The sequence below is a fragment of the Lampetra fluviatilis genome, chromosome 33 (genome assembly GCF_964198595.1).
Source record: "Lampetra fluviatilis chromosome 33, kcLamFluv1.1, whole genome shotgun sequence".
Lineage (NCBI taxonomy): Eukaryota > Metazoa > Chordata > Hyperoartia > Petromyzontiformes > Petromyzontidae > Lampetra > Lampetra fluviatilis.
In genome coordinates, this window is record NC_136307.1 from 5,419,657 (window position 1) to 5,706,250 (window position 286,594).

A 286,594-nucleotide genomic window follows, 5' to 3' on the forward strand; every position below is an offset into this window, starting at 1 on the left:
GGAGGAGAGGAGCAGAGGGAGAGCGAGCGAAGCCAGCGGAGCGAGCAAACGGAGGGACATTGAGTGACGTTGATGGGGAGTTGTGCGTTGGAGAGAATGGAGGGACATTGAGTGACGTTGATGGGGAGTTGTGCGTTGGAGAGAATGGAGGGACATTGAGTGACGTTGATGGGGAGTTGTGCGTTGGAGAGAATGGAGGGACATTGAGTGACGTTGATGGGGAGTTGTGCGTTGGAGAGAATGGAGGGACATTGAGTGACGTTGATGGGGAGTTGTGCGTTGGAGAGAATGGATGGACATTGAGTGACGTTGATGGGGAGTTGTGCGTTGAAGAGAACGGAGGGACATTGAGTGACGTTGATGGGGAGTTGTGCGTTGGAGAGAACGGAGGGACATTGAGTGACGTTGATGGGGAGTTGTGCGTTGGAGAGAACGGAGGGACATTGAGTGACGTTGATGGGGAGTTGTGCGTTGGAGAGAACGGAGGGACATTGAGTGACGTTGATGGGGAGTTGTGCGTTGGAGAGAACGGAGGGACATTGAGTGACGTTGATGGGGAGTTGTGCGTTGGAGAGAACGGAGGGACATTGAGTGACGTTGATGGGGAGTTGTGCGTTGGAGAGAATGGAGGGACATTGAGTGACGTTGATGGGGAGTTGTGCGTTGGAGAGAACGGAGGGACATTGAGTGACGTTGATGGGGAGTTGTGCGTTGGAGAGAACGGAGGGACATTGAGTGACGTTGATGGGGAGTTGTGCGTTGGAGAGAATGGAGGGACATTGAGTGACGTTGATGGGGAGTTGTGCGTTGGAGAGAATGGAGGGACATTGAGTGACGTTGATGGGGAGTTGTGCGTTGGAGAGAATGGAGGGACATTGAGTGACGTTGATGGGGAGTTGTGCGTTGGAGGGACATTGAGTGATGTTGATGGGGAGTTGTGCATTGGAGAGAATGGAGGGAGATTGCGTGATGCCGACGGAGGAGATGTGAACTATACGCGTTAATAAAGAACTGAGAAAGACAAATAAGCTGTCGCGTCAGTACGAGTCCTACACGTGTACCCCACCCCGTTAATGAGTAACCTCTTGTTGTTGTTTTAATTACGATGAATTTTGACTTAAAGCTTTCGTGACTGCAGGAATTCATATTCTTTGGGTCATTCGGTAAAGTCACGTAGATAGGTTAAAAGAAATGAACAAAAAAGTACGACGTTTCGATCACGACACAAGTGGTCGTCATCAGGAGTCAAAACAGAGGTGGGCAGCTGCTGAGGCAGACTGTTTTTAAAGGGTTTAAAATGGGTGGAACCCAAGGGTCATAAACGAAGTGGGCGGAGCTAGTGATGTTAATGTGAGAGATTAGCATGTTAATGTGAGAGATTAACATGTTAATGGCAGATCGCAGAGCAGCAACGTCGAACTCGGCGAGCAATGTGGCTGTGTTAGTGTGGGAAATTTAAACCTGTCAATGTAAAATAAGAGTCGAAAATAACAACTAACATCGGAAGGTGGTAGGATGGGAACATCACAGCCAGTTATGACTTAAACTGGTTGATAACGTCCTTCCATTGATTGCTCAGTTGGTACCCATCTTCTCGATTGAAGCCGTGTCTGTATATGTGGATGGCTTCATGAACGAATCTTAGTTGATAGCCAGTGGGTTTGCAAAGTACCTTCGTCTTAGAGAAATCAATATCGTGTGAGCCCACCGCATTAAAACAGTGATCAGCCACGGCTGAGGTATTGGTCCTACCGTGTTTCAGATTTGCCTTGTGTTCACGGTGTCTCGTTTCCGTGTTCGTTAACATGCTAATCTCTCACATTAACATGCTAATCTCTCACATTAACATGCTAATCTCTCATATTAACATGCTAATCTCTCACATTAACATGCTAATCTCTCACATTAACATCACTAGGCCCGCCCACTTCGTTTATGACCCTTGGGCTACACCCATTTTAAACCCTTTAAAAACAGTCTGCCTTAGCAGCTTTCCCCCTCTTTTTTGCCTCCTGATGACGATCGCTTGTGTTGTGATGGAAACGTAGTAGTTTAATTTTCTTTGAACCTATCTACGTGACTTTACCGAAAGACCCAAAGAATATGAATTACGATGCTTTGGGGAGTGTCCAAATAACGCCTTGCCCTCTTACGAAATCTCATGGCCCGCGTGCGGGGATCATGTAACACGGATGAGATTTATATAAGACACGCACTAACACCCCTCCTCCCCCTGCGGCAGAAAGTTAATTAACTCTCATTTCGTTAATTATTTGAGACGGCGGTCAATGTTTGAAAGCGCAATCTGCAGACGGCGATGAATGTGGTGCCGTAATTGATGATAACCATGATGATGATGAGTGTCGGAATGACTTGATGCAAATGGTGGCGGCAACAAGGACATTGGTGATTGATGATGACGATGACACATTTGGTGATAATTGAACCATATGGCGGGACCCCGGGGTCCCGAATAAACGGAAGTCAAAATCGTAATTAATTTATTTTTGGCGACTCCGTCCCACCGCGCACATAAACGCCATGACCCACGTGGTGCGGATCGTTCTGTTGTCGTGTCGTGTCCAAGCGCAGCAGCGAGGACGAAAGCGCAGAAGAAACACAACTTTGAAACTTTGATTAGCGCATCGTGTAGAGCTCGTCGAGAGGAATAGATTGTCGTGTCGTTCGCCTTCAACAGACATAAAATGACGTCGCAACGCAGTTGATGCGAGAGCCGGGGGCTTATGGGACCCCGGGGTCCCGCCATAAGGTTCATTATGATCAGTGTAATGAAAATGATGAAGAATGTGACGTAATGATATGTATTTCTGTGGAAGCTGGCAAATCCTTCTCAAGTCTTGCCACTATCCCAAACGTAGCAATGCAGGTTAGGGTCCAGGCTAACTTTACGTTGCATTCCATGTAGTCTCTGCTGTGAATAATGACCTGTAATGCATTCCCATTGAACCACAAGACACGGCCGACTTGAGCATGCTTATATAATTTATTGAATATTACAAAATAAAATAGTATACATATATCGCAATTTCAAATCAAAATGCACTTGGTGGTGTATAGCGGTTAGGCGGGACGTTGAGGAATAACTCGCCTGAACGTCGGCTGCTAAACGCCGCGGTTCGGGTGGCGACTTGTGCCCCAGCCTGGATGGTGGCGGGGGTGACCCGTGGTGGCAGCGAGTCGACCGAGGCGTGTTCAAGATTTCCATCGTTGTTCACGTGCGACCGCGACACGAAGGCGACAGAACACAAATGTCTTTGTTGTTGTTGTATAAAGCCAAGCTGACAAAAAAACAAATGCGAGATAAGTTTGCTGCGGGTGGGCCCTGCTTCAGCGAATGATTGCCGACGGATCGAGGTCACGAGGTTGCGGGTCTTTTTTGTTTGTTTGCCGAAGAACGTTCGAGAACTTGACGGCTGGTCTGACATCAGCTGCACCAAGTGGCGTTGCGTGTTCAAGAGGCCACACTTTGTCGATGAGACTCGACGAAGTTGAAATCATAATAAAAGCAACAACGAATTATAGCAAGGTTGTTTAAATCACGGAGACTGAACGTAACAAACGATAATTATTAGAATGCCCTTTATTTAACAAGGAATTTCTCACCGAGTCTCATGATGCTACGGTGTTGGTGTTTTGCGGCTGTGCGGCTCTCAAACGTGTTCTCTGGTTGTGCACGCTACAAAACCGAATACAAGTCGGAGAGCAAACAAGTCTCGATGTTTTCGGGAGGGTCGTCCCGCTACAATCCGTACGTTCGGCCAACTCCATGTGTTCTGTTATCTCCTCGCGTCTGTGAGGCACACTAGGAAACTAGTGTGCCTCACAGACGCGAGGAGATAACTCGGATTCGACCAGATGCATTCCATCCCTTGCTGCGCTGTCTTCTCCTGGTCGCCTCGCGGTAGAAAAAGAGTGTTTTAATTCAGCAGTAAGTAAGCACATATCCGTATACGTTTTCACAATTTGCAACAATTTGCTGAAGCAGCAATAATAATAATAAAAAATCAGCTTTTGCAACGCTTTGCCGAGGCTCTGTTTTTGGGTCACGCATTGTGCAGAAGGCTCCTGTCCACATCATCAGAGCACCCAGTGGCACCAGTTTAAGAGGCCAGACCCTGCCGATAAGACCTCTCCAGGTTCGCTTGCCTTCATAAGCAAAAGCTCCTGGCAAACACATTACCACGTAGGTTTTCGCTGTTTTTCTCTACAGCTCTCCGTTGAGTTTTTGAGTCGCGCTGCGTGACGTTCGGCATGTCTGACGTTTTGCTCCAGTTCCTGAAGGAGCTCATGGAAGCAAAGCGTCGGGACATCCTGCCGACCAACTACGTGGCGGCACAACCTGAATACACATCAGTGTCATCCTGGGCAACATTAGGCCTGCATGCCGATGATGGATTTGTATTCCATTTAAGCGAGCGATTTGAAACAAACTCATATCCACTTGTTTATTTTACTTATAGAATGTGTTACAATTAACTGAGGAGTGGCACGATAAGCTGAATCGTTCTGCCTGGCACAGGTGGCAAGGGGAGAATCGTGGCATTGGTGACAAAAACACATACAAAGGACGATGTTAGAATTCTTCGAGCCTGAGTGCGGGAAATGCCATTTGAGATTTCTCGTAATTCCGGCAGCCAACGATCGTAGTACGATCATATACGTCGGAAGAGAAAACGGATCGTGAGTAAAAAGTAGATGGGGAGTCATGGTGAGATCCGAACTCTCATTCACCAACGAGCTTTTGACATGGAAAACGCCGTCACTCCCACTCCGACACCTTTCCCATCTTGACGAGTGAGAATTCTCCTAATTTATACGAACGCCCGATATGATAACTCTTAGAATTACGGGTAATCTTATCAAACGCCAAAACTTACGACATTGCTACAATGTCGTAACGCACTTCCTGTACTGGCCTCCATCGAGCTCCGTATTCTTGACCTCTCTCCCCTCTTCAAACACATTTGTGACCTCCCCCAGGACACACGAGTCAAACCGCACTCTGTTTTGTTTCCAAGAACGCATCATGACTGGCCGGCGGCATTCGTGTGAACGGCAACCTCACTCAGCAGCCATTCTCAATCCACTGCTGAACGCATTAAGGCAACCCCCCCCCTCCACCACCACCACCACATTCTGGCGCCTATGCCTTTTTGAAATAAAAGAAGGTGCAACATCGTGGGTCAATACATTGTCAGATTCGCTCCTGGTTAGATTAAAGGGAACTCAGCACTCCGCTGATGCCACTTCTTTGTGACTTATCCGTATTATTTTTTTTAGCCACACCAGCTAAGTGTGTGTGTGCAGCGGTAAGCGGTAGTGGAGCGTTTAGCGCGCTGCGCTATGAAGCCGGGGACCTGGGTTCGATTCCCGCTCACGGCCAACACCAGTGACGATTATCTGAACCGGTCATTGGGCCTCCTCCCCTAGGTCGACTCAGCCTCAAATGAGTACCTGGTGCGGTGTGTAAACGTCGTCACTAGGGAGACAAAGGCGGTCTGGCGTGGTGCTGGCCACCCACCGCCTCGTGTACCGTTCCGGCCTTCAGAGGTGTGCTGCTCGCTATTAGCACTTGCCCCAACAGTCTGTTACAGGCTCTCCGGGGGATCTTTGCCTTTTGTATAATGGGAGAATGCAGAGGCACACACCAATGCATACACACATCCCTCGTCAGTCCCCACAAGCTGTACCAGCAGCCAACAGTTTATTCGCGCGCGAGTAGCAATTGGACAAAAACTGACAATGCTTCCCCATACACGGGTTTTGCTCTTTGTTGGGCTTCATCAGCAGAGCGCAGCCATGCGGTCGCCTGACTTAGCTGCGGGCGCCGTTGCTATGCAGACAGAGGCCCTGCGCTTCCACGAAGATCACATTTTTAGCTTAATATTTAACGATACAGGTTATCTTCTTGGTTCTTTCGGTAAAGTCACGTAGAATGGAAATAATAAAATGTTAAATTTTAATTATTTTATTATTTCCATTCTACGTGACTTTACCGAAAGAACCAAGAAGATGAATCCCTGCAGTCACGAAAGCTTTAAATCGAGATACAGGTTATGTTTGTGATGGGAGTGAATGGATGGATGTGACCCATTTGTTTTTGATACAGCAGCCGGATTTTCCATTTTGAAGTACAGCGGTAGAAACAACTCCGCTTATTTGAAGCAATTAGTAATTTTCATTTGACTAAACGGAGTCATTTTTACTCTTTTTTTAAAACATAACTTTTGCCCTGCAGTGACCACAACTGGTATTGTTTGCTGCGATTTGCAGTGCAGAACAAGTTTTCTTTTAATAGCAGCAACCTTGATTATAACTGTCTCAATTGGGTAGAATCCATCACGTGTTGGGGCTTTTCTGACTAAAACGGTTTGTGATTGTACGGAATCATTAACGTGTAGCATTATTGGACTTAAAACTGAATCACTGCATCTTAAACTCGCTGATTTGACAAAATATGAAGGACAAATACATTCTTATTTTTATCCTGTTGAAAGGATGCAAAAATATTGTGTCCATGCTATTGATTTTCCAAACAACTTTTAAGTAAATAAGCGATACCTATTTGAACCAAAAATGTTATCCGAAAACATGGTCAGTGGCGGTAGAGGCAATGGAACGCGTTATTCTGGGAACGTTTTTTTTATTTTTTCCGGATTTCACATCGCCACAAAGTGGCACTGAAATTAACAGGAGTTAAACAGCACTGACTGAAACAAAAACACAGCTGCATTGGGATTGCGGGGTCCCCACTCTTGACTGGTGTGGGATCTAGACTCCAAGGGGTTAAGGTTATATCCAGGGCTTCGGCCATGTCACTCCGAACAACGATGGGCTAGTGTCACATGCCAAAAGTCTTACTTCAATCCCAACATTATTTAGTCTTATCACATTCAAGTCAATACTAGGAGAGTGGTTTTGCTCCTTTAAAGTGAATTGTATAATATACACAACGTGCTATTGGCCCCCTAATTTTTTTTTTCAATTTCGGATGTTTGTAAAATCAAGTGGGTGTATTTTTTTTTTCTTAAAAGTTTTATTATTTATTCAACAGTCTAAGAATGGGGGGAAATTCCAGCCTCAGACGCCAGTTGTTCCAACCCCGACATGTTTCAGCTGCAACAGTGAGGACGTGAACACGGTGACCCAGGCATATCTGCTCGGTCATCTAATTTGAAATCAGCCAACAACGTGATCAGCATTTGATGCCTTTATTAGGCAGTAACCTCGCATTACTAGGGATACGTTTTGAATGTGAAATTTGCAGATATTTTGAAGAGAATTTTTTATCTTTTATGGTACCAACTTAAAATGTATTCATGCTAACAATACTGACGTCATTTGATGGCACACGATGGAGATAAAACATGGCAGTGACGTCATCTTTTCGGATCTATCCAAAATAATTTTTTTTCCAGAATCATCCGAAACTTTGTATCTTGGCTCTATTCAGATGTGTTCATTTTTTACTCAAGTAATCTGAATTATTGGGAACACACTGCTACTGCGTAGTATTCAACCCAAGAATCGTACCGAGGGAAAGCTGCACTGCCGCTGTGTGGAGGAGCTTGAAACATCGGGTTGAGACAACTCAAGTTTAAGAAAGTTCTGCTTATTTTGCACCTAGAAGCTTGTTAAACAAGTATATGTGTCAATGCCTAAAACTTCCTTCAACGTTATACTTTTTGCGTGTATATATATATAATTAAGTAGCATTTCATGGAGGTAATTTGTTCACGAGTTAATATAATGAATACGAATAAGAATGTACAGTTGTCAATCCACTGCTGGATTAAGGCCTCCCCCTCGATCACAAAGGTTGTTGGACCGTACTTCAAATTGGATCGGGCTGGTTGGGTGAAGGAGGTGTTCAGGAATAATCCATGACGGGCAGGAATCACACTCAGATCGCCGGTCCATAGTGCAGTGTGCGAACCGCTGCACCACCACCCCAAATTCATTATATACAGAGTTAAATAATCATTTTGTAATTTGTACAAGTATTCTTGCAGCTCACAGTGGCTTCGTAAATACGTGGATGCATGTGTGGGGATGTTTCAAGTACTATAATTAAAAGGTAATGGTGCAGCCCTGCAATTTCATGCCCATGCCATTGCTGGTGGAACAGCTTCCAGAAGGAGCTCTATAGGGTATTTTTGGCCTACTCTTCGACACCCCTATGAGTAGAATAATATTAATTTCTTTCGTAAATAGTTTTTTTGGCAAACGAGTTACCAAACCGCAACTAAAAATACAAAGGCATCATAATGATATTCACCACGGCACGCTGCAAGAGTAACAATCCTGCATAATGAGGTCACGTTGCTAATTACCATAACCGCCATTACAATCTCCATGGCAACCAATTTGCTCTATGGAGGGAAATGCATGACTGTCTTTATTTGGTTTCGGAATAACTGTGGAAAGTGAACGCCATTCAGCTCTTCCAGCTGGCTTGTGTGTTGTTTTTCTCATCATTATTCGAAGCGTTTTGGGTATCTGCATATACACCGCAGATGCTGGGGTCCAATTTACCCATTATGGTGAATGTCCCCACTTTGCAAGAATTTGTTTGGTAACATTTGTGCCAATGATGACTCCTTCTGCCAAAGGAACGGGATCCGATCGCGAAGGGGCAGTGCGTTACGATGCACTTTGGTCACATTGACCAAGATGTTAATCATGTAAAATCACGTGTCTAGGAACAGGCGAAATATGACTTTGAAATACCTTTACTGTATATTCAGTCCTAAAGAAATGGAATTTGTGTGTCAGTGACAGCTCTTGAGTATTGTTTTTATCGTATAGAGTTGAGGAAGGGCTGATTATGAACGAAAGGAATGAGGAGTCCTATGGTATTGAACTACTGATGACTCGCTATGTACCACAGCATTTGACCTATGACCCTGGTAAAACAAATTAAGCAACAATTTTTACCATGCTAAGCAGTTTTTTACGCTCTCCCCCCTTCCTATAATTAGTTGAGTTGATAATCGTGAATATTATCGTAAATTGAGAAAAATACAGGTAACACCTTAGTGACAATGGACGCTTTGGGGGCAAATTAAACCAAAATAACGGGAATTTTCTAGATAAGCTGAATGTGTACCGCGTCTAACGGCCGTTGCTCTATTTAGGTTACGAGTTAAAACTTATTCCGATCGGCGATCAACTTAATATAATGTCTTCAGCGTGGATAAAATGAGGCAATCTTTGTTGGGGAAGTCAGCAGGGAATTTTCTATGGAATGCGGAATTTCCATCGTTAGTGGAAGCCCGCAAACAGAGATGTGAACTGCCAAACGCTTTGAATGAGAAGACAAGACACCATTGCTCAACAGAAAGGGAATGGATTGTGGTTATTATTTGGCCCAATATGAATTGGTTATTAATTGGCCATTCAAATTGGGATAAAATATTACGCTGTTATATTCTTTGGGTCTTTCGGTAAAGTCACGCAGATAGGTTCAAAGAAACTGAAAAAAACCACGATGTTTCGATCGCAACACATGCGGTCATCACCCCTTCTCTTGATGACGACCGCTTGTGTTGCGATCGAAACGTCGTCGTTTTTTGTTAGTTTCTTTGAACCTATCTACGTGACTTTACCTAAAGACCCAAAGAATATGAATTCCTGCAGTCACGAAAGCTTTAAGCCAAGATTTATTACACTGGTGTAACGTCAACACTGTTGTTCATTCAAAGCTATAACGAAATAAAAAAATACACGTACAAAAATAAAATAAATATTAAATTATTAACAATTAAAAAAGCCTCTAACAGTGGGTTTGTTCAACTTAAAAATAGCAAAAAATGTTCTTCTGAATTGTTTTAGCACTCCCGGCAAAATATAGAATGTACACATATTTATGTACATGGCAACCAACATGTACATATACATATGCACAAATGTACGCAATATACACAAATGCCATAAAGTATATACACACAGATACATGTGTATAGCAGAACACAAATGCATAACACATATGCCATTTCCTGCTTACTTATATATACACACGCACACGCGCGCACGCATTCGTACATACACACACGTGTGTAACGTACATTATACACGCAAAAATCGTACACCGTATTCTCACGATTATGATGCACTCTTTCCCCCTGCATTGCAAAGCAAACATTTCGGGGATGCATCTGATAGTCGTCTATATATATGTGTGTGTGAGATGATATTTGTATACCTTGATCCACCGGACACAAGTTTCGGGGCTGAGTCTCACGTTTTGGCGCGTCTTATAATCTGGAGAATACGGTGGCTGTGCGGAGCAGTTAAAATCGCACGTAGGCTGCATATGTTAACAATAACCATTACAATAACCGTCTCGGGTCATACTAGTGCATCACAAATTCGCAAGCATAACATTGCCATTGCAGGACCTCTGACATTTTTATGTAGAGTGGATTGTTCTGTATCATCTCTATGTATATAATCGTTATCCGTCATTATCATATATATATACGAGTTTGTATACGTGTGTGTACCGCATGATGGCATTGACAGATACACAGCATTCACACCCGTGTGGGAGTTAGGCTGAGGATGGGGGACATGGGGCAGGGCAACCCCCCCCTACCCCCTCGCCTTCCCTTGGTATTTCCTTATTTAGTTATTGCTTTGTTCTTGGTGATTTACGCAAAGGGTGGCAGGGGGAGCCCGATTGACGAGAATTCAACTCTCCGTCCACCTTTTGTCAGACGCCTTCATGAGTCGAAACACATTTTTGTTTGTTCAGCTGCGTGCGAGCGAGGTTTGAATGTGTGCGTAGTTGTGCCTGTGTGTAAAAGTGTGTGCACACACATTTGCACGTCAGTGTTTGTGTATATATATTTGTGTGTGTGCGTGGATGTATCTCTTATGTGCGTACAATGATTTCTGTGTAGATCTGTCTGTCGAGACGCATGTGGTCTGCCCCTTGTACGCTGCTGCCCGTCTCCGTGCAACGCTGTTTGGTCTGATTGTTGGCGTTTGAGCTGTTGGTTGCGTTTCACCGTTTGCACATTAAACCGCATCTTTCCCCAGGCTTCCTCGCCGGCCCGGATGAAAACCTGACGTGCATCTCTGCCTGGGCCGCACCGTCCCTTTCCCATCCCCACGCCTCCCTTCAGACGCCGTGGTTGGAATACCGCAGCCGACTTCGACCGCAATTTCCATCGCACATCCCATCCGATCCGTGCTAGCCATCGCCCCACCGGGCAGTGCCGAGCTCACGCCACCTCACGCTCGCCATGCTCCTCTTGACGTTATCAATGTATTCACTTCTCAATTTCACTTCAAGCTTGCGCTTGCTTGCGCTCTGCCCGACAGCGGAACCGACCCCGGGCGAACGGCAACTTCTCTTCCCGTGGCGGCGCTGTGCCACTGCGTCACCTGCTGAGCCCAGTGAGGTCGGCGCCCGCCGCGTCGCCCATCTTGTGGGTGGGCGACTCCTGAGCACGCATGAGCAGCTGGCTGGCGCTGCCGGTGCCGGCGGTGGTGCTGGTGGCGGCGGCGGCGGTGGCCATCGGAGCCCTGCGCGAGGTCACCCTGAAGCCTCCGACCCCGCCGCTGACCAGGTGGCGTGGCGACACCAGTCCCGAAACGGCAGCAAACTCGCGGCTGAACTTGTGCGTGCTGAGCAGTGAGCTGCGCAGGCTGTGCTGCTGCTGGCGCTGCTGCTGTCGCTGCTGCTGACGTTGCTGCTGCTGTTGCTGCTGTTGCTGCTGTTGCTGCTGCTGCTGTTGACAGGGCGAAGACGGGGACACGGACCTGGCCGTCGCTTCCCGCTCGCGATCCCGGAATGCCAGCGAGGCACCGTGTCGCGGCGACAGCAGCCCCGCGACGTGCGCCTGCAGCTGTCGGCCGTGGCGCGGTGACACGAGCGCGCTCAGCCGGTAGCGGTGCGGCGACGAAAGGCCGGCGATCGCCGCCGCCGGGCCCCCGGTGGTCACCGGCGGCCCGCAGCAGGACGAGTGCCCCGACGCGGCGGTGGTCACTGTGCGGTGCTGCTGCTGCTGTTGGAAGGCGGCGGCGGTAGCGGCGGCGGCGGTGGCGCGTCCCGTCGGCGAGTGGTGCTTGGCGGCGCGGCTGCACGGGGGCAGCGAGGAGCTGCGCTGGGGGGAGCGGTGCAAGCGGCGCGAGAAGAGGCCCCCAGGGCCACCCCGCAGGCTCTTGGGGGACGACTGGGGGCTCCGGGGGGACTGCGGGGACCTGCGCCGTGCGGGTGGTTAACGGCAGCAACGGTGGAGTTTAGTCGACCGTCGCCAACAAGCAGCAGAGACAGAATCTGAATCTCAGGCGTTACCTTCGGGCACGCCCTGTTTTGTGACGTTTGGTCAGTTCAATGCATTTCGTCACCGATAGTCTGAACAATGATGCCAAGGACTATTTTGTTACGCATCAATGCATTGCTTAAAGTCACTGGGGATGCTACAATTCACCACACTATGAAATAGAGCGGTCTGGAATCCTATCACGAACCTGAATCGTGATAGCTCTTGGGAGGAGGGGTTGGATGGTCAGAAAACGCACACACAGGAATTCTAACGAAAATCATATTTTATAGAATGTTATTAATCCACTGCTGGATGAAGGACTGTGTGGGGGCAGTGTCGTTCATAGGGGCTGCTTGTCCACACTTGCTCATCTGTGCAGGTTGGTTAAGATGTCAGAATCTGAATCTTTATTTAGACCGGAGCAATCCGATGAGCTATGAAGCTCTTTTGTCCAAACAGGTCAGCAAGTTGCAACAAACGATGCAAAAAAAGGGGTAAGCAAGTCACTATAAATATAAATATAGCATATGTCATGAGCGAGGCAACAGACCACTTACCTGACACAAGCGTACATGTGTAATGATAGAGCGCCATCTCCTATTTGGTCGATTCTTACCTTTACGTCTTATCTGTTGGACGGGTTATATCTAAGGGAAAGATTAATGGGAGGAGCTAGCCGGGAAGCTGCTGGAACCTTCTAGAACCTTCTAGAAGGTTCCAGGAGGGGCGTGGCCAGAGGCGGGGCTTAGCCCCGCAAACGGAATATAAGCGGGGGCAGTGTTACATTCGGGGTCGGTGATTGAAGATTCAAGAAGGAGCTACACGTCGCTGCTGCCCAGCCATCTCCATCGACCACGTGGCGGCTCGTCCACCCAGCCACCGCCCGCTCTCAGCACGCCGCCAGCCAGCGGCGAGGTGGAGGGTAGGTGAGCGCCACGTGGCGCGGGGCAGCGCAACTCGCGGAGAACAACACGCCATCCGCGAGCGAGAGAGAGAGGGAGAAGTCGGGTGTAACCAGAAGCTTTAATATTATTACATATGCGAACGGACAGTCAAGAAGACAATCGAGGCCTCTGATTGGTGCAGGGAGGCCTCAAAGTCGATTGGTCAGGAGATGAGATTCAAAGGGATTGGAGGAAAGATGAAAACGTAAAAGGCGGGAAACGAGGGTTGACTGTAGGGTCGACGGTTGACAACCGTTGGAGGAGGAGGACGAGGATTGGCTGAAGGGAGTGGGGCGAGCGAGGCTTCCAGAAAGGGGGCCCGGGGAATATAAAAGGGGATTGCACAAGGGGAGGGGACAGTTGGAGAGGAAACGGAGTTCAAGCACCAAGAATGAAGCCCGGGCCTGGATATAGTGCTGTGTCCGAATGAAAGGTTCCAAGTAAAGTACAGCGTGTGTTGGCGTCACTACACACATAAATACATTGTCACTCGCCACCGATTTTTTTGCCATGGCGGGGAATCAAACTCGGGGGGCTAGAGTGCGATGAGCTATAATCACTCGACACGCATTTTTATACGCGTTAAAAAGTCTCCACTCACGATCTCTCATATACGCAGCAAATCGGGGTTTGCGATGTGAAATTGCGTTCCAACAATCCGGGTTCATTGACGGGCTAATGTCTGCGCTCTCGTTAACCAGTAAATTCTTGAGCTCAAAGAGCACCATTCCATCAAATATAACAGTATTGATAGCAGTATTGATTTACTGAAGACATGTATTTGTCCATCATGCCAATTTATAAGTAAAGAATTAAAAGTAGTACAAATGAGCAAGATGCTGCTATCTTTTTTTTTTTTACAAAATGCAGCTTCGTGTTCTGGAAGTGGGCCTGACCGGAGCAGGCAAAACGAATTTAATGGCATCAACTAACAGCTCGACGTCCACCACTTACTTCACTGCCATCTGTGGGCCAGGTGGGAGCTAAATGAGTGAGCACCAGAGCGCGTGCGTTTTGACAACGCGAAGGGAGAGAGTGACGGGGTAGCGAATGTACGAGGTAGGCGTGTGTCATTGTCGGGCATGAACTACGCGTGAAATAGCGTCTCGGAGGGCCACGGGCAGGTTCGTGACCTCACAACGTGCCCCAGCAGTTTGTAGGTGGACATTCCGGAATTAAATTAATAATGGGGCTTTTTCTGCAGAACATTATACATGTAGAGCTGGGGTGATTCGTTAACCTCGTCAATTACGTGATCAAGATTATAATGGACTACTTTTTCTTTTTTTAACAGTAGCCGACTACTTGGGTCCCTTTTTTAAAAAACGCACTCGTCATCCACATCCTTCCCGTGAAGGCACGAAACACCCCTGCAAGCCATGCCAATGATGTCACCAGGCCCTGCCCCATCATCACGGTGACGAGAACTTCCTCGCCTGGTATACAGGATGTTGTGCGGGGGTTCGATCCTGACCCTGACGCCTGGATATTTGGAGTTTGCGTGTTCTACCCATGGTTGTGTGGATTTTTCTCCGGGTCCTCCGCTTTGTCCCTCCACATGAGAAACATGCATTTAGAGGATTTGGCTGCGATAAATGTCCACGTTATAAGCCAATTTATTGGGCTATCATTTGAGCTACATACCTCAGTGGGCCTTACCTGGTAAAAAAGAAAAGTAACTTGCCAAAAAAGTACCTTGTCAAAAGTAGTCCATTATAATCTTGATCACAGCACACACTGGAAGTGAAACGTTTTCCCTCAAACTCTTCTGGCGTTATCCAGTTGGCCGATTAACCGATAACCGGTAGGCTAATCAATATACGTACATCCGCCCGACACTTTCACTCAACAGCTCACCTGGCCTCGAAGGCCGATTTGGTGGGTGTGCGCGTGGGGGACTGCTGCGGCGTGGCCGGCCCCGACCCAGGCAGGCTCCCAGCCATCACCGACACGGGCCGCGGGATCTTGCTCCTCCACGTGGGCGACCGCGGCGGGCTGCCACTCTCCTCCCTCTCGTCGCCGGCCTTTGCTTCCTCCCGGCGGCTCGCCTGCCCGCCGGCCTTCTCATCGGCCCCCGCCTTGTCGGCGGGCCCGCACGGCAGCAGGATGGCCCTGAAGGGGCCCTGCCTCTTGCCGGCGAGCAAGCGCGACAGATCGACGGGGTGCAGGCGCCGCTGGAACAGCTTGTCCTTCGCCGACGCCAGCTGCAGGGCGGCGCCGTCCTCCTTGTGCGTCACCGGCACGGGGATGTGGCTCTTCTTGGAGGCCGCCGCTGCCGCCGCCACGGCCGTAACAGTCGTCATGGCCGCCGTGGTGACCGAGTCGACGAGGCCGGCGCGCAAGGAGATGCTGGCGCCGTAGTATGGCCCTCCGTCGCGGCACGGTCTCACGCTGGGCCTCAACGCCAACGACGATGGCACCACGGCGAGCGTTTCCCTCTTGGACTCGCCCTCGAAGCTGCGGCGCAGCTCCGCCTGCGACGACATCGTAGCCATTGCCATCATCGTCGTGTCCTTGCGTTGCTGCTGCGGGGAGTGTGGGGGTGACGCTTGCACCCTCTCGGGGCTGAAGGCACGCCCGGCCGCCTGCGCGCTGCCCCGCCGCCGCAGCAGCCTCTCGGCAGCACCAGCGGGCCCTCCCGGCTGCAGCGCCGCCCGGGACAGTGTCGGTGAACCGCCCCTCTGTTCGTCCCTGCCGGGCACCTCCAGCTCGATGGCAGCCGCCAGCGGCCCCGGCGCCCACGGTTTATCATGCGGCGTGAGCGCCCCAGCGGTGGCGCCGGCCCCGGCCTCCTGGTCGTGCGCCGTCGAGTCGAGGGCGGCGCCTAGCGAGCGGGCGCCCCGCGCGTCGCCCGGCGAGAACGTGACGAGCGTGCGCGAGCCCTCCTCGTCGTCCGCGTCCGCCTTGATGGTGGACGAGCGGAAGCGCTCGCCATCTTCCGCGGGGACGGCCGTGCGGCCCGACGCCGCCGCCACGGCGGCTCGGCCTCCAGAACCGGCGGGCAGGTTTACGGCGGCGGTGACGAAGGTGGCGGTGGCGGTGGCGGCGCTGGCGATCCTCGCCCCGAGCGATTCGCCGTTCCGCCGCTCGGCGTCGATGGCGCCGTTGCTGCGGCCGCTGGCGCGGGACGAGCGGCGCTCGGAGCGGCTGCCGTCGCCGTGGTCGGAGAGCAGGGCCAGCGAGCGGGGCACCTCGGCCGCGAGCGCCGCTTCTAGGCCGCACGGCCCGCGGTGGCGTTCCGTGACCGTGCCACTGCCGCCAGGGTGGGACACGAATTCCAGGCTGGAGGATGCGCGCATCGCGGCCAGCGGTGTGCGCATGTCGGACACCTGTGGGGGGGGGGGGGGGAAACAAGCAGCAAGGAGAAGAGCAGGGCACGGCTTGTAAACGGTTGAGCCGAGAGATGGCCATGTGGTCAAGAGTGTTAAAGTGCCGAGCCAGCATTGCTGAGATCCTGGCCTTGAATACTGGTTTGTAGCCACCCGTGATTAAACCGAATTCTTAAGTGTAGCGAGGTCGATAACATAAGACCAGTCATCTCTGATTCTTATTTATCTATTACTCATTCTTTGATTGTATCGCTCACACCTCTATCATACATTCACTTTTGTTCTTTCACTCATTGCCTGATTAATTCACCCCTCATTGTGTCTCTCACCCATTCCATCTCTCACATTCTCTCATTCACCCTCTCTCTCTGGGGTCCCTCCTTTTATTCCTCCTCTCTCACACACCACCTCTCGCGCCCTCCCCTCCCCGTTCCCTCTCTACCGACCTGCCCGGGCGGCACTCCCATCGCCCTCCACCCGGCCCTGTCGGCCGCCCCCGCCGGGTCGAACCCTCGTGCCGAGTAGAAAACCCCGAGCGTGGTGCGACTCCGTTCCAGCGTGGACTTGAGCTCCGGGTACGCGCTCAGCCGCCACACCAGCCCGCCGGCCGCAGCCGCCACCGCCGCCCTTGCCCCTCTCTCCTCCCCTGAACCCTGGCCCTCCCGGGAACCCCTGTCCGACGTGGCGGACCCCGACGTGGCTTCCCGCCGCCCCCCGTTGCCTGGCGAGTCTCGGTCCTCGTCGGAGACGTGCAGCACCTCGGGCTCCTCCTCGTCCTCGCTCGGCTCCGTGCAAACGAGCGGCCGCCGGACGTCTCGCTCGGGGCCCGCGCCGCTCCCGGCGGGGCCGGATGGCGAGGGGGCAGCGGCGCCGGCGGAGGCGGGCTGCGCTCTGCCGGCACCGGAGATCGGAAGGAAGTCGCGGAGTTCGCCCTCCTTGTCGACGAGCACCCAGTCGTCGCTGGGGGCACCGCCACACACCGACACGAAGCCACTGCTGGGGTTCGCCTGCTCCGGAGAGGCGGCCCCACCGGCACCAGCGCCGCCCGCGCCGGTGGGGCCTGACACGGCCTCGCCTGCACATGCACATGGAATAATAATGATTTATGTTTTGACAGAGTTATTTTCATGGATAAATGTGAACAATGGGTTTAGTGGTGTGGCGTAGTTGCCGTGGCCCATGCTCCTTTCTGGACCCCTGTGCAGTTGCAGGCTCAATAGCTACACCACAGTATCGTCTCCAGCAATAGCGCCAATAACCCACACCAGTATGAATAAGATAAAGTTCGCCGCCATAAAATAATCGAAATATATTCAGCGGTCACCTTCGCTTCTGGGTGGCACCGCAGCCGCTGTGGCCTCGATGCTGGACTTTCCGCGTCCGTGGGCGACGGCGTCGCCGAGCGAGGCCACGCGCGACGATCCCCCGCCAGCCCTCCGCTCCGCGTGCCCTGCCGAGCCTGGGCCTGCCCCTGACCCCGACCCCGCCCCTGCTGCCGACGCTGACCCGGAGCCGTGGAGCGCTGCACCCCGATCATCCTGCGCAGTCGCACCCCTGCAGGAAAAATGGCACGAGAGAGAAAGGAAGTTGTCGTTGAGGATTTCAGCTGGGCTACTCCTCTGTGTGTGTGTGTGGTTGTCTCTCTGTGTGGCATCCTCTACTGGAGCAGACAGGGAGAGAATATGCTGTCCGTACAAGATGGTCCCAGGCAGAAATCACATTGGGCTCCACGAGGCGATGTCGGATAACCCTGGCAGGCACACCTGAGGAGTTGCTACAATGGTTGCGGTTCCCTTTCTTGATAAAGGAGAACCCCCCCTCCCGATCTGCACCAGGGCAAATTTGTTTTACATTTGCATTTAACCGTATGGACAACAACTTTCAGAGGCAAGCGCAGATGACAGGATCTGCCACTCTGCTCCGGATGAGAGCGTGGCGGCCCCCAGCGATGAGTGGGCGCTCGTTGACAAGGACCACCGCCGCCGTGGGTCTCACCTCGCCTCGGCGGCACAGTCGGCGCGCGCTGCCTGCAGCGACGCGAGGAGGTAGCGCTCGGCCGAGTCGGGCCCGTTGAGGCCGACGAGCTTCCAGCTGAGCGGCCGCTCACCCGGCAGCCGGTCCCGCAGCACGGCTTCGAGCTGAGCGCGCGCCAGCGGCGAGCCACACACCCCGCCGGGGCTATGGTCCTCCTCTGTGCCACACTGCGTCTGCAGTCAACAACGGTCACAGGGGCGGGTGAGCGAGTGAGTGGTGCAGTGAGTGAATGAGTGAATGGGCAGGTGAATTATTCAATGGGTTGAGTGGACAGTTGAGTGCTTGAGTGCGTTAAGGAGTCCTCCTCCTCAACCTCCTTTCCGTTCCTCTCTTAAAGCTCACATGCTCACCTCTTCTCCATTGCCCATTCTCTTCCCCTTGCTTACCCCCGCCGACCCTTCCATTTCTTCCCTCCCCTCCCCTCCCATACACCCATTCCTCCTTCCTTGCATGCCCCTGCCATCTCAATCATTTATTTATACGTTTTTAAAAAAATGTTCTAAGCGTCTTAAACAAAGGCGCTCTCTATAAATGTAAAATAACATGAGGTGTAGGATGAGTAAATGATTGAATGAGTAGCTGGCAGACGGAATGATCACGTAAATGAGTGGATGTGCGAGTGAGTGTGTGAGTAGGTTGGCGAGTGAGCAGGTGGAAGCTTGAACGAAAAGGTGAGTGAGCTCACGAGGAAGCGAGCATGTGAGCGAGTATGTGAGCGAGCACACGAGTGAGCGAGCGAGCGAGCATGTGAGTGAGCACACGAGTGAGTGAGCATGTGAGTGAGCACACGAGTGAGTGAGCATGTGAGTGAGCATGTGAGTGAGCATGTGAGCGAGCACACGAGTGAGCGAGCGAGCATGTGAGCGAGTATGTGAGCGAGCACACGAGTGAGCGAGCGAGCATGTGAGTGAGCACACGAGTGAGTGAGCATGTGAGCGAGCACACGAGTGAGTGAGCGAGCGAGCAGGCATCACGCTTCGGCTCGCCTTGCAGATGTTGATGCGCAGGCGGTTGCGGTTGAAGTCCGTCTCATCCCACGTCTCGGCCTCCAAGTTGAAGGCCATGTGAGGCAGGTGCGGCCCGCCGGCCTCGGCCCCCCTTGGTGGGGGCCCGCCGGGCTGGGCCGCCCCCCCGACGACGCCGCCACCGCCCCCAAGGTTGTCCTGGTCGCTCAGGTGCTCGTCCTGCAGGACCTCGTCCGTGTTCTCGCGCAGAACGTCCGCACCGGGCTGGGGTGTCCCCGCAATGCTGCGACGCGCACACCCACGCAAAGGTTTTGCCCTGGACGGCCGTACAGACTCCTGGGGCCGGCAGTTGTTTTTGTTGCAGAAATCGGCAGTGAAAAATATGTGCCTAGGAAGCGTCGATTTTTTTTATTTCGGTGGACGAGAAGCCTCGAGCTTGACGGCGACTACGACGAATGCCCAAACCCAATGCACACCCGACTGTTACGAGACGGCATGAACGTGTGAATGAAGATGTGGACTGAGATGATTCATAGTATGAAAAATAAGAAGAGGTTTTAACTCTTTCTGGCAATAAAACAGGAGGTGTTGAGATGTTCAAACACCAAATAGAAACCTTTTGCAAAGAATAAAGTCCGCATTCACTGCACGTACTTGTGGTGGACATGCAAACAAACATGTATTGCATTGTCTTTGAAACTGATTGGCCTACACCAGAGACAGCCTTCCTTATGGCCTCGTCTCACCGGTGTCAGACCAGAGAACGCCAAAAGGTGAACAGTGCAAAGACAATGCAACTGAGATGATTCAGTTGTGTTATTAGAGACTGCAGTGCACAGAGGAAGACCCTGTATATGTACACAAAATATTTACCATTTACCCATTTCAATGATTGGCTGACACGATAAATAGTTGTGGGGGGGGAGGGGGGGAGTTGCAGGAAATCGCACGGCCTTCACACCAACATCGCCCGCCCCGGCCGCCCTCGCCTCACCCCTGCCGACCGTCGCCGCGGGGGCCTCACCCGAACATCGCGGCGGTCTGACGGGTGAAGTGGTGCGGCGGTGTGGAGGTGGTGGTGCTGGCCAGCGACTCCTCGAGGCCTCCCTTCTCCCAGTCGTACGGCTCGTTCTCGGTGATGCTGCGCTCACGCATGCTGTGCTCAAACACCGACATCAGCAGCTGCACAGCCAGTGGTGGCGGTTGTGGCGGTGGCGGTGGCAATATTGGTGGTGGTGGTACCGGCGGTGATGGACAGAGACACACAAATGCAAAGCCACACACACCGCTGATTAGCACGGTTGGCGATGTACGGTGCGAACATAGTTTAACATACGTGCTCATATCAACGCTTACATCACGCATTTTTTAAAGTAAAAAAGCGATGTTTTTTTTCTCGACAATTATTTTAGTTAAACGTAGGTAGCTCATCAGCAATACCATAGGTCCCTGGACCCTTGTGGTCAATATGAGCCACGCTCAAATGTCTACGATGTCAATTACTCAGCTGCTGCGACTGACAGACAAATGAAGTTTATTAAATGGGGACAGACGCTTGAAGGAAAAAATGCAAAATATTACATAATTACATCTGTGATTGACTAAATGAGTAAACAATGCCACTGGGGATACAAAGACGGCCGGCTGTGGTGCTGGCCAACCACCCCCCTCGTGTGCCATGTTGGCCTTCATAGGTGCTCGCTGACAGTTATTGCCCGAACAGTCTGTGAAAAAAAAAAAAGGTGTCAGTTTTGTTGCCAGATAGAAGGGTAAAGAACCAATTATCAGTCTGTGAAAAGGCGATGCGGGAGATCTCTGTATGTGTATCTGTGTGCACACACGGATTCCTAAACTCCAAAAGCTTGATTCCTGTCCACGACGCCCCGTGATCTTGCCGCAGATCAAAAATAAACATTGCTCGTACTTGGTGTACTGTGGGCTGTCGTGGTCTCGCCTTGCAAGCGATGCACCTGGTGTCCCGCGATGAGCAGGCGGCCTAAAATACTGGTGGTGCTGGCCTCACAAACACCGCTCGCAGAGCGCCACATCGGCCTAAACAGGTTGCTCGCCGACAGCACTGGCCACAGCAAGTACAGGGAGCCACTGTTACCTGCCCCAAGTCGCGCTCCAGCGAACACTGAGTGAGTGTCCCCACGTGTTTTCGGTGTAAAAATGTATCTTCCCCACCCACCTGCCACCAAGCGGTGGAGATGAAACGATTTCTGATAGGGAGCCACTGTTACCTGCCCCAAGTCGCGCTCCAGCGAACACTGAGTGAGTGTCCCCACGTGTTTTCGGTGTAAAAATGTATCTTCCCCACCCACCTGCCACCAAGCGGTGGAGATGAAACGATTTCTGATAGGGAGCACCGATCAAAATTGAGCAGTCGATTCCAGCGGTGGCGTTCAGTCGAATGGAAAGAACTAGACGGACAATGCACATTAGACTGTGCCGACTAGACGGACAATACAAACAAAACGGAATGAGGTTGAACAAATAAGACAAAAACTATTCATTCTTGAATCGAATCGTGACATTGAATCATGACAATTCCTCAAAGGAAGGTGAATTATATGCCTACGGCCAATGTGGATAGTGCTCGTGTTAGGGTCTGGTTGTTTAGTATGGTTAACGTTCATACTTCGGTCTGGTTGGTTAGTATTATTAGTGTTTATACTTGGGTCTGGTTGGTAAGTATGTATGTTGTTGAACTTCCTTCGCACCGCATATAGCCAATCATGCTAATTGGCGGTTCGGGGGAATGAATGCTCTGCCAACCAACAATTTGCCTCGCCATGGCCAAGTTATATGGCCGCCTAACGTTTTGCGTTCATAACTCCACTGCCGTCCATGGCCCCCTGCCCCCCTTTGCCCCATCCACGTGTCTTGCGGGAAGGCGGGGGGGGGGGGGGGATCGCCCTGCCTGGTAATTGGGGCGGGTGCAGTAGTCCAGGGTGGATACGTGGTCCAGGAAAATGTGGAAGTCGGTGGGCATGTGGCGCAGGAGCAGCCGGTGATCGTATCGCTCCTTGATGAGGCCGACCTGTTCCTACAGACGCCAAGAGACAAAGATCTCCCCCGTTTGTCATCATTGTCACCATTGCTGGAGTTTTTAGTAGAATGAATAATACAGGGTGCGTCAAAAAATGTGTAACACTTAAATGGGACAATCGTTTTTAATGGAAAAATAACGGATAATACACCGTCACATGATAACAAAATGTTAATAGCTTAAAAAAGTCAAAGAGTCTCCACTCGCTCGCCATCATTGTCAACGCACGCATGAAATCTTCTCCAGGTGGTCTCCAGAGCCCGGAGGCACATTGCTTGTGGTATTGTTGCAAATTCTCAGAAGTGTTAAAAAAGCATTTTTTAAGCATTCTGTATTATTATTACGATCATCACCATTCCACTTTGGTCGGTAGAATGCGAGGCACCTAGATGAGATTTTTTGGGGGGGGGGGAACCAAGTGGCCGATGGACAAAACTCGCCCCTTTGTGATCATCCCCGTCGAATGGTGGCCACCTCTGAAAACGATTTAACCAAGCGTATCGTTTCAGCGGTCCCTTTCGACACATATTTATTTTACCATCTGAATTGTATTATTTCCCCCCCCCGAATCGCATTTGATTTGTCATATTGCCACGATGCCACACGACAAAGGAAATTCCCATTTCAAAACTTGTCGCAAGGAGCAGTGAAACATCCTGAGTCGGGCAACAGTTCCCAGGAGATGACGTCGGAGAACTACTTCCAAAGTCGCTTCAATCGGCCTGGGTGGCATCAATTCACTCTCTGGCCGACAGGACGAACGGAATTATCCCGATTACCCTCGAACGTTGGGACACAAACCTTGTCCTTGATTTTCCTCCATGGGAGCTGGCCGACCGTGAACTCCACCAGCATGTAGAACAGGGACCAAAGGTCATCATGGCGTCCCATTTCCTATTGAAACACCGTGAATTCACACACACGCAAAGACAACGATCTCTCACGTAACAATGGAGACTGTTGGGGCAAATGCTTTAAAAGCGAGCGCTTGTTTTAAGGCCAGCACAATCCACAAAGGGATGATGTGGCCAGCCTCACGCCCGACCGCCTTGTCTCTTCAAGTGCTGATGGTGACACGTCATCCAAGGCAGAGTTGACCTAGGGGAGGCCCAAGGCCGTTTCAGATAATTGCCACTGTTGTTAGCTATGCGTTCGGGAAATGAACTCGGGTACTGTAGTGCTCATATACAGTGAGGGAAAAAGTATTTGATCCCCTGCTGATTTTGTACGTTTGCCCACTGACAAAGAAATTATCAGTCTATAATTTTAATGGTAGGTTTATTTGAACAGTGAGAGACAGAATAACAACAACAAAATCCAGAAAAACGCATGTCAAAAAAGTTATAAATTGATTGCATTTTAATGAACGTGCAAAATCAGCAGTGGATCAAATACTTGTTTCCCTCACTGTAGGCCACGGGCTGTGTGATATGAAGTTGCGGGCTGTGTGATAGTAAGTCGCGGGTCGTTCTAAACTAGCCCGAGCTCAAACCCTGAGTCTAACTTGCCTTGTTCCTGTGAGCGTTGATGGACGCGTAGCGCACGGTGCCTCGGAAGCCAGCCACAGCACGGGGCTACACAACAACAAGGGTAACATACATCAGCATCATCATCCCCAAAGATAATTATTTTAGTTACAGCACTCACATCCTCAACATCATCATCATCATCCATAACAGTTAAATCGTTCTCATCATCAAAGATCATACATATACCGACAGCACTCACATGGTCGTCGTCGACATGATGAGGTTTAATGGAGATTACAGAAAAGGGCAGTGATGGAGCCAATACACAATAAACAAGATTGCGTACATTTTCTCGTGTCCGTGACCACATAGGCAACACAGCACAGCACACACACATAGCACGCGCGCGTGCAGCCGCACACAGCAGCATAGCAGCATTGTAAGGACAAGTGCCAGAGTGTTTGCTCATTTGTGATGAGGCAGAATTGGCTGAGACATTGAGCTGTAAAAAAAAAAATGCTAAATCAGCAGCAGCAGTAGCAGCCAATTTGTAACCTCTGTGTGGCAGAGGTGGGTGGGTGAGGGTGGGTGGGTGAGTGAGTGTGGATGTGCATGGGCGGTGTTTGGATGCGCGTGTGTGTGTGTGTGCGAGATAAGAGTGGATACGTTTTGTGTGTGTCTGTGCGAGAGGCCTATGTTCGCGCACACATGGTGTGTGTGTACGCACGCGTGTAGGTCATCGCATGTGCACGTGTTCACGGATGCATGTGTGCGTAACAAAATTGACAAGCGGATAATAACGACTCCTTCACAGATATGTCTCTCCATGTGAAAAAAAGTAAAAGTGTGCTTCTCCAGAACCCATCGGCCTAACGGCCTTCTGGGAGTGCATCATTTCAGCCTCATCGATTCAGTACAATAACACTCTGGACCGGTTTCGACATATGGTGTCTCACCAGCAGGATCAGCCTTCTTGGAATCGATGCTGGTTCACTGCCAGACGTAATAGGGAAGGACCCTCTCTTTAAGCAATGAGTCCCGAGCGTGTAGATCACTGTGTGAGCTCATATATGTAAGTGTGTGCAGCAACTACATGTGTGTGGATGTGTGGGTGTGTGCAAAGGCATGATATGCTTTTGTGCGTGTAAGTCATTGCGTGGGCATAGTAGGTATGTGTGTAGGTCATTGTATATGCATGCGTGTGGATTTAAAGGCGTCTGTATGTGTGCACGTGCGCGTATGTGTTTGTGTGTGTGTCGATGCATAGGCATGTACACGAGTGTCTTGTGGGGAGTGGCAGTGCAGTGCTTAGCGCACTGCGCAACAAAATCTGGCGTCCCGAATTCAATTCCCGCTCACGGGCCAATAGCACTGATGCTTTATCTGAACCGATTCTGGGCCTCCCCGAGGTCGACTCGGCCTTAAATGGTGGTGCTGGCCAACCCCCCCCCCACACACACCCCGTTGCGTACCGTACCGACCTTAAAATATGCTCGCTAACCGCACTTGTCCCCCGACAGTCCGTTAAAAGGCTACACGGGGGATCTTTGTCTTTGGGTGGTGTCTGTGACGTGGGTGCTGGCTGCCAGAGGCTTGTACTGAGAGTGACGGTTGTGTTGGGGGTGGTAGGCGGGGGGGTGGGTGGGGGTTGGCTCGGTGCAGTGAGTGAGGTGGGGCTGCTGCTGCTGTTGCTGCGCTTTGAGTCAAGGACACTGCAGTGCCGCAACGCCTGGGGGCGCCCACTGCTGTCAAAGCCCTCCCACTGCCCCCCCACCCCTTGTGTGCTGGGTTTTCCACAAACACCACGACGCACAACGGGCAACCACAGGGCGTTCGTCGCCCGCAATGCATTTAGTCTGAGCGAGGATGGCAGCTTGGCACGGCAGTGACGCGAGAGTGACGGAGATCTGTGCAGTTCATTTAAAGAAAGGCTCGCTACATTAGGTGCATTTTTAGCGCGGAGTGATTGATACACACGGCACGCAACCGCCGGTGTAGCGATATTGAACACACGTCTGTGATTTTATCTGGTAGTTTTCATGCTTCTGATTTGCCCAGATTTGGGCAGCAATTGTAAATATATTTTAAAAAATGGATGTACCGTCGTACATTGTGTGACTTATCGGTTGGCAATTGGCGTCAGTACCCCATGGCATTCACAATTGTAACAATTCACCATCCATGTCGATTTGATGAATTCGTGTTAAGATTTTAATGGTCATCAATAATTTTTTCTCGCATTTTTATCGTCTCACTTCAGTCTATTTGGGTTATTTTGTGTCTTATTTATACAGCTTTAGCACCCTTAGCCTAAATGTATCATGAGAAAATCATCCGTATTTATAATGTAAACAATCAGTTCTCACATACACGACTCAATGCGTGTACGAATCCATGAACGGAAACTTGGCTGGTGTTCGTTAAGAAGTAGGAGTTAATAACCGAGCTCCTTCAAATATAACTACAATATGTAAATCGAGTCTCACGTTGTTTTCAAAAGAGGATTATTACTCCATTGTGGCCACTAAAAGGTCTCAACATTGGCCATGATTTACAAATCGTTTGGTCAGCAGAGTCCTCACTATGACTGCGATTGGACGGAACTTGTCACGTACGTCTGATTTCCCGTTAAATCTCATTCGCCGTATCCTATGCGCATTCATTCGACTGTGTGAAGGACACGTAGGTTTTCTTTTTTAAATGTCTTCTCGAGCAGAAAACGTTTTTTTGGAAGGACGTGTACATTCTTGCCTGTCCTGTAGATTTTTTTTGATTAATCGCCACTTATTTGAATTGAAAATAGTGAATTGGAAACCCAGCGACTGACACACACACACTCCCGGCGACTTGCAAGAGAAACGCCACGCTCACCGCGAGCAAACTCTTCAACGCTAACAACAGACGCAAACTAGAACCAATTTAAATTAACACGTTCCCAGCCGTGAGTTAAAACACTTACACAAGCCCTTCCGTCAATCCACCACGTTTGTTGTGGCGGTTGTTTGGTCATAACTTCGCCACGCTGGTCAGTGTGAGTTTGTGATAGGGAGTGATGAGAGAACCCAGGACCAGATTCAGATATCGCTCACCACTCGTGTTACCCACGGCATGGAATTGAACTCTGGTCGCTGGTTTTACTGCACCACCACCCCTTCATCAATACTTAAGCATGTGTAAGGACAATACGGGGCCTAGTGACCGTAAATAATAGTTGAAGCGACAGTGACAGGCAGGGTCAAATGAGGCGAGAGAGAGAGTTCTGGAAACGGGGCGTGGCTGAGTCGAGGGGCGTGGCTGAGCCGGAGGGGGAGATAAAAGGCAGCGCGGAGTGAGGCTCAGGGCTGCTGTGGGGATTCGAAGTTGGGCCGCCGTCGCTGTCGTCATCTAGGAGTGGATCGTCCTCTCCGTCTGGGAGCGGGTCGCCTTATCGTCTTGGAAGACCAGGGGGAGATTATATATCGTTGCCGTAGCTGCTACTCCGAACGTTGTGTATCAGTTACATAAAGTTACCCACTGTACATAGTCAACTCACATCTGCCCGTTAACATGCCATCGAGTCGGGCGGACCGTAATAGACAATAAATATATATACATACTTGAACAAGACAGTGTCTCTGAGTGCTACATTACACATGTATTAAGTATAATCATCATCATCGGCCATGATCAATCCACGGCTAGACAAACGCCTCCCGAAGCTATCCCTATCTCTCTCAACCATGCGTTGCACCCTTATATACGTCTAAAGATAATCTGCCCAAGTCAACTGATGCTACAGGGAACGTATACATTTGACATTGATTGATGTTTTTGCAGCATTTTCGATTTCTCAAATGATGCGGTTGTTTTTACAGATATTTCTGTTTGTGTCATTACTGTACTTTATTTTATTTGTTTTGCTTATGTAATTTTTGTGGACCGGGTCACTCTAGCAAACGACACTCATCATCCTGGTCTCTTGACTATACATAATTTTTTTTATTAATATCTGCTTCTTACCGAACGGGTCAGTTGAGACCGACGCAGAGCTGAGTTGAACCGATCGATATTCTAAGCGTGTGGGCGTTGCCGTGGAGTGCATTGGAGCGGCAGTGGATAGATAGCCAGGCCGGCACGTTCCTCACCGGTCGCACCTCCCCGCTCGAGTTGGTGTACTGGCGGGCCAGGCCGTAGTCCAGCATGAAGCACTTGTGCGTGGTGCTGGGCAGGCGACCCATGGCGAAGTTGGACTGGTGAAGCGCGCGAGCACACACACACACAAACAAACAAAAACACGAAGATCCCCTGTATAGCCTTAACAGACTGTTGGGGCAAGTGCTCGTTAGGGAGTAGCACACCCAACGAGGGGGTGGGTGGCCAGCACTACGCCCGACCGCCTTTATCTCCCCAGTGGTGATGTTTACACACCACACCAGGTACTCATATGAGTCGGACACACAGGCATAGTCACATGCACGGAGAAATACCCCGAGCGTTCCCACGTATCCCCACAATCACGATTTTAATTTCTCACTCAATATATTTCCGCGTCGCCGGTAGACTTGAGTAGGTGGCACGTGACTAGTAGTAACCACAGCCATAGCGAGAGGTGTACTGGATGTGGTGTGCCGGGTGTATGGAAATATTATCTGGACCCAGCTGAAATTAAGCCCTGGCCAAGTGACGTTCCTCCCCCACCATTTCCCGCACCCCTCCGTCGCTCCCCCCCCCCCCCGCGTCTCACGGGCTTGATGTCTCGGTGCAGGAAGCCCACGGCATGAATGCTCTCGATCGCCTCCAGCATCTGGCGCCCGAGGCGCAGGGTGGTGCTGAGGCTGAACGTACCGCGGGGCTGGCTCCGACGTAGGTCAGCCAGGTTCCGACCCTGAACGGGGAGCGGGGGTGGGGAGAGATACATTTGGTCATAGGGCGGCAGCGTGGCACAGCGGCGACAGTTGTGTTCACGGCGAGAAGGGCCTGGGTTCGATTCCCGACTCGGGTACCTTTCCGCGTGGGGTGTGTATGGGTTTCCACTGTTGTCCAAAGTGTGGATGAGAGTGTACGTGTGTGTGAGAGTAAGTTGGTGTGCGTGTGTGCACTTTCCCCCAACAGTCTTCTGTTCGAGGCTATGTGGGGGATCTTTGTGAGTAAGCGTGGGAAGTTTGTTCTCCGCTTGCTCTGCATGGGTTTCTTCTGGGTTCTCCAGTTTTCTCCCACAGCTAAAACACATACAATGTTCCTGGCATTGGCCAAACATCTCAATGCAAACGCAAAATTCAATTAATTAAATTGGGATAACACACAGCAACATCGCTGCGACAAACTTGACAGGATACTTCCGCAAAAGGGTCTTGAGACTCGGTGAGGCTTTCCTGGGTAAATGCGCGTAATGATCATAATAATAGAAGGTCGCAGACTCTCAGCTGATCATTAAAAGTGGCCACCCATCTGTCTACCTACCTCCAAAAACAATGCCACGTGTGTGTTTTTTGACTACGTCCTCTGAGCTTCATTCGATTTTTTGTGTGCAAAAGTGGTGGTGAGTGGTGGTCGAGCAGGTCTGAGGATTCGGGCATGTGGTAGTGGGGGGGGTGAAGAAAGAAGGGGGCACGGTAGGTGAGGTGAGTCCACCGAGTCGTTAGTGACAAACGTTGTGGCCACATAAAAATTTTTTTACATTGTTATTGCTGCTGCTGCTGTTGTTGTTTATTGACCACTCACCTGTAATTGCATCACCACGTAGTTGAACTTGTCGTTTCTCCCACATCCGATGAAACGGCAAACGTGATCTTTACCTGGCGTGAGGGATTCGAGGGAGGATGAAGAGAGGGGGACAGATGGAAAGGATTATGGTTGAGCACGCGCGATGGAGTGCGTGTGTGTGCATCTTGTGTGGGGGGAGTGATAGTGCAGCGGTTAGCGCGCTGCGCTACAAACTCGGCGACCCGAGTTTGATTCCCGCTCACGGCCAACACCACTGACGATTATCTGAAGTGGTCAAGGGCCTCCCCTAGGTCGACTCAGCCTCAAATGAGTACCTGGTGCGGTGTGTGAACATCGCCTCTGGGGAGACAAAGGTGGCCGGGCGTGGTGCTGGCCACCCACCCCCTCGTGTAGTGTGCCGTGCCGGCCTTTATAGGTGCTCGATAACAGCACTTGCCCCAACAGGCTGTTATGGTTATACGGCGGAACCTTTGTCTTTGTATCGTGTGTGTGGTGTACAGTGCATGTACGTGTGAGGTCCACTGTGGAAACATAAGCACCGGGACAATACAGGCGGCCGGGCGAGGTGCTGCCCCCCCACACCACTCTCTCACAGGTGGCGGGGGGGCTCAGCCTTAATAGGTGCTCCCTAACAGCTCTTGAGCCGACGGTCCATCAGGGAGCATGATGACAGTTCAGAAGTTGGGGCGGGTGGGAGAACTATCCACGAGGGTCAAAGTTTGGCGCCTTGGTAGCAAGATGTTAACTACCTCGCCTGATATACAGGAGGTCATAGGTTCAATCCCAACCCCGACACCTGTATATTTGGAGTTTCCATGTTTCTCTCTGCGTGGTCGCGTTGATTTTTCTCCGGGTCCTCTGGCTTTTCCCTCCACATTTAGAATGAACAACACGCGTGTTAGAGTATTTGGATGTTATAAATGTCCACGTGATAAGCCACTTCGTTGAGCCATCATTTGTGATAGCCTCTGAAAAAGAGCTACATAGCTCAGTGGGGCCTTACCTGGTAAAATAAACATTGTTTAGTTAAGTAGTTTGATGACTGGGTGGAGGGAAGGGGTTGGGAAGCCTTTATTGCTGATATTCTAGAATCGGATCCAGTAATTAGCCGCCCGTAAATGTACTGAGTTTCTGTAGTGCAGTAAGTTTATGGGCCCAGCCTGGTCACTCATGGCTGTATAACAATAAAAAAAACCCATCATGTTAAATACTATATGGGGTTTTCATGTAATCTAAATAAAAGTCCAACTCTAATAATAAAAACACTTGATTCATTGATTGATATGCTGACAAACGGTCTTTGCAGGGCATCCAAACGGTGTGATCCGAGTGTGGGATACACGAGGCTTCTAAGTATAGTTACTTGAGCATTATTTCCACGATGGCAATCTTCCACGCTCAATCTCCAACACAGGGTGTTTGGGCCAATGCTCGCTGCCAGAGCTAATGGAAACGCGGTGCAATGATAGCAACGCCCGACTCGCTGGAGACCGTGATCTAGGCGGACACACAAGTGAAAATGTCGGATACGTGAGCATCTGTGGAAAATGACGGTTCCAACTGCACCGTGCAAAAATACCGCACTGGTTACGAGCGGCCAGTTGATCGGGTTGGATATGCGACGTCCAGGCATGCGACGTTGCACAGTACCTCTGTCGCACGACACAATGCCGATATCACAACAGCAATATCGTATACAGTACTCTCTCTCTCTATATATATACATTTTTCAAACAATAATCAGGAATAACTTTGAAAATAAAACAAATGATCACAGCCCGACCGGTATTGAATCAGGACCAGTTCTTTCAGGAACCCTGCAACCAGAGAGAGCCACACCATGCCAGAGCAGCGCACGCAGAAGGCACAGTGACTAACGCACTGCCTAATTGGCTAGTCTTCGGTTACTAGCAGAGGTGTGGACTCCAGTCATGTGACTTGGACTCGAGTCAGACTCGAGTCATGAATTTGATGACTTGCGACTCGACTTGGACTTGCATAACAATGACTTTGTCCCACCTATGAGATGTGGACTCGAGTCATGTGACTTGGACTCGAGTCAGACTCGAGTCATGAATTTGATGACTTGCGACTCGACTTGGACTTGCATAACAATGACTTTGTCCCACCTCTGGTTACTAGTGTCTAGTGTTACGTCAGCCCCATTACCACCCCACCACTCCTCCACCACCACGGCCCAGAGAATGCCATCCCATGTCCTCAACTCCCACCGCGCCCTGCCACAACCACCCACACCCCGCCCTTCACCACCCCCCCCCCCCCCCACTTCATCCATCAATCCCTTTAAATATTAAAGCGGTGAACAGAGCACAGGATGAGCGAGAGGGCATGGGGAGACATTGGGTGGGGGGAGGGGGGTGGGCAGGGAAGTCAAGGAGGTGGTGGAGAGTAGGCCAATGTCACGACATAATGGGTCATCAATTTACATTGATTATAATCGAATCGTGCCATGAGAATCGATTATTTCTGCTCTAACGTGGTTGTTCTATTCCCATTATGTTTAATTCCACTTGCAGCGTTTTATTTACGTAAACATATTTCTATTCGTAGCCTTTCACGACCAATATTACGATTCACAAGTCATTGCCTTCTGCTTAGATCGTGTAGGTATAATGTCAATCTGTAGCTATAACCCTCGAGGAAGTGTTTCGTTGCGAAAGCTAAGCTTTCGTGTGTGTACACATGTATGTTGAACGTCTTTCGTGTTCATCACCTGATGATGCTGGATGTAATTTCCAGCTAGGTGTTCAAAATTGTCAAAGTTTTGTTCGCTTTCCGACATTCCTCCAGTTTTTGCTGCAAAAGCAAATCAATTTGCGTACAGCTTGTTCTCCTACAACGCCACGTGTTTTCACAACGCGAATTGTATATACCGTGGCGAATGTATTTAGCGGACACACTTTTTTTTTCCTAACGGGGAAGCGAATTGGATATCACGTGATCGAGTGAACAGAACGATGTCACGCGAGCAGGAAGAAGCGGCCGTAACGGCTGCCTCGGCGTAGCATCACGCGAGGCGGGATGCTGCTGGATGCTTCCAGATGCTACCCACGCGTCTCTGTCTTTGTTCAGCCTGTGTACGCATCTCACGTTTTACCGTGGACTGTGCTTTACGCTGTGTTATATATTATTTTTCCAAAACGCGGTGTTCTTCAGGAACGCAACTAACGCGTTCTAGGAGAACAGGCCGTATTTGCTCATGACGTTAAAAATTTGATTTGATTGGCTCTGTCGCGTGGTGGAGGCTTATGGGTTAAACATTTACATTATACCCTCCACAATGATCTGACGACCCAAAAGAAACGAGTTAAGAAACGTGTTTCGCATTATTTCCCGCTTGCAATCTTGGCGACGACCCCAGGTCGGTTTTGTTCACGCACCACGCGATTCTGTTCTCCTCGGTTCTCACGCCGTTAAACGAAATAGACTCACTAAATCAAGTTTTGTTTTTTAGATTCGTGCAAAGTACACGCAAATTATTCCTTCGGTCTTAAGGGTCGGAACAGACGGGAGAGGGCAAACGAGACACTTGGTACAGACAGCACAGTACAAGACGAACGTGACGCGTCGAAGGGAACTGGGCAGTACAGATGGGATGGGCAGTTACTGACCGCACAATCATGACTGCAGGTAAGGCAATCATATCGGAATCGACCTCCTGTATATCAGGCGAGGCAGATAACATCTCGCCACCGAGGTGCCCAACTTTGACCCTCGTGGAAACTTCTGCCACCCGCCCCAACATCTAAATTGCCATCATGCCCCCTGATGGACCGTCGGCTCAAGTGCACCTATCAAGACAATAAATAAGCGAGGCAAGCAGTACAAACGAGGGAGTCAGGAAAGACAAAAGAAAGGCAGTACAGACATGACAGATGCGACGGACGGTACAAACATGAAAGCCGCTGTAAAATAGACACACAGAACAGAGGAGTTACCGATTGTGCGAACCAGGTCGACGGAAGAGAGTACGAACAAGACAGCAGAATAAAAATAAACAATCCAGGCGACGCAGAACAGATGAGGCAAATTAGCAGGGGAGAGCACAAATTGGAGAGGAAATGCAACTGAGAGAACAGGTATAGGCACACAGGTACGATGAGGGAGATGGAGCATGTGAGACAATACAGACGGGACAGACGGGACAGACGTGATGGTACAGGGAATTGATTCCCGAATTGAATCGTGATTCCGGACTCAAGGGCTGGTTGCGGGCGCGGCAGCGCAGTCGAAGGATCTGCGGTGGTGTTAGGGAGGTGGGAGACGAGGGATTGTGGGAGACAAGGGGATTGTGGGAGACGAGGGGGTTGTGGGAGAGCGTGGGGGGGGGGGGTGGAGGCGTGAGTGGTTGAGGGGGTTCAAAATGCGGTTTTGCGAGTCCATTGGGAACACAATCACGGAACATCAATAAGTAACGCGCAAATCAATAATGTGCAGGGCACACTCAGCAACACTAATAATGCCAACAATAACAACAACCAGCAATAACAAGCAGACAAGGAGTCAGTCAGACAGTCGGTCGAAAAAAAAGCAATCGAGTCAGATGGTAGGCAGGCAGGAAGGCACAGAAGCTGGCAGCCAGTAGGCAAGGCAAGAGCCAGGCAGAAAGGGTGACAAGGGTGTAGGAGAAGCCGGCAGATTTAGGTGATGCTTGGAGGCAGGGAGAGAAAGAGAGAGATGAAGAGACACGCAGAGAGAGGGGTGATGAGAGCTGCAGCAGATTGCGAGAGAGGCGATGAGGTAGACAAGGGGGAGAGGGGTGAAGATACAACGATGCATGAGAATAGAGACAGGGAGAGTTGAAGACGCAGTCAAGGAGAGGAGGTAAGAACAAGGAGGGGGGAGGTGCAAGTGAGAGGTGAGGAGAGCGGTGGGGACAGAGATGAGAGGGGACAACAGGGAAGAGACACAGGGAGAGAGGTGAAGGAATACGCAGGAGGGACCGAGCAGAGAAGTGAGGAGAGTTGTGAGGCAGGGAGGGGGAGAGGCAGGGTGAGGGAGGGGGAGAGGGAGGGGATTACCCTGCAGTTTCTTGAGCACGGCCACCTCCATCTTGAGCACCTGCTTGGGCTGCTGGGCCGACTCCACCTTGAGCGCGACGTTCTCGCGGCTCAGCATGTCGAATGCCTCGTAGATCTCGCCAAACCCACCGCCCCCGATTTTGCGGAACTGGGGAAGGGACCCGGGCGAGGGTTGGTGGAGAAAGAGACCAGGAGGCGGAAGGGGTTGTGTGAGAGATGGAGAGGGATGGAAAAAGATGGAGAGAGGCGGAGATCGACAGAGTGAAATGGAGACAGTGGCGGAGAGAGACAGAGAGACAAAGAGAGATGGGGAAAGATGGAAAGAGACAGATGAACCGATATTTTGGGCAGCAGCACTTTGGGGTGTCCCTGCTTGTCTCCGTCTTTCTGCTCCTCTCTGATGAAGGCTCTCCCTCTCGTATCGTATAAGACGCTCCATTTCAGCGGTTGTCCGTTACTAGCAGCGGTGAAGTATTTTCAAACTATGTGGAAAGAATAGGGTTCGGATGATCATGATGATGATGGCGAGGACAATGACGGTGCTGGTGATGCTACCGATGATGGTGTCGGTGACACTAATTACTAACGACACAGCTTATAATGTCGCCACGATGATCAGAAAGATAATGCAACTGCTGCTGCAAACGACGATGATCATGGCTCTGCTCGTAATGATGTGACGTTGATGAGAAAGCGGAACAAGACGATGGTGATCGTGATGATGACACTGACAATGATACTGCTGATGCTCGTAAGAATGATTAAGCGGACATGGAAGATTCTACAGCTCGTGATGATGATGATCCTCAAAACGATATGCTGCCCTCCACCACTGCTACTGATTCTGCCGATTATATTTCTGATGATGCTGCTGCTGGATGGACTCACCACTTTCCATCGGTCCTTCACGAGGAAGCCGATCGTCAGGATGTCCACGTGCTCCCCCTCCCCACTCAGCTCCCCCTCCCCCTTGGCCGGCACCAGGCACTGCATGGTGGGCCCTCCCCCCTCCGCCTCCCCTCCTTTCACCTGCGCGCTGTATCACCTGTACGGGCTTGAAGGGCAATGGAGGGGAAAAAAGGTCACAGAGGGGTGTGAAATAACGATGATGATGGTGGTGGTGATGCAAAAAACCGTGACCATGACTTTCACAATTTGATGGCTGGCCATCGAACAAAGACGGGGTCCTGGAGGACGCGGTGACCACCCTGACCCCAGCATGACCCCACTCTGACCCCCCCAAACTTTATCTTGACTGCATCACACGCTTTCAGACGCGCTTCTGCGGCCGTGTGGAATGCCCTTTCTTCCGAGATTAGGAAGCCACTGGAGCTAAGGATTTTTAAGGCCAGATTAAAAACTCATATGTTTCGAAGTGACTTTTTGTGTGTTCAGTTTGTGGAGGTTGCGCCACCTGGTGCACTGCGCTCGGTGCCGCATGTTGTATAAACAGTGACCAAGGTGGTGAATGAAGGGCAACGTCTGTCGAGGTTACAAGGTCACTTATACAGTGCGGTTTGATTGGCAATGCTATTTATAATTTTCATTCACCCCCATCATGAGGATGGTATAGGTTTGCACATACATTGTTTTCTGTTATGATTTTATCTGTTACAAGGCAGGGTTAATAGTGCAGGTGGACGACTACTTTTGGTTCAAATGCGAGGTGATCGAGTTAAGGATGGACAAGTCCGTCCCCCCCAGTCAAATAAACGCGGAATCTCCACCACTGGCTCAGAAGAGCAAACCATAAATGAATACTTGAGAAAGCCTCGGAGGCCCTTTTGGCAGCTCGAGCGTAGCCGAGAACAGACCATTGCACAAGACATCACTTGCGTACACTGTACGGCCCTTTGTCAAGCAAGTGCTGAGTATGATGATGTAAATATGGAAATGTTAAATGGTTACGTGCTCATTCGTCCAGTTAATAATAAACGACGAACCCCCCTGACAAATACAAGATGGGTGCCATTTTTAAATATGGCCACCAATTTTCTCCGCGAATGCCCATTTTTGACATGGAAATGTACAAACCTGTCTGATTTTAAGTAATATTAGTGTCTATATGTAAGGTTTTGACTACGCTGAAACTAATTCCGCGATAAACAATTGCCTCCAAATGTACCTTGGATGTTTTTTTTTATTATCAGGATGTGTTTTATGTCAGCGAGTCCTATCAGCCTGACATCGGTCATAAACACAGAGGAGATTAGCAGTTACAGATATGGATACATTCGCCAGGCATATTAAATCTGCCATTTTTTCAATAATCTACACCACTGTGGATCTGTACATCAGCAGATGAGGTTCATTAGATTACCGTGCTAGTCTTGGCACATATAGTTTCAGAACGCTTTGTAACCAAAACTGCAGCGATAGCGCTTGTACCAACGATGACACTCCGTCACTTGCAGCCACATGGTCAGTTTTTGGCAAGTCGTCACAATAGCTGGAAGTGGTTAAACAGATCTGCCATCCCCACTGAGAGCAAGGCTTTGGTTCCCCTCTTTTCCACTGGTACATCCAAGCTGAGCCAGCGCAGGGTGCCATGGTGGCGAGATGTTAACTCCCTTGCCTCTTATGCAGGAGGTCGTGGGTTCGATCCTGACCCTGACACCTGTATATTTGGAGTTTTCATGTTCTCCCCGTAGTCGTGTGAATTTTTACCTCCACATTGAGGAACATGCGTTTAGATAGCAGTATTTGGTTGCTATAAATTTCCACATGATAAGCCACTTCCATGAGCAATCATTTCTGGCCAGGTTGCTTCTAAAAAAGAGCATTATAGTTCAGTGGGCCTTATCTGGTGAAATAAAAGTTTAGTTTAGTTCAGTTGCTGGCTATTTGTCCCATAAGACATGGTTTCTTAAGACATCTGAATGCAGGCCATGGATGGGGCTAACGATGCATTGTGCGTCACTTCACACGGTATGCTGTGAAGAACACAGCTTCACCGCATTATCTACGTCTAATCACCGTGTAATGTCAGCAGCACGATTCGGTTTCTGCAGTGGGAAAACAAACAACCTGGTGCTTCCTCAGCCACGGGCTGGCTCAGGATAGCCACGTTGTGACTCAGTTGCACAGTGGAAAAGAGGCATGGGCATCTGGCTCACAGACTGTTTGCATGCCCCCATCAATATGTATTCTGTCTGATAGGCAATGCACTTTTGCCTGTTGCAGGAGGGCAGATTGAGTGGGTGGAATCGTGCTTGTATCAGAAGTTGCCCTTTGCCCCCCCCCCAACCCGTATAATATAAGGATGTGTTGCTTATATCAAAACTGCTTATATCAGGTGTGCTTATATCCAACCCTCTACTGCACTGTCTCTTCACACGTACTCGAGGCCATATCGTCTCGGCGGAATCATTTTGGTCATCGATGGCGTGTTCTTCATCTTCCTTCGTCACTATTAGCCGCGTCGTTCTTATTCCAGATATTTTATCTGCGCGAAAGTGGAGCCGCTCTGTCTTGCCGCTATCTCGCAGGAAGAGAAACGATAACATGGATTTCAAATTTGAGCTGGATACACCCCATCATGGCCACGCACTGCCTTCACCTACTTTCATCTCGCGATACCAACGCGGCGGCTTATCGGGATGCTGCCATTGCCGGGCACGAGCAACCACTTGTAGCTAAGAGGCGTGAGTTGGTCGCAAGTTACGAGATCCAGAGCCGACAGTGGCGTAGTTATCTAATTGTGCAGGCGGTGCAACCGCTCCAGGACCCACAAGCCGGCAAGGGCCTGGCACTGGCGGTTAACTGGCGACCTGGCATTGCTGGCTTTCAATGTGTACAAATGTAGGAAATCACTCCGGGGTATTGCAGATTATTGGAACAATGTGAAGTTGTGCAGTCGGGTGGCTGTGACTGGTGGAGGAGTGGTATGCATGTGGACCATTCACGTGAGACTTAGAAGTTACGGTCTACATCGCTGGAGGCACGGACATGTGAAATGCGCCATCAGCATGCGGAGATGCGAGGAGAGGGGGGACGTGGGGGGCATTTGGGGGCCCCCATTTTTATTCATTGCACCAGGTTCCATGGCATTCATGCTGCGCTACGCTACTACCAGCAGTCCGTGCAGAGGACGCGGATGACTGATGAAGCAAAATGTACTGTCCTCGACCACGAGACCCACGCAAATGACATTGTTCACACCATGCGATAACACCTAGTTTAGATCAGCACATGCAGAAATTATTTTAAAAGGAATGAAAGACTGGAAGTATTTCTAGATAACATAATTTTTTTAGCATGGCCAAAGGCACTCGGATAAGTCATCAAGTAACAGTTTCTATCGAAAATCGACGTTAACAGAAATAATCGGCAACCATCTTGGAAAATGGAAGCCATATTGGATTTCAAGGTGGCTATCATTGCTTTCCTTAAAAGATGACCCAATGACAATCATATCCATGGCAGATTTCAAGCTTTTATCATCATTTGAACAATTCCTGCTCAAAATCGCACTCTGTGCTTACAAATTTGCAAAATAAATTGCTTAACAAAAAACCTAGAGGGCTTGTTCCTATAACAGCAGCGTTTGAAAATGTGTTCACGTTTAATAAGCCATAAAACCCTGCTGGTGGAACTCAAAGATGTCAAAACCAGTCCAGGGCTTGGCTGCTTAAATAAACATTGCTGGAACACAATGGTCCAGAAAGCTGACAGGCTGATGGACTTAACTGTTTTTTTATTGCCAATGCAATGGCCTTCTTACAGAGTTACAATGAATGTTGTAATGTTAGTATTACTGGTGACTGGGGCCGTAACAATTCGCCCCCCCATTGTCGTTCGAGTATGGTACTCGATTCCAGTATTTGTGAATACTGTAAATGATGCAGGGCCTCTCGTGGCTGCAGAAGTCACGTAAACCAATCAGCGTTAAAAATAATGTACACAGGTGAACCAAAAAGTGTCGATTCCCCACGCGTACAAATCCATTCATGGATCATGGGGTAAGATAAACGAATGGATGAATGATCACTTCTCATATTTTGGTACTGGCAAAGAAGGTCCCATAATGTAGCTGCTCACCCCGAGCTCTCATTACTCTGACAGTGCATTGTCTTTGTGCTGTGTACGCCTTTTGGCGTCCTCTGGTCTAACACCGTTTGAGACGAGGCTCAAAAGAAAGCTGTCTCTGGTGTGGACCAGTTTCAAAGACAATGCATATATTATCAAAGTATGTTTTTTGTTTGCATTCTGACCACAAGTATTGTGGTTAATGCAGACATGATTCCTTGTAAAAGGTTTCAGTTTCGTGTTTTAACATCCTTTTGTTACCAGAAAAAAGGGGAAATCCTATTCTCTCATTTGTAAATTGCATTTGACATGTATTTGTGTCCGTTTAAATATTAGTGCAAAAGTAACCAAGACAGCTGTTTAACGTTTCGGTCAAGTAATTGTCATTATACTACGATCGGCCCGCAATAAATTTTAAATTTAACATAGATTTTTGTCCGTGCGGTATTTTTGCGTGCAATATAATCACTCAGGTGACACAGTTGTGTTTGCATCGATTCATATTTGCTTCCTTCGCTACACTTTTAATTTTGTTTGGCTTTTTTGCCCCCAATTGGTGACCCATTTCACTCTTGCAAATGAGAACGGCCTCCCTCCTGGCCTCTCGAGTTCGTTCTCACCTCTGGCGAAACAAAATTAATCTTGATTTGAAGCTTTCGTGACTGTAGGAATCCATACTCTTTGGTTCTTTCGGTAAAGTCACGTAGGTAGAAAAATAATAGATCACGACGTTTCGATCGCAACACAAGCAATCGTCATCAGGTGGGACAACCACAGCAAGGAAACACTGCTGAAGTAGTAATAGGTTTTAACCCTTTCAACTGGTACAAAAACTGACACCTTTATACAAGGCATCATGTTTGTAATAACCACAACACAAGCAGTCAAAATGCAAACAAAAATAAACAACTCTGATGATGATAATGATATGCACTGTCCTTGAAGTTGATTGGTCCACACCCGAGACAGCTTTTCTTTGCTGAAGTAGGCGAGAGATCTGCCGTGGCACGAGGTTATATAGGCCTCGGCAGTAGGGGTGGGGGGAGAGAAGTGGGTGGGGGGAGGAGCCTGGGCAGAAAGTTGACCCCGCAGCAGCACCCGGGTCACTGGAGTAAAGTGGACCACCGCGGCAGTACTGCAGAGGTCGGCCGATGTCTCTATCTGCACGCTCACCTTCGGGGAGTGGAGACCTGGCCGAGGGCGTGTGCGACGTGGCAGTCATGACCCCTGCCGTCGCAGAGTCTTGCGCGAGAGAAGGCGACGCCGCTGCCGCTGCTGCTGCGGCGTCTCGAGGTCTGACCCAACCCAAGACCCAACCCCAACGTGGATCTTATTCGAGACAACCCGATCTGACCCGGTTTGACCTCACCTGATTCGACTCGATCTTATTAGAAACAACCCGATCTGATTCGACCTCATCCGATCAGACCCGATTTTATGAAAGACAACCCGATCTGACCCGGTTTGACCTCACCTGATTCGACTCGATCTTATTAGAGTCAACTCAGAGTCTGCGCAACTCTTGATTAGCACGGTTCGCTCCGTACGATGCGAAGGAAGTTCAACATACGTGCATTTTACACGATCCGATCGGACCCGACCAGATTTCACCCAGTGTGATCGAACCCGTCCATATCTCGGTCTACGCGGCGTTATATGCAGAGCAGACCATACCCGACTCGATCAAATTTCCGAATCCAGTCTGCACGCAGTGGGCCTGTGGAACGGGGAGACAGAGGAAATATGTGGGAAAGATCATTGACATCGATGTTCAATTATTCAACCGATTCATTCATAAAACCAGACTGTTTCGTCTCATCCGCACAGTTCGAATACCGTGCTGCTGCAGATCAAACCACTTCATTTGCTGCTTCTTTTTCGCCCACCGCTCTCTCACTCCCGTCGTCTCTTTTCCAAAGCTCTTAGAAGAACGTTGCTCAATTCACCAAACGCGTTAACGCGAAGCTAGGGCAAACTTCGACCGTGCTGTTTGTTGCTGACCGATTGGCGTACCGGGCCTGCGCTTAGCAGCTGTGGATAACGAGCACGCGCCATGCCATGGGGGGGGGGGGGGGGGGGTTATTTGACCAAAACGTCACCACGCTGAGCGGTGCAGGTTTGTGAATGCGGCGAGCGTTAAGACTGGAGCAAACGTATGAGCACACGACAGGACGACAACAACGGTGTTTGTTACACTGCCCTCTGCTGCCCACCGCCTGCTCCGCGAGCACGATGATGACCCCCCCCCCCCCCATCAAAGCACCATCCAGGCTGTAACCTGCTTGGCTTCCGAGATATGCCAACAACGCACACTGTTCTGGGTAACTTGATCATTGGCCTTCCACTTACGTGAATTTTATCCCGGGAGATACCATCTCGCTCCGGGACATCGATCGGCCAAGCAGCCTGTGCGCCTGGTTAATTGAAACCCTCTCCTCCACCACCCCCCCTAAAAACACGATGGCACAATCCACGCGGATCAATGCTCGCACCTGGGTCCGCGGAGACTCCGCGCGCGCGTGGGGGTTTCGTATCCCGCGGGTGTGTGAGTGAGTGCGTGTGTGTGTGGGTGAGTGCGTGAGTGTGCGTGTGTGTGAGTGAGTGCGTGTGTGTGTGCGCGTGTGTGTGTGAGTTAGTGCGTGTGTGTGCGCGCGTGTGCGTGCGTGTGTGTGTGAGTGCGTGTGTGTGTGCGCGTGTGTGTGTGCGCGTGTGTGTGTGTGTGCACGTGTGTCCTGCATGTGTGTGGGGGGGGGCGCAGTAGTTAACGCACTGCGCTACAAACTCAGTGACCCGGGTTTGATTCCCGGCCGCGGCTCACATCAGTGACTCGGCCTTAAACGAGTACCCGGCGTTATGTTGCAACATCAGCACGGGAAATACAGAACGGCACCACCCCTAGTGCGCCGTTCCTAGCTATGGTGCAGTGATTAGCGCGCTCGCTGGTCTACGACTATCCCGCTAACCCGAGTTCGATTCCGAGCCACGGATGATCTAAGTCCAAGTGTCCTGGGCTTCTCCTAGGTTGACTCAGCCCGTGTGCATGCACCGCGTGCGTGTGTATGTACTGATCGGTGTGTGTGTGTGTGTTGTCCATCTCATGTGCGATATGTGTTCGCAATGAGTGCTCGCAAACAGCATGTCATCCTACATGCATACAATGGGAGATCTTTGTTTTCGGTGATGCAGAAGTTGCTGTTCGCACGCCGCTACGATCTTGAGTTGAATTCCTGGCCAAACCTCGCCTTGTCCTCCTTCTAGTTCGACTCAGCCTCAAGTCCAAACCGTGCACCATTGCGACGGTGCGCCGATTCACATCAGCGCCCAGTTTTGCGGCAAATGCGACCGGGCGTCCCGATGCGATGTTGGCCACACCCACGACGTGTTCACCAATCATCAGGCGCGCGCGGCGTGTGCCCATTGTTTTTAGTGCTTGAAGCGGAGAAAGACTGCTTAAACATGGGCTGAAAAGCGGTGGCGTGTGTGAAACCATGCAGGTCTAGTTCCAATAACCCAGCCACGAAAAACCCGTCTCGTCAGCTCCTCCGTGGTCGATCTCCCAGCGCGGCAGTGGAAGCAATGGGGCACATTTCTGAAATCCTCCGCCCCGCCTCGCCTCTGTAGGCCCAGCAGTATGAAATTGGCAGGCCACGGTGGTCGATCAGCAGCGGCGGGGTCGCCTGCGGTGGGGTCAAGTGTGGGTACTTCCACCTCTTTCAATGTGTCGGGCCAGCGTGGGAGGAGGTCGCTACTGGCTTTTACCAAAAAGTAATGTGTCAATTCGCAAGGCTCCCTTGCAACAATTGAATGTTCACGCAACGTGAGATTGGATTTTCTGCTTTCACTTGGTGCAACAAAAGAAAGTTAACACGGCAAAATACACATAACAAAACTCTGCACCGCTATACAGACTTAAGTGGCTTGTTAATTATTGGAGCATGAAATCAGTAATGCGTTATTTTGCTCTTTATAAGCTTCTCAGTGCATAACAATTTGACGCGGGTGCTCGCGCGATTGATTTTATTTCGCGCGTGCTCATTTCAGGCCGAGTCGCCCTAGGGGAGTGACGGCCACGTGCCCAAGGTTGAGCCACTTGCACGCTGACCTTACCAGTGATTGGCTATAGAAGTCATCTCACTGGTTTCGCAAATTGACCCTTAAAAGGGCACTTTTTGTTAAATGTGCAAAAGTGTAAAATGAAGCTTTTTTAAATTATCTGGGCGGTGGTTTTAAATCTGTACAGACACGTTAACAATCGTGTGTGTACACAAAGGCAAACGAGCAAAGTGTTAACTTTGAATGCGGCGTTCCCATGACCACCTAGAAGCCAGGCAGCCTGGTCTGTGATTTGCACCGTCGAGATTACCCACGGTAGACTGATCAGAATATTTATTTGTAGTAAAGCTCTTCGTCACATTTTGACACGTAGTATGGCTTTCGCGACCAATACTATCCACAATAGAGTTTTTTTTTCGGATAGATAGTTTAAATATAAATGTGTAGTTAAACCCACCACCACCCGACACAGCCAATTAGTAAGGATTGTCACGTAAACAGAACGTGCCAATTAGTTACGAGCACAGCGCACCGGGGTGTTGGAGAGTAAACCCACAACATTTACAATTCGAGGACGACATTTTGCCGGTACAATAATTACAACCAGCCTCATCAGTCGACAGATGTCCAATTAAAGCCGGGTCACAACGTTGCAACAACAAACAAATACAAACCCACGATTGGAGCGCATTGTATAGGAAAGGTAAACAAATCACTTAACAAATATATACAAATAAAACTGAACAATCTGTTTTCTTCTCACTAGCCCAATGAGCTATTGTCTTACTTTTAAGAAGCGTCCTGGCCACAAATGACAGCTCAACGAAGTGGCTTATCGCGTGAAAATGTCTCGCAGAAAAATTATCTAAATAATATTCAGCGGAGCCACGTGGGCCGCTTTTACCGGGCCTAGTCGCTTTGCTTTTCAAAGGGAGCTCTACGACTTAGCGAGGCGACGTTAGAGGCGAGTGTTGTTAGCGAGCACCTATTAAAGCTGGCAGGACACACGCAAGAGGGCGATATGAAACAGCAGCACCCACGCCCGATGTTGTCTTCCCCCACTGCTGCCCTCGATCAGGCACTTCACCAAGTACTCTGAACTGCACTTGTTTTAGGCTGAGTAGATCTAGGCGAGGTCCAGGACCATTTCAGACATTCGCTTACTCATGTTATGAGTGGCCGGGAACGGGAACTCAGTTCTTCGGGTGCGCTAACCAAATCTGCCACCGCTCAAGACCACACGCATAGATACCAAAGGCACGCACACCATGCATCCATATACATCCACACACAATCTCATATACGGACAAATTCATACACATACAGCCACATAATCACACGCAATGTACACAAAATCACACAACATTCAGCTACAATCACATACACAAAACTGTCACACTCGGTAAACACACGCATCCACAAAATCACACATACACACATCATGAACATGCTGTGCATACACAAGCGCACACATACACATTCATAGCCACATACATTACTGTATATAAATAGACACAAGGACAAAGATCCCTAACAGACTGTTGGGACCGGTAAGGAACACCAGGGGGGTGGGTGGCCAACGCCACGCCCGGCCGCCTTTGTCTCCCTCGTAGCGATGTTTACACACCGCACCAAGTACTCAATTGACCGAGGGGAGGCTCAGGATCGGTTCAGATATTCTACACGGGTATTGGCCGTAAGCGAGAACCGAACTCGGGTCGCCGGGTTCGTAGCGCAGCGAGCGAACCGTAGTATCACACAAAGTGTCACACACACACATCCAGAGTCATACAATCACGTAAACAGACACACCCAGTCACACACAATCTCACACGCACAGCCACATGAATATAACAACCACACCCACAGCCACACACTATCACACAGCCAGATACTGCACTTAATCACAGACACAGCTCCGCACCCAATCACACTGCACGAACACTGCACACACAGTCACACACAGAGTCACACACAGAGTCACACACAGAGTCACACACACTGCACACACACACACTGCACACACAAAGTCACACACAGTCACACACTGCACACACAAAGTCACACACAGTCACACACTGCACACACTGCACACACACTGCACACACAGCATACACACAGTCACACACACTGCACACACTGCACACACTGCACACACAGTCACATACTGCACACACAGTCACACACACACAGTCACACACACAGTCACACACAGTGACACACACACACACTGCACACACAGTCACACACTGCACACACAGTCACACACAGTCACACACAAACACACACACTGCACACACAGTCACACACTGCACACACAGTCACACACACAGTCACACACACAGTCACACACACAGTCACACACACTACACACACAGCAGACCTCCACTCATCACCCGGCGGCACGCACACACCCACGCCGCTCGCGGGGCACGTCTGATAACGTCGTGGTCTGGTCCGGGTCCCATTCGGAGCGGTCCTCGACACGAACCCACGGCTCCCCGAACACTGAACACTGAACCCCGGCCCCTCCTTACCCCGCTCCTCCCCCACCCCTGCATGAGGTCCCCTAAACCAGGGTACCCGCCCGCGTGAGCTGCAGTCGACCAAACCCATCCATCTCCCCATATAACGGCGGCAACTCTCCCGTGTCTCTCTCTCTCTGTATCTCTCTCTGTGTGTCTCTCTCTCTGTGTCTCTCTCTGTGTGTGTCTATCTCTCTGTGTCTCTCTCTGTGTGTGTCTGTCTCTGTGTGTCTCTCTCTGTGTGTGTCTCTCTCCCCCCATTCCCGTCGTGTCTCTCGGCTCCGTTGCTGTCCGGTGCATCGGTGCAAAGCCTCGTCATCGCCATCGTTACCATCACAACCATCACCACCACCATCATCCCAATCACCATCGCAACCATCATAATCACCATCATTACCATCACACGACCATCGTAATCACCATCCACAACCATCATCACCGCCACGACCATACTCGCCATCACCACGAACACAACCATCATCACCATCACCACGAACACAACCATCATCACCATCGCAACCATCATCATCATCATCACCACGAACACAACCATCATCACCATCATCACCATCGCAACGGCTCCTCCATCACCGTGTATTGCGCATACAGTGGTGCATGCGACATCGCGCAATGGTTTGGCACTGTACGGAGAAGACGTGGATCCTCCGTGCAGCATCACCATCGCAACCATCATCACCACCACCAGCCTATGCTGTTGTTGCAGGCGTTGTTAGCGAACACCTATTAAGGGCGGCACGGTGCACGAAACGATGGTGAGGTCCGAACGTCTTTGTCACTCTCCCTCCCTGCGCTAATCTTTTTGTTTTACTCGACTACACGCCGTAATAGGTAATTATTTAAGGCTGAGTCGATCTAAAGGAGGCCCAGGAGCGTTTCAGATATCCAACCGATGTTATACCTGATCGGGAATCCAACTCCGTTCATAGCGCATTGTGATGACCACGGAAGCCATAGTTTCGCCCTTGGACAATGCATGCACCACACACACGCGCGACCACACATACACAACGGTACACACGCATATACACGCATATACACGCATATACACAATCACGAGGACAATTGCACACAGGCAGGCACAATCGCATACGTATACACAATTGCACTGCACACACGGGTACAATTACAGTAGATATACATTGTTGCCCACGTATAATGCATTATAGACGCACGGACACATTTACGCATACATACATTTTATACACAACGATACGCACAGACACACAATCATATATGATCACACAATCCCACGCAAGCACACATAATTATATACAACCGTGCACTTACACACTAAAACACAACCATATATGGATAAATACACATTCACATCTACTAACATACATAGCTATACACAATCATACTCGTACATGTAATCAGCCACACCATCTTAAAATGACACACCATCTCACATACACACACGTATACACACGTATACACACGTATACACAATGAAATACGTAGACACGTACACAATGTCACACGTACACACATGCAATGACACATCTCTCACACAAAGACAAAGACGCCCCTTATAGCCTCAACAGACTGTTGGGGCAAGTGCTGTTTGCGAGCACCTCTGAAGGCCAGGACGGCACACGAGATGATGGGTTGCCAGCACCACGCCCGACCGCATTTGTCTCTTTAGTGGCGATGCCGACACACACCGCACCAGGTACAAATTTGAGGCTGAGTCGACCCAGGGGAGGCCCAGGACCGGTTAAGATAATCGTCACTTGTGTTAGCGGGAATCGAACTCGTGTCGCCGGGTTCGCAGAGCAGCGCGCTTACCGTTATACCACTGCCCCCCACACGAATACAGATATACACACACACAATGACATACACGCACACACACACAATGACATACACGCGCACACACACAATGACATACACGCACACACACGCAATCACATCACCACACGCACGGGTACACGGACTCACCTTGCGCTATGCACGCGAGGCCGAGCTCAGGTTGATTGCGCTCGCCGCAAAACGCTTCACCCTCCACGGCACACAGAATCACTGCCACCTCTCCGTGTCTCCCTCCTCCTCCTCTCTGTTCCTGGCTCCTCCCGTCTCCCCCCAGTCTTGTCTCCCTCTACCTCTCCATGAAGGCGCTTCACTCTCCCCGTTCGTCCTTGCGGCTGCTGCTGCTGATCACGGCGATACAGATGCTGCTGCTGCTGCTGTTGCTGCTACAGACGATGATGACAGGGATGGTGATGGTACTGTCGCTTCCGATGACGGTGGTGGTGAATGTCTGCCGCTAACAGTAACGGTGCTGCTATTGATTACAGTGATGGTTAAAATGCTGCTGCTAATGGTGGTGATGCAGTGGCGGCGGCCGCTGCTGTTACTGATGATGCTGTTACTGATGATGCTATTGCTGCTGCTGCTGTGGTTGCTGCTCACGCCGCGGGCTCCCTCCGCCCTCTCTGTCGAGCTATTGCTTCCAAGTGCACCCACAATGCACCGGCGTTTAATGCGGATGATTCGGGGCTCCTCCTGGCGTCGATCGGGATGAAAAAGTTCGCGTGGAGAGGAAGCTGTTCATTAATATTCGGACGATAGCCGTGCGCACGCCGACACACATGAGTTGCACACACGCGCGCGCGCAGAGTTCCATAGACACAGAGAGCCATTTGATCTTAAGTACACATTGCTATTGCACACGTAGGCTTTCGCGACCAATATCGTCCATGAGAGACTTTTTGGGTTAGATCGCGTAAATATATAAGTGTGTCGTTAAAACCCGCCACCGCCCGACACAGCCAACGAGTAAGGATTGTTACGTAAAGAGAACGTGGCCAATTCGTCACTAGTACAGCACACCGGTGTGTTGGAGAGCCAAGCCGCAACATTTACAATCTGAGTACGACGTTTCGCCAGTAATTACAACCAGCTTCATCAGGCGACATCCAGATTTGTGGAGAGGTCCACCTGTTTCGTTCCTCATATAGCTATACAAGACAGATATCTCCCGTATAACCTTTAACAGACTGTTTGAGCAAGTGTTGTTAGCGAGTATCTATGAAGGCCGGCGCGGCACACAAGGCGGTGGGTGGCCAGCACCACGCCTGGCCGCCTTTTGTCTCCCAAATGCTGATGTTTACGCGCCGTTCCAGGTATTCATTTGAGGCTGAGTCGATCTAGGGGCGGGCCCAGCACTGGTTCAGATAATCGTCAACTGTTGGCCGTGAGCGGGAATTGAACTCGGGTCGCTCGGGTCGAATCGCAGCGCATTAAACGCTACACACGAACGCTCCCCGCAGTAGCCATACACAACCTATCGACACTCGCAAATACACCCTGCGACAGACACACATTTACATATGGAGCTTATCCTTAACCTATAGGCGTACACAGACACATGAAGTCGATGAGACACACAAACAGCTATGCACGGAAGCATACAAATACCGAGCCACACAGCCATACACCTAGGCATATAACATATCATGTTTATACATGTACAGCCACGCACACAGCCACACAAAATTGTGTCAATTCGCGCAGCCACACAATCATACTCGCCCACAAATACACATGTGCACACACTCACTTATCCTGGCACACAGAACCACACACTGAGCAGTATTCTGTTGGATAGCGCTCCCCTCTGTCACTCAAATGAAACTCAAGGCACACGTTTCATTATGAGGAGGCAAACAATACCATCGCAGTGATGCATACGTGTTGGACACGGCATTTTTCTTAATTTTAATCACACAGCGTTGTGTATACTGTATATGCATATACAAAATAATATGTATGGGAACAGTGAAGCCCGTATACAGCAGTGGATAGTAAATGGACGCAACATTTGGTAATGTAACTAAGCGTTCCGTAGCATCCGTTAGATTGTGGCTCATTTGCTAAAGCATCAGGACTCGCAGTAGTGAGTAACTGAGTTCACATCCCAACCAGTGTTTGTTCTGTCACATCATCATCATCTTTGCGAGGTCATTAAAACGGGTGCCATCTGGTAAGGGTGCACCGATTGGTAAGGAGGTCAGCAGTGGCAATCATTTGTCAAGACTATCCCCGGCACATGAACGTGGACTTTATAGCACCGATTCAGCAAGGCTCAATACTTACATGAGCTGGCAGTAACTGCGACTATTGACCAATACACGTGACATTGTATGACTGCATCGACTAATATTGTAAATGATAAAAAAAAAAACCGAGCGTACGTAGCGTTCAGGGACATTTGGTTAATTCATTGGCCTGGGTCCTGGATTGACTCTGGTTTGGCCACGGGTGGTTTGCGGCGAGCCAGCCCTCTCGTAGTTTGGATAAAAGTTTATTTTTTAATGGTGTGCGGCACTGAGGTGGCTAGATTGTCTTCGAGAGAAGAGCGCTGAGCTGTGACCGCTGGGAATCTGGATTCGAATGCGGGGTTCCCAATTGTTGGGAGATGATTAGTCTCGGCCCCGTCACCAAATGACTGCAACAAAAAAACCCCTATAGGAATAAATGTGGTGCTGCTCTTAAATATCGTACGTTACTCTCATGCGGCAGGACGGGTAGGAAAAGTGCTGCCCTCTTCTGTGTGGACCAGCTCACTTGAATTGATCTCAGAGATAGCTCTGTGGTATTATCTTCAGTGGGACATTGTCGGACTTGTTTATGCAGTAATTGGACTTCTCCAAATGATTGCTTTACATTGTAGGTGTTCAATGATTCATCATCTCCCCAGCAATCCCATTGTCTCTCTTCGAGGTCACGATTTAATTCCTGAATCGGTTATTTTTCTTCGTCGATTTTTGTATTGATTCTTATGCTATCGCGTTTGAATATTTTAACATGCTCTGCTCCATTCGTGTAAATGTAGCGACATCACATACTGTGCGCACACTGTAAATACTCGATTATCTACAATGAAGCTATCGCCAGCGTCGGGATAATATGTGCATTGTTAAATTGCTATTCCAAACCAGATGTACGAAGTCGACAATACGTCTCCTTCATATATCTGTCTATCCACATCAACAACAAAAACGTTTCGCAAATCATCGCTTCCTTCCCACCCCGCCATGGCTTTCGACTGGGGATGAATACTTTTCAGAGGCGTTGATTTCCAGGGGCAGGGTGAATTAAGCAGCCGAGGTGTACTTGTTATACGGGCTGTGGCTAGGGCTGAACGATAAATCGATTTCAAATCGAAATCGCAATTTGAAACAATGCGATTAGCAAATCGCAAAGGCTGCGATTTTGTGCGATTTAAAAAGTCCTATGACTTTCTTATTGGAATTGGTTTATTATTTACTATTATAACTTTATTTATTTTACTTAACAATTGTTCTTATGTTTGATTGTTTTCTTTCAATTAAAACATTTTAATAAATACATGTTGGAAGCAATTCATATATTTTAAGTTCTCATCCTTGCATAAGAATATATAGAGCAGTTCATATTTTGATGGTATCATGTGGTAATGCTCCATCACGTTTTAAATCTATTACACAGTGAATATTGAACTGAAGCTTGGCTTAAAAAAATGTAATCGCAAATCAAATCGCAATCGCAAAATCTGTCAGAAAAATCGCAATTAGATATTTCCCCCAAATCGTTCAGCCCCAGCTGACGACCGTGCCGCTGTCCGTGGTGCTGAATGCAGGTCGGTGACGTCACACCACCAAGCCCCCCACCCTTCAAATGATTGCCACGAGGGGGCGCTAAGTGGCAAGCACGAACCAGGAACAAAACAATCGATTATTTCGCTCCACGATCCGTCCGTGCATCGAATAGTGGGGAACTTACTCGATAACTTTAGATGCAGGCAACGTCTACTTTTTTTTTGTTTGCGAATGGGTTCAACGAACGGGGGCCACGACGAATCGGTACAAAGGTGACGACGGATAGTCTTTTGGTTTTTTTCGGTAAAGTCACGTAAATAACGCGATCTAAACCCAAAAACGTTGATTATGAATAATATTGGTCGCGAAAGCCTACGTGTTAAACTCACGTAGGTACTTGATACAGTCATTTTGCTGTGACGGTGCCACCTGAAGACGGACGCTTGCGTTGCCTCAAACGTCGTGATTTATTTTATTAGATTTTTTACCTACGTGACTTTACCGAAAAAAACAAAGAGTATGGACCCTTGCAGTCACGAAAACTTCAAATCGAGACGCCGGATGTCAGGCGGTACGGATGAACGGACACCGCAGATGACACAAGCGAGACGGTTCTACTCGTGCGTATGACAATACGTTCGGGCGCCAAATATAAAAGTCGAGGTCAGCTCGCCACGAGAGGGTTCGGTTTGCTATATGCGGTTTACGATATTGTCCAAGCGAGACAGAACAGACCTGCGACGATAGACTGTACATGATTATTCCGCTTGTTTACCCAGGAAAGTATCACTGGGTCTCAAGGCCTCTTTTACTGGTAGGAACCCACTGGTTCCACCAGCCCACAGGTGATTATTGTGTCTGTCCGTCCGTCGTGCATGGAGGGGCTGGGTGAGGAGAGAGGGGCTGGGTGGGGAGGGTGGGGAGGGGCTGGGTGGGGAGGGTGGGGCTGGGTGGGGGGGTGGAAGGGGCTGGGTCGGGATGGGCTGGTCACCCCGTGGTGCCCTTATAAAACTCAACGTTTAACCTACTCACGCCGGCTTGTGCCCGCCCTCACAGTCGGCCATATTTGCGGAATACACCACGCCGCCGTTGACCCTGGCCATTGACCGAGCAACCCAACGTTCCTACCAGCTCCCTCCGCAGGAATGTGTTTGTTCAGGAAAAGTCTGTCAAGTCTCGCAGTCGTAGAAGGTGATGACTGCGATGCACTGCATATTTCAAGTGAATAATTTGCGGTGCACATTTTTTATTTTCTTCCAAATTTGGACCAAGGCGCAGGCACACAATGGCCGACTATTGGGAATGACGTGACTGTATCTTTAACGTCCACTCTAAAACAGACTTCGCCTATTTTTTTCCTGTTTAATATACACCCGCGGTAATAAAAAAGTGACGGCCGCTGGATTCTAACCTTGAACCTCTGCAAGGCACCGCGCGACTCAACGCGCTACGCGCTGGGCCATGGTCATCGCCTGAGTATAAACGAGGTAGCACAAACGAGGCGCTGTAAGCAAAGATAATAAACGCTTGGGTCGAGTCGTGTCAATGGACTCGTATCATCCCTACCCAGTAAAACATGTTCACGTGATAACCGTCCACTTACACTGTCCATAGAGACCAGTCCACATTACATTCACAGACGCTCCCGCTGTGTGTGGTGGAGACGCTGCGAGCACGCATCAAGGCCGCCGACACGACGCGAGAGAGCTGTGTAGCCAGTAGCGCGCCTGGCCGCCGTTGTCTTTCTCCCCAGTGCGGATGTTTACACACAGCACCAGGTACTTGCTCGTTGAAGGCAGCATCCACCTAAGCCGGAGGGAGGCGCACAGCACGTTCTCAGACCGTGCCACTGGCGTTAGCCGCGGGCGAGATTTGAACCCACGCAAGCAAGAGGTGATTACATGGATCGAGGGGAAACGCAAGGGATATAGGAACGTGTGAGCGAGGTGCATTAACTTTCTACTTGCAGATATACACAAAAAAACTATTCTCAAGAGTAGGCCACCATCAATTAACCCCTTTCATGTTAAGCAGGTGAGAGCCATACGAAGAAACGTCTCTTGCAATTGAAGCATATTTTACGAAACTATAAAGTTTCTATTTAGATTTTACCAGGTAAGGCCCACTGAGCTCTTTCTCAGAAGCGACCTGGTCGCATACGATAGCTCAACGAAGTTGCTGATCATCACGTGGACAATTATGGCATCCAAATACTCGAGACGTACGTGGATTCTAAATGTAGAGGGAAAACCCGGAGGACCATGGGGGAGAGAGACATGCAAACCCCAAATATACAGGCGTCAGAGTCGGAATTGAAGCCACGACCTCCTGTATTCCAGGCGAGATAGTTAACGTCTCGCCACCGTGGCGCCCTAGGTTTATTTGCATTGCGTCATGGCTCATGTACATCCCACCCCCCAGATTTGAAAGTTACAAAGCCCCCTATTACAATTTCTTTCATGCGCGTCGCCCTTTTGCAAAGACGTACAGATCACGGGTCTCATTGTGCGGTCACCTTGACAAGTCAAGGGCGGCGAATTGATTAATAGGCGGCCCAAAAATAAGACCAGTGAGATACGGAATATTTAATGTGGACAGATACCGTCCCGTACGACGAGTCAAGGGCGTCATCCAAGAGGAACGCAACGGGACGGGCAGCTCTCAATGAACGTAGCTCCGTAGCACGCGAGGAACAGACCCCCCCCCCACCCCCGAACATCACGGGGCTTCGGGCGAGACAAATTATCGTGCGTTTTTTTGTTAAATCATCATCTGCCAACGACTCAAATGCACCTGATTTCATTTGATCTCGGAAGCTAAGCGGGGTTGAACTCGAATTGCATTGGATGGGAGACCACCTGGCAATAGAAGGTGCCGTAGGACTTGGGCCACGAGGTGGTCAGAAGATGGCGCTACAGCAATGGATTCCTGGATCTATCTTTGAGGAGCGTTCCATATTACCCATCCGTCGTGTGCGCGGTGGGGTTTCTCCGGATACTCCGGTTTAAATTTGCGCCTCAATGAATTGGATTGGTCAAACCTCCCCTCCCCCAATGCAGCACACTCCCGAAAGAGTCTCACTGAGGCTTTCTTGGATACATTTGATTTGTTTTCAGTTCTGCCACTAAGCGAACGCGAGAAAGTCTAAGGCAGTGTCATTACGCCGAGTAACAATCCCCCATTTAGCCTTAAACAGACTTGAGGCAAGTGCTGTTAGCGAGCACCTATTAAGGCCGACACGGTACACGAAGGGGTGGGTAGCCAGCACCACGCGAGGCCACCTTTGTCTCCCCAGTGCTGATGTTTACACACCAAAAACAATGGTACATATACACCCATCTCAATACACTGCAGTGCATTCGGTTAGATATTCGTGTTATTTCAGATTATATTTTATCGTAAATATATTTCTCCTGTATTAAGCTTTAACTACTGTACTGCATTACCCACATTCAAAAGTATTGCTTTTTTATCACATAATCACTGGTTCCAAACATATAACCCCCCAAAAAACCGTCTTATATAGAGAGAAAGATGTGTTGTTAATTTCACATTACACGTGTTAATAATAACGATGGTGAATCTAGCGGGCGGTGGCGATTATGGTCGCGGTGTGGATTGTGAGGGTGGTGGCGATGACAAGGATTATGGTGGGGCTGATGATCACGCTCCAACATTATTGCGAGTGTAATGACACCGGTAAAGATGATTGATGATACTCGTGGACAGTCGGGAGAACAAAAAAAGTCTAGGCCTTTCTGGCAATAAATCAGGAGGTATTAAGATGTTCGAACACCAAATAGATACCCATTGCAAGGCGTCGAGTCTGCATTAGCCACACATACTCGTGGCAAAGCATGCGAGCATGCTCTGAGAACACATGCATTGCCTTTGAAACCGATTGGTCTAAACCTGAGACAGCCTTCGTTGTCTCGCCAGTTTTCGACGAGAGAACGCCAAAAGGCGGCCAGCACAAAGGCAATGCACGTGTCAACGCATTAATAGCTCGCGTTGAGCCGCTGTGTGTATGGGACCCACTTCTCTCTCCCTCCCCTACTGCCGAGTCCGATCTAACCTCGTGCCACGGCAGATCTCTTCAGCAGTTTTTTCTTGCTGTGGTTGTCCCACCTGATGACGATTTGCTTGTGTTGCGATCGAAACGTCGTGATCTGTAATTTTTCTACTTACGTGACTTTACCGAAAGAACCAAATAGTATGGGACCCTTTTTTCCAGTATCAAAATGAATGATGGAACAAAAATTATATGCGTTAGTCGGGAGAAATCTGAACACACACTTGCGAATACAGACAACCTAATGGCCAAGGTAACTGGGATGAGGGCTCCCGCTGTCAAAGCAACCTCATACCCGTGTGTAGTGTAAACAGAGTTGGAGGTCATTGTCAACCAACAACAACCACCGCTGTTCACCACTACTAAGTGGCGGTGACGTCACTGCGGAGCTTGTGCCATGCTAGGTGCACTTTCATTGTCTACAGCCACCACCAACACCACGTGTTAAAAACAATTCGGAGTTGAGGCACGCGAAGCCAGAGTGCATGTGATGACGTTCTCGAGGCAGCAGGTGGCGTTGCGACACCGCAGTCAAAGCTTCCAAGTGAGTGGACTTCCAACCCCGTGGAGACGCATCCATCGATCCATCCCGGTCTATTTATGCATGCATAGGAATAACTCGTGTCAGAAGAAACGATATTGTTTCGAATGGTATGTTTGCATGTGTGAACTGGCTTTACGTGTGACCCATCTAGCAACTAGATGCCACTACATACATTTTATTCTTTTTTTTATTGAATTGATTTTGTTTTTATCATTTTGCGAGCCTATATCCCGTATCCCCAATTTGAATCGGCGTTCGCTTACGTTACTTGGCGACGTGTCAGGCGTGTGCAGCGTGCAACGGTTAAATGGTGTATTTGGTAAATAAAACCATGCTTCATTCCATAGTCTTAACCAAGTCAATAAACGTAGCAGTCGTGACGGTAGCGATGACTTGCGCGTGTGATGAGACGTAATTCCCCGCCACTACGACAGGCCGAAACCGCACCTCCGATTTGCAACGGTTGGCTACGTACGGCACGAAAGAAGTTCAACGTACACACGTACAGACCGTCTGGATGACCGTGACCCAATCGGCAGGAGCACGCACGCCCTTCATCAAGACCACGAGGCCTCTGCCGCCACTTGAACAAACACATTCCTGCTGCGGAGGGAGCTGGTAGGAACGTTGGGTTGCTCTGTCAATGGCCAGGGTCAACGGCGGCGTGATGTATTCCGCAAATATGCCCGACTGTGAGGGCGGGCACAGGCCAGCGTGAGTAGGTTAAACGTTGAGTTTCATAAGGGCACCACGAGGTGACCAGCCCCTCCCCACACATTGGGTGTCAGATAAGCCCTTTAACCCCTTTCACATCCATGCATTTCTTTCGGACGTCATCTTCCAGCTAGCCGACTCTTCAAAAAATATTATTCTGTAAGCTTGGTCAGTTCGAAGCTTGGTGAATATTGTCAGTATGCGTGGCATCATGGCCCCCCCCAGGGTCCTTTTAATATTTTCTCTCCACTAGATGGCAGCAGCCCTCAAATAAAAGCTACATTCGGTCACGTGAAATATCATCACCGGCCAGAAGAGGGCATTCGCCAGGCCCCAAGCAGACACGGGACATGCTATTGGGTTTTTTTTTATGAATTGAATAATTGTAATTGTAGGAATATAATCTAGATTTGAAGCTTTCGTGACTGGAATCCATACTCTTTGGTTCTTTCGGTAACGTACGTGACTTTACCGAAAGAACCAAAGCGTGTAGGAATATTACTCACTAGAAAATGCAATTGAACCTTTGCAAACGAACAGGCACCACCTATGGGTAGCCCAACTGCTTCGCTCACACTGTGCACAGGTTTGTAACAATGGTGGCTATGTACGTGGCTGCCTCTGTGGAAGCAGCAGCGAGGATTGATGGATCACCGCACAGATGTTGTGGAGCTCCCTTCCGGTTGGCGTCCAGGTGCTGTACCCTAGCTCGCCAAGAGAAGGCGGTACAGCAAATGGACTAATCGCAATCTGTTTCCACCTGTACGGGGATCGAGTGTTGCCCCCTCGCGCGTGTCCGTTTCCTCCAAAGTGCTCCGGTTTCTTCCCAGTTGTTTCATCACTCATGAAATTGGCTGAAACTATATTTAATTAAAACCCCAATGATGGTTCGGCACTCAGGAAGGAAATGTGTCCTTACCCCTGAATGAATCCAACGATGTTTACTGCACCAGTAGGCGCTGGGCTATCACCACATGTCCTCCCACAAGGCTGCGTGCAATTCCTGGCTGGGAAGCCTGGGGTGGAAGTCACTTCGTGCCCGACTTTTGAGTCACGGCAGGTCTCTGCCACGCAAAGACAGAGACCCTAACAGACTTTTCGGGTTAGTGCCGTCAGTGAGCAGCACCTATGAAGGCCGGCACAGCACATGATGGGGATGAGTGGCCAACACCACGCCCGGCCGCCTTTGTCACCCCAGTGGCGATGTTTACACATCACGCCAAGTACTCGTTTGAGGCTGAGTCGACCTAGGGGAGGTCCAGGACCGGTTCAGATGATCGTCATTGGTGTTGACCACAATTGGGAATCTAACTAGAGTCACCGCGTTTGTATCGCAGTGCACTAACCACTCCACTAGCATACAAGTGGTGATGACGTCACCGCGGTGCTTGTGCCAGGCTAGGTGCACTTTGAAGCCGTTTGAAGTTTTTAAAGGTTCGCTGACAAGAAGTCACGGGACAGACCCAGGTGCCACGGGTTGACTGAGATGACTTGCAAATGCACCACCTGTGCTCCAGGCGCACACACAAACACACCACACACTCCCCCCTCACTCTAGGTAGGGCGTGATAAGGCAGCTGAACAGTTTCCTACGGGGGAGGGCGACTGCCCACGTGTTCCAGAAGTCGCCGCACGCACGACAATTGTCCTCCCTCTCTCTCGAAACCTTGACGCCTCCGCCGCAGAGCTGGAGACTCCCCCTGAGCTCCAGAGCCTGGCTTCAGCAATGTCATTGGGACACGCGCTTACTCAACAAATCGGGTGCCGATGGGATGACTCTCACGGTGAGTGGGAAAACACAGCCCGAACTTAAACAATGGCAAACGAACAAAAAATGATACACGGCATAAGGACAATGAAAACTTGCGATGTTTTGAGAATTAAAAAAAATGATACACGCGCTCACATGAACGTCCCACCAACCCCACCAAACTAAAATAAAAAAAATCTGAACGTGCGATCGGCACCGTATTGGTGCTTTTTAGAAAACGACAAAAAACCCAAACGTAAGCAGTAAATGAAAAGAAACCCCCCCCCCCATTATCCGTTTTATACGCGTCCATGAATACACTGCGTAGCTATGTAGACGCGTGTGCACATTGTGTGCGCGTGCATATATACTGCATTTAAACGACCTCCGTCAGGTTTTCAAAACGCATCGGACGCCCCCTCCCCACCCATTTTTTTGTACGTGGCACTGCAGCAGAGAGAACCCTCCCCCGATGGGCTCGCGCCCAGGGTTTTTCGCCACCTTTTGATTCGAATTTCCACAATCGAGACCAGCGGCGGGCAACGAAAACAACGGCGGGCAACCCGGACCACAATCGGCGGGCAACCCAAACCACGGCGGGCAACCAAAACCACGGTGGGAAACCTGGACCACAATCGGCGGGCAACCCAGACCACGGCCGGTGGCCCTCACGAGCACCCCCGGTGGGCCGCAAAGCTTCGACGTCGTCGCGGTTGTGCACCGAGCGTGACCGCCCCCCCACCCCACGTCATCGACCTCGAGACACCGACACCGGCGGGCCATCACGAGGGGCTCCGCATGGTTGCCCACCACTGATCGAGAACTGCTCGTTCGTGTTTTGTTTGTTGTCCTCCCCTCCTCCTGCTCCTTGCAACCCTCCGATTAGCACGGCTGGCCACCAACGCACGCACAAGACACGCACGCCGGCGATTCGAGGCGGCGTGAATCGCCTACTAGGACTGTGCACATGCACGACGGTCGGCGTCCCGAAAAACTTTTGATGTGACCATACACTCGCTTGCACTTCTCACACACACATGTAAGAGAAGCATGTGTCAGATTATACAAGCATAGACATGCTGCCCCCCCCCCCGCTTGTTTGGCCTCCATTTGGCCCGGTGAGGCACGAGTTGCTGGATTAGCGAGCACCTATTAAGGCCGGCGCTGCGCCGTGATGGTGTGTGGTTTTTGGCAAGGTGGGTGTTCCGCCATCGGCTGTTCACCCAACGCACGCACGCGCTCGCACTTTGCAGCTCGATACGGATAGCAACCGACTCGCTCACAAACAGATACCCCCCCCCCTCCTTATGGCCATACAGACTGTTAAGGCAAGTGCTGTTAGCGAGCACCTATGTACGGTGCGAAAGAACATCAACATACACAGGCAATGCGAACAAGGGGGTGTTGTGGTCAGCATCGCTTCCAGTTGCCGCCTTTGCGTCAACAGCGCTTACGTTTACACACCGTACCAGGTAATCATTTATGTACGAGCCGACCTAGGGGAGGCCTAGGACCAATTCACATTTAAGTCACAGACGTGAACTGTGGCCGGGCATCGAACTTGGTTTGCTGGGTGTGCAGCGCAGCACGCTCACCACTCACTGTAGCTCTACCCCACGCATTCACTCGCAAGAGCACACTCGGGTAGGCAACACGCCGACACTCTCACACATGCACGCGAACGAAGACACACACACACGCGTGTAGGAGCGTGCACGAGCTGGAGCTCATGCGCCAGCTGACATCCGATCTCTGTCGGCGTCGCTGCTGCGTTCCTGCTGCTCGCTTTCCCCGCGCCTCCTCTCCCTCCTCAACCGAACATGGTGAGGTTCAGGAACTGCGGGGGGCAAGGAAACGAGACGACGGGCGTCATCAACGACCCAAGAAGAGCGACTTTCACACGTGGCCGATCCTCGTCCTGAGAGAACAAGGCTCAAGAATCGGCTTCCTGCGCGGCACCAGGTGAGCGGGCGAGCGACAACTTCGAAAGACGTGGGTGAGCAGGTGAATGGGCGAAAGGAGAAGTGAGAAAGCAAGTGGGAGGGTGAGCGAGAGAGCGAGCGGGTGGGTAAATAAATGTATGTATTATGTTAAACTTCTTTCGCGCCGTACGTAACCGACCATGCTAACCAAGCACAACAATTGACAAAGAAATAACTGAGTGAGAGAGCACATGGAAGAGGAGGCCATTACATCGGTTAACGAGCAGATGATTCGACGAATAAATGAGTGCGAGAGTGAGCGAGCGAGAAAGTGGACATGCAGATAAGGAGCTATGGGGCAAGAAGGTTGGCGTTCGAGTGTCGCGATGGTAAGTTGCTGGGGCAAGGCGGTGAGTGAGCTGGTGAGCGAGTTGGTGAGCGAGGCTCTGAACGGGCAGCAGAACGTTTGCGAGCTAAGTTTGACGATGCGTAGCGTCGTATGCCCCGACGAGCGCAAGTGAGGGCCCACAAAAACGGTCAGCGCATCATCGCGCGGCGCTTCCAGACGCACGTCTGCGGCTGTCTGGAACGCTCTTCCTTCCGATATTAGGAAGCCACTGGAGCTATGCACTTTTAAATCATCTGGATTGAAAACTCATCTTTAGAACAGTTTTTTGCGCTTACTTTTTTGTCCTTCCCCCGTACCTCCGATTGTCACGGTTGGCTACATACGGTGTGAAAGAAGTTCAACGTACTGTACGTAAATACGCAGCCAACTCACCTCGGGCAGTTTGAGCTTAATTGTCCCATCACCATCCTTGTTGAGGGCCTGGAATATCCCTGCAAGATACAAAAACGCAACGAGATTTGGTGTCACGTTTAACCCTCGCCAAACATACCTGCCACGTGGATCCCCTAGCCATAGCCAAGTGAATTGCCTAACCCTAGCTAAATATCGTGAATGAAGAATCAATTCGACGTTTTCCCCCCATCATGGCGAATGTAGGACGTTCTGTTTTCAGCCGTTTATTTGTTTGTTTGCTGAGAAGCTGGAGGTGTCAAGGTAATCTACAAAGCCTGGAAGTTGATCGTGGTCTTCGAGCACAGGAGGCGCGCACCCCCTGGGTCTTTGGAGATGGCCGACGATTTCCGACGGTCGCCTTCTCTTTGTGACCTGTGATGGCACCCTCCACCACCCTCCCCCCTCCACTTCCCCCCCGACTCACGGAACATGGTCTCGAGCCGCACGAGGCAGCACAGGTAGTTGTCGAAGTCGATGACTCCGTTCTCCTCCATGTAGCGCATGGTGATGGTCTGCGTCAGCTGGTCGTTCAGACGGAAGCCTGTCGAAGGATTGCGAGAGCATCTCAACAAGGAGACGTACATGTATAATTACGTATTATAGATTACACATTCTTCGATAATGCACATACGTACGGTGAGTAATGCGTGTTAAAAAAAAAAGTTAAACATTAGTGTGATGCGATATAGGAGGAATCTGCAAGTAGTCGTGGGGCGATTCTCAAATACGCGAGCGAAACGATAAAATTACGTCGATGAGATTAACAGGGGCGCGACGATCCCACGACTTGTCGCAAAACAAGGAGACGACTCAATCCCAGAACCGATTCGTTTTTCACGATGCAGTTAATGGGGTGGCCTCTTCGTGGCTTTAGGGCCAAAGGGGAACCCGCAATAAACACTGAAGAACATTGATACACGTAATATTCGATGCACAAATCTTTTTTCTTTGCCCTTTGTGTATACAGAATCATAACGTGGCTTCGCTGTTTCACGCCTGCAGCGTTTGTATGAACCGATCGCATACAACGTACGTGCATCGATTCTCAAATTTCCTTATGTAATATCGCGCGTGTGTGTATTCAGTGTTTTATGGGGAGCGGTGGCACAGTGGTGAGCGCACTTCGCTACAAACCCGGCGAACCGAGTTTAAATTCCCACTCACGCTCAATCGGTGAAGAATATCTGAGCCACTTCTGGGCCTTGCCTCAGTGGACTCGACGTTAAATGAGTACCCGGTTACGGTGCGTAAACATCGCCACTGGGGAGACAAATTCGGCCGGGCGTGGCGCTTGCCACCCACCCCCTCGTGTGCCGTGTGCGGCCTTCATAGCTCGCTAACAACACTTGCCCCAACAGTATCTTAAGGCTATACGGCGGATATTTGTCTTTGGTGGTGAGGAGATAGTCAACAATTTAAAATAAACGTTCAGCGGAGTGATTCGGGGCGGGGTGGGGGGCGGGGACCTTTGTTATGGAGTGCGCCCAAGATGGCGGAACCCACCTGCTTCAGCCAGAGCGAGGCGGAACTCGTACCCGTTCATGTTCCCCGAGTGGTCCATGTCGAACTGTCGGAAGATTTGCTGCGGAAAACGACAACGGACGCAACGAGAAGACCCCCCAATTTTTTTTTATCGTCGACGCTGCTCATCACCCACGCAAAGATTCGCTCTCACTGCCTGCGCTCGGATGATTCGTCGCCTATCCACGGTCACGATCCCAAAATCGATGCTGCTTTTTTTTGTCTTTTTTTTCTCTGTCGTCTCGCTAATTCGAATGGTTTCCCATTCGTGGTCTTGCCTCTAAAACCGGCTTCCGCGCAGCTCCAGTGGCCTCAACGTAATGAGAAAATTATTTGCGAATACGCTTTGATAAAAATGTTCATTCTCAATCGACTTCGACGCACGTGTATCGCGACCGTAATAAGCCACTTAAAACAACGAGTCGATAAATTGTAACATGCCCGTCATTTAAAATGCGACATGATGAAGACTTATAAGTGTGTTGATGGTTCAATTAGATCGCGATTCATGCATCGAATCGTACGAGCGAGGTTCAATTTATGCCGATTCGTATACTGGACAGTATTCAGTTATGGCTCTCCGTGCGGGGTTCACGTAAACCCCTGAAGAACACGATTTTCTCCACTCGGTTACCGACAGAGAATGAGATTTCCGAATCGAATTCCGATCGCGAATCATGGAAACGTATCAAGTCAGGTGAATCTTCACGTCTATGAATTACGTGGCAAATACAAACTGTATCGCGTGTCTGTTTGTAAAGTGTGAGTACACACCAAAATAGACATATTATGCCTAAATATACCTGCACAATCACCACAATTCTGAAGGGGAAAATGCTTAAAACGCCGATGACAGTAAGTTTCAAATAACACCATGTCGGGTCGTTTAGCATTTAAAATAACCTCCCTTTTGCGATTAGACTTTCGTTGTGAAATAGATTTCAAAAGTAATGCCACGGTTGACGAATCGGGCTCCGCCTGCCACGGCCCGGACGCTCACCACGTGTCGAGCGACGATAACGTTACCACGCTACCCACAGCTCCCCGGAGTTGTGTGGCAAAAAAACGAAACCACACGCGACCACCACCGGTCCCCTTTGCTCCCCCCTCGCTCTCTTGTCACCTCCCCCCACCGCCGCCACCACCACCACCACCACGAGCTCCACAAGTGTCTGTGACACAATGGGGAACCCCGTTGCTGCCACGGGGGCTGCCACGGGGGGCGGGGGGGGGGTTGGGGTCGGCTCTGGTTCAGACGGACACAACCCGAGTCTCGCTTCCCCGGCCACACCTGCCACGTCTTGATGCGTTGCCACAGGAAGTTGAACTCCTTGATGCCCAGCTTGCCGTTGCCGTCCCTCTGGGAAAGGTGGCGCAATGTCAAGGGGCATTCGAAAGAGCGACGGACGCGTCAATGGGCCATCCTTCTTGGGTGCGGAAAGCCACCAGATGGATACCATTTGCAGCGAGTACCGGGAGACGGTAGGATTGGGACCTCACCGCAGTTACGATAAGGGGAGAAGCCCTCAAGCCCTCACTTATGGAGGTAGCCGTACCTCCCGGCGAGGGGCGGGCAGGAGCCGCACTCCCTTTGCTGTTCGGTGTTTTCTGCGCTAATCCTGTGAGCGTGCGAGATTCTGCGAAAGGATACGTCCATGAGTGACACCATGTTGCGGCAGGCGTCCAGGCTGAAGCCGTCCGTCTTGAGGTCGGCATCTGATCGGCGTACGCACGTCGCAAGGCACCCAATCGGATCACCACAACGCGCATCCCATTACTGCCGAACAAACTTCAACAGGACGTGTCACTGACACCCCAGGTGTTATATGACAACCAACTAAATGTCAACAGGGCCACAGTTCATGTGAAAGACAATTGTATATCAACCGGACAGTCGTTGTTTGACAGACTTCAATGGAACGTGAAATCAGACATGAACAGTACGCATGCTATGTGACAACCACTCAGACATCAATCAATAGGAGGCTCGTCGTGTGACAAACGCTCAACCACTGACGGCAGACTCGTCACACGGTGAGGAACCGCCGCCACCCCACGGAGCGTCACGTGGCAATCGCCAGTGTGTAGTACGAGGCTCACGCGCCGCTCACACGCGCCGCTCACACGCGCCGCTCACACGCGCCGCTCACACGCGCCGCTCACACGCGCCGCTCACACGCGCCGCTCACACGCGCCGCTCACACGCGCCGCTCACACGCGCCGCTCACACGCGCCGCTCACACGCGCCGCTCACACGCGCCGCTCACACGCGCCGCTCACACGCGCCGCTCACACGCGCCGCTCACACGCGCCGCTCACACGCGCCGCTCACACTCGCCGCTCACACGCGCCGCTCACACGCGCCGCTCACACGCGCCGCTCACGTTTTCCCACAACGCGGTTGAGGATGTCCCGCAGCTCCGTGGGGCTGATCTCGTTGTCCTGCAGCGACCGACCAACGTGGGAAGTCAGCGTGGGTGGCAGCAGAAGCGAAGCGCGGTTTTACAAATTAATTTAAAATGCACTCTCGGCCGATCGGTCGATTTGTGCGTTTTTCCGTCTGACGATTGACTCGATGATGGTGAAAACACGACAAGGTGACAGGTGTTGCGCTGTACAGCTGACACGACGTACCGATCCGGCGAGCCTGGCAAACACATTGATGAAGGCCGGGTCCACTGGCACCTCCAAGTCCAACTATAACATGTGCGGCACGCAGCGGCACAAACAAAACAAGGAACAACAAAACAAATACGCACATTACAAACAAGATCCTCCACAGAACTTCACTCCAAGTCCAGCCTTCATAGCCTTCCTCTTCTACAATTATGACCGACTTACATCTGCTCGCAAATAAACGGCGCTGGCATTAAAAAAAAAGTACTTGTATAATTTCAAGAGTGGAAACAAGTAAACCCGTAAAAACAAAGTTTTTCACTATAAATCCTTTATATGCGTGGCATCGGGGCGGCTAGAGTCCTCTCGTCCTCTGGCTTGAGATGGCTGCCACCTATGGGTCAGATGATTGTCTGGCTGCATTAAACAATTGGTAATTTAATATTTAAAAAAAATTCCCTATACAGTGTAAAATTTTGGAATTTTTTTTCACGAAAATGCATTGTCACGCACAACGAGTCTGTGTGCAAAATGTCAGCTCGATTGGATCACGGGAAGTGGGTTAAAAAACGACCGAAAGATTTGCACGGTCCTAAGCAAGCAAGCGAACTTAATATAAAGGATTTAAAAACGAGGGTGTTTCAGGAAAGAATGGGGAATCTCACCTCGGGCATTACAATGTCGACGTCATCGTCCATTTTTCTGGAACAGAACAGAAGAAGAAACGCTGGCATCACGCAGATAACAGCTTCACGTTCGAGCACTTGAGAGGGGCGTGGATGAGCCTCCGCTCGCCTACACGATCGCCAATTAATTTTAAGGGCCCCCTCCGTGTTGAAAGCTGTGATCTGGGTTGGTCTATTTAGAGGCCGCCCAATTCCACCTGCTCCACCCTTCCACCAGGGAGCAGTGGCTTTGATATTAAGAGAGGGTGGACCCGAGGAGGAATGACTTCACGTGCACTCCGCTGGGAGGCCTGGGTGACCTTGTGGTTGACATGGCTCTCTACTGGGATGCTACACCATAAACCATCACGCGAGCTCCAGGCATCCTCACAGCGGCTTTTGGCTATCCATCGAACAAAGACGGCCACTGCATCGGGCGCTTTCAGATGCGTTTCTGCGGCCGTCTGGAATCCTCTTCTGACATTAGGAAGGCACTGGAGCTGTGCACTTAGAAATGTATATTGAGAACTAATTTATTTAGAACTGCATTTTGTGCTTAGTTTGTCGTCCATCCCCCGGCACCTCCGATCGAATTGAGGAGGACATTGCCAAAGAGGACATTAAAGACCCATGTTAATGTATTCTTTGGTTCTTTCAGTAAAGTCACGTAGATATAAAAAATAATTAAGTGAATAAAAATAAAAAGAATATAAATAAAATAATAAACAACAAAAACAATAATCTAGATTGTAGCCTGGTTCTTAATTGGAGTGAGTGTACTGGCAGTCAATAATGGAGACTGTAGCCTGGTTATTAAGTTTGGTGAGTGTGCTGGCAGTCTATAATGTAGACTGTAGCCTGGTTCTTAATCTGAGTAAATGTATTGGCAGTCTATAATGTAGACTGTAGCCTGGTTCTTAACCTGAGTGAGCATACTGGAAGTCTATAATGTAGACTTATTCTTGGTTCTTTCAGTAATTTAAATATAGCAAAAATAATCTCAGATGGAATTTATTGTTTCAAAGAGGACTATTAAGGTGTTAATAAAACAGACCAAGGTCTGTTTAAACACATTAACATGTAGAGCCATCAGCATACTACACGTTTGTAAAGATATTAGGTGTTGAAGTGAGAGGTGTGAGAGTAGTGGTGATCGTAGTAGGAGGTGCAAGTTGTGGTCGTGGCAGTATTCGTTATGGTGACAGTGGTGGTGCTGGCGGTAGTGGTGGTAGTGCTGGTGATAGTGGTATTGGTAGTGGTGATGTTGGTACTAGTGGTGTTGCCTAGTGTTGGAGCTGGTAGTGTTGGGCTTGGTGGTGGTGTTAGTGGTGTTGGTGGCGTTGGTGGAGGTGTTGTTGGTAGTGTAGGAAGTGGTGATATTTAGTAGTCTTGGGTTGGTGGTCGTGGTGGTAACGAGAGTACTGGTGGCGGCGGTGGTGGTGGTGTTCGTTGCGGTGGTAACGACAGTGCCGGTGGTGGTGTTAGCGGCGGTGGCAGAACTCACTCCACCGCTTGCTGCTTCTCCGAGAAGACGCGCAGGATGAAGTCGGCCTCCTGGTTGGGCTCGAAGGAGGAGGGCATGACGATGTACTCGCCCGGGGGCAGCAGGAAGCGCTGGGACACCTCGCGAGTGTTGATGAACACCTCTGAGCGCGCCTTGGACGCGTGGAATTGGAAGAAGTCCTTCTTCAGCTTCAGCTGCGGCTGCCCCACGTGCTGCGCAGAATCAGAATATTTGCTCATCCTGAAGAAATCCGATGAGCTATGAAGCTCTTTTTCACAGATGTCCGATAGGGGCACGGGGTCAGAACGTTACAGCAGGCGGCGGTCGGGTACACGGAAATCCAAGACGCGTTCCGCCTGTCGTTTGTAAAGCTTTCATTTACTAGGATCAATTGTGTGTTCTCGTTTGTTACCGTCTTGTTTGTATTGTGTCTCATCGGTCCTGTCTCAATTATTTCCATGAACCTACATGTGACATTGCTATATCATTGGTTTTCCAATTGTAAATTATCGGAGGTGTAACGATTCACACCCTTAGTACATTCGACAAGTCGACGTGACTCAAAGTCACAATTAAATTGAAGGATTTTAACACTTCATTTTTTTTATTGCTGTGAATGTGGTGACCACTTGTGGCTGCTGCGTCACGTGAACTCATCATACACAATAAAACATGCGTGATTCGACGCACTTATCGTGAGCTTAGCAATCAACATCAATCAATGAATCCATGCATCCGTTTACACTTCCCCAAATAACCTATTCTTACCCAATCAATCCAGTGGCATGCATCGTAAGTGTAATCATTAATTAACATTTATGAACTGGTGAATCACTTGACTATAATTTTTCTTTTTTTTACACGGCGATCTGTTTTCCATGCCAGTGAAATTCTGTCCTGCTCACTAAAAGCTCCGATACTTCAATGAGACGGTGTTCATGCGACTCATGGGACACTCGCGCTGATGCGATCCGACTCCCCGTTACCCCATGTCCAGCCAAGCAAGCTCCGCTAGGTCCTAGAAGCCATGGCCACTGCTCGCTGGGTGGCCTTTTAATTTTAGTTCGTCAGCTCCGGTTCAAGAGCCATTTCAAAACAAGCAACCCGTGGGGTTTCACCGCTTCCTGCATCTTTGGCGGACCGATTACAATCCTAGATTCTGCCTCGGCATGAAGATAATTGAAAACAACACTCAATAATAATCATATTCTTACAGCCCATGGTCAATTCACTGCTGGATAAAGGCTTCCCCCATACAATCGCACCACGAATTAACAGAGTTGGCTACGTGCGGTGCGAAAGAAGTTCAACATACAGTGTCAAACAAGGGAGTTGTTGGACCATACTGCACCACGATGGTCAGTGTGTGATGGGAGTGCGCCCCAGGACCGTTTCAGCGACCACTCGTCACCGATGCTCGCCGTAGCCAAAAATCTAATTGGGACAGTCCGGTTCGCGGTGAGGAGCGCCAAACGCTGTGCCACCAATCCCGCTCCTACCACCGCTCTCGTCATTTGAATACGTGAACACGAAACCGTGGTGGGTTTGAACTGGGGTGGGGGGGGGGACTTGGGCAGTCTGCCGAGTGTGAATGTTCAAGTGCGGCGCTTTTGACGGCGTGGCGTTATCCCGACGGCCGTCTCGCGGAGCCGACCACGTCTGCCGAGGGGCGCATCTGTGTGGACACACCAGTGCAGAACGTACCGACTGTGGGACCTGCAGAGAAACCACAAAACAAACGAAAAAAATAGAAATTAAGCGTTAGACGCGGCGGGGAGTGCACCCGCGATTGGTGGCACCTCATCCGTGACCTCCGCGTGTAAACTCGGCTGAATCTTCTTTTCTATTAGAAAGTAATACAATAATAATATTATTTTATTACTTCCCTTCTACGTGACTTTACCGAAAGAACCAAGAAGATGAATCCCTGCAGTCACGAAAGCTTTAAATCGAAACTCGGCTGAAATTAATCCACGGTTGCTAATGCCCTTCCCTGCACCTCCGATTTTGTCATCCTTTCCCCGCACCTCCGATTAGCACGGTTGGCTTCGTACGGTGTGAATGAGATTCAACGTACACACGTACATACAGGGACGTTTATGTTGGCAACCCGAATTCTCTCCCAGAGGCTGAATTTGCTGATTCAGAGTGAAACTTGTTTTTTGTCAGATGGTGGCCATGTGAAAAAACAAAACATTTCCAGCACAAACACCCATTGTGAAAAATCATTTTTTAAATGTGACGCGTTGACCTCCCCCATGGCACTTCGCTTTCAGCCAATTCCAGAGAAAATATTATTTTTAATAGGGCAAGTATTATTTCCAATCAACACTGCCTATCGTTTTTTTTAGCTAAATGGTGCCATTTGAAATCTGTTAAAATACGTAGCAGAGTGAATGCACAGTTTTTTTTTTTCCATTTGAAATCAACACACGAATGCCCGGACAGATACATAAATGAACGAATGGATGAATTCAGTAGCGGCATCAGCGTTTCCTCGAGCGATCGGTGACGACGGCCGCGGGAGGAGCTTTGCAGGGAGGATGCTGCGGCGCGGTCGAGAGGTGCGGAGGAATCGGTTGAGCGGTGGCAGGGAGACGTGGGCGAGGGGCGGCCGCAGCACCTGGTAGATGGCGAAGCCCATGGTGAGGAGGTCGCGGCCCTGCCGGCGCTGCTTGCGCCGGTCCTTCTGCATGAGCGCCACCACGACGGTGCAGCCCTCCTCGTTGTCCTCGGGGTCGTCGTCCTCCTCCAGCAGGTTCAGCCGGAACTGCGGGTTGCTCCAGAAAGTGTCTGTGGGCACGCGGGTAAAGAAAGAAATCAAATAATGAGATTCGAGGGGGCACGAGCGCACGAGCGTGCGGCGCGAGGGAAAGAGCGAGTGTGTGAGCGAGCGTAAAACCCAGCGCGCAACAAGGCCAAATGAGTGAGAGTGCGAGAGCGCACGAGCGAGAGACAGGGAGAGACGGCGTGCAAGCGAGTGTCCGAGAGGGAGGGAGCAACTATGCGAGTGGAAACGCGAGTGAAAGGGACAGCAAGTGAATGAGCACATGAGGACAGCGAGTGAGAGAGTCCGCGCGTGCACATGCATGGCGCACGAGCGAGCGAGCGCCTTCAAGATAATTAGCGAGCGCGACAGCAAGCAAGCGAGCATGCGAAGGAGAGACAGCAAGCAAGTGCAGCAACGGTGACCGATTGAATGAACCAGTGCATGAAAAAGCGGGCTGCCGAGCGAGCGAGCGACCCTCACCCGGGAAGTTTCGGCAGCCGCCGGCGCTGCAGCCGCGCACCCAGCTGCCCTCGTGCACCACGGAGCTCCAGAAGTGGAGATTATCGTCCGAGAGCGCGTCCGCCGTCAGGTTGCAGATCTCCAGCCGTGAGAACTGGCGCAAGAAGTCGTCGTACGACATCCTGCGGGAGGGGAGGTCGGGGGTGGGGCGGCGGGAACGCACGTTAAACCACTTGCACTTTTATCAACACTGTCCTGCATTGCTAATCACCCGACAGCCGTCGCCAATTAAAGACAAGCCTAAGTTCGGTTGTGGCCATGCAACCCAAACTATGGACCACATAGTAAACCCACAGAGATACACAGACAGCCATAGAGATACATTAAAGACAGGCCACAGTGCGATTGTGGCCATACAACCCAAACTATGGCCCATACAGGAAACCACACGAGTCTGCGCTCCTTCAACGGAGGAGGAATAGCAATTCTGGGGTAACGATTCAAGAATCAATTTCTTCTCTTCAACGCTGCCGTGAAGGTGGCGCCTCAAGTTGGCCCGGTGGCTGCAGGGATCTGAAATAACCAAATCTGACATAATCATTTCCCGTGATACGATCCGATGCACATCGGAGGAGTATCGAATGATATCCACGAATTTGCCAGACACCAAAGAGGCCAAAGGGGTGGAGAGATGGCCAGGAAGAGAGCACTCACCAGAACTCGCCATCTTCGCTCTTGACCATGAGCCGATCCCGATCGTCGTCCGACACCTCGTTCCACTGCCGCGAGCTGAGGGACGGGGCCATGCGTAAGCCAGACATACAAAGACAAAGACCCCCCCCCCCCCCCGTGTAGCCTTCACAGACTGTTGGGGCAAGTGCTGTTAGCGAGTAGCAGCGCTTGTGAAGGTCGGCACTGCGGCACATGAGGGGGTGGGTGGCCAGCACCGCGCCCGGCCATGGTGCTGCGATGATCATCACACACACACCCATGAATCTACATCGTGAACCATCTTCTTGGTTCTTTCGGTAAAGTCACGTAGAAGGGAAATAATAAAATAATAAAAATAAAACATAATAAAATAATTCTCACGACGTGAGCAGCCGTCCTCAGGTGGAGAACAGGTCTGTCGGAAAGACAGCGTCTGAATGAGACGCTGTCTTTCCGACAGACGCAAGCAGGACGGCTGCTTGCGTTGTGGCCGAAACATCGTTTAATTTTTATTATTTTATTATTTCCCTTCTACGTGACTTTACCGAAAGAACCAAGAAGATGAATCCCTGCAGTCACGAAAACTTTAAATCGAAATCGTGAACCATTTACAGATATCCCACTGCTTTTGAGTGATCCTCTTGCGAACTTCTCTACACGTAATTGAATATCGTGAAAGCGATGACTTCATATCTCAGGGGACAGCGTGAAAAGAATTTAACACGTGTATTGGGATTTGTGAGTGATGTGTAGAGGCTTTGAAATAAAATGTCGTTCATTCAATAGTGTTCTCCCTTCTCAAGTTAGTGGGATATCTATAAATGGATCAAACTGTAGCTTAACACGACATAACTACTATTTGTAACTATTTTTATTTTACCAGGCATAGCCCACTAAGCTATATAGCTGTTTTTCAGAAGCGACCTGGCCACAAATGATAGCTCAACGGAGTGGCAGATGTGGAAATGTATAGCAGCCAAATACTCTAAATGCATGTTGATTCTAAATGTGGAGGGAAAAACCGGACGATCCGGAGAAAAATCCACACGACCACAGGGAGAAAGACATTGAAATGGCAAATATACAGCATGCATCAGGGTCAAAATTGAACCCACGACCGCCTGCATATCAGGCGAGATAGTTAACATCTCGCCACCGCGGTGAGATGTTAAAAATGGCTCACACTGTAGTTCAACACCACATCATGCACATTCCCAGGCCGCAGACCCATCGGGTCTGCTATGTAATCCGTACGCCCACTCAGAGTTGGCCCGTGGCCAAAGTGCCCGGCGACAGGTCCCGACAGCTAGTGACGGGATGGGCTGTGCACCTGCAGTGCCACAATTGCGGAGCACACTCCGTACAAAGGATACGTCATTAAACATGCATTAAATACACCGCGGGGGGCCTGCTCCTAATGTGGAAAGTGATCTCAGCCTTTCAATCGGTTGTTCGTGTTCCCTTTAAGCACCGAACAAAGGCGAATGGTACACAGGCTGTGGGTTACATCGGAAAGGTGACAGGAGCTGTGTTTCCTTCTCCGCAATGATATCCTAATTGTGCTTTCATTGTCGACTATCAAGGGGTTAATAAAAAATCCATTCACAGAATTCTTGCAGAGCCAGTGCATCACCCCAACGTGTTACAGAATGGCCCGTGGAAGGAGATATCATAGAAGCACTTCCTAAATATTTTCAAGTGACCTCTTATCCACACCACGGGGGTGAGAACGTCACCATCTGCCCCGCTGCGCCAAGCAATGATCACCATGTGACAGTCCAAACCGATACTGCATTTTCAGAGCTGGAATTTAAGCAAATTTAAGTGAAAATCAAAGAAAAATTTGCTATTGTGGGTTTTTTTTTTCTTCTTCTTCTGTGCACTCATTGGCGACTGGTCTTAGACCATCAACTCACACCACTTGAGAACCCAGTATAGTTCAGAATCACAATCAGAAATGTAGCCAGTAGGGTTAAAAATCTATTTTTCATGAGCGACTCGACCGGCAGACATCAAAGCATTCCACAACAACATAAAAACAAACCTTGATAATAACAATTACGTTGTAAAATTACATTCCCACTTAAACTCGAGTGATTTTAATAGAGTGATGCTGCTGCGTTGGGCTTTGGGTGCACGAATAATACAACTGTTGAGCACATTTGTCAATACCACAGCCTTAAAAATAAAATATAAATTAGAATGCTGTGAAGGAGGACTACTTCCCAAAACGTCGCCGATTGTTTACGTAGACAATCATGGGCTGCTGAAAACTGGATGCGAAACTCAGGATATCTCTGTGGTACCTGCCAAGGAGTCTCACCTCTGAGCAAGAGGGAAACAACCCTTCTTATGATTCTATGTTTAATCGTGACGATCTAGCATTTTTAAGTTAATTACACACACATCAGAGGAGCTAATATCTGTCAACATTTTTACATCTGTGCTTTTGTTTTCTTAAGTCCTCCTCGTAAACTGTAAGGCAAACAGCTGCCGCCTTGGGCTTCCTCAGAGATTTACACCTCGGAGCGTGTGAACATTTGTTCTCTCATCCCCAGAATTAGGCCTGCCCATCACCACAAAATGGCAACGATGCAAACGCCATCATTGGCCTAATGATCCACGACATGTCAGGCGTAAACATTGCCATACAACCGGGCCAACATTTAGCAACGCGCCAATCGTTCAGGAATATCTCGCGAACACCATCGCCCGCAATGTGCGAACCAAATTGGTGGCCGAGGGGGGTGGGGGGGGGGGAGCGAGACGGTCGACGAGCGACTGAGCGAGCGAGCAGCCGAGCAGGACGAGTAATACCTGTCACTCCACGGGCCGACCCACTCGACTTGGCCCCAGGGGTTTCGGATACGGACGAGCTTCACCATGCCTCCGTTGTGGTACACCTGCCCGCACACACGCCGCCAGAAATTTTGCGCAAATTTATTCTGAAGGTGACCTAAGACTAGAGAGTGCTATTTTCGCACCGTGCAAGTGGCTAACCCATTCGAACCAATATCCTCTCGACTGTGCGGTTTGAATTCGCTCACGTGCGGCTGCGCGGTCGGACGTGGGACAGCATTGCGTGTGTACCGTGCGCTAATCGGCAGGCGGCTGCCTCGTGCGGCTTTGCTTTGTGCGCCATCTGTCGCATAAAGCGAGGGGAACCAATGCTTCTTCAGATACTGCCGATGGTTTTTCCCATTATGTACAAAGGCAGTTGTGCTTTTTACGCGTGTTTGCGTGTCGTTTGAAAATTGTGGTATTCCAGCCTGCGCTATTATTTCCGTTGCGTTAGGCTTTTCTCGTCAACTGCAGAACCGACGTGTTCTCCATCGGCTCCCCCTTGAGCGCATGCTCTCTTAACAGTCAGCACGACAACGTTACCGCGCTGCGTCCGTTCTCTGGTCCACGCTGCCTGACACAGCAGCTCGGTGCATTTTGCTCTCGGTGTCGAGCCGGCGTTCACGAGGGATGCCAGCCGGAAGGTGATTAATCACGGCTAGGGGTGTGGTGAGAAACTATTTTTTTAAATAAAACTAAAAAAAATATAACCAATTTTTCATTTTACCGGGCAAGGCTCTTTTTCAGATGCGTTCTGGCCACAAATGATAGCTCCACGGAGTGGCTTATCACGTGGAAATGTATAGCAGGCAAATACCCTAAGTGCGTGTCGATTATAAATGTGGAGGGAAAAACCGGAGGACCCGGAGAAAAATCCACACGACCACGGGGAGAGAGACACGCAAACTCCAAGCATACAAGGGGTCAGGGTTTGGATCGAACCCACGACCTCCTGTACACCAGGCGAGGTAAGTAACATCTCGCCACCGAGAAGCTCGCACCTGGTCCACACCCGTGACGGAGTAGGCGTGGCCCTTCACCAGCTTCCACGTCGTGATGGCCTCCGTGTCGGCCGCGCTCGTTATCTGTTCGTGGGAATAACAGAAACAGACAGAATCGATTAAAACTGAAAGGCACCAAAGATCAACCATATAGAGTAGCGTTTAACAGACTGTTGAGGCAAGTGCTGTTAGCGAGCACCTATGGAAGGCCAACATGGCACAAGCTGGGGTTGGTGCCCAGCACCAAGCCCGGCCACCTTTGTCTCCCCAGTGCCGGGTATTCGTTTTTAAGGCTGAGTCGACCTAGGGGAGGGCCAAGGACCTGCACTCATACCCGTCACCGATGTTGGCCACAAGTGGGAATCGAACGTGGGTGCCCGGGTTCGTAGCGCAGTGCACTAACCACTGCACCACTGCTCCTCATACACAAACAAACCGCGCAGATACAAATCACTTCTTCAATAGCAACTGCGGTCGTGAAATGTGCGACCATCGTTTCCAGAATCAATGATTGATTCCGCAAGTCACGAAAATGGCATGGCGGTTTTTTGTCAAGTCACGAACGAACCGATTATAATGTCAAGTCAGGCTTGAACCGGTTGGCGAACGTTCCAAACCTCGCGGCACATTCCAACGCGATTGGTTAGCGGCAGGCATCACAGCCCTCGAGAGCCCAGCGGCAAAATAATAATAACAATGCTTTAATAAAATAATAATAACAATGCTTTAATTTTGTATAGCGTCATTCATGCTAATAGCATCCCATAACGCTGTACATTAATGATATATAAGGACCAAATCCCATGTGCAGCTACTACCAAGCAAATGAAAACCCTATGACCAAGCAAAATGTAAAACGAAATTCAGATATGGCACCAAAATAAAAATCACAAACAACTAAAAAGTGATCACAACAAATAAATCAGTAAAATGTGTATTAACTTCTGGATAATAGCCTCCTCCCCACCACCATCATAATAATCGACATTATAGTCAGCCATTGTCTATCCACTGCTAGGTCAAGGCCTCTCCACGCCTTCGCTGTCACCCTACACGTGTCCGTGATGCCACAATCCTTCTCACGGAGCTGATCTCATCAGTCCCACCTCTGCAGCGGTGGAACTCTCGACCAAGCTCCCTCCTTTGGCTGCCGTTCCGTCAGCAGTCTCGAAGAAACCCTAAGTGTGCATGGTTTTCTAGACGCCCGCTATAGAATGCCAGTGAGAAACCCTCACGCGCAGTAAAACCCCCCAACAGATAGGATTTTATTAATAATAATTATTATCACCGAATCGCTCCATTCCCGCTGGTTTCTTCATGCCAAATAACAAGACACTCGCACTCATGCCAAGTGTCCAACAAGGGCGCCTTTGTGAGTGCGCATGGCTGGCTGTGGCGCGAGAGAGCGAGCAAGCGGGCAAGTAGGCGAGCGAGCGCACGGATGAGTGAGCGAGCGAGCAGGTGAATTAGCTAAAGGTTGCGGAAGCAGACGAGTCAATAAGAGGGTGAACGAATGAACGCGCGAGCGTGCGTGTGAGCGAACAGGCGAGTCAGCGGGCGGGTGAATGGCCGATATGAGCGAGTACGATAAACAAGCGACTGGGTGAGGAGGCGGGCGAGCGAGCAAGTGGAGGAGCGGGGCTTGCGTACGTCGATGGAGCAGCCCATGAGCGAGCCTCTCTGCACGCCCTGGTTGAGGAGTTTCCAGAGGTTATGGGGCGCCTTGGAGAGGGTGAACGTCTCGGTGACACCGCCCGTGAAGTCCTCAAAGCCCTCGCTCGTGCTGCCCCCGGTCAGGGCCTCGTACGAGCCGTTCATTCTGCACGTGGGGGGCGGGGGGGCAGAGGGCAAATGTTAGAGAAATGAATTGCTGCTCAAAAGCTGCGTTTAAATCTGCACCACATCTGCACCTCCTCACGTGTGTTGTCAACATAATTTTTCATTATCTCGTGTGTGTGTGTGTGTGTTTTTGCTGCAAGCCATGGAGGCGGGGTTTATTTAACGTTGCCGTAATGGTCTTCGAAGCGTCACGGGCCACGCACGGCGATATTACATTTCCCGAGCTCGTTAATTTATGCATGATGCAACGACGGGCGAGCACGCTTTTGCTCACAGTGTGGGTGTGGTGGCTAAACGTGGGCACATGTTGTGACCGACACAGCACATTAAGTAACCGACGCATACGGGTTACACTATTACCGCTGCAGCTTTAAAAGATTAATTAAAAAGTTTTCTAAAAGTCTCACGACATACACCAAATCGTATGAATGTCATAAGTGGCTCCATCTTCAAATGGACGGTGGGCAAATGCAACGCCTCCGTGAGCTGGTCACAAGATTTATTGTGAGAACTCAACATTCCTATGACGAGGTTGACCTTACGAGGCGATGATGCACATTGATAATGATGGTGACGATGCTGCTACCAACGACTTAGAAAGACGTGCATCGCCTCTCGAACCATCATAAGGCGTGCATTTCAATGACAGTGCAAACTAAGACGGTGGCAGCACCCTTGTAGTGCCACGCTACATCGCTCGAAGACATTGTCATTCTTGTTATTATTAGCAACGACGCATACGTGAATATACAAAAACAAAAACACAGCTGCAGCATGAGAACAATGAGCCCAGCCAAGTGGCTCGAAACCAGTTGGCAGTCTTCACGCGGGCCCCACGACGAATGCCATCAACGTGGTGACCAAAAATCTCCCGGCCTCCAGAGTGACAACACAAGCAAACCGAGCACTGCTTCGCTTCGGACAGTGAACGGGGGTCATTGGCTACGGCAACGAGGGATCCGCCACCCTCTCTCACCAGCTACGTGCGCGGCCGGACCCGGTGTCCCCGGATTACTGGGCATGAGGCCCACAAATTCACGCGAGGCCCACAAACTTCCTTCGGCAGGCGAGGCTGCGAAAGGAGTAAATGTTATCCATAGTTTTTTTGTGTTAGAACTCGTAAAACCTCTATTATGGATAATAACGGTCGTGAAAGCCTACGTGTTAAACAGATTATGGGTGTTTTTAATAACGGTTTGGATGAAGGCCCCCCCCACGCGTTTTGGTCAAGGGGAGTGTTTTTTGACAATATTTCACCACGGCCGGTCAGGGCGAGTTGATGCCGTGGCTGCCCAGGACCGGTTCAGATGTCGCTCGCCACCGATGTGAGACATGGCTCGGATTTGGACTGAAGTCGCCGGGTTAATGGCGAAATACGCTCAAGCGCTACGCCGCTGCTTCTTCTTCTTCCAAAAACCTGTTTGAAGCGGCAACTTTGAAAGATGCAAGTTTTGCTTTTCTTCCTTAACTTTTGAATGTAACCCAAGCTGAAAACCGGTGTGGATTTGGAGTGAGCTGGACCAGGTTTGCCTAAACCTCACCAGGCACGACCAAAGGTCGCACAGTGGACATCTGTTTCCAATTAAGATGTATGGGCCACACGGAGAGTCGGTGAATTAGCAAACAAGGTTTGAATATTTTCACCGCTGGCAGTAGACTGTTTAACCTTGAGATTCTCAAAGTCCAGTCCCCACGCCCTAACCACAGTCCACCTTATTACATTTGCCAGTCTTTATTATTCCAATGCAAACTAAGCCGTTGCTCATCCGACTGGTAAAATGTAAACGAGGTTGAGCTACAGCTTAAGGACAAGAGTTTAGGGAAATTATGGCTAAAAAGACAGTGCATTCCATTTGCTATGTACAGCGTATATATATAGCGTGTCGTTCTACTTATCACTGAGTATTTGTGACCTCAACGATGAGGCTATCCAACTCTGCAACGTTGAGCCTTGCCTTGACATCATTGGTATACAGCACCGTACTGTACTCCCATCCCGGTGACATTTACAATGCAACCTATCCAGCTTCGTCTACATCCATTTCCATTTTTCCCTCCTTCAACGGTGTTACGTTAAACGTATGCACGCCACACCTGTGACTAAGCGTCCAAAATTCTTTGGTTTGTATTTTTATTACGGGATGCAACCTAGCTCTTTCACCGACCTCTCGTTGTCACACTTGCGTCAGGGCTTTCCAATCGTCATCTCCGCCGCCGCCACCACCACCACCACAGCTCTCAACAGCTGTGATCATCCTCGTCCTACCCGCCGCATCGATCGGCCGCGTTTCACATTCAGCGCGCATCGCATTCGGACAAAAAACAACGATCTTCTTGGTTCTTTCGGTAAAGTCACGCAGAAGGGAAGTAATAAAATAATAAAAATAAAACTTAATAAAATAATTCTCACGACGTTTCGGCCACAACGCAAGCAGCCGTCCTCAGGTGAAACCAGGTCTGTCGAGAATTATTTTATTATGTTTTATTTGTATTATTTTATTACTTCCCTTCTACGTGACTTTACCGAAAGAACCAAGAAGATGAATCCTTGCAGTCACGAAAGCTTTAAATCGAAAAAAAACAACGATGTTTTAACGCGCCCGATTTTCTTGGCTCGGCTAACACCGCCTTTTGTTACCCATGTATAATATTTTTTAAAATACGGCGAAGTTGAGATTTCAGATGAAACGCCAACGTTTAAAGAAGGCGTCTGCTAATAATGCACACACAACTAGCTCACCAAGCAGGGGGGGACGGGGGTGGCTGGGGGGGGTGGCACGCTCACTGCGAACAGATAAATAACATTTTTGAACGCAACAAACGCAGTCTCTGAGCAAAGTGCTCACGAAGCACAATTGGCTATAAACAAAACAAGGGGGCTCCTCCGTGCATGCGAAATGCATCTCTTGTGCCGGAGAGGGGGGGGGTGGTCAAATCCATCTGTGTGTTTCTGCCGCTGCCTTGGGCTCAGAAGCACATCCTGCACGAGGGACTGAGAAGAATGTTTGGTGCTAAACGCTGCACTGTGAATTATAACTGTATATAATTTTTGTTTTACATTTGTTATATATATTGCGCTTATGATTTGCAGGCTATTTTTTATTTATCTGTCTTTTTTGGGTTTTTATTCATTTTACTGTGACTTGTTGCGTTTGTCGGACAAGTGGCGACGGTGTTGTTTTTGTTGATGAAACACGATTCAAGAGCTCCCTGGCTCACAGGGTACTTCAAAATAAACTGAAATGAACTTTAGTAATAATTTTAGAACATCTGTTATTTGCGCCATTCTCATAGCGCGAGGCGATCGCGGAGGAAGGCGCCGGGTTTCACAGACGCGTACAGTCTGCCAGCAGGGGGTGACGTCGCTGTGGTTTTAATAAGTTAACTCATTTGTGTTGGTTTCTCTTTTGCTCAGCAGATCTGCCGAAACGCGCACAGGGTTTTCTCTCGTCTCCGAATGACACCACGCGTATCGCTGTTGTTAACGTTTTTTTAATATAAAATATCTTTCATTCCACATCATTGCCATTCTGGCTCAGGTATTTATGACTGGCTTAAGGTTTAGAAAAGGACCCCATGCGTGTGCTGTATAGTTTTCCTTGTCTCTGAGCTTATAGCTCAGATGCTCCAGTGCTGAGATTGGGCCTAATGAATACACAACCATTGACTATTTGAGGGAGGGGGGGGGAGGAGTTCGTGATTCTTCCACGTACTCAATATGGTTCTTCCGGCTTGCGAAATTGAAAGTCCTTCACAAAAGTTTACGTTGGTTTTTAAGAGGGCGAAATGTTTCGCGGGAATGTTTGGCGATTCATGGTCACGATTTGACTCAAGAATCTATTAATTATCGTCGTTATCATGTTGCGTGGTGGAAGTAGCGGCTGCTAGCGGCTGCCAGGGAGGAGAAGGGGGCGATCGCGCGAACCCATCTCAGACAGAATTTATTCATTGAAATGCGATGTTTGTAGCGTCAGCTTGAGATAAAATATAAGAATGAATGCATTTAAGTATCATGCCTTTCTAAAACGATACAAAACAAAACAATTCATTTTTATTTAATCTGGTAAGGCCCACGGAGCGATATAACTCTTTTTCAGAAGCGACCTGGCCACATATGATAGCTCAACAAAGTGGCTTATCACGTGGACCTTTTATAGCAGCCAAATACTCTAAATGCATGTTGATTTTAAATGTGGAGGGAAAATCCGGAGGGGACCCCAAGAAAAATCCATGCGACCACGGGGAGAACATGCAAACTCCAAATATACAGTCGTGAGGGTCGCGATCAAACCCACGACCTCCTGTCTACCAGGCGAGGGAGTTAACATCTTGGCACCGTGGTGCCAAGGGACCACACTTGATTTCGGATTTTTAAAGCTCGTACAGGGATGGTCAGCTATGCGGTACAGTGCTGACCGAGTGGTTTATTTACAAGAGAGAGATCTATTTATACACGGCAAGCAGCTTAAAAGACAAGCAGGCCCACTTTCTTGTACAGACAAATATCTCCAGTAACAGCCTTAAATAGACTGTTGGGAACAAATCCTATTAGTGAGCACCAATTAAGGTGTGGACAGCACCACACCCAGATGCCTTTGTTTCCCCAGTGCTTACAGACTTGCACCAGGTACTAATTTAAGGGTCAATCAACCTAGGGGAGGGCCCGGGACCGGTTCAAATATCACTTGCCACATCTTCTTCCTTCGTATGACGAGGTGAAATGTGCAACGTTCCTTGTCAATGTCGACGTTATTAATCCATTCTTTTAAGCCACTCACCACCGACATTAGCTGGAGCCAGAATTCAAACCCAGGTCGCCGGGTTCATCGCATAGCACACTAACCGCTGTGCCACTGCTCCCAAACACTTTACCCGAGTTATCGACAGAATGTCAAATAGCTTTTAACATTTTGTATTATCTTTCGCCCCCAGGTTTATCGTAACTGAAGAGAGATAAAGGATATCTTCTAGAGTCTACTTATACACACACACACCTTCAAGCTAATCTTCAAATGTACATGAATCACATCACATGTACATACATGCCGCATCTCAGATTAGTATGGTTGGCTACATACATATGGTGCAAAAAATAATTTCAACTTACAAATCTGTAAATACATAAGCGACTGTACCCACGAACCCATGCGTCAGCTGACAAAACGACACCTTCACACAAACCTACTTCGTTAGCAGCAAAGACAACGATCCTCCATATAGCCTGAACAGACTGTTGGGGCAAATGCTGTTAGTGGGTAGTACCTATGAAGGCCGGCACGGCACACGAGCGCATGCGTGGCCAGCACCACACCTGGTCGCCTTTGTCTCCCTAGTGGCGATGTTTACACACCACACCAGGTACTGACTCATCTGAGGCTGAGTGGACGTAAAAGAGGGTTCAGATAATCGTCACCGGCGTTGGTCTTGATCGGGAATCGACCTCGGGTCTCTGGGTTCGTAGCGCAGCGCGCTAACTGCTGCGCCACCCCTCTCACGCACGGGCAGACGGACCGAGGGGCACTTGCTGAACGTGCCCAGAGGCTCACGTTGGTGGGGCGACGCGAGCACGAGAGCGCGAGCACGAGAACGAGAGCCCGAGAGCGCGAGCACACTCACTTGGCATAGGCCTTCTCGAGCAGCGCGCTCCAGAACTCGTTCCCTTCGGCCGAGTGGACGAACACGAGCTCCCCGGACTTGACGGGCAGGCGGTCGTCGATCACCACGTCCACCCACTCACCAAACTGCCAGAACTGGCCCCGGCGAGACGCACGCCACCGGCAAACACCATCCACAAGCGCCGTTACGCACTCAAATGTATACGGTATACGCGTGTCTGTGTGTGTTTTATCCGGGTCATGCCTCTCATTCCCCAGGATAATCAAGAGTCGACCGTAGATATATGAATGAACTCGTAGATAAACTAACAGATCGGCATAGAGAGAGCTATTCGGGCTTAAACAAGTAATCTATTGATTAATATTGAATCTTTAAGCTCATGGCACGCATCGACTTGCCTGCGTAAGAATCGATGTTTTTCATTTTCGTATACGCTGTATACAAGTTTTATTTGGCCCTTCCAACCATTAGAAGCTGCTATATTCACAACAACGTTAAAGCAATAAATGATTTCATCAAGTTGTAATGCAGCACTGTGAACATTTTATGAAATCGCTGAGGGCGATTGGTTAATTCAAGACAAAGAAGTTCAACATACATACATACAGACGTACGTACGTACGTTAAGAGATATTTTTTCCACCAAAATTTGTGCTGCTCTACATTACAAACGAATTAACGGGTCGCTGAAGACGGCAGCGGGTCATGGGCGTTTAATGTATGGCTCAGCCGACCTAGGATGAAGAGCCTGGGTTAGGTGGGCATCGCGCAACGACCGCGGACTGCGTGATGCACGCACGGGGAGCTCGAAAAAACCGGGTCGCGGGGATCGCACAGCGCGGGACAGGGCGGCACGGCGCGGCACGCGATGACACAACGACGGGCGAGGAAAATAAAAACGCCCCGTGCAGTTCCTCGGGCCAACTCGCGTTGGAACGCCTCCCCGTGGCGTTCCACGGCGCCGGCCCCAGTTGAGAAATCGTTGGGTGGCGGCAATTGCCAATTTCGCCGGCGGTGATGTAACGCAATCGCCTGCCCACTGGTGTTTGCTCAGCGCGGTTTTCCCGGACATCGCCAAAGAGCTCCGGTTCACGGCTGGGGCACAGCAGGCCCTGCCACTTTTGTTTGCTCAGTACAGCCCACCTCACATATCAATGCAGGGATTGTAACAGTGTCCTATTGAGCAAAGAAGAATTTATCAATTGATATTTTACTTCAGCTAACACCATTCTGTTTGCAGCTGTCATGTTCTTGTGTTTGTACAATTGTGGTGTGTGCGTGCAAACACTGGGGTGGGTCAAGGCGAGAGATAGTGTAGCTACAGCGTGGATCGTTGCGTGCACAAACGTAAACACAGGTTGCTCATAATAAAGGTTTTTGGGTTAGATCGCGTTATTTATAAATGTGTCGTTTATTATTTAGATTTTTAGCTGCTATAAATGTCCAAATGACAAGCCACTTTTTGAGCTATCATTTGTGGCCAGTTTGCAAATGAAAAATAAGTTCATACCTCAGTGGGCTTTGCCTGGTGGGGTGGGGATGGTTTAGTTTTATTTGTATGTTTTTGGGTGATTTGTTCACCTTTGTTATACTTGCACTACTGTCGTGTTTTTTTTGTATTGTTCGTTGCTGTAACGTCTGGACCCCGCACCCATACTGGCCATCTGTGATGAAGTGAAAGCTCTTTATCACAAATATAAGAATCTGATTCTGAAGTTGTCGCACCTGGAAATGGAAGATACCGGCGTAGCCACCGGTGAACTCTTGGCCCGAGGGTACGACTCGCGCTAGCAGCTTCTCGTTCAGCGTCAGGGAGGCGATAGCCGCCAGCAGCCAGCAGTCGCCTGGAATGACAACGCACCCGCCAAAACGTGTGTTAAGTTGGTTGTCCTTCCGCACCTCCGATGAGCACGATTGGCTACGTACGGTGCGAAAAAAGTTCTACATGCATACATAAATCGTTAACACGTCCCTAAAACCTCCCAAAATATTCATCAATGCATCCGTCAAAATAATAAATCGACACATCCGTTGAAAAAGTCACCATTAACCCATGCGCCAAATCATCAACATATCCGTCAAAAACTTAATGATCAACGCATCCGTCAAAAACAATCATAATAAACACATCAATTTAAAAAATCCATAGAACAAACGAGACGTACAATACAACCATGAACCCAGGGTTGGGTGGCTGAACTCTTACTTGCCAAGTGGCTGGCCAAATCCACCCCTGGCCATTCAACAAAAGGTGACAGCTTCAATAACGAAAACAAAACCAAAAACTTCAAAATCATGGTAAGTATTGTCGTTGCTTTGACTTTGCATTAACACATACCATAGCCACGTGACTGTGACATCACTAAAGTACCATGAAGACGCTCCTGCCCATGACTTTAAAGTATATTTATTTATACTCTTGGTTCTTTCGAAAGTCACTTTACCGAAAGAACCAAGAATATGAATCCCTGCGGTCACGAAAGCTTTAAATCAAAGTATTTTTTATTTCATCAAGAATGTATCAATAATGTGTTGGACAGCACGGGACACTCTGCCTAGGTGCGCATGTACAAGATACCATCTGTTTGATTTTGTTTGGGTTGATCATATTTTAAACTACAGTACAGACAAAAAAAATGTAAACATGCACTGCAGCAGTTTGTGAAGAGCGGAGGTAATATATACCTTGAAAATGTACGTTGAACTTGTTGAACTTCTTTCGCATCGTACATAGCCAACTATGCTAATCGGAGATGCGGGAAAAGATACTTTAACGCTTGTCGATAAACATCACTTATGTAAACTCAATGCAACAAAAGACATCATAAGCGAATCCTACAGGCTGGTATAAGCTACATCGTTCGTTTACAACATCGCGTGGGTGAATTCTATGCAATATCGTAAATCAAACGAGATATGTCGTTGACAATCGGCGGGAAGCGGCGGTGCTTTCCACATGGCTGCGTTATAATTTTTTGCGACCATGATATTACGGAAATGTTCTTCAATATCAAGGGTGGGAAAAACCTGCAGCCCAAGGCCACAGGAGGTGTATGTAATGTGCCCATGGGAACCGGCGTGCTTGCTGCTTTACGAACTAAGCTATGCTTGTTATCTTTCTTAACTGGCAAACAGCCCCCATGTATATCGGTTTCACACCAACATGCGGAGTTTTAAACATGAAACTAATTGCTTGGTGAAGTTGCTGCGTTGGCAGGAGTGCGCAAAAGCACAACTACTGTCATAACGAGACTCAACGCATTCCCTTTTTTTTAACGTGCTATGAAGAAGGGCCATTGTCTGAAACGTCGCCTATGACCGTACTTTTTTTGTAAGGTCACAATTGTTGTTGACGAACGTATTGATTCTTCAAAAAAAACATTGCTTTCAACAACTGACTGCATTATTTTTTAAGTAACAGTTCCGAGTCCTTGCCTGCTGGATTATATGTTTTGTTAAATTTGGATCTGCCGCAAGCGCCTTAGCCACACGTTTTGAACTTCAGAACTGCGACTCCCTCCCCGACATCAACGACGTCCATAAATTACGTCACGCGATTTTGGACGATTTTTGACCCCCCCCCCTCGTCACACGGCGTTACAAAAAGTCAGACCCCCTCAAATATGACGTCGCAAAGCTCTGCCCCCCCTCCCCAAATTAGACGTCACACACCTAAGGGGTGGGGGGGGGGTCAGGCATTTGTGACGATGTGTGACGAGAGGGGGGGGGGTTTAGAAATGTGACGTCACATCAAAATGCGCAACTTTAAATACATATAGACAACACGTTCTACTTAATTAAATAGACTTTTTAATAAATGTGTTCTCCTACAACAGAGTGCAGCGGCACATTAAATACGCACTACAATGACAATAGTTTAAAGCGATTTGAAGAATGTTTTATTTTCGGGGGGGGGGGGGGGGGCAGAGCTTTGTGACGTCATAGTTGAGGGGGGGTCTGACTTTTTGTGACGCCGTGTGACAAAGGGGGGGGGGGGGGGCAAAAATCGTCCCAAATCGCGTGACGTCATTTATGTACGGCCCCTAAGGCGCTCGCCGCTCTCCATCCTGACCGCAGGTCACCGCGTAAACCTGAACGGCTGAGAACGGCTCAGGTGTGGGGGGTGTGGGGGGGTGTGGGGGGGGGGTGTGGGGGGTGGGTGGCAAGCAGTGCTGTCAGCACCTATGAAGGCCGGAACGACACACGAGGTGGTGGGTGGGTGGCCAGTGCAAAGCCCGGCCGCCTTTGTCTCCCTAGAGGCGATGTTGACTACACACCGCACCGGGTACTCATTTTGAGGCTGAGTCGACCTAGGGGGAGACCCAGGACCGGCTCAGATAATCGTCACAGTTGTTTGGCCGTCAGCAGGAATCGAACTCGGACCGGCCGGGTTCGTGGTGGCAGCGTAGCGCTAACCGCTGCGCCACCACTCCCCCACCCACTCACCACCAGCTGCTGCTGTTGTTGTACCCTTGGCAGCAGCAGCAGCAGCCGCACCCCCCCGAGTTTCTAAATAAAGACAGCGTCCTGTACAGTCGAAGGCCCCAGCGAGGGGGGCTGGGTGGTGGCGTTGGCGGCATGGGGGAGGCCGTGGCCTGGGGGCACCGCAATGTCGAGGCGGAGTGGCGAACGGAACGGGCATTCGTGAAGGGCTTGTTTCAATTAGAAGAAGAACAACACCTATCGCAACTTCTCCAAACAGGAAACAACCAAAACGTGTGTGTGTTTGTGTCGAATGAGTGGCTGGTGTGGGGCGTAAACATCGCCACTGGGGAGATAAAAGCAGTCTGGTGTGGTGTGGTGGTGGTGGTGGCCACCCACCCCTCTCCTCTTGTGTGCCGTGCCGGACTTCATAGGGTGACACTTACTCGATAACAGCACTTGCCCCAAAAAGTCTGTTAAGGCTACATGGGGGATCTTTGTTTTTTCTATCTCTATGTGGGTGAAACTAAATGTGTAAAGTCGTACACAACGGTTGTGGTGAATTGCAAAGCCGGCATGTGTCTAAAAACGTTGTTGAAATGTAACTTCGAATGTGCAACATTGATGCACACGGGTCGGTCACAATCTATCCACTGCATCGCCATCTCTCGCGGACTTGCGATGTAACGCCCTGTTAAATAGCTGCTACACGCGTGCCCATTTTGATACAGCGATGTGAGTTTGTGTGCATGCGGAGACACATAAGTCACACCGTCTCTCTTGTTTCATCACGTGAAAATGCCGACAATAAATAAGGCAGTAATACACTTATAATAATTGAAACCTAACGCATACATTCACACACAGATACACAGCTAAAGGAGGAAGATAGTTTTAAACTTTGGGAGCTGATATTGATTATGAACTGAAATGTACATGTAATATTATAAAACCTGATAGGCAATGATGACCATAAAACATATATGGCCCCCAAACAATTCGAGAAGACAATTGCCGTCCTGTTTATAATCCCAATTTAATGACGTTAGGGATATCCCCGGTACGAAAATCAATCAGCGGTTGTGAAATATAACCGGCGGTACAGAGGTCAGGGCGTTGATCTGTGGCACTGTTGAAATTCTGTGTTCGAATCCTGGCAGCCACCGGGGAATAAAACCAGGCTCTCAAGTTTAAAGAGTTGATCGTCTCAGCCCATAACAAACAACAACAAAAAAACCATACAATTAAAATTTGGTTCTGCACCTCATTTGGCAACATTCCATCTGAGAAATTAAAAATATTGGTGAGACTGTCATGTGATAAACATTACTCTCTGCGGTGGGGCAGGTGGGAAAAGTGTTGCCTGTTAGTGCGTGGATCAAAGGTCACTCGAAGGGATCTCATAAATAGTTGTGTGATCTTCTTGGTTCTTTTGGTAAAGCCACGTAGAAGGGAAATAATAAAATAATAATAAAACAGACCTGTTCTTCACCTGAGGACGGCTGCTTGCGTTGTGGCCAAAACGTGAGAATTATTTTATCATTTTTATCATGTTTTCTTTTTATTATTTTATTATTTCCCTTCTACATGACTTTACCGAAAGAACCAAGAAGATGAATCCCTGCAGTCACGAAAGCTTTAAATCGAAATTTAGTTGTGTGATATCTGCTTCTGTGGGACCACGCTCTAACTGCTATTGCGAGAGTTCCGAGTATATTCTGGGGCTCGTGACACGTACCCCAGATTAATTTGGGGGAGAAGACAAAAATAAACAACAAAATCCCTTGTGTGACTGGGTTGATGGCAAAGGCAGCAGGTACATCAAAAGCAATCGTGGTTATGGTGATAGTTACCAAAAAAAAAACCCCACAAGCGCTGAAAAGCCATTCCCCAATCCGGACCAAAAGGCAAGGCAGAGTTGACCCAAATTGCCTCAGGGCCACGTGGTGGAAATGGTGCACAAACAACTTTGAAAGTCATTTATCATAAAACAGGTAAGGGGCATCATGAAAAATGATATGACCACACACAAATGTCACAATGGTATCCCTAACCACGACTGGACATGGCACTTCGTCTCATAAATAAAACTCGACTTCTTATTTCGCAAAAATATAACCCTTCAAAGAATGTAAATAAAAAAGATATTTCACAATCTCTCCACAAACACATGACATGTCACCTGAGTAAGCTGCCATTTACAACCCACCAAGGTGTTGCAATCAAATATATAAATCATGTTTAACACGTAGTAGGCTTTCGCAACCCATATTATCTATAATAGGTTTTTTTGTGGGGTTAGATCCCGTAAATATAAATGCGTCGTTAAATCCGCCGCAAACCTGACACAGCCAATTAGTAAGGTTTGTCACGTAAATTAGTTACTACGTGAGCACACCGGTGTGTTGAAGAGTAAACCCACAACATTTAAAATGTTTAAATGTTTGTTTCCTATACGCAGTTACGTGAATGTTAAGTATCGATGTGCATTGATGTGTCATTGAATCACTACATGAAACGCTATATGCCCACTTGCTACATGTCTACGAAATAAAAGTTGGGATCCACCGTTCCTTGAGAAATCATGAAAACCGTGTGTAATAAAAGATTATGACAGTAATCGCAAGTGACAATTTGTGTAATATATAAAATGTGAGTCACTAAAAAAATCTGATAGAACGTGCAATTTCGTTACTAGTACAGCACACACAGGTGTGTTAGATAATAAACAAACATTTACAATAATGAAATAACGGATCAAGAAAACGCCCCCAACTACAACTTTTGGTGTCAAAGTGTGGCCCACTGCCTTGGGCACGTGACGAGCTGAGCTCAACTCCAAACAAACAAAGATCTCCCCCCGTTTAGCTTGTAACAAACTGTTGGGGCAAGTGCTGTTAGCGAGCACCTATGAAGGCTGGCACCGTGGCACACGAGGGGGTGGGTGGCCAGCACCACGCCCGACCGCCTTCGTCTCCCCGGTGACTCATTTGTGGCCGAGTCGACCTAGGTGCGGCCCAGGACCGGTTCAGATAATTATCGTCACTGGGTGTGTGGCCGTGAGCGGGAGTCGAACTCGGGTGCTCGGGTTCGTAGCGCAGCGCGCTAACCGCTGCACCACCGCTCACGAGCTCAACTCCACTCGAGAAGACACAGCTACAATAGCAACAACAATAATCAGCTTGGGGAATGTTTACTCTTGCCAGCCAGACCGGTTTTCTCCACCTTAAAACAAATCGCCTGGAACTCTGGCCATGGGCCAATGACTCAAAAGAGTTGAACGCGGCACTATTAACCGCTCTGCGTTTCATCTTCTTGGTTCTTTCGGTAAAGTCACGTAGAAGGGAAGTAATAAAATAATAAAAACACAACTTTACCGAAAAAACCAAGAAGATGAATCCCTGCAGTCACGAAAGCTTTAAATCGCTCTGCGTTTGCTTGTTTTAAACTGTCGTTTGCTTATCCATTTCAGTAACTTATGTGGTAGCTATCGATGATGGCTATTCGCACGATTTCGTGTTTATTTTATTTTGTACTATCAAAAAGGTTTTTAAAATGACCGGAAACCTTTTTGCCATCTGTGCTTGCTGTGCCGATTCCCCGCCCACTCCAGGGTTCCTGGCCCAAAAAAGTGTAATACTCTCGTTAAGGAAGTTGCTAAAGCATCACCCCCCCAGCCCCACCACTTGCAGGATCTTCCTAACAAAAACATGTCTCGACAAACGTCCATCAACAGCACTCCCCCACACACACCTTGCGTGTAAGTTGGGGGGTTGTTACAGCTTTCCCCACCACGCCGTATAAGAATGTTTTACCCTTTCTGCAAATAAAACAGGTGTTAAGATGTTAAAACGCCAAACAGAAACCTTTTTGCAAGGAATCGTGTCTGCATTAACCACACATACTTGTGGTGAACATGCAAACAAACAAACACGCTCTGGTAATATATGCATTGTCTTTGAAACGGATTGGTCCACACCAGAGACAGCTTTTTTAGAGCCTAGTCTCAAACAGTGCTCGACCAGAGGACGCCAAAAGGCGAACAACACAAAGACAATGTCACTATCAGGACATTGAGAGCTCGGGGTGAGCAGCTATATCGTTGGGACCTCACTTGCTAGTATCAAAATATAGGAATATGTTTTACCCTTTCTGGCAATAAAACAGTTGTGATAAGGGAGGTCGCACGATCCACCACGCCGGTCAGTGCAGGGGGTGCAGGCGGCGAGCACAGATGTGGGGGGCATACAAGTACAGTACAATGGAATTTGCTGCGCTGCCCTCTGCTGCCCACATAGTCGCCACCTCAGCCCGATGGCATCTTTGTTGTGAATGGTGGTCACCCACAGAGGCACTATCCAGTTGCAACCCCGCTCAACTCCTCTGCTTACGATGGTATCCGGGCAGCATTCCGGGTAACTCGGTGAAAGGCCCGGATAAAATGCTGTCATTATAATGGTTGTATTTCTTGCCCAGTGCCTTTCTCCCACCACCGTGCCCCTCTAGCCGAGCATCGCCACCGGGCCCGAACCAAAGACAACAACCCGCCGTCAGTGACAGGCACCAGCGGGACTCCTCCGATGAAAGTGCTTTTTAATGGCCTCAGCAGATGAAGACAGAGACTCATTTGTATTCGTGCTGCCGAGTCGGTTGGATAGCCGGAAGAATCAACGGCGCTTGATGCCGAAAGCACGATACCTTGGCCAAAACACGGCCAAAGCTGCTTGCTGCGTGTGCCGTTTTTTCCCCAAAGCATCGACATATACGCTTGTGCCCGCGACTTGCTTCTCCGCAGGTATTTTTTCTCCACCGTAACTCAAAGCGTGCAGCATCCGTTTTCATAAACGGTCCGACATTATGAAAACGAAGTTTCCTCTGACCGACCACATCGCTGGCACACTCACGTCCGAATGCAATCACTCGCCGACTCTATTCAACTGTTTACATACAAATAAACAAAGTGTGAATAAGTCAAACCTGAGCTTTACAAATCAAACGAGTGAACACAATTGAGCCTACGCAAAGGGGAACACTTGTATATCCTTTCAATGCCCTGCCAAGGGTTTCCATCAGTGCCTGTCGGCAGGAACCGGGGTCATGTACAACCATGCCCCTTTTAATGCTTTCGTGACTGCAGGGATTCATCTTCTTGGTTCTTTCGGAAAAGTCACGTAGAAGGGAAATAATAAAATAATAAAAATAAAACATAATAAATTATGTTATGTTTTATTTTTATTATTTTAATATTTCCCATAATAAAATATTTTATTATGTTTTATTATTTCCCTTAATAAAATATTTTATTATGTTTTATTTTTATTATTTTATTATTTCCCTTCTACGTGACTTTACCGAAAGAACCTAGAAGATGAACCATGCCCCTGTTCATAAACACGCTCCAGACCTTCCTCTTCGCTTCTGCCTCTAACCATCTCTTCTCCAGAACATACAGGATATATATCCTGTTAAAGAAATCTATGAACAAACCCCTTATATCCTAAGTGTGCTTATATCCGATGTGTGCTTGTGTCAGAAGTTTCACACTTACACCCACCAGTGCAAAGACGTATTGCTTATAGGAGACCTGTGCATATTTATAAGGTCATGCTTGTGTCCATCTTATATAATCGTCACACTGTTTGTGTACGGCAGCTTGGGATGCATTTAGACTAAGACGCTAAGTAAATCGAAGCTCCGTTTGTAGTGTCGGGATTTCATCTTCTGGTGCCATCTCCGGCTCACGATTCCGTGGTCACATTCCACCGTCGCTGTCCACCCCTTGCCAGCAGCGCCTCGATGTTCACCCGGCATTCTTCCAGTTGCTATCTCAGATTCCAAAGAACACAGGATGAGATGTTACTATCCTTTGTGTAAGCACTTCCAAGAGTTCATGAACAGTGAGCCTGGTGAAATTTGGGGAGCGCATCGTCAGTAGTGAACCTTTGGGTCCTAGGGTGTTTCGGCCTTTCATACTATACACCCTCCCCAAAGGCGGCCAGCGACAGGGTGATCAATCCTACGCTTGCGTCCCATTCCCAATTAGTCATAGGAGTTGCCTTGTTGTTGATAGCCAACATCCCAAAAGAGAGTGTACTCCATCCCAACGCTGGGAGTCATTGGATTTCAAAAGCGCCACCTGGCAAATGGCGACAGCCGGGGCAAGTCAGATGGCACCAGGTCACAGTGAGGGGGTGGGCTGAGATGAGTGACGGGAAGGAATTAAAGAGAATAACTTCCCCGAAGTAGTCTGGCGAAACGCGGCAACAGGACCGTGACAGTGGAGGACTTTGTTCGGCCCAAGCTGACGAGGGGTAATGTGTTGATAGTTTGCTGAATCGGTCTCTCAATTGAGTCGATGCAATTAATTTTGGAGTGACGATTCAATTAAAAAAATATATATTATTTCTGGTCTGATTTGTAATCTAAAGTTTGTATTTATTCAGGATTTTCATATCTCTTTTGCCAAATGTTGCTTGTTCCATTGACCTAAATGCCCCGTTTGTATATTTATAGCCAAAGTCAAAGTGATTTGCCGCTCAACGAGCAGCATTGAGGCGGTCCCTCATCTATTGTTCAAAGCCCTGAGTCGGTGGTGGAAATTCCACATTCCTACAGCGGGGCCGAGTCTATCCATAGGAGAACCATGGTTGACTTCCCCACAAAGTGGAATTCATTGTATCGACCCCCAGAGCAATTATAGGCCGAGTAAACCCTCAACCAGGATTTGAACTCACAACCTTCTGAGTGCAAGCCACTTGCTCTACTGCTAGGCCACGTGGCCGGAAAAAACAATTATATACATACATAGCATATAATTGAGTTTCATGATTCAATGCACGTACGAATGGATCGTTACATCATTACTTACCTACCTGTTAAGGCTGACTGGCCAAAGAAAGTGAGGCCTGCCGAGAATTATTTAAGTTTATGAGCGTAAAGTTCACAAGAGTTATTGGCAAGTTTGTTGTTGTTTGTCTTATAACCCAGTGCTGCAGCATGGCTACACACAGTGTAATACAATTCGGATTTTTATGGCCTTCAAATGCAACCGCAACTCAAGACACTGAGCAGAAACAGTAGGCGTGTTTATTTCATAGAGGTGGCCAGTCATTGCCTAGAAGAATTTTAGGTGTATCTTGTAATTTTATTGTTTCTTGCGGTTGAACCCAAATCAAGAGCCGAATGGCTCACAGGGTAAATCCTAATAAATTAAACTGAAACTGAGTAGAACATTTTCTTCGAGTTTGCTTTTGGAACAGGGGAAGGGAGTTGACAGCACAAATAGCTGGGGCGGGGGGGAAGAGAGTTTGTAAATCTTTGGGGGCAGCAGAGGAGAAGAAGCGACCTACCACGGAGTGAAGGTTGAGCGGGGGCTTCTACAGAAATCACCGGTCAGAGTTGCAGTCCCTCTAATGTACAGGACGTCACTACTGCGCAGGTTTTTCCCGGCTGTGCTTATGCAGCTCTCCGATGCGTGTTGGGGTTGTGCCGTGTGCTGCTCGGCATGACGCTGGACGTTTGAGCTCTGCATGCCGGGAGCTTCTTCATGAAGAAGATCAGGTAATATAAAAATAACTTACATTTCTAAAGCGCCTTTCTACTAGGTTACTCAAGGCACTGTATACATCACGAAGAAATGGGAGGAAAAACTAAGGAGACAAATGGAAGCTCATTTATGGAACTGAAAGAAAGAGAAAATAATTCCATCTCATGGTCATAAACAACACTGAGGGCAAGGCATTGCAGAGCCACCAAGAAGCAGCACAACAGGAGCACCCATTGTGTGGAGCCAAATCCGGGGAAAGCACAGGGCACCAGCTTCTTGGTTCTTTCGGTAAAGTCACGTAGAATGGAAATAATAAAATAAAACATTATAAGATAATTCTCACGACGTTTCGGCCACAACGCAAGCAGCCGTCCTCAGGTGAAGACCAGGTCTGTCGGGGAGACAGCGTCATTCATTCAGACGCTGTCTCCCCGACAGACCTGGTCTTCACCTGAGGACGGCTGCTTGCGTTGTGGCCGAAACGTCGTGAGAATTATCTTATTATGTTTTATTTTATTATTTTATTATTTCCATTCTACGTGACTTTACCGAAAGAACCAAGAAGATGAATCCCTGCAGTCACGAAAGCTTTAAATGGAAATTTTCGGGCACCAGCTATCGAAGCGCGAAGCCTGCGGGATTGGCCACGCATATGGGGTCAGCAAATATGCGAGCTAACTTGGTTGTCCGCTTTTGAGAGCCTTACAAAGTCAAAAGGAGAATCATTAACTTCACTCTGAACTTTATAGCAAGCCAGTGAAGATCAGCTAGGACCGGACTAATGTGTTCAAACGTCGGGAGTCTTGAAAAGATTCCGGCAGCCGAGTTAAGGACGAATTTTCAATTTATCCAGGACTTGGGCAGAGGCACCAAACAGAACTCATTGCAATAACTGAGCCTTGCAAACACAAAGGCTTGCGTCAGCCTTTCCGCATGAGAAGTGGACAAACAAGGTCTCAGACGAGCGATCTTTCTAAGATGAAAAAAAGCTGCGATGGTGATGTTTTTTTTTACGAGCCTTAAATTATAGGGCCGAGTGGAAAATAGCACGGACATTTTAACAACCGGAAGTGCGAAAGCAAAATTGTAGATGCTGAGAGTCCACAATCAGCAGTATCTCTATTTTCGCAACTGCTTAACTGCAGAAAATCAGACTGAAACCAAATCTTGAATAGCGGTCAGAATGACATCAAAGACGAAAGGGCCAGGGCGATATCCAACTTTGATACATTTTAAAGTGTCATCTCTAGAGCAATGGTATTTACTACTATACCGCTGAACGATCTGACCGAGTAGTGGCACGTAGATGCCAAACAACGCCGGACCACGCTCCGTGCCCTGAGGGACAACAACGTGACATGGCCAGTATCACAAAAAGGATGGGCCCTAGGGCCACAAAGTGTCTCTGGCCTGTCGAATACGACCGAAGCCACAGACGTGCCATGCCGGTCACCCCAACAGTCGCCTCAAGGCCATGGCAAAAGGACACCACGATCGACAGAATTGAAAATGCTGCACTCAGGTCTGGTAGAAATAGTGTACACGATGCGCCAGAGGCAGCAGCCATGAGAAAATCATTTGCGACCTTGACCAGGGCATTCTCCGTACAATGCGCAACCCGGAAACCCAATGGAAGGGGCTCTAAAAGCCCATTTAATGTCCAGTAGTCTTGCAAGTGTGTTGCAACCGCACACTCCTGAATCTTAAAACAGAAAGATAAGATTCGAGATTGGTCGAAAGTTTGTTAAATACGCTGGGGAACTAGGTTTGGTTGTGTTGTAGCTGCGCAGGAAGGGCCGTGGGATTTGGATCGAACAAACAAGTGATTGGCTTCGAGCTAACAATTTCCGTCGATGAGACACCTGAAAAATAAGCCAATGGGCAACCCACAAAAGTTCCTGGAGACTCGGCCAAACCAGATTCAGACAAAATGAAGGAAACACTGGATCAGATATTTTCAACCTTCGATGAAACGGAGGAAGGTGTTGCAGAGCTCAGTAGTGGGTGATAGGGGGCGACTGCACAGCAGGTTTAAGAAGGCGCTCGACAATTGAAAAAAAGACCACGTGGGGCTGCGCTTCTTTATCTGAATAAGCGAGGACTGCAAACAAAGTTTGGCACTATGCAGAGCAACCCGATCATTCGGAAGGTGGAGCTTGCAAGCCTTGTCATGAACTGTACGAGCAGTGGACCTCCATTTCTACTGGAGACAGAGCACGACGGCACAACTTGAGAACACACCGCGGGAGCCGAGCGGTAATCACTGAATTCAGCACAACCACCGTGGTCTCAAGCACCGGGCAGAAACTACACCAGGCACCTTAGCGCATCCCGCTTGTCTTTTCAGCGTATATCTCGCGCGACAAGGCAAGGGAATGCCAAATGGGGTTGCGGCTCGCTGGAACTCACCCAAGCTGCCTTGGCAGATGTCCGTGCGCGTCGCTCCTCCCACAATGAATTGCGGGTTTGAGCATATCTCCTGTTAGTGAGGGAAGCGGTGAAGGGGGCAGCACAGCAGGTAACAGAAAAACAATGGGAGGGGGGTGGTCAGATTATACACACACCCACACGTGCAAAAGCAAGCAAGGCAAAGAGAGAGAACTCCCGTATAGCCTGAACAGACTTTTGGGGCAAGTGCTGCTAGCCATTAGCACCGATGTAGGCCGGTACGGCACATGAGGATGTGGGAGGCCAGCACCACGACCCGGCCGCCTTTGTCTCCCCAGTGGAGATGTTTACACGCCACTCTGTGTACTCATTTGAGGCGGAGTCGACACAGGGGAGGTCCAGGACCGGTTCAGATAATCGTCACTGGTGTTGGCCGTGAGTGGGAATTGAACTCGGGTTGCTAACCGCTGCACTATGGCTGCCGACAAAAGCATGCAAACACACACAAGGTAATGGCATGTTTCAATTCTAGTCATGAATGCATGTAAAACACACGTGCACATTCACACGGACACGAAGTTACGCGGTCATAATACAGTGTTAGGAGTCACACCAGGCCCGGTAGTTGTGCAACACTGTACACACTAAAGGGACAACGCCCAAGAATGGATCTTTTTTTTTAAGTTGAGAGCCTGTAACCACGTATAATCCAACCCTCGTGAGGCATAATCCATAATTTTAGTGAATGCCATGCTAAACAACGTGCACATTGCTAGAGTAGAAGCCCTTGAGGTGGGAATTGCCAAGAATTAAAATCATGTTGTAAATCAATGCATGAGGATGAAGACAGGGTCGATATTTTAAACGATATTGACGATTAAATCACCAAACTTCGTAATATGTATGTGTGTTGAACTTCTTTCACACCATACGTAGCCAACCGTGCTAATCGAAGGTGCGGGGGGGGGGGAGTATAATAAACTAAACACAAAAACGCAGTTCTATAGAAATGAGTGTTCAATCGAGGTTTCAAAGTGCATAGCTCCAGTGGCTTCCTCTAATATCGTAAGGAAGAGTTTTTCCAGACGGGCGCGGAAGTGCATCTGAAAGCGTGCGATGCAGTGACCGTCTTTGTTCGCTGGCTAGCCAAAAGCCGCTGCAAGGATGACCGGATTCCGCGTGATGGATTATGCTCCTTGACAAGATCAGCAAGGTATTGCCGGTTTATTTGTGGCAAGCGGTTAGTGTGTAATGAGTGCGACCTTTTTATGTGCATGTTAAGCAATCGAAAGCCAATGCAGCTCAGCGTTACCATCAGAAATTAAATTACCACCATCGATGTTATAATCGCCACGACTGCTACTATTGCCATGGCATCTGTCAAAACATGCAATAATCACGATACCCAATAACCACAATACTATCAACACCACAACCATTAATACTATCAACATCACGATCACAATCATCACAAGTTCACCACCGCAGCCATGAATATGAACACATCACAACTGCCATCACTTTCTAATTTGAATTCTCATCACTACCATGAACATCAACACAATGATTACCACCACCACCCCTACCAACACCATCAACAAACACGATTACAATAACTACCAAACATCCATCATCATCTTCATGCCCAACTCCATCGTCACCAATATCACTGTGATTAACCACACGACCACCACAAACAACAAAGCCATCAATAACAACACCATTACAATCACAAACAACCACCAAGACCAGCAGCAGCAGCAATATTAACATCAATACCAGAACAATCCTACAACATCCACCAACCATAACATCACGACCAACACTGTTATCATCATCATCTATGCCTCCACTAACTAACCACATCGATATCCATAAGACCACCATAACAAGCACAACCATCCACCAACATCGCCACCACCACCACGCACCGTAGGCCGACGCCACTGCACTCCACGTGTCTTGGACGAGCCGGGTCCCAGCTCCTTGAAGCCGAGGGAGGCGGCCGTGGCGGGGAAGCGGTCGTCCTCAAAGAGGGTGCCGTTCTGCAGGCACCAGCCCCGGATCTTCTCGAAGTCCTGGCCCAGGTGTTTGCTGGACCTCTCGCTCGTGGTGCCCACGCCTTCCGCCTTGTCCAGCTGCCTCTGCAGCCGCGCTGTGATGCCGTACACCATGGTGTCTCCCCGTGCGTTGCCTCTGAAATTGACCAAAGGCATTCGTCGCGGTCGTTACCATCGGAGGCCGTGCTCAATCCGGCGTCCCTCGGCATCCTGAAATGCAAATAACACTTTATACCGAGCAACGGCACGACACCGGTTTATTTCATCGCTTTCGTCTCCTCGATGGACTTAGAATCCGACGCACTCCATTCCTCGGCTGACATTCCGTAGTTATTCTTGACCTGCATCCATCATCCGCCATCCCTTTCCAGCGACGTGCATGCCCTGCCCCAAGCCCACTCACTTTAATATTCAGTTTGGATGATGTCATGAACGTGAGTGAGTTCTGTAATCCATGCGTCTGTCCCTCTTTCTATCTCTCAGTGTTTTATTACGATCATGGATGGATCCGTGTTGTCTTATACAAACGGGTAGCGATTGGAGTGGAGGAGCGTTGGTGTGGTGGTTAGCGCGTTGCTCGAAGATCAATCAGCATCCTGGGTTTGATTCCAGTCCACGGGTTGACATTTATGTGGCATAACGTGACCTCTAAATCTTTATCTGTTACATAACCTCGCCCCACGGCCCTGAACCAACTCGCACTGAATCAGAATGTATTTATACCGGAGAAATCCGATGAGCTATAAAGATCTTTTTCACACGTACGTACCAGTAGATGGGATTCAGAACGTTACAAGAAAACAAAAACACGATAGGAGTACATTACTATTGGAAAGGTAAACAAATCACTTTCAAATATATATACATGAAATACAACTACAAAACTATATTTTGTTATCTTACCAGGTAAAGCTCACCGACCTATTAGCTTCTATTTCAGAAGCGACCTGGCCACAAATGATCGCTCAACAAAGTGGCTTATCACGTGGACATTTATAGCAGCAAAGTCTCACACGACCCATAACGACATGGGGGAGGTTCTTCATCATCATCTAGCAGTGGATTGACAGCGATTACATAACGGGTCACGGAATAATACGAACCAGGGCCGCGAAGCGTGTGTTTTTGGTTTTGCACACACACACACGTGTGTGTAGCCATCCTGATACGTACACATAAGCACATTTAGAAACGGGTATGAGACTCTAAGAGATACACTCATTTTACACGCAGACATTTGTTACAATGGTCTCCATCCAACGCACTTCTGTAAAAAGTGTTTCCTTTTAACGAGTGAAGCCACTCACGGTTGGCTCGACTTTACCATGAATTGTAACACTTCAAAAAGAAATAACACGATGGAATGTACGACTACAAAAAAATGTACACGCTGCATTGTATTCATTAATCGCAAACACGTGCCAACAACACAGGTCCGACTTCGTATTGTTTTACTCACAGTTTCAGACTCTCTGTGATGCTCTCAACAACCGACGCGTCTCTCTCCTCTCTCTCTCTGTCCGCTGTCTGTCGACTCGGCAACTTGTCAAGAGTGAAGCAGCAGCAGCCGCAGGGAAGAAACGCGCGTGATGTTAGTAGCAGCAGCAGCAGCAGCGTCTGCTTAGAGAGATCAGCATGAGCAAACAGCAGCAGCAGCTGATGCTTGCTTGCTTGCTTGTACTCGTCGTTTTTGTTGTTGTGCTGCTGCTGCTGTTTCAATTATTTTTTGTTACCGCTGTTCCTTGCCTCCCCAAAAACTGCTCTTTCAACTTGGCACAGACGTTGGCAGTCGTTCGTTGCTGCTGCTGCTGCTGTTGTTGTTTCTACTGCTGCCCGATTCTGATGCTGCTGCAGAACAGCAGGAGATGATCTGCTGCTGCTGATGTAGCCACTGATTCTGCTGCTGATGTGTGATGTGGCCACTGATGCTGCTGCTGATGTGTGATGTGGCCACTGATGCTGCTGCTGATGTGTGATGTGGCCACTGATGCTGCTGCTGCTGCTGATGTGTGTTGTAGCCACTGCTGCTGCTGCTGATGTGTGTTGTAGCCACTGCTGCTGCTGCTGCTGATGTGTGTTGTAGCCACTGCTGCTGCTGCTGATGTGTGTTGTAGCCACTGCTGCTGCTGCTGATGTGTGTTTTAGCCACTGCTGCTGCTGCTGATGTGTGTTGTAGCCACTGCTGCTGCTGATGATGTGTGTTGTAGCCACTGCTGCTGCTGCTGATGTGTGTTGTAGCCACTGCTGCTGCTGCTGATGTGTGTTGTAGCCACTGCTGCTGCTGATGTGTGTTGTAGCCACTGCTGCTGCTGCTGATGTGTGTTGTAGCCACTGCTGCTGCTGCTCTCACTGCAGAGTGGAGGTCTCTGCTGCAATACGACGTGACTTGCGTCACCGCAGGAACCCGCCCTTTCCTCCGCGAATATCTCCCCCCCCCCGTCCACCCCCCTTGCCTCCCCCGCTCCCACTGACTTCCTCATCAGCGTGCCACGTTCAAGCGTTGCCAGATCTGGGGGACATAGAAACCTTCAGATGTGTGTGCGTGTGTGTTGGCAAGAGCGTGTTGAATAAACGACAACTGCAGTCGGTGTTGGCAACTTCCGTAAAGTGAGACGTGGCCGAACGAAGTTCTCCAAAATAAAAACATTTCTGTTCTGCTCGAAATTCCACGGCCGACTAAAAAGGAGTTGAAGGAGAGAAAAATAAACAAATGAGAATAGGGTTTACCCTTTCTGGCAATAAAACAGTTGTGTTAAGATGTTAAAACACCAAACTGAAACCCTTTTTCAAGGAATCCTGTCTGCATTAACCACATATTCTTGTGGTGAACATGCAAACCAAAGAACACATGCTCTGGTAGTATATGCATTGTGTTTGGAACTGGTCCACACCAGAGACAGCCTTGTTTAGGGCCTCAGGGCCGTCCATAAATGACGTCACGCGATTTTGAACGATTTTTGACCCCCCCCCCCTCGTCATACGGCGTCACAAAAAGTCAGACCCCCCCCCAAATGTGACGTCACAAAGCTCTGCCCCCTCCCCCCCAACAAAAATATATAAAACATGCTTCAAATCGCTTTAAACTATTGTGATTGTAGTGCATATTTAATGTGGCGCTGCACTCTGATGTTGTAGGAGAAAACATTTATTAAAAAGTCTATTTAATTAAGTAGAACGTGTTGTCTATAACTCTATATGTATTTAAAGTTGCGCATTTTGATGTGACGTCACATTTCTCACCCCCCCCCCCCTCGTCAAACATCGTCACAAATGTCTGACCCCCCCCCCCCCTAGGTGCGTGACGTCATTTATGGACGGCCCCTAGTCTCAAAGAGTGTTACACCAGAGAACAGAGAACTCCAAAAGGCGAACAGCACAACGGCAATGCCACTAAACAGAAACTTTTTTCACGGAATGTTGTCTGCATTAACCACATATACTTGTGGTGAACATGCAAACAAAAACAACATTGTCTGGTAATATATGTATTGTCTTTTAAACTAATTGTAGAAGAAAAAAACACAGCGTGATGCAAAAGCCATCAGCGGTTGCTGAAGAATGTGACTGACTGACAGCGGTCAAAGATAGACAACTGTGATCCGATTAAATCTCTCTTCTTTGTTTAGGCCTCATCAGCAATTCTCACTGTTGCAAAGTCTGCCTCTGGACTATGAGAACCAAATTTTCACCCCCCACTTCATGATGCGAATTAACTTGGTTAATGCCACCCAACACTGCAATCACAAATGTAAATAACGAGAAACCCCTATAATGGAAAAATTAGATTCTTATTTCCGGCCTGCACTATGCAAACTGATGGTTGTCCGGCCAGCACAATTTTTTCTGTTATGATGGGGTTTTATTTCTCTCTCATCCATTTACAAATACGATTAATGCCACGGCCGCCGAACTGCAGGGCCACATCACCTGCGGGGAGGCGAGTGAGGCTATAGGGTGGGCATAGACGGGAAGGGGGCCTTCCTCAGCCTCCAACGTGAAAGGCCGCTGACGGCGGATGGAGGTGGGGGGGTAGAAGACGTTTACACCATTGGAACCTCATTTGCCAGTAAAAAAATATGATAATAGTTTTTTTACCCTTTTATCTGGCAACAAAACTGACACCTTTTTTTACAAGGAGTCATGTTTGCATAGACCACAATACCTGCAGTCATGACGCATTTTGGCGTCATCTGGTCCAACACCATGTGAGACTAGGCTCTAAGGAAAGCTGTCTCGGGTGTGGACCAATCAGCTTCAAGGACAGTGCATACATTATCAGAGTTGTGTTTTTTGTTTGCGTTATGACTGCAGGTATTGTGGTCTATGCAAACATGACTCCTTGTAAAAAAAAAAGTGTCAGTTTTGTTGCCAGATAAAAGGGTAAAAAAACAATTATCAGGTAGAAGACGGCCCACGGCTAATTTCGGGCAAATAAGCTGATGCGTGAAGCCACTCACGGGCAAAACAACAATAAACCCTTCAAAAGTCGAATGATGGCGACGAGAGGGTGAGGTTTATTAATCGCGATGCGTTACGGTACCGCACGTACTGAAAGGCGAGTAAATTATAGATGAAGATGAATCCAACAGTGGCTCACAACTTACCATTCAGGAATGCGCATTCCCAGACTGTTATGTAAGAGATGCATAGGCGGAGTCTGACTTCTCTATTTGGTGTGGGGGAGGGCGTTCGCTTTGTCCCTTACATTAGTAATCGCGGGTGCATATAATGAATGTATTTATGATCTTAATTGTAAACTACTGAAATGAATTACTCTTTGGTTCTTTCGGTAAAGTCACGTATAAACAGAAAATAATAAATTAAATACTAGCATATCTGTCTGTGCTTATATGTCTGTCTATATGTCTCTGGTTCTGTGTTTTATCTCTCTCTCAAATTTAGCATTCTCAGGAAGAACGTAATCAACCAGGTAGGGTGTTGACTGTTATGTTATCCGACTCTCTGTTGTATTACATTACATTTCTAAGTATACTAGATTTGTGTTTCTATTTCATTTATACCTGATGATGATTGTTTGTGTTGCAATCGAAACGTCGTATGCTAGTATTTAATTTATTATTTTCTCTTTATACGTCACTTTACCGAAAGAACCAAAGAGTAATTCCTGCAGTCACGAAAGCTCCAAATTAAGTAACTGAAATGAAATTAATAAAAGTGCCCAGTTTTGGGGGGGGGGGGGGGGGCATTGCCCTCCGTGCCCTTCCCCCTAAACTCTGCCCCTGAAGAGACGCAATGCTCCAAGGCCATGAATGGTGGACGCGCGTTCTCCGAATGCGCAATGCCCAGACAATTATTGCCGGCGCGTCTTTGTGAACTTTTTCTATTTTCTTTCCCTCTTCTTCGTCGCCGTTCACGCTTTTGATGCACGTCACGAGGCGTAATGCCCGCTGATGTAAAACGCTCATTTTCAGGCACGCCGCTGCTGTATTTCGTTTGTTGTTGTCATCAAAGTCTGCTATATCATCAAAGTTTGCTGGACCGCGGCGGGCTGACACAAAGAAAGTTCAGCTATTTCGCAGTATCGCGCCGTGTGCCGATAGCGCCCCGGTGTGGATTTTGTAAATATGTAAAATTTTCTAAAGTGGTTTAAGTATGTTGTGGATTTGCTCTCCAACACACCGGTGTTGCTGTACTTGGTAACGAATTGGCATGTTTCTGTTTACGTGACAAACCTTACTAATTGGTTATTCTTCTTGGTTCTTTCGGTAAAGCCACATAGAAGGGAAATAATAAAATAATAATTATGTTGTCTTTTTATTATTTTATTATTTCCCTTCTACGTGACTTTACCGAAAGAACCAAGAAGATGAATCCCTGCAGTCACGAAAGCTTTATATCGAAATTTAATTGGCTATTGTCGGGTGTTGGCGGGTTTAATGACACATTTATATTTACTTGATCTAACCGAAAAAAAGCCAAAAATACCTGTATTTTATGGATATTAGTTGCGATTTCCTACGTGTTAAACTGGTTTAAGTTAACCAGTTTAACACGTAGGCTTTCGCAACCAATATCCATAATACACATTTTTTTGTTAGATTGCGCAAAGAGGCGATCTAACCCAAAACAACCTGTATTGTGTTATTTATTTTCGAGTACAGTAGTAATCTCAAAAGCCTCAGCCCTACTCCACGGCATCTTCTTCGTGTGAGGAGTCGCGGCGCGTGTCGCTTTGATGCCTCTTTCGCATTTGTAAATCGGGCATCGAGTCCGTTAGATGTTCCAGAGTACTCAGCAGCAGAATGCACATCGATGGGACCCCCTTTTTGCCGGTATCAAGATGATGAAAAATAAACGGCTTTTCCCTTGCCCGGCAAAAATGACAGGTGTGGTGAATGCGAAACTTGATGTATTACTGCATGTTGAACTTCTTTCGCACCGTACGTCGCCAACTGTGCTAATCGGAGGTATGGGCGAAAGACAATAAACTAAAAACAAAAAAGCTGTTCTAAAGAAATGAGATTTTAAAGTGTATAGCTCTGCTGGCTTCCTAATTTTGGAAGAAAGAGCGTTCCAGACGGCCGCAGAAGCGCATCTGAAACCGTGCGATGCGGTGACCGCCTTTGTTCGATGGTTAGCCAAAAGCCGCTTCTGCTGCTGCGAGGATGAAAGGAGATCGCGTGGTGATGGTGTATGCTCCTTGGCAAGACCAGCAAGGTACCGTGGTTCATTTGTGGCAAGCACAAGTCGTCAGCATTCTTTGCGATAGGTGTATATTTGGCGCAAGAGCGCAGAAGCGTGGTCACCACATCTAGGCCTCTGCATAAGGAACGAAACAGTAAGACTTTTCCACGAATTTGGCTGTCGCCTGATGAAGCTAGTTGTAATTACTGGCGAAACGTCGTACTCAGATTGTAAATGTTGTGGCTTGGCTCTCCAACACGCCGGTTAGTGCTGTACTAGTGACGAATTGTCCACGTTCTGTTTACGTGACAACCCTTACTAGTTGGCTGTGTCGGGTGGTGGCGGGTTTTAACGACACATTTATATATTTGCGCGATCTAACCCAAAACACTTCTATTATGGATTATTATGTATATTTGGTATTTGAACATCTTAACACCTCCTGTATTAAATTTTTATTTAAAGCTTTCGTGACTGCAGGGATTCATATTCTTGGTTCTTTCGGTAAAGTCACGTAGAAGGGAAATGATAAAATAATAAAAATATAAAACTATAAAAATTCTCACGACGTTTCGACTGCAACACAAGCAATCATCATGCTTGTGTTGCAGTCGAAACGTCGTGAGAATTGTATTGTTTTATATTTTTATTATTTCATTATTTCCCTTCTACGTGACTTTACCGAAAGAACCAAGAACACCTCCTGTATTATTGCCGGATAGGGTAAGGGAAACCTTTTATTTTGTCATCAGCATAGCGAACGATCGCGGTGGTGGTGATGATGATGATGGGTGAAGAGTATGATGAATATTGTTTCGTCTCATGTAAATGTATATATCCTGCTTGCAAGCTACTGGAATGAAAGATGTTTTAAAGCCCCTATGCAGTCGCGCTGTTCGCGTGGCTTTGATGGCCAAAGCTCCGAGTTGGGGCCCCTTTTACAACCACCTTCAACAACAGCGTAAAAGAATAAGAACAACAACAACAACGATACAAACGCGGTTTAAAATGTTCGAGACCGTGAGCGTAACGGCGTCCGCGAAGTTGTAACCAAGTGTCTCGGTGCCACCGTGCGAGACAAATCAAATATTGGGGGGGGGGGGGGGGCACTTGACCGATTGAGCTGATAACGTCGTTACTACGGCCACTGTCCCCTTTGAGTTCTAACATTCATCAACATCCCCCCCTTTGAATCCTGCCGAAATGAATTGGTCGTCCCCACATCGCTGAAGATTTGTCCACTGGCTACGCTCTCGCGTGGCTTGCGCGGGTCGAACGAATGGGGGCGTCGTTACTAAGTTTGATGAACATTGCCACGTGGTTTACGCGTGATGCATTGTGTTTTAATTTCACCTTTAATACAAATCGGTTTACGAAGTTGGTCTGTTACTGAATGGCTACTGAAACAGGTAACGATTCGTATGGGGCCGTCCATAAATGATGTCACGCACCTAAGGGGGGGGGGGGGTCAGACATTTGGGACGATGTGTGACAAAGGGGGGGGGGGTCAAAAATTGTCAAAAATCGCGTGACGTCATTTATGGACGGCCCCTATGTCAATACGTTGTGAGAATGTGATTGGTATCAGGTCCCATGGGGTTTCGTGCAGTTTCAACAACAACTTACATTTTGAGAATTGTATTGTTTTATATTTTTATTATTTTATTATTTCCCTTCTACGTGACTTTACCGAAAGAACCAAGAATAACAACAACAACAACAACTATTATTATTATTTACTCGCTACCTGGCCTTTCTGTTGATGTTACTGTATATGAATCAGGGACATTGGTCGAAACGTCACCTCTTAAATATTCTTACTTATAAGGCCACAGTGTTATTGTAGAACGTGTTCAGTTGCTGCTATTTTGTTATGCGTGCTTGTGCAACACTGCCATCGCAGCAGAAGCATCGCCGTATAGGTTGATGCAAGTGAGTAAGCAGCCTTTGGTATGCGTGATTTACAGCACGCCTGCAGTTGTGCAGGCGTCATCAGATAGATGCCGCCTTTTGTCTTCTTCTTGTGATTTGTTTTGACATCAAAATAAACCAAGTAATGGATTTTGTTTCCCTTTGTCAAGCGACTGCCGTTGACTTTCAAAGTGATTATTTGGGGCAAGTGGTGACGTGCCGCTTTGTACATTAGAGAAAGGACTTTGAAGCTGGCCACAGCGCGAAACGGCGCACTGATCATTTGTAAATTGATGGGGTGTTGTCCCATGAACTAGGAAATGCATCCCCAGTGCTCATCAGTTCATGGTTAGATTCCAGATAACAGAATCGGCGAAGTTCGCTCGCCACCAACCAACATCGTCATGAATAAGAAGAGTCCCGCCTTACGGTAGTAATACTAATTTAGGATTGTAATCCATATTATGTATCCGCGACTACTGGCGACTAACCCAGTATTGAGCATGGTGTGTATGTAAAAGGTTCCGCGAATCGCAATCATCGTCGTTACTCGGCAGACGCAATACACACGCTGGCGATGCCGGTGACGGAAGCGTTGATCGGAAGAAAAAGTCAGACTGCTGGACATATCACCCCGGGTCTCTGCTGTGCACGAGACGGGAGTTCGTCCTAAAAAAAACAACCGGGGGTGATTGACCTCTGTCTAAATAAACAATTTTCCCAGGAAAGGAATCGCTCCTCGGCCAGACCGAGGCGACCGACTGTCACAGACACTCTAATGAGCGTCTGTCTCGCTCTCACGTGCTAACAAGGAGGAGACCCGCCAGGCAGCGCCACGAGGTGTCCGGTTGTCCACAGTTTGCGTGGAGCATTTGGCGTGCAACATCTGCGGGGATAAACTAGACTCGGGAGAACAGAATCAAACAGTTTCGCCAATTATAGCGGTGAGCTTACATTTAATATATAATAGGTGATGTCCAGGAGGGCCAATAGACCCGAAACATCGCCTTTTATATGTTTTTATATTTAAGGCCGCGGTGATATTGACGAATCTATTGATGTAATTGTATGTGTTGTGTTCGTGCCACCACTGCCAACGCATACTTACGCCTATTTCGGAGGGCTGCAATTGCAATAAGTATTATTAGCAATGTGTTTTTTTGATCGGCTGAAAAGATAACCGAATTTTGTTTCTACGTCGGCCATATAAATAAATCGGTCCCACAAATATTGTGTTTTGCTGGTGGACCGGAGGAAGAGTTGGGTAGAGCCCTGCACTATGAACCCGACCGTTTGAGTTGAATTCCCGGCCACGGCTACCGTTAGTGGCGAGTGATATCTGAACCGGTCGTGAATATCCGAACCAGCGTGATGAAGTATGGTCAATACACTTCAATGATTTGTGTGGTCAATAAACGATCTATGATTTGTGCGGTCAATAAACTTATATTATGTGTGTGCTCAATATACGTCTATTGTAACCCGACATACAGCAGGCCCATATATTTTAAAAGTTGTATTGTCTCCTATAAATTCCTTTGTAGCAATACCATTATCATCACCACCACCATGGCGAACATATGAATCTCGGTGGTGTGTACGTGTGTACAGGTGAGTGTGCAAAAAAATACTCATCTGATACGGAGATATCTACAGATTGGATGGATGGATAAATAAATTAATGTATGGATGCGTGGATAGATGGATGGATAGATAGAAAAAATTGTGTTTGCGTGAGTGGATGGTATAATGGCCGAGCAGATGGATGGACGCGTGGATGCTTAGAGCGATGGGTGGAGTGATGGAGAGTTAAGATCGATGGCGGGGAGGTTACATAAGTCACGGTTGTCACTCGGACGTTGCACGTCTGAGTTCCGAGCGCAAGCCTGCCCGTGTCCAATACACAATCACGTCTGCGCAACAACAAAAAATGTAGCGTCCGCTTCCGAATGATTGCTTTCTTCCCTTTTCCACGACTGCACGTCTCCCTCCTCCAGACTCAAGCAGACAACATAATCCCATCCACGTGCTCGCCCTCACCCCCGTGTCGCCCACCGCCTTTCCCCTCCTACCACGATCCTTGCAATACACAAGCCGGGTGGGAGGAGGGCGGGGGGCAATTAGTGGAGGGCGATTTCGTGTGGAGTGTGATTAGTCTGAAGGACACAAGGAGAATAAATTCCCGCTGAGGCTGCCAAAGTTGGTTTAAGTCAAAAGAGAGACGCGTCTCATTCACTTTCCTTATCTTAACGGCCAAGCGAAATCATAAACAACATCGGAACGCTTACCACTATACAATTTTTTTTCCCAGGTAAAGTCAAAAGAGCCATACAACTTTTTTCAGAAACGACCTGGCCGCAAATGGTAGCTCCAATAAGTGGCTTATCATTTGGAAATGTATAGCAGCCCAAGACTCTGAATGCGTGATGTTGATTCTAAAAGTGGAGAGGAAAAAACGTAGGACCCTAAAAAAAATCCACACGACCACGTGGAGAGACGCACAAACTTCAAACATACAGCAGGCGTCAGAGTCGAGATCGAATCCACCACCTCCTGCACACCAGGCGAGGGGGGATCACGGTGGCGATGTGTTATTGTGGTCGGGTTTTCCCTCCACAGCGAGTCTCTGATTAAAAGGGCACTTTTAACGAAGTGTTATTGTAAAGTGTGTGTTGAATCATTTTTACGAAAGGTAGAGTGCCCCCCCCCCAACGCTCAAAAGGAAACGTTGACATCTCTGGCAGATTGCATGCCGCGTAATATAATATAATATAATCGCGCGTCGATTTGTAGCGTTTATTTTCTTTTGTTTACTGGTGACTGTATTTCATATTGAAATCGCCTCCAGTGCTTTTGCTGCTGGTGGCAATAAATGTTGTTTAAAAGTCAAAAAATATATATATAATCGGGAGGAGCGGTGGGTGCAGTGGCTTCACGCATTGCGCTTTGACTGCGACAAACCATGTCTGCGATTTCCGGACACGACTCACATCAGTGGCGAGTGACATGATCTGAATCCCATACCTGGGTCCCCCCCCCCTTCACCAGTCCGCACTCACTGACCAGCGCGGTGAAGTATGGCCAAACAACGCCCAGGGGGAGACCTTAATTCAGCAGTAGAAATGTCACGTACCCGTAAATTATTATTATTATTAAGTGTCTATTTTGCCACCACACTTTATATAAAACGTCGGAGAATTATTTTGGTGGTGGAGCTCTCTGCTCCGATGTGCTGTGAAGAAGTTCCACTGCCGGAAACGTCTCCTATTATAAACATCTTAAAGGCAGCGTTCGTTGGCAAAATGCGTTTTTCTATATAAAGCTTTGATCAGTCTTGTTAGTTTCCATCGTATCGCGGCTGGTTAGAGTGCGCGACAGACGTGTTTATGACAATTACCTTGACTCGCTCACTTGTCGATACTCAATTACAAGTGGGATCCCTTTACCATGAGAATTATCCGCATCATCATTATCACCACCACCAGTCAACTGACTGAGAGAAGTCTTCAACAACAAAGAGCGGCCCGGTGTGCACTTCAACGTGGCCAGGAAGCCGTTCCACGTGGTGTATTGCGAGGCGTTAATTATACACCGCCCAGACACTGGCGGGAGGGAGGGGGAGGCGGTCAGAGATGAAGGGCGGCGGTGGGTGGCGATGGGGGTTGGGGGGGAGTTCAATCGTTTTTTGCGCGTCTTACTCCTGCGTATAAATCAGGGACACGCGCAGCAGAGGTGGTCAGTCTCCGCCACCGATCCGTCGCCACCTGTCTCCAGCCCTCTCCGCTGCTCATATTTTCGCGAACCCGCGAACTTTCCACCTGCCTCTCTTTAACTATCACCGTCTCCTCGCCTCCTCTTCGATTCGATCTGGCTCTGTCTTGTCTCGTGTGCTCATAATGATGATGACGATGGCGCTTATCATGATCGTCGCGTTGGTGGCGGTGGTGATCCCTGGAGCCCACGGCTACTTGGAGGAGGAGGTTAAGGCCTCGCTGCTCGGGGCCCTGGGTCTGAAGGAACCTCCGCGGATCGAGAAGAGGGATCTGGAATCGGTGATCGTTCCGGCCGCGGTGCGGGCGCGCTACGCGACGATGCTGCAGAGACACCACGAGAGGAGTCGTCGGAGCCTGCCGAGTCTTGCCGGCATCTTCCGCGGACTCCGTGGCAACGCAGGTGAGAGTGCGGGGGAAGGAATGCGTGTTCACCACGATCGCCGTTACCACGAGGAGCACCCACCTCGCATGCAGGGCCCATCGTGCGAGAGAAGCGTTGGCGAGCGGTGAGGCGTGCTTCAAAGCGGTGCGCGATTCGCGTGAGATGGGACGGTCAGTGCGCGCGAGGCAGTTGGGGAGAGCGCGCACGTGAGAGAGAGAGAGAGATTGCGTAAAGTGAATACATGAAATGGTGATGCTGCGTTGGCGTCGGTGCACAGGCAAAACAAACGTAGCGACATTCGGCAATAACAGGGGCTTTTAAACACAACTAAATATATAATAGGCGACGTTCCGTGTGGTCTGAAGTGAGGGCCGTTGTCCGAAGCTCCCGCCTGTTACATGTATTTTAATGTAGCGCTGTGAAGGGCTATCGCTAGAAATGTCGCCCGTTATATATTGCTATACCTTTAAGGCCAGACCCTTATTGACGAATGTGTTGAGGTTTTGTTGTTGTTGTTTCTGAGCAATGTCACCATCCACCGCCGCCGTCGTCGTAATCATCAAAATTGCCATCACAATCAGCATCACTGCCACCATCTCCGTGCAGGTTGGTCATGTTCAGACGAGCTATTGTGAGCTTCTCCATAATCAACATGGATTTTGAATCATTCAGTGCATTTCCCGTCGAGTGTGCTCGAGTTACAACTCCACTCAGCTCGCTTCTGCTGCGAGTCGATATATTCTCGACTTTGAAATGACTTCACTTAACCGAAGGAGGCCCGCTCTTTGTGGGTGAAACTTTACTGGGAACAATACTAATTCGGTTTGGATATATTGTGCATTGGATGGCGCAATGCTTCGTGCGCCGCGTTACAAACACACAGGGATATGCTGATTGGTGTGAGTGTGTATTCGCGTGCGCGCGGTCGTGCCTGGGTTCATCCGCGTTTCCGCAGGCGCATATGTAGACTCTGTGCCGTATGTTGATGGGTGCCTGTGGTGAGCGCGTCCGGGAATCCTGCGACTCACGCCCAATATGCAGTGGGCAAGTAAATAGATATGTATATCTGGGGCCCACCTCGTAGCCCCGGGTCTTGCAACAATCACACAAGAGGTTGATTATGAACACAAGAGGTTACTTCCCGGACGGGTCTCTCTCCCCCCACCCCACCACCACCAGCTCATCTCATCCAGGTGACAACGTTAATAAAACCAGACTCGGGCCCGATGATATCATTGCGAGCTCGGGTGCACGCCCTCGGATGAATGGTCGATGTTCTATGAGCAAGGGCCACTTAGAGCCGCGGTGCAATCGCGTCTAACGAGACGCGCGCGCGCTCGTGTGTGTGTGTGTGTCCTCCCCCAAGACATTGCGGGCGACGTGGTGTTCGAGGACGCGACGCGCCAGCGGCTGACGTTCGACATGAGGGACCGCATCCCGGACAACAGCGAGGTGACGCTGGTGGAGCTTCGCCTCTTCAAGACGGCGCCCGGCGGGGCCTTCAGCGCAGCGGCGCAGAGGAGACACGCGCGGCCCGCCAATCACGCGCGCGTCAGCGTCTTCTGGCTGGAGGAGCCGCTCGTCGGGGCGATGAACCGCTCCACCCTGGTCGACTCGAGGTGAGCCGCGTACGGCCAAGCGCCGTCGATTAGATTCGCCCGCAAGTATCTTTGATGGAGAAATTATACAAGCAAGCAAGCAAACACGTGGCTTGGGGTGTATGTGTGTGTGTGGGCAAGTCGCCGGGGGTAATTGTTGTCGTGCCGCTGAGAAGTGTTCGTTCTGTGGAAAACTCGAATGAACGCATTCGCGTGGGGGAATCCTGTGAACAAAACCCGTCTCGTATCAGGGACGCGCTCTCACACACGGGAGCTTCGCTTTTATTCACAGCTAATGCAACAAAAAACCCCCCCCATGGTTTTTCTTGCTTTTCAACACTCCTTCCCATTTTGCTGAAAAATAAAATCTATTTGTGGGCAACTTAGCCCACGTGACAACTTGCTTTGATTGGCTATGTCGGTGCATTCATCATGTCACAGCCATAATAATCTGCTGCAACCCAAATACACTCCAGATAATATATTATTTAACATGTATTTACATTTTGCGACCATAGTTTTGCCTCGATTTCTATCTTCCTCATTGCTGTATATATATCTTTTTTGCTTGTAATTTTGGTGAATCACAGGCACCCTCGCGCAAACGAGACTCGTCTTGATCTCTACCCCCCCCTGTCCTCCTCCACCACCACACACGCGCGCAGACTCGTGCCGGTGGGTGACTCTGGCTGGAAGGGCTTTGACGTGACTCAGGCCGTCCAGCACTGGCAGCAGCAGCGAGGCGACGCTCCCCTACGACTGGAGGTGCGCGTCGAGGGCGAGCGGCCGGGCAGCCACGCCGCCCACATGGCCTCGCTGGTGCGATTCACACCGCAGGAGACCGGCGAACATCCGCCCATGGGCAAGCCCGAGCTGGTGGTGTACACCCTCAACCTGGCCGAGTACGGGTAAGAAGAGTTCCCGGCCCGAGTTGTCGTGTTGGGTGTACGCACGGTACATGACGTTGAACTGTTTGCGCAACGTACGGAGCCAAGCGTGCTCATCGGAGGCGCGGGGCGAGGACGATACACACAAAGCGCAGTTGTAAATAAATTATATTTGTCACTGAATATTGGATGGTGGAACCTTGGGACCGACGACGACGATGATGAGTATTATATTTTCCTTTTAAGACAGTGTTGTTGACAATGTAACATGTAGGCTTTCGCGACCAATAATATTCACGACAAAAAGTTGTTATGTGTCAGATCGCGTAAAACGTTCTGTTATAGCGACAACGATCATTCAAGACGATCAAACCCGAAGACGATACTTCATCATCATCAACCTGATCTGTCGCAACCTCTTTCATCATCATCATCATCATCATCCTGTTCTCTCGTAACCTTTCATCATCATTATTCTTATCTCTCGTAACTTATCATCATCATCCTGATCTGTCGCAACCTCTTTCATCATCATCGTCATCCTGATCTATCGCAGTCTCTTTCATCATCATCATCATCCTGATCTCTCGTAACCTTTCATCATCATCCTGATCTCCGCAACCTTTCATCATCATCATCCTGATCTCCGCAACCTTTCATCATCATCATCATCATCATCCTGTTCTCTCGTAACCCTTCATCATCATCATCATCCTTATCTCTCGTAACCTTTCATCATCATCATCCTAATCTGTTGCAACCTCTTTCATCATCGTCATCCTGATCTATCGCAGTCTCTTTCATCATCATCATCCTGATCTCTCGTAACCTTTCATCATCATCCTGATCTTCGCAACCTTTCATCATCATCATCATCCTGATCTCCGCAACCTTTCATCATCATCATCATCCTTATCTCTCGTAACCTTTCATCATCATCCTGATCATCGCAACCTTTCATCATCATCATCATCCTGACCTCTCGTAACCTCTCTCCCAACGTTCCCCCCTCCCCACCCACCACCCCCCCCCCCCTCCCCGGACAGCGGCCGAGGCGACTGCGAACTCGACTCGTCGCACCCGGACCACGCCTGCTGCCGCGGCCACAACTTCATCAACTTTCGCGAGCTCACGTGGACCCAGTACTGGGTGCTGGAGCCCGCGGGCTACGAGGCGTTCCGCTGCACGGGCGGATGCCGACAGCCGAGGCCCCTCCACTCGATGTACGGGCCGCGCCACTGCTCCCCCGTGGAAAGCTCCCCGCTGCCCATGATGTACCTGGTGAAGAAGGGCGACTACACGGAGATTGAGGTGGCCGAGTTCCCCAACATGATCGTCGAGAAGTGCGGCTGTGCCATGGACAACATCTCCGTGGTGTGAGAGGGGGGCTGTGGTTGGGTCGATCGTGTCTCGGGAGGCCGTCTCATCTCGTGTGAATGTCTCGTGTCTCTCTCTTATCTCTCTCATTTCTAGTCTGTCTCGCCTGGTCATCTCTTCCACATCTCATCTCTTTTCCATCTCCATCATCATTTCCTTGGCGTTCTCCCACCATCTCAGCTCGCGTCTCTCCCATCCTCTCTCTCTCTCCGTGGTCCACCAGCGACACACATATCATCGACGGTCGCGTCCCTCAAGTCAACAAGTTGAAAAGGGGCTCTGGCCTACGGCTCCATTGCACTTAGCGAATAAAAATGAAAAAAAAGACCATTACATAAAACACCCGATGAGTTTTGTACATACCGATAACATTCCTACCCTGCCGTAGTGTTTACACTTTTGTAATTTTTTGTTAGTTTTAAACATTTACCGATGGAATGTTTCACGCGACTGTGAAGATTATGCGCAAAAATGAGGAATACAAGTTTTCACCATTTACTGTAAATAACATGCCATACTAGTATGTCGATATGCCATGGACTTCGTATTGAACCGGTTTCTTACAAAAGTTAAACCTCGTTTTTTATGCCTAACATGTTTCCCGCCCCACACGTTCGATGGTTATAAATACCGTCTGAAGTTTCATCGTCTGTAACAAATAAAAAGGTGTACATTGAGTCGGACTTACTGTGGTTGGAATGTGTTTTTTTAAATTGCACGAACGGAAAAAGTATCTTTAAATTAATTATTTGGTGACGCTGCTTTGGGTCATTGTGACGAGGTCAAAATTGGCCAGGGGGGGGGGGGGACGTCTTACCAGGCCTCGAGTCACAGGGAAGTGTCATCAAGGAGTCGTAGCTTAGAAGAAGATGCACTCCATCTCGATTGGTGGGGGCTTTTTATGACGCAGGAAATCAGGCACACATCACGATGTCACTTAATCAATGCCGCTCGCTCGATTTATGCACGAAAATACAAACAAAAAGTCCAGTTTCACATGCGAAGGTCACTTTAAAGGGTTTACGATAAAGACAATGAAAGGTTCGATTAGTATGGTAGCGAAAGCTTCCTTTTCTACCCGTTAAGCTATTAGTCGAAATCGTCCCCTATAAGTCACCAACCGTGCTACCTCCACCATTACCAAAGTCTCCAAAACAATAAGTGACGATCAAGTTAGCTGCCATCCGTCTTGATAAGGGTCGACTGAATACGCGTTGCTTACTGGCTGGCTAGCTCAGTGGTATTTATGGATGTCGCAACATCACTTATTGACTCTAGCTCTCTGGCCTATGCGTTATGCACAACGGCCACTTCCATAAATGTCACCCGTTATGGATATACGTTTCCTTCTAAGGCAGCGTTATTGACAACGAAAGGGATTAGCCCACTAATAGATGGATGGCTCATTTGCCGATTGCTATTAAATCAATGCACTCGATTGGTTGTGAGCTCACGGATTTCTAGAGATTAGGTTCCTTGGCAGCTATGGCACAGGTAACAGACATCACCATTGCTGGTTCAGCTAAGGCTACTTTGTAATAGTGTTTTCCACAGCAATGCTAATCATTGTCTTAACTATTTTATAGTTTTGCGTTAAACACGGACCCATATCGAACAGGGAGGGTCCCCTATAGACATCTCACAGTTCACCAGCATCGGTTGAAGCAAGACCGACCCGCCGATGAAACACTGAACATCAAAACTAATCCAGTTTGTGTTGAACCAATGCGGTTGAAATTATACACAGCCAGACTGATACGCCACTGATGGAATGTGTAGAAGTTTTCTACGTGGAGGGGCGGATAGGAGGAGGTGTAATGCCTGCATCTTTATTTTGTTCCTCATCGCTTGAACTGAGTGTGGCTCACACCACACAGCGGTTGTGCGTCGCGGCTCCGTGGATGGTGGAACCGCACAGACGCGCGCACGTAACGGCCGCCGTTCGCCACCCAGGTGGCGGTGACATCACCCGGGGGGGCTCTTGCGCCAGCACTTTTGAGGCTTGGCGATAAAGCATCGAAGGCTCGCCTGGCAAGGCCACAGAACCCCAGATGTTCTGGGTTACTGTGGCGCGGTGTGGACAATGGATCATTGAGGGAAAGTCTGACGTTGGTCAGCAGATGACGCCCCCAGTGGAGCGCTCACATTCACCACGGCGGAAAACGAGGGCCCTGGTGGTCCAGATGCACGGTGGGTGGTGACCCCTCCACCGTGAATCTAATTTACAAAAAATACCACAAAATGCACACACATGCACATCGACAAATGACAAGAGATCCCCTAGCGCCTACACAGGGCATTGAACCAAGTGCTGTTTTGGAACATCTATTAAGACTGGTACGGCGCATGAAGGGGTGGCGTGGCGGGACGCATATTCGGCCGCCTTTGTTTCCCAAATGCTGATGTTTGCACACACCAGGTACTAATTTAACGCCGAGTCGACCTAGGTGAGGCGCAGGACCGTTTCTTATATCAATCTCCACTGACATTACCCGTGGCCAGAAATGCACTAACCACTGCTCCCTATACACAGCTACACATGCATATTACTCACGCACGTGAACATACCAGTGGCCCGTACGTCCCAACCAAAACCTTGACTTCTTTTGGCCGTGTCTATTTCCTATCTGGTGCACCTCATAAAGTAGATTGCAACTTGTAATGCGCCGCACAGTCGTCACTCTCAAAGGGAGAACGACTCGGAGACGCGAGCAACCACGGACAAGCCATGAGAGGCAGCTGTGCGGGTGAGCTGGTGCCAACGATTGCCAAAGTTCTGTGGTCCTCTACATATGAAGATTTTTTTTGTCAGCCAATTAATGAGCGTTTTACTCGGTGGCTATTGGTCTTGGGGCTTGTGAATATCACTATGGGGTCATTCTCGTCGCTGGCGAACGCTACGGCGGTGTCCATCTCATCGCCGGTGGAATCTCCCGGTGGCGCCGGCTTCACGGCTGGCGCAGCTCGGGGGGAGTGTCGGGCTGGCGGGCGGCGTGGGCGACGCGGAAGGCCTCCAGCTGCTCCAGCGCTCCGTGCACTCTCCGCAACGTGGGGAACGCCGCCAGGTCCACCTTGAACCTGCACCGGCGGCGGTCGTGACACGCGCGCGCACACACACCACCTGTTATAGGAATGTGGAGTTTCCAGCAAAGGCTTGGAAATAAGTGCTGCGTGCGGGTGACTTGTTTGAGCGTGGAAACACCTTTCAGATTATTATTTTTGGGGGGCTTTTCAGCCAAATTTAATTCAGATCGTGCGCCACGAGCGTTAAAAGTCGCGAGGTGGGAACGTCGCGAGGCCAAGTGTCAATTCGGAGCCCTCGTCACACCGTGGTGGAAAACGCTGATTAAACTATGTCTGTGATGTCTTCCTGCGGCTTTTTATCTAAACACCAAGGATGCTGCACGCTCCCACGCACCCTGCTCTAGAAAAAACGCTCAAACCATTGAAAACGAGACTAATATTTTGTTTTAATCAAAATCAGTACGTGGTCCCAGGAGATTACGTCACACATATTTAGAAATTCACTTGTAGAATTGTCTTCATCCACACCAGGGGAAAGTGAGTTTGACGTACGTCAATGAAACCAAATTTTTTAATCTCAAGAGTTGGATTTGAGAGTCTTTAGTGTCCATCTCACAGCAGAATATTTGTGAAAACCTCCACAGCACTAATTATTAATCAGTCTCAAATCTAACAAGTTATTATGGGCCCAAATGAATTTTACTTTGACGTGCATTTATATTTTACTTTTACACTCTTTTGGGTGGTAACTAGTCTCACAGTATTTTGAAGGGGGAGGGGGGATTTATTGTATTCAATGATTTTTAATCTTGTAATCACGTGCCTACGAATATACAGACCTGCTTGCTTCTGGAAGTTGTCAATTGAGACCTGCGTTGTGAATTGGACACCGAATACACAGACGACCGCGATTGGGTGACTCGTGAATAAGAGACTCGAGTCAATTCTAGTGATGTTGTAAGAGAGGAGTAAAAGGGTGCAACATATTTGAATGTGGGGCCCTGAAATAATACAGCCCCAAGTTGCATCATGGGACCTCCTTTGCCAGTACCAAAATATACTAATAGGGTTTTTCCCCTTTTTTCTGGCAACAAAACTGACACCTTTTTGCAAGGAATCATGCTTACATTAACCACAATACTTGCAGTCAAATGCAAATAGATAACAATACTCTGATAATTTATGCATTGTCCTTGAAACTGATTGGTCCACACCAGAGACAGCTTTCTTTATCATCTGGTCGAACACCATATGAGACTAGGCTCTAAAGAAAGCTGTCTGGTGTGGACCAATCAGTTCCAAGGACAATGCATAAATTATCAGAGTATTGTTTTTTGTTTGCATTTGACTGCAAGTATTGTGGTTAATGTAAGCATGATTCCTTGCAAAAGGTGTCAGTTTTGTTGCCAGAAAAAAGGGGAAAAACCCTATTAGTACAGCCCCAAGTTGTTTATTAATTTCACTCATTCATAGGGCAAAGGTCAGCCGTGAGTTCTTTAAGTCACGTGCTAAACGTCTCAACGTATACGACACTCGTCGTCAGTGCAAACCAAGGAAACTTGCCTTCCATGGAGTTTTGATGCTAAAGTTGATAGAAATCAGAGATCCCAGTTACTCGTAACAATTAAAGATTATGCAGGAATTAAAGCGATCAATCCCTGCGGTGGAAACATTATCACTGAATGTAGCAAACGGTTTAATATTATAGTCGTAATAATATTGTTTTGTCTTGGAAAATTCCATCCAGGATAGTTTACATTTTTACTATACATGTTGAACATCGGATATTTATTTTGTTATCTTAATTTCCAGTTGGTTTTGGTCTGCACTGATTTAATAAGGTATTGTAACATTTCATATGCTTACATTTACGCAGAAGGTATCCCTTGCAAAAGCAAACAAAAACCACCAAGGGACCAGAAGTCTCACTTGGCTCCCACCAGGTTATAAATAAAAGAAGTCCGTTGAATAACGGAGAGTTGGTCAGAGGCACTACGAGCCCAGATTTCTTCTTGGGGCTAGTAGTGCACAAGAGCGTAATGGAACGCGCGCGTGTGTAAGCGTGTGTTGGCCCTGCAGGAGAACAGGACCCCCCCACCCCACCCCATGCTTGTGTATTCCTGCACCCATGCTTGTGTTGCGATCGAAACGTCGTGGCTTTTTCTTTTTTTCTTTTTGTTTTTCAGGCTACAGTCTACATTATAGACTGCCAATACACTCACCCAGCTTAATAACCATTGCTACAGTCTACATGATAGACTACCAGTACACTCACCCAGCTTAATAACCAGGCTACAGTCTACATTATAGACTACCAGTACACTCACCCAGCTTAATAACCAGGCTACAGTCTACATTATAGACTGCCAGTACACTCCCCCAGCTTAATAACCAGGCTACAGTCTACATTCTAGACTGCCAGTACACTCACCCAGCTTAAGAACCAGGCTACAGTCTACATTATAGACTACCAGTACACTGACCAAACTTAATAACCAGGCTACAGTCTACATTATAGACTGCCAGTACACTCACTCCGATTAAGAACCAGGCTACAGTATTATTATTTGTATTAACTTTTTGTATTCTAAGTGACTTTACCGAAAGAACCAAATAATGTGTGTGTGTGTGTATTGGTAATGTGTGTGTTTATATCGCTGCATGTGTGTATGTATCACTGCATGTGTCCGTGTGTATTGCTGTGCGTGCAGTCGTGTGCACGTACCGTCACATGTAAGTGTGTGCGCGTGTTTAGCCGCGCGCGTGCGTGCGTGTGCGTGTGCGTGCGTGCGCGTGTGTGCGTGTGTATTGCAGCTACTTGTCAGCTGGACGCAGACAAGGGCTGCACAAACACTTCCAATACACGAGCCGCCACCATCGACCGCACCCACCACCACCACCCGCCGAGGCGACGCTTATTTAGAGAGCTTAGCGACGGCGGTGTGAAAGAGCCTCCAATTTCTACACCACCACCATCACCACCACGACCCAATGACTTTAGTGGGAGGGGGGGAGGGGGGGGAGGGGGGAAGGGGGGAGGCTGAACACCCTACCCTGCTGAAAGCTCAGAGCCCATTCTAAATCTTACACTCAAGTCAAAAAAGGGGAGAGCCTTTCTTGATATACATAGGGGTTGAGAGCTAAAAACAGATATATATACACTGTGATTTCAAAAACTGGACTTCTGTGAAAAAGAGTTCGACAGCTCATCGGATTCGTCCAGTATAAATAGTCTGACTCCGATTCTAAAACCAAAGGTTTGATGCAACAGACGACATAGTTACTCATTCTGTTGACAAATTCAACAACCATTCGAAGTGTATTCTTAGGTTTTTTCGGTAAAGTCACGTAGGTAAAAAATTTAAATTAATAAAAGTAAAATGCCTCCGAAACGTCGTGATTTTTATTTATTTATTTCCATTTTACTTTTATTAATTTAAATTTTTTACCTACGTGACTTTACCGAAAAAAACTAAGAATATGAATCCTTGCAGTCACGAAAGCTTCAAATCTAGACATTCGAAGTGTGCTTATTATTCACCGTTTTGCACCCCACCTCATTTCTTGCACGCCCCCAGAACCCCTGGACCAAGGTCACGCACGCTACAGGCATGTTGGTTGCACTGCTGCTACCACCACCACTGCTGCCACCACCGCTACCACCACCACTGTCGCCACTGCCGCTGCCAGCACCACTTCTGCCACCACTGCTACCACCACCACTGCCGCAACCGCCGCTACCACCACACCTGCCGCCACCGTCGCTATCACCACCACTGTTGCCACCACCGCTATCACCACCACTGCCGCCACCACCGCTGCCACCACCGCTGCCACCACCACTGCTGCCACCACCGCTACCACCACCGCTGCGCCACCCTCGCCGCCAGTTCTCCGAGTCGCTTCGATCGTCCCCCGCAAGTTTAACGAGCGCAAACCCGACAATTGGTTCGATGGTGTGGCTACATTTTTTGTTTTTACTGCCGCCCGGAGAATGCTGTCTTTAAACGGACAGTGGATGTCACGGTTCGCGCAAAGCTCGCCATTGTGGGTCACCTTTGTCGTTGGCCAGGTCTCAAAGATGTGTTTCTGTCTGCGCTTGGGAGTCTAGATGTGTTTACATTTTGTGTTGGTATTGTGCGTGTAGTTTGACCCTTGAAACAGCAGAGACTCTTGATCACAGATAGCTATGAACCTGCTCAGAGAGAAAAGTTTCTCTCCATCTGTGTGTATATAAGAGGGCGCCCCCCCCCAACCCGCAACACTAGGATGCTAAGGCCTAGGGGAAAACTTCCCAGGGGGTCCCGAGATCTCAGGAGGTCCAGCCTGTCTGCTTTTAATTAAAATAACAAGTGGCCGTCATTAAAAAAAAACCCAAAGTCTGTCTCCGACAAAAGATTGCGTGGCCTTGTTAAGATGGGATTTGCCGTTCCGTAAAATCTTAACCCTACTTAACCTCTGCACGGCGCCGTTTTACCGCAAACCTTCCGGGATATGGTACTAGATCACCTATTAATAAACGTTCCGTTATTGAACCACACGGCCGTACGTGCTCCAAAGTTCGTTTTGTCCACAAAATTTGTGATGAATGCATTCGTCAAAAGTTGTTTTGGATTCCAGTCGTCGATGATGACTATGATCGGACGGAGATCATCATCAAGAGCGATGATGACGACAACGGTGATGACTGCCCACCCAAGACGCGACCGGCTGCGATGAGGAAGACTAAGACCGAAAACGATAATTGGCTGTATATGTATAAAAAATATTTCCCGAGTTCACCGATTGGCTAACCTGATAATATTCGGAGGTGGGGACGGGAAGGGAATTGCACGCCCTTCACACCAACATTTAAAAACGGAGGGTGAACAAAATGCTTCACTGCGTTAGTCGACAAAGCCTAAGAGAACAACTAGATCAAATTCACAGGCTAAGACGTGACTAAAATTCCGCAGGTTGTCGTCGACTAGACTGACTAAATGTTTAAATGCTGACGACATTGACACTGGTAGCGAGCAAATGAATTTCTCCCCTGGGACACCACGAGAGGGGGAAGTAAAAAATATAATGTATGGAAAAAACCTAAACGTGTAAATTGACGGCATGCTGGAATGGAAGCCCCCAAAAGAGACAGAGATGAGTAGCAGGAAGAAAGGAGGACCGCCGAGCAGGAAGGGGAGGATGAGGGGGTGATGACAAGATGGTGAGAGGGTGATGACGAGAGGATGATGGTGAGATGGTGATGGTGAGAGGGGAGGGCAGAGAGGGAGGGAGATTGAAGGAAGGAGTGAGCAGAAGTGAGCTGCACAGAGCGGCGTGTTGTTACAGGGGGTGGGGGAGAGGGGAGGGGCATTCAGAGTGGGGTGGGCCCCACAAGCGTCGCGTTATTTACGGAAGGCTTGAGCTGATTTAAATGTATTGATTACTTTACGTGCAAGGGGAATGCTTGGGCAGCCACAGTTAAGGGGGTTGGTGGACTATGCAGAGATCTGTAAAACTCTAAAACCCACTGGGGGCTGCGAGGGGGCCAGGAGATGACAGTCGAGCAAGTGGGTTCAGGAACATTTCTGTATGGCGACTGTTATTTCCTCACCTGCCCGAGTACTCTGGTTTCTTGTCGCAGCCCAAATACTCATTAAAAAGGAATTGTCTACATAACCCAATGGAGTACCCTCCTTAAAAAGCTTCTTAAAAAAAAATACTAAGTAACGCTTTCCTTGCAGATAAAGAATTGATAAGATGACCAGTGCAAGGCACGTTTGCTACATTTCGAGTCGAGCAAAATTGTTTTCCGGTGTGAGAGCGCGAGAGCGCGACCTCTTACCTGGTGGCGTTGTACACCTGTGGCACGAGGCACAGGTCAGCCATGGTCACCTGAAAAACAGGCGCGGACACGTGGCGTCGGCTGCGATGCTGTGACACGGCCATTATGAGCACCCCCCCCCCCAATGACCCACCCGAACGCTTCCGGGGAAGCCAACAAAATAACCTTGAAACTTACACTTGCCAAACTCTAAACGTGGCGCGCACGTCACATGGCCGCAAAATGACCACCGCTGACTCCCAGTAAACGTGGAAACGCTGAACCAACACGAAAAATAAGAATAGGTTTTATCGTTTCTGGAAAAAAAAACTGGTGTTAAGATGTTCAAACACCAAATAGATACTTTTTGCAAGGCATTAAGTCTGCATTAACCACACGTATTTGTGGCAAAACTTGCAAACAAACATGCTCAACCACGTGCCAATGTTGAGCGAACGTTGGCACGTGGTTGAAACCGCCGAACCAACGTTGACCCACCGTTGGGCCAACGTTCCACGTTTACTGGGGCCCTCACCTCGTCTCCGACGCAGTACTTGCCGGCCGTCTTCTGCAACATCTGCTCCACGGCTGCACTCCCAGGAAGAGCAGGACAGCGGCACAGAGGGCACGGATGGCACGCGTGTGCGCGTTACCGCGTTAGCGTCCGCGCACCATCGGTCCGCATCGCGCAGGCACATGCCACACGGCTCGCAGCGTCGCGAACAAACGCTCCATTTGCCCAACGCGCATTTCCCGTTTTCGTTTCGCTTTCATCGTTTCCATTTTGTAACGACTGTTTGAATGTTTGTTTTGTTTGTGCAGTTTACGTACGTATGTTGAACTTAAATTTCGATTTAAAGCTTTCGTGACTGCAGGGATTCATCTTCTTGGTTCTTTCGGTAAAGTCACGTAGAAGGGAAGTAATAAAATAATAAAAATAAGCAGCCGTCCTCAGGTAAAGAATGAGGACGGCTGCTTGCGTTGTGGCCGAAACGTCGTGAGAATTATTTTATTATGTTTTATTTCTATTATTTTATTACTTCCCTTCTACGTGACTTTACCAAAAGAACCAAGAAGATGTTGAACTTATTTCGCACCATACGTAGCCAACCTTCCTAATCGGAGGTACGGAAGGACAGCAAACTAAACACAAAAAGCAGTTCTAAAGATAATAGTTTTTAATCTAGATCTAAGATGCATAGCTCCCAGTGGCTATCTAATATTGGAAGAGCGTTCCAGATGGCCACAGAAGGGCATCTGAAAGCGCACGATGCGGTAACCGTCTTTGTTCGACGGCTAGCCAATGCGACTCCACTGTACGGTATCTTGAGATGAGCTTATTTCGAGATTGCTTTCTAAATTGTTCTGCTACCAAGGGGCGGCGTGGTGGTTTCGTGCCCTGTGCTATGAACCTCATCTTAGCTTAAAATCATTTATATAGTCCCTTATACAAGGCGCTTTACACAGAATTAACAATAGTACATATGAATGGAATGGTGGAGATGAGGTGAATGAAATAGATGAGAGGAAGTAATGTGAAAATCTGTGATGCGTGAAATCGGTGAAAGCGAAATTGGTGACCGTAAGTGATGATGAATGGATTGAATGAATGGGGTATGAGTGAAAGCCACATGAGAATATGAAGAGGGAAAAGTAACGGTGGCAAATATGAGGTGGAGACTAAGGGGTCGTGGTGCGAGCTAGGGAAAATAAAGCAGAAACTCGTGAGCGAAGCTGACTGTTTAATGTGGAGGGGAAGTTTGTTCCAGTGAATGGGAGCGAGAAGAGCAAAAGAGCGAAAGTGCGGATTGAGTGCAAGGCGGAAGAGGAACAGAGAGAGACGGCAAAGATTGTGAACGTACAGGGCGAGAAGGCACGTTGAAGGATATTAGCGTGGCAAGATATGGTGGGGCAAGACCACGAAGGGATTTGTAGACCAGGCAACCTGCTTTTGATTCCGGGCCACGGCTACTGCCATTGGCGAGCGATATCTGAACCTGCACTGTCCCCCCCCAATCACTTCACCAACCTGCACTGACCAGTGTGGTGGTGATACACGGCGGTCAAGTAATTCCCATGACCCGCACGACATGGGGAGGCCTTCAACCAGCAGTGGATTGACAAAGGGTTATAGATTATCGATAAAAAATATATATATGATACCCTGGAAACCCTTGGTGATGAAGTTCTGGGCCCACTCCTCCTTCCTCGCCTCCCCCAAGTACTTCAGCACGGTCAGGTTCTGTGATGGGAGTGGGGAGAGGATGCAAGGACATAGGTACGCTGGAGTCAAGATCAGCGTCATCTCTATCGTCCTCAATTTTCGTTATGAATTCCTCTGAAGTCTGCAACAGGTCTCAGGAGCGGCAAACAAAAACAATATTTTGTACGTCTCACCAACTATAATGAACAAGTGGAAATGGTGAGCAATGGTTTGGGTTTAGCGATGTCATCGGCAGCGTTGGGTGTGGCTTGCAGTGGGTTTCCCACCTTCGAAAGGTGGAGGTGTGGGGACGGCTGCTTATTTTGAAAAGACTCGAGTAACGGACCACAAAAAAAACTGTCGGTTTACCATTTTCTGTTGCTTAATCCATTGCATCGACCGCCCATCCTGTCTCTAACCACACGTGACGGGGGGAGCGTCACCTGTAGCGGCTGGATGCCGGTGACAATGGTTTCCGAGATCATGCGGACGAGGGCTCGCTTCCCTGGCTCCTTGGGTAGGAGGGCAGGGCCTTCCCGCGTCTCCTCCAGGTACTCGATTATCGCCAGCTAGCGGGGGACGGAAGGAGACAAAGGTTGGGTCACGACAATGACGGTGGCGACAAAACTTTGAACGAGACACGAACGACAAAGCGCGCCTCTATCGGGACCGCCGTGTGCTTGTGTTCTGACAGCACTTCCCCCAACAGTCTGTTTAAAATAATATTTTGGAAAATCTTTGTCTTTTAGTGCATATGTATATTATTGTGTTCATGTGTCATTGCGTGTGTGCGTGCGTGTGTGCATGCGTACATGTTTGCGTGTACGTGCGTACATGTGCACGTTAATTTGTGTGTGCACGTGTGTGTGGATAGCGGCTTCTCTTTGGCCGAATAGAGGGGGATAAAAGGGCGCGGCATGGGCTAGAGAGGAGATAGACTGATACATTACAGAAGGATGTGGAGCTGATTGAACTTGCCGATGACCCGTACCAGCCGTGTCAAGATCGGCCTCTGCGGAGGAGGTTCTTTAAGGATGCCACTGGGCAGTTGGAGGCAGTCGCCCTCCAACAGCAACGGTGGGCAGATGAGCGACACTCACAACGAGCGGGGCAGCTGTTGCTGTATCTGTGTGCATGTGCTTTAGCATGCGTGCCAGTACCGACTGCGAGAGAATTATTCCATCGATGTCGAGCGCCGGAATCTGTCCCATCGGGTTCTTTTTACGGAAATCATCTGTCAGCTGCATTCTCACACACACACACATATATAGATTAATTAACACATTTAGCAATTACAAGACCGCCGGGGCAAGGGCTGTTAGCGAGCGCCCATTAATACCGGAACGGCACGAGAGGATGTGATGTGGCCAGGACAGCGCCTGGTCCCATTTGTCTCCCCAGTGCTGATGTTTTACATGCCGAACCAGCTACTCATTTATGGCTAAGGCACCTCCCAATGCAGCCATAAGCCAGTGGTCGAAATTCCTCGTTCCTACACTCTTGACTTCTCACAAAGTGGTACCGAGTTTGACGTCCTCAGAAGGATGATGGGTTGAGCCGAACGGGGTGTAACCTCTACACCTGCCATCGCTCACCTGCTCGCCCTTGAGAAGGTTGACAGGAATCTGGTCATACTCGATGCCTTTGTACGCCAGGGCTGCAACACACATTACAAACAAATACTGTAAACACGAGGTGGCTGGGTGGCTTAGGGATCCAATACAACTGAAATCTGCGGTCCAAATCCTGCGTGTGGAACTTGGAGTGTTATCCCCTGGTACTTGACACCAGAGAGATCCTCGGTTCGAATGCGGTGGGCAGTGTTGAGTGTTGTTACCCCCATGGCACCCGGTATCGACATCCAGGGTTCTAATCCAGTGGAGCATGGAGTGCTGCCTCCTAGTATGTGCAATGGGTTTTTTAAAATAAAATAAAAAGTGTTCCAGTTATCTCCCACACGAATTAAAACTCTCAATAATGGGATCGTCTAACTTTTCACACGAAACAGGACCACCTTGAAAAAGAGTCTTGAGACCAAGCGAGGAATTCCCGGATACAATAAACTGCATTATTATCATATTTTAACTAAGAGGGAAGTTAATAATGAAAATTCAATCAACAACAGCAGCAGCAGCAGGTCTGAACACAATCACAATGTAGGTGTAAATCCCGAACATTAATCCAGCATGTGAAGACGTTTTGGTTTGGTGAAAAACCAGTTTTGAGGAATGTGGAACGTTACTCGGGTTAGGGGCAGGCCTTCCAAACCTCCAATCCCCGTGGCCTTTCCAGGTCATTCGTTCAAATTTAGAAATAAAAAAAATGTAAAGTTTAAAGTGGCGCGAGACCTGCCGTCACTTGCTCGGAGGGAGTTCTTTGAGGGCCTCTCTGGAGGGTATTTTAGCCTACTCGTTCACGTTGGACAGAGACACGGATAAGGTGGCAAGTACCCACACTTTTTACCCCAGCAAACAAAGCTTCCAGTTGAGAAATCTTGCACCGTTGTGTTTTTTTATTTTTTTTAATTGCCGTGCTGCCATGTGTAGTCTAACCGGCGACCTCGGGGTTATAAGTCCAGTGTGCCGACCACTCCGCCGACGGCAGCATTCGCGTTTGCCAATCTAAACAAAGGGCGCTTAGGACTCCGTAATTGGTAACATTCTCGAAAATGATAAAATAATGGTGCCATGGAATTGATCAGCGTTCACAGTTGGCACACCGTATCGTGTGTCACGCTGCCCGGAATAGGCGCTCTCGAAATGCACGTGTCCGCGTGGTTTCTACTGGTACTGTAGCAAATTACTCTTCTCTTACGCACCGTCAACATTCGACATATGTTGTGTGCACGTATACACACCATGGTCGTCAACACATGGCTCAGGAGACACACGTGTCCTGTATACCCATGTGGAACACACCCGACACGTGTTCGCGGTTCAGTGCAGTAGAATGCTGTTGAAAATACGTGGGAGCTAAATTGACTGATACACAAAATGTACCTCTGTTTTGCACTGAATTGTGTGGAGTGTACACGTTGGCGTGCACGTGGATAAGTGTGCACGTGTGCACTGGGTAAGTGTGCACGTGGCCGAGTGTGCATGTGTGTGTGCACTGGGTAAGTGTGCACGTGGGTAAAGTGTGCACGTGGGTAAAGTGTGCACGTGGGTAAAGTGTGCACGTGGGTAAGTGTGCACGTGACCGAGTGTGCATGTGTGTGTGGACTGGGTAAGTGTGCACGTGGGTAAAGTGTGCACGTGGGTAAAGTGTGCACGTGGGTAAGTGTGCACGTGACCGAGTGTGCACGTAGGTGCATGTTAACTTGCACACGTTAGCGCTTGTACAGGTGCGTGAGCTCGCGGGCTCACGTGTACACATGCTTGGGTGTATGTTCACACACACACACACGTGTTGTACACAATGGTGGTGTACACACACGTGATTTAATCGCGCGCACGTGCGCCCTATCACGTTCACATAGGGGGGGGGGAGGGGGGGGGGCGTGTAGACGTTTAGCCCACGTGCACGCCAGCCCACGTGCGGTTAGCACAATTGGCTACGTACGGCGCGAATGAAGTTCAATATACACACGTACAATCGAACACTGCTCGCCGCGCTAACCACTGCGCCACCGCTCCCCACTCCCACACGTGTGTAGCACTTGTGGCACACACGTGTGGTGTGTAACACACGTGTGGTGTGCGTGTGTGCCTTGGCACGCGTGCTGCTGCTGATGCTGCTGTTGTTGTTGTTGACGGGTCACCGCCCCCCGTGAACTCACCAATCCGGACGCGCCAAGCGCACGAACTCCTGAAGTAGGAGTAGAGCACGGGCTGCAGACACGGATCGCAAACTCATGAACATCACCACACTCACATCACCACACTCACATCACCACACTCACATCACCACACTCACATCACCACACTCACTCACATCACATCACCACACTCACTCACATCACATCACCACACTCACTCACTCACATCATCACACTCACTCACTCACATCACCACACTCACTCACATCACCACACTCACACGTACACCACCACACTCACTCACATCACCACACTCACTCACATCACCACACTCACTCACTCACATCACCACACTCACTCACATCACCACACTCACTCACATCACCACACTCACTCACTCACATCATCACACTCACTCACATCACCACACTCACTCACATCACCACACTCACTCACATCACCACACTCACTCACATCACCACACTCACTCACTCACATCACCACACTCACTCACTCACATCACCACACTCACTCACTCACATCACCACACTCACTCACTCACATCACCACACTCACTCACTCACATCACCACACTCACTCACTCACATCACCACACTCACTCACATCACCACACTCACTCACTCACATCACCACACTCACTCACTCACATCACCACACTCACTCACATCACCACACTCACTCACTCACATCACCACACTCACTCACATCACCACACTCACTCACATCACCACACTCACTCACATCACCACACTCACTCACTCACATCACCACACTCACTCACTCACATCACCACACTCACTCACTCACATCACCACACTCACTCACTCACATCACCACACTCACTCACTCACATCACCACACTCACTCACATCACCACACTCACTCACTCACATCACCACACTCACTCACATCACCACACTCACTCACTCACATCATCACACTCACTCACATCATCACACTCACTCACATCACCACACTCACTCACATCACCACACTCACTCACATCACCACACTCACTCACTCACATCACCACACTCACTCACTCACATCACCACACTCACTCACTCACATCACCACACTCACTCACTCACATCACCACACTCACTCACTCACATCACCACACTCACTCACTCACATCACCACACTCACTCACATCACCACACTCACTCACTCACATCACCACACTCACTCACTCACATCACCACACTCACTCACATCACCACACTCACTCACTCACATCACCACACTCAACCACTCACATCACCACACTCACGCACATCACCACACTCACTCACATCACCACACTCACTCACTCACATCACCACACTCACTCACTCACATCACCACACTCACTCACTCACATCACCACACTCACTCACTCACATCACCACACTCACTCACTCACATCACCACACTCACTCACATCACCACACTCACTCACTCACATCACCACACTCACTCACTCACATCACCACACTCACTCACATCACCACACTCACTCACTCACATCACCACACTCACTCACATCACCACACTCACTCACATCACCACACTCACTCACGCACATCACCACACTCACTCACATCACCACACTCACTCACATCACCACACTCACTCACATCACCACACTCACTCACTCACATCACCACACTCACTCACATCACCACACTCACTCACATCACCACACTCACTCACATCACCACACTCACACACATCACCACACTCACTCACTCACATCACCACACTCACACACATCACCACACTCACATCACCACACTCACTCACATCACCACACTCACACACATCACCACACTCACTCACTCACATCACCACACTCACTCACATCACCACACTCACTCACATCACCACACTCACTCACTCACATCACCACACTCACTCACTCACATCACCACACTCACTCACATCACCACACTCACTCACTCACATCACCACACTCACTCACTCACATCACCACACTCACTCACATCACCACACTCACTCACATTACCACACTCACTCACATCACCACACTCACTCACTCACATCACCACACTCACTCACATCACCACACTCACTCACATCACCACACTCACTCACTCACATCACCACACTCACGCACATCACCACACTCACTCACTCACATCACCACACTCACTCACATCACCACACTCACTCACTCACATCACCACACTCACTCACATCACCACACTCACTCACATCACCACACTCACTACCACACTCACACACATCACCACACTCACTCACTCACATCACCACACTCACACACATCACCACACTCACATCACCACACTCAGCTCACATCACCACACTCACACACAATCACCACACTCACTCACTCACATCACCACACTCACTCACATCAACCACACTCACTCACATCACCACACTCACTCACTCACATCACCACACTCACTCACTCACATCACCACACTCACTCACATCACCACACTCACTCACTCACATCACCACACTCACTCACTCATCACCACACTCACTCACATCACCACACTCACTCACATCACCACACTCACTCACATCACCACACTCACTCACTCACATCACCACACTCACTCACATCACCACACTCACTCACATCACCACACTCACTCACTCACATCACCACACTCACTCACATCACCACACTCACTCACATCACCACACACTCACTCACATCACCACACTCACACACATCACCACACTCACTCACTCACATCACCACACTCACACACATCACCACACTCACATCACCACACTCACTCACATCACCACACTCACACACATCACCACACTCACTCACTCACATCACCACACTCACACACATCACCACACTCACTCACATCACACACCACACTCACTCACATCACCACACTCACTCACATCACCACACTCACTCACTCACATCACCACACTCACTCACATCACCACACTCACACACCATCACCACTCACTCACTCACTCACATCACCACACTCACACACATCACCACACTCACATCACCACACTCACTCACATCACCACACTCACACACATCACCACACTCACTCACTCACATCACCACACTCACTCACATCACCACACTCACTCACATCACCACACTCACTCACTCACATCACCACACTCACTCACTCACATCACCACACTCACTCACTCACATCACCACACTCACTCACTCACATCACCACACTCACTCACATCACCACACTCACTCACATCACCACACTCACTCACATCACCACACTCACTCACATCACCACACTCACTCACTCACATCACCACACTCACTCACATCACCACACTCACTCACATCACCACACTCACTCACATCACCACACTCACTCACTCACATCACCACACTCACTCACATCACCACACTCACTCACATCACCACACTCACTCACATCACCACACTCACACACATCACCACACTCACTCACTCACATCACCACACTCACACACATCACCACACTCACATCACCACACTCACTCACATCACCACACTCACTCACATCACCACACTCACACACATCACCACACTCACTCACTCACATCACCACACTCACACACATCACCACACTCACTCACATCACCACACTCACTCACATCACCACACTCACTCACATCACCACACTCACTCACTCACATCACCACACTCACTCACATCACCACACTCACTCACATCACCACACTCACTCACTCACATCACCACACTCACGCACATCACCACACTCACACGTACACGCGTGCACACACACAAAGACCCCACCCCCGTGCAGCCTGAACAGACTGTTGGGGCAAGTGCTGTGAGCGAGCAGCACCTATGAAGGCCGGCACTGTGGCACACGAGGGGAGGGGGGGGTCAGCAATCACGCCCGGCTACCTTTGTCTTGTGTGCACACACACACACACGTGCACACGTACACACACGTGCACACACGAGCACACACACACATACGTACACACACGTGCGCACAACGGAACGGTCAGATTCACCTGCAACAACCACAGCCATCACCACCGTCATCATCAGCAAATCCACAGCTTCACAAAACACGGCGCAACGGTCATCACCAAACACCGCCAAACACCACAACCACCATCAAAACCAAAGAGCACCACCAAACACCACCAAACACCACCACCAAACACCACCATCGTCGTCGTCGTCTCCGCCGTGAGTGCTGGGTGGGCGTGGGGAGTCGGCCGCCTTACCTTGAGGGTGGAGGCCGCCATGGCGCAGGGAGGCAGGGAGCGTGCCGAGTCGGGGCGCAGAGAGACGCCGCGGGGCTGTGGGGACGGCGAGAGGCGCTAGGGGGCGGTGCGGGACCAGGGGAGGGAGGAGAGAGGCGGTGAGGAGGGTGGAGAGGGAGGGTGGAGTGGGAGGGTGGAGAGGGAGGGTGGAGTGGGAGGGTGGAGAGGGAGGGTGGAGTGGGAGGGTGGAGAGGGAGGGTGGAGTGGGAGGGTGGAGAGGGAGGGTGGAGTGGGAGGGTGGAGAGGGAGGGTGGAGTGGGAGGGTGGAGTGGGAGGGTGGAGAGGGAGGGTGGAGTGGGAGGGTGGAGAGGGAGGGTGGAGTGGGAGGGTGGAGAGGGAGGGTGGAGTGGGAGGGTGGAGAGGGAGGGTGGAGTGGGAGGGTGGAGTGGGAGGGTGGAGAGGGAGGGTGGAGTGGGAGGGTGGAGAGGGAGGGTGGAGAGGGAGGGTGGAGTGGGAGGGTGGAGAGGGAGGGTGGAGTGGGAGGGTGGAGAGGGAGGGTGGAGTGGGAGGGTGGAGTGGGAGGGTGGAGAGGGAGGGTGGAGTGGGAGGGTGGAGTGGAAGGGTGGAGAGGGAGGGTGGAGAGGGAGGGTGGAGAGGGAGGGTGGAGTGGGAGGGTGGAGAGGGAGGGTGGAGTGGGAGGGTGGAGAGGGAGGGTGGAGTGGGAGGGTGGAGTGGGAGGGTGGAGAGGGAGGGTGGAGTGGGAGGGTGGAGTGGGAGGGTGGAGTGGGAGGGTGGAGAGGGAGGGTGGAGTGGGAGGGTGGAGAGGGAGGGTGGAGTGGGAGGGTGGAGAGGGAGGGTGGAGTGGGAGGGTGGAGAGGGAGGGTGGAGTGGGAGGGTGGAGAGGGAGGGTGGAGTGGGAGGGTGGAGAGGGAGGGTGGAGTGGGAGGGTGGAGTGGGAGGGTGGAGAGGGAGGGTGGAGTGGGAGGGTGGAGAGGGAGGGTGGAGTGGGAGGGTGGAGAGGGAGGGTGGAGTGGGAGGGTGGAGAGGGAGGGTGGAGTGGGAGGGTGGAGTGGGAGGGTGGAGAGGGAGGGTGGAGTGGGAGGGTGGAGTGGGAGGGTGGAGAGGGAGGGTGGAGTGGGAGGGTGGAGAGGGAGGGTGGAATGGGAGGGTGGAGAGGGAGGGTGGAGTGGGAGGGTGGAGAGGGAGGGTGGAGTGGGAGGGTGGAGTGGGAGGGTGGAGTGGGAGGGTGGAGAGGGAGGGTGGAGTGGGAGGGTGGAGAGGGAGGGTGGAGTGGGAGGGTGGAGTGGGAGGGTGGAGAGGGAGGGTGGAGTGGGAGGGTGGAGAGGGAGGGTGGAGAGGGAGGGTGGAGTGGGAGGGTGGAGAGGGAGGGTGGAGTGGGAGGGTGGAGTGGGAGGAGAGGGGAGGGTGGAGTGGGGGGGGGAGGGTGGAGTGGGAGGGGAGGGTGGAGAGGGAGGGGAGGGTGGAGTGGGAGGGGAGGGTGGAGAGGGAGGGGAGGGTGGAGATGGAGGGTGGAGTGGGAGGGGAGGGTGGGAAGAGGAGGGAGTTGGGAGGGATGGAAGGAGAGAGAATGGGTGAGTGGGCAGCGAGAGAGGAGGGACAGAGGACGAGTGGAGGGTGAGTGGAGGGTGAGTGGAGGGTGAGTGGAGGGTGAGTGGGGGACATGAGAGGAGGGATCAGCAGCTCAAGGGCGCCTCCTGCTGCTGGAACAGTGATGGCAGCCGCACTTGGGATGGGTGAGGGTTGGACTGTGGGTTCGGGGTGGCGAAGGGGTTAGGGCCGTTAGGCGTTATAGTTCAGAGCCACGGGTGTACGGTTAGGGTCAGGATCAATGGGCTTCGTGTGTGTGGCAAGGATTTGAGTTCGTGGCCGAGTTTGAATGTTAGGGCCGAGTTAAGTGGCGAGGCGCCTGAGATGACGGGTTGTTGTTATCTTGTAACTTTCCACTTATTTGTTCAATTACTTCGTTTTCTTGCGCGTCCGTTGAGGGACAAGCAGCGAGTTGAGTGTTTCAATGACGGCTGCAAGTTTTCAAGACTCATAATGTTCGGGCCAAGGTCAAAGTTCGGTGTTGTGGTTTTAAGGATTGGGGCTAGGGGGTCGTTATTTTGGACGATTTTTGACCCCCCCCCCCCCACTTCGTCACACGGCGTCACAAAAATCAGACCCCCCCTCAAATATGACGTCACAAAGCTCTGCCCCGCCCCCCCCCCCCAAATAAAACATGCTTCAAATCGCTTTAGACTATTGTCATTGCAGTGCGTATTCAATGTGGCGCTGCACTCTGATGTTGTAGGAGAAAACATTTATTAAAACGTCTATTTAACTAAGTAGAACGTGTTGTCTATATTTATTTAAAGTTGCGCATTTTGATGTGACGTCACATTTCTCACCCCCCCCCCCCCCATCGTCTGACCCCCTCCCCCATCGTCTGACCCCCTCCCCCAGGTGCGTGACGTCATTTATGGACGGCCCCTAGGGTTGTCTCGTCAGGTTTAGAAACGGTCATAAGTATGGGTTGGTGGTCTTTTTTGGAATGATTCACGTTTTTATTGATTAATTACAGTAGTTAACAAATATAACGTATGCAATCAAATACAATTTTTTTAATCTTATGTTTGGGTGGTGGCTGTTCAAATGCAATTCCCTCCAAACTGAGTTGCCAGAAAAAGGGGAAAAACCCTATTAGTAACGCTTCGTTCCTCCGAATACACACTTAATAAATGTAACGCACATTGCCAGCAACAGAAAGGCGCACCTCAGACTGTTCGGTTTTCATTTCATTTTTATTCATTTTTTTAATTGTCATTACACAAGGTATTGTCACCATTGCATTTTTTGTATTTTTATTTTTCGTAATATTTTTTTAAATAATAAACAGTGGGCATCGTGTCGCATACTTTAGCTTTTTTTTTGTTAAGCAGCGCAAACAAACCCATTAGCCTCCTCGAGAGAAAAAAAAGGGTCACAGATTCTAGAGGTGTAACAAAATAAACGTCGTGGTGTGATTGTAGCGGCCACCAGTGGCTGCGGGGCGAGTCACGTGGGACCCATTGCGACTGCGTCGGCTTTCGCGGCAGTGCTTGTACAGCTCCTCTCCGGCTGTTAACCGCGTGTTGTTCGGCACGACGTCCGACGTTTCGCTCCGTGTGCTTAGGAGCTTCTTCAGGAAGTGAACTGAAGAAGTTCCCTGCAAAGTGGCGTGAAATGTCGGGACATCGTGACCGAACAACACATCGTGGCGCCAGGGGGGTCAGGTACGTTAAAACAACTTAATTTAAGATTTGAAGCTTTCGTGACTGCAAGGATTCATACTCTTAGGTTTGTTTCGGTAAAGTCACGTAGGTAAAAAAAGAGTTAATAAAAGTAATAATGGAAATAAAATAAAATAATAAATCACGACGTTTCGGAGGCAACACAAGTCTCCGTCATCAGGTGGGACCGTCACAGCTAAAATTACTGCATCAAGGTGCAGTAATTTTGATGCAGTAATTTTAGCTGTGACGGTCCCACCTGATGACGGAGGCTTGTGTTGCCTCCGAAACGTCGTGATTTATTATTTTATTTCTATTATTACTTTTATTAACTTAAAAAAAATTTTTTACCTACGTGACTTTACCGAAAAAACCTAGGAGTACAACTTAATTTGTCAATTTCCCCGAGCTCAGATTTAAATCGGTGCCAATCAAGGGAGATGTTCACCTTTAAGGTCTTGTACGCAAGTCCCGTCCAGAGATGCTGTATTTGCACCCCACGCGAGGACACCTTAAGACTAAAGGTCGCTTCTTTTTGTTTACAATGTAGACCCAAGGCATGGAACACGCCGGATTGAAGCATATCGAACCCCCCCAAAAATACAAGCGACGGACGCGTTTGATGCTGCTAATCCTGCATAATGCACGGGCATAATGACTTTAAACCCCCCGCCAAACCTCCTACGCATTTCACAGGTAGTACTAATCGCATATCTGCATTTACCATAAATATGCTAAATTCATCTTGATATGCAAATTATTTTGTCAAGGCGCCCTTCCCCCCTCCATCCCAGCTTAAATAGTCGCTCCAAGCCTGGGGCTGTCATTCAGACTCTGTGTTCTCGACAGACCTGTTCTTCACCTGAGGACGGCTGCTTGCGTTGTGGCCGAAACGTCGTGAGAATTATTTTGTTTTATTTTTATTATTTTCATTCTACGTGACTTTACCGAAAGAACCAAGAAGATGAATCGCCGTAAAGTAAGATCCGTTACACCTCTGCGCAGAACATTAGGGCCCCACCACCGCCGCTCTTGCATCCAGAATCACGTTTTCCCATGCAGCACGATGCATTTGTACACTTTGCGGCCGATTGCAAACGGCGCCACGAGTGCTGTTCGTGTCGTCTCAACCTCCACCACCTTCTCTTACAAAGAGAACAAAGGTTTTTAGGCCACCGTATTTCAAGCCAAGGTTTCACTCACTCCAGATCTTGCAAATCACCACAGCTCGCATCCTTTACATGTTCATCTTCTCTGTTCGAATACAAATTGAGCAGTTTAACACGTAGGCTTTCGCGACCAATGTTATCCATGAGGTTTTTTGGGTTAGATTGCATGTGTCGTTAAACCCGCCAAGACCCAACACAGCCAATTAGTAAGGTTTCACAGATAGGCATGTCTGATTATTGGTAACAATTGATCGTATAACGTAGAGAGCTTCGATTCAAATGTAAAGATCTTGTGTGCGTACATGCCATACACAAGACCTCGGCACGTGCCATGACCTGCCAGGAAGCCTTCGACACTTTGAGGCTTCAGTGACCCTGCACAAGAGCAATCGTAACTTCGTCAGTTCGTTTTGAGAGCGCAGATTCAAATGAGATTGATGAACATGGAAATGCAGATTACGGTGGGCCACAAGGACTCCGGGGTTTGTAAACCCTGCCATAACCCAAATAACAATGTACATTCCTCAAAATTGCTTTAGAGGAGAAAAAAACGTAACATGTCTTCATTTGCAGTATTACACTTACATCATGATTGTTCAGACATCTATAGCACTATTTCTTTGTGAATAGGAATTCCGTAATGAACTCCCCTCTTTATTAAATAGACAGTAATCGGTATCGATTTATTTGTCCAGGAAAGCCTCACCGACTCTCAAGACCCTTTTTCAAGAGGGCCCTGGATTGTGATGTTTGGCCAATTTTATGAAGGAGCGTTTGGCTTGGTGTGGGAGGAAAGTTGTGTAACAGGAGAAAAAAAAACACTTGCTGTACCATGGGGGTAACACTCAAAAGCTCCACACAGATATTGATTCAAGAATGCGTTGATGTACTCTCATCGCCTGGCCACCTCGCACTGTGTGTACACGCTGCACTTGCAGCTCACCGGCGTGTGAGCCGCGCTGCGGCAGTGTGCGATGACGACACCTCCTGTCGTGCAGTAGGAAAACATACTGCAAGCTGCAAATGCATCCGAATGTTCTCTTTCAGCACAAACATTGTCCAGAAGCCCAGAAACTGCTAAATGATTTGCAAAAAAAATCACCGTGGTCAGTCAATGGATTTGCTATTTTCTTTTTCAAAGATAAACTCTATTGAGTAAAATGATCTTGGGAGATTCACAGGATGAACGAAAATAAATTACAGACCAGGACAGATTTTTTAACGTCGCCATTACATTGCATTCGGTGATGGCGTCACCGAAAAATAACAACATCAGGCAAGGCAAGGGGGATCCCACCTCAACTGGCGTTCTCTAGTGATGGCTCGAGAACGCTCGTGTGGAGTGTAGCATTCCATGGTAAAGAATGGATTGGCATTGAATGGGATGGAGGGAGCGTGAGCCGTGGACCCCTGGCCCCTTTGGGCAGAGAAGTTGAGAGAGGGAAACGGTTTCAGACGAGGGGACTGAGGCCACCGTGAATGCAAAGGAGGAGAAATCAATGCTTTGTTATTCATGCAAGTCGTGTGATTTCTACAGATATTGCTTGGTGGTAACCCAGTGAGACATCACGGAGTGAGCTGGCAAGCGATGTGGCATAAACTAACACTGCGATGACCTCTGTAAGACTACGAAGCTTCCGAAACTGAGATGAACTCAACACGGGTAAACATCAAATGTAAAAACACGGTTAAATTGTCACATTTTACACAGGGGTTCGATTAAAATCAGTCTAACGCAGACCCAGTCTTGTTAGCCGTTACGTGTTTAGCGTCGACGAGTGGCGGCAATTTTTTGGTTATCAGCAGCCAACCGATTTGCATAGTTTTAAAAGCAAAAAAAGAAATATCGTGCTGGCAAACGGACGAGTGAGTGTACATGGCCCAACCAAGCAGGCCCTATTTGCAACTTTGAGACCGGCAATGAATAAAGTGCGTTTGCACCCAATTCACAGCTGATATTATTCCATGGTAAGTGGTCATTATTTCACCCAGGAAAGCTCTCTTTCACGAGCATACTACGTGGGACGTTTGGCCAATTCCTTAAATTGAGAATGTTATGTTATTTCAATGTCAGTGGTAATCAGAATGTCTGAATGTCTGCATACGTGGGGATACAAGTCAACGATCTGCAAGGAAAGGCGAGTAAACTACTTGCTGTACTGCCTTCCATGGGCCACCCCACAGATCTGCAGTTGGGCATCATGCACATGATAAAATATGCATAATTATAGCATATCATTTATTACCTAGTATTTTTATGGAACTAGTTGAAATCAATAGTATGATTGTCAAAAATTTACCTGTTTTGAAAGCAACTTCATGATCTGGTTTGTGGCGTGTTTCAGGTATTTAAAATTGTATTTATTTTATTTTTACGAATGTCAATATTCTTTGGTACGCAGTCCTCAGTACAGGCGTGGTTCATCATTGTTGATATGATCGACACATCATCGTCGTGATCATCATCACCACAGTCTGTACAGCTCAACAGTGAATTATTGTTTTTCCAATAATCCCTTGTGTAAAATTAAAACATTCCATCTGTGCCTCTACAAGACTGGATTTTGAAAGTCCCAAATTCCAAGAATTTACACACACATAAGCGGCAAACATTTTCCCCAATGTTTCTCTGCGCACTTTAAGATAATTTAATTAAGTTTCTTCATCAGTAGCCATGTCTCTGATCCAGAGGCCAGAGAAGCAAGCTTGGAATTGCAGTAATACCCCGGTTTACGTCGGAGATGCATTCCTCAAAGGTGGGACGACGAATATCGAAACGACGAGAAAGGACGGACGATGCTGTTGGCGACGTGTGCGTGCGTGTTGAGGCGACGCAAATCAGGTAGTGTGGTAGTAATACAGTGACGATGTAAAAGGGTGAAGATGTAAATCGGGGTATTACTGTTCATTGTGAGACACGTGGATGAGAGATATACACACGGGTCAAAAGACGTTGACTTGTTAATAAAAGACGAGTGGGCTTGGGTTTGGGACGCGTTGCGAGAAGAGACGATGGCCAGTGGTTGAGACCAACGACGGAGTGGCAGCCGATGGAACGTGACCGGGAGGACGGCCACCGTGAAGATGCAGCAAGGAGATGAAGCTTGTGTGCAAGCGCCGGGGGGTGGATTTGTTGCGTCACAAGACCGTGAGGGATATTGACAGCTCGGAAAGGCCTTCAACCAGCAATCGATTGATCATGGCTGTTGATGATGATGGCACGGCGTAGAGAGTGTCGAAGATGCATTCGAACACACCACTGCCCTATCGTGCAACTGACCTAATGAATAAATTCCTTAATTGTGCATTTTTATTTAAGTTCTATGTCAAACTGTAAACGGTTTTAAAATCATAAATAAACACCTTTAGGGCACGATTGTTTCATACTCTTATTTCATACGATTGTTTCACTTTGACGATTGCTATTGCGAATGCACACGGCTGTCTTTGGATCTCTGACAAATTAAACGGACATTTTGCTGTTGGTGAATTCCTGGTTTAGGTGGTGGCTCAAGAGTGGCAGAAGCCCTGTTTTTCTGGGCTATGCCCATCTCAAGATGGACAATTGGCTGGCAAGCCAATCTATTAACGGAACCTCCGTTCCACAAGGTGGACCCCACTGAAAACTATTTAATTGGCAAAGTGACCCGAAAACGAGATATATTTGGGCATTGATATTGGTAATCCGTGAGGCGAGTTCAGCGATTGGTTTAGGGGGTTTTGTAGTTTCCATGAAAACACGTGACATGTCCTCGGACGGACTCGTGAAGGATGGACAGACAGAACATTTCCTGGGCATAGGTGACCAAATTGGTTCCTTTAAACCAACCAGATTCTCACCGCTCACCCGCTACCGTTCCCATACTGCGCACCAGCAATTTTGTTTTAACGCATTACCTCTACTCGTAACTGATTATTCTCGCAAGCGTACAGTCGGGGGACAAACAAATACAACTGGCAGCTTTCCTTAACGTCTACTTAACTAACATTACCACTGCTCCCAGCACCACTTCTCCCCCGAACCACGGCGGCCGTCGATCTACGAGTTACTCAACAGGGAACATCCCCCCCCCATCCCCGTTACACACGGAATGCTGCCACAGAGCCAGCGGTGCGTGCATGGCACTGCCGATCGTCGCCGGTAACCCCAATCGCCCACAACCGCAGCAGCTGGTGTGACCGCAACACGCGCCACCCACCCTCGGTGATAATAAATATTAGTCCTTCATGCGCTTGGACCGTTTTCATATTTCTTTTTTGTTTGTTTCATTCACAAAGCAAATTTTTCTCGTTTTTCTCTCTCCTTCGCCGCAGTAAATACTTGTGCTGCGATCATAGCGGAAAGTCGTTTTAACACGTCGCACTTTTAAAAATAAAGTGACGAGGGAGGTGGCAATGAATTGGGAACGAGGTCCTCATTTTTACCCGAGCACCAGGCCCCCCGTGGGATACGCCACTCACCGACGGGACCCAAAGGGTCAGTCGGTCGGTCTCGAAGAAGAAGCCAGCGACACAGCAACATGCGAGAGGAGGCAGCCCGAGTGGGCTCTGGCTCGCTCATGGCCAGCCAAGAGGGCTACATGCATGGACCAACTAAATCAAGTCCCCGCCCAAGACTTTAGGAGGCCGCCAATCGGCCTGGAAGTCTGGCCGTGCCATTCGCGAGTGACCGAGTTATTCTGACACGAGGCTGAGCGTGGATCTGGCCCCACGAGTGGAAGCTACGAGGAAAATTGCATCGAAGTCTCCGAGTGGAGGGTTGCAGTCTCCCAGGCTCAGTGTGCACCAGGTCAAGTTTTATTTTTACATCGCGCTAATCTGATAACGAGCCGAATCTAATTAAGTCTTCTATTTATTCTGGACGGGCTCGTTGAGAATTACCATTGTACATTGCGAGTCTCTTTTTTAATTAAGAATATCCGGCCACCACAAAGGAAATGTTTTTTTAATTGTCGATAAGACTTTTTGCAAGTAATCCGGCAAGTGTGCAAAGCACGCCGTTGGTGCATGATGGCCGTACCCACGATTAGTCCCTGCACGTCTTCAAATTCAGCTGGACCTGCTATGGGTCAACTAGAAGCCACGGCGACCGATGCGTAAACTGAAAATGACCATTGCCGAAAAAGATACAGTATGCGGCAATGTCACGCCAAACCTCGCAGTGAATTACAGCAAAAATAAAACTGAAAAAAAGAGGGCCCTCCGTATTGAGGCGACGCAACAACAACACAGGGAAGGCCTTACGGCACTACCGCTTAGTGCAACGTGTTCCAGGCTGTGCAACAATCAATCTCGGGCGATCCGGCTCCTGGCTGCGAGTGAAGCGGTCGCCGAGTTCACAGCCAGTGTACTTTCACCCCCCGCCGCCACCGACCTACACATCTGCGCATCTTCCGTCTCTCTCACTTGCGCTCTCTCTCTCTCAGTCCCCTCCCGCCCCGTTCAATTCTATCTCGCGATCGCTTCCTTCTCCCGTCTCGTCGTGCGCATGGAAGCTGATGGACAAGCATGTAGGGTGGCTGCCACATTTACACCCACCCGCCCGCTCGCCCGCCAGGCCACCTGCCCACCCGCCTGCTAGCTAGCCCCGACTTTCTCAATTCACGAGTTTGGCTGACAAGCGGGTTGGCGGTCGGGCCTGCCAGGCCACTCCTCCCCAGCTCTAATGTACACCATGTTTGGGGGAGGCGACGGGCGACTGGGTCCGGTGGTGGTCGGGCTCGTCGGCACCGGAGCTGGCCGTATCTCCGCCACCTCCGCCGGGCTTTCCGTTAGTGCCGTCCGTCGGCGCGCCCTGGGGCTTGCTCTGGTTGTGGTTCGGTTCGTCGTCTTTATCCATGGAGCCGTAGCTCTGGGGCGACATCACCTCGCTCTCCTCCTCCACGGCCGATGGCGCAAACAGCACCGATGCCTTGTAGGTCTGGTTCGGGGTCAGGGTCGGGGTCGGGGTCAGAGTGAGTTAGGGTAAGGATCGGAGTGAGGATGGACGGGGGGGGGGGGGTAGGATGATGAGAGCGATACAGAGAGAGAGGCGAGGCACAGAGCGAGAGGCAGTGGGCAGAAAGCATGGTGCAGAATACGTGCAGGAGAGAGTGGACAGGCCGTGGGAAAGGTGAGAGAGCAATACACACCACCCCACCCTTCCTCTGAGAGGGAAGGACATGTGAAGGGCATGGACGGAAAGAGGGATGGTGATGAAGGGGTGACGGGCACCCAGAGTGGGGAGAGTGGAGTGGAGAGGCGGAGAGAGCATGGGAAGTGACAGAAATGCAGGCGCCGCAGACGGGGAAGATGAAGACGGATCGCCGGAAGCACTCTACGAATCTCCACACTTTTGAAGCGTTATTATTTAAGATCGCTACGGCTTTCAAACGTGATTCATCATCGCGAAAGGAGGGCGTTTGTTCGCGATCATCTTCACGAAGCTCATCTCCTCTGCTTGTCCCTGCCAAATGGGCAACGGAATCTCCTGCAATGACTCAGGATCGCCGACCAAGATAAGCAGCCCCCAACGCTTGCTTCAGCGAATAATAAATTAAGGGACTGCGCGTTGGCAGTGGTGTACAACTACGAATCGAGAAAAATCCCATCGCGTTCATCATTAGCGCTGTCCTTTATCAGAGCCAAGAAGGGTCTGGAGAAGAGCCATTGCCCAAAATATTAGCCGAGTGAAGATTACTCTTTAATTCTGCTTGGCTCCGCTATACGGCAGTGCTGATGACAACGTGTATCTACATCCAATCGTGCGTACGAGAATCAATTATTTTATAAAAAATACTCTGTAAGTAATTGCCTCACGTGACCCCCTGTAGCCACGAGAGACACTGCGCTCACAATCTAAAAAGAAAATACCAAAAAATATCTATTTTTTCACTGTGACCCCCCAATTCATGACAATCCATCGGGTCACATGGGGGTAGTCGAACGTCAACAGCCGAATGATGAGAACCAACCGGTTTGATTGGAGAGGCACAACGACTGCGAGACGCCTCGCTGAGATATAGTGGTGGGGGGGGGGCACATACCGGAGATTGTGGTGTAGTGGGGGTTCCTCCCTCGTCATCCAGAGGGGGGCTGCCCACCATGGAGTCCTGAAGGGAGAGAGGAAAGGAAAACCCGCGAGGTGTAAAGCAAAAGAGAGGCAATGACATCGTTTAAAATGTGTGTGTGTGTGTATATCATCCATCATGCGACAGCTATGTATGTGACAATTCACAGCCTGGACCACCCCCTTCAAGTGAGATGTCCCATCCCAATGGATTTTGCAGGTGAAAGATGTAAACAAAGTATATAAAATAACTAGAATAAAAAAGGTAAATGTTTTCGGTATCCATCCAAGTGGCCACTGATGTCAAAGAGTACATTTGTTCACCGAGGCCAAATTCGAATTTCAAAAAATGTGTCCACCGCGCTTGGCAGTGATGGACAAGCGCAGAGCGTGACGTTCGACTGATACCGGACGAAACCGACGTGATCAGTCGACCTCCCGCAGTGATGCTGTTCTAGAGCCTCAAAAAAGTTACAAAGACAACCATGCTAATCGGAGGTGTGGGGGGAAGGACAACAAACTAAACACAAAAAGTGGTTCTAAAGAACTAAAGAACTGAAGAAGAAGTTCATAGGCCTTTGTCAATCTACGACTGCCGGGTGAACGCCTCCCTACGTTACGCTGGTCGTGGGGGCTGTTTGACCAGGCTTCACCATCACGGGGGGCAGTGCAGGGAGGTGAACCATGGGGGCGGCGGCTCGCGAGCGGTTCAGACCTCGCTCGCTACAGATGTCAGCCATGGCCAGCAGTCAAAACTGAGGTCGCCCAGTTTGCCAGGTTCACAGTGCCACTGCACCACCGCTCCTCCCCGCCATTGCCTCTGTTGTATGGCACCGTTCATAAAGTAGAACCTGCTTTCATTCGTTATTTACCATACACACAGAGAGCGCTCTGGGCGATGCAGCGTTCCACCACTGTGGCAACTCAAAGGATTACTGCAATTGAGGGGTCAAGGCTCGATTCAAGAATTCCGTAAACATTGCCGCGAACGGTAGCACCTCCAGTACGCTCCAGAGCTCGTGACCCCATCGCGTACAGCATACATGGATTAACAAAACATGATTCTTACACGCACAATTAAATTCACATATCCTGACATTTACGAATCGATATTAACGAATGGGGTGGATCGTTGGCGCAGTGGTAGATGCACTGCGCAATGATCCATCGACACGAGTTCCATTCCCGGTGTTCGGTAAGATATGAACCAGAACCCTCTTCCTCACTCCCTCCCGTTCCGTCCCATCCCCCCCCCCCTCTTCACCCACCCGTACTGACAAGCGTGGTGAAGTACGATCAAACAAACCACACGATCAACACAATTGTAGGGAGGCCTCCATTCAGAAGTGACAAGAGGCTTGTCGATTATTAATATTACTGTCATCGCTGTTGTTATTAAACGATGAATTGATGCAACGTTACACCGCTGCAGACCACCCATACGTAGCGAGCGCTCGCTGCCGGCTCGGCCAATGCTGGATTTGTTTTACTAACAGCTCAAGAGTCACCCAGGGTGGCGGCAACATGAGGGAAAGAATGGCCGATCACAACAGATGGTACGCGGACTTTGGCGGCGGTGGGATACGACAGCGAGGGTCCCGTGAATTGTGCATCCTGGGAAACCGGGGATGGATTATTTCCACTATTTATTTATATTCTTATAAATTTACACAAGGTAAATGGAAACCATACACACAAAACCCTGCAAACGATTCAGGGAACTTGTAAACTCAAATTTAAACGTTTATATTTACCTTGGATAGAGCTGTCAAGACGTCCAAACATTTTTTTTATGAACAGGCTAACCGCCCTGGTCATAGTTTTTTTTTAAAGGATATCTTTAATACAACTTAATTTCTGCAGACAAACGCATAAATCTGGCCAAGTTAGAAGTCGTGGCAGTGCAGTAGCTCACAGTGCCAACAATCAGTGGTGCATCATCAACCGAGATCGATTCTCAAAGCTCATGATGCGTGCATAAATTCGCGTATTCAACACCGGATTTATTTGACATTTAACACATTGTCATATGCATCGGGTTCGTTACTTACATCCAACCAAAATGCAAAAAATAAAGAGTGGAATCGCCACCTCGAATCGGGGCACCCAGGGGGTGTGCGCTGCTATCTGCACAGCGCACGACTACGGCATTTTGATCATTCCCTGAATAAATTGATCATTCCCTGAATAAAAATAAAATGACCAGGACGTTGCCAAAACTAAATTGTTGGGGGTCAGCGCTAGAGGACTTCCTTCACTTTGTGTGGCATCGGCATGAGCACATTCAACAGCCGCAACAATGTCAACGTATCTTCTACGGTGGAAATCTTTTTATCCGATTTGATCTGGCGGATGCCAAGGGGCGGACCCTGTCATACAAATTTATCTGCGCACATTACTCATCCTACCCGCTCCTGCAAAGCGCAGATGAACACGCCATGTGTTTTGGTTTGTTGTCCTTCCTCCGCACCTCCCATTAGCACAGTTGGCTACGCACGGTGCGAAAGAATTTCACTATACGTACCTGCACATACAAAAACGTCAGACCGTGGTAGGATTACTTTGGGACTTCCAGAGATCACGCGTGGTGACCCGTCCGAGTAATAGGGCGCGAGTGAACAGGATGAATTCGGTTCCCCTACTGGGTCATTCACTGGGGTGACGCGATGAGCCGTGGATATTCTGTGCGGATCGATGCAGGAGAGGGCAGTCTCGCTGCGACGACACTCGTCTTCGCGTTACCAAACAGCAGAGGGCAACCGGTGAAACTAGTGAGCACTTATTGAGGCCAGCATGGGGCACGAGTGAGTGGTGTGGTCCCGCGCTGTGGTCGGTAGAGGCCTTCATCAACCCATTGCTGACGTTTACATAGCATCTCCGATTGGCTACGTACGGTGTGAAACAAGTTCAACATACATAGACGAGTCAATTGTCTAAGGCCAAGTCTAACCAAGGGAGGAGACCTGGGAATGGTTCAGATACCACATGCCACCGATGTCCTCCGTGGAATGGGTTTCAAACCCGAGTTTGGCTCGGTTCAGAGGGCAGCGCGCAAACCGCCGCAGCGGCGAAGTGTCGGCAGTGAGCAGCAATCGCCGAGAAGTCCGATGGGGAGGAAAAAGGGGCGAATGCGGGGAACGCTTCCTGAGACGGTCACAAGCTGGACATATAGACAGCCTTGCGGCAAGGAAAGATGGAAGGGGACGACGGGAAGAGGAAGGACACGGGTCAGTTTTGGTGGGACAATGCGAGCAGTTGAACCGGGGGACTCGCCAACGAGGGACCGCTTGCAGGTCGCAAAAAAATATACAGACGCTGCAAATCGCAAAAATGTGGGAAGCATCTGCCACGGGCATCAACCCTCAGTTGTTTTGAGGATGCCAAAAGATGAAATGTTATGAAAACGTACATGGGGGGGGGAGGGGGGGGGAGGTGGTGGTGGAGGGGCTGTATTTTGCTACTTTATTATAGAAACACTTAATCGGAAATGAGACGAGACAAGACGAAGAAAGAGTGGGCCCTCGTCCCGGGGGAAGGACCGCGGTGCGACCTTTCTTCCCAGAAACCTCGGGATGAAATAGCCCCCCACCCCCACCTCCCCACCCGCCCCCACCCACCCACCCCACCTTGTAGTTGTGCACGCTCAGGTACTTGAAGTATCCGAAGAACATGCGGAAGAGGCACACGACGATGGTGAAGAGCAGCACGATGAACGTGAAGACGGTGATCTCGTTCCTCGGGCCTGGGCGGGGGGCGCGGGAGGAGGACGAGGAGAAAGAAGCTCAACGACCAACGGTGAACCCCGCAGCTCGCGAGATTTCCAACAGACAGCCAGCCGCCGCCGCCGCCGCACCGCGTGGAAACGAAAACGACGACGGCCAGATTTGTTCATGGGAACGCGGAGCGTTGTGTGCTTATTTCCCAGGGCTCGGTGCGCCGGGTAGTTTTTTCTTACCCCCAGAGAATACAGGCAACGCGCAGGGGGTGCCAGAGAGATCGTGGCGGGGTGGTGGAAGGGGTCGGCGGGGGGGAGAAGTGGGGGGGAGCAGAGTGGATCCCTCTGTGTTCCCACATGCATCCCCCTCTCTCCCCACCATGCACAAAAATACAATGACAAAGGTCCCCCGTATAGCCTTAACGGACTTTTGGGGCAAGTGCTGTTAGCGAGCACCTATAAAGGCCGGCACGGCGCAGGCGAAGGTGGGTGGCTAGCAAGAAACCCCACTGCCTTTGTCTCCCAAGTGGCAAAGTTCACACACCGAAGCAGGTCACTCATTTGAGGCTCAAGTCGAGAAATAGGGGAGGGCCCAGGACTGGTTCAGATAATCATCACTGATGGTAGCCATGGGCAGAAATCGAGACTTGGGTCACCAGGTTCGTTTTTCAGTACGCTGACCACTGTGCCACTGGTCCCCACACGTTCACATGTGCACGCGCGCACACACACACACAAGGAAAATCCCTCTTCTTATTAGTGACTAGTGCCCTCGTATCACCCTAGACCACAGGGCCCCTCCTACCCCCACTGGGAGGTTACAGGGCCTAAAGAGGAAGGGAGTAAGAATCTAGGCGAGGCATGTTTTGGGAACCAAGTAATGGGAAAGTGCTTAGAAAGGTCTAGTTGTTGAATCGGTGAATGAACAAATGAAAATCTTCAACTGTTATAACCAAGTGGCCACCCATTGAAGCACCATTGCGCATATTTGTATTATTTTTTTTACTTCCGAAAGTGACGCCTGTAGAGATTCAGCGCACATGCTCACCGTGCGACATTGGTGGTCATGGGGGGAGCGGTAGCGAGGTGGCTCGCTAAAGCGATGAGAATCGAAGCGTCGTTTCACCACTCCCACCACCCCCACACATCACGTCGTCCTCACATCGCCAACCATTGGCACAGACGCGGCGGCGTGTGCGATGACGGTTTCCCCCCCACCCCGAGCGGTCTCTCACCGAGGCGCACGACGGAGTAGAAGAGCAGCCAGAAGATGCAGAGGATGGGCGCGGCGACCACCTGGTTGATGGCCGAGCAGTGGATCTTGCGGTTGAGCTTGGAGGGGATGTACGCGTAGTAGAGGTTGTAGCGGTCCACCATGTGCTTGAGGAGCACGTAGATCACGCCTGGAGCGGGAAGGGAACAAATTGTTTCGCGAAAGAGTAAAGGGTCTCGTCCAACTGGGATGAGACGATCCACTTGGTGCATTTGAGAACGCAGTTTAATCACAGGTGGTCGAGACCCGGATTTGAACCCAAGTTCTCAGCGCAGCCACCTTGGCGCTACGGCTTGGTGTCAAATCCCCCCCGAGTAGAACGGGCCACCCCAGCAGCTACTGTTACAAGGCGTCATTATCATCAACAGCCGCGGGAGCGGAGGGAACAAATTATTTTACAGAGGCGGAAAAGTCTCGTCAAAATCGGAATTATCTGCGCGGATTTTAATTGCCACGGTTAGCCGAGCAGCACGGGCTCAATCACGGTAGCTGAGTGCAGGCCCAAATAATTCCAAGTGGCCGGCAACAAACAGCACAGTTGATGGTGTTATAGATAAGAGCTAATACGTTTGTTTAATCCAGCACGATTACATAAACTTTGGGAAGACAGATGATGGGAAGGGAATTCACCATCGCAAGACATGGACGGATGGGCGACGACGGGGGGAGGACTTCAATATATCAGCGGATTGGCCATGAACGTTTAATAACACTGGTCAACATAACACTGGCCTGGAATTTTGCAGCTGTTTTAGACTAATTTCAGGGTGCTGAGTCCAAATCTGATCTCTAATTTGCTCTATCACATCTCATTTTTATGCTATCGGCATACCCCATTTTCATTGATTTTACCCGAAATTAACTCTGTCACTTATGATTGCAAGTTGTTGCGAGTCAGTGACTGCTTTAGTGTTAAAATATGGTGCTGTATTTTTAGAATAGTGTGTTTATAATATCATTTTATGTAGATATCCACATTTATTTAATATTTTTCTTCTGCAGTTTTTATTGAAAATGCAATATTTGATATGTGATAGACAAAAACTGATGCCAGATTTGGAATCGGCACCCCAAAATTACCTTAAAACCGTTGGAATACCTTGTGGCCAGAAAAAGTGTGTTGACCACAGTGTCATTATCATCCTTCTAACAATTGCTGGGGTGGCTCAGGTGGTTGACACCAGACCGGGCTTCAACCCCCGTGATTCAACTGGGTTCTCAAGTGCACCAAGTGGAGAGTCTAATCCAAGTGACCAATGACTGCACACAAAAAAATAAAGAACCACGTTCAATTTCGATATAAAGCTTTCGTGACTGCAGGGATTCATCTTCTTGGTTCTTTCGGTAAAGTCACGTATAAGGGAAGTAATAAAATAATAAAAATAAAACATAATAAAACAATTCTCACGACTAAATTTCGATTTAAAGCTTTCGTGACTGCAGGGATTCATCTTCTTGGTTCTTTCGGTAAAGTCACGTAGAAGGGAAGTAATAAAATAATAAAAATAAAACATAATAAAACAATTCTCACGACGTTTCGGCCACAACGCAAGCAGCCGTCCTCAGGTGAAAACCAGGTCTGTCGAGGACGGCTGCTTGCGTTGTGGCCGAAACGTCGTGAGAATTGTTTTATTATGTTTTATTTTTATTATTTTATTACTTCCTTTCTACGTGACTTTACCGAAAGAACCAAGAAGATGAAGGCCATGGGGGATCGCGCCTTTGCTTCTGTGGCATCTGCCAAAAGTTCGTTGGGATCTTCGAATCACGCCCAAAGACATTTCTCTTTCAGAAGATATCTTCTAGATCAATTCAGTCACTTCTTACCCAACCCCTTCACACACCCATTGTAATTTATGTAAGGCGCCTTGAGATTCCATGAAAGGCGCTATATAAGCTGTTATTATTATTATTAAAACGAACTGACCTTGGAAGTAGTTATGCGACCTCATTTTTCAGACGCCGTCCCCTTGACCTTAACAATACTCCCCATGAGAGATCCCGATGGAAGCAAGCAACATCGTCTTTTAAGTCCCATTACTTGCATGGGCTCAGCCGCTCAGATTAATCTTTCTCCATGTGCTTCTATTCTGCGCCTCTTCTCTAAAGTCTCACATACACTGGCCTCGTATTTCATTCTGCCACATCCTTCCATCTGACCGCCCCCTAAGGTCTCCGTTACTCCTCCTGTCCTGCGCTGGCGGCATCTACACAGTCCCTTTGTTACGTGGTCCAAATGCGCTCAAATTTAGAAAAACTACCCGCGGATCACTCCGCTGAGATTACAGATCAAGTTGAAGTTTAAAGCTTGATATATACACACATATATCCATTGGAGGTTTTTTTTTTTGGGTTAGCTCGCATAAATATGAATGTGTTGTTAAACCCGCCACCGCCCGACACAGCCAATTAGTAAGGTTTGTCACGTAAAGAAAACATGCCAATTCGTTACCAGTTCAACACAGCACATTTAACATTCGAGTATGACGTTTCGCCGGTAATTACAACCAGCATCATCAGGCGACAGCCAGAGTTGTGGAGAAAGCCTCCTGTTTAGGTCTTGTGTATATATACACATATAAATATACATTGCCCCTGCTGTGTAAACTTGGCAAGACCCTCCTGCAAATGAGTCACAAGATTGAAGTGAGGCTTTCCTGGGTAAACAAGCGCACTAGCAATAATAATGATGACATGCTTGCTGAATTATGCTAATATCTCACGGCCCTTGGCAACTTTCCAGCTTAGGGCTTTCCAAAAAAATCCATTATTGAGTAAACAAAACGAGCGAACTCGCACACTCCGCCCGCCCAACCGACCGACTTCCACGAGCGGAGAACCCCTCAACGCATTCAATAACAAAGCCGGCATGGGATGAGCGCCGTGCAGAGTTTCCCAAGCATCGCGCGCACGCGCGCGGTAAGCGATACCATCGCACGCAGCTCGGTCAAGTCCACAGGACAATCCCCTGCTTCCGAGCGAAGAATCGGGTCCCGGAATTCGGCAACGCAAATATTTCCCCCGCAATAAGTCTCGGCGAACGGGGTTCAGGGAGGATGGCGGAGCGGGACGAGGGTGGGGTGGGAGGGGGGGGGGAGCTGGGTAATGAAGATGGGTCAGAAGGGTGCAGCAGACTAAAAAAATTAACCCGTAAAAACAAAGTTTTTCACTCTAAATCCTTTATATGCGTGGCGGCTAGAGTCCTCTCATCCTCTGGCTTGAGATGGCTGCCACCTATGGGTCAGATGATTGTCTGCCAGCATTAAGCAATTGGTAATTAAATATTTAAAAAAATTTCCCTAAACAGTGTAAAATTTTGGATTTTTTTTTTTCACGAAAATTAATTGTCACGCACAACGAGTCTGTGTGGAAAATGTCAGCTCAATTGGATCACGGGAAGTGGGTTAAAAAACGACCGAAAGATTTGCACGGTCGTAAGCAAGCAAGCAAGCACGCAAGCAAGCAAGCGAACTTAATATAAAGGATTTAAAAAAGAAAAAGACCTTCACGGTTGTCGTTGTCGTCGCGAACGCTGCTCCATAACAAGGGATTCATTTATCACCGAAATATTTTCCGGGTCTGGAGTAGCCTGGAGTAGGCACATGTCTAGTAGCCAAAGTAATAGCGAGCAGTATACCCGATGTGGTGAGCGGTGTGTCTAAATATTTTTTTTTCCCGTTCACCGACCCAGCTGAAATCAAGGGCGGCAGGTGAATTTGTTTTTGGGCGGTGTGAATTTTCTCTATGGAGCAGAGCAGGAAATTTATGTCGGTCTGCATACTCATAATAACTCCAATTAATTACCCAGGAAAGCCTCACCGAGTCTCAAGACTCTCTTTCAGGAGAGTTCTACATTGGGATGTTTGGTCAATGAAGGATTTTGTTGTATATATTCATCGCTTAAATTCCAAGGCATCTCTAAGCGCCAATAAAAATTTGGCTTGTGGGAGGAAACCAGAGCACCCAGAGAAAACCAACTCCCATGTCTGAAGGGATAACACTCAAAACAAATTAAATTCACTGAAAACAAGTATCTGTAGAATCTGTAGGCTGAACCCATGGCTGAGTGTCCATCTCCTGGTAAACTCAGTCCCACATTCTACAACACCTGGCAAGCAATGGCTGGTTACCCAAACGATTAAGGTTATACAACAGCAAATGAAGTAATGTTATACAACTCTCCACGACCCGACACTCAAGAGGCCTTCATCTAACAGTATAAATAACATGGGGTTATTGATTGTTATTATTAATAATAATAGCAATATTAATGACAATGGAGACAAGATACCCTGGGGATAGCTCTCCGACACCCAAGCTAACACGAGGTGCCCTTTAGTTTCGTCTAGGAAGACTGTACAATATCTCCGAGTTCAGCGAGCAGAGAATTATTAGCGAAAATGGAGATACGAGACAAATGACTGCTCGCACATGCTGCCAAAGCCGTTCCCTTTTGAAAGTGGAATGGGGGCGGGGCGGAGGGTTACAATCTCTCACCGTGGTCTTTCTTTAATGCGTCAACGTCGACTCACAAAATAAAAACCCCCAGCGTAGAAATCCCCCCCCCCGCCCAACTCCCCTCGGCCACGCTGCCGGGCTGCCGGGTCCCCGCGACGCACGCCCTCGACAACGGGGCACGCCGTTGTCGAGGGCCAGAAACGGCCACTCGGGAGGGACGGCGAGCCGCCAACGCGTGGCACGACCCGTATCCGTAGCAATCCGGCGTGTATTAGGCTTGTGGTGTGGGGGGGGAGGTGATGGGGGTGGGGGGGGTTCGCCTTTGGTGGCCTTTCCTGGAGGAGGGAACGCAGGCAAGGCGGAGGAGCGAGCGTGAAAATTGACATTAACACGGAGGCGGCGGCGAAGGCGACGTCTGGACGCGCTGAGAAGCGTTCCCGCCGGTGGCAACGTCCAAACGATTCGAGACGGCCGCTGCAAAACGATCCGAGAGTGTTTCTAAATTTGACTGCGAAGTTTCCTTGCAGGTTTGAGGCGAAGCTCATTGTGCGTTTGGCCTCCTCCTCCTCCTGCTGCTGCTACTGCCGCTGCTGTTGGCCTCCCCCACGCCCGACCAGCACTCACATGTCTTCTGTTTGCACACCAGCAGTGTTTTTCGTTACGGTAAACATTTATTGTTGCCTGGTGGGGTGGTTCATCGTCGTCGCAGCGCAAGCCAAAGCGCCGTGTCCCGTATAAACACGAACGGACGCGGTTGAGCGCCAGAGCCAAAAATTTGGGTGTGCAAGCTTTCCCCCTCCTCATTCCGGGCCTCGCGCATTTGTGTGCGTGCGCGTTCGTGCACAAGTGTTTGTGCGAGCGGGTGTGTGTGCGCGCGCTCTCGCAAGTGCGCATGCGATGTGGGTGTGCATGCGTGCGTGCATGTTGAATAATCATCTCAGTCAGCCAACCCATGACACCTGGGTCTGCCCCGAGACCTCCTGTCAGCGAGCCTTCGACACTTCACGTGGCCTCAAAGTGCACCTGGCCTGGCACGGCGCCGTGGTGACGTCACCGTCAACTTAGTGGCGAATGGCGGGTATTGGTGGTATTGGTGGTGTGTCTGTGGGCAGCAGGAGAGTGGCGGTTAGCGCACTGCGCTACAAACCCGGAGAATGGAGTTCGATTACCAATATTGGTGGCAAATATATTAACGAGTCCTAGGCCTCCTGTAGGTCGACTCAGCCTTAAATGAGGACCTGGTGCAGTGTGTAAATATTGCCACTGGGGAGACAAAAATGGTCGCGCGTGGTACTGGCCACCCACCCTCTTGTGTACCGTGCCGGCCTTCATAGGTGCTGCTCATTAACAAGGCTTGGGGGGGATCTATGTCGATGTATTTTGCACACTCACCGAACACGACGATGATGGGGCACGTGATGCTGTAGGCCATGACGACGGTGAATACGGTCATCATCCACGCATACGCCTGCCCAAACTGGAACTCGTACGCTTGCTCCTATTGGTCGGACAACAAATAGTCAGTTCAGTTCTTGTCAACGTTTCTCAAAAATTGTCCCGATCCAGCTGTTGTCAGCGTCACGTTACGATGAGTCCAATCGGACAGCTCACAGTGAATTGCGTTGATAGAATGGTTCCATTGAAGGAGATTTTACAGAACTACTTCTGATAACCCTTTAAATGATTTTGTCCTCAAAAAGGGGGAGCACTTTCCTACCTGCTTTGTAACGAAAAAATATTTGTCGCTTTGACCATTAAGATTGTAATTTAGTAAAACAAAGTGCAAAACATCTTTTTTTTTGTGTGTGCCTGGTTCAATCAACTCATGACACTTGACAGCTCAGTGCCCTGACCTGAGAGTCTAGTTGTGCTACCTTTGGGCTGCGTGTCGACTCCCCGAACAAGGTCAAGGAATCAACAGCATGGATTTCTGGGGGGAGTTCCAGACTTCGGGGGCAGCGGAGGAGATTGAGTGACCTCCCACTGAGCAAAGGTTGACTTGACAGAAAGCCTTGTTTGCTCATGCGGAGAGTGCGTGAAGGAGCGTAGAAAGGCAGGAGAGGAGCATGAAAGAGCAGAGAGATGCGGGGGAAGAGATAGGCAGGGACGAGTCCACGGAGGATGTTGAAGATGGCGAGTGAGATCCTAAACTTGATCGGCGACTGGACTGGGAGCCATGGGGCGGACTGGCGTACTGGGGTTGACGCGGTCTAATTTATTAAGGGGCGTGGTTGGAATTGGCCAAACATTTTGGATCATACGGAGTTGTAGATGATGGATTTGGGGAGACCACTACATGCTTGAGCAGATCCAGAACGAGGTCGTTTTCAGCCAAGAACAGTGCGAGCGCTCTACTCCACACATCTGCCTAACGTTTTCGAAACACTCCGGTGAACGTTATCGATGCTCTCAAAATAAAACAGATACGAATCAGTATCGACCGAATGACTCAGTGCGCCCATTATTGTCAGATCTGGGTAGTTACTTCAGTGGGAGACCACCACAGCTTCCCAGGTGCTACAGGGGTCGCACGAGCAAGGTGGGCAGCAGATGGTAGTGCTCTCTCTCTCTGGGATTGTCCGCTTTCCTCCCACACCAAGCCAAACACCCATGAATAGAAATTGCCAAACATTCCATTGTAGCAGGACAATCCTGAACAACACTCTTTCGAATCAATACGGCTCTCTTGGGTAAACGATTGCCATTAACTGGCACTTGTGGTTGAGTATCAGCGTAGGGGCTCATTGGGCACGGCAGTGGACGCGTTAATCGAAAAGGCATTGAAGACATTCATCATTCAGCTTCCCATGAGGCTATGGTTTGTTTATACACTGGAAGAACATTGCCCGCACCACAACCGTACACCACCGTATGGGGAAAAGCAGCCAGATATGGTTGCGGTTGGGGGGGAATCTCGGTCAGATTCAACGATGGGCCTCGTCGCTATTTTTCCGAGCATTTCGCCACTGCAGGCGCCATCGGCAGATTCCCGCGAGGTCACGCTGCCACCGCCGCCGCCGCCGCCACTCTCGCGCGCCCTGGGATCACTGCCACCTGCTTGACGTTCTTGCGCTCGGCCATGGATCTGGCGCTGCACAGGCGCAGGGCGTAGAGCATGAGGCCCGGCACGCGCAGCAACTCCATGGCCGTGCCAATGAAGCCGGCGGTGATCACGAAGTTCACGAAGAACGCGCCGTTGTCCGGCAGGAACACGCACCTGGCGGGGAGGGGGTGAGGAGGGGAGAGGGGAGGAGAAGCGGGGGGGTGCAGGACAACACACGGCGTCACCGCGTGCCATGGGTCACCCGTGCCATGGCGATGGCGGCCAGGAGATGGCATTGCCGCAAGGGGGCTCGTGAGCCCATCCGTGGGGGCCCTTTGAGCGTTGGCCGTCCTGTTTGCCTCTCACGGGAAGCCAAACGCTCTTTAATGGAATTGGCCAAACATCCCAAGGCTTTCTTGGAAGAATAAAGGACATTACATTATTATTCTCTAGTCTCCACCATTTTGCTGATCCACAATCTCTCGGATCAATTTGTTCCACGTGCGAAACACTCCTTTGAAAAGGAACTGGTCGAACATTCCAATGCAGGACCCTCTCTAAACAAAATCCTAAGGCTTTCCTGGATAAAGAAATTATAATATCATTAATAGAAAAAAAAATTTTCATTGCCATGATGCACATTGCCCCGAGGTCAACTCGGCCTAAAAAAACCGACACGAGACAAAGGTGGACATTGTGTGCGTCTACTGGCCCGCATCACCAGCCAGCAAATGGCGCTACGTCGGCCTCAAAGTGCGTTCGCCAACGGCGCTTAAAACGTGTCCGAGGAGACGGAGCGATGAAATCATGTCGAGTGCCGGTGCTAGATGTGGGGAGCGGTAGTGTAGCGGTTAGGGCACTGCGCTACGAACCCGGCGACCAACATCAGTGGCGATTATCTGAAGAAGTCCTGGGCCACCCCCAGGTCGACTCAGCCTCAAATGAGTACCTGGTGCAGTGTGCAAAAAACGTTGCTACTGGGGAGACAAAGGCGGTCGGGTGTGGTGCTGGCCACACACCCCCTCGTGTGCCGTTCCAGCGTTGATAGGTGCTTACTAACAGCACTTTCCCCAACAGTCTGTTTGGCTATACGGGGGATCTTTGTCTTTTTTATTACATCGCAGGATCGTGAGAGGTGGTGACCATTTCTGCCATCATCCAGCGGTGGATTGGTCATGGCTGCTGCTGCTGCTGATGATGCTGATGATGATGAAAAGCACTTGCTCCAACAGCCTGCGAGAGACGAAACGGCCGACGTGTGAACCTGTCATATGTAAGCGTGGTTTACGAGGCTCGAGAGACGCGTGCCGAATGCACGCACGTGATACACAGGCCTGCGTTCAATTCCCATCGCTCCTTCGCAGGCTCAGGCAAGACATTACAAATTAATGTGGAGGGAAAAAATAAAAAATCTTAATTCTTGGCAGTGATAACGACGGTCGGCTGATTAACGGCCATCGGCTCAAAGGATCCCCCCCCTCCGCTGGCGTCTGTCTCATAGAAACCACGGTGAGGACCATGGCTGGGAACTCACTCAAAGCGGATGGATCCATCCTTCAGGAAGTTCTTGTCAAACAGCCACCGGAAGAACACGTTCAGGCTGGAAGAAGCAGTGGGGGGGGGGGGGTGGGGGTCAGGGGGAGTAGCGGTTAGAGGATTGCGCTATGAACACAGTGAGCAAGCCGAGTTCGCTTCAACATCAGTGGCGAACATCTGGACATGTGGACCAGTCCTGGCCTCCGATTTGTCGACTTTGGTCTTAAATGGGTACCGAGTAAGGTACGTCAGCGTCGGCATTGTGGAGACAAAGGCACAACCACCCCATTGTGCGCCGTCCCGGCTTTCATAGGTGCTCGCTAACAGCACTTTCCCCAAAAGTCTGTTAAAGGCTATACGGGGATCCTTGTCTTTGTGTGTGCATGTGCGCTTGCTCGTGTATGTGTGTGCGTGTAAGCCATCGCTCGATGAAACCGAGCCATGGCTTTTCCCCCACAATAATTCATGCTGCACAAAATAATAAATTCTCAAGAGAAAAAAATCGTCGCCACATAAAGAGATGAGGGTCTCAATCGCCATGCAAAATGTTTTAAAACATTTCAACTCATCGGCATAGCGGAGTCTTCTGCAGCATATATATACATCCAGCAGCATTCATTGTTAAAGCACCAAACCCTGCGACTGGTCTCGGACTTTTACGAGTGAATCAATTCATCGTTACACGATTTACATCCGCAGCTGTGCAATGGCGTGTCTGCCAATTAAGGAGCATCTGCAGTCTGGAGGCGAGGAATTTGCGGAGATGGCATTGAGGGTCAGAACGGGGGTGCTGGTGGTGAGCAACCCACAGCTGCCGCCCCCACCCCCCCCAGGCTGGCTGCAGCCACACGAGGCCTACCACGTGAAATCGGCCCATACTAATCTATGCGTGTACGCACGTTTGAACTTCTTTCGCACCGCACGTAGCCCCAACCGTACGAATCGGAGGTGCGGGGGAAGGCCAACAAAACTAAACAGGGAGCACTTTTGCCCTGACAACACTGCGCTTCTAATTTCAGCGCGTTTTGTCGTTGCTGCCGTTGCAAGAGCCTCTTGCAGTGACAGAAGTGACCGCGGGTGTTTTGTGCTAAATACCTTTGACCCGCTACTGGGGTATTTGAAAGTCATATTCGCCTCCAGTAAGAGAACATGGGTCCTCCACCTCTACTTTATCGTATTGTAAAGCAGGCACGCACCAATTCACCGATTTGTCAATTAAAAGCAATTCTCATATTCACGATCCAACCATTAAATCGTGCGTGCAAGACTCTAGAATCACGATTTATGCAACTAAGATGTAAATTAAGAAGAGGAACGTCAGCGGAGGAGGAGTAGTCACGGATGCAGCCGACACGCACGGGACGTCGTGACACATGTGGCAGTGATTCGCAGGGAGCGGCTGTGAAACGGCGAGCGCCATTCCGCCGTAGTGTGGAAGTGGAGGGACTACAGGTAAATGGTTTCCAGAGGCAGACTTTGCAGCGGTGAGCACTGCGATGACCATGCAGTGCTGACGAGTCCTATTTCGGCGGAAACCGGTCCACAGTTGTCTCTGCGTCACTGCTGCCCCTCAGTCAGTCACACATTTGCTCAAAGTGTATATTATATTCTTAGGTTTTTTCGGTAAAGTCACGTAGGTAGAAATTTAAATTAATAAAAGTAAAATAAAAATTAATTAAAAATCACGACGTTTCGGAGGCAACACAAGCCTCCGTCTTCAGGTGGAACCGTCCCAGCACGATAGCTGTATCAAGTGATACAGCTAGCTGTATCACTTTATACAGCTATCGTGCTGTGACAGCTATCGTGCTGTGACGGTTCCACCTGAAGACGGAGGCTTGTGTTGCCTCCGAAACGTCGTGATTTTTATTTTATTTTTTATTTTACTTTTATTAATTTAAATTTTTTACCTACGTGACTTTACCGAAAAAACCGAAGAATATGAATCCTTGCAGTCACGAAAGCTTCAAATCTAGAAACAACGTGTATATTGATGGCGATCTAAGACGAGAACCACAATGCAGTTCTCGTCAGGAACTGCTGATGGCTTTTGAATATTTCTGAGGATGAGTGTGCTTTATGTGCACATTTTTGCTTCTTGTCGTTTCAAACTCGTGGTATTCCAGGCCTTCACTATAATTCAGTTCCGATGGGGGTTTTCTCATAATTTACAAATTTGATCAAATTTGCCAAAATTCGACCATTTACCCGCAAGCCACTCAACTGGGATTACACACGGCAACATCGTTTCGCTGCTGTGAAAACCACCGACACAGACCGAGTCTGTGAAACGTAGCAGCGACCCTTGCCATTAATATCCTCGCACTACGTACACTCGTGGTGGCGATGACCACACGTATACCAACTCGTTGATTATTAATTACAGGGTGCGAAGCACGCGCAGCGCTGTCACCTCGTGAGCCCGAGTGACGGCAGGATGAGCACCATGAAGATGAGGAAGAAGTAGCACTTGTGCATCGTGGCGCGGTTTTCGCTCGACCTGCTCGCGGACGGACGCGCGCACGCACGCACACGATCGCCCATTATTACGGTGCAATAAACCCACAATTAGGAAATGACCCGATTTTGCCTCGTGCCCTTTATATATCACATCCATCCGTCATCATTGGGTGAACCTGTCAAGTGCAATTAGTAAACCAAACCAAGGGGAAATTACCAGGAAGAGGATGGGGAGGAGAGGGGGGTGTATTTTATTTATTTTAACCAACAGCTAATGATGGTGATGGCAAACGAGACAATGGGAATTATTGTTGCAATTTTTTTTTTTCTTCATATGTAACGACGATGGAAATCTCCTGCCAGCTCCGGTTTTGATCTAAATTGCACGCGGGGATTGGGACTGTCGCCGGTGACCCCTCGCCGACCTTGACGCTGTGGCAATTAGCCACGGAACAGCATTTACGTATTTACAGGGGAGTGTGGGGGAGTGGACAAGCGGCGATAACGCCGTGAAGGAATTCTAAAATAAACAAAGCCATGAAAAGAACCGCGCGCACACACAACAACAACGGCGACGACCGCTATTCACCGATAAGTGGCTCCGACGCCAGCGAAGCAATTGTGCCAGGCGAGGTGCACTTTTGGGGCCACGTCAAATTAAACAAGCGCCCTGGCAGGAGGTCGCTTGAGGGATGCAGGTGTTACGGGTGAACAGGCATGGAGGGGTTGACTGGCAGATGGTTCACACACAAAGATCAATTGGTAAAGCCATAAATCATATTAGTGTCCACGAAGAAAATTACCTTTATTAATTACTCTAGATAATTATAAAAGCATCAAGGTTATACGGCACTTTCACCCAGGTGTTAAATACAAGCAATAGCGGTAAAGTGCGACAATTTATTAAGATTTTTTTTTAAAGAGACCCAACTACAAATTGATTTTAAAAAATCCCAGTAATAACTAAAAAAACCCTCTTCAATTGTGATTTTAGTACTGCGATTAAAAATGAATGTCATTAATTTTGTGGGGGGGGAGGCAAGGGGGGCGTGGGTGCAGCGTGGGGGAAGCAGTGGTGGGGGGGAGGGCAGGTAAGTTCCATAGATTGAACGCTCCAGTCATTGGCAACCACTGCTAGCCGCGGCTCACAACCGCGAACGGTCAGCGCTGGTACTCTTAGTTTTTTCGGTCAAGTCACGTAGGTAAAAAAAATGAAATGAAAATTAATACAAATAAAATAATAAAAATCACGACGTTTCGGAGGCAACACAAGTCTCCATCATCAGGTGGGACCGTCACAGCCAGATTTGCTGTATCAGCGCTGGGCCACCAGCAGCAGCAGCAGAACGCTCGACACGGCCACGTCACCTGGTCCAGTGGCCCTCCAGAAACACCGAGTAGTAGACCAGCAGCGGCAGCAGGGAGGAGAATGTCCACAGCAGCAGCGTGGGCAGGAACTGGGTGATGATGGGGCTCTGCGGCGACACGGCAGCGGACGGACCGGGGTCACGTGGCGGTCACGAGCCGGTGCAGAACACCCAAGGCGGAATGAGACGACGGGAGGGCGGCGTCCCAAACGAGTTTGGGAAAACCGTGCCGCACGCACGGATTACGTGACGCTTCCCAGCACGCGGTTTTGTCTTTGGAATTAGCAGTGCGGGAGCTGAAGGGCTGCTGTCAGGGAGACACGTGTTTTGCGAATGGTCATTTTCGTCTGGTTTGTGTCTCCAGATTTTGGGAAATAATTTTTATCGATGTGGCTAGTTTTGGTAGGTCTGGCCACAAGTCCCTGACAGCAACACAACTTTATACTTAAGTTTGGTTAATATTGGATCATCTTCGTGAGAGTTACAGATGGAAACTTACAACCTTCGTTGGAAAGCATTAAAAACAAATACGTCTTAAATCATTACAACTCGAAAAGTCCTCCAGATAAAACACTCTGACGTTATCCAGATTTTTCTTCATTCTAACAAATTCCCAACTCTCAAACAAACAACAATATCAGGGAACGGCAGACATAGTTTTATAAACTTATGAAACCCTGTGGGATTATCACTGAGAATCCCTTCAGTAACTTTTTTTTATGACCTCAGTCAAAATTCAGAGGTCATCCATCGCTCATCATCAATTCCACAGCTGCCTGGGTTGCTTCCAAGTCAGACTGAGCACCAACGCAGCAGTTTACGACGAGTCTGGTGAACGCGAGTCTGGTGAACGCGAGAAGGCGGCGGTACAAACGCGCGCACGCGCTGGGGCGGCTGCGGCCGACCATCATGCGGCGGACTGCCCCACTTACGTTGAGGCTCTCGACCGGCTTGGTGACGTTAAACTTGTCGATGGTGTTGACGACGATGGACGGCGTGGAGAAGAAGAAGAGCAGGATGAAGAGGAAGGTGTTGAGGACGATCACCTTCACCCACCAGGAGAAGCCTTGCACCGTGAGGTTCTCCCTGCACCAGCGAGGGGGACACGCGTGGCGCCATCCGCGTCACGACGCTCCATTCCGCAGCAACAACCTCGCTTTTTTTTTGCTCCCTTTTCTCTCAATGACATTTGTCATCGAAAAGCTGTCACGAGATGGACAACATTGCCACTCGGAACTCTCGCAGCAGCTAGCAGGGTATCACGCGGCGCCCGAAGGCTTTGCAGGGTTGCGAGTAGACCGCGAGTAGGCCATGTGACCAGCTTTAACCACAGAGGTATACTGGATGCGGTGTGCCGGTTGTCGACCCGGGCCGAAATCGAACACCCTGGGCCTTAACCAACGCGGTGGTGCGCGGTGCCACCGAGCCGTGTCGACCCCGCAGAGGGCCTCACCAGATGATGCTGTTGGGGTCCGGCGCGTACTTGACGCCCCAGTGCTTTGAGCGCAGCATGTCGCCGAAGCTCGAGGTCTTGGGGCTCCCCAAGCAGCGCAGCTTCTTGTAGTCGCGCATCACCCTGCCGGGGGGGGGGGGGAGACGCAGCGTTGGTCACAGCGCAGTGAGGGGCTCAACGATGACGCCGTCGTGATCCCCGAGTACCCATTCTGTGACACGCACACTGTGGCGACTAGAGTGTAAAAAGCCGTGTTGGTGTCGAGGTGTCGATGTCAATGAGTTACGAAGTCAGTGTCGATAGAGCAATGGGTTTAAACGGTGATCTCAGTGGTGGTGCTGCTGCTGCTTCATTATTCTATGGCCCTAAGCACGATCCAGCCAGCAACCCTAGAGAGCTTGAAGCCAGATTATTGCACCTCGTGTCAGCTGTCGTAATTCCAGCTCCCTTCAGCTCCGTCTAATGCCACCAGCAACCTCCTACACCTCCACCAGTTTCTAACTATACAGTTCGAACCAACTCACAATTTTTTTTATATTTTACGAGGTAAGGCCCACTGAGCTGTACAGCTCTTTTGCAGAAGCGACCTGGCCGCCACAAATGACAGCTCAACGAAGCAGCTTGTCGCTTGGAGATTTACAGCAGCCAAATACTCTAAACGGATGTCGATTCTAAATGTGGAGGGGAAAAGCCCGCAGAAAAATCCATACGAACACGGCGACAACATGGCAACTTCAAATACACAGGTGTCAGGGTCGGGAATGAACCCATGACCTCCTGTATACAAAGCGAGGTGAGTTAACATCTCGCCACCGTGGCACCCTGCGTCTTTCACTGCATCGCACGCTTTCTTCAAATATTAAGAAGCCACTGGGACCTATGCACTTTTAAATCACAAAGTAATTTCTTTAGAACTGCTTTTTGTGTCTAGTTTGTTGTCTTTCCCCCGTACCTCCGATTAGCACGGTTGGGGCTACGTGCGGTGCTCGAAAAAAGTTCAACGTACATACATACACACACTCATTCCTCAATCCTTGTAGACCCCCTTCAAATCTACATTAGCCTCTGCTCTGTCACCATTTCGTAAGCTATGTCAAGCGCCTTGAGTGAAGGCACTTCATAAATTACATTAGACATCGATAAATACAGATTCTCAATAATCGATTATTTTGGGGGGAGTGGGGGAGTTATAGCCTTATATTGTGTAAGTATCATGTCAACGTTTACCTAAAACCCTCCGCCATCTAAACAAATAGAGTTGCTAGTTCAAGGTGAAAATATGTCAATTGGCTTTTCAGCAGTTCAATTACGTTGCAAAACGAACAAAATAATTTATAACAATTTTGTGTGACGCTTCGCTGAAGATTACAACCAGCATCACCAGGTGTTAACAGAGCCCAGCGCCCAAGCTCAGGACACTGTGCATCAAACAAGACGTGTAAGAATCGCCGTGTTGTTATTTATTTATTTTTCAACGATGTAACTGGGTTCAAGTGACAACAGCCACTAGAGGCTGCTTCACTCGACCCACAATGTAAAAACAAAGTCGGTTCGAGGCACTGACCCCAACCGAGTCGTGACAAATTCAAGTCGGTCACAGGAGGGCTTGTTTAACCATACTTCACCACGCCGATCATCGCGGGCTGATAGAGCAGGGAGAGACCCTATACCTATTAGCCCCCACCCTTTACATAACAGTTTCTTGTAATATTGTACGTCAAGTAAACGCGGCCAAGGCTCGATACACTCCTCATGTTAAACAAAATACACACGTGGCACGGTTGTTTCATTTCAACGCGGTTTTGTGTAAACATCGCGTTTACTTAATCTCAATAAAAACACCGCGATGACGCGGAGCGAAGCGTGGCAAGGCAGCGAAGGTGTAAAATGCCGGTAAAAACTTTTTAATTCCATGAGGAACGTTTGCGCAAAAAGATGGTTCTCAGCCGAGCGCCAAAGCGCTAAAAAATTAAGCATCGCTGAATGCTCGGACTGAAGAGGAAATCCTCTCTTGGCTCACGGGGGCCCCGCTTATAATGTCAAAACGGAGGCGGTGACTCGGGCTCTTTGATGTGAGGGCAAGCGTTTAAAACCGCGCGCCACACTCCCGAGCCAACACAAACTCACAAGATTGAAAATTAAAACACACCCGTCGCTTACGATTTCCCTCAAGCGAACCACGATCCGCTCTGGCGCAAGTGCTTGCTAGCATGCGCGCTTTCTTGCTCCCAATAACGAAATTAACACCGCGCGCGCAAAAAAAAAAAAGAGGCGCAGGAAAAGCTGGAAGCTTGTGTAAACGTTTGCGCTAATTCGGCGATAGTGTAATCACAACGAGCGGTTGGACGCGAGAGCTCCACATTCGGAGGTCAGCGCAGCAGCGAGACTGGATTTAAAGGGGAAGGAGCGGTCGTGCCTGTAAAGGCCACGGGAAATAACGAGCGTGGGTTTTGACCGCCGTTGCGCACGTAAAGGGGTTACTCGGCGGTGTCGCTAACTGGTGTGCAGGCGGTGCCACTGCACTAGGTCCGAGGCACAGGGCTACAAAGCAGAGGGGGAACTGGACAGGGGACCTGCCCCTATGTAACGTAGTGTTGTTGTTGTTGTCAATCACTAACGTCCCACTGCGGTTGCAAAGGCCTCCCTCATTTTATTCCATTCCTTCCTTTCGTTCGTTATCCAGTAGTGGCATCCGAAGCCTTTGATTTCGTCGCCACTGCCATTTCTTCCAGCGTCTTCCTCTTGTTTATTTTTTCCCCTCTCTCAGCAGAAGAGTCTAATTCAAGCACTGTAATACACTCGCGCAGTTAATTTTGCCTCTCATCTCTGGCCAGTTTTTCTCTCGTGACGTGGCCATGGCCATGACCACTCGATTTCATTTTGTTTCCTTGCACCGGGGCCCGTGCCAACCACGTTACGCCAAAAAGCAGGCACCGCCACTCGCTCACGCAATTCCCCCGTGCGTCTGAGTGACCCGCCAAGGGCGGTTCTCATCTGCCAGGAAACCGAAACAGTTTAGGGGCTTGAGAAGTCATCGCCCGATCCGTTCTACAAAAGCCAGAAACCAGCGATGCCTTGGCTAAGAAAAATACAAATGTCCCCGGGTGCATTAGTGTTTAATGCTCAAGTAAAAATATACAAATTCATATTTACACATGTATTTAGTAATTAAAACAATTCACGTGCACTGTATTTCAAGACAAGTTTTACAAATAGCAAAAATAGAAACGGGTGCCTGCGTGAAATGGCCAGGAGATGGCACCACGGCAGTGAATTGCGGCATGCATCTGTGCAGCGCTCCGAGCATTGTCGCCATGCATGCGTGCGTTTTCTCCGAGTTCTCCATTATTATTACCACGTGAGGTCTGCCAAGACTGTCAATTTAACAAAAAAAAAACGGGCATTGGGAAATGCAAAAAACGAAAATATCAATGACATTTATTATCCGGGAATATTTCATTTATCCTCAAAGCCCTTCTTCAATATGGGGTTCTGCATCGTAGTGATTGACCAATCTATTTTCGAGGGACGTTTTTGCATGTGGGACAAACAACACAGACAGGTTCGCAGACCCGCTCGCCCATATTACAATCTCCAGGCCACCCGCAAGGCACAGCGGGTTTGGGAGGTTTCACAAATCTCCGTGTGACCCAGCAACGCTGGGTTCCAAAGCGGTAGATCACAGGCGTGTCGCCACGCCGGCTTCTCAACAACGAAAATAAGACTCGTGGCTTCCCAAACTGCAACTGGCGGTGACGTCCGCAGCTCTCTCCCGTGTGTTTTCCGGTTGGACCCGTGTGTTGTTCGGCACAATGTCCCGTCAAGGAGCATAAAACCATCACGCGAACTCCGGTCATCCTCGCATCAGCGGCTTTGGACTGGCCGTCGAAACAAAGACGGTCACCGCATCGCGCGCTTTCAGATGCGCTTCTGCGGCCGTCTGGAACGCTCTCCCCCTTCTGATATGAGGAAGTCAACTTGAGCTGTGCACTTTTAAATCTCGATTGACAAACTCATTTCTTTATATCCACTTTTTGCCTTTAGGTTGTTGTCCTCCTCCACACCTCTCATAAGCACAGCTGGACGGTGCGAAATAAGTTCAACGGATGTCCCACTCCAAATGCCTGGCGCCTCGAGGGCCGCCAACTTTGCACAACCGACGACGATTGCGGGCGACTCCGTCGTTAAGTTCCTCAAGTGGCTCCCGGCACGTCGTTTTCTTTGGACACAGTTGTTGGGCGTGGGCCCAATTCAGCCAAAGCATCGAGCGGCCAGCAGCAACAAAGCAGGCCGATCAAAGTTGTAATAGATAAGAGTTGACATGTTTGTCAAATTGAGAGAGGTTAATATTATTGTTAAGAGAGCTTGGCGGAAATTATACGATTGGATTCGAAAGTCGAGCGGTCAGAGGTAACGAAGCAGAAAGGTAAGAGTTGTGACCTGCAGTGTGATGGAGCACATCGTCGGACACCACGTGGTGTTCGACACGGCAAAACACAGAGTTGCACGGCACAACGCGCAAAACCTACGCAGTAGCAACTTCTGCAGTTTGGCGAGGACACCGCCATTCCTCCCACTACTGCTGCTGCCTACCCCCCCACTCCTCCATCTCCAACCAACTAACTCTCGGCCCCCCTTACCCAGCCCCCCTACCCCCCCCCCCACCCCGTCAACTCCCACGGGCTCAACCCTAATGGCGCTGCTGTGCATCTGGGAGCGTTTAGAGGCCGTTCTTGCTCCTTATCTCGAGCATCGAGCACGGTGCGGGGCAGAGTAAACACACAAACTGCGCCGCCTAGCCGTGTAAACACACGCTGGCCAGCCCGAGGAGCTCCCACACGGTGCCAGGAAACAATCATCCTACCTCCGGGGCAGTGCCACTCTCAGCAGAACGGCCGGCCCGGCCATCGCGGGCACTGCCACTATGGGCAGTATTTTTTTTATTATTATCGTCGTCATCATCATCATTGGCCATGATCAGTCTACTGCTGAATGAATGTCTCCCCAAGTTGCCGCCAGCCTTCACTGTCCCATGACGCAACGATACAACCGGCACCTGCGCAAGAGCTGATGTCACTGCTCGCTCCATCTCCACGGATGACGTCCTCCCGGGCGCTTTGCTTTCACTCGCTTTGGCTGCCACTCCGTCGTTATTCTTTCCCTTTGGCCATCAACCCTTCTAGCAACGTGTCCTGCACAAGCCCACTTGACGTTTCTTCACAATCAAACTCGTGTCTTTGGCCTGTGTATGCTCACTATTCCATGCGTTACTCTTTCTGTCTCTCAGTGTAATGCCAAGCCGCCTATTTAGTATTCTCCTATCCATGTTAAAACTTAAAAGGAGAGTTCAACATGAAAAGAAAAACTAAAACAAGCAGCTCTTGCTTGCAGAGATTGTTATCAAGGCTTGTGTGTCCTGGGCTGTCCTGACATAAGGATTAAAGCTTGGCTAATGAGGAAAAAATAGGCATTCAAGTTACAGTCGGGTGCAGAGCTGCAGCGTGCAACGGTGACGTCGCTGCGTTCAGCCGTACGACGTCGGGGGGACATCACCACAGGGCTATAACGGCACACTCGTTCACAACGTTGTTTTTCTTCCAAACGCATTTTATGAACAAAACCATTCAGGTACACAACACAGATGATATGAAAGGGGGTTGACACCAGCACAAACACATTACGGATGACAATGGAATGGAAACCTGTCTCGACTGCACATTTCTATAAACTCTCCAACCCCGTGGTGTCTTCCCTAAGCTCTGATACCCTTGTTCACTTTTTATTTTAAATTTATTCTGTCCCACCCCTATCATCTCATTTGTTCTCTGGACAAACACGCGCGCGTACGGTGTGAAAGAAGTTCCACATACATACGTACGTAAGATTATCCTCTTACACAGCAGATATTGTCGACGGTGGAGGTCGTGGGGAGTGGTAGAGTAGCAATTAGGGCGCTGCGCTACGAACCCGGCGACCCGAGTTCGAATTCTGCTCACGGCCAACATCAGTGGCGATTATCTGAACCAGTTCTGGGCCTCCCCTAGGTCGACTCAGCTTCAACCGAGTACCTGGTGGCGGTGTGTAAACATCACCACTGGGAAGACAAAGGCGGCCGGGCGTGGTGCTGGCCACCCACCCCCTCGTGTGCCGTGCCGGCCTTCATAGGTGCTACGCGCTAACAGCACTTGCACCCGACTTTAAAGGCTAGCTGGAAAAGCTTTGTGTTTGTGGGTGGAAGGCAACAAAACTCACTGCGTGGCGCTCTTGTCGTCCTGGAAGGTGACGAAGGCCATGCCCAGGGGATTGTCGGGGATCTTCCTCTTCTCCTCCTCACACTCGTCCGTCAGGCGCGACTCCAACGCCGTGTAGAACTCCAGCGCGTTCACCTGCGCCGGTGAGCAAATGCAAGCCAAGCGGTTACAGCAAGCGGGATAACGACGGACTAGTGTGTGTGTGTACAGCAGAGCTCCCATGTTCCTCATTCGTCTTCCGGTTGGCCCCGGGCTTTCTGCGGGTTACTCTCGGCAGATCACGGAATCGTAGCAAGGTTGAGCCTGGTTAGTACATGGAAAGTGTACCACCTGGCAGTACCAGAGTCTGTCTGATTGGACTGTGAGGTGGCCAGGAGTTGGCGGTACAGCGATGGATTCTTCAATCGATTGGGTATGGGAACGTTTCGGTGTTATCCCCTCCTATGCGTAGGTTTAACGGCAATACACGTTTTGGATCTTCAGCCATTGGACGGCGCTGGCTGCAAGCCGATGTATCGCTTCGGTGCCATCCATCGAACAAACTGTGTTTATGGGCAACAGTTAATCAAGGCGTACGCCACCACCACCACTGGCTCAAAATGAACTTGGTAGCGCGAGGCCCGGCAGTGCGGCATACCTTCCTGTAGCCGTAGCAGTCACAGCAGCACAGCTCCCCGTACATTTTGGGCCGCATCGTCTCGTCCGTCATGTTGTCGTAGTACGCCCGGGCCTTGGCCGCTTTCTTCCTGCGGGGTTCAAACAAACGAGGCACTCAGGGGCTCATCGGTCTCACGTAGGACCTCCTTGCCCGGTTCGGGAGAGCTCTTTGGACAGGAGCGTTCAGGCGAGAGGTGGGGGGGGGGGGGAGGTAGGCCCTTGAGCCTGCCAAGAGTTTGCTGGCGGAGGAGGTAGGGCAGGTTGAGTGGTGGGTTCAAGCAAGTGTGCAGAAGGGGAACTGAACCGTGATATTTCATAGGCGAAACAGTACTGCAACATTTCCCAAATGCCATTCCTCATGTCCACGAGAGTATAGGATCTCTCTCTGTTTGCCAATTTTCACAATTCAAATGCAAACTGTTGTTTCAACGGTTGAGCATGGTCATTAAAGCTGGTACCAGCAGGAATTTGGTGATGCAGTACAGTGTGTAAGATGTAAGAACTAGTAACTGTCAAATAATGTATTTGGTAATACTACATTGACGGTGGTGAATTAGCGCAATTAACAAAAACACATTCGTCAACAGCACTGTGACCCAAACGGCTAATTGTTGTACGAGGCAGAGTTAATGACGTTAGAGGTCAGGTAAGCCTGTAAGGACTAAGCCCCTATATAATTTGATGAATTGTCACTACCGGATTCCGTAATCCTTTCGCAGTGAATGCAGCACCTCTAGCTAATGGCTGCAAGGGTCACGTGATTCACGCAGGGATCACGTGATACATACAAAGGGTCATGTGACACACATTTACGAATTGAAAAGAAAAAAAATCGACGAGTCGACAGATCGTCACTCTTGCCCGGCAGGGCGAGGAGCCGTTTCGATCGGTACCTCTCCTTGTCCAGCTTGATGAGCTTCTCAACGTTGTAGCAGAACTGCACGTCCGTGATGGTGCATGTCGGGTACGCCTCGCTGCAGGCACACGCGAGACCAAGCGGCACCATCAACGCGGTACCGGATCCGCGGCGGGAGCAGTTTGTGTTCCTGCCGGAACCCGCGCCTGAGGGGGGGGGGGGGTGACTCCCAGCTGGTGACCTCTGAAGGTCTCGCATTAGGATTTGCCGTTTCGGCTGTACCGGTTCTTACACGTGTAACGCATGCGAGAATTTGCGCTTTTTGCGCTTTTTGTCTCCAAAGGTTTTTTTCCAGATGTGTTCCTGGCATCGCCAGCCAGCGGCGAACCCGGTTTAATCGAGTGCGGCTGAAACCTGCACTCGAACCCAGCATTTCAGCGGTGCCGGCTCAGCATCTCCGACACAATATCAGTCAAAATCAAGACTCGCGCCAACTCCTCTGGTCTCACGCCACTGCTAGTCAATCTCAGGCCGCCCACTTGCGAGCTCTGGTTCTGCTCATGCCTGACCTATGTGAACGTATGAATGGGGAGCTGCGCATCGCAGAGACCCCTCTGAATGTTAATTTTGCGGTCAGAGATCCGATTTGTCTTAAGACGGGGGCCCTTTGAAGGAGGCCCTCGGGCCAACAGCCCGCCAAAGAAGACTCTCCGAGTGGCCCGCCGAGGCAAAGCAAAACAGATTAGTGAGATGAAGGAGAGATAAACAAGATAGATGACAGCTGCGGAACGAAGGCACAGAATAGTGCAATGAAAAAGGGATGAAAAAACCTGGAGGCAAAAGAGGCAGATTGGGGTGACATTAAATAGAGGTGGCGTCGAGAGAGCTGCGGACAACAGACACACATTCGTGAAATGAAATGGAGATGATAAACAAGAGATAGAAATGAGAGAGCTGTAGACGAGAGAAACACAGATTCGCGGTCACGTGCACAAACATTATGACCTCACCACGCCACGTGGCGTCACAGCGTCCGTACAGGTGACAACACTTCACCGCGTGACCTGCCAGCACACGCTCATTCTTATCACGTGGCCCCGCTGGAAAACTGCAGTTAAGAGAACCCTGTGCTAGGGATGGAATATCCTCCAGTTTCCTGAAACCCTCCGAGGGGGGGCGGGGGGGGCGAGGACCCAACATGTGCACCAAGCACCAGGGGGCCCCCCCCTCCCCACCCCCCTTCGCGTCCTAATCCGGCACCGGGCACTCAACTCTCACCGTGACAATCCCCTGCCGGACTGCGAGCGCGTGGCCTTTTTTTTTTTTGGTGGAAAAATACTTCGGAATTAATAACACGCATGTGATAATTCTTGGAAATTAAGAATCGCTCGGCGGTGACTGTCAAAGTTTTTTTGGTTTAGCCAAAATAAATCTATCCAGTGCGGGCGGAGCAGAGTATGGATAATGTATCTCTAATTGGATGATGTATAGATTGCGGTGTAGCTCGCATTAGTTTTTATTCGATACGTCGGGACACTCTGTGGGGAGCCGCTTGGCACGCCGGGCTGAGCGCGTGTGCAGCGCCGTTCCGTGTGCGGATTATTATTTCATAAAGGAAATGTTTAGAGATTTACTGGAGGCAGCGAAGGTAAAACACGGCGAGGTATTTACCCCTACGGCCGGAAATAAATATACTCACTCATCATATGCAATTGCCAGCGCTTTAGAGCGCGTTATTTTTCGACAGGCTTTATACAAAAACGAGTTCAACATTTTTTGTTGGGTTGGGCTGCACCTCGTCCAGCACGACGTCCCGATGTTTCGCCCCCGTCGCGCGCTGGACGCTCTGGTCAATTAGTGAAGCTCCCAACTCGTGTGAGCACGTGAAGAAAAACGTCGGACAACATCCAGAAAAGAGACCAAGGGAAGCAACCCCCCCCCCCCCCCCATATAGCCTTTAACAGACTACTGTGGCAAGTGCTTTTAGTGAGCACCGATTGAGGTCAGTATAGCACATGACAGGAGGCTGTGGACAGCACCACACCCAGCCGCCTTTGTCTTCCCAATGCTGATGTTATGTTTACTTGTTTAAGGCCGAGTCAGCCTAGAGCAGAGGTCGGCAACCTACGGCTCCGGAGCCGCATGCGGCTCTTTACGGGCTGCTTCTTGACGATATGTACGTATGTACAGTATGTACTCAGATGCATTGCAGCTCTTGAAATACTGAATTTTGTACCGAATTGGAAAGAAATGGCTCTTCTTGTTATTTTGGTTGCCGACCCCTGGCCTAGAGGATTCCTAGGACTGGTTCAGATATTCGTTACCAGTGTTGGTCGTGAACGGGACTCGAACTCGGGTAGCCGGGTTCGTAGTGCAGCGCGCGTTCACCGCGACACTACCGTGCGTAATATGAACAACACGTGGTGCCGCCAACAAACAAATCGGAGGGCCGTCACAGCACAACCGCGAAAACCCACTCAGGAGGTACACACACCATAGGAACACACTCCACATGTGCACGTGCGATGAGCGCGAGTGTTACTTACTAGAAGTGGCTCTTGAGAATGTCTTCCTTGTCGAGGTGTTTGGGGATCCCGATTATAAAGAGTGTTCGTGACACCTGGCCGACACAAAAGTGAGGGTTCGGGTTAGGGTCAGGGTCAGTTGGGTAACGAGCAGAGGAGAGGAACAGCTGGCTGCAAAAATGTTCCGTGGCCTCTCCTCTCACCTCTGCAACCGCTCATCGCGGGGTTCAAACGGCAGCGCAAAACCCCGGGGGGGGGGCTCGGTGTCCACAATCGCAGCAGCCCATGCGGCGTTCGCCGGCTGAGTTGCAGTTCGACGATCGAGGCAGGATAATGTTTGTAAAGAATTATTCCGGAAAACTACGAGTGTAACTTCCCAAGAAAAAATATATAGGAAACGTATTTTACTCTAATATAATAACTTTTTAAAACACCCCCCCCCGCCCCTCCCCCCCCAAAAGGTCGCAGTTTTCTGCGTAGGCTAGGCCGTGTAATTGCACGGAAAAGTACGTATCAAATTCCCACAGATTCCCCCCCCCACCCCTTCTACCGAGGAAGGTTGAACAAAAACGCATGTTCTTGCACTCTCTGCTGTAGGGCGCCACGGTGGCTATGAGATGTTAACTACCTCGCCTGGTACATAGGAGGTCGTGGGTTCGATCCCCAATCGGACGCTTGCTGTATATTTGGAGTTCGTATGTCTCTCTTTCCCGTGGTGACGTGGATTTTTCTCCGGGTCCTCCGTTTATTCCCCTCCTCATTTAGAAACATGAGCTTAAGAGAATTTGGCTGCTATAAATTTCCACGTGATAAGCCATTTCATTGAGCTATCATTTATGGCAAGGTTGCTTCTGAAAAAGTGCTGTATAGCTCAGGGGGCCTTACCTGGTAAAAAAAAAAAACTGTTTAGTTTACTGTAAAACCCAACCTTAGCGGGGTGTTTGGTATGGCACGAGATAGAGACGCAGCACCACACACCTCCGATCGCGGTGTTCGGTGTGTGTGGGATCCGCGGCAGCTTTCCCACACGACGTGAGAAGTCGAAAAGTTTAAAAAATTGATGCCAAACTGGAAAATTAACCGCAGCGGCGGCGGACGATTTGAACATAAATCCTTCCCCGCTGGGGGCCTGATGGGAGGCGTGTACAAGGGGGAGAGGCGTGCGTCTCGGCGAGAAACTGTCCGGCGCAAATGTGTTTCGAATAAATAACGCAAACACGAGGGGGCTGCCATAGGATGGGGCTGGCATAGATTACACGGCGGTGATTTTTTTGAGGATGCAGCATATATTTTTATTGTTACTCTTAACTGGCTTCATCATTTCTTTAAAACTGCTTTTTGTGTTTAGTTTGTTGTTCTCCCCCACACCTCCGATTAGCACGGTTGGCTATGTACGGTGCGAAAGAAGTTCAACTTACATGCATAATGGCAAACGATCAATCAGATATTCCCAAGAAACCGCGCCTTATTAAAAAAAAAAGGGGCAGCCCCAGCAATTGCTTTCTCACTTCACCGCTGGCCGAAGGGCCTTCACGAGAGAGAGTAGAATTATAGAGACCCTCAAGAGAAGGTATTTGGTCTACTCTTCCACACTGGCCAGACACCTTAGAAAAGCTCCTTTATACGATGACGGCACTATTCATCTTGTTGCTGGTGCAGTTTTTGCTGACCGGGTGGAGACCAGAAACGCGCCGCACACTTGAAAACCCGGCGGCCTTCACCTCACGAGCTGATGGCACGGGATTCGAACTCAGCATCTTGGCCATCGGCTTGGGCCATTCTGAATCCCCCCCCCCCTCCCGAGCCACCCCGGTGGTCGCCTCTCCTACGGCGCTCTCTCGTTTCTTGAACTCTGACCCCATGACCTCGGGAGGGGCCGGTGGCGGGTGGGGGAAGGGGGGGACTCACCACTTCGTCCTCCTCGTAGGGCAGGTTGGCGCTGTGGTGGCGCATCACCAGGATGGTGATGATGAGGTAGAGGATGGCGAACATAGTGTGCAGCCACAGCAGTTTGTCCCTGCGCGGAGAGGTGAGCCGTGAGAAGCGGATGGAGAGGAGGGGGCGGGCGGTGGGGGCGGGCGGGTGATCAAAGATGGAGACAGCCGTAGTGAGACATTGTGACACCCGGGCAAGGTGCCATCATCTCCCCCCTCCAACAAAAAATTGGACCGCCGCTGCCCAGATTCATTTCAAACGATTTGGCCCCACACGTTCTCGTGGCGTCTGCTTTGGGAGGGGCGCCTGGCGTGACCACCCTGCTTTTTGTGCGTACGTATTTTCACGCACGTACATATTTGTGTGTGTTTGGCTATATAAACACACGTGCGTGTGCGTATGTGTTCTGTGTGGATGCATGTGTGTGTGTGTGGAGAGCGGTGGCGTCGCGGTTAGCAAGTTGCGCTACGAAACTAGCGACACGGGTTCGATTACACTCACGGTCGACACCGTTGACGATTATCTGAACCGGTCCTGGGCCTCCCCTAGGCCAACTTAGCCTTAAATGAGTACCTCGCCACTAGGGAGAAAAAGGCGGCCAGGCGTGGTGCTGGCCACCCACCCCCTCGTGTGCCACGCCGGCCTTCATAGGTGCTCGCTAACAGCACTTGCCCAAAAGTTCTGTTAAGGCGATACGGAGGATCTTTGTCATTGTGTCTTTGTGCTGTGTGTGTGTTCGCACGTGGTGCCTGTGCACACATGCATGTCACTCACGTGGACTCCAGGTTGCCTATTGTGGTGCGACCGAAATTGGTCGGGGAACCACCTGCGGGAGTGACACATGGGACAGAACATCAACCATCAGGGCAGTGAGTTCCAGCAACTGGAAGAAAAAAAACACATCTGACATATACACCAAGGGAGGTTAACTCTGATAGTACAGATAGATTCGAGAATACACCGCTGATCTGCTATCTCCTAGACACCTCGTAGGAAAGTATTTGACCGCACTCTTGCCACGCTGGCCAGGCAAGGAAGCACAGACGCGGGAGCAAAGGAGTGCAGTACAACAATGAATTTGGTTGCACTGCCCTCTGCGGCCCACCGCACAACCTAGTCTATGCATGGTGGTTACCCATCCAAGCACGATCCAGGATCACCCTTTGCTTAGCTTGTGAGAGCCAATGAGATTGGACTGTTTTAGGGTGATGTGGTCGCAGCAAAGCACTGAATCCATAATCGCCAGGGCTAGATTTCTCTCTAAAAATGTTGTTTCACTGCTAACGTGGAGCAGGTGACACGACGTGACTAATGGTAGCCACGGCCATCGCCGGAAGTCAGCGCAATGTGGTGTGCCAGGCGTGGAAACACTTCCTGGGTCGCTGATGCATACACAGCAACCGGTTGAAATTAAGCCCCGCACGCAAGAAACGCACGTGCGTGTGTATGCATGTGAGGAACGGTAGTGCCACGACTAACACCAGTGATGATTATCGGAAACGGTCCCGGGGCTCCCCCTAGGTCGACTCAGCCTCAAATGACTATCTGGAGTGGTGTGCATTGGGGGGACAAAGGCGGCCCGGGCGTGGTGCTGGTCACCCACCCCCTCGTGTGCCGTTCCGGCCTTCATTAGGTGCCACTCGCTAACAGCACTTGCACCAAGAATCTGTTGAGGCCACACAGGAGATCTCTGCCTTGGCCTTTGCATACGCCACAGCCACGGCGAGAGGAATAACGAATGTGGTGTGCCGGGTGCGGAACTATTTTTGAGAAGGGGCAGAGCAACGAGCAAAAGAATAGACCCGTGCCCCACCCGGCCCCCGCCCACCCCACGAGGCTGTGCACGTGTGTCTGTTGCACTTCTCTCTCGCACCGCAGGCAGAACAACCGTTGCTCACCCTGCAGAGTGCCTGAGAAGTTGACGGGGAGGATGACGGCGAGGGAGAGGATGCAGATGATGATGAGGAGGGCGATGATGTGGCGCTGGAACGACAGGTAGTGCACCGCGTCGATGCCGCACTTGTGCTTGATCTCCTCATCCCTGATCGGCGACAACACGCGCACACACACACGCACAAAGACCCCCTTATAGCATCGACAGACTTTCGGGGCAAGCGCCGTTCGCGAGCACCTTTGAAGGCCGGCACGTCGCACGAGGGGGTGGGTGGGCCAGCATGACGCCCAGCCTTCGTCTCCCCAACGCCGATGCTTATACAATGAACCAGGTATTCATTTGAGGCCGAATCAACCTTGGGGAGGCCCAGGACTGATTCAGATAATTGTCACTGCTGTTGGTCGCGAGTGCAAATCGAAATCGGGTCGCCGGGTTCGTTCGCTGCTCCACTTCCATTAACCACCCACACACACGTGCGCACACGCAGACAAACAAACGTTTGCACATGTACTTGCAAAAACACACACACATGCATGCACATTTGCGCACACACGCTCGCACATGCACGTGTTCATATACATTAACACACGGAAACACTCACGTGCATGTGCACGTACACACATGTACACAAAGGCACACACATGAGCAATGCGTACGCACATATGCACACAAATACCACCACGCCGAAATGCATGCACAGTAACACTGGGACTCGCACCGGAATATTACCGAGTGATTTGCACAACTGATGCATGAACGGCTCTATCCTATTGTCAGCAGGCATGTAACTAACAAATGATTGATTCAACAATTTAAATCAATGGTCACGTTCATGATACAACCGTCAAATTGTGTGTGTGTGTGTGCGTGCATGCGAGGATAAACAGCTTGGAGCAGCGGGGTAGCTCAGAGGTCAGAGCATTGAAGTCGGATCCTGGGTTTAAATCTGCGTCACAGGCGCACGCGGCGATCGAACTGGGTTCCTCAAGTGTAGCGAGCGGGTTGATGGTGCAAGCCTGGTTACCAGTGACTGCACAAAACAAGCCGTCAGATTGATTTGGTTTCTCACTGAATTGTTGTTTAAAATGTTATATCTCTAAGGACACGGAGAGAAAAACACATTGTCCTGCTGTCGTGTGACAAAGTCTCGCAGCGTGGCCACTTGAAGGCTTTTTGTTTGAGAATTCGTAAAATGATTTTCTTTCTATTTTACAGTTCTCCCGACACGTGGGTCGCCCTGCTCCGCGAGATTTCCGAATGGATTCACGGTCTCGTGACGTCAATAGCACAATTTAAATAAATTGGGGAAGAGGGAGAGAGCGAACGAAGATTCGGAAATGAAACTTAATTTGGAGCTTTCGTGACTGCAGGAATTACTCTTTGGTTCTTTCGGTAAAGTCACGTTTACCGAAAAAACCAAAGAGTAATTCGGAAATGAGATGACAATCGTGATCTGTGATGCCGAACCGTTAACATGTTGCCTTGTTTGCAAATAGGGTCCTCACAGGGTTAAACTGTCAGGGTAACAGCTGCGAGCAGAGTGTTTTATGCGGCATTTTCACACGCAAAAAAAAACGCAGTAACGAAACACATGTGTGACAAAATTCAAGCCATGTCCTAACAAGACCCTCCAGAAAAAATGTTTAGCTTTTCCAGGATAAAGATTTATTTTAAAAGTAGTCGGTTTTTTTTTTCTCTTACATAATAGTCGCGTCATTTTATAACACAAAAAACGCTCAAGGTTTATGACTTTTACCGCACAAAATATAAAAGTGAGTGGCAGAAAGTCAGACGGTGAGTGAGCGACCACATCACTCTGTCATTGCAGTTGCTCTAAGTAACATAATAGGGTTATTTGATGTTCGTTTTTCTCCATTCAACATTGCGATAATTTTCTTCCGACTATTTTGAAAGGGATGCAAAAAAAAGTTATTTTCTTAAACATTTGACGGCTGTTTAAACAACTCGGGTTTTTACAAGGTCACACGCTGTAAAATAAACCACCGCCACCGCATAAATCCGGGACGTTTACTGTGAACGGGCAATCACTTTGCTCGCAATTTTTTTTGGGTGAAATTCTACTTTTTTTTCCCCCCCTTTCAAATTTCCTAAAAACAAACGCCACGATGAATGACCCTGTCGCGATGCCCAGGCGAGAGAGCCGCAAACGTTCGGTACCGACACACACAGCACCGCCGCTTACTTGATCCTGAATATGGCGGTGAGCCAGGAGCAGAAACCCTGCACGGGGGGGGGCGGAGGGGGCAGGGGGGTGGGTGGGTGGGCGGAGGAAGGGTAAGAAATTAAAAACGCCCGACAGTCGTATAAAGTCCGGTGGGGCAGCCAGCGCTCGCTCGCCAGCGTGCAAACACCCGACAGTGTGCTAACACAAACAACGACGCGGCATCGGTGGCGGCAGACAGGAATGTGGCACAATTCACCGGCCCACGCGGCTTTATTCACCGGGAGATGCGTGCAAGCCCGGCTCGCTGTGTCTGCCACACGAGCAACAACCGTCGAGCAAACCTTCGGCGTCCGGTCCAATATTTTCTCAGCGGGTTGACGGAGTGGTTCGCTGAACAAAGCGAAGGGCTGACAAACGTGCGTCTGGTCACGCGCTCAAAAAGGCAAGCGATGCTTCGGCACAAGTGTGTGTATTTGCCTTTTTTCAATTAAGAATGTGTGCGAGCGTGTGTATATGTATATTATAGCTGGCCAAACACTCCTATATTTTGGACCACAGGGCATGGGCAAATGTTGGCACCAGTTCTGGCTGCCCTTCCCAAGCACTTGTCTGTGGCTTCACGTCGCCTCCGTGCAGAAAACTTTGCACGGCCCAAATTTTCCTGCGCAATTTTTGCTTTGGATGACACCATTCTATAAAATGTAATCGTTATTGCCTACAACCACCACCACTAACCACACGATGATACACGCATGCATAAGTAATTTATGCAACTGATTTTAATCGGCGAGTGAGTCACACTGCAACTACAACGATGTTTAAAAGAGCTAGATAGCTGAGATTTGGCACTCCTATAGTCACGACTTCTTATAAGTTGAAAATATACAGATTAGAACATTTGAAATTATTTGCAAATTGTTTTCAGGATAATTGTTTTTTTTTTACGTTTCCATTTTTTTTATACCGAGGACGTACCCTGGAGTGGAGGTTGCGAAGCTGAATTGCAAACGTCAAATAAACACACTTGGCACTCACAACACATGCATATAATCGTGTTTGTGAGAACCAATATTTGACGGTTATAGATTTTTTTTTGCATATGCGACGGTACGTTAATGTTACAACGAAGCTAACGGAAAGCACAAAATTGTACAAACACGACCTGAACATAAATAAGACTTTTAAAAAAAGTACCAAATCTTGAATAGAATCTCTGGGCGGCGGCGAAGGCGGGGGGGGGGATGCGTTCCGTGACGTGCCTCACAGGGCTGCCCGTGATCCACCCCCACAATCATTCCATGACGAATTGTCGTCGTCCACGGCCGTGATTCTATTCAAGGCTTTTAATTTACATTCTACCAAAATCAAGCCGCCTCTAAACGGCTTCAGGAGTCAAAGAAAGCCCCCCCCCCAACCATTGCATGCAACGTACAAGAAACTGACAATCGGCGATTCGCGAGATTAGACAATCGACATTAAGCTACGAATCGATGTGTTTGCACGCCCGCAACGTCCAGTGCGTACGGATCGCGAAGCTGGCGATGGCGTTCGTAGATTGGAAGGTTTGTCTGGGCCAGACCCCGCTCCGTGTGCCGCCGCCGCCGCCGCCAGCCTCGCGCGAGGGGCCTCTCTGTCTCAGAGCAGATTTAATTTTCACGCAGGATGACGAAAAGCTTTCCATTAACACATGCGTGCCGTAACCGAGTCCCATTCATCACCCAGAGGGAAGGGCTGAGAGCGGAGTGCGGTGGGAGTGGTGAAGGACAGCAGAGGAAGGAGCCGGGACAGAAACAACAACATCACACACAGGCGCGCACCCAGATGAAAGACAACAACAACAGCTGCCATTCCCCACTAAGTCGCGGTGACGTCACAACAAGGTTTGTGCCAGGCTGTGTGTACTTTGAGGTCACGTGTCGATTCGAATGCTCGCCGACAGGAGGTCACGGGACTGATCGCGATGTTATGGGTTGACTGTCTGTCTGTCTGACTCAGTCAGTCAGACGGAATGCACACACAAACACACAGACACACACGTATCCAGACAGAAGACACATATGCATGCACCCAGACAGACGACACACACACACACACCCAAACTCAGACGAAAGATGCAGACACATGGCACGCACCCAGACAGAAGGCACACAGACACACACATGCATGCAAGGCACACGCAGGCATGCTCAAATACAAGACCCCCATACAACGATAACACTTGTGGGGTAAGTGACGTTAGCGAGCACCTATGAAGGCTGGCGCTGCTGCACACAAGGGGGTGGGTGGGGGGCCAGGAACACGCCCGGCCACCTTTGTCTGCCTCGTGGAAATATTTACACACTGCATCAGGTATTAATTTGAGGCCGAGTCGACCTACAGGAGGCCCAGGATCGGTTCAGATAGACGTCACTGATGATGGCTGTGAGCGGGACTCAAACTCGGCTCCTCGGGTTCGTATCGCAGCATGCTAACTGCTGCACCACCACTCCCCACACGCGGACACACACACAGAGACACAAACACACACGGACACACACAGTCTCACACACACACACAGACAGATATAAACAAACACAAACACACAGAAGTGATTCATCATGCACTGGTAGTGGGGGTGACAGGCGCGCACACAGGGAAGGGTCACTGTGCTGGTGGTTGAGAAGCGATGTCAGAGTTGGGTGGGGTGGTGAGAGCGATTATTGTGGACTGGGACGGTGGGGGGGTCGGTGATGGCAGTGGGGGGGGGGGGCATGGGAGGGGGGGGGGGGCTGAAGTCCTTGTTCGCAGCCAAGCGTCAAAAACCCGGCTGCTCAATTAGCGCAATTATAACCGCGGCACCCCCAGAGACCGGCGAGCACGCACCCATAGATTCCCTCGCTCGTCTGACACATTAATGATGCAAAAACACCCACTCGCAAAACGAGCGAGCACCACCATTGGCGACTTCCCCGCGCGAGGGGCACATCTCACTCCCACGCGCGTAGCTGCGTCACGAGCGCACCAGGGACGCCCGAATCGCCCCGCCGCCCGACCCGCCCATCACCCACATGGCGGCATCGTCTCCCCGCTCGCCGTTTATACCCCCCTGCTCGTCACCCGAACTTGCCCGTCAGTTTTACCTCGACTCGTCCTCGGTCCACCCCCCCCCTCGCTCGCTCGCTCGGCCGGTCGCCCGCGCGTCCCCGCTCGTCTGCCCTCGTTGAGACGCTGCCCGAATGGCGCCACGCTCCATTACCGCCGCGCAAAAACGAAATCACAAACGGACGTTCAACCCCCAGCGTCCGTTTGCGATTTCGTTTTTGTCCGCCTCTTGTCGCTGGCAGTGCACGTTCGGTTACGGAAGCGCGGGAGGAAGTGAGAGGGACCGATTTGTAACCGTCGAAGCGTTTCTGTTCTTACCGGGTCATGAGATGCAGTTACATTTTTTGTTGGCGCAAGTTGAAGAAACCAAATGAGGGTTGCATAATTTTAAACGCCCCCCCGCCCCCCACCGACACCTGACGTTTCACGCCGACGGGAAAAAAAACCCACGCAGTGAAGTGATTTATTTGGGCTGGATTAACTTAAAAGTGAATTTCAGGCCTCTATTACAAACCACAACGGGGGTGGTGGGGATCATCACACCACGGCGCTCTCATTTAGCTCACCCTAACGAGGCGACGACCTCACGAGCAGCGACGGTCGTGTCCAACGCCTTTAGAGCGACCGTACAACCTCGACGCTCGATTATTTTTATTTTTTTACTTTATTTTACAAATTCCCACGTCTGACCGCGGGCGTGCATCGTCAATTCGAAAACGAAGCCAATAAAAAAATGGCAAAGTGCGTCTTCGTGGCTCACTGCACAATTACCTGGTAACGAGCGATGGCCAATTGGAAGGTAATTATCAAATGCGTACAAATAAACGGCTTCCTCCGCCCCATCCGTCCGGCGAGCGATGCGGCAGCGGCTGAATTAACGACCGAAAAACCACTTTAAACAGGGTCCCCGCCTGCTGGGAACTCGCAAAAATTGGGACAGTTAATGCTCCTTAACATCCGAGGGAGACACCGCACTGCCGCGCGGCGAGAAAGCAGCGTTGAAAGTAGCTCGCCCCTGCGTTCTGGCCCTTTTCCCATCTCCAGTTGTTTGTAATTAATGCATTTTTAATGTAGGGTTGCAGTTTAATTTTATCCTTTGATTAAACAATTTGAGAAAGAAAAAAAACACCAAGTTTACTTTTGAATTTAATTCCGCCCATCCTTTTTCAGTTAGCGGTTTTGCGCGTGTGTACACGCAGTATGTGCGCGCGAGTCTCTCTACCGGACCCCATACTTCTGCTCTGGATTAAATTAAAAGGAGCAATTTGAACCAGCAGTGGTTTTCTTTTCTTTTTTTGCAGATTATCTCTTCTCAGTGAGCTCCCAATGCCGAATCGTATCACTTTCTCCAAATTTGGTCACTCATCGCCGTACAATTCTGGGCGTATTCGCATGGATGTGTACACCGCTACGCACTGGCTCACCAAAAAAGGGTAGAAAGCTGCAGTTTTTGTTGTTTTTTTGCCGCGAGTGTGCCCGTGAGCGCGTGTTTGTGTAAAAAAGATTATTTTTTCCAAAACACAAAATCGTTCAAACATCGACGCCCACTCGCGCGGCGATGACGATCGCTGCCCCGCGGCGAAAGCGCGCAGATTTCAAACACTGCCCTTGACGAGGTCGATAAATAAACGAAAACAGGGCGGCGGTGACGGCGATGACGATGGTCGTGACGGTGGCGAGCTCTTCAAACTAAATGCTCTCAAAAAGCTTTCACGCTGCTGAGCAATTGCCAACAACATATCGCGCAATGGCAAGCGACTGTTTGATTGCAAGCAGGCAGGCAACGATCCACGATTCATCGGCGCAAGCCAGTTCTCCGGCCCTACGATATGCGCAGATGGAAAGTGCCTGCTCGTGTCGCACGGAGTACGCGCGTGCAAGCGAGCAAAGACGGAGCGGACGAGATGACGAAATGGAGGCAAGCATAAAAAAAAAGAATCGATCCTGAATTGCAACGGCTCTTTGAATCGCCGCTGAGATTTTGGCGGGACCGAAACGTTAAGGTGCCTGCTCTTAAGTATTTGTACGACAAACGCGCGCGCCGAGCGATGATGAGATAACGGTGGTCGAGTGCTACACTGTTTGGGTTTGAAGTCATGAATTTGGGACAGGGGCCAAGTGGCTCAGAGGTCACAGCACTGAGCTGGCGATGCAGAGGCCCTGGGTTTGAATCTCGGTGTCGAGTGCCCGTGATTCGAAAGCGTGGAACGAGTCGAAGGCCTCAACCTGGCTACCCGATGACAGCAAAAAGTCAACGCACTCAATTTAACTTCTCACTAAATTTGTCTAAACTTCTGCGCCCACATTTTTGCAATGATAGTTTGAGTGTCATGCGACATGACACTCCAATTGTGGGAAAGTGTGACCCCGCCCGCCTCCCCCCCCCAATGTGTAAACGATAAAGAGGCCACTTGAGATATTTTTTGGGAGACGTCTCATCAAACGATTCCGAGTGCAGCCATTCTCGTACACAATTAGCACACAGCTCTGCGAGTTATCCGAAACGGGACTTTTCGCCTCACGACGTCCGGGAACGGTGGCGACAGCCCGACACTGGGAGCCATGTGGACGGGTCACAAGGGGTGCGGGGGCGGGGCAGGGCGAGTGGCCCACCTTGTCCTTGCTCTCGTAGTCGGTGACGCTGTTCTGCGTCTCCAGCTGGGGGCGACTGTTCCTCTCCTTGTAAAGCCCCGTGAAGCTGCAGAATGCAGAGAGAGAGACACACCGCAAGGGCATAAGCAAAAGAGATTCGTCAATATTATCCGGGTCGCCGGTAGACTGGAGTAAGATGACACGTAAGCGAGAGGTACATACAAGATGTGCTGTGTCCAAATGTGGACATATATATTCAGAGTTGCTCTTCCAGGCAGACGCGGCTGTCATTAAGCAGCATGACAACTGCTGTAAGACGCCGGGCGCACTATCGCCAACGCTCAAAGGTGAACTTTTTGCCCTTTCTCAATCACGAGAGGGCAGAGTGATGAAAGAGAGCGGGAAGGCATCGTGAAATCGTGTCCACTGCTAGCGTTCTCCAAGGGAGCGAGCGGGATTCACACTCGCAGCGCTCTGAAGCCAGCGGCTGGATTCACGCAACTTAAGACATCGATTTATAAGCTGCTACTCAATTCGTATCCATTACGAAACAGAGAAGTATGGTGTGCATGCAGGGATGATACGATATTTGGGGGTCGGGGAAATGCTAATGGAGTGCTGATGGTGTCATTAATAACTACAATCTGAAGATTTCGATTTAAAAACTTTCGTGACTGCAGGGATTCATATTTTTGGTTCTTTTGGTAAAGTCACGTAGAAGGGAAATAATAATATTGTTTTATTTGTATTATTTTATTATTTCCCTTCTACGTGACTTTACCGAAAGAACCAAGAATACAATCTGGAGCTCACACTCACTCTTACCAGTTGAGCAGTTGTTTGTAATTTAACTTGAGCGCTTGAGTGCATCCTTGTTTACACCTGTCATCGGTTTTAGATTCGCACTGCTTCTAGCTGAGAAACCACGACGACCGGTTGATAAACGTGCCGTAAAAATAATAGCTCTTTAATAATCGTCGTCGTCGTCATCATCTACGTACGCACCATCAGGCATATCCTTTAAAGGGCAAATGGGTATCAAGTAGCGCTACGCTTGGTTTTTTTTTATCGACTATGAAAAGGTGTTTAAATTGGTGGAAAAGTGGTGTGGCGTTTCAATCTCTCGCAAAGCGAAAAGCCTGAATATAAAAATATATTTACGGACACAATCAAAACGACTTGCAAACGAGCAATCGCAACACTGAGATCGCACGAAGATCGACAAAATACGAGAGGAGTTGGGCAAGGGGATTCGCACTCACCAAAGCCGTTTCAACCACACCACGAGAAGATATTTAAAAACAAAATCCTTATTTAACCAAAACAACCTCAAGGCCTTATTCAGGCAAATTCCTTTTCTGTCGGTGTAATTTTTACAAGTGGGCGAATAAACCGGAGTGCCTGGAGAAAACCCACGCAACTCTTAGAAAACCAGACTCGTGATAAAACCGGAGTAGAGTGGAAAACACTTAGTGGCCAAGAAACAACTAATTATAATTTCAACTTGTAACACACCACAAAGTACTCGTGGGCTCTCAGAGAGGGAGAACTCGACTCAGAGGTGCGAGAAAACAAAGGCTGAGCCGGTGCCAAATTTTTCCCAAAGATCTGCGGTCCTCTATATAGTAAGGTGTTATCGGCCAATTAATGAGTGTAGTTACAGGGGCAGGGCTGTTTTATTATACATCTTGAATTAATACCGCACGGTTGTTTTTACAAACATTATTTGTACACGGGTGTTACTCTCCACACTGTCAGGGTCATCTTAGATCCAGGGCCTAAAGATCAAAAACGCATTCCGCTTTCTCTCATTTCCCGTGTCCATATCTTTAAAACGCTAACCCGTCGGCTCGGACGTCATGCTGCCACCATCGTTCTCAAGCCAGAACAGGCGGCCTCTTTGGTGCACGGATAATCAACTTGTGCTCAATGCCACGATTAGTATTAACGTTTTCCGTGCACGTCACAAAAGTGTTTTCCGAAGCTATTCGGTTACAGCGCAGTAGGGTCGGTGTTTTTATAATTTTTCTTTGTTTTCCGCTCGACCGGTTGGTCGTATAAGCTATCAGTTTGATCCCAGAGAGGGCAATTTGTTGGCAGTATATTCACCCCGTCACTCGATACCTACCTGGTGGCAGCAATTTCTGAAAGTGGTTCGGCGCAATTTGGACGAGCTCCGAATTTTCGTGATCAAAGCCACCCTCCTACCTACACCTACGCCCGCTCGGCCACCCACGGCAAAAACGCGAATCAGCCGGGGCGCGCAAGATGCGAATAACACAGCCCCTCCTTGGGTGACGAACTGCTATAGATGATACAAGTACAGGGGGGGGGGGCGTATTTCACCACAACGTCCGTGACCAAATCACCCGGATCACGCCAGATCTATTCCGATCTGGGAAGCTAATCGGGGTTGAGGCTGGATAGTGCTTGGATGGGCGACCGCCACGAATAGAACGGGTGGTGTAGCCTGCCTGCCTGCCACGTTATCAGCAGAGAGCTGTGTCGAAGAATATATTGTTCTGTTGTACTATGCTCCAACGTCGTATGCTCCCCCCCCCACCATCCCAGTCTTCTTCGACCAACCCTGACCAGCGTGAAGTGTGGTCACACAACCCTCACCGCCTGCACGGCGCGGGGAGGGCCCTTGCACAGCAATGGGAAGATACAAACGGGCTCTTCATGTTACGTCTACAATTTGGAGAAGCGTCTTACGAAGCGCTGCCTTTCACACATTTAGCCGGGTGCTCCTGAGAATTGACCGGTGGCCCTAGATCGTTCGAATCACTTGAGGCGGACACAGTTGCAATAAAGATGAGCAGCAAACGTACTAGTTGTAGTCTTTCCATCGGCCCGCGACCAGAGGCCTGCAAGAGACGCGCACACACGCAAAAGACAACGCAGCGTCAAAACACAGGTCGCTCCGAAAACGGCACACGTCACGTCCCCCCTCCCCGTGAAAACAACCGAGGCCCAAGCACGATAGTCGCTCTCGGAGTTCGACTCCATTTGAGTTTTTACACGGGCGACGCCGTTTCGCCGGTTCCCCCGGCTCTTGTACACGGGAGATCCGTGGTGCCGCGCGAGCACGGCGGCAACGACAGCAGCAAACAAAGAAGAAGCAGCACAAACACGCGGCGGGTATTGCAGAGAACGAGCACAGCGCCCCCCGCCCCCCCCCCCCAGGGAATGTTGCACAACAAACCTGGTATTCGACAGTCGAGTGCCAAAAAAACCCTTCAATAATCATAAATCCATTCCTCAACTGTATTAAAGTAATTTAAAAAGCGCAACGACTTCCTCCAGTCTGCAGAGGCCACTACATTAACCACAATGTAAAAAGCAAACAACATTTTTCGATCAAATTGACTTATCCCCGAATCATTATCGCAAAGGCGAGGCACGTTTGTGCGTGGGGAGGGAGGTGGGTGGGGGAGTAGGAGGGGGATGGAAGGAGAGGAGGAGGAGGGGGGGGGGTGCTCGTTGCCCCCCTCAAGTCGCCCACAAGCCGCGAGGAGACGCGGAACGAGCGCTCGGTGCCCCCTTCCAACCAAAACTCTCCACTTCAAAACGCTTTCTTTTTTCACTTCACTCCGTTTGAAATAAAACTCCGCGTGGCGGCGTCTGTAAATCCGCTGGCGGCGGCCGCGGGGTAAACGGCTCTTGGCTCGTCTCTCCGGTCGAGTCGCTCGACCGAAACCGTGGCCGGTGGCAAGGACGCTAACCGCCGTGAGGAGCGCGTCCACAAAGATCCCCCATATAGCCTTAACAGACTGTAGGGGCAAGTGCTGTTAGCGTCCACACACGCGCACACACACACGGCTCGCAATGACGACCGAGTTATTTGTTGCGATACCTTTTTTGTTGTTGTTTGTGCTTTTTTGTTTTGGTGCCATTTTTTTAATTTGTTTATTGATTTTTGATTTTGCTTGGTAGTAGGGTTTTCATAGCAATGTTTTTTAGTTCGATCGCCCAAGTATAAACGTGTCATTAACCTGCCACGACCCGACACAGCCAACCAGAAAGGTTTGTCACGTAAACAAAACATGCCGATTAGTTACTACTTCAGCCCAACGGTGTGTTGGAGAGTAAACCCACAACATTTACAGTTTGATTATGACGTTTCGCTGGCAATTACATCCAGCATCATCAGGCGATTTTGCCAGAATTGTACTTACGCGATCTAACCCAAAAAAACCTTTATCATGAATAATATTGGCCGCGAAAGCCTATGTGTCAAACTCAGTAGGGTTTTCATTTTCTTGCCAGTGTTTGTATTTGGGATTTGGTCCTCATGTATAATTCATGTACAGCGTTATGGGATGCTATCAGCATGAATGATGCTCTATAAAATGGACGTGTTGTTGTGATAATTATTATTGACAGCGTTTCCCCACTCGATTCAAATTCGTGCTCCACTGCGCAAATGCCCCATCGCAAGTTGCACGGCCCACATCGTCACAACGGATTAACAGTGAACGGAGTTTGCTCCAGGGTTTAATACAAATACAGGGTACAGGGACTCCTCTACTTACGAACATTCGACTTACGAACTTTCAGAGACACGAACAAACCTGTCCGTATGTCCAGTTGCCTTTTCGGACCGAGAGCTGTAAGTTTAACCGCCACACAATAGATGGTGGTGGCGGCAACTAAATCTGCAGAACCAGTGGCATCTACATAAACTGGAGATTATACAACTTTTAAAGCTATTCCCCATTTTAGTGCACATGCCGTATAACATGTTTGGAATTGACAGAAGTCAAGTTGGACTTTCGAACAAATCGACTTATGAACAGACCTCTGGAACCTAACTCATTCGTAAGTAGAGGAGTCCCTGTATCATTATTGATGATCGTGATCATCATCATCATGGTCATCATTTGTCATCAGTCGGCAATAGTCACTCCACTGCTGCATGAAGGCCTCGCTCCGAGTCGTCGCCACCATTACGCCTAGCCTCTGGAGGCCTCTGCCCAATGGGTCGTCTTTGGCCAAACATTTTCTCGAGGCTGTCTTCTTTATTTCACTGGATGGATCCCTTACTTGCCTTCAAGTCTTCCAGGAGAATATAATTTGTGGAATATGAAAATGCATTTGACACAGAGGAAATGAAAGCAAGCCATCCCATCTCGGACAAACCGGGGGAGCGGCATGAAGAAATATAGAAACAATGAAAGCCATTTACAAAAATGGAAGAGCAAAAGAGATTGCATGTCCGACAAGGTGACACACGTCTTGGGCAAGTTAATCAAATTGGTCCAGCGAAACAAAGGTACAGATACGAATAGAGAATAATCAACCATCTCGGTTGATGACGATGACGATACATCGACAGTAATCAACTCGCGTGTCTTTGAATTCGCATGCACGAGACCGTGGGCTGCTACTTAATTAAATTTGTCAAAACGCTCTTTTGTTGCTGTAATAATGTGCACACATTTCAGGCTGCAATGAACACAAAGAGAGCCTATTTTTACTCTCTGTCTTGGGAAATGGCAGCAACAAAAAATCTCTCTTACGAGCTTCTCACTTCGGCTACCTTGAAAGAATTTCAAACGATGGCTCGGGCGGCCAATTTTTTTTTTAATTCACCGCACAAATCTTTCATCACGGGGGGGGGAAACGAAACAAAACGGCGGGACGACAACCTGGGTGAACCACCAACGCGAGCCGTCGGGCTCGCCGGGGATAAAGCTCCGTCATCAATCTCGCGAGAGGTGGGGGGGGGGCAAAAAACAGGCGGCCGTCCCTTTTCAAACAAGCAACGCGCGAGGCCGGGCCTTTGGGTAAACATTTACGGAGCGCCAGCGGGTCCTGGCAGCGTCTGCTCGCGACACGGGGCCCCCGCTTCTTGCCTTGTCGGATCCTCCGCGTGTCGGAAAGGAATGAAAGGACACCCCCCCCCACTTCTCTCTCAACCCCCCACGCCACCACCCCAGGCTCCAGGATCCTATTTCAATTGGAGTACCACCCCTCCTCCCCGTTCCCCCCCCCCGCCCCAAACTCACAAAAAAAAACCCAAAAGTTTTTTGGCGAGCACCGAATGTTTGTGGAAGACGTTAGAGAAGCCCCTCTCTGAGTTGGTTGAAAGGCAGCCGACCCGACGGAAACTCTCGCTTTACAGAGAGAAAAGGGTATCGAGTGTTAAATTGAGGATAATCGTCCGGAACGTGTGGGTTTTACTGCTGCCCTTCTCATTATTACGCCGGACCGACCGCCCGTCCACCACGAGGGCGAACCTGCGTGATACAACGGGGGGGGCATACCCCCCCCTCCTCCCCCACCGGGTTCAATTCGCGGTCACGGCCGATATCAGCGCCGCCGAGTGGTATCCGAGCCGACTCTGCAAGCCTCCACCCGACCGAGCGACGCTTACCAACGTGGTGAAGTATGGCTCAAACAAAACCCCCACGACCGACACAGCCCTCGTCCGACGTTGGATCGACAGACGGCTGCACATTACAAGTTGGACAGGAGATTCGTTGGCTGTAAAAACGTCTTAGTTCGAACCCAAATGCATCTACTTGTTCAGGGTGCGTCACAATACCATCGATTCACAAGTTCGCGACACGCGCACTAGAGTTCACACGCGCAGGGAACACCTCACACTCGCATCACTGCTGCGGGGCCGGGAGCGATTCACAATCCCCCCCCCCACTCCCGCCCTCCCCTCAGGAATCAATAAACAGCCACGATTCCTTGTCGAGATTGATTTGAAAGCAATCAATTATTTTTTTAAATTGCCGTGATTGTCACAGCAGCCGCTCGCGGCCGCAGGGACTCGCAGGGACCCTCCTCGCAACACAACGGGCTCCTACGTCCGTGGCATTCAATGGCGCCCCTTTCGTGCGCTTGAGGATTGACTGTAATCAATGAACGGACAGATCATTATACACGCCGCTAGTCGTTACATTCGACCGAAAATCACGTCGGGAAAACGTTGCCGAGCGCTCGCTGGCCCTCCACGATCCGCGGCGACAAAGCAGATGACAGTGTTCAACTCTGAATCGCAGTATCTCATCCGCGCTCTCTCTCCCTCCCCGGGGGTTGAAGAGGGCAAGAACAATCAGCCCGGCTCAATTTGCGCAACAAGGGTTTTCGGGGCAAAAGCTGAACCCGAAACACGTGGGCCAGGTCGTACAGATTGTTTTGGGCCCGAGCTCCATTTCTCCGTCCGTCCACCTTGGTGAGCGGCCTCCTGTCTGCGGACTTCTCTTGGGAATTCAATCTTCCTCTTCTTCTTCTAAGCCAGGCATGTCCAAAGTCCGGCCCGCGGGCCAATCACGGCCCGCGGTCAGATTTCATACGGCCCGCAGCTTCGGTCTTATAATGTGTTATTTATGGCTCGCTAGCTCTGTCAGAATAAATACATCATAAAACTCATGGAAATTTAAGGTATTCTATACAGTTTGTTCAATGTTATCTGACTGAATGAAAGGCAGAATTGCGTTTTTGGAGTTGTTCACGTCTGCCTGAGTGGCTTATATTTGGTTACATTGTCATTTGAAAAATAAAGGTAATTGTGACAATGAAAATTGTTTTATAACAGTGTGTATTTCCACGTAACTTTTGTGGTTAAAACAATGTCAAAATGATCTATTGGCCCCCGGACATCTTCACTTTATCAAATGTGGCCCTCTTTGCAAAAAGTTTGGACACCCCTGTTCTAAGGCAAAGGTCCCATTACTGCATGGAAGACAGCTGCATGGATTTTCTTTCTGTAACAGCTTCTTTCTATTAAACTAAAGATTTTTATTTGACCAGGTAAGGCCCACTGAGCTATACAGCTCTTTTTTCAGAAGGGACTTGGCGACAAATGATAGCTCAACCAAGTGGCTTATCATCACGCGGACATTTATAGCAGCCAAATACTCTAAATGCATGTTTATAAATGTGCAGGGAAAAAATGGAAGACCCAGAGAAAAATCCACGCGACCATGGGGAGAGAAACATGCCAACTCCAAATATACAGGTGTCAGCGTTGGGATTGAACCCACGACCTCCTGCATACCAGGCGAGGTAGTTCACATCTCGTCACTGTGACTCCCTATTCCGCGCCTCTTCTCTCATCACGTCCACTATCCTCATCATCTTGTTCCACCGATATCCTCCCAACTCACCCCTCGGTCTCCCTCTCCTCCATAGCCCTTCTCATTGCATCTGCTTCGTCTCTTCATCTCTTATCAAGAAATAGAGAAACAAAAATCATGCAACTCGAGAATTTTCACGCCGGGGTGTGAGTCTTCATGCGCCGTTCACTCGGCTGCCATCAGAACACCCCTGCTGCCACCCATAGAAATGTTGGCTAAATGGTGAGTGGTGACACTGCACACTGAGTAAATGTATCGGTGACACTTAAAGCGTAGGGTAGTCAATGCAAAGACCCATATTTTTTTTTGGCTTAGGCCACGTGGTTCATCGTGTTATGCCAAAATTTCTGTCAGTGACCTTCCACCACCCGACAGGATTGTCACCTATACACGGATATTATTTATACGTGGCCAATGTACCGATCAAATTTTGGCCAATAAGGTTCCTCACGAGAATTTGATAAATGCATTGGCGATGTATAAATAACATCGTTAGAACTAAAAAGAAAGCACGTGGTCTCACACAATAAACAAACGTGGATCAATGTCGTCGGCGTCATCACGAGGCAGCACGATGCATTAACACACGTGCTGGCCACGCGAGTTACCGCCACCTCGTCAGATCTGTCGCTGCCCTCTCTGCTGTGGTCGTTAAGATCCCACCGTGCCGAGTCTCTGTCTACCGCGTCTTCACGTCTACTCCGAGGTCGTCCTCTTTTCTGTCTTCCGTGCTCCAGTTTCCATCGCGTCAGCTTCCCCTGGTACCTTCTTTTCTTGCCCATGAATTGCCGCCAGAACACGCTCACGTCGCGACCATAGCGCACACCATGAGCAGCTCTGCCCGCTTCCGTTTGTGCGTCCGCGCATTTTTCGAATCCCGCGAGCCTTCGCCGAGGCCCAGGACGCGTGATGAATAGCGACGGGTTCTTCATCATCATTGTCGTTTACAATTCATGCCGCGCCTCCCACGCAGGACATCTCGGGGTGCCAGCCTAATCCTCCGTCAAAATTTTTTTTTAAAGACTTTTTTCAAAGAAGACCTCATGCCTAATTGATGAGCACACAGCAACGGGCCCCAGAGGAACAGAGCGGTGGGAAGACGGTCCAAGTCGTCGCGGGCTAATGATCTTCATTACGCAAAAACCCGTAGTTTTGCCGTGACGGGCAATTCCGTCTCAAGACAACAACAACAAAAAACCAACGCAGCGGCGCTTTCTCAACGTACCGCTTTGCGAGCGTCTTGAAACCGTCGCGTGATACAAATAACAGACATTCTTGACGATCCCAGAAGGACATTTCTTAAGTCTGAAATTGCTCCGAAGGAAATGCGGCAATTTCGGTTTCCACCCTTGATGTCCGATAAGATTCCCAGCAGAGCCTCTCCCCCCCGCCCCCGCCCCGAACAGGGCGTTCCACAAAGGGGCACATCGAGACACTCGGAGAGGGTCCACACACAAGCGCTCCTCGTCAAGTCGCCCACTTCGCCGTCATGGCCACCATGGCCGTTGTGGTTGTGGCCGTTGTGGCCGTTGTGGCCGTTGTGGCCATTGTGGCGTTGTGGCCGTTGTAGCCGTCGTGGCTGTCGTGGCCGTCGTGGTGATTGTGGCCGTTGTAGCGGTTGTGGCGGTTGTGGCCGTTGTGGCGGTTGTGGCCGTTGTGGCGGTTGTGGCTGTTGTGGCGGTTGTGGCTGTTGTGGTTGTGGCCGTCCTGCGCGGCATTAAATCGCGGGCGAGGCGGCGTCACCAACATGCACAAATCACCGACGGACACACGTCGGTGCTGAGCCCGTTAAATTAGAGGCACAATCGGCTGGAAGGTGCGGCGCATGCGTACATCTCCCAAGCTAAACAAACGCGTCCCAAGTCATGTGGTCTAAATAAACATTTTTTATGGCTTTTTTTTTTTGCGCTTTGGTTTAAATCGGCAAGTATTTGCGGTCGGACGCACAACAAACCGTCAGAAATGTATGTTTATGGTTGGAACTCTGCAGATTAAATAACGGCAATTTCATTTACGTCGGGTCTTCTTCCACGTGAGAATACGGAGGAGTATAAAAAATTTATGCTTTTTTTACACTCACGCGCCACATGTCAACCAACAACAAAGGTGCCCAAAACTGTACGCGGTTTACAGAACTAGAAGCAAGGCTTTTACGGTGGACACGCAGAAGGAAGAAGCAGAAATGAGCACAGTGGAAAGTTTCCAACACTTCTTGCATTTGCGCGAGCAGAGAGTCGATGTAAAATTGTTCGACGAAAATCAATTCGGACTTCTGGAGGAATAAAAATTTTGTGCAATTGGGGGGGGGGGGGGGGGACCGTACAAATAATGAACAAGTTATGACGACTAGAATAAAGGGTATTAAAAAACTAAAAAAACACCTGCTCATTTTAAAATATGCAAAAAAGATCAGCTCCTTTCAACTGCTGCCAACATGCCAGTTAAGCGAAACCGTAACTAGGGTGGGAATCCGAAACTGCTTTAAGTAAACCGTAAAATTAACGCAGCTGTGTAATTATCATGTGCTGCTCGTTTTTTCTGCAAGACCGTTTTTCTTTTCTGCAGCAAAAATAAAGCCAAAGCTCCGTATAGATTTAATTTTACGTTTTCAGTGCAGGGCAAAGTCATCAACAAAAATGTTACCGCACCGGCTCCGAGTGTATCCACCCGATTTAATTATAATCTTTAAAAACGATTGTTTTGAATAAATAAAAAGTTGCCCTCACCGCAAGCGTTTAAAGTAAGTCGATAGCCTCCACCTAGAATATAAAGTGTCGAGCAACCTGAGAGAGCTAAGCGTGCGTGGACAGTCCATGTGACATGCCAAGTTTCCTCCATCAACCCTGATTACGCAAAGTTGTAAAGACAGACGAGGCAAAGGCGCTCTCTCAAGCCGAGACAAAAACCACCGCTGACAAAATCCCGCACCGCTTTCTGTCGTGCGCGCTGTTCAAAATCAACATTTACCACCAGCCGATAGCCCAATTATGGAATTATTGTTGTTATTATAACGGCCGCGGGGATGTGTCCGGAAGGGGCCAGAAAATTTGGGTGGTGGCCCCCCCCCCCCTCCTCCCCCACCGCGGGTCGCGATCAGAGGCCGTCTCTCCGACCCCGGAGGTGGCTCGAGTCGGGAGACCCCCACGGGGGCGCCCGCTCTTTATTTTTCCTTCCACACGAAAGTGACTCGGCCCATCCATTAGGGCCTCGGTCGCCATCAATCACGCGCCGCTCTGGGGACGGCCTGCTTAGCGGGAACACACACAACGGGTTGGGGGGTCGCAGGTCAGCTTGCGCATTTGTCGCGGTGCAAACAAACACCGGCCCTCTGGAAACCCCCACCGCTGTCCGTGGCAAACAGCCGGCAATTATCCCCGCACCCCCCCAATTTTTCTACCAATTATTTTTGCAGGTTTTTTTTTTCTTCCTTCCCTTCTTACAATTATGTCCGATTGTGCTATCGGCGTTCTGTCGCGTGGCCGAAGCAACTCCCGTAAGGAGCTTGCGTCGTCGAGAGCAGCGTAACAACGCCCAATGTTGGGTGCCCATGTTGACGAGGAGATGTTGGCAGTAACAGCAGCGGATTCTTGAATCGACCCAATCTGCGCCATCGGCTTTTCTCCAAGTACTCATCGTTCCTGGCGCATGAAAACAAATGCTCATTCATTGATGGATTCTTCCAAACATCCCGATGTAGCATCCCGAGACTTAGTGAGACATACCACAGAGCAGCCTGGGAGTAAATAAAGGACATAATAATGGTTTGTTTTTATTCTACAAACAGAAAGCCCCTGAGAAACAGGACATTTTATTCGCAAGAAAACTGTACTAACACGCAGGCTTTTGCAACCAACGTTACGATTACAAATGTATTTTTTTGAGTTAGGTTGCCACGTGTGTTCAATGCCAAGAAGTTTGTTGGACACTTTCCGCCGCCCGACAGCCGCATAAAGTTGTAACGAGAACAAAAGCGACACTTTTTATAGCTTCCGCACACCGCTATGTTCAAGAGCAATCCAAGAGCAATATTTGTTAAACGTGCGGTTTGCTCAACATACCGGCGTGCCAAAGCAATAAAAATACGTATTTGCTCAAACGACAACTTTATTTTCTTGGCTGCGTCGGGTGGAAGAGGGTATATGACACACATTGGCACCGAACTCGCGCGCAAAAAAAAATAATTTGGAAACTTTTAGACAAAGTAGAGTGCTCGCCCTTTCAGCTCACTCCGGGTCTATTGAATCGCCAAACTAAACGATAGCCATGTGTTGAGAGCCCAATTGGGAGTCCCTCCATTGTTACATTTGGCAACAGTTTTAATGCGTTGCTGCCACCGCCGCCGGTACCAACGCTGCTGGTGCCACGGTGGCAAATGCGCACATCGCATCGGTGCGCGGCGCCATTCAACCACGCACGCACGATGTCACCCATCCTGCTCGCCAGGCTGGCTTCGACAACACTTGGAAATCACCTTCACAAAACCGGGTCAACCGCTCACCACGGTCTGCGCTCTCGGGGAAACCACTTCAATGACTCCCCGTAAACAAACGTTGGTGTGCTTCGTGGCACGAAATTAAAACTTTCCACAGAAGCTAAATGATGGCGTCATTCCCAGCAAGCTTGTAAGGACTTTTTTTTGTTTTACGGGAGCCGACTGGATACTTATTGCTATGCCCGGGATGTATCGCCGTTATGTTCGTCTGTCTGAAAATCTGTCTTGAGGACCACTGAATGTTTTCACACAAAAAAACTACAAAACCCCCCCGAAATCAATCGCTACCAATATTACCAAACACAGCCTGCCAGTACCAGTGCCCAGATCTCCATAGTTTCTGAGTGAAATAGGTTTATGAAATGCTTTCACATTAAACATTTTCTTCAAAATGCCGCGTACGAGCACGATTGGCGTGCACACGTTGCCCCCGAGCGTGCAGTTGTGCGTTGTGGTGCGTCCGTAACTTTACAGTCAGATTTCTGGATCGTGCCACCCCTGTCCCCACCTCCGCCAGCTTGCGACCGCTCTGCAATACACCGCATACTCGAAACCCGGTCTGCACGCATCTGTTTTCTCCGAAACTCCGCGTAAGCCCCGATCGCGAATACTTACTTGCCAAAAGTAATATGCCGAGCTGCACCGAAAATAAACGTTCTGAACCCAAGAACATTTAAAGAAAATAAAACCCCGACAGTAGCGATGATTGCGTAACAGAATTTACGGCTGTGGTTATGACGAGGGCATGGTAAAACGTCGCTACGAAAGTTACTTATCTACACGAGCTTTGAATGTCCTCACCATGAAAAAATCTAATATATTTGTTGCGATTCGCAAACTAAGCCCGACCATGATTTGTCATATTTATTATCACCATCATCAACATCACAATTATAACCATCACATTCACCATCATCATAATTTCGATCACTACTACCACCACATATTTCACAATCATGATCATCAACTCTATCACCACCATCTCATAATCAATACAACCACCAACCATCACTACCACCACTGTCTTCATCATCACCACTTTTACCACCACAATCATCATCATTATCATCGCCATGCCACTGGGTTTGGTAAAGTCTGTGCCGATCGGTCAGGTTGCATAATTTTGCACGGCGAAGTCAGCAGCTGTAGTTGTAGTTATTGCTACTAATGATTTATTCTTGTCCACGTCATAGGAATGTGGAATTTACATCGCTCGCTCAGGGACTAATCAGGAAGGCTGTCGAATACAAATTTTGTCATCAGGAGACTTTTAATGTTTCATTTCGGTAAGGCAAGAGCAGCTGTTGCTTGTAACTAAACTATTTAAATTTCAGCAGGTAAGGCCCAAAGCTATATGGCTATTTTTCAGAAGCAACCAGGCCACATATGACAACCCAATGAAGTGACTTATCACGTGGAAATTCAAAGCAGCCATATACTCTAAAACGCATTGACTTGCATCCCACTGGGATTTTTGCACACAGTGTTGGTGTACGGTGCTTTTTCTGCAATATTTTGCTGTCTTTTCTTGGTTTTTCTGTTTGCACATAGTCACTTTAAGATGTTTTCTTGTTCATGTTTTTGTTTTTTTGTTTGTTGCGGTTGCACCCGATTCAAGAGCCGAATGGCTCACAGGGCTATACCTAAGGGCCCGAAGAAAAATCCACGCGACCACGGGGAGACCATGCAAGCTCCAAATATACAGGCGTTAGGATTGGGATCGAACCCACGACCTCCTGTATACTAGGCGAGGTAGTTAAAATCTCGCAGCCAATGGAAGGAACGCATTTGAGAGGACATCTACCGACAAGACGGAACAGCGACCTCCGCTCGCGCGTTTTTGCCGGGCAGACGCCGCGCGCGGGCGCTTGGCAGGCCTCAGCCGGCGAGTATTTATTATGCAGGCCGCGTCCAAACCCACAAATCTCTCCCCCTTAAAAACATTAGACTAAACATACTCTGGAGCTCTCCGAGTCTCTCGTAGGCCCATGTGGGTTTTTCTTGGACGCACGAGCCGAGTCGAGCCGTATACAGTTTCTTCATGCGCTCTGCAGATGGCAAACGCAATAAAATAAAAACGGAGCAGAGACGAACACTGACGGTGATTTAATGATGGCGTGCAATGGCGACTCGGGTCCCTTGTTTTCATTTGTTTGCGTTATCGATAATCAAATACTACAGCAAAGTTTTTTTATGGATATATGTGGTTTGCCACTCGTAGCGCTCTGCCCAACGATAGAAGTACAAGTCCAGCCCCACGAGTGCACGTCTGTGTGTCTGTTGGAACGCGCCACGCATTGGCCGACAAGCCCTGCGCCTCTGATGCCCAGCGATTGGCAGCCGCTGATCAATCGCAGTGAAACAGCGCTGTGCGGTTTACAGTAACACATTGTCACTGGATTTGACAATCGGTTCCGTGACTTTTGCTATCGATAGTAGATTATTATTATAATAATATTTGTTGGAAGATGGGGAATAGATTAACAATTCTAGTGGTAACAAGAGGCAGGATGCAGGAAGCTTTGTGTTACACACGTTACTGGAAGCTAGGCAGCAGCTTACTGCCGGCTGCTCGAGTTAATATCTTAAAAAACCGTGCATGCTGCGCGACTACTGCGCGAGGACACACGGCGTGGTCCGACCTCGCTTTGTGTGGCATGTACAAATACTGCGCACAAATCCATTACAACTCCCATGGTGAAAGAAAAAAAACCAATACTACTCCAACATGTAGACATCGATTTAATATACCCGTTGAGTTAACAAAGGCAGACAAGCGCACACGTTACTGCTTAACTTGCTGTTTATCCCACAGCTTGCAATAATATTATTATTATTTTTCAGTACGTGGTCAATTCGCTGTTGCCTAAAGGCCTCCCCCCCCGGGGTTGCGTCAGTCATGAGGGCATCTTCACCATGCTTCACCCCACGCTGGTCAGTGTGGGCCGGAGGAGAGGGGCGGGTGGCGTGGGGCGTACTGGGACCAGTTCAAATGTCACTCGCCACTTTTGTGGGCCGTGGCCGGGAATCGAACTCGGGCAGCCGGGTTCACGGTGCAATGCACGAACCGCTGTGCCACCAACCATTGTGATGCGCGTAAACAATTGATACAGTTTGCGACTTAAACCAAACTAATCTCACAGCAAACAAGCGCAAAAGCAACATCTATTAAATATTCATATTTGAGATGGCAATGTCGGTAGTCAAGCATATGTGATATTTTTTACTTTCTATTTATAAATGCAATTTGATGTTATACCACTGTAACGCGGCTGATTCCGACGCACCCAAACCCCTCCAGATGAGAAGACTCCCATAAATATCGTTAGCGACTCATCACACGTTAGATCCTATTCTTAATTCTAGGCCTAATAACAGTTTCATTTTATATCGCGTCACTCACGCCAAAAGCATCCCATAATGGGCTGTACAGTAATTATATAGGAGGACCAAATGCCATATACAGCCACTACCAAAGCAAAATGAAAACCCATTACACCAAGCGAAATCAAAAATGAATAAACACATCAAGAAATGGCACCCAAAAAAAAGCACACACAACAAAAAAGTAAGACCGCGAGCGTGATTTTTAACCAATTCGCAATCCACTGAAGCACGCCCCCCCCACCTACCCCTGCATCCTGCTTGCGTCGCGCATGCCCCCCCTTCCAACCCCCCCCCCAAAACCCACAGTAACCCAGCGACCTCCCCTCGCTCGCATAATTCCCCCGTCAATCCGAAATCCGTCAAGAGCCCAGCTGCGCGCTCCTCTCTCACCTGTCATTATCGCTCCTCGCTCACCTGTCATTATCGTTGAGGAGAGCCAGCCGCCCATAGTCCCACGCCACTTTCCTTAGCACCGAGAAGAGGAGGAGCAGCGCCTGTAGGGAAGAGCGGGAGCAGCAGTACCCCGCGGGTCACAGGAATAGCAGCGCCACACTCCACACTCCACACTCCACACGCCGCCGCTGCCACCGCTGCCGCCACGCGCGATTGTCCCACCTGCGCCGGGTAATTACGGCGCTGCGGAGGTCCAGGAAGCGGCCACACTGCTGATCCAGGATACTCGGCGCTCAGGGCGGACTTTTCACTGCCAACGAGCGCAGCGGGGGGGGGGGGGGGGGTGTGAGAATAACAACGGCGGTGCCTGCCCGCTGCGGTGCTGGTGGCGGCGATGAGCAGTAGTTCGGAGGAGGCGGTAGCGACGCACCCCGACCTCGATTCGATTGTCACAATTCACAGTTCCGATTCGATCGAATTCATCTCAAGCTCAGTGCCGCTTCCCACTTTGATTTGTTCTCCTCTGTTGTGTACGTTATTTACAGCAGCGGCTCCCAACCCCTTTGTCCGCGGCACACTGGAGTTTCTTACGAGACGCAAAAATATACAAAAAGGACACGAACTCTGCGCATAAGCAAGAACCACCAGCATTTCCTGAAGAAGTGCATTGTGGACCCTCTTAGGACCACTGGTGGCCTGCGAGGCCATGGGAAGTGGTCCGTAGCACCGCAGCGGATGCTACGATTCCCACAAAGCAACTTTATTTTTTTGTATGGCCATTGCACAACTTTTTACAATTTATGAGCGCCAATGAAAAGAAAGTTATCTTCTTGGTTCTTTCGGTAAAGTCACGTAGAATGGAAATAATAAAATAATAACATTAAACATAATAAAATAATTCTCACGATGTTTCGGCCACAACGCAATCAGCCGTCCTCAGGTGAAGACCAGGTCTGTCGGGGAGACAGCGGTCACGAAAGCTTTAAATCGAAAAGAAAGTTAATTGACTTCGTAACATTGTACAGATCTTTTAGAGTAGAACATAGGTTGAGGGTTGACAAGCGGTTCGCGGGTCCAGAATGGTTAGGAACCACGTTGGTCTACATATGCTGTGGTGTTTGAGAATCATATTAGGTCTGTATTGTTTAGGAGAAATCGTATTTTGGTCCGTCTTGTATTAAAGCATTGTTATGCAACCTGTAATAATTTATTTACTTTGTAATTATCTCAATTACCCCTTTTGTTCTGGCGAGAGATACGCTGCACGCTAGGCGCAGTATGAATAATAACAAACGATGACACTGTCCACCGTCTCGTTTTTATCGTCATTTTGTCGCATTTGTATAACTGCGTCCACCCCGTTGGCGAACGTGTAACACGAGCCTACCATATGCACATTGGCGTTAACGCACGTCAAACGAGCTCTTTATTTGTGCAGACATTTCGGTAAATCGGGATTTCCAACACATTCTCAACCCGCGCGATTCGATGCCTGCATCGTGAGAGTAGGAATCGGTTTTTCACCGATTCATTGACGCACTCTTGCACGTCCAAAGCGTTAACCGTCAAATGAATGTATTGGCGGTACACCGATGGCGTGGCATAAAAAAATTGCTATTTTTGCGCAAATTTTTTTTATTTTCCCACGATTCTTTCGGGGTGGTGCGTCAAAATCAGTTCTCGTGATGTCGAAGCAGTCGGAAGACAAAAGTTATAAGCAGCTGAACACGAAGCTTTCACAGCCTATTGCTGTATCGCACACAGCCTGATGACGATTGGCACCGTGTTCCAAAGGCAGATTTGACTCGTGCCATAGACTTGGTCGGACGGCTCCTCGATTCGTTTCAGGAATAATTTATTGGCGGACGGTGGCATCAAAAGGCTATGACTCATGTCACGTTTGAATGGGAAAGCAGCTGCTGAATCCAAGGCAACTTCTGATGGAGATTCTGCAGCTCACTCAAGGGCAACGGCGACATCGTCAGAATGTTTTGAGCACCAGTGTGCTATGCTGCACCGTTCTACCGCCAACACGTCCATGTAGAGCAGAGGTCGCAAACGGGTTTTGATTCCTTACCCGTACCCGGCCGCACCAGGGTCGCAAATGGGTACCCGTACCCGTACCCGGCCGCACCGGGGTCGCAAACGGCTACCCGTACCCGTACCCGGCCGGGTACGGGTAGCCGGGTATCGGGTAGGGTACGGGTATCGGGTATCGGGTACCCGGTTGCGACGTCTGATGTAGAGATTCTGGGTCTCGGGAGTTAGTGGACCGCGGAGGGATGAGAGGAGGCTTGTTAACCTGTGCCTCCCATGTACTTGCTGTAGGGGGCAGCACGGCAGGGCTGAGCCCGGTTCGTGCTCGGGTTTGGAGCCTGCTTGGCAAAGGGTGGCTTTGTCGGCTTGAGCGGAGGGGGCTCCGGAATAAGCAGTAAAGCGACGGGTGCAGTTTGCGGATTGGATTCAGTCACTCCCTGGACTAAGGCTGCAGATTTCATTCAACTTTGCAAAGTTTTGGATTTGAACAGATCCAGTGAAGCTATTTGTGAATGTATATTTTAAATTCCTCCTGTGACAAAGACTTCATTCAATTATAAAATGCAATTGCAATCCTTGCTGCTATAAATGCTATTTTAGATGCCATGCCCCAGTTCCTCTCACGAGAGTCATGCATGTTTATTTTTGGATTGTTTACAGGATTTCCATTGTACATAGTTCTGCTTGTTTTTTTTGGTTATAAATGTATTAGTTATGCTCAGAAAATGTCCCTGCTTTTACTCGATGCGGCTTCTCTAACCCCCCTCTCTCCCCATGTATTGTGCGTGCTGTCGTGCAAGCCTTTGTGGCCGGGTTGCCGTTGAAAAACGGCTTCTTAGCGCAATGGGCCTTACCCAAAATAAACTATCCTTGCGAAGCTATGAGTGTTATCCCCTCGCATGAGCCTAAGGTTTTCTCCGGGTACTCCGGTTTCCTCCCACATGCACGCAATTGCAAAATGACCCTCCTGAGAAAGAGTCCATGAGAATTGGTGAGGAATTCCGCGACAGAATTGGCAATATGGCAGAGGCCAGTCTCTCCATAGGCCCAATAATGATGCTGGGCAAAATGGTGCTGATTTTATTTACCTTGGGAGTATGATGGACTGATCTGACTGCCAGCAAATAAAACCTGGTCCCAAGACCATTCCGGCGATGACCGCTCCCCTACAACACACAGCTGCACTGATGCATCGTCACCACCTCCGAGGATAAAAATAATGATGACACATCATGGGAAGACTACGGCATGAGTGGTGTACTTTTTTTTTAGATTTAAAGCTTTCGTGACTGCAGGGTATCATATTCTTTTTCATTTCATTTAATGTTTTATTTTCATTATTTCCCTTCTACGTGACTTTACCGAAAGAACCAAGAATATGAGTGGTGTACTGTTACGCAACTTGGCAACAAAGTAGGATTTTAAATTTCCCAGGATGTCCACCTCAAGGAGAGAACTATCCTGAGGGAACCAGGACTGGTGGCAATATTATTGAGGACAGAGTGCCGGAGAGTGAGCGAGTGCGAGATCGAGACCGACAGCGGCGGGGGGTGAACCGAGTGAAGCCGCACACGTTCGTAGCGTTCGTCACGTCTCCCAGCTGCTTGCAGCCACGAGTACGTTAAACCGGGTGGGCGCTCGTTATAGAGGGAGCGGGGCAGGGTCAGCGGGTGGGGATTGGTGGTGGTGGGGGCCCCCTCATTTAATTAAGCTCACGGTGATTGCACCCCCCAAGGAGGGGACCGGCCTGTCAGCCGCCAGTTTGACTCGGGGCAATTAGGCGCAGACCGCCGAGGAGATACGGTACCGCCAAGGCAGCTCAAAGTGGTCCTCAGACCGCAGACAATCAAACGCGCTAAGCGCAACACGCCGCGGATTTGAAATCAGCGAGCAGCAAATCCCTCGCACGAAAGCCACACCACTCGTTTCAGGGATCGCGGTGAAACCGGTGCCGGGGCGGGTTTGTGTTTTTGTTACCGCTTTTCAAAAGCAATTCGGGTGAAATTTAAACTATCGGCGGAGCCAACGGATTATACGGCAATTTTTTTTTAAACATATGTTTTTCATTAAAAACCTTCAACGAAATTTTACAAAAATCACTGTCGAAATGTATGGCACCAGCAATAAGATGTTTTGCTTTATTTTGTCCGTTTGAGTTTACCCATTTGAAATCTATACGCGCGTGGGGTTATTTTTTTTCATGTTGTTGGAAACAATTACAATTGAAATTGGGAAATACACGCTGTACAATGTAGGTTTTAACGCATAGTAGAAAATAATATCTATCGTCATGTTATAATAATAATAACATGGAATAGAATTCACGTCCCTTTGCCAATCTATTGCTGGACAAGGGCCTTCATGACAGCCATGGGGGGGGGGCGGTTGTTTTGACCATACTTCACCACGCTGGCCGGTGTGGATTGATAAAAGCGGAAGGGGCCCAGGACGGGTTCAGAGATCACCGGCGTTAGCCATGGCTGGGAATCGAGCACCGACTCACCGTATGAAATTAAGAAGGATGGGAATACAGCTAATTATATGTCCCCCTTTATATATAATCAGGCAATAGCCCATTGGGACCAGAAGTTTCTGGGGAGGGAGCGAGGAGACGGTTCAGATATCACCCGCCACTGACGGTAGCCGTGACCCGGAACTGAACTCGGGTCGTCGGGTTCATCGCGCAGCGGCACTAGCCACCCACTGGACCACCTGCATCTCCCCATTTTAATTTCGCAAGCACTTAAACACAAAAACCTCGTGTTTTTGCGAACGTGACCAGACAAAGACATTTGATTTAGTCGGTGCACATCAAGTGTGTTTTTCTAAACGAAGCAATAATGTCGGTCGGTTTTTTTCTCTTTCGTTCTTTCTTTCCCAGTGGTTTAATGCAAAGTTAAGGGAAATTAATCTAGGCCTTCCAAACACTCTTGACAGCACATGTGGATTGTATTATACGGCCAGCTACATCGTGGCCATAATTCTCGGTTGCTCGTGTTTGTGTGCGCGCCCTTTGCAAAACTCGCTCGACCAAAGAGATCATGAAAACGCAACACTTCCAGGATTCAAGGACAAACGTGTGACATTTTCAGAGCAGGGTGGAGCGAATGACTCTGACCCAGATCAGTCGTCGATATGTCATGAAAAAAAACTACATTTTGTCCAGCGCGTGCGAAAATTCAAAGTGTCGCTCCACAGCTCACATGAACAAAGGGGGTGACCACTCATCTCTGTCAGCGGCACAGCCATCTCCACGTGGTACTGACTCTGACCCATCCTTCACCGCAGTAGTCAGTGTGGTTAATGGAAGACGGCAAGCAGGGACACGGCAACACAGTACAGTCCTAGTTATCGGACAACATTCTGCCGTTTTGGTGAACTCGACTTGTATTTACGAGTTAGTATGTTTACAACGCTTCCACCGACTCACACCAACCATTGCGCTGCTGCCACCCGTTGCCGCTACCCCACGTCCAACCGATCATGTGCAGCGTCTAGAGGTGCGGTTGCAGGAGGCTGCGATATAAACCCAAACAACATGCAATCTTTTTACAGTGGGGAGGAATTTCCGAAATGCATGTAAATAATCGCGCGCTGCACCACAGCGATAATTTGTATGCAGAACTCCTTTCATACCGTGCGTGGCCAACCATGGAAATTGCTCATTTAAATCATCTGTGACAATCTCGTCGTAGGGTGCATGGAAAAGTGTACTTATGACTTCATGAATTTCGACTCGCTCTATCGCACCCCTTTGCCGCCACTGCCGCCGCCCGTAATTTTCCGAAGAAACAAGGACGAAAAATCACGCACACGCATGGGCATTCCCGCAACGCACCGCTCGCCGCTTACTACTCGCCGTGCTCCAACCGGTCCCACCCCCGGTCGCACCGCCGCCACCGGCCGCTCTCACCATCCACACGACGAAGTCGATGGCGAGGACGATGACGACGCCGCCGAATGGCGTCCCCTGCAGCACCGAGTTGCGGCCGCGCGCGCTGAAGCACTCCGACGTGCTGTTCGGCGCCGCCGCCGTCGTCGTCCCGGACCAGAATTGCGATGGCGTCGGGTCGAAGAGCGCCGCCGCGCTCGGCAATAGCGGCGCCAAGACGTCCTCCATGACCCCGGGGCTCGTGAGAAGAGGGGGGGGGGTGTCGGCGGCCCTAGCAGCAAGGCCCGAGGCGGCGGGAGGAAGGGCGGACGGCGGAGTGGCAGGGGCGGCGACGGCGGAGGAGGAGGCGGCAGCGGTGGCGGCGAGACAGTCGTGCCGAGATCACCATCCTCCCTCCCGCGGAACCTGTGCCGCGTGGGGTGCGGGTAAATAAGAACGACGGGGAATTATCCACGTGCGCAGCCACGTGGCAAATCAGTCGGGGTGTTAAGGTCAAGGGCCGCGCTGTCAGCAGAAGTCAATGCAGCAGAAGTCAATGCAGCAGAAGCCATTGTTGTGCTGTACTATGCACCAACAACTATGCCTCCCCACCTTCATCGAGCCACGATGACCGGCGTGAAGTATTGTTAAATGGACCACGTGATGGGGGGGGAAGCCCTCATCCAGCAGTAGATTGACAAAAGGGCTGCGAAGGCAAGTGTTTGGGTCAAGAGATCGTCATGGCAAAAGGATGTTGCAGTGTTGTGCCATCGTTTTATTCCTTCCTTTGCCCAGTTGCAAAGTCAAAAACTGATCTTCAAGGTCGACTTTTCGATTGTCACAATTACCACTACCTCACCTCGATGCAAGGTTGAGATGTCCTTCTGGGCCCATTCTTAAAGTTTAATCATAACCACCATCCGGTTTTAAGTCTTCCGCTTGGTCGCTACCCTCTGAGTGCGGCTCCAATGCAGGGTCTCGGTGAACTACCGTCCTGCGCAGGTGACCCACGCACCTTAACTTCCCCTTTACAGGCTACACCCGGCTACAGCTAACATCAGACATCAGTGTCAATGACATATCTGAACTGGCACCACGCCCTACTTTCACCTGCCCACACTGACCAACTAAACTTAAAACGATTATTTTTATTTTACCAGGTAAGGCGCACTAAGCTATATCGCTCTTTTTCAGAAGCGACCTGGGCATTCATGATAACTGAAGGATAAGTCTTATCGTATGGAAACTTATAACAGCCAAATACTCTAAAGGCACGTTTCTAAATGTGGAGGGAAAAACCGGAGGACCCGGAGAAAAATCCACGCAACCACAAGGACAGAGATCCATACTCCAAATTTACAGGTTTCAGGGTCAGGATCGAACCCACAACCTCCCGTATACCAGGTGAGGTAGTTAACATCTCGCCACCGTGGCAACCAATACGATGGGGTACGGTCCAAACCACCCTCACGACTGACCGACAGACACAACGTGGTGATGCCCTCAACCAGCAGTGGATTGAAAAAAGGGCTATTGGCTATGACCTTGTATTGCAGCTGATCGTCGTACCTCGAGATGTGAACCCGCGGCTTTTGTTGAACAGCTGACCGCCTCCACCTCACGCGTCCCCCCCCCCCACCCAGGAACACAATCGCACAAAAACACACGGCACAACGCATAGAGATCGCACGATTTCCCTTCATGCTAAATGCGTGGAGGTGGGGGGAGGGATTAAACAAAAGAAAAGGCCCAGATATTGTTTTAACCCGCCGATCGAGATGGAACAAAACCGTTGTATTTCTCGCCACCGCTTTCAATATGTAACCTTGCGACGCGGTGCGTCCTACGATGATGAGGAACGAGTCGAGACGTGGAAATCCCATTTCAACGCAGCGGCAAGGCTAAAGATGGACAATACCGACGGCGAGGTCATTCGAGGTCGGCGATGATGTTCCTTCCTCACGCAATCCCGTTTTGGAGTTTACATTTAAAATTTGTTTAGATTTTTGTTTATCAATCAACGCTGAAACCAGCGTGTGCACTGTGATTATAAGTCAGCTGGCAATGAGTAATAATGAGAGTTTAATAATTTACAGACGTTAATCAATGTATTCCTGGATTAAGGCCTTCCCCAGGCCATACTGATCAGAGGGGTTTTGTTTTATCATACTTCACAAATGAATTAATAACATGTACAAACAGATGTCCATTTTGTGTCTCCGGACACATGAATAAAATATGTTTTAATCGATCGACCAATTGGCTTTCCGGGCCAATAATTTATCGGGCAGCTTCTGCTTAAGCAAGCAAACCATGCAATGCGGTTTCAGCCGTCAGCAGAGTGAGGCTTGTTAAACACATGCTGCTTGCATCGGGCTGCCAGAAAATGTTATTGGAAAGAGAACTCCCATCTAAATTATGGGGCCCTGCTTTGTACAAAAAGCAATATGGCTGGTCAGTGTGGGTGGTAAAATATGGGGGGGGGGGGGGGCGCGGTGGGGAGGGGAGGGGAGGGGGGGGTGCTTCGGCCCCGGTTTCAGGTATCACTCGCCACTGATGTTAGCCATGGCCTGGAATCAAACTCAAGCGGCGAGCTTCAAAGCATCACCGCTGCGCCACCGTTCCTCACCCACCGCCCCCCGTGAAGCACTATGGGTAGCAGTCATTTACTACGCGTAGTAAATTGAAGAGCGAACACACGAGGTTCTGTTTCACCGCCGTCAAGTGCACCGGGTTAACATTTAAGTGAGTTTGATGGGTTTGCGGCAACAGCCCTGAGGACTGGACGTCCTGATATTTTGCAGAACTTTTGAAAAAAATAACTTTTTCGTTTGAGACGAGCGCACACGCGCGAGATCCGAGGGCCGCGTGACGTCACGCGCCAATCTTGGCACACACACCGAGGCGCGGCACAATGCTGGCTTCAGACATCAGAACCACGCACATGCCCTGCTCGTTCAAAGCATGAGGGGGCTCTTTAGCGTTTCAGTTCGCGATCGTGCCGCTCGTTCGTGTAATGCCCCGTCGTGTTCATTAAAAAGTCCTTACGTAAGTTACAGTGACGGTCGGAACTTGAACCAATCGAAATTCATTTTTTATAACGAAATTCAATAATCAATCTCTCATTCACATATCCATCTCTTAACATAATTTTTTTGTTATAAAATGTATTTCTTACACATCTCATCGACCGTACGGCCTTCTCGGAGTGTATAGTTTTCAGCAGCATTGATTCGAGCAAAGCAGATTCTGGGCCGGTTTTGTCAAGCAGTGTCTCATCAGCAGACTCGGGCTTTGCTTGAATCAATTGCTGATAAACTGTCTACTGGGCATCTGTGAAATATAGCTTCATATTTCATCGGTTTCCTTCTGCAGTATCAATAAATATTCTAATTCTAATTGACGGCAAGGATTCTTTATTTACGATATGCTCCTAGTTTAACGCAAACATTATAATTATGAAGCAAATACAAAACTGTATAGAATATACAATATTACTATACTCTTTGGTTCTTTCGGTAAAGTCACGTAGGTATAAAATAAAATAAATTAAATCACGACGTTTCTGGCGCAACACAAGCGTCCGTCATCATCAATTGTTTCTTGCTGTGGTTGTCCCCCCTGATGACGGTCGCTTGTGTTGCGCCCGAAACGTCGTAATTTAATTTATTTTATTTAATACCTACGCGACTTTACCGAAATAACCAAAGAGTATGGATCCCTGCAGTCACGAAAACTTCAAATCTGAATTGGATCACCTCCAATAGCTTTACAGTGTTAAATAGATGGTAATTGGACGCATTAAAAATAATAAAAATAATCAGAAAGCATAAATAAAATACTTAAGCACCAGAAATGCTAAAGAAAAGATTAACATTTACAAATATTGGTAAAAAATAATTTTTTCAATGAACACACTTTTATTTGAACTCAAAAGTAGAATTTTTTTTATTTTGCCCCCACAATTAATCAAATTTGACATGCTGAATAAAAGTGGGTGGCTTACATAAATACAATTAAACACGTCGAAAGATAACAAACGGACAACTGGGCAAGTTAAATAAAAGTATCAAATACTCAAAAGCAGTAATCATCATCATTGGCCATGGTCAATCCACTGCTGGATGAGGGTCTCCCCAAGCCCTTTATTATTTATCCAGTAACGCTGCACTGAGACTCAAGGCTGGTTTTTTTTTCTACAAGGGTCCAGCTACATTGGGATGTTAGGTCAACTCTGTTTGATCGAGTTAGGATCCATGAGGGAGGAAAACCCACCAGACACACGAGGGGATGACACAGGTGAATTCAAGAATCAATGAAGGTTACAATACTGGCTCCCCAAAAATCTATGGCGGTCTCCTGTTCACCTTGCAACCAACCTATGCTCAAGGGTTTTAGAATGGCAATCAACACAGTTTTAACATCTTCTTGGTTCTTTCGGTAAAGTCACGGCTGCTTGCGTTGTGGCCGAAACGTCGTAAGAATTATTTTATTATTTATATATTTTTTGCTTCCATCCTACGTGACTTTACCGAAAAAACCAAGAAGATGAATCCCTGCAGTCACGAAAGCTTTAAATCGAAACAGTCTTACCATTTCACCAGACTGGCTTTCTTCAGTAAGCAATTATGTATACTGAGATAAAGCCTTAAGTGTCGTCGATTATATCTGATATCACCCACGATAGGCACTAACCAAGACCCGACGTGGACAATTTTCTCTTCGGCTTGGCAATTCAAGGCGAAGGGGGTTAGACACAACTTCTTAACGTAACTTGCCACAAGTTTCACAACGGCGCCATCGGGGGAACACACTTACAGTTACGCGTACACCGCCCCCAAAAGCTACCGAATGGTGTCTTGGGGGCGGAAGAGCAGGGAGCGGGGGGCTCAACCAGAACACTTTGCAAACGACATGCCCCTTCCAGTAAAACAACAACAAAAAAGCCGATAGTTGGTTTTTTACCCTTTTATCTGGCAACAAAACTGACACCTTTTGGCGTCATCTGGTCCAACACCATGTGAGACTAGGCTCTAAGAAAAACTGTCTCGGGTGTGGACCAATCAACTTCAAGGACAGTGCATACATTGTCAGAGTTATGTTTTTTGTTTGCATTATGACTGCAGGTATTGTGGTCTATGCAAACATGACTCCTTGTAAAAAAGGTGTCAGTTTTGTTGCCAGATAAAAGGGTAAAAAACCAACTATCATATTTTTTCTACTGGCAAATGAGGTTCCAATAGAACAAAAAAGCCCCCCACCTGTACCGTGAGAGGACCCCCCCCCACCACACACGCGGTGGCACGGCTCGGATATGCCAGTGGAAAAAAAAGTGGGGGGGGGGGGGTGTACAACATTCACAGCGACGCCCTCGGCAAGGGGGTTTTGTTGTGCGCCGACAGGTGCCCCCCCCCCGACCCCACTAAACTCCGAGAGGCGGATAAACAACGCGGCCGCTTGTTGGTGTAAACGCACACGAGCGATGACTGGCGGAAAATGGTTTAAAGTCGATTGATGCGGGCGGTGGCGGTGGTGGTGGTGGGGCGGGGGGCGCTAAACCGCTGAGACGCTGAGTCCGCAGCACATGATTAAACATTCTGGGTAGTAGCTGACCACCGCCTGGCACTTCTAAGAAATCGCAAGCTTACGAGGCAATTAAATCACCGCCGGTCAATTAGGGCACGCGGCTCGCACTCCCAAGGAGCGGGACGACAGCCGAATGCAAAGGCAGTCCATCACGGGATTCCTGCGTCAGGCTTGAGGATCCTTATTGATCGAGGAAACGTGCCAACGCACGGACGTGAAAACGACGGCTCAAGGGTTCCGCGCACGCATGTTCGGTCACATGTGCGCCATAAAGCGTACAATTCGTTTTTTATTCTGAAACCTCTTCGTGAAAGTGTTGCATTGCTAACCGTTTTCCCAAAAACTGTTCACGCTTGGCCATCGGCAGCATGTACGCACGTGTACGGCCCTTTTGTCAATCCACTGCTGGATGAGGGCATCACCGCGCCGTGCGGGTCGCGAGGGCCTAGAACGATCAGACTTGACCACGCCGGTCGGTGCGGGTTGAATGAAGGCGCGAGAGGAGCAAAGAAGTGGGAGGAGAGCAGCGCAGTACAGAAATGGATTTCGGCTGGACTGCCATAATAATCCCCCACCATGTAGGCCACGCAGCCTCACGGCAACTTATCTTAAGCGCAGCGGCCATACATACGTACGTACATGCATACTTCGAAGCACTATCCTGGCTCAAAGCCTGCTTAGCTTCCAAAACCTGATGAGTTCAGGGCACATTCCCGGAAATGTGTACATAGGTAAGTGGAGTAACGATTGGTGTGCGAGTCCTCTGAAGGACGGACAGAAACACAGAGGACACATTTCCCAGTAATAGCAGTAAGTGGCCAATTAGCATCAGTAATTAGTATTTTGTTAAAATCCCAAGTAGGCACACTACATCATCATTTTCAGCCTCTCGCTGTCATCCCCTAACTACCGCATCTCGTAATTCCGCAACGCGCCGAGCAAATCAAGAAATAGCGACGTGTGGACTTCAAGCGCCGCAAAGCTAACTAACGATGGATGCTGCCCGTGAGCTCATTAGCAAAGAAAAGGCAATTAATCAATGCAGCCATGTGCTTAACAACTGCGCTATTACGCGGTGTGTAAACCCACCGGTAATACCACACGAAGGTGGGCACACATGAATACAAATTTAGGCGACTTCACTCCTTGTTAGTATACGGATATTTTGAACCACAATACCTTGCTGATCTCAAGGAGCATAAACTATCACACTCCGGTCATCCTCGCAGCGGCTTTTGGAAAGCCATCGAACAAAAACGGTGACTGCATCGCGCAATTTCAGATGTCCTTCTGCGGCCGTCTGGAATGCTCTTCTTTCCGATATTAGGCAACCAATTTAAAGCTTTCGTGACTGCAGGGATTCATCTTCTTGGTTCTTTCAGTAAAGTCACGTAGAAGGGAAGTAATAATTATTATGTTTTATTTTTTATTATTTTATTACTTCCCTTCTACGTGACTTTACCGAAAGAACCAAGATTAGGCAACCGCTGGAGCAATGCACTTTTAAATCTATATTGAAAACTCACTTCGTAAAAACTGCTTTTGTGTTTAGTTTGTTGTTCTTCCCCTGCACCTCCGATTAGCACAATTGGCTACGAACGATGCAAAAGAAGTTCAACAAATATACAAAGATCAAAGATAAAGATCCCCCGTATAGCCTTAACAGACTGTAGGGGCATGTGCTGTTAGTGAGCACCTATGAAGGCCGGAACGGCACACGAGGGGTTGGGTGGCAAGCACCACGCCCGACCGCCTTTGTCTCCCCAGTGGCGATGTTTACACCGCACCAGGTGCTCATTTAAGGCTGAGTCGACCTAGGGGAGGCCCAGGGCCGGTTCAGATAATCGTCACTGGTGTTAGCCGTGAGCGGGAATCGAACCCGGGTCGCCAGGTTCATAGCGCAGCGCACTAACCGCTACACTACCGCTCCCACAACAAATATACGTACACATACATACATACATGCAGAGACGCCTCTCGTATCTGCACTGGTATGGCCTGCCCTGTGGACAGCTCCTACACATCCCTGTTGATCCGCGCTCCTCTTATCAGAGAAGAGCGGATACAATTATGAATTTTCTACGCCTTCCTCATCACCAGCAGCAATCAATACGCCCTGCTCGTGTTGAATGCCTCCCCAGGCCGTCGCCACTTCTCACGGTGCTGCGATGTACAATCCGCCGAGTGCCTGCATGCAAGATGACGATTTCAGCACTCCACCCTCTCGGCAAATTCCGGTCAAGTCGCTCTTCTTGACCACCGGCCATCATCCCTACTGGCCATGCCGAGTCACACCCAAGGCCACTTCGTTTTTTACAAGTCAACATTTTGCATAATAGGTTGTCCCATCGATGAGTTTCTCTTCCCACAATTCCAAGCGTGAACCTCGCCCCTGCTTCTTTGGCGCACCAGTGCATCATGACGCAACGTGATTTTGCACAAGTGGTGGCATTCTATTGGTGGTGTGATGATGCAAAATAGACGCAAAAACCACATGAACGCGAGCTGTTGTGGCCGACCTCTGGAATGTAACAAAACAAAACAGGGGGACTGCAGACGAACACACGAGACGGGCTCACGTTACATGTTACAATGCTGCTACAACAACGCTGGAGGTCGCCACGGAATTCGATGAATCGTCACGTTTCCTTGGTAGTGTTTCGATTCGGGCGTCGATTGTGCTTTATTTGCCTCATTCTCACCACCTTAGGCGTCTTGCTCCTCGTTTTTTTACCGTCTCGTTTGTATTGCATTGGTTTCTCGTGTTGTGTTTTTTTTGTACCGTTTCATCCGCCGAATTCACTTAACCTTGACATGGGCGCGTACGAATTGCATACAGTTTGCACATGCCGTGAGAAATGGATCAATCGTCGCGTGAACAACGACTCGACGCACGTTAAACGGTCGATTCCAGGAAGGTGACAAGCCACGTGGCTCTGCAGCTTGACATGCTGACTGGCGGCTCTCGATGAGCGAGAGACCCTGAACGGCAAAGTGGCGCGCGTGTACACGCTGGAGCCTTTGCCGAGCGGCGAAGGACCACGAAGACGGCAATCGTGGGACAAACGAAAGGTTTGCGACGGCGCGGGGTTTCACCCACGTGGCTGATAAAGACGATGACGCAGTGGGCTGGTCAACACACTGTCTTAGGAGCCCTTTCAAAAGGAGGGACTTTATTCCGGGTTATGTGCAGGGCAGGCAGCAGTGCTCTGTGTTTATAAACTATTGCGGGCGGGGGGAGGGGGCACAAGGTTGGAATTCAGTACGGTCTGTGCCATTACTGCTGAACACCATTTACACGAGTTGGCAAGAACACCCAGCCAGTTGCTGCCACTGCCTTTATAAATAACCAAGATGCATTAAGGGCCATTAAAACCAACCCGAACGAATTCACAGTCAACCTCAATCGACGGCATGAAAAGTGAACCAAATAATACGGCTCTATACAGTGTAGGCTACATTACAGATTCGTTTGCAGCCCTTTGTCAAGCCACTGCTGGGTAAAGGTGTCTCTCTCTCCACGCCACGTTGGTCATTTGGGTTGCATGACCCATACTTCACCATGCTGGTCAGTTCAAGTTGGAGAACGCAGCGGAACTGGTGAAGAAATCACTCGCCACCGATGTTAGCCATGATTGGGAATCGGAATTAAGGTGGCAGGGAGTTTATAGCGCAGTGCACTAACCACAGTGCCACGCCCACTTCTATACGTACATATAATTCAATGAAAAATATACACATGAGCGTTTGGGTCCATAGTGGAATGAGCCAACCACTGCAACCACCACTAACCACTGTGCCACTACTCCCCTCTGATGCCGCTCCAACAGTGTGCATATAAGACAAAAATCTCCCTTATAGCCTTAACAGATTGTTCGGGTAAGAGCTGTTAGCGAGCACCTGTGAAGGCCGGCATGCCACACGAGGAAGTGGGTGGCCAGCAACACATTCAGCCACATTTGCCTCCCTTGTGGCGATGTTTAAACATCACACTAGGTACTCATCTGAAACCGAGTCGACCTGGGGGAGTGCCGAGGACTGGTTCAGATAATCATCACTGGTGTTGGTGGCCGTGAACGCGAATCTAACTCGGGTAGCCGGGTTCCCCTAGCCCGAAACACACCACTAATTAAATCGATTGCCGTGTAACGTTATCTGGTTGTATTCTCAGCTCTAAAATAGAAAACGTGCAACATTTGAATTGACTGCATAATGATAAAGCGGTCCGTCGTCAACAACCGGCATTTCCGACACACAAATAAAACATTATTGCCGGTGCTGCGACGGTAACAGCCGGCGCACGGTGGGGCCACGTGGCCTCGCTTTGGAATGTTCTACGGCACTCTCACCCCCCCCCCCGCTCACATTGCCACCCTCGTTTTCTTGTTTTCCCCTTGGCAGCACCGCTGGGGGGGGGGAGGGTTTCAGGCTTAAGGCCACAATCTATATCGGGCCATGGCGGCGGTGTAACGGCGGAGACTTCGCGACGTGCCAGCGCACCTTCCCGCACTGTAGCTTCGGCGGCTCGCTCGGCCCCGACGCCGCCTGCAAAGAGAATCGGGCCATTTTGCCGGATTTTGCCAAATCGTGCCGGATTGTCAAAAGTCTCCAAGACAACAACTTCAACTGGTGGAAAAAGTGAAATAAAAACAACAAAAAGGGCCCTTCGATTACATTTTTGAGAACAAGGAAATGTTTGTTTACATATTTCCACACTTTCCAACTAAGATTGAAAGGCGTTTGTGCATTAGCTTTTTCCGTCCATCCGTAAGGGGGGGGGAGGGGAGGCATGATAACTCGTGTAAATCTCATCTGACATGAACCAACATTGAGGATAAAGTTGTATTGCTATTAAGGACGCATTGATCAAAGAATTGAGCGAAACTTGGAGACAACCAGTGCTAAAAGGCCCCTGCCTAGGCATCCGTGCCCTAGCAGCAAAGGCGCGGCGCCCTCCGTGGCAGAACAGCTACACGAGCTCCACCCCGCCTCGGCCCCCACCAGCCGGTAGTAAACAAGCCGACAGCACGAGGGATGACACAGCACACAAAATTTGCCATGTAGGTGTCATTGGCCACTTTTAGCCACAATCTTGCTGGACTCACATTCACGGAGCATCCAAGAAGTTGCTTATGAAACGAATTGTAACTTACCGACCAGGTCAGGAACTTGCCGACCTGTTCCGTAACTTACACTGGTAACTTCTACTGTCAAGCTCGTCCATCCATGACAATGGGGGAACGGCAGTTATAACTCTCATAGAGATGATCCAATACGAACCAAACTGCAGCAGGTAGTTGTCTTGCTGTCAGGGACCCATTCTACTGAAAAAAGACCGGATTGATCCAAAGGTGGCCCAAAACTTGGGAGACACAAACCAGAGCAGAAAGCATTTTGTTGCAAATACATTTTTGCCCCAACAGCTGTCTGTCCGTCGACTTCCATGCTGCCAGTCAAGTAATTATATTCTTGTGAAGACGAAACGCGTGGTGGCAAGCGCGACGTATTCCATGCGTAGGCATGATTTCCTCCCCCCCCCATCCCCCCACGACTTGTTTCCATTGCGAGACGTGTTTTGTTTGTACTTTGGGAGAAACTCCCGAGCCCCCAGATGTCGGCGGGAAACTCTGCATCAATGCTGGAGTTGCGTAGCGTGCGTACGTCCACGTGCGAACGTGCGTGTATGTACACACGCACGTACGCGGATACGTGCATGAGTACATACATGCATGTACGCATGTGCGCGCGTACGTGCGTGAGTACATACACGCACGTACGCACGTGAACGTACGTGCGTAGTTCCGCGGGGCTCGCAGGGATCACTCGCAGGCCCTCTCTGCGTCTCGAGGATTGATGGCCGCCACTGTCGTGGTGTCTGAACAATGTCATCCGCGACCCACACGAAAACCAGGAAAGCAGACCTTTGCAAGCGACCCAATGTAGACGCGTTTACATTGAGTCCTTTGAGCTTGGGGCACTGTAAGCATCGTGAAGGCGTTTTAATTGCTATACCGTAAATATTTACAGCCTTTGGTCAATATACTGCTGCACGAGGCCCTCACCATGCTCTGCGGGTCATGAATGTCGTGTGACCATACTTCACCGCAACAGGCCTTCAGTATATCACAGAGGCCTAAGTTAGTTGTTCCTGTGTAAATAACGATCATTAACATTAGTCACAGCCTTTGTCAAATCGGGTTGTTTGACCGTACTTCACCATATGGATTAGTAGGGGAGGTGGTGGGGGAACACCCAGGACCCATTCAGATGTCACTCGCCACTGATGTTAGTCATGGCCGGAACGGAGCTTCAGGTGCCAAGCTTCATAGCGCAGTGCGCTAACCACTGCACCACCCCTCCACCCCCTCTTCCTTGCTAATCTTTTACGACCGATCATATTTTTGCCCAATGTCAAGACTCCAAATGCAAATATAAGCTTCGGGGTGCATGTGAAATGAAACGCAACTGGTTTCTCGTCGTCGCTGCCACCAAAAGAACGTGCAGCGTTTGCGGATTAAATCCGTACAGAGAAAGAGAGAGACTAACTCGGAAACCGGTTGTATGACTATTACTCACCGACTATGTTGGAGTTCACCCGGAGGAGACCTCGGAGAGTTCACTGTGCCATATCCCCTTCGGTCACTCAGACACTCCTCCGTAAGAAAAAAAAATCCACCGGCAAATCTCTCCCTCTTCCTCGGAAAAGCCCTACGCAGCGGGGAACGTGGCGGAAGCACACACACGTCTCTCGCTGCACTGTACGACGATCACTGCGTGCGCTTACAAAGGATGAAAAACACACACGCACGCGCAAAGTGAAGGATGCGATGGCGGTGTGAATGGTAAATATTTCACACGCCACACAGGCTGCAGTCACGAGTTTATAAGCGCGACGCAAGCGGTTGCGTTTGTACGCGAGCACAACGAGAGCCGCTGTTCTCTCCCGAGATTGTTCCCCGTGCGACTTGGTGAGAGAGTCAAGGTCAAGGAGTCATCGGCGTCGTGCGATGCGATTTGCCTTCGCCGCGGACAAGCTCAACAAACACAATTTGTAGGCAACGATTGAATCGCAAGCCTTATGACGCAGCAGATTCAATGCACCGCCACGATCTGAGGTTGCGATACAATTATAAATAAATAGATAAATATTGTCCTCGTCATTGTCATCTCGTTGGTACAGTTTTGTTGGGTTCAATGTTCCAAACGTGCCAGATGATTTGCAAATCAGTTTTTTTATTCAAATCACAGTTGCTGGTCTATACGCGCAACAGCCCACAATGCAAAGAGGCCAGCAACCAACAGCACTGCCAATGTTGTGCCGAAAAAGAGTTAACGCGTTTATTGATTTGAGGAAGGTTATTATAAGAGCTTGGGAAAAAGAAACGATGAGAGGGAATTCCAGTTCAGTAGTGAGAGGGAATAAGCAGCTCTCAAGAATAATTAATCATCGAATCATACACCCAAGATTCATTAATCATTAATACTTGAATCACGCAATGCAAGGTTCCTGAGCAGCAGCATCAATAGAATTGACGAATTGGATGCCCTCGTTCTAAGCCTATCAGATTCCGTTGCATGATACTGTGCACACCGCCCCCCCCCCTTACCAACAATCCACTTGTGAATCAAAATGGCCTCGCCATGCCATAATGGTTACAGGGAGTTTAACACGTCGGCTTTCGCGACCAATATTATCCGTAAGAGTTTTTTTTGGGTTAGATCAAACCGTCGTAATCGAATTGTAAATGCTGTGGGTGTGTTTACTCTCCAACACGCCCGGTGTGCTGAACTAGTAACGAATTGTCATGTTGTGTTTTACGTGACAAACCTTACTAATTGGCCGTCTCGGGTGGTGGCGGGCTTAACGACACATTTATATTTACGCGATCTAACCCAAAAAAAACCTCTATTATGGGTCACGGGGAGTTGTTTGACCGTACTTCACGCTGGTTGGTGATAATGGGGCCCAGCAGCACTGGTTCAGATTTACTCGCCACTGATGTTAACCGTGGGCAGGAATAAAACACAGCTCACCAGGTTTCTTAGTTCCAAGCGTTAACCACTGCGCCACCATATTTCACCATGTCAACATCAATTAGGCTCATATTGCCACACTTCCCCATCGCTTCAATCCTTCTGCGAGGTCCGGCATCCCTTATAAAATTGTCGCAGATACGTACTTTGCCGTACTTTCCATCTTTTAACATCAAGCGTTATAGGCTTTTTTTCCCCGCCCAAATTCCCAAGAAATCGCCGCCGGCTAGGATGACGACGGCATTACTTGGCACGATGAAGGGTAACGCCGCTGTCCTTGGGCACGGAACCAAATCGGCCCGTCGCCTCCTGCGCCGCTCCGATTGGTCCTTCACGTGCCGCTGAGTCGCCGTTTTCCGAGGCCGCAATGTTAATGAGAAAAACTCGAGCACGTTCCGGCCGCCCGGCTAACTCGTCGTAAAACACACGCGCCCGGCGACGTGCCGCAGAGATCGGTCTCCCACCGTCCACTTCCGCCCACCCCTCCATACTGCCCCCACTCCCCCCCCCCCCCGGCTTAATTGCACCTTTAGCAAAAGCTGCGCGGTGTGCAATCGATCATTTTACACCCAGTAGCTTAATACTCCCCAGTGCTAAACTGGGAAGAGCGCTTCACACCGTTTCACGGCTCACCCGAGGCGACGAGGGCAAGGATTATTGCAGGCTGGACCTGCAATCCAGAGGTCACCGGTTCCATTTCTATATCTACCCTGTCACTACTTGCTCAAGCAGTAGGCCTCCACTCGAGGAAGGTCAAGGGAGAGCCCCTCGAAGGACGATGTTTAGGCCGACTTTTCCACGACGTCTGGTAAAAGATTTGGCGCGCACACACACACTTTACCCCACCACCCACGACCTGCCGATCAACCCGCTCTGTAGTGGAGCCACTTATACCGCTGGCTGGATCGAGGCGGCGGTGTGGCGGTGGGGAGGGCGGGCGGAGCAACCGTTGTTTCAATTGCCGCGCCGGGAGGTTGGATCGAACCGGCGACCTTTAGATTGCAAGTCGGGCATGCTAACCGTCGTCACACCACCACGGCAGCATCTCGCACTGGAATGACCCCTCCCCAGTTGACCCTGCCCCGGTTGGGCCTAAACGGCGTGCGACGGGGATCGTTTCCCCGGCAGGTGTAAAAGACAAACCCGTTACTTATTCATCGCCCCTGTGTCGACGCACGAGGCGGGCACGAGTGGACTCAGCCGCTTGGATAATGCGGCAAATTGACAATGGGCAAGAGCGCGGGGGACAGCCGGCGACACAAAAGGAAGAGCACAAAACAACACGGGAGCGGTGCAAACGTGCGTACAGTTCACACTGTTGTGTTCGCCACTGTGGGCCACAACTAAAATAGAAAGAGCAACGTGCACAGGTGCGCTCACAAACAGCAGGACGGCGCAACTCCCAACGTGCTGCCCGTTTGTGAGCGCACCGTTCTTTGTGCGTTGGTTTTTTTATATTTTGTTTTCAGCCAGCATGCAATTTCCTGTTTTGATGTTTTTTTTCCCTTCATTTTTACAGAACGTGATGGGTTCGACTCAAAATAATAACACTACTACTACTGTCCGTTTACATCCAGGACAGCCTCGCCGAGTGTCAACGCTCTTGTTCAGGAGGCTCCCGTCACATCGGGTTGTTTTGCCAACACAACCGAATGTTGAACTTCTTTCGCACCGTACAGAGCCGATCGTGCTAATCGGAGCTGCGAGCTTATCAGACGTTGTGTACATGTACGGCCCTTGTGTCAATCCACTGCTGGATCAGGGCCCTTTCCCACGCCATGCTCGTGAACCTGGACATAGACTGGCAAGTTGATCTTCGTACAGCCTTACGCAAGAGAGTATGCGAATGGACACGATTTAATTCTGGGCATGTGTTGGCTTGCAAACATCCACGAATGGCTTGCCAAATTGCCTGCACTCCAGCGGCTATGTGGCCTAATTTTAATATTCAGATGATTTTCAAAGCCAGGTGAGTGCCCCGTCACCGAGCGTGCGACGTGTCATTTGTTTATTTGATTATTTACACTGTGTTCTTTACAGGAAAACCGCAAAGCACAGATTACACGGGTCAAATGCAGTGGCCGATTAATCTAGTGCGGGGGCCTGTAGCATATGTTATAAAGGGGCTCTAAATAAAATAAAAACGCGTAAATATAGTAGTAGAGTAATTGTATTTTTTCATTTGCCATACAGCCAGATAATACGACAAATCGCGAACCTTAAACACCCAGTCGTTCATAAAAGTTGAAGGCGGTATAGTACTATAGTAACAGAGCAAGTGCAGAATCACTGAACCGGAATTGACAGCTTGAGAGCATTTAGCGCGGGGCCCTTGAAAGTGCGGGGCCCGTAGTAGATGCTACTTTTGCTACTAGGATAATCCGGCACTGCCTACCACTACCCCTACCACTACGCCAATCACTACGCCAATCACTAACCCAACCCCTATCACTACCCCCATCACTACCCCCATCACTAACCCAACCCCTATCACTACTCCCCATCACTAACCCAACCCCTATCACTACTCCCCATCACTAACCCAACCTCTATCACTACCACGACACCCATCACTACCCCAACCCCAATCACTACCCCAACCCCTATCACTACTCCCCATCACTAACCCAACCCCTATCACTACTCCCCATCACTAACCCAACCTCTATCACTACCACTACGCCCATCACTACCCCAACCTCTATCGGTCACTGGGGGGGTTTGTGCGATCACATTTCAGCACGAACATGACTGCGGGGTGGCGAGTTAGGGCCACGACCAGTTCAGATATCACCGACGTGAGCCGTGGGCGGGAATCGAACTCGGGTTGCCAACATCACAAGCCAGTGCTATAAATGCAGGGTTGCTGTTCCGCGTAGCAGATAACAGTGACCTAATTATTTAATTTTCCTTTTTTTATTTACTACCAGGTAAGGCCCACTATACTATACGGCTCTTTTTCAGAAGCGACCTGGCCACAAATGATTGCTCAATGAAGCGGCTTATCACGTGGACATTTTATAGCTGCCAAATACTTCAAATTAATGTTTCTCAAGCGTTCCAGACGACCGCAATAGCGCATCTGAAAGGGTGCGATACAGTGACCATCATTGTTTGATAGTTAGCCAAAAGCCGCTGCGAGGATGACCGGAGTTTGCAGGATGGTTTATGCTCCTTGATGAGATCAGAAAAGTATTGTGGTTTATTTGTGGCAGGCACTTCATGTGTAACGAGTGAATCACAATTCCTAACCGGTGTTACCGCTGCTGCCACATCCATCATCACAGCAAATCAAATGACATAGATGTAATCACCAAACAGCCCATTCAACAAATTATTCTGTGGATACTTCAATGACTTCACTTTGTAAACCGGTAGCGGCTACTGCCCACTCTCTATTGGTTTTATTGTCACACTACGCAACCATTTACATCAAGCAAGAGAGGAAATGTCAACTAACACGGTGACTCCCCACGGTGACACGGCTCCATCCCATAATCAACAGGGATCTGACCAAACATCCCGAATGTAGCTGGACCCTCCTGGAAATGAGAGTTGGGAATCTACTACGTAGATTTTTACAATTGTTCTGCGTAGCTGTCCGATGCGTTTCCCGGTTGTACCGCGTGCTGTTCGGCACGACGTCCGACGTTTCCCGCTTCACGTGCTGGGAGATTCGTCAATAAAGAGCCTCTGCAATAACTATTTCCTGCTAAAAATCACAGAAAAAAAGTGTGACATCACGCCGAACAACACGAGGTACAACCCGTAAGCTCGATGGAGAGCTCGGCTTGGGGACCAGCAATGTTTGCCGTGATGAACAAGTGACAAAAGGTACTTTCCATCCCACCGGCAACTTGTGTACATGTGGCCGTGTGGACGAGATAACTTTTAAACTTTCCACAAACCACAGCACTTGAGTTTCCCTCACCCTCCAAACTTTTTATACACCACTCAGGTTGGCTGCCAACTCCAACAAGAACAAAAGCCAGAATTTTTTCTGGACGATGTCGCTTCTCGTGCTGGCCTGAATTATAGGTCAGAATTTGGGCCAAGTACAAACGCGTCACCAGACATGTCACACTCAGAAAATATTGTAGATGGCCGAAGCATTTGACATTACATTCCAGGATGGTGACCTGCCCAACCCACCTAATGACTCGAGAAGCTCAGAAAATCATGGTAAGACCACAATGTAACCGACTCAAGTTGTCCATCAAATTGAGTTCACAGAGAAAATGCGGGTGGATTTCGAGTACATGCGATTAGGGGCGGTGAAACGGCCCATCGGTGCCACATTTGCCACTCCTTGCAGAGGTTCATGGTTCGAATCCAGTATTCGCCATGGTTAATACTCTACATGTAAACCATGGCGTCGGTGTCCAAATGTGCCAAATTCGAAAATTGCCTGCACAATCACTCAATTGGGGTTACACAAGGCAATCTTTGCCCCTCTACTGGCAGACTAATGACCCAGGTCCCACTCGCAAACGAGACTCACCTCGTCTCTCGAGTTCTCGCCTGGTTAAATAAACGTAATACTTGAAATTGGCTTTTCATGGAAACGACATAATAGAACGTTATTCCTGCGACCACTTTGCAGAGGTGGGACAAAGTCATTGTTATGCAAGTCCAAGTCGAGTCGCAAGTCATCAAATTCATGACTCGAGTCTGACTCGAGTCCAAGTCACATGACTCGAGTCCACATCTCATAGGTGGGACAAAGTCATTGTTATGCAAGTCCAAGTCGAGTCGCAAGTCATCAAATTCATGACTCGAGTCTGACTCGAGTCCAAGTCACATGACTCGAGTCCACACCTCTGCCACTTTGTCATTTAAGTCATTAATTATCAAAACCCAGCTCCTGAAAGGGGGATAATAAATGCCCAACTATCTTTAGTTGAACCCAGTTGGCTGTGCACTGAGGACAATTATTAGAAAATTATTCCTACACTAATTTCAGCAGAAATTTACCAAAGCTGATCAACTACAAATGAGAACTGCAAACTATAGTACCGACCATTGTGTGCAGGTTTCTCTTGAAGTTAAATCCATCTTAATAGCCTCTTGCCCGACTATAAAAGAGGGGCGTTCCATGGATAACAACAACGTTAATAATTCACTCACTTCATCCACTTAGTAATAACCCACCTACTCTCAAAATAACTCTCCTGCTAGATGTGGACAATTACATTTTGTGGAACATCGTTTTTTTCTCCTGGAAACTCCGCAAAACATGCATAAAGATCACGCATGTCGTAGAGTTCAAATGACGCGGCTATTTTAACATACACTTTTTTCAGAACATTTTTTACGACTGCCATTCAACTGTCAATCAGGTCATCCTTAAGAAATTGATAGTCACTCTAAGTGGGCTCTCACTTGATTACACTTCTGCAAATTACTACCGATTGATTAAACAAATGTAGGTCTATCTATTATATGATGTGCTGTGAATAAGGGCCAATGCCCGAAACGTCACCTATTCTTCTTATATCATGGGACCTCCTTTGCCAGTACCAAAATATGAGAATAGGGTTTCCCCTTTTTTCTGGCAACAAAACAGGTGTTGAGATGTTAAAACACCAAACTGAAACCTTATATAAGGAATCATGTCTGCATTAATCGCAATGCTTGTGGTCAGAATCGAAACTAAATATATGCATTGTCTTTGAAACTGATTTGTCCCCACCAGAGACAGCTTTCTTTTGAGCCTCGTCTCAAAAGGTGTTAGACCAGAGGACGCCAAAAGGCGTACAGCACAAAGACAATGCACTATCAGAGTAATGAGAGCTCAGGGTGAGCATCTACATCATGGGACCTCCTTTGCCAATACCAAAATATGAGAATAGGTTTTCCTCGTCTCTGGTGTGGACCAATCAGTTTCAAAGACAATGCATATATTATCAGAATGTTTTTTGTTTGCATCCTGACTACAAGTATTGTGGTTAATGCAGACATGATTCCTTGTAAAAGGTTTCAGTTTGGTGTTTTAACGTCTTAACACCTGTTTTGTTGCCAGAAAAAAATGGGAAAACCTATTCTCAAATGCAGGCCTCTCTCTAAAGCCTGGTTAAACCAGAATCCCCCTTGAAAAAGTACACCGCTGCTCTCAATGAGCTCTTCTTACCCGAACACAACGCTCATCAATCTACCCTTATTATCATCATAGTTCACGGTAAAATGTGTTTGTTGATATTTAAATTTCACTCAAAAGTTATTGTAATTCGGACAACCATGGGAATTTCAGGAGGGCCTTACCAAAGCCAACAGTGCAAATGTGGACGTTAAAGACCTACCAAATTTTACAGGAAAATACTGTAAATCGATCTTTTATTGGCAGCTATGAGCAGTACAGTATTCGAACCCGGGTGCTCTCCGATCAACGATGACGGCGTCTGAGAGGATTAATGATCAGCAAATGCGTTGAGCCACTGGCCATCTCCACTCCAACCAACCTCTCCACCCATACTCAACCACTCTGAACACACTCTCCGCGATTATAAGACGCACTTTTTTCAACCCCCCCCCCCCCCCTGTATTTTATAATCGAAACTTTTCGGGTGTGCGTCTTATAATCCGGTAGTTGTGCGCGTGTTGTCTGGTGTTTAAAGAGTTGATGAAGGATAACCTTTGACACGCGCCGCAAGTTTTCGGGGGTGCGTTTTGTACACTTGGGGACATTCACAGAGGCAATAACGGCGGCGTTTGTGACAATAAATAAAACCTTAAATCTGGGGGCCGGTCTCAGGGGTAAAAAAAATCTAAAGTTGCTGATCCCCGGCTCTACGTTTAAGCCGCTTTAATATAAACACCGTGGTCTCTCTCTCTCAACGGACTGTGCCACAATTAAAACCAAATCATTGTAATTAACTCATCCGCAGCAGCATAATCAGCTGTGGGCAATCCACTGCTGGATGGAATCACCCCACACGTCTCATGATCACGCCGGACACCACGCGAATTCACAACCCACCACGCGAATTCACAACCCACCACGCGAATTCACAACCCACCACACGCGCATGGATTCATTCACCGTTCCATCTCCACGCGAGACGTCCTCCCGACCCACCCCACCCACCCACCACCACTCACCCACCACCACTCACCCACCACCACTCACCCACCACCACCACTCTCTGTGTCTTTATCTCGGTCTCTCCGTCGTCTCTCGGGACACACCGCTCCATAACCCCGCGGCAGTATTCACGTGGCACGACAAAATACCTTAACAATAGCAAAGCAACGAAACTTTCACCCCCCAGCAAAGGGGAGAAGAAGCCTCGGACCAAAATTCAACCCCCAATGCGCGCAGACATTTCAAGAGACACTCAAAAAAAGAAACGTAAAACTACCGGCGCGGTCTGTTGAGTAACTTTTAAAAAAGGAATACGTTTAACAAAAAATATATAATTATTTAAATTAAATCAGCGCACTGGACTGACGACGATTCGTCGCGACGTTCATGAGTTGTCGGCACCACACGGGAGGGATGGGGGAGGTGGGCAATGTGTTGGCGTCTGTGCGTGCCAATGGGAGACAACAAAAACCACAGCCACGGAACGAGAGAGGAGAGAGCTCCACTCAGCCCCGTGAATGTCTGCGGAGCGCTGCGTGCGTTACGGGGTGTTAATTACACGTTTAGCTGCGTGTGTGTGTGTGTGCGTGTTAATTGCGCGTCTGGTGTGGAACCGTACCTTTGATTAACAATACAATAGCCGGGCACTGCGATCTTTCCTCGGATCTCTCTCTCTTTCTCCCTCCCTCTCGCTTGTGACCGAACCGCAGGACACAGCCGCAATACGCCCTGCGTCACTTCAACCACGTGGCTCCCCGGGCGCTGCCGGCTTCCGTGCGTACGTCCAGAGTGCCCCTTTGGGTCCCACCATCCATCACCACGCAGCCTCCCAACCTCCTCTCAATCCCCCCCCACCACACTCCACGCTCCGCCCACGGGCTGACGGCCCCCACCGAGCCAAGCGACTGTTGACAAATCGGCAACGTTGAGCGGTTGTACGTCGTGATACTCCCCCAGGGTCACCCACCCACAGATAAGTTATTTGGTGATGCCGCGTTGGCGTTGTTGCACAAGCAGGAATGTACAACAACAACAACACGCATCGTCAACACGTTCGTCAAGAACAATGATATAACAATAGGTTTTACCCCTTTTTTCGGCGACAAATTAGGTGTTAAGATGTTAAAACACCAAACTGAAACCTTTTACAAGGAATCATGTCTGCATTAATCGCAATGCTTGTGGTCAGAATCGAAACAAAAAACACACTCTGATAGTATATGCATTGGCTTTGAAATTGATTGGTCCACACCAGAGACAGCTTTCTATTGACCCTCGTTTCAAAACGGTGTTAGACCAGAGGATGCCAAAAGGCGTACACAGCACAAAGACAATGTCACTATCAGAGTAATGAGAGCTCGGACTGAGAAGCTACATCATGGAACCTCCTTTGCCAGTACAAAAATATGGGCATCGATTTTCCCCTTTTTTCTGGCAACATAACAAGTGTTAAGATGTTAAAACACCAAACTGACCACAAGTATTGTGCTTAATGCACACATGATTCCTTGTAAAAGGTTTCAGTTTGGTGTTTTAACATCTCACTTCAGCAGTTTTTCTTGCTGTGGTTGTCCCACCTGATGACGTTTGCTTGCGTTGCGATCGAAACGTCGTGATCTGTTATTTTTCTACCTTCGTGATTTTACCGAAAGAACCAAAGCGTATGGATTCCTGCAGTCACGAAAGCTTCAAATCAATATTAACACCTGTTTTGTTGCCAGAAAAAAGGAAAAACCTATTCTCATATGTTGGTACTGGCAAAGGAGGTCCCTTGATGTAAATTCGTGAGAATTGTATCTTATTATGTTTTATTTTTATCATGTTATTATTTCCCTTCTACGTGACTTTACCGAAAGAACCATGAATATGCATTGTCTTTGTGCTGTACGCCCTTTGGCGTCCTCTGGTCTAACACCATTTTGAGACTAGGCTCGAAAGAAAGCTGTCTCTGGTGTGGACCAATCAGTATCAAAGACAATGCATATGGGGCCGTCCATACATGACGTCACGCGATTCTGGACGATTTTTGACCCCCCTCCCCCTAGTCACACGGCGTCACAAAAATTCAGACCCCCCCTCAAATCTGACGTCACAAAGCTCTGCCCCCCCCCCCAAATAAAACATGCTTCAAATCGCTTTAAACTATTGTCATTGTAGTGCGTATTTAATGTGGTGCTGCACTCTGATGTTGTAGGAGAAAATATTTATTTAAAAAAAAAGTATATTTAATTAAGTAGAACGTGTTGTCTATATTTATTTAAAATTGCGCATTTTGATGTGACGTCACATTTCTCAACCCCCCCCCCCCTCGTCACACATAGTCACAAATGTCTGACCCCCCCCCACCCAGGTGCATGACGTCATTTATGGACGGCCCCTATGCTATCAGAGTATGTTTTTCGTTTGCATTCTGACCACAAGTATTGTGGTTAATGCACACACAATTCCTTGTAAAAGGTTTCAGTTTGGTGTTTTAACGTCTTAACACCGGTTTTGTTTCCAGAAAAAAGGGGAACACCTATTCTCATATTTTGGTACTGGCAAAGGAGGTCCCATGATATAAGAACAATAATAGGCGACGTTTTGGGAATTGGCCCTTATTCACAGCACATCATATAACTTAAAAGCTGCGATGTCTCCCTGCACACCAATCAATCCCTGGGTGAACTCAATGATGTGCTCTGAAAAAGGGCCATTGTCTGCAACGTCGGCTATTATATACACAGGATTATAAGGCAGTGTTATTGACGAATGTGTTGATTTTTCTTTTTGGGATATTAGTAGAACTCTACTGCTTGTCTCCATATATAAATAAAATATGTTTCAGCCGATTGCATATTAGCTTTGCAGATGAATATTATGATACAGTATTTTTTTAAACAAGAAATCTCTGGACCGGGGCCCTATTTATGATTTCGAATCTGCATCCACTGTGCTTAACAGGCCTATTGCTTATTGATAAGAGTCTGGAAAGCCGATAGGCTGACGGACTAAGACAATATTTAACGAATGAATGTGGAAACACAGAACAGAGTTTCGAGTTTGATGTTGATTTTGCTTAGACCAGGATTAGACTTATTTGCAAGAGTGACCTGGGCAGCCAAAATGACAATAGCAAAATAAATAAAACAAAGTGCAGCTTTGACAGTCCAGCAATTAAATGAAAATCAGAACAAATACAAACTCAAAAACTCTATCACGTAAGAAATCCCAATTAATGCAAACACATGTTAAATCAAACCTAAAGATACATTTCCGAGGCGAATTACCTCCAGATCTATCACCGCACAAAGGAAAACTAAATAAGCATTAAACAGATATAGGTTTTCTGTTTTACTCATATGTAAACAAAAATGTGTTTCAACTGCTACACGGTGACATACAATTGAACCTGCAACCTCTGCGTTACCAAATCAGGAGAGCCTCATAGAGGCTCAATATTTATTTTGGAGGATCCCACTTTTGTAAATCCTTTATATTAAGTTCGCGTGCTTGCTTGCTTGCTTAGGACCGTGCAAATCTTTCGCTCGTTTTTTAACCCACTTCCCGTGATCCAATCGAGCTGACATTTTCCACACAGACTCGTTGTGTGACAATTAATTTTCGTGAAATCCAAAATTTGACACTGTTTAGGGAAAACAAATTAAATATTTAATTACCAATTGCTTAATGGTGGCAGACAATCATCTGACCCATAAGTGGCAGCCATCTCAAGCCAGAGGACGAGAGGACTCTAGCCGCCACGCATATAAGGGATTTATAGTGAAAAACTTTGTTTTTACGGGTTTACTTATTGGGGATATTTGGCCAATTCCATAAACGAGCGTCTGGCTTCTCGTGGGAGGAAACCGGAGTGCTTGGAGTAAACCCAACACCCATACCAGGAGGGGGGCGGTGGTGGTGGTGGTGATAACAGCCAAAGCTCCGCAAAGACGGACGCAAGAATCCACTCGTCGTGCTGCCGTCTACTGGCTCTCGCATTCCGGCAAAATGTCAAATTTCACACCGCTCCTCTAGCTGGGTAGCATCACGGTGGGGGGCTGGAGGGGGGAGCTGAGCCCCCCAACTCAGCATTGATTAAAGTTTAACATTGACTTTGTCATGCGCCCTTTTGAGGTTTTGTATGCGTCCCCTCCACCATTCACTCCGATAAGCATGGTTGGCTCCGTGCGGTGCGAAAGAAGTTTAACATGCATATATTTAAACAAGGTCACCTTGTGCAGCGTGGCTCTCTGAGCGCGGTCCACCACCCCCTCGCCTCTCACAAGCGCGCTGGATCGACAGGCGCGTTTGGCCATTGTTCATAATGTCAACCAACACCGACGCCCTTGCTCGAACTCCAGAAACAAAAGCCAGGGCAGAGCGAGCGACACAGCAGTCATGACAACGGCGTGGTTGTTGGCACGCCAGTGTGTGTTACACTTAGTTCTTCACACGACAACTGAACGGGCGGCCGCATAGACACATCGCCACATCAGCCATCCCACTCCTCCTGTCTCGCGAAATATCTCACTCCACCAGCTCTTAACCGCAGGCCGGGAGTCAAACCCCGGGAGAAAGAGACACCTTCCAGACGACTCTTGTGGCAAGGTGAGTGCAGGTAGAGTTAATCGATGAAAACGAAGTTGTACACACGCCTCAATTCATTCATTCCTTACTCGTCGTCATTTTATTGCGGTCATCAGTAGCGCGACCACCTCGGCGGAAATCATCATCATCATCATTTAGTTTCTCATCAGCAACAGCAGTCTGATGTTATCCGGAGCAGCAGCAGCAGCAGTAGTAGCGTCGCGTTAGTAGAAGCAATGATCATCATTATTAATTCAATATCAGCAGCAGGAGAAGCAGCAATCGTCATTATTAATTCATCTGCAAAAGCAATTAAAATTATCGGAAGTGGGAGCAATCATCATGATACATTGTATCATCATTGCCATTATTATGTTATCGATTTCGCCTGGTATACAGGAGGTCGCGGGTTCGATTTCAACCCCGACGCCTGTATGTTTGGAGTTTGCATCGCTTGGTTTTTTTTGTCAGGTTTTCCGGTTTTTCCCTCCACATTTTGAAACATGATTTTAAAGTAGTTGGCTGCTATAAATTTCCACATGATAAGCCACTTCCTTGAGCTATCATTTGTGGCCAGGTCGCTTGTGAAAAAAAGCTCTATAGCTCAGTGGGCCTTACCTGGTAAGATAAAAACTAGTTCCGTTTTTGTTTAATTAATAATCATCACCACCATACACCCGTGCATGCGTAAAATGAGAACTACCGAGTGAGCGGGGAAAATCTAAAACGTGTGTGGTCGTGTTATTTAAGGATATACTGAAGCCTGCCGTCATAGCAATGTGGAATTTCCACAACTTTGTGCGAATGCATCTGTGTCTTTTTGCACTTGCTACTTAAGAAAACACTCAACAATTGAACAGGACAGAGTGAGTTTCCACGACGTGGTGGCTGCGTCATAGCAACGTGGAACCCAATCGGAGAAAAGCAGTCTGGCTGATGCTCAATCGACAAGCTCCAAAATTAAGATTCAGCAGTAGTCTGTTGAACAAGCTTGACCCTGCTGATGAAACCCAGAATGTCGAAACCGGTTCCGATATTGCTTTGCTTGAACAGTTGCTTCTGGATTCATCCTGGTCAGCTGGAGAGAGAATAGGCGCATAATAGGTTGATTATCTACATGCCTAGTGGTGCTGTCTTCATGTGCGTGGCCTGTAATCATCCAGCCCTGTGGAGACGATTGTCGGTGCATCGCACAAAGATTGTGAAAATCTCTTCCCGTGGGTGTCTAGGAGGTGCCCATACCCTGGCTCGCCAGGCGAACGCAGTACGGAAAGTGGATGAATTGCCGTTATGTTGCCATCAGTGCGGGGGATAGAGTGTTGCCCCCTCTCGCGCGCGTGGGGCTTCTCCCATTGTGTAAAATAAACAACTCGCCATTAAATGGCTGAAAAACTTCGTTAAAGAAACACTCCATGTGGCAGGACCCTCCTGAAATCGAGTCCCACGACCCAGCGTGGCTTTCCTGGATACATCATGACATTACTGAATTATATATTTTACTGGGCTTACATCATTACTATTACTGGTAGGAAACCACCTGGTTCCACCAGCCCACAGGGGATTATTGTGTCCGTCCGTTGTGCATCCAAAAATGGGAGGGGTCGGGCTGGGTGGAGAGGGGAGGGTGGGGAGGGGCTGGGTGGGGAGGGGCTGGGTGGGGAGGGGAGGGTGGGGAGGGGCTGGGTGGGGAGGGTGGGGCTGGGTGGGGGGTAGGAGGGGCGGGGCTGGGTGGGGAGGGGCTGGTCACCCCGTGGTGCCCTTATAAAACTGAACGTTTAACCTACTCACGCCGGCTTGTGCCCGCCCTCACAGTCGGGCATATTTGCGGAATACACCACGCCGCCGTTGACCCTGGCCATTGACCGAGCAACCCAACGTTCCTACCAGCTCCCTCCGCAGGAATGTGTTATAAGTATACTGTGGATATACACAACGAAATAGTGCGTAATACACTGCTTTGTACAAATGTGTCACGGAGACACAGATCTTTGTCTTGATGTGACACACAAAACAAAGACCCTCCGTATAGCCTTAACAGACTGTTGGAGCAAGTGCTGTTAGCGAGAAGCTATGAAGGCCGGCACAGCACACGAGGGGGTGGGTGGCCAGCACCACGCCCGGCCGCCTTTGTCTCCCCTAGTGGCGATGTTTACACACTGCACCAGGTACACATTTGAGGCTGAGTCGACCTAGGGGAGGCCCAGGACCGGTTCAGGTAATCGTCACTGGTGTTGACCATGAGCGGGAGCCGAACTCGAGCCGCCGAGTTCGTAGCGCGGCGCGCTAACCACTACACCACCGCTACCCCACCTGTGACAACAACAACAACCGCCATTCGCCACTAAGTGGCGGTGACGTCATCACGGCGCTTGTGCCAGGCTAAGTTCTTTTTTTTCATTTCATTTATTTGGTATAACCCTGACTCGGGTGCAACCGCAACAAAAACATGGACAAGAAACATCTTAAAGTGACTACACGCAACAGAAAAATTCCAGAAAAAAACACCGCATTTCAACGCTGTGTGCAAAAAAATCCCAGTGGGATGCAAGTCAAACAATAACAAGCATGAGAAAATTTAGATTAAAGTTATCAGTCTAACTCTGTACTACAACAAACAAATATGACTAAATCAAAACGTATTCGAAATCACCAAAATAAAGCTATAAAAGCAATGTAACAGTGATCATAGGAACTGTGATTCAAATTGAACAATAAACGATATACATAACATGTACGACCAAACTTTGCAGCCATAGATGGCTGCATGAGTCACTCCATAACAGCTGGAGTATCTTCTTGGTTCTTTCGGTAAAGTCACGTAGAAGGGATATAATAAAATAATAAAAATGAAACACAATAAAATAAGCTGGAGTATCGGCAGCAGAATCTAAATTTGTCAATACACCTTTAATGATCAGCACACTATAATCAAAACTCAAAACCATACTTTGCAGCGATCATCCAGAATGATACATTTGATTTCAGGTGCACGTTGACGCCACGTGATGTGTCGAACGCCCGCCGGCAGGAGGTCACGAGACAGACCCAGCAAGGTACCACGGGTCACCTGACTGAGATGACTGACCGATGCACCACCTGTCCCCCCCTCCTGTGACACACAAACAAAGATCCCCCGTATAGCCTTAACAGACTGTAGGGGCAAGTGCTGTTAGCGAGCACCTATGAAGGCCGGAACGGTACACGAGGGGGTGGGTGGCCAGCACCACGCCCGACCGCCTTTGTCTCCCCAGTGGCGATGTTTACACACCGCACCAGGTACTCATTTAAGGCTGAGTCGACCTAGGGGAGGCCCAGGACCGGTTCAGATAATCGTCACTGGTGTTAGCCGTGAGCGGGAATCGAACCCGGGTCGCCAGGTTCATAGCGCAGCGCGCTAACCGCTACACTACCGCTCCCCACACACACACACACACAAACAAACACACACACAAACAAACACACACAAACAAACACACACACACGCACACACAAACACACACACACACACGCACACAACGCAGCTCGAGTCATGTCGAAGCGGAGCTGGGTCGGGACGATGCTCGGCTCGGCGGCGTCTCCACGTGCGCGCCGACTCGCCAACACGTGCGCGTCCGCCTACTTCGTGGCGTCGTCCTCGTCGCTGGCGCTGCTCACGCTCCTGCTCACGGTTCCGCACAACTCGAGCGGCCCCCTCCGCGTGGCTCTCACCGCCGTCGGCCTCTACATGTGGCTCAACGTGGTCGCCAATTACGCGCTCTGCGCATTCAGGGGAGCCCCCGCAGGTGTGCTGCTGTGCACGTGCGTCTGTGTGTGTGTAGAGTGTGTGTCTGTTGGTGTGTGTAGAGTGTGTGTCTGTGTGTGTAGAGTGTGTGTCTGTGTGTGTAGAGTGTGTGTCTGTGTGTCTCTGTGTGTGTAGAGTGTGTGCGTCTGCGTGTGTAGAGTGTTTGTCTGTGTGTGTAGAGTGTGTGTCTGTGTGTGTAGAGTGTTTAGAGTGTGTGTAGAGTGTGTGTCTGTGTGTGTAGAGTGTGTGTCTGTGTGTGTAGAGTGTGTGGTGTGTGTAGAGTGTGTGTCTGTGGGTAGAGTGTGTGTCTGTGTGTCTCTGTGTGTGTAGATTGTGCGTCTGTGTGTGTAGAGTGTGTGTCTGTGTGTGTAGAGTGTGTGTCTGTGTGTCTAGAGTGTTTAGAGTGTGTGTAGAGTGTGTGTCTGTGTGTGTAGAGTGTGTGTCTGTGTGTGTAGAGTGTGTGGTGGTGGGGAGCGAGACATAGGCGGCCGGCCGTGGTGCTGAACCCCCCGTGTGCTGTGTCATAAACAGCACTCGCCACGAGTGTGTTTATGGCTATATGGGAGGGATCTTTGTTTTGTAGTTGTGTGTAAGCGGCGTGATTGGGTGGGGAGAAGGGAGAGGATGTGGAGGGATAATTGATTGGATAAGGGAGTACTTGGAGAGCGATGGGAAGGAGGTAGAGATGACGGAGGAGTTCCAGGGTGGAGGTTGAGGAGATGGAGGGAGCTGGAGGCAGCCAGAAGGAACTGGGGTAGACGGCTGAGATCGAGGGAGATCATTGAATGTGGGCGTAGATGGAGGGTACCTGGACGGAGGTGGAGGGAGATGCAGGGAGGTGGAGATGGAAGATATATAGTACATGGAGGAAAATGGACAATGGTCGAGGGAGATAAGGGGTGAGGGTGGAGGAAAAAATATGGGATGATGGAGAGCGGTGAAGTGAGCCAGAGATGATACAGAAAGCTTTGAGATGATGGGGACAAGAAGTAACTGGGGGACACCTGCAGGGAGATGATCAGCGGTGGAGCTGGACAGATGTCATTGTGGGAGCTGAGAAGATATGGTGGATGTGCGAAACAGGAGTTATTTGGGAGGCGCTGGAAGTGTCTGGAGAAATCCATCGCGAGAGGTTGCTCGAACCTGGAGGTGCCGTGGTGGTGAGATGTTAACTACCTCGCCTGGTATACAGGAGGTTGTGGGTGCGATCCCGACCCTGACGCCTATATATTTGGAGTTTTTGCACGTTCTCCCGTGGTGGTGTGGATTTTTCTTCGGGTCCTCCGGTTTTTCCCTCCACATTTTAGAATCAAAATTATTTTGAAATATTTTACTGCTATACATTTCCACGTGATAAGCCACTTCGCTGAGCTATCATTTGTGGCCAGGTCGTTTCTGAAAAAGAGGGATATAGCTCAGTGGGCCTTACCTGGTAAAATAAAAAAATTGTGAGTTGGTTCGAACTGTATAGTTAGAAACTGGTGGAGGTGTAGGAGGTTGCTGGTGACATTAGACGGAGCTGAAGGGAGCTGGAATTACGACAGCTGACACGAGGTGCAATAATCTGGCTTCAAGCTTTCTAGAGGGTGCTGGCTGGATTGCGCTTAGGGCCATATAATAATCAAGCAGCAGCACCACCAATGAGATCACCGTTTAAACCCATTGCTCTATCGACACTGACTTCGTAACTCATTGACATCTACACCTCGACACCAACACGGCTTTTTACACTCTAATCGCCACAGTGTGCGTGTCACAGAGAGCAACCCTGGAAGATGACACTGCAGAACTAGTTCTCAGTTTAACACGTAGGCTTTCGCGACCAATATTATCCATGATACAGGTTTTTTTTGGGTTAGTTCTCATGTCTTGCCAATAGGGATCTGTATCAACAAAAGTAGTATGATTTTATATGACCTGCAAAGAGTGTTCGTCGCATGACAAAAACTAAAATGGAAATACTCGTCATGTTAGAATAACCACATTTAAGTGAACAGCGAATAATAATCATTTTAAAGTGGTTTGTAACCGGGCAGAGGCCATAAACTAGCAACAATCTGTCGAGGTTGGGGGGTGTTCCAGGTAAATTGGTCATTGGCTCACGTCTCAACGCAACCTTTTTTTAAATTATGATTATTTCTAATGACCACAGCACCTCCAGCATCAGAGAGAGCTCACCACAACCAGCACGACCAGCACAACCGCCACGACCACCTCCTGGAGATCACCGGCGACCACGACGGAGGGGACGAGGCCCGCCCGATGTGCGTGCCGTGCGGCCGCCCCGTGCCACCGCGGGCCCACCACTGCTCCGTGTGCAACGCGTGCATCCTCAAGCGCGACCACCACTGCTTCTTCGTGGGCCGCTGCGTGGGCCACAGCAACCAGCGCAACTTCATCGTCCTGCTCTTCTGGACCGCGTGGGGCAACGCGTTCATCCTCGCCAATCTCCTGGCCTACATGAGCGACGTGCTGCCTGGCCCGCTGCTGTCCCGGCAGGGCCTGCGCTACCTGCTTCCCCTGGCCACTGTGCAGGCGGCCACGGGTGACATGGACCTGGTGGCCTACGCGCTCACGTTGGCCGCGCACCTCTCGCTGGGCAAGTGCCTGGGCTGCGCAGCAATGTACGCGTGGCACTTCACGATCGCGGGAGAGGGGCAGACGTCGTACGAGGCCATTCACGAGATGCGCGACTACGACTGCGGGCTGTTTGTCAACCTGCGCCAAGTGTTCGGCAACTACTGGGCGCTCAACTACCTGCTGCCGATGCCTACGGCGATACCGGGCGACGGGCGCAGCTGGGAGAGGCCCTCTAAGTACGACAAGGGGCTGTAGAAAATACGGGGACGGGGGGCGGTTATAACCTTCATCAAAACATGCGTACATGCGATGTTCGCGCCATTCTTAGAGCGCAAGGCTATCGCGAAGGGTATCACGAAGGGAGTGCTACGTTTCTACAGGAGTTTCACAGTCGGGGGTGTGGCGGGCGATGTTTGCTATGTTATCAAATTGTGTGCGGGTAATTTTTCAAATTTCCCAACTGTGAACTGTGACCACGCAAGCACGGATGGCCCACTCTTTTTCTTTGGTTTTTCCAGTAAAGAGTATGAATCCTTGCAGTCACGAAAGCTTCAAATCTAGAATTAAGGCCCACTCTTTTTTTTTTTAGAACTTCACGGAATGTTTTACGTCCACTGCAAAGCGGGAAAGCATAGCATTTATGGTCAATACACCCGCAGTATTCACCAGGGCGGCCACGCCTCTCGTACCGCAAACCTCTCCGTAACAAGCGGGAGACGTGCAATCGATCGGCCCTGCCACCGCCCCGCAAGTCCGTGCGCGATTATGTGGCGACTTGAATTTGATTTGACACCGGTAAAGGTGGCCCACACACCGGTAACGATGGCTCACCGCCCAGGTGACTGCGGCGAGACGCAACGACTGGAGTCCGGGAACGCTTGTGGCCCGAGGCATAATGCTGTTAAGTTGTCCCGTTCATTTATGATAGAAATTTAAAACTACTGGTTGTAATGCATCTACAAGACAAAAACTGTCTTGTAGATACGTACCATGGCAGTCGGCACCATGATTTAGGGCACGATTTGTGACATTTAATTCATGAGAAGAAAAAAATAATTTTAAAGTTATGGACAAGTGTCATTGTAGCATTCGAGTGACGTCACTGCGGCGACAGACTTGATTGTATGGGGAGTGACGTTGCAGGCATGAAGTAATATCGCAGCACCTACCTTCAACGTATTCCACCCCCCCCTCCATCCCCACCTATCTCATGAACGAAGCCTCAAACCCTCGCCACACATTCTGGGACCCGCAGCCGAGGTAAAAAAAATCCACGAAATAAGAGTCGCGTGCATTGCACGGTATCTTTATTTCACGTTTCAGGAAAGTGGGCGTGTGCTGCTGCCTTTTTGTTTGCATGTTCATCACAAGTACTGTGTGCGGTTAATGCAAAAGGTTCCTATTTGGTGCTTGAACATCTTAACACCTGTTTTAGTGCCCTAAATGGTCAAACCTATGCTTATATTTTGATCGTGGCAAGGAAGGTCCCATGATGCAGCTGCTCAGCCCGAGCTATAAATGCGCTGACAGTGGCATTGTCTTGGTGGCGTTCTGTGGTCTAACACTGTTCGAGACGAGGCCCTAAACAAGGATGTCTCTGGTGTGGACCAATCATTTCCAAAGACAATGCATATACCGCGAGAGCATGTTTTACTGGTAGGAACCTCCTGGCTACACCAGCCCACAGGGGATTATTGTGTCCGTCCGTTGTGCATCCAAAAATGGGAGGGGTGGGGCTGGGTGGAGAAGGGAGGATGGGGAGGGGCTGGGTGGGGAGGGGCTGGGTGGGGAGGGTGGGGCTGGGTAGGGGGTGGGAGGGGTGGGGCTGGGTGGGGAGGGGCTGGTCACCCCGTGGTGCCCTTATAAAACTCAACGTTTAACCTACTCACGCCGGCTTGTGCCCGCCCTCACAGTCGGGCATATTTGCGGAATACACCACGCCGCCGTTGACCCTGGCAATTGACCGAGCAACCCAACGTTCCTACCAGCTCCCTCCGCAGGAATGTGTTTGTTTGCATGTTCACAAGTACGTGTGGTTAATGCAGACATAATTCCTTGCAAAAGGTTTATTAACACGTGTTTTATCGCCAGAAAGGGTAAAACATTCTTACACTTTGATACTGGCAATAAAGGCCCCATGTTGTGCTGTGTAAATTAGTGATTGCTGTCGTTTGGCTGGAACGGGGTGGGTGATTGGGAAGGCGTGGGTACCTGTGAAGGGTTGATTGGGTGGTGATACGGGGGGGGGGAGGTACGGGTTTGTAATAAGCGAGTGAGGGGGAGATGATTTGGAGGGGTCATCACTATGGAGGGGTAGCGAACACAAGGGTGGAAGGGGATTTGGATTTTGAGGGAAGAGCGCGAGCAGCGGTTTGAAGGAGCAAGCAGTTTAATTGCAGATGGGGTGAAAGGATGAATCGTTGTGATTTTAAAGGACATCTTGGGTTAAGCGTTCACACACACACACACCAACTTTCACCGAGGTAGTCAGCCGGTTCTTGTATTGTTTTAGTCACTGGTGGCTAACACGCGTAAAGAAATAGGAAGATGAGATTCCCTGGATTTTACACACGCGTTTATTAGAATCAGTTTTGATAGCGACTTGGTATACTGTGGGCAGCGACAGTATACGAAGTCAATATCTGTCCTCCGCCCACACCTCCGATTCGCACGGCTGGTTAGGTACGGTGCGAAAGACGTTCCCAACACACATAAGCACACTGCAGGACAACCCCCAGAGGTGAAGACTTCCATTCTCTGCCATGGCTACTAACAAGTGTCGAGTGACATCCGAACCAGTGCTGCCGCACTACCGAACCGCGTGGTGAAGGTACAACCAGAGGTCCCAACCGGGTACCCGATACCCGTACCCTACCCGATACCCGGCTACCCGTACCCAGCCGGGTACGGGTACCCGTTTGCGACCCTGGTGCGGCCTGATACGGGTACGGGTAGACCGTGAGTCACTGGTGAGTCACCGTTTGTCACTCATTTCCCAACGTCTTGTCTCTTCTCACAATTCAAGTTCCTAGAATCAACCCACCCGCACCTGCAACATGGCTTCATCCCAGAGGTCGCAATCAGGTACCCAAAACCCGTACCCTACCCGATACCCGGCCGGGTAGGGTACGGGTACGGCCGGGTACGGGTACCTGTTTGCGACCCTGGTGCGGCCGGGTACGGGTACGGAATCAAAACCCGTTTGCGACCTCTGGGTACAACCCAGGAACCCCCCCCCCCCAACAACACCCCCCCCACCCCGTGACCAACATAGGGAAGCGTTCATACAACTGTGGGTTCAAAGGCTGTTAATTATTTTTTTACATTTATATTCTCCTGCCGGGTGCATCGAGCACTCACTATACGCACTGTCCACGGATCAGCTCGTCATTGACCACTGACCGTTTGGTAGAATGCACGCGCACACAAAAAAACCATGGATAGCTGACCATTGCAATGCCTTTAATTAATGGGCCATAAGTCAAAGTTTTCACAACACACACAAGATGCCAAGTATGATGTGGCCTAATATGATAACAGCACTGGCACAAGATTGTGGTGTTTGCTTATTACTAGTGATCGTTTTCACATTGCGACTGAATTCACCAGTACTTACTCCACAGTGTCATCGCAAGCTTATGCACACGTGTGTATGTGCGCGCGTCTAATTCTCATCGATAGGTAAACGTGTGTTTGACCTTATGTATACACCGCATTGCGTGAGCAATAAATTGCTTATTTAAAGAATATAAGAGAACTTGCCAGAGCCTCGTTTCTACCATGACCTGCTGACACGTGTGCATTTCAACGCATCGATAACGGCTACCGATTTTAAAAGCGACGTCGCACGGCAGCCTTTGAAATGAAGAAGAAAAAAACCCCTACAATGTGGTCTTCTTTGTGATTGGGAGGTTTCCAAGAGACACTCAACATCCCACGCTTTTCACCACAACAACCGCCGAAACTCGTTAGGGGCCGTCCATAAATTACGTCACGCACCTAGGGGGGGGGGGGGGGGGTCAGACATGTGACGTCACATCAAAATGCGCAACTTTAAAGAAATATAGACAACACGTTCTACTTAATTTAATAGACTTTTTAATACATGTTTTCTCCTACAACATCAGAGTGCAGCGGCACATTAAATACGCACTACAATGACAATAGTTTAAAGCGATTTGAAGCATGTTTTATTTTTTTGGGGGGGGGGGGGCAGAGCTTTCTGACGTCATATTTAAGGGGGCGTCTGACTTTTTGTGACGCCGTGTGACGAGGGGGGTCAAAAATCGTCCAAAATCGCGTGACGTCATTTATGGACGGCCCCTTAAGTCAAATGTAAGGAATATTGAATGCATGATAATCATAAACCTGAAACGCAGAGTCGGATTTAGGGTTGGGGGTGGTGGGGTGGGGTAACTCATGGGACAATTATCCAGGGCCCAAAGCTCCAGTGGACATACGGGGGGAAATATATAGTTTTATTATTAAAAATAGGACTGTTTATTCACATTATCGTTTAGTTTCATTATTTATAATACTTTGTTTATACGTTTAAGTGTAATAGGCATTTATGTGGATTATTACGGTAGCATAAATCAAACCGTTGCTCATGGCATACTTTTAGATGGTAACCTACGTATCCTTTGTTTGCATTGGAGTGCGGCCCTGCCACAAGGGTTGAACATTTCGTGCGCGTGTGCCCGCTGAGGGCACTTACTCCCTCCACCAGTGTGTGCAGGCCTTTTCGTAAGGTCTTTGTCTTTGTAAGGGCAGGAAGAGGGGGGAGGAGGTCTGCTCTGTTCTGGTTTCCCCCCCAAGGGTCAAAGACATCGAAACACAGCGCCGTCTGGATGTGGTCCCGGCCGTCCAAGTTTCTTGCAAGACTCACCTCACGAGCTCGCATTGGCTAAGCCTCATGCACTCTATTATCCCTTCTCTCCCTCTGGACTGGGAAAGGAAGGCACCGTTCCGCTTGAAGGCTTACAATGGTTCATTTTCTGCGACGGAACAGCGTTGCATCCCCCCTTAAAGCCTTCTCCCAGCGTGTAACGCTGCTCATGTCGCCCAAACATTCAGATTAAAAACACCCGGGGGGGGGGGGGCTCACCACCACCCCCTACGGTGGAGATGTTTTTAGAATAAATGCCACAAGAGGAACGCTGTGCTGCTTCTGCTGTCATACAGCGTGCGTCTTCGGCGGTCCGGTCCCCACAATAATATCATGGCTACTTGTTCGTGGCCTTTTCACTTCAAAAGCCTGTAAGTGCTTGCGCGACTGAATGCCCTGCGATGAAAATTCATCGTTTTTTTTGTCATCTCTAAATGACGACCACGAGTATCCCCCACACACGTGTTCAATGAAGCCGATTGGCTCAGAACCACGTGGGGGGGGGGGCAAACAACATTCACATTTTCGGCTCTGACATTCAGCGTATCAGACCTGATTGGGGGGGGGGAAGAAGACATGGCCAGAAGTTTAACATGGAGAGGAATTCGTGACTCAGACAGAAAGGGGCCTCATCAGACTAATTGAATTGCTCTCGTTTCTCAAGTGAATTTCTTGCACGTGAATACACCCCCCCTCCCCACTCCATGTCAGATCTGTCCTCTATCGAACTGGAAATCATCGCTCAGCAACCATCATTTCCTGTGGATCTCCATTAAAAACCCCTCAATGTTAGGGGACTGAATAAGTGCCAGAGTTGCTGGCATGACTGGAATTGCAATTGGGTTAATTCCGGCCTCCAAGGCTTAATATCAGCTGGGTCCGGTCATCGACCTGGAAAAGCTCTGCACCTGGCATTCGACATCCAGCATACCTCTCGCTATGGCTGTGGATACTATGTCTACTCCAGGTCTACTATCGACCTGAGATATTCAGTGAGAAACTAAGCCATGTCAGTCTACCTCTGCCCTCTCCTCCGTCCACCCACCCCACGAAGCCACTAAGATTTTCCTCTGAGACTGCCGCCCATCGCTGCGACAGCCACTGCGTTTAAAGCGACATTCAATATTCGCACCTGACGCCTGCCCATAGTAGCGTCAATCTTCCTCCGCTTTAATTTCAAACGTCTCCTCAATTCACACGACGAACCGTCAGAGGCATCAGCACAGAATATTCTACCCCGCCCCTAACAACTTGAATAACTGAACTGCACACGCGTGACACTTTCAAGCTAAACATTTAACAAATTGAAAAAAACAAACACCTTTATGTTAAGGATCAGTTGGTTATCGTGTTTATTCTTCGCCTTTTAACGTCCGATCCATCTGCCTTTTCAGCGACCCTCCCTGTATGGCACAATGTGAGCCTTTGAGTTTTCTGTCGGCTGATGATATTTAAAACGTATGGGGGGGGGGGGAAGAAAAACCCCAATAAATTCCCAGGAGGCGTCAATGGCTTTTTCAAGCCATCGGTAAAAAGGCAAAGCCCTGCGATTTTTTTGTGCTGTGCTCATGCCACTGTTGGCGGAAGACCCTCAAACTACCAGGGTAACTCTAGAGACGCCCCTCCCTCTAGAGGGTAATGTGGCCCACACTTCCACGCTGGCAAGGTGGCTCGAGTATGGTGGGAGGCAGTGCCATCTTATCCCACTACAGGTGAGCTACTGCTCGGCTAATTGTCGAGCCTTACCCCATTAGAAATGTCCACAGCACACCAAAAGAATAACAGCCTTCGTAGAGACCACGTGCTTTTCAATCAACATTGTCTTTTACGGGACGTCCCATTCAATGCCGCCGTCACAGACCCCCACTGTCGCGTGTATAATTTGCGAGCGATCGTTTAAACAGAGATAGGCAGCTTGCCCTGCCTAAATGTCTCCATTTCCCATCAACACCCACTCATGTTACCCAACCTCCTCGCTTCATCTCACCATGAGAATTGAGTTTCATTGTTGACGATGCCATACGCCATGCCTATCATCACTCCTTTACAACCCGCACAACTGAGCTCTGAAACCCACATCAGCCTTCTCTCTCTGCCTAAAAACGCGACTTACGTTCCTTGTAATATTTACCGTTAATCGCTCAACATTAAAATCGGATCTTCATTAATTGGCGACGTCGCCAAAAAAAAAAAGTCAGTCTTCACATTTCACAACCGCAAATTTCAACAGAGATACATCGCGTTTAAGCGACCCTTCTTTGTTCATGACGCGACGGCGAGCGCCTTTCCTAACTAAACACCGTCTTTCAGCGTGCCCACTAACCACCACCACCGACGCCACCACCACGCTCTAGGTGTGAACGAGCGAGCTGAGCCCCGGGTAGGCTCCCGAGCGCAGCATGGCCTCCTGCACGCGCAAGCACGCCCCTGGATCGCCCACCCTGGCCGCCTCGCAGAAGAGGCGCGCGTGCTCTCTCAGCTGCTGGATGTCGCGCCGCGTGGCCGCGCTCTGCTGCAGCAGGGTCTTGAAGCGCAGCGTGGCCTCCATGAGCCCAGAGCTGTTCAGGATCTCCACCGTGTTACGGAAGCGCAAGTCGTGTTGCCGCCGGTTGGGCGCCGAGTGGCGGTGCCGCCGCTGGCTCTGCCTTTTCCGCGCCTTTGGCGAAGCGGCAGCGCAGCCTGGCCACTCGTGATCGCCGGCGTCATCGTCGTCGTCAACATTATCACTGCGGTCGTAGCTGTCGCCAGCTGCCGACGGTGACGGAGGAAGCCGGAGTGGCGAAGGCAGCAGCAGGGCGCCGACGCCCGCGGTCTGGGTTGGCGTCGGGGAGCCCACGGGCACGGCATGTATGGGAGAGGCCTGTGCCGTCGGCACATGGGCAACGGCGGTGGCGTTGGGCTGCTCCGACGAGGGCGCCACCCCCAGCGCGGGCGACAGCGTTTGCTCGCAGCTGCTGCGCGCCGCTCTCCTCGACGGCGCCGCGCAGCCACCGAAGGCGAGCGGCGACGACGCGGCCGCGCGGACGTCATCCCCCTCGACCGCCGGACCGGAGGGGAGCTGGCCCCCGCCCGTCGGTGCCGCGTCCTCGATCCTCCTCTGCGGGTACGGCGCGATCTTGGGGTAGATTGTCGGTGGGCGGAGGGGACGGGCTGCGCCGGCACGCTTGCCGCTGCAGCCACCTCCGATGATACCGGCAGCAGCGGGCTCGGACGCGCGGCTTCCCGCTGAAGGGGTGGCGGCGGCCACCTGCGGCTGGATGAAGAGGAACTGGGGTGCGGGCGGTGCAGCCGCAATGCCCAGGGGCTGGGGCCAACAGGGCTGCAGCGGCGCCGACATCAACTGCGTCCCCATCAAACCCTGAACACGCAGGCACACGCATGCCACAAGGTCAGCGCTTGCTGCGCCGAGGACAGAGGCATTCGCACTGCGTTTCCATGACCATGGGGAAAGCAGGCGTATGTGACAGCTCTGTTGTCTCCCCATATTCCCTTCATCCCATTCCCTTCCCTCTGTGACCAGAGGGTGGGAATTGTATATTTTCTATAACAAGGTTTAACAGACAATTGAGTTGCATCATAAAATCTCTTTTTTTTTTTTTTTTCCCTTCAGGGTGGTTCGGGTAAAATTGCCGAGTTCCCTTGGGAAATGGAGCCACGTGGCACATCAAAAGCGAGCCACGTGGCCCATTTGCTACTCCTAAGTCCAGCTTCTCCAGGGGTCAAGGGAATGTGGCATTTGACCTGCTCTGGTCCGCATGGTTAGAAAAGGTTGCAACCAACTGAAATTTAACCCACTTAACCACCACCATTGTTCACTTTTGCCATGGAAAATATTTTTTTTCAAATGTAATCAATAAGCGTAAAACTTTCTTGCTAGGAAGTAATTAATAACAGGATGGGGGACGTCGAGCAATTCACCGATTGCTTACTCCCCAAAAGTCCGGGAAAGGGATGACCTCAGGGGATTTAATTATCTGGACTGAGCAAGCGTTTCATTGGGGCCCTCTAGCCCAGACCAGGTTAGATTTATGCACGCACTTGGGCAAAGGGAGAGCCGAGACTCGCACACACCCCGAGGGTTGGAAACACAAAGCCATTACTTTTAAGAATACCCGGCAAAAAAACAGCGCTATCCACTAACCACAAATTTTGCTTGAGTCTCGCAAACGTTATTGTGTGCAGTGTAAAAATATCATTACTAGGGAGACAAAAGGCAGTTGAGTGGAGTGTCAGCCATAATAGCTGGTCACTAAATGGCATTTCAACCAACGTCTGAATGCGGGGAATTATTGTTTTTGTTATCAGTCTCGTTAGACGCACCTGCCCATAGCCCACGATGTAGAAGGGCTGGATGAAGCCAGGGAAGGCCTGGGTGGCAGTTGCCGGCTGGAAGGGACCCTCCTGGGTGGTGGGTGGTGGAGCAGGCGGTGGGGCCGGGGACGGTGCGACGGCGGGGTCGGCGGCGCTGTCCGGGATGACTCGGCGCAGCACACTCCTGCAATCGGAGCTCGTGTCTGTAAAGAGCAGCATATACCACACACCGACCAATGGGAAATGTTAAAAAGACTTTTATATATTTATGAGACACGTCAACATAATAGACATCTGTGAAAAAAAGCGTTATAGCTCAGCAGATTCCTCCACTATAAAAATGCACATATTACCAGGGAAACCCATACAAGCAACTCAACGGCCTACTTGCTGTACTTCTATCTGCAGGACACTTTGTAGCCCTGAGAGTTTTACATTGTCAGGCGATAATCTGCGTGTGATCCACCAACACTGCCTTTGAAGTGCCCAATTAGAGGCGTCACCACATCCGGCACAGACGGTGATTTGTATCTTGGTGGCCACTCATTACCATCACATCACCGTTCGTAGCACCGGTCTGGCAGAGATGGGCAGTATCTAAATAACATGTCATTTAAATAAGTAATTTAATAACATTTGCATTGTGTTACTGGTATCTACACAACTCAAATTAATTTTTATCGAACTTGCATGGGACATGGTTAATTGATCATCTGTATCTTTATGGCATTACTCCACAGTAATTTGTCATTTAAAAGTAGTCTGCCCATCTCTCCAACTGCCACTGGCAACTAACGACCGCCGCCACAACCGCCGTCGGTCGTTACCCGAGAACCCAGAATCCTTCTCCGCGTCGGCGGCAGCCCACCGCCGACGCTGCTGCTGCTGCTGCTGCTTGTGCGCCTCGTCATCCCGGTACGAGCCATCGTTGCTCTCCCGGTGCCGGCGCTCCTCCAGCCTGGCCGACTCCATCGTCACGGTGACAACCGCGCTGTGGACAGAGAGAAACTAGGGATGGTCAAAACGGTAAACTGGTAAACTGCGAACCGCATTCAGAATCGATTACAGGAACCAATAATCCGTTTTCAGTGTGATATTCGTAATGACACGCGCCAAGTAACTTCGTTGTACATTGGTGGTAACACATTTTTTTTTACGTTTTTGTTGCCAAAAAACATTTTATGTACGTGCAGAAAAATATTGTTACCTTTCTATTTTATTGCAGTGACCAGTGATGACCAAAAAAACCCCTACTTTAAACAACCAGAAAAAAAAACACCCACACGCACAAACTGAAACCTTCTACCCACAGCCAACCTTGCTCGGAGGTTAGATTTCAGCGAAGACCTTGCGCCGTGAGGTTATTTTTGTTCAATTGTACGTCACATTTGTGAGTGTGGGATGAGGAAAATGCAAGCCTGAACGACACACACACTAGGAGCCAATAACGCCTCTCTAAGCGTCTGGTTCACATTGACCCTGCTGCGAATGCCATCACCTGCCTCCTCCGCCCCTAAAAAGAGACTGCACATCACCCAGACTGCATCACAAATAACTACTCCTCTACACCACACAGAGCATTACTACCACACAGCCAAAAAAAACACGATTAACACACACACACAATATACATCATATTATACATTCCCATTACAGTCATATTTATATTCTCCACAACGAAGAAAATTATTTAATTGATTTTATGTATTATATCATTTTGCCTCGAACTGGGACCCCATATCTTAAGGGGAGGAGGGGTCCTTGCCATATGCTTGGCAGTTCAAGCAAAGCCGGACTGCTGATGACACACCGCGTGTCGAAACGGGAGTTTCCGTGTCTTGAATCAATGCTGCCGAACTCACAGAAGGCCGTGCCGCTGATGGTTTGTGTAATACTTTTGTGTTTTATGTGGAGAGAGGAGAAGAGTACGTGAAGGAGATACAGTACGCTTATTTTACACGTGTGTTGAACTTCTTTCGCACCGTACGTAGCCAACCGTGCTAATCGGAGGTGCAAGTGGAGTAATATGTTATATGTTCTACGCAATGTAGCATGTTTGACACTTGTGATTATGCACATGTATGATAATCACGTGCAAATCATTGCCCACTACCTGCCACGACACGCATCAGAGAAATGGGGTCATCGATTGAAGAAAACGGAGCATGGCAGAGGCGGGCGTGCTTTTAATTAAATTGAGTAGCGAACTGGAGAAGATGCACGGGTTAATTGCGTACCACATTCTGCATCAGAAAAGTGGCCTTGGGCAAGTTGGGCTTGGCCGTGGCCCGCCGAGAGAGGGCAGACGATGGCCGATGGGTCAAAGGTTAATAACGTAACGTCTCTCTACGAAGATGGAGCCATGAAAATATACCTCGTGTAACCCAATTAATTGTCTAAAAACTTAACTGTTTTTTTGTTAGAGGTTTATTTAAAACAGGAATGAATATGCAAAGGTGGGAAAAAATGCGGGGTCAATTAATTTTGGGGTAGGGGGAGGTGTCACAAGACATCTGGACCAGCCTGATTGTGAGTTAAGATACAGACGGCAACAGCAGCAACTTGGAGAATCATCATGCAGCAGTGGATTGACCACGGCCGATTATGACGATGTGTTAATAAGAACAATAACGCTGTGTGTAGAGACATGTGCACGTGACACATTGCACAATGCACTTTACACAAACCGCCACTCAGCAGTAGATAGAGAACGACGTGAATATTCTTAGGGTAAAGTCACGTAGATTGGTTCAAAGAAAATAACGAAAAAATAACAAAAAAACTACGACGTTTCGATCGCAACACAAGCGGTCGTCTCCTGCGTAGTGTTTTTTGTTATTTTACTTGAACCTATTTGAGTGACTTTACCGAAAGACTCAAACAATATGAATTCCTGCAGTCACGAAAGCTTTAAGTCAAGATGATTTAACACCACAACGAATGATCATGTGGATTTTACATTGTAGAGTTACTATGGTCAGTTAACCCTGGGTCTCTCTATCTTACCAACTAGACTCAACAGGAGTTCTCTAACCATTGGAACCTCCTGTAAATGCTTACCCCGAGCTCTCATACTCTGATGGTGCATTGTCTTTGAGTTGTGCGCCTTTTGGCGTCATCTGGTCCAACACCATGTGAGACTAGGCTCTAAGAAAATCTGTCTCGGGTGTGGACCAATCAACATCAAGGACAGTGCATACATTATCAGAGTTATGTTTTTTGTTTGCATTCCGACCGCAGGTATTGTGGTCAATGCAAACATGACTCCTTGTAAAAAAAGGTGTCAGTTTTGTTGCCAGATAAAAGGGTAAAAAACCAATTATCAGGAGTTCTCCCACTCGACTGCTGGATGGACGGTCTCCCTCCCAACCACCCACACCGGGAAAGACGGGGAGCACAGAAGCACCGTACAACGTTGGATTTAGCTGTGCTGGTAACCCACGTTTCCCCTGCGTCCTAGAACAACTAGTTTATGGTACACGGCTTGTCACCAATAAAATCACGATACAATCTTAGCTTAATCATTACTGTACCCTAATAACATAGGCACTCTATGGTATCAATGATACGTATTTACAAAATGTATTTAATACACGAATTGTGGAACGGTAAACTACCGTAGCGAATATATACATTATAAAAAACCACGTGTGTTTGTTATACACAATTACTATGTGTAATCCATATTTACATCGCTGAGCACAATTGTGTAGCATTACACAGAGCACCGTATTGTTACTGATGTGTGGTCACAGTTGGACACGTGTGTGTGTGTACACTCACCTTTCAATAGTGGCTGCGTCGCTCTCCCCACGTCCCCTGCCTTTTATATAAACATTTTAACTTCCCCGTGCGCAATGTTTTAACCTTTTTAAACCGGACAGAATTAGACGCAATAGTGGTTTTAGCACACTGCCACAGATTCACACACACACATGCAGGCGGACCAGCAACACACACTCGCGAACACACACGCCCCAGTCACGCGGCTCCACACGCACGGCCATGCCAAGTACGGACCCCGTCTCCCCCCGCGCCCGCTAGCACAGTCACGTGGGATCCGTAGCAGCGGGGTCCATATTTAGCATGAGTGATAGGGGAGGGGCCGCGGGGGGTGTGGGGGATGGTGCAGGGGGGGTCTCTTGTCTCTCGCGTATGTGCGCATGCGCACGAGGAGTAAGCCCCGCCCCACGGGAGGAATGGGGGGAGGTAAGGGCTGACAGAGGTTGTTGGAGTGGCTACGGACAGTGGCTTATTGCTGCGACCAAAGGCTGTGTTTTCACAAAGAGACAAAGGAATTTTCAATTTCAGACGTAATAACCACGCGTAACATGTATAATGAAATATTAATAAATAAATATTTCAAGTTCAGCTATTTTAATTGGTAATGTATTTTAAGCATAAGACCTTGTTGAAGAATTGGTCTATTCAATATATAAATAAAGTTATATTACACTTAACTTCATTTGTTAAAGAATTTCAAAAGATTTACTGTATTGATCTAAAAATACATATCATTAACATACTGCAGAGAAGTCTCATCTGCGGGTTCTATTCTTTCTATTATCCGTGAATATCCTAGACTTTTTCCATAAGTCTTTGCGGAACACCACCCTATTCTGACCCACCCCTACTGGAAATCTGTGAAGAAAAAGCTTCATAGCTCATGGGATTTCTCCAGGATAAATAAAGATTCCGATAACTGGATATTATCTGCACTTTTTTTTTACCCCACGGATGAAGAGTAAAATCGCGGATAATAGAATCCACAATAATGGTCCTCAATAGCGCTGCGCATGTAATGAAGTTATCCTGTACAACGCATGCATCGTATACGATAAGTGATCGCTTAAACACGTGATGTTCACACAACGCGTTTTCGTTATAACGCAGTTCTTCCATTCGGGAACACTTTTCGCACAACGTGGAACGCGCACCGTTATAACGCGGTTTCTGAGCGGTCGATGATGAACTACTTTTTTAAGCTGCGTGGCTGAGCGGAATGATACAGAAACGCGGAATGATACAGTGACGCGGCGGCGTACCCTCGGTTGATTTTCCCAACACCTCGCTTGTGTCTGCGTGCATGTGTGTGCCTGCATCGTATCTCGCCAAAATGCATCTTTATGTTATTTATGGGGAAATTATTTTTGCTTAATTGGGCACTTTTCAGGGACCCATCTACCGCGTTAAACGAGGACTACCTGTGCGTCGATTTGTTTTGGCTAAATTTAGTTTATGCTGCATGGAAATGTTTATATATATATACATTTATTTGCTTGGTAACTCGGTTCATACATTTCTTCGTCGATGACCAAATCACTCGGTGTGCGCCCGATCTCTTCGGATCTCAAAAGTTAAGCCTGGAAAGCAGAGGTGGGACAAAGTCATTGTTATGCAAGTCCAAGTCGAGTCGCAAGTCATCAAATTCATGACTCGAGTCTGACTCGAGTCCAAGTCACATGACTCGAGTCCACATCTCATAGGTGGGACAAAGTCATTGTTATGCAAGTCCAAGTCGAGTCGCAAGTCATCAAATTCATGACTCGAGTCTGACTCGAGTCCAAGTCACATGACTCGAGTCCACACCTCTGCTGGAAAGTGCTTACACGGGCGACCAAGCCGTGCACAAGCAGGCGCTGTAGGCAGCTGAGCGGCTACGTGGTGGGAAGCAGAGGGCAGTTACAGAAAAGCCAATTCTACAGTTATTGCAAATACGTCGTCACTCTATGAATACCACGACTTGATTTGCGTCGCCTCAACCCACGCTTCCATCAACTACCCTGTACGTTTCTTTGATGTACGTCGTGTAGAGATTCGTCGCACCTTTCAGGAACGCATCACCGACGTAAACCGGGATATTACTGTGCTATACTTGTAGGCGGCCACGCCTATGATCCCCACCTTTAACACAGAGTAAGGCTTATCGCGACCAATATGATTCATAATGGAGGTTTTTTTGGGTTAGATTGCGTAAATATGTAAATGTATCGTTAAACCCGCCACCACCCAACAGCCAATTAGTAAGGGTTGTCACGTTAACAGAGCATGCCAATTTGTTACGAGTACATCACACCGGTGTGTTCGAGAGCCAAGCCACAACATTTACAATATGACTACGGCGTTTCCCCAGTAATTGCAACTAGCATCATCAGGCGACATCCAGATTTGTGGAGAAGTCCACCTTTATTAACTCGCACTGATCAGCGTGGTGGAGTATGGTCAAACAAAGCCCCACGACCGGCATGGCGCAGGAAGATCCTCATCCAGCAGTTGATTGAGAAAGGGGCTGCACATCGAGATGTATGGCGTCTAAATGCGACCACGTCTCAAGACGCTGCGGATAAACTGGGAGGTTTTTTTTTTATAGAGGCCAGGGGTTGTCAACCTGTGACTCCGGCTCTTTAAAGACTGCTTCGTGACGTTGTCTATTAAGGACCACCATTTCGTATTCACCACGTGGCATTGCGGCTCTTGACATTTAGAATTTTATTTTACCTATTTCGAAAAAAATGGCTCTTATTTTGGTCGCCGGCCTCTGATATAGGCAGACATGGCCAGAAGAAAAGACTTTGAGCCTGGAATTGAACAAGGGCAGGGAAGTCGACATCACAGATGGCTGGTGAAGGGGATGCCAGACCGTGGGGCCAGCAAAGGAGAATGAGCGACCTCCCACTGAGCAAAGGTCAACTTGGGGGCTTTGACAAAAGAGATGGGCGATATGAGAGCGGGGGAGGTAAGATCATGAGTGGAGAACACAGGAGTGAAATGAGAGAGGGAGGTAGGAGAGTGCGTGGCAGGGAGCAATATTGAAAACGGTGATTGGAACATTAATCTCGTATTAAATTTGGATATGATGATGAAAATGATAACAATACTCAGTTATTGAAAGTACAGAAAGGCTGATGGTTCTGCTGCTACTGTTACTGCTGCTTATGATAACGTTCAATGACGCTGGTGGTGATGATCATGCTGATGATGATTGTCATGATGGCGGTAGTGGGTGACTACAATGATGATGAATGTGTTTTGTGGTGATGATGGTGGTGATGAAGATGACAATGGAGGAGGTTGATAACTAACGGTGTTGATGATGATGATGGCAGTCACGGTGATTAACCCACATAGGCACCATTTAACAAGACGCAAGGGTTCACGTTTCAGGAGACACGTTTTTCTTTATTCGTGATTATTTACAATGCTGCTGTGTAGGAAGTGTGTGGGTGGACATGCTGGGAGATGTGTGGGAGTGGAATAAGTCTGTGGAATAACAATCATCATTTCTTTTTTTTAAGGTTGAAAATAATTATTTTGGTGACGTAAATTTTAAATAAAGCTGCACATCGTAAGCTCCTGAATGTATATATATATATTTTTTATCATGGAGGGAAGTGGGATGCCGATGTGGTGTGAGGGGTAAAGGAATCGTAACAGGCATAAGTGGGATAATTGGAGAGGACAACACGAGTCCCGGTGTCCTTCCGTGACCCCACACCCAGCTGTTACAAAGCCCTCCCGGAACTCCGTGTTCCAGTCGAGAAGGACAGGACGCATGCCAGATATAAAAAAAACCGCAGCCTTCCATTCGTCCATCGTTCGCAAAGTCCCATAATCAATGTTCAGCCACATACATGCTTGTGCAGACCCTCAGACCCCTCTGAAAGTCTCGAAGTCTATATTGTGATTTTTCACTCAATGGATGGCATGGGCCGGGTGCTCCACACCGCATCTCACATGCTGTTCTCTCTGGACTTCGTTTATCCAGTTCTTCATTGTTCATCCAGATGCCGATTGTCATCCAAACCCCATTGTTCATCCAGATGCCGATTGTCATCCAAACCCCATTGTTCGTCCAGATGACAATTTTGATCCAGGCGCCATTGTTCATCCAGATGCCAATGTTTATCAGGGGCGGGTGGGGGGGGGGTCTTCATGGCTTATTACAAGCTCCAATTTTCATCCAAGCCTCATTGTTCAGATGCCATTGTTAATCAGGCCGCATCGGGGCCCCCATTCTCCGGATTCAATTTTCATTCAGGCCCCGTGGCTCTCATGCCTTGATTGTTATTCAGGCGAACATTCTCAGGCTCCATGGGTCATTTTTAGCCCCCAATGCTCATCCATACCCCAATTCTCATCCAGGTCCCATGGGTCATAGAGGTCCCGTGTACCATCCAGGCCCTCTTGTCCCTTTGCCCCAGAAGCTCAATATCTTCAATTGCAGAGTAGTGAGATTTCACAACTCTTCTCAGGGCTCAGGAGGTGCCTGATGATCCAGTCTGATCATATCAAAGTTATTTTTGCCCTTGCAATAAATATGCCTTCTGGGGCACTCTTCCACTCTCTCCTGCTCTCTCTGGCAGCTTAAATATATTTATAAAATGTGGTGGAGAGAGAGAGAGTGAGGCGCAGATGGAGGGAATGATCATCTGGGCCTCTCGCACCTGTGATTCATCACGAAGCACACACACACGCACGTGCACACAAACACACCCAGGAAATGACACGTTAGTACGCATTTGCAGCTGTAAAAAATTTACACGATACAATGTATTCATTTGACATAACCATATTTTAAATTTGTCTGTGTTTTTGTTATAACATTCTGTCCCGAAAAAGCTGCAAATTAAAAACTAATTCCCAAATATTTGAAATTGCACCCCCGTAAATGGCAAAGCTCCGCTCTAGATACTGAATTTGCATTGCATTCCATTATGTACTTGGGAGGAGTGGTGGCACAGCGGTTGGCGCGCTGCACTATAAACCCGCTGATGTTAGCCACCACGGCTAACATCAGTGGCAAGTGATATCAGCACCGGCCCTTGCCCCCGAGTCCCTCTCCACCAACCTGCATTGACCTGCGCGGTGAAATATGGTCAAAGAACCCCCATGGCCAACAGCATATGGAGGCCTTCATCCACCGGTGCGTTGACCGAGAGCTGGAGTAAAGAGTATTGTTTACAGCCCCTGCTATAGCACCGATTCCTTTACGGGTTGGACACTTCAGGGCAAAACAGCACAACCGCGAAGAACGATGCAGTTGCCCCCGTGATATGATGTTATTGCCTTTGCCTGGGATGCTAGATGACTTTGGTTCAACCTCTACCCTGACGACTGTAAATGTTGAGTATGCATGTGCTATCTGCGGTTTCCTCCTCACGTAAAAAAAAACATGCGTTTAGATTATTTGACTGCTCCAAATACCCACATGATAAGCCACTTCGCTGCGCTGAACAAAGCCCGCGGTTCGGTGGACTTTAACTGGTGAAATAAAAGTTTAGTTTTTTATCATCCTATTTGTTGTACGTCAGTGGTTCTTAACCTGGGGTGCACGCAAACTCCTGGGGTTGCACGTAAGTTACAACTACTTTGTTTCATCAAACCTATGCATCTATTAACATTATACACGTTTTAACGATTGAAAAACCAAAGAGGTGCAAGGCTGCTGTAAAGGTTAAGAACCACTTCCATTGTGGTCACGCCCACCACACTAGCCTTGTCCAATCACCAACAAGGTGGGCGTGGCCAAGCTGAAGGGGGTTTTCTAATTGATCCTGATGGCGGTACCCCGGGGTACCAAATAATACAAAATGAGCGAGGCAATTAAATATTTTATTTTTGGGACACAATTTTTTTCCAGGGGTGTACTTCACTTCGCGACTGGGGTACCAATCAATCCGAAATCAGTGCTACTCTGCGATGTCGAAACGCCAAACAGCATAAAAAAATCCGTTATCGAAAAATTCAACTTTGAATAGTGCATCGTGTACAGCTCGTCGAGATGAGACGATTGCCGCATCGCCGACCATCAACAGACTAAAAGTGACTGCATCACGGACATTGTGCGAGAGCCGGGGTACCATTATAAGGTTCAATTGGCCTCTTCGCATCATTCAGAAGCCAATTCTATTCGGAACCCTGCAGTGACCAGTGTGTCATCGGCATGTGTCAGATAATGTTCTCAGAAGATGACAGCACAGTAGAACTTCTACCTCTGAAGTCACTGCAATAGTAGGCATCCTTCTTCACACGAGGTGCACGCCTGTTTAATTATGCCCCCATAAGACGGTAAAGTCCATCCCATGGAAAAAAAAAGAAATTTGTAAAATTTACAACTCACTCCATTCAACTGAGAACCCAGTCTATTCGCAGGTGCCTGCAGTGCTGTTGATATAGAGCAGTGGTTCTACTGGTAGGAACCTCCTGGTTACACCAGTCCACAGGGGATTATTGTGTCCGTCCGTCCGTCGTGAATTCAAAAATGGGAGGGGTGGGGCTGGGTGGAGAGGGGAGGGTGGGGAGGGGCTGGGTGGGGAGGGGCTGGGTGGGGAGGGGAGGGTGGGGAGGGGCTGAGTGGGGAGGGTGGGGCTGGGTGGGAGGTGGGAGGGGTGGGGCTGGGTGGGGAGGGGCTGGTCACCCTGTGGTGCCCTTATAAAATCAACGTTTAACCTACTCATGCCGGCTTGTGCCCGCCCTCACAGTCGGCCATATTCGCGGAATACACCACGCTGCCGTTGACCCTGGCCATTGACCGAGCAACCCAACGTTCCTACCAGCTCCCTCCGCAGGAATGTGTTTAACCTGGGGGTGCGAGATGCCCTTTCTGAGTCTGCAGTAAATGCTGCTCTAGAGGATGCAGGCTGTGCAACTGCACCCGGGAACACATGGGACTAAAGGAGGCCCGGGCAACCGAGCTACGAGGAAGGCGGGAGGGGAGGAAAATAAAATTCAACTGACAGCCCAATTGTAATATCCTCGCAGCAGGGGTCAAAATCAACCACGCTTACACCACAGGGTGTCTATCAACTGCGCGATCCTCAGCAGTTATGCTGGCTCCATCGTCTCTGAGCCTCCTCCGAGTCACCCAGGGGCCACTTGCAAGTTTTATTTTTTGGGGTACACTTTGAATTTGTGGTGTGCGTGGGTGGCGGAGGTGAGGATCCCAGAGAGCCTGGCGTGGGAGAGGGGGGTTGGCGGGGGGGGGGGGCTGGGTGGGGGCTGGAGGGGAGAGGATGGGGGAGAGGAGGTGGGGGAGGAGGAAGAGGAGGAGGAGGGAGGAGGGGGGATAGGGAGGAGGGGGCAGGGGGAGGAGGAGGTGGGAAGGAGGAGAGGAGGAGGGGGAAAGGAGGAGGGGGAAGGGAGGGGGAGGGGGGAGGAGGGGAGAGGGAGGAGGAGAAGGTAGGAGGAGGGGGGATGGGGAGGAGGAGGGGGAAAGAAGGAGGAGGGGGTAGGAGGAGGGAGGAGGGGGGATGGGGAGGAGGAGGAGGGGGGGGGCAGGGGAAGGAGGTGGGAAGGAGGAGGGAGGAGGAGGGAGGAGAAGGGGGGAAAGGAGGAGGGAGGAGGGGGGGATGGGGAGGAGGAGGAGGGGGGGGGCAGGGGAAGGAGGTGAGAAGGAGGAGGGAGGAGGAGGTGGGAAGGAGGAGGGAGGAGGAGGGGGGTAGCAGGAGAAGCCCTCTCCGCCAACTCGCCTGCAGCTGCTCGTGTTGAGGAGCCGGCCGCGTTGCAGGCAGCGCGCCGCGGGCAGCAGGCACGTGCACGCGCACGTGCGCGGGTCCTGCGAGAAGAGGCTGCGCCTGCGCCCGACGCACGGGGGGCACGTCCTGCTGCTACTGCTGCTACTGCTGCTGCTTCTAGAAACGCAGAGACAAAGATTCCACCGGTTTAGCCTGAAACAGTGGTCGGGACGAGTGCTGTGAAGCGAAATGGGCACCTTACGAAGGTCCGCGGCGGTGGGCTGTGTGCGTGCCAGCACCACGCCCGGCCGCCTTTGTCTTTCCAGCGCTGATGTTAACACACCGCACTCATAAGGCGACCGGTTCAGATGTTCGTCCATCGATTGTTTGTGGCATTGCGCTCCCCACCTCGCCACCGCAAAGACAAAGACCCCCCCCCGGCCCCCGTTTCGCCTGAACAGACATTGACGTGCAAATATTCTTGGTTCTTTCGGTAAAGTCACGTAGAAGGGAAATAATAAAATAATAGAAAAATATTTATATAAATGATAAAATAATATAAAAATATTTGTATAAATAATAAAATAATATACATTTATCTTTTTTTATTTAATTGCTTCCCTTCTACGTGACTTTACCGAAAGAACCAAGCATATGAATCCCTGCAGTCACGAAAGCTTTAAATAAAAAAAAATTGACGTGCAAGTTGCTGATGGCGAGCATCTGTGAATGCCACCGCACGTGACGTGCCGTGTTTGACGCTTCGCACCTCTGAACTCGCGTCACATCATTTGGTCGTGGGCTATCTATAAATAGATCACCTTGTGTGATTATATCCAGCGTTGCTATTTGACAGGTTTCGCCTAAAAATGTTACGTGTGTGTATATACACACACACACTGGGGCGTGCTCTCGTGAAACTGGGTGGTTTGGCATAGTTGACTTGCAATGCAGATGTCGCATGGTTTGATTTTGATTTTTGCGCTACGGCAGCTGGAACAATGGACACGCTTCCTAAGGGGCCGTCCATAAATGACGTCACGCGATTTTGGACGATTTTTGACCCCCCCCCCCCCTTGTCACACGGCGTCAACAAAAAGTCAGACCCCCCCCCCTCAAATGTGACGTCACAAAGCTCTGCCCCCCCCCCCCCCAAAAACCATATTTCAATTTTTAAAATAAAACATGCTTCAAATCGCTTTAAACTATTGTCATTGTAGTGCGTATTTAATGTGGCGCTGCACTCTGATGTTGTAGGATAAACATTTATTAAAAAGTCTACTTAATTAAGTAGAACGTGTTGTCTATGTTAATTTAAAGTTGCGCATTTTTACGTGACGTCACATTTCTCAAACCCCCCTCCCCTCGTCACACACAAATGTCTGACCCCCCCCCCCCAGGTGCGTGACGTCACCCAGCAGTACGGATGGGCTCACCACAGTTTGCTGATGGACAGACGTTAACTACCTCGCCTGGTATACAGGGGAGATCGCGGTTTCGATCCCAACTCTGACGCCTGCTATATATTTGGAGTGTGCTTGTCTCTCTCCCACGTGGTTGTGTAGATGTTCATCCGGGTTTAGAGTAAGTGGCTGCTATAAATGTCAACACGATGATCCATCACTTTTTATCAGGTCGCTTCTTAAAAGGAGCTGCTCAGTTGGCCTTACCTACTAAAATACAATTTAAAAAAGTTTTTTTTTTAGATGATCGGCAGGTCGCGTGCGGTGAGGCAACGTGTGTGTGGCTCGCCACTTCTCCCAAGACGTTTTGGCCATTCATGGAAACATCGGCTAAAATATCAAAAGGGGCTCTCTAGTGGACGCCCTTCCGCCAGTATTGGCGTGCGCGAGAAATTGCAGGGATGCACCTTTACTTATACAGAGACAAAGATCCCGTGTATAGCATACATAGGCTGTTGGGGCAAGTGCTTGTTTGCGAGCACCCTTTAAGGCCGGCGCGGCATACGAGAAGGTGGTGTAGCTAGTTCTGATGCTTACCCAGCACTGCAAACAGGTACTGTGCAGTATTCATTTCAGACTGTGTTGACCTATGGGAGGTCCGGGACTGGCTCTCACTCAGGTCGCGGGGTTCATAGTGCAGTGCGCTAACTACTGTGCCACCGCTCCCGGGAATAGAGAGAGAGAGAGACACGTCGTGCCAAGACACCTTGGGTTTGTACATCGTGAATGTTCAAATTTTCCTGACGTCATTGGCAAAGTGTAGGCCACTGTGTGTAGGCGTCAGGGTCAAAATTACCCCGCAAATTACTCAATTGGGATTATACGTAGCAATCATCTGCCCCAACTAGCAGACCCCAGGTCGCTCTTGCAAATGAGACGAATCCTGGTCTCTTGAGTTCTCACCTGGTTAAACATGAAAAAAAGTGAACTTAGAACTTGATGAAACAGTCGAATGACTGAATTATATTTACCCCTTAAAAGCCTCACTGAGTCTCAAGGCTTTTATATATATATGAGGGTCCTGAAATTCGATATTTGGCCAATTCCACGAACGGGCCTCTGGGTTAATGTGAGAGAAAGCTGAAGGATCTGGAGAAACCCCAGGACACACGCGAGGGGTGGGTGGTGGCGGTGGTGGGGGGGTGGTGACATCCAGCCACGGTGTCTCCTGGCCACAACCTCGCAGTTTCCACGCCTGCATTACCCGGCAAAGCCGCTGGTCATCCAAATACAGTCAGTTGTCCGATAAAGAGTAGAGTTTTCATAAAGCGATGAATGTATTAAGGAACACTTTATATATATAACGCGGATGCGAATTGGATATAACGACGATTGCGTGAACAGAACTGCGTCGCGAAAGTAGGAATAAGCGGTTGTACGGCTGCCTCGGCGTAGCGTCACACAAGGCGGGATGCTGCTGGATGCTTCGAGGTGTTCTACCCACGCGCCTCAGTCTTTGTTCAGCCTGTGTACACATCTCACGAGGACTGTGCTTTACCATTTTTTTTCATAACGCGTTTTTTTTTTTGCTCATAGCGCGGTGTTCAGGAACGCAACTACCGCGTTAGAGGAGAGAACAGAGTGTACGAAGTGGTCTCAAGCTGGCCGACATGAGGCGCTCTTCTTTCTACTGTGATCTCATTGTACATCTGCATCGTCGTTGGGGATATAAGCGCCGAGTCGTCACGTTGGCGGAAAGGTGGTTTCTGCAAACATTTGGCAGAAGGAACAACCAGATTGCAAGTTTTTATTTTTACCACGCTGACTGCGGTGTGATGCTGAGCAGCAGAGGTCAACACGGCAACATCCGTTGTTGTACTATACTATCCTCCAACGCCTACGCTCCCCGCCTTCGCCAACCGGTGAATAACGCTCACTGGCGTGCGGAAGAACTCATCCAGCAGTGGATCGACAAACGGCCGTACGCGTACGTGTGCAGGACTGCCATACGACACGCTGCGGGTCGTATGGTGTACGGTTTTTTTCCTGTGGGGTCATACCACCCAGCGGTTGCCGTTCTCGTTGCGCTGTTGACTTTTGGGAACAACAACAACAGGATAGCGCAGTGCAAGAACGGATGTTGCCCTTTAAGGGACAACACGCTTTGGGCCACTGTGGGAGGAATGCCGGATACAGGCCAAAAAACGTGCTTGGTAGTCAACTAGTAAATTTTCTTTGCCGTAAGATCGGCTGATAAACTGGTTTCAGCCACTTCATAAACCGGACTTTGCGCTTCAGCGCAAAATCGCCTTCGCTAACCTGCTCACGTTCCTCCCTTAAAACAACCCTCATCTCTTCTCCCCGAGCCCATCCAGCTCCGACCAGACCTACCACTACCCCAACCCCAATCACTACCCCAACCCCTATCACTAACCCAACCCCTATCACTACCCCCATCACTACGCCTATCACTACCCCTATCACTACCCCTATCACTACCACTACGCCTACCACCAGTGCCGGATTAAGGTAGTGCGGGGCCCGTAGCACATGTTATAAAGGGGCCCTAAATAAATAAATAAACACATAAATATTGAAACACAAATTTGTAAATGTCGATTTAAAGCATTCGTGACTGCAGGGATTCATCTTCTTGGTTTTTTCAGTAAAGTCACGTAGAAGGGAAATAATAAAATAATAAAAATACTACATTATAAAATAATTATTTTATTATGTTTTCTTCTAAAAAGAAAACATTATAAAATAATTATTTTATTATGTTTTCTTTTTATTAAAAGAAAGAACCGAGAAGACAAATTTGTAGCTTGCATAGTAAAGTAATTGTGTTTTTTCATTTGCTATACAGCCAGATAATACGACAAATCGCTAACCCTAAACACCCAGTCGTTCATAAAAGTTTAAGGCGGTATAGTACTATAGTAATAGAGCAAGTGCAGAATCACTTAACCGGAATTGATAGCTTGAAAACATTTAGCGCGGGGCCCTTGATAGTGCGGGGCCCGTAGTAGATGCTACTTTTGCTACGAGGATAATCCGGCACTGCCTACCATTACCCCTACCACTACGCCCATCACTACCCCTATCACCCCTATCACTACTCCTACCACTACCCCAACCCCTATCACTACCCCCATCACTAACCCAACCCCTATCACTACCACTACGCCCACCACTACCCCCCATCACTAACCCAACCCCTATCACTACCACTACGCCCATCACTACCCCCCATCACTAACCCAACCCCTATCACTACCACTACGCCCATCACTACCCCCCATCACTAACCCAACCCCTATCACTACCACTAAGCCCATCACTACCGTTATCACTACGCCCACCCCTCCATAACCTCTTCCGCCTATTCTCTTGCCACCTACATTGCGTCTTGGAATAAGGCGCTGAACAAATCTATCTAAGATAAGAAAACGTGCACGCTGCTGTTACCGCTGCACTGAACAACACCTCTGCAATCTGAACCCACTTTTTTTGGTGAGCATTTATGCACCGGTGACCAATGCGTGGGTGGGTGATCAAACACACATTTTGCCGTGCATCTCAGGACAAATCAGAACGAACGGCAACATCGGCAGGCGACGATCTTCGTTACGGCTTATACGTCAAACAAAACAAATCCACGACGAAGAATCCATACGTAAAAAAAAAAGAGATAAGCTTCTCACCAACAGATGGCGCTCGCACTGCTTTTGTCCAGAGCAGCGTTCTTCCATTTGAAACCATTGTTGGGTTTGACAGCAGCACGATGATGATGATGGTGGGGGGGGGGGGTCTCACTATTTGTGTATTGTCGGGGGCCGCACGTCAGGGGGGCAATGAAGAACACTGCTCCCCCCCCCCCTTTCCCTGGAGTATTTTACTGCGGGTACATCCGCCGGGGTAATTTGATGGTCGGGTCATAGCTTTTCTGGTGGATCGCGGAGCCCTTTCAGATCCACAGTGCTTGTGGCGTGTTCGCCGTGAATGCATTCCTTCTTAACCCTCTTGTGACGCTGTAACGGGTGGAGTGCGAGGGGTAACGATGATCTAATATGAACCAAGCTGGAGAGTTATTCCCAAACAACTATTGATGTTTGGGAATAACTCTAGAGAAAGGCAGCCAAAACAATCAGAGGGTTACCCAAAGCCCCAAAAGATTCCCAAAAACCAGCGCTAAAAGTCAGCGCCCCCCCCCCCCCGCTGCCTCTCCCCTCCCGACGACGTCGTTACGCGCGACGTCAACGTGCGGCGTCACGCTTCATGCTCCACGCGACGTTGTTCCTGCGCGACCTGAAACGTAACGTGACCCGTTTGCTGATGGAACCCCTTTTGGCGTGAGATAACCGCGCGTAACGCATGGATTTTATTTTTTCTTCCGTGGGCTGTTCCGGCTTCTGAGCAACCCCGCGCCCGTTACTTTTTCCGACGTGACGCGTCGGCTAAAGCGCTGACATCGCGGCCGTTCATCTGCTTACGGGCTTAGCGCCCCTGCTCAGTGGCAATGGGACCTCGCGAGCGATGGATTTATTGTTCTTGGACATCGAGGACAGAGGGAAACGTCGGCGAGAATTTCCACTAAAGAGCCCAGACGAGCGGGTCCGAGGTTTGCGCCGAGCGGATCACGCAGCTCGTGTCGGGCGCGCCAAGTTGGCAGCCCGTTTTAGATCCTGGCACCAGATGCAAACAAATTCCCGGAGTTAAAATTGCTTCCTAATTTTATGGCCACTCTGATTTCCACTGCGAATAATAGTCAGAGTTCTCACGTCTTATGTAACTGACCCAGTGGACTTCAGCACCCTCTGTAAATGAAAGCATTGATAACTCTACAGTTATTAGTCAATCGAATACAGTCTGTTCTTCTACAACGCGGCATTTGCATTCCGGAAGAGCACCACGCTATGGAAAAATCGCGTTGTAATAAATGAAATAATAAATCTTATATAAAACAGGGTAAAGCACAGTCCGCGATAACACGTGAGATGCGTACGCAGGCTGAACAAAGACTGAGGCGCGTGGGTAGTAGCATCGAGAAGCATCCAGCAGTATCCCAATGCCTTGTGTGACACTACACCGAGGCAGCCGGGCAACTGCGTGACGCAGATCTGTTCACTTAATCGCGTCATATCCGATTCGCATCGGCGTTATAAAAACCTGTGTTCCCGAATACATTCATGGGGTTATGTCCAATTCGCGCTGTGAAAACACGCGTTACGGGAGAACATACTGTACTAGGATGAACGCCTTCCAAATACCGTATCAGCCATGGGGGCTGTTTAACCATACTTCCCGAACACTAGTCAGTGCGGCCTGGTGAAGGATACGCGCCCAGGAACCGGTTCACTAACCTGCAATGACCAGCGTGGGGAAGTATGGTCATTGCAAGTTGGCGAAAGAGGGGTTGGCCCAAGAACGGTTGTTCGGATATCGCTCACGTTAGCCATGGTGGCCGGGAATCAATCCCAGATCGCCAGGTTCGTATCGCGGCGTGCCAAACCGCAGTGCCACACCGCTCCATCTCATTTTAAATCATAGGGGGTGGGGGCGGTGGGGGGGGCCTCAATTCTTACGCAACACATGTCATTGTGCGACGTGTTGCTTTGACAACAGTGGCACCTGTATCCTAGCAACCGCGAGTCGCACTTCCGTTGGTAGCAGGCAGCTGCGCATTGACACTTGGGTTGGGTGGAGAATGCCGAGGGTCTCATTCCGGGGGGGCCCAGTTCGCTGCCAGGCGGTTCGTTCAACCGCTGTTAGCTGGGCCCCCCCCCCCACACCACACACACCGCACATGAGCGTGGCAAATCGCACGACAACAGCTGGAGCAGAAAAAAATCGAAAAAGTCAACAAAATATTCCCACGTGTTTGCTCCGTTGACTCAGTTTAAATGTAAAACAAATGTTCACAGTAGTGCATTGCCAAGCGTGTCTACCAAATAAATGTTTCTCATTGCCTTTTTAATCGTAGAAATAACATCTATATTTATATTTGGCAACCTGTAGGAGGGTTTTCGTACTTTATAAGCCGTTATTGCTGGGTCTAATGACGTTACAGATATACGTGTGCATGTCTTGCAGTATAGAAATGTTGTCTTGTTGACCATTCTCATCTGTACTTTTGGTTCTTTCGGTAAAGTCACGTAGATAGGAAAATAAATAATAGATCACTATTATTTATTTTCCTATCTACGTGACTTTAATAGATCACTATTATTTATTTTCCTATCTACATGACTTTACTGAAAGAACCAAAGAGTATGCATTCCTGCATTCACGAAAGCTTCAAATCTAGACATTCTCATCTGCTTTAAACCAAAATGCCTACCTGCCTATCTACCCATCCACCTACTCAACTGCCCACCTACTGACTCACAAATCTACCTATTATCCTACCTTTCAAACGACATACCTAACATTCCACCTACCTATCAATATAACTATCTACTTACCTACCCATCCACCCACCTACTTACCTACCTACCTATCTACCCACCTACCTATGCACCTATACCTACCAAGTAACTTGCTACCCACCTACCCACTACCTCTCCAACTCCATAGCTACCTAACCACCTCCGTACCCTATCACTACCTACCTAACCAAACATTTACACATTCAAAAGCCACAGTATGAACAATGCCGGGACGAAAAAAAAGTCGTGGCTCTGCGTTGGAAATGTTCTCTCGAGCGTTTGCAACTTCTGCCCCGAGAGTGTGAAGGTGGATGCGGTGACGTTGACCCCCTGCGGGCGGACTCACGGTTTGGCTCCCTCCTTCCGCTGCCGTTCCTTCCTCCTCTCTCGTCGCTCTTTCCTTGATTCAGGCTCCCGCGCTCTGCACGGAGGAAAAGAATTGAACGCCGCGATTCACGTCCACTTTGGCCGGTTTCGTCCCAAAGAGTCCGTTTGGAACTGTCGCTGAGCTGTGCGACCGGTGTAAGAGAACGGAAGCGGGTATTGCAGAACTACTTCAAAAATCTCTGCAAGTCACCTCTTACCTACACCAGAGGGGGGGGGGGGGCGAGGGGGGGGGGCAGCACTTTCCCAACTATGTTGCGGCAGAGAGTAATGTTCTTCGCTTGACGGGTCAATCTGATATAGTTTTTTTTTATTCTCAGAGATGGAATTTAGGTCCTTGATTCATTCTAGTCAGGATGAGCTCGGACTCGACTCTGTACGCCAAGAAGACATTACTGAACTAAGTTCCGCGAAACAGAGACTCGCTCACAGACAGGCAAAGCAAATTCCTTCTAATTTGAAGTTTTATTTAGCTGCCAAAGCTGCTGTGAATTGAAAAAACTACTTTTTTTTTGTATCGCGAAATCAAAGTGTGTGTACCCCCCCCCCCACCCCCGAGCGAACACGTGGCGGTGCTCGTCTCATCGCAACCGTCGGCCCTGAGGCGAGTCATGGAAATTCCACGTTCTCATGGCGGGGCCCGGTACATCACGGTGTACTCTTTCTAATTAAAACAGCGACGACGACGACAAACATTGCAACGAGTGGTGCTTGTGTTTGTTTCCCCGACCCCAGTGCTCACCTCTCTGATTTTCCTCTGCTCGTTACTTGTCTGTGGGGGGCGGAGGGGGGGGGGTCACAGGATGTAGAGGTCGTTATGCCGGCAGTGTCACGGACGTGGTTTGTCAAAGCACAGTTTGGCTTTTCAGTGTTGCCTGTTCTCGTGTGGTGTGTGTGTGTGTTGTCTCTTCTGCACTGCATATGAACACCGCGTGTTGTGTGTGTTTGTGTGCTGTTTCTTCTGCACTGCATATGAGCATCGTGTTGTGTGTGTTTGTGTTGTCTCCTCTGCACTGGACATGAGCAGTGTTTCGTGTCCAACCACTTGCTCACTGAGTGAGTTTCTCAAATGCCCCCTCTTGCTCCGAGATGCACTGCGTGGCAGGTCGTGGCATGAATAATAAATGATGGCGGTGAGGTAGTTAAGCGATCGTTTGAAATGTCTGACCGTTTTGCAAATTGAATTATGTATTGGTGACCAATCGATTCAAAACACTCACTGTGGCACATTTTTTGTTAGTTGTGTTCCCTTACATGCATGGGTTTTCTCCAAATACTCCAGTTTTCTTCCACTCGCAAACAAAAACAAAAACCCCTTAAAAATAGTAGACAGTGGCCAAACATGCCAGTGCAGGAACCAGCATAGACATATTCTTGGGACTCAATGTGAGGCTTTTCTGTATAAATAATTGTTCTTATTATTATACCAATGTTAATTGACATTACTTCAATGAGGTGGGGGGGGGGGGTGAATCGGCGACGCCGTGCAAAGTGCCCTGCACTGTGAATTTGGCGACCTGCCTCCGATTTGTCTGACATCATTGCAATAACCGCGAACACAACTTCTGCCACATCCTCCTCCTCCTCCCCTGTCCACACACCATGGAACACACCCTGAGCCCACCCCGCTCCCTCCCTAATTTCCCCTCTTGTTTTCTCTTCATTCGCTTTGTGTTCAGGTGGCCGGGTCTTGACTCCAACGAAGCAGTCCTTTTGGTGGATCAGGGAAGGAACGGTAACTAGAGTTTGGCAGCCGAGGTCTCACTCCGTATCGGTCGAGCGACGTTTTCTTTTCATCGGCTGCGTTACACCGTGTGGAAGCCACCTGGCCTATCACTCCATACGTCGCTCCGGATCTTAACGGCCGCAGTTATGCACTTCCCCTCTCTACGCTTGCAAAACGTCATCTAGGGTTGGATTAGGGTTAAGGCATCGTGCCTTGAAACGTGCGGTGTCACGATCGGCCTCTGCGGAGAAGGCTCGTAAGAGGATGCTACCTTTCAATTGGAGGCAGTCGCCCTCCAACAACAACAGAGGGCGAAGGAACGACGCTCACAACAACGGGCGGAGTGCCGGGCAGCTAAACGCAGCAAGTTGGCACAGCGGGTAGCACAGATGGTGAATCTGCCAGTCACATTGTTCAGTCAACCCATTATACCGGAGTCTGTCCCATGACCTTCCTGCCAATGAGCCTTCCACACTTCGCGTGGCCTCAAATTACATGTGGCCTGGCACAAGCGCTACGGTGACTTCACCACCACTTAGTGGCGAATGGCACCTGTTGTATACCTGTGTGTGTATCCGTGTGTGTGTGTGTACTCACCTGCACTCACACGCACTGTGCTGCACAAACGTCATCTCTTCCAAATACTGCCCATGCAGCGGCTTCACCTTTAGAATCTAAACATCAGAGAACACCACCGTCATCATCATCTGCACCATCAGCATCAGCAGCCACAACCAGCGAGCAACATCAGCACCACCAGTATCATCAGCATCACCAACACTAGCAGCACCAGGAATAAGAAAAGCATCTTCAACAATATCACCACTAGGAATGACAGCATGGGTCTACTATAGCATGGATATTACAGCCGTAGTATAGCGGTATTGCGTGTATCCGTGTGTGTACCCTTGTGTGTATTGATATTGTAGTGGTTAGCGCGCTGTGCAGTGAACCCTGGTCCTGGGAATCCCCTAGGTCGACTCAGTCTTAATCGAATACCTTTACGTCGCCACTAGAAAGACAAAGGCGGCTGGGCGGGGTGCCTGCCTCCCACACCGTCGTATTCCATGCTGACCTTCATAGATAATTCTAGATTTGAAGCTTTCGTGAGTGCAAGGATTCATACTCTTAGGTTTTTTCGGTAAAGTCAAGTAGGTAAAAAATAAAAAGAATAATAGAAATAAAATAATAATAAATGAAAATAAATCAATTAAATCATAGATAATTATTAGCGCTCGTTGACAGCACTTGCCTCAACAGTCTTGCAGCGCACGTGGGCACTGCGTGGTGGTGTTGTGCACGTGGGCACTGCGTGGTGGTGTTGTGCACGTGGGCACTGCGTGGTGGTGTTGTGTGCGTGGGCACGCACCTGCATGGTGGTGTTGTGTTGGTGTGGGCACGCACCTGCATGGTGGTGTTGTGTTGGTGTGGGCACGCACCTGCGTGGTGGTGTTGTGCACGTGGGCACTGCGTGGTGGTGGTGTTGTGTGCGTGGGCACGCACCTGCATGGTGGTGTTGTGTTGGTGTGGGCACGCACCTGCATGGTGGTGTTGTGTTGGTGTGGGCAAGCACCTGCATGGTGGTGTTGTGTTGGTGTGGGCACGCACCTGCGTGGTGGTGTTGTGCACGTGGGCACTGCGTGGTGGTGTTGTGTGCGTGGGCACGCACCTGCATGGTGGTGTTGTGTTGGTGTGGGCACGCACCTGCATGGTGGTGTTGTGTTGGTGTGGGCACGCACCTGCATGGTGGTGTTGTGTTGGTGTGGGCACGCACCTGCATGGTGGTGTTGTGTTGGTGTGGGCAAGCACCTGCATGGTAGTGTTGTGCACGTGGGCACTGCGTGGTGGTGGTGTTGTGTTGGTGTGGGCACTGCGTGGTGGTGGTGTTGTGTGCGTGGGCAAGCACCTGCATGGTGGTGTTGTGTGTGCGTGGGCACGCACCTGCATGGTGGTGTTGTGTTGGTGTGGGCACTGCGTGGTGGTGGTGTTGTGTGTGCGTGGGCACGCACCTGCATGGTGGTGTTGTGCGTGCGCGTGGGCAAGCACTGGAGCCGCTCGTCCCCGCAACAGCCGGCGCAGCGCAGGAGGCGCACGCAGGGCGGCTTGAAGAGATGCTCCACGTCCCGCGGCCGCTCGGCCGACACGGGCACCAGCACCTCCATGGCGCGGCAGAAGCTGCGCTCCCACACTGCGCGGAACGGCACCGCTGCGTGGAGGGGGGGGGGGCACGCGGAGGGGGGGGGGGGGCACGCGGAGGGGGGGGGGGGGGCACGCGCACACGAGCGTGGACAATCGACGTCGTCGTCATCATCGTTGTCACCGCACCACGTTGTTGTGCTGATCATGGTGGTGCTCGTGATCGTCTTCATCCCGAGGCCAACTCTAACCCAACTGTCGTCCCAACTCCAACCCCAACCCAACCCCAACCCAACCCTAACTTAACTCTAACTACAACCGCAACCCTAACTCAACCTTAGCCCAACTCTATCCAAACCCTATCCACGACCGCAACCCTAACTCAACCCTAACCCAACTCTAACCAAACTCTAACCACAACCCTAACCCAACTCTAACCAAACCCTAGCCACAACCCAACCCCAACTCAACCCTAACCCAACTGTAACCAAATCCTAGCCACAATCACAACCCGAACTTAATCTGAGCCCAACTCTCACCCAACCATAACCCTCAGCTTGAGTGTGACTCGTGTGATTTTTTTTGTCCTTTAAAAGAAGTATTTTCTAATCACAAGCGTGCCTTGAGGAATTGAAAATATGCAACAATATAAATTACAGCATCCACACCCTCCCACTCATACTCACACCGCCTCCCACACATAGACAACACAAACAAAGGTCCCCCCTATAGCCTCGACGGACTGGAGGGGCAAGTGCTGTTAGTGAGTACCGATGAAGGTTGGCACGGCATACGAAGGAGTTGGTGCCCAGCACCACACCGACTGCCTCATTCTGATGTCTATAAATGGGTTCTCGTTTAAGGCTGAGTCGACCTTGGGGTGGCCCAGGACCGGTTCAGGTATTCACCACCGATATTGGCCGTGCACGGGAATCGAACTCGGGTTGCTAGATTCAAAGCGAAGTACGATAAATACGACACCACCGATTCCGATTAGACGCGCACAATCCCGTGTGTACAAGCTAAAGAAAGTAACCTACGCGGATTGTTGGGTTAAGTGCTGTTCGCGAGCACCTATTAATAATGAGCATTTCAGCTGGAAGAGAGGGAACGACTCAGAGTCACGAGGATGAACCACAGACAAGCCGTGAGATGAACCGACGCCAAGAACTGGCCAAGTTCTGCGGTTCTCTATATATGCAGGTGTTATTGGCCAATTAATGAGCGTTTACTTATGAATCAAACACACCGCATGCACAGCCAACTGTTCCTTACCTTCATTGCTGCCTCCTCTTGGCACTTCCTCTGTGTCAAACGACTGCTGATACAAGCACACACGGACAAAATACAAGACCACACACATCAACAACATCACGTAAATATTTTATGCTGAGTGATGGAACTAAATGGGCATTTTCCCTTGTGGTTATACAACATTGATTGATTATGGTAATGACTACACGATTGTTGTACTCGATTGCTGCATTGTAGTAATTCACATTTCTCAAAATTAAGAGCAGCATACCAAGTTGTGTAAGAGGTGCAACATTTTTAATCGCTGCATATTATAATTACTTATTTATCCAGGAAAGCCACCCTGAGTTCAATTATATATTTTTAGAATAGTCCTGGATCAGGTTTTTTTTAAATATTAAACCTTTCTCAGCCAATTTAGAAGTTATTTGCACATGTGGAAGGAAACCGGAGCATCTGGAAGAGAAAAAAAAACCCATGCGTGCGAAGGGACAACACTCGATCCCCATGCAGATGGAAACGGATTGGAGACTCGTCTACAATTAGCTGAACCGCCTTATCCTGGCGAGCCAGGCTACGGCTCCTCCTCGACGCTCACGGCAAGGGAGTTTCGTGACATCTGTGCGGTGATCCACCAACCCTCACTGCCTCCACAGCACTGGATTACCGGCCACGTGCACAGCCACCAACGGCCCAGCTGACATGAATATTGGCAGCTGATGAACGACGCACAAACATGGACAATGACCAAGAAAGATGGCAGAGGGGGCTAATAAGTGACCCAAGAAAGCACGGAAAGGTGCATGCTGGGAGTGAGACTAACAAACACTTGGCTCAGAAAGCAAATGAATGTCAGCATATTGACTAATTAGGGGAAAGCAAGTGGGCTCGGGCACGACACGTGGCCACAGTTGACGATGGCCAATGCACGCGACTGGTGAAGGAGTGGCAGCCAGGGGAGGTAACGCACGACCACCGACGAGATGGAGTCAGAGGTCACTTCACGTGCAGGAGCCGCGTGGATTGTGGTACCACAGGTCGGTGATGTTGAAGGCGTGGGTTGGCCTTCATCCGGCAGTGAATAGACAATAGACGATGATGATGATGATGATTGCAGTGACGCATTAGTAATGCTATGGGTCTCTCCAAGGCCTGCACGATGGCCAGGACCTTCTGAGATGATGGGGAGTTCAAACTTTAAATGCATTCGCTTGGCATGAAAGCACAATTGAGTTTGAGGCGATGGCCTCAGCCAACTTCCTCGGCGTAACATGGTCGGGGTGGACTTGTCGCCGAGTGAAGATTGTTTTTTGTCACGCAACGACCAAATAATGAATTTCAGCGTGAACGCTTTGCAGCTCTGATTGCAGGCGGCGTGATGGGTCTCGCAAAAATTATCCAAGACGAACAGAATGTTATTCTAAAGTCGTGATGACACGAGGAACGTACCCCTACATGAAGCATCCCGTTGTTTGATTGTTCATTATTTATCGTTGTCTGTGTCTGGCTCGTTTGCACAGCTCAGTCTACTCCATTTGTTTTCAAATGTAAAAAGTTGGCTTGTGATTTACGTGTTCGCTAAATAACAACTTCGATTCTCGCACGGTCTTAATGATCGATATTAATTGACGAGTGGACGCGTCCGTTACATGACTACAGTATTCGCAACGACGTGACCTCAAACGAGACGCGCACACGCCTAAGAAGCGCACGGCCTTTCGTGCATTATTGAGAGAGAAAAACAACAACGACAACCAACATTTGCTGAAGAAGTGCATTGTTGGGCCACTTGTCTTCAATCAGCATCAAAATAAATGTTGATGATGGGGCCCCGTGGTGGCTAGGAGATGTTATCTCCCTCGCCTGGTATACAGGAGGTCGTGGGTTCGATCCCGACCCTGACGATGCCTGTATATTTGGAGCCTGCACGTCTCTCCCCGTGGTCGCGTGGATTTTTCTCCGGGTCCTCCGAATTTTTTCCCCTCCACATTTGGAATCGACACGCGTTTAGAGTATTTGGCTGCTAAACATTTTCCACGTGATAAGCCCACTCCGTTGAGCTATCATTTGTGATAGCCAGCTCGCTTCTGAAATATAGCTACATTGATCAGTGGGCCTTACCTGGTAAAATAAAATTTAAAAATTCGTTTACATTTAGCAGCAGCAGTGATAATGATGCAGTAATTGGCAACGATGGGCCGATCTCCTCCTAATTATTGTCAATCACTGCAGCATCAATGCTGCTGTCGATCGGTCACATTTGCCCGCGTTTATTTTCATCGTGATCCAAGACGAGGTGGCCACCAACAATGCAGTTCTTCAGGAACTGTTGCTGGGCTTTTTGTTGTTGTTGTTGCCGTTGAAGGTATTTGCACAAATGGCTGCGTCCTTCTTGCACACGTTAGCGCGCTGCTGTTTGAACGCACGGTTTTGTGGCATGCGCTCTCACACGGAATATTCTGTCCTGGTGGGTAGAGGATTGAACGATGTCGTCGTCGGCGCACGCGGCTTGGAGTGCGGTAATTCTCTCTTGGCTGCAATGACGACCTCTATTGGCCGAGCTGCGTCAATGCATGGACAGGTATGTACGTATGTTGAACTTCTTTCGCACCGTGCGTAGGTAAACCATAAAGAAAAATGTCAATATCCATAATATATGCGGCATAGCCTTAATGAGCCTCAAGACTCTTTTTTTCGAGATGGTCCTACTACATTGAAGATGCTTGGCCAATTCTATTATCACGGGACCTCCCTTGCAGGTATCAACATTGCCCTTTCTGGCAACAAAAGAGCTGTGTTAAGATGTTAAACCACCAAAATGAAACCTTTTGCAAGGAATCATGTCTGCATTAACCACAAATACTTGTGGTGAACATGCAAAAAAAACATGCTCTGATAGTATATGCATTGTCTTTGAAACTGATTGGTCCACACCAGAGACAGCTTTCTTTTGAGCCTCGTCTCGAACAGTGTTAGACCAGAGGACGCCAAAAGGCGAACAGCACAAAGACAATGCCACGATCAGGACATTGAGAGCTCGGGGCGAGCAGCTACATCATGGGACCTCCTCCCATGCCAGTATCAAAGTATAAGAATAGGTTTTACTCTTTCTGGAAATAAAACAGCTCTGGTTAAGATGTTAAAACACCAAACTGAAACCTTTTGCAAGGGATCCTGTCTGCATTAAACACATATACTTGTGGTGAACATGCAAACAAAAAAATGCATGCTCTGATTCGACTTTTGGCGTCCTCTGGTCTAACACAGTTTGAGACTAGGCTCTAGAGAAAGCTGTCTCTGGTGTGGACCAATCAGTTTCAAAGACAATGCATCATATTATATGAGAATGTTTTTGTTTGCATGTTCACCACAAGTACGTGCGGTTAATGCAGACATGATTCCTTGCAAAAGTTTTCAGTTTTTATTGCCCAAAATGGTAAAACCTATCCTTACAATTCGACTATAATGAGTGTTTAGATTCGCGTGGGGGGGGGGGTACTGAAGAACCCACAGAAAACCCACCACGCAAACGAGTGGTGGGTGTCACTAAGCAATGACAACTCCCGGTCACATCCCGCAGTCCCACGCCAAAGGCAGTGCGAATGACAACAGATCTCACTTTTTATTCAAATATATATAATTGTGTTTGCCTGGCCAGGTGAGTAAAAACTCGGTCGGATATCAAGTTGATATGACCCGGTAAGATGCACGCCTGTATTTTGAACTTTTTTCGCACCTTCCGTAGCCAATTGTGCGGGGGAAGGACAACAAACTAAACACACAAAGCAGTTCTAAAGAAGTAACTTTGTCAATCTAGATTTAAAAGTGCATAACTCCAGTGGATTCTTAATATCGAAAGGAAGAGCGTTCCAGACGGCCACAGAAGCGCATCTAAAAGCGCACCATGCAGTGGGCGTCTTTGTTCAGTGTCTATCCAAAAACCACTCCAAGGTCGACCGGAGTTCGCGTGATGGCTTATGCCTCTTGACGAGCTCAGCAAGGTATTGTGGTTCATTCGCAGCAAGCAAAGATGGTGATCGTTTGAGATAACCCGAAAGAGATGTCCAGGTGATGTGGCCAGGTGCATTGTAGGTGTGCAGTAACCATGGTGATAAGGGAGGGAGGGTTGCTCATACCTGCGCCACGGCTCCGTGTAGCATCGTAAGCAGTACGACTCGCAGAGCGTAAAGTCTGTGAGCCATGCCTGGCTCCAATCCCTCCTCTCACAGCATCAGCCTCTCTCTCTCGCTCGCTCCTCTCCTCTCCTCGTGGGTTCGTCTGTTTTTGTTGAGTAGCCAGGGGCGATGTCAAACCTCCATCGTTTTCAAGTCGAAGACGGAGTTCATTTTAAAAATCAAAACCGACGATGCCACCGCACCCACGATCCCTGTCGAATGCGGTTGAATTTAATCCACGCGAAGCCACGCAAAGGGGTCGAGGTCTGTGGGCCCGGGGGTTGACGGAGCACGTGGGGAGCAGAGGCTTCAAGGAGCACGCGGAGAGCAGCCGGGTTGACGGAGCACGCGGGGAGCAGAGGCCTCACGGAGCACGTGGGGAGCAAGTTAAAACCTGCAGGCAAAAATGGGAGAGTTCGGGTCTTCTGCCTTCTTCCTTTCTCTGGCCAGGGCTCCTCTTGAACTCTCTGAGAGGACTCCGAAAGACCTCTTGATCAACCTCCTTTATCACTCCCGAACGCTCTGGAATGCCCCGCAATGCTTCTGTGCTCTCTGGAAGACGTTTCAATATCTCCCCATTCGCTTATTTTTTGTTTAATCCAGTCGAAGGCTCTCCGAGGACGGTGTGTCTCTTGAAACACTCTTGAACGCTCGTGGATCTTCTAAAACACTCATGAACACTTTTTACGCTTTATTCCTGAATCGCCCGGAACGCTCCTTGATCATGCAAACGTCCTTCAACGCCGCTGTATCTTCTGAAGCGCCTCTTGAAGATGCAGTGTCACCGCCGAAACCTTCGAAAAGCTTCGGTCGTGGTTTTGGAACACTTTTGATCGCTCGCGTTATCTTCTGGAACACTTCTCGACGCTCCCAATCACTCCCGGGTCCCTTGGAGCGCTCCGGAATGCTCCAGAAGGGGGGTCCCAGAACCCACGATGAGAGCTGCACCTGGACTCGGCGGATGGCTCCCGAGTGCGCGCGCTCCTCCTGTCCCACGTGCCGAAGGAGGCGGACTGCTGCTGCTGCCTGGGGATTTACACACCCACTCACTCACTCAGGCAGCCACCTCACGCGGCCAACCACTCGCCAGCCCACCCACTCAACTACTCACCCAGCCAGCCACTCACCGATGACTACAGCTAGTCACTCACCAGCCCACCCACTGGGCCACTCACCCAGCCAGTCACTCACCGACGCATACAGCTAGTCACTCACCAGCCCACCCACTGGGCTACTCACCCAGCCAGTCACTCACCGAGGCATACAGCTAGTCACTCGCTAGCCCACCCACTCAACTTTTCACCCAGCCAGCCACTCACCGATGATTACAGCTAGCCACTCACCAGCCCATCCACTGAGCCACTCACCCAGCCAGTCACTCACCGATGACTACAGCTAGTCACTCACCAGCCCACCCACTAGACCACTCACCCAGCCAGTCACTCATCGATGACTACAGCTAGTCACTCACCAGCCCACCCACTGGGCCACTCACCCAGCCAGTTACTCACCGACGCATACAGCTAGTCACTCACCAGCACACCTACTGGGCTACTCACCCAGCCAGTCACTCACCGACGCATACAGCTAGTCACTCACCAGCCCACCCACTAGACTACTCACCCAGCCAGTCACTCACCGATGACTACAGCTAGTCACTCACCAGCCCACCCACTAGACTACTCACCCAGCCAGTCACTCACCGATGACTACAGCTAGTCACTCACCAGCCCACCCACTGGATTACTCACCCAGCCAGTCACTCAGCTAGATATTCACAAGCCCACCCACTCAACTACTCACCCACCCAACCACCCAACAATGTACCCAGCTAGACACTTACCAACCCAAGTATCCAGCCACTCAAGCGGCTAACTACTCACCAACCCATTAATTTACTCAGCGACCTACCTAGTCAGCCACTCACTAAAACACTTACCTAAACTGCCAATGTATCCAGCTAACCAGCCAGTCAGTCAGTCAGCCACTCACTAATTCACCCACCCAGCCAGCTTTTCACCACCTACCAACTCAAACCACCCACCAACTCAAGACAGCCAATGAGTTAATAAACCAGCTACGCACAAACCAACCAATCAACCCACCCAGCCATCTTCCTCCCTCGCTACTCACCCAGGCAGGCAGACCCCCACCCACCGGATGATACCCAGGCCACTCGCGCTGACAGTAGCTGCACGCAGGGCACGTGCTGCCGGGAGTCCCTGTCTATCCCTCCCTCTCTCTCTCTTTCTTGCGTGAGTTTGGAAATTAATTTCAAGCCCGGTCAAAACTGACGTTGAGCAACGCGTGCTTAGACACAGCGATGAAGGAAGACCTGCCGCTTGCCGCTGACGATGGTGTAATACCAATCACGTCGCTGGCTCGCTGCGCTGATTGACTTGCAAGTGGAGAGAGAGAGAGAGAGGACGCACACGTGCGCATTTGGCTTCTCTATCCCGGGCTAAGTGTTGTGCGGCAGTAAAACCGATCCCTAGAAATTCCCCGAGACACTCAACCCACACCTCTCTCTCTCTCTCTCCTCCCCTCCTCACTCAATCCTCCTCCCACTCCTCCTCCTTCACTATAGCCTTCAAATACACAGAACACCGCCCACCGACAACACAAACACAGCAACCACCACCATCACCACCATCACCACAGCGATTGCTGTCACCCCATTCCTCCTCCTCCATCCATCCGTACGACATGGAACACACCCTCCTCGTCTCCCTGCTGCCCTCCCTCCCTTCTCTCTGTTTCTCTTAATAACTTTGTGCTCAAGTGGCCGGATCTTAACTCAAATGAAGCAGTCTTTGATGTAATAATAACGGTGGGTGGTGGGGAGGGAAGGATCGGTGGCGCAGTGGTTAGCGCACTGCACTATAGACCCGGTGGTGCAGTAGTTAACGCACTGCGATATGAATTTGATCGCCCCAGTTCGATTCCAGGCCACGGCTAACATCTTGACTTAAAGTGACTGCAGGAATTCATTTTCTTTGGGTTTTTCGGTAAAGTCATGTAGATAGGTTCAAAGAAAATATTTTTTTCTTTTCTTTTCTTAGAACCTATCTAAATATTTGTATTTTCTTTGAACCTATCTACGTGACTTTACCGAAAAACCCAAAGAACACGGCTAACATATCTGAACCGTTCATGGGGCCCCTCAGCTTCGCCAATTCGCTCTGACCAGCGCGGTGAAGTATGGTCAAACAACGCTCATAACCTAATGACCGACACGGCATGGGGAGGCCTTCATCCAACAGCGAATTAAGAACGACTCTACGTTGTTATCATCATCAATATACAGGAATGCCTCAATAAGTCGCATATCCACATCAGCTTTGATACGATGGGCAGCGGCGGCGTTAGCGTAATGCGAACTGAGCAAAAGCTTAGAGTCGCAAGTGGCTCATGGGGGACACCCGGATTCATGAACCAATAGGGATACAAATATCAGATCAAATTAAAATCCTACTGAACATTAAGGGAGCCAATTGACACGACGAGAGAATGAATCTATAATCTCTTGTCTTGCAGCTCTCCGTTATCATCCCACGATTATCGGTATTTTGCCTACATCTCTCTATACTCACCCTCACTACATCTCTGTCCACGTCGCCCATCTCGTAGCAACATCCCTTCTGTCGTCTCACGCCACGGTGGCGAGATGATAACTGCCTCGCCAGCTATACAGGAGGTCGTCGTTTCGATCCCGACCCTGACGCCTGTCTGTATATTTGGAGTTTGCATGTGCTCCCCGTGGTCGCCTGGATTTCTCTCCGGGTCCTCCGTTTTTTTCCCTCCACATTTAGAAACACGCGTTTAAAGTAGTAGTTGGCTGCTATAAAATTTAACGTGATACACTACTTCGTTGAGCTATCATTTGTGGCCAGGTCGCTTCGTGAAAAAATAGCTTTATAGCTCAGTGGGCCTTCCCTGGTAAAATAAAAATAGTTCACGGTTTAGTAGTTTCTAATTCTTGCTGATCCGCCCCTGCTTGACATCAGTGAAAAAGAGCTTCATAGCTCATCGGCTTTCTCCAATCTACATAAAGCTTCTGATTCTGAAGAATCATGTCTGCTTAGGGCACCCGATGGGCCAGCACCACCACTTGCCAGTGGCCACGACTTGTTTATGCCCCATCCTGGACTTAATGGGGAGGGCGCTCGCTTTGCAGGTGATGAGAACAAAAACGACCCCATCAAAACAAACAAAAAATAGCGACGCCCCGGTAAAACCACAAGTTTCAAACAAGAGACACAAACCACGCGTACAGGAAACACAAAGCAGCCTCTGTCCATTCTGTCCCCCCCCCCATCATCATCAGTCGTGCACCGTCGTTATTCTCTCTTGCCTTAGGTCACCTTCAAAATAACTTTAAGCAAAATGTGACCCGACTGGCAGGCAACAGCGGCACAGGGGAATAGACAACTGTAGACAGACAGGGAGCACTTTCAACCACCCGAACTGTTTCTGTGTTAGCGGCACAGGCGTGCTGATAACGCTGTGTTTAGAAAAAGGTTTTGTCCACTCCATCCACCACATGACTGCACTCCCCCCATCAATCTGCTCGTTTGGGCTGCTGGAATTTACGCTCCCACACACGCAGACACGCACGTGCGCACACGACGAGACGAGTGTTGTTAGAGAGCACCTATTAAGGCGGCACAGCGCACGGAGGAGGGGAGGGGGCCGGAGTGGTGTTAGGGTGAGGTCATAACCCTCCCCCCCCCGTGGTGATGTGGCCACATAGCGCACCGGGTACTCGTTTAATGTCGACTCGAGAGGAAGTTCAGGTCCGTTGACCGGGATTTAACTCACGTGGCCGAGAACTTAGCGTGGTGAGCGAAGCATAATTATACGTACACGGATAGACCGATAGGCAAGTGTTGTTAGCGAGCACCTATTAAGGCGCGTTTGATGGGTGGGTGAGTTGGTATGTATGTTGAACCTCTTTCGCACCGTCCGTAGCCAATCGTGTTCATGGGAGGTGATAGAAATGGAGGCATACACAAACGCCCAACCACCTTTGGCCCCCCGGTACGTTATTAATGATGTTGGCCATGCACTGATGCACTAATGGCTCGTTGTTAATATTTTTTTTGAGAGATTAAACAAAAAAAACACACCATAGAAGTTTCGATCATCTGACCATCTTCAGGCATAAGGACTTTTTAACCCAAAGTGAGTGTTTAAATAACATTCTAACCGAAAGACATACAAAAGCATTCAAGGAATGCATTCGAGTATTATACAATTTGGAGCATGGGAGACAAGGGGGCGGGGTTTCGTTATAATTGAGGCACATCAGCGAACCGCACCAATATGCATGCTGCCAACAAGGTCCCAGCGCGTTAGATGGGTGTGCTCATTATCACTGGGCTCATCAGAACTTGCATCTTCTCAAGCACATCATTCCTAAATCCACGTGAAACTCTTGCATCTGCTCTACGCAGTGGTTCTTAACCCCCTGGGGGTGCGAGATGCCCCTTCTGAGAACCAAAGGGGTGCAAGGCTGCAGTGAAGGTAAAGAACCAGTCTTTTTCGATTTAAAGCTTTCGTGACTGCAGGGATTCATCTTCTTGGTTCTTTCGGTAAAGTCACGTAGAAGGGAAATAATACAATAATAAAAATAAAACATTATAATATAATAATATTAAATGGTTTATTTTTATTATTTTATTATTTCCATGCTACGTGACTTTACCGAAAGAACCAAGAAGATGAACCACTGTCTTGTACCTAATAACTAGCTGGTGTTCAATTCGTGCGGCATCCACGAGCTCTTAATGCCCCCTGCCGGCCAGGAGAGAGACACAGCAAGGGGTGGGAGGTGGAATCATTCAGCCACCCAGCTTTGCAGAAGCCAGCGAGCGGGGGGGCCCTTTCCTCGGCATCTCCTCCCTCGCGTCTCCCTCCTCCCCGTCTCGTCGCTCGCACGCGACTCTCTCCCAGCCTCATCGTCGTCCCATTAATTACCCTCCCCCTCGTCGTCCGTGTTTATTAAAAGTCTCCGTGTGCTCATTGTAAACAGTGCGTGGGTGGCGCCACTATCGGCTCCGTGCCATCTTCTCCACTTGGGCCAGCTGTGCGCAACCTGTGTTCCGCCCGAAGCGTGGTTCACTTCACGCCCGTTATTAATCCAAAGCCCTCGTCCCTCTCAAGACTGGAATCCGTTCCGGATTAAGCTAGTGCGGAGCTTGTAGCACGTGTTATAAAGGGGCCCTAAATAAAATAAAACATAAATATTCAAACACAAATGTTTTACTTGCATAGTAAAGTAATTGCATTTTTTCATTTTGCTATACAGCCAGATAATACGACAAATCGCTAACCTTAAACACCCAGTCGTTCATAAAAGTTGAA

At 49.3% G+C, this 286,594-nt stretch overlaps 8 protein-coding genes across 11 annotated transcripts; 2 read left to right on the forward strand and 6 right to left on the reverse strand.

Annotated features, from left to right (window-relative positions):
• Positions 1–9,577: 9,577 nt before the first annotated feature.
• On the reverse strand, positions 9,578–48,550 carry LOC144943966 (uncharacterized). The gene is made up of 17 exons (XM_078871883.1): positions 48,403–48,550; positions 41,036–41,579; positions 35,723–35,888; positions 34,835–34,982; positions 29,790–29,863; positions 28,813–28,953; positions 28,214–28,318; positions 24,129–24,194; positions 23,422–23,514; positions 22,492–22,617; positions 20,593–20,750; positions 19,590–19,851; positions 18,565–18,776; positions 17,894–18,123; positions 17,016–17,644; positions 15,098–16,569; positions 9,578–12,231 (listed from the first exon to the last, which is right to left on the reverse strand). Exons 3-17 carry the CDS (start codon positions 35,825–35,827, stop codon positions 11,409–11,411), a joined length of 4,644 nt encoding a protein of 1,547 aa, XP_078728009.1. The 5' UTR covers positions 35,828–35,888; positions 41,036–41,579; positions 48,403–48,550; the 3' UTR covers positions 9,578–11,408.
• Positions 48,551–53,183: 4,633 nt separating this feature from the next.
• Positions 53,184–102,245, reverse strand: LOC144943967 (calpain-1 catalytic subunit-like). The gene is made up of 22 exons (XM_078871884.1): positions 101,266–102,245; positions 99,678–99,942; positions 97,768–97,837; positions 85,116–85,234; positions 83,391–83,524; positions 77,586–77,754; positions 75,936–76,019; positions 74,911–74,996; positions 72,097–72,171; positions 71,404–71,564; positions 70,777–70,946; positions 69,858–69,869; positions 68,154–68,365; positions 66,650–66,686; positions 66,003–66,065; positions 65,753–65,810; positions 65,020–65,084; positions 64,660–64,728; positions 63,351–63,429; positions 62,272–62,388; positions 61,827–61,885; positions 53,184–60,960 (listed from the first exon to the last, which is right to left on the reverse strand). The coding sequence occupies exons 2-22, from the start codon at positions 99,918–99,920 to the stop codon at positions 60,934–60,936; spliced, it is 2,109 nt and encodes a 702-aa protein (XP_078728010.1). The 5' UTR covers positions 99,921–99,942; positions 101,266–102,245; the 3' UTR covers positions 53,184–60,933.
• A 9,864-nt stretch (positions 102,246–112,109) lies between these two features.
• LOC144944125 (left-right determination factor 1-like) lies at positions 112,110–116,953 on the forward strand. The gene is made up of 4 exons (XM_078872204.1): positions 112,110–112,535; positions 113,884–114,136; positions 114,781–115,023; positions 116,049–116,953. The coding sequence occupies exons 1-4, from the start codon at positions 112,259–112,261 to the stop codon at positions 116,380–116,382; spliced, it is 1,107 nt and encodes a 368-aa protein (XP_078728330.1). The 5' UTR covers positions 112,110–112,258; the 3' UTR covers positions 116,383–116,953.
• A 367-nt stretch (positions 116,954–117,320) lies between these two features.
• Positions 117,321–135,521, reverse strand: GSTZ1 (glutathione S-transferase zeta 1). The gene is made up of 9 exons (XM_078871885.1): positions 135,418–135,521; positions 131,188–131,239; positions 129,005–129,066; positions 128,570–128,650; positions 127,853–127,978; positions 127,370–127,448; positions 125,742–125,794; positions 125,228–125,277; positions 117,321–119,457 (listed from the first exon to the last, which is right to left on the reverse strand). Exons 1-9 carry the CDS (start codon positions 135,436–135,438, stop codon positions 119,328–119,330), a joined length of 654 nt encoding a protein of 217 aa, XP_078728011.1. The 5' UTR covers positions 135,439–135,521; the 3' UTR covers positions 117,321–119,327.
• A 3,406-nt stretch (positions 135,522–138,927) lies between these two features.
• LOC144943970 (mechanosensitive cation channel TMEM63B-like) lies at positions 138,928–231,897 on the reverse strand. 3 transcript variants are annotated; one of them, XM_078871887.1, is made up of 25 exons: positions 231,760–231,896; positions 222,602–222,733; positions 210,482–210,865; positions 204,553–204,632; positions 190,998–191,033; positions 188,188–188,272; positions 182,512–182,549; positions 180,313–180,455; positions 179,189–179,240; positions 178,388–178,496; positions 176,501–176,574; positions 173,992–174,072; positions 173,079–173,187; positions 172,443–172,576; positions 166,191–166,313; positions 165,670–165,823; positions 164,739–164,845; positions 163,324–163,410; positions 160,909–160,974; positions 159,386–159,548; positions 157,724–157,829; positions 151,836–152,003; positions 150,512–150,627; positions 146,863–146,928; positions 138,928–145,757 (listed from the first exon to the last, which is right to left on the reverse strand). In XM_078871887.1, exons 3-25 carry the CDS (start codon positions 210,686–210,688, stop codon positions 145,500–145,502), a joined length of 2,562 nt encoding a protein of 853 aa, XP_078728013.1. In that variant the 5' UTR covers positions 210,689–210,865; positions 222,602–222,733; positions 231,760–231,896; the 3' UTR covers positions 138,928–145,499. The 3 variants fall into 3 exon arrangements, with proteins under 3 accessions (XP_078728013.1, XP_078728012.1, XP_078728014.1); XM_078871886.1 differs by lacking the exon at positions 222,602–222,733 and having other exon boundaries at positions 231,760–231,897; XM_078871888.1 differs by lacking the exons at positions 222,602–222,733; positions 231,760–231,896 and adding an exon at positions 212,009–212,230.
• Positions 231,898–239,238: 7,341 nt separating this feature from the next.
• Positions 239,239–242,325, forward strand: LOC144943879 (putative palmitoyltransferase ZDHHC24). Its single transcript, XM_078871716.1, has 2 exons — positions 239,239–239,491; positions 241,643–242,325. The coding sequence occupies exons 1-2, from the start codon at positions 239,239–239,241 to the stop codon at positions 242,323–242,325; spliced, it is 936 nt and encodes a 311-aa protein (XP_078727842.1).
• Positions 242,326–245,358: 3,033 nt separating this feature from the next.
• CIPC (CLOCK interacting pacemaker) lies at positions 245,359–255,303 on the reverse strand. Of its 2 annotated transcripts, none has more exons than XM_078871891.1 (4): positions 255,053–255,303; positions 252,097–252,260; positions 251,279–251,472; positions 245,359–250,316 (listed from the first exon to the last, which is right to left on the reverse strand). In XM_078871891.1, the coding sequence occupies exons 2-4, from the start codon at positions 252,239–252,241 to the stop codon at positions 249,309–249,311; spliced, it is 1,347 nt and encodes a 448-aa protein (XP_078728017.1). In that variant the 5' UTR covers positions 252,242–252,260; positions 255,053–255,303; the 3' UTR covers positions 245,359–249,308. The 2 variants fall into 2 exon arrangements, with proteins under 2 accessions (XP_078728017.1, XP_078728015.1); XM_078871889.1 differs by having other exon boundaries at positions 252,097–252,277.
• A 6,592-nt stretch (positions 255,304–261,895) lies between these two features.
• On the reverse strand, positions 261,896–281,208 carry LOC144943880 (vascular endothelial growth factor A-like). The gene is made up of 8 exons (XM_078871717.1): positions 280,190–281,208; positions 276,075–276,117; positions 274,673–274,869; positions 273,261–273,337; positions 271,680–271,709; positions 270,900–270,974; positions 262,738–262,899; positions 261,896–261,917 (listed from the first exon to the last, which is right to left on the reverse strand). Exons 1-8 carry the CDS (start codon positions 280,253–280,255, stop codon positions 261,896–261,898), a joined length of 672 nt encoding a protein of 223 aa, XP_078727843.1. The 5' UTR covers positions 280,256–281,208.
• Positions 281,209–286,594: the final 5,386 nt, after the last annotated feature.

What these genes read in the sequence shown, in the direction of transcription:
- LOC144943966 (XM_078871883.1), bottom strand. Translation starts at nt 35,827, where the DNA reads ATGCAGTGCCTGGTGCCGGCCAAGGGGGAGGGGGAGCTGAGTGGGGAG. An exon ending in CGTGCTCAAGAAACTGCAGG is followed by an intron (nt 29,864 to 34,834) that starts GTAATCCCCTCC and finishes CCCTCACGCCAG; the next exon opens with GTAAAGATCACGTTTGCCGT. An exon ending in GGTGCCACCCAGAAGCGAAG is followed by an intron (nt 17,645 to 17,893) that starts GTGACCGCTGAA and finishes GTGCATGTGCAG; the next exon opens with GCGAGGCCGTGTCAGGCCCC.
- LOC144943967 (XM_078871884.1), bottom strand. Translation starts at nt 99,920, where the DNA reads ATGGTGTACGGCATCACAGCGCGGCTGCAGAGGCAGCTGGACAAGGCG. An exon ending in TCATGGGCTGCTCCATCGAC is followed by an intron (nt 76,020 to 77,585) that starts GTACGCAAGCCC and finishes TCCCACGAACAG; the next exon opens with ATAACGAGCGCGGCCGACAC. An exon ending in TTAAGCTCAAACTGCCCGAG is followed by an intron (nt 60,961 to 61,826) that starts GTGAGTTGGCTG and finishes TGCCCCCCGCAG; the next exon opens with TTCCTGAACCTCACCATGTT.
- LOC144944125 (XM_078872204.1), top strand. Translation starts at nt 112,259, where the DNA reads ATGATGATGACGATGGCGCTTATCATGATCGTCGCGTTGGTGGCGGTG. An exon ending in CGGACTCCGTGGCAACGCAG is followed by an intron (nt 112,536 to 113,883) that starts GTGAGAGTGCGG and finishes TCCTCCCCCAAG; the next exon opens with ACATTGCGGGCGACGTGGTG. An exon ending in TCCACCCTGGTCGACTCGAG is followed by an intron (nt 114,137 to 114,780) that starts GTGAGCCGCGTA and finishes ACACGCGCGCAG; the next exon opens with ACTCGTGCCGGTGGGTGACT.
- GSTZ1 (XM_078871885.1), bottom strand. Translation starts at nt 135,438, where the DNA reads ATGGCGGCCTCCACCCTCAAG. An exon ending in TGGCGGCCTCCACCCTCAAG is followed by an intron (nt 131,240 to 135,417) that starts GTAAGGCGGCCG and finishes CCGTGTCTGCAG; the next exon opens with CCCGTGCTCTACTCCTACTT. An exon ending in ACCTTCTCAAGGGCGAGCAG is followed by an intron (nt 128,651 to 129,004) that starts GTGAGCGATGGC and finishes GTGAGAATGCAG; the next exon opens with CTGACAGATGATTTCCGTAA.
- LOC144943970 (XM_078871886.1), bottom strand. Translation starts at nt 210,688, where the DNA reads ATGGAGGACGTCTTGGCGCCGCTATTGCCGAGCGCGGCGGCGCTCTTC. An exon ending in GACCCCAACAGCATCATCTG is followed by an intron (nt 165,824 to 166,190) that starts GTGAGGCCCTCT and finishes TCGCTGGTGCAG; the next exon opens with GGAGAACCTCACGGTGCAAG. An exon ending in CCACTACACCACAATCTCCG is followed by an intron (nt 145,758 to 146,862) that starts GTATGTGCCCCC and finishes ACCCCGAACCAG; the next exon opens with ACCTACAAGGCATCGGTGCT.
- LOC144943879 (XM_078871716.1), top strand. Translation starts at nt 239,239, where the DNA reads ATGTCGAAGCGGAGCTGGGTCGGGACGATGCTCGGCTCGGCGGCGTCT. An exon ending in ATTCAGGGGAGCCCCCGCAG is followed by an intron (nt 239,492 to 241,642) that starts GTGTGCTGCTGT and finishes TAATGACCACAG; the next exon opens with CACCTCCAGCATCAGAGAGA.
- CIPC (XM_078871891.1), bottom strand. Translation starts at nt 252,241, where the DNA reads ATGGAGTCGGCCAGGCTGGAGGAGCGCCGGCACCGGGAGAGCAACGAT. An exon ending in GAAGGATTCTGGGTTCTCGG is followed by an intron (nt 251,473 to 252,096) that starts GTAACGACCGAC and finishes TGCTCTTTACAG; the next exon opens with ACACGAGCTCCGATTGCAGG. An exon ending in ACATCGTGGGCTATGGGCAG is followed by an intron (nt 250,317 to 251,278) that starts GTGCGTCTAACG and finishes CTGCGTGTTCAG; the next exon opens with GGTTTGATGGGGACGCAGTT.
- LOC144943880 (XM_078871717.1), bottom strand. Translation starts at nt 280,255, where the DNA reads ATGGCTCACAGACTTTACGCTCTGCGAGTCGTACTGCTTACGATGCTA. An exon ending in TACACGGAGCCGTGGCGCAG is followed by an intron (nt 276,118 to 280,189) that starts GTATGAGCAACC and finishes TTGTATCAGCAG; the next exon opens with TCGTTTGACACAGAGGAAGT. An exon ending in CTCAACACGAGCAGCTGCAG is followed by an intron (nt 261,918 to 262,737) that starts GCGAGTTGGCGG and finishes TCCCGGGTGCAG; the next exon opens with TTGCACAGCCTGCATCCTCT.